The 288,358-nt window shown below is 40.8% G+C and overlaps 1 protein-coding gene across 1 annotated transcript; it reads left to right on the top strand.

The window, feature by feature from the left end:
* Positions 1-55,731: 55,731 nt before the first annotated feature.
* Positions 55,732-279,697, top strand: bach2b (BACH transcriptional regulator 2b). Its single transcript, XM_078399663.1, has 6 exons — positions 55,732-56,053; positions 135,150-135,258; positions 217,862-218,116; positions 253,092-254,591; positions 266,737-266,943; positions 272,130-279,697. Exons 2-6 carry the CDS (start codon positions 135,223-135,225, stop codon positions 272,607-272,609), a joined length of 2,478 nt encoding a protein of 825 aa, XP_078255789.1. The 5' UTR covers positions 55,732-56,053; positions 135,150-135,222; the 3' UTR covers positions 272,610-279,697.
* The last annotated feature ends 8,661 nt before the right edge of the window (positions 279,698-288,358 follow it).

The raw sequence follows: 288,358 nt of genomic DNA, 5'->3' as shown, positions 1-288,358 counted from the left end.
CTCAAGTACAATAGATAGAGCTAAGTGCAACATGGAGAGTGCAAAATATGATGCTCAGCATTGTAGTGCATCAGTTCCATAGAGGCTGGGTAATTCACCACTCTCACATTCCCCACCCTTTCCCAATGGTCCCAGAATGATGAAGCCAAGAAAGCTCCTGCTGATCCTCTACAGAAACTACATTAGAATTGTGCGAATATGTTAACGATAAGCTGCCATTCTGAAGAGACTGCTTTAACCATCCCCGACATGTGCATGTTTAGTGCCTCTTTTCTTCTAAAATACACAGCCTTTTGTCATCTTCCCATCTCTGGCCTTCGTTCACTCATCCACAAATCAAAACCAGCATCTACAGTTCCTTTTATCTATATCCTACATTTGCAGTCGGGATGATGCAAGTGGTAGCAAGATGAGAGGAGGATCCTTGAAAGAAATAGTTTATGTTGTGTTTCAATCCCATTCCATCATTTAAACTGATCTGAAAATCAGGCACAAATATCTTACTATCCAGGTTTTTTTCTCCTACATTTCAGACATTCCTCTCTCTCAATTGGCCTGGGGTCTGTTTCTGTCAATCCATGACATCAAAGTTTTCTACCATTCAGTTTGATTAATTTGACACAAAGAACGGAGTTTGCAAGGGTTAGCATGTTTTGAAATTCCTGAGGCTCCTCATTTAAAGGCATGAGTTATGCCACACAACAATGTCATAAGAAACGGAGCTACCTCAAGTAATAACTCATATTTTTCCAAAAATATTCTTTATTCATCAATATACTTCGGGGCATATCATTATCTTCAAACACTGTTCTGGTCAATTTGTTACGTTCACTTACAATGTGTTTCTGTCACCAATGTTTCACCCTCAAATGTTGCATTTATGAAACATTTGCAAAGTCAATACATAGGCAATGGAACCCTAGACTGGTCCTTCCCCACAGACCCTTTGCAGTAGCTTCACCAATCTTAAGTGCATCCCTCGACAAGTATGCGTGCACCTTGGACTGTTATGTTCAGCAGCATTCATTTGTAGACATCTCCTTGCACTAGAAGATCAACAATTAAGGTGGCACAGTGGTGCAGTGGTAAAGTTGCTGCCTTACAGTGCTGGAGACCAGGGTTCGATCCTGACCAGAGGTGCTGTCCGTAAGGAGTTTGTATGCCCTTCCTGTGACCGTGTAGGTTTCCTCCCTCACTCCCAAGACGTGCAGGTTTGTAGGTTGATTGGCTTCTGTAAATTGTCCCTGGTGTGTGGGATAGAACTAGTGTCTGGATAATCACTGGTTGGAGTGGACTCAACAAAACAAAATTTTCAGGCAGACCATGTGCAGAATTAGGCCATTCAGCACATCATGTCTACTCCACCATTCAATCATGGCTGATCTATCTCTCCCTCTAACCTCATTTTCCTGCCTCCCCCCCCCCCCCCCAGAGCCTCTGATACCCGTACTAATCAACATCATCTACATGTGCAATATCCTGGTCCAAGCTGACCAGACTATGAAAATTCAGGTTTTTGAACTCGATGCATCAGCAGACGCTCAACATTGTAAACCGAATCTTGCAGCCAAATACTTCTTCAACTTTGAGATTCAGCACATAACAGCAAATATGACCTCAATTTGTTATTCATTCTGAAGAGAAGCCATCTGAAAATGGCACTGATGATGATGTACCACTTGTATCTCTGCATCTATTGTAAATGAATAAAACAGCACTGTACTCTGGGCTGATCCCAGGGATGCAGGGGGACTGAAGAAAGGTCTTGACCCAAATATCACCCATTTCTTCTCCCCAGAGATGCTGCCTGTCCTGCTGTGTTACTCCAGCATTTTGTGTCTATCTTCAGTGTAAACCAGCATCTGCAGTTCCTTCCTACACTAATAATGAAGTATTGTAAAGGATTTGGAGGAAGGATGTGCTGGCCCTGGAGATGGTCCAGAGGAGGTTTACAAGAATGATCCCAGGAATGAGTGGGTTAACTTATAATGAGCGTTTGACGGCACTGAGCCTGTACTCGTTGGAATTTAGAAGAATGAGGGGGGATCTCATTGAAACGTACCGAATAGTGAAAGGCTTGGATAGAGTGTATGTGGAGAAGATGTTTCCACTAGTGGGGAGAGTCTAGGACTCGAGGTTCAAAATTAAAGGACATTCCCATTAGGGAGGAGATGAGAAGGAATTTCCGTAGTCAGAGGGAGGTGAATCTGTGGAATTCTTTGCCACAGAAGGCTGTTGGGGCCGTCAATGGATATTTTTAAGGCAGAGGTAGATAGATTCTTGATTAGTATTGGTGTCAGGGGTTATGGGGAAAAGACAGGAGAATGGGGTTAGGAGGGAGAGATAGATCAGCTATGATTGAATGGTGGAGTAGACTTGATGGGCCGAATGGCCTAATTCTGCTCCTATTACTTATGCCCTTAATGTCTTGACCTGATTGATCATGGAAATTATGTAAAAGAAAAATTGAACCACTGCTGAATGGAACGTACTGCACTATGAATAGTGACACATGAATGTTCCATTCCATAAAATATTTCAAATTTCCTGAATAAAGTATATTTTTGAAAGTAAAAACTGTTGGCAGGCTGTTTAACTATAATAGTGGCAGAGTCCGGGCCAAAGCTAAATCTTCATGACATGCACCCATTCTAGTAGGAGCACACTAGGCTGAAACCCATGTCAATATTTTAATATTCTGAGGGGCAATATACCCCACACTCAATTTGCATTGCCTTGATTATATTCCATGTTTATAATTCATTACTTAATCAACAATAGTAATAATTGATGGGTATCAGTAGCTAGTTCTATCTGAATAGCAGCATCAGTCAAATATTCTGCTAACTCAACATAACTGATGACAAATGTCATCACCTTGAACTTAGGTGATCTTTTCCAAAATTACATTTGCCTATGAGTACTTACAACTGTGGAGGTGGAAATATAATCGACAATGTCGTCTGATACAGTGAGTCATACAATGTTTATTTATAGCATCGCTATAAGTATCTAACAATCTCCAGGCTTGAATCATTTTGGTCAAAAGGTAACAATGGAGGTAAATGCTGGCGTAACTCAGCGGGACAGGCAGCATCTCTGGAGAGAAGGAATGAGTGACGTTTCGGGTCGAAGTCTGAAGAAGGATCTCGACCCGTAACGTCACCCATTCCTTCTCTCCAGAGATGCTGCCTGGCCCGCTGAGTTACTCCAGCTTTTTGTGTCTATCTTTGGTTTAAACCAGCATCTGCAGTTCCTTCCTACACAATTGAGGTTAAGGTCATTTGCACAGCCTGAAGATGCTCTGATTAGCATTATTTAGATTTTTTTTTTTTAAATTTTAAAAATAGCTTTGGCCACCCTGCTATGTGAAGGATGACGTTAAGCTGGAAATAGTGTAAAGAAGATTTATGATGTTATCATAAAGTAGAGGAGGCACAGTGGCGCAGCTGGTAGAACTGTTGCCTCACAGCGGCAGTGACCTGGGTTCCCTGTTGACCTCACGTGCTGTCTGTGTGGAGGTTGCACGTTCTCCCTACAATCACATGGGTATCCTCCGTTTTCCTCTAACATCTTAAATACGTGCGGGTTTGTGAGTTAATTGGCCTTGGTAAATTGCCCTGCGTGTGTAGGAAGTGGATATGAAAATGGGTAAACATGGAATTGGTGTGAATGGGTGCTCGATGGTCGGCGTGGAAAAGATGAGCTATAGGACCTATTTCCAAACTAAACTGAATATCATTTGTGGGATGTGGACCTACTGTGGATGTGGACTCTATTCCTTGGAGCGCAGGAGGATGAGGGGTGATCTTATAGAGGTATAGATTGGGGAGATGCACAGAGTCTCTTGCCCAGAGTAGGTGAATCGAGGACCAGAGGACATAGGTTTAAGGTGAAGGGGAAAAGACTTGATAGGAATCTGAGGGGTAACTTTTTCACACAAAGGGTGGTGGATGTATGGAACAAGGTGCCAAGGGAGGTAATTGAGGCAAGGACTATCCCAACATTTAAGAAGCAGTTAAACTGGTACATGGATAGGACAGATTTGGAGGGATATGGACCAAATGCTGGCAGGTGGGACTAAATTAGCTGGGACATGTTGGCCGGTGTGGGCAAGATGGGCCGAAGGGGCCTGTTTCCACACTGTATCACTCCATGACTATGACTCTACTGGAGAAGTAAACCTTATTGTACATCCCCCATTGTTCCCTGAATTGAGAGCTATGTGGAGCCACCTAAGAAGGCATTTCAGGGTCAATTACATTATTGAGTCCAACGTCACATATGAGTCAGACTGGTGGAGGGATGTCGATCGCCTTTCCTGAAGGACATTAGTGAACCAAATTAGTATTTGTAACCATCCAGTAACATTAAAATCTCCAATGCTGTAACTAATTTATTCTCTCCAAAGTGTTTTTAATAACCTGAAATTGGATTCTCTCGCTGCTGCATTAGATTTCCAACTCGTTTCACCAGGTTAGAAGTCCAGTTCAATGGAAATGTCCAGTTTTGTTTTGTCATCGGCATGTTCCCCTTCTTCACAGGATTGATACTGAATATGAAAAAATAAACATGAAAGTTCATAATCATTTTTACCCTTAAATTTACAAAATTAAAATAGTATTTCAGTCTTGTGGAAGATTATCCAATGTTAATCTTGACTAAGATTATTCTTCTTGTCTGTCTATAAAGGGAGACAAAAAGCATCTGATTGTGACACTGGTGTTCATGCACCTAAAAAAGAAAAGCAATTTGAAGGCAAGTGAAGACACAGGTTCATAGGGCACAGCAGCATGAATGTGCCCATGGACTCTGCTCCACCATTCAATCATGGCTGATCTATTTTCCCTCTCAACACCATTCTCCTGTCTTCTTACTGTAATATTTGACACCCTTACTAATGAAGAACCTATCAATTTCTGCTTTAAAAATACCCAAATGACTTGGATTCTACTGCCATCTATGGCAATGAATTCCACAGAATCACCACCCTCTGGCTAAAGAAATTCCTCATCATCTCTGTTCTAAAGGTACGTCCTTTAATTCTGAGGCTGTGCCCTCTGGCTGAAGACTCTCCCACTACAGGAAACATCCTCTCCACATCCACTCCATCTAGACCTGAGCTGGAGTAACTCAGCGGGTCAGGAGAACATGGATAGGTGATGTTTCAGCTTGTGACCTTTCTTCAGACTCGAGCGGAGATGCTGCCTGACCCGTAGAGTTATTCCTGCACTTTGTCTGTTTTTTATAACCCAGCATCTGCTGTTCCTTGTGTCTGCAATTTGAAGGTAGTCCTGTCAGCTGAAACTTGCTGTTCGGTTGATGTGGAAAGTGGTAGGTGGTGGGGGAGCGTAGAGTGTAGGTGGCAGGAAAGTGTGGGTGGTGAAAGGAGATGGGGCACAGCATGCAGATTTCTGGTTTGATCTTGATTTTGGTGAACGTAACCTCGAAGAAGGCATAAAGGATTTGCAGAAAAATGCAAAAATTGTTGCAAGCAGAATTTACACATTTGAAATTCTTTGATTTCCTCATTTTTGCATCTTAATATCATCCAGTGATGTTAGCAATGAAAACAGGTGGAAAATCAATCTTGTACAGATCTTCTGAAGTTATGGTCAGCAATGCTGGAGGATTGATGTTCTGTGCAGCACTGAGGGATATCGTACAAATTTACAGTATTATTTACACTGACATACATATTGTTGGTCTGTATAATGGCTGATGCTGGCATTACAAATGGCCTGACATTTACACCTTTGTTTCCAAATGCAGCTTAATCCATGCATATCAGTGAAACTGGATTAATTGAGAGTAAATTGAGGAATTTTCCATCAGTCATTTGATATATCTATAATCAATATCACAGAATACAACCCGGCCCCAAAGACCAGGCGAATTACTGCTGTTTGAAATACAGCCTGGAAACAGGCCCTTTGGCCCACCGAGTCTACGCCGACCAACGATCACCACGTACACTAACACCATGACCACTCACACCACTAACACTAGGGTCAATTTACAAATTTACCGAAGCCAATTAAACCCAATTTGCATTGAAGGCACCGAAGTAGAGATGGTTGAAAACTTCAGGAGTCAATATCATCAACAACCTCCTGGACCACCCATATTGAAGCAACGACCAAGAAAGCACACCAACGCCTCTACTTCCTTAGAAGGCTGAGCAAGTTCGGCATGTCCCCGACAATTCTCACCAACTTCTACAGATGCATCACAGAAAGCATTTTATCAAACATTTTACCCATGCGGTCACAGAGAGAACATGCAAACTCTGTACAGACAACACCCATGGTCAGGATGAAACCCAGGTCTCTGGCGCTGTAAGGCAGCAGCCCTACCGCTACCCTGTTGTACCTTGATGGATAATTTTTAAATCTCTCACTGAGGTACAAAGGCATGATGGGTCAGCCAAGCAGAGCTAGCGATGACTAATAGTTGAACGAGGGACCACCTGGAAAAAACAAGTGCAGTGTGCTTGCCGCTTAGGGAAACAAATGGTCCAACAAGCAGACAATCATGTGTGTGCTTTAAAGCAAATAGTGAGTGACCGGTTGATGCGTTGGCTGTATGCCAATGGGCCACTCCATGTTCGGAAACAAGGAAAAACTGTCTGTTCAAGTTTCACTTTAAAAGCATGCCATTTGAGGTCGTTGTGGAGCATCCACCCATGTTGCTGGAGGCACCAACAGGAAACCTATGCGGAAAAAGTGTAGGAGGTGGAAATGTTAGTGTGCTGAGAGGGTTTGGTGACTGTGCGTAGTCTATTTATGCCCAGAGAGTGGTGACAGTGGGTGGTTAAAAGAGATTTTATAGAACCGAACCTATTGACGTTTCTGAATGCGACTGCCTGAAAGAAAACAAAGATGGTTAAAGGAGATTTCACACATTTTTTTGTTTTAAAAGCGCAATCATCGATAATCGTTGCAAAATACCTAGCAATTGCAAAGCACCTATTTCTATTGACATTTTTAACCAGTATTTTAACCAGTAACCTATTTGGAGGAATTACTGCGGCTCCTCTCTGGGGGAGTTAACAGTGTCCACAACAGTAAGATGATCAGCCGAATGCTCGCCGGGGTGTCGCAGGCATGATCGTGAGGAGTCTTCCAAAGATCGTAGTGGATCGTAGTGGATCTTAGCGCGTCGCCGAGAAATCAAACCGTTTGAAATTTCTCGGCGACAGCTGGCTTGTCGCCAAGTATCGTAGCTTATTGCGGGCGCTGTCGCATGTTGTCCCCAGGTTTGATAGGTTCTCCTAAGATACATTTAGATGCACATAATATTAAAATAAGTAAAGTCATTTCAAAATACCATAAAATGCTTGTGTTTAACCAATTTATTTACCGTCAGGACATTTGACAGGTAGATTGGAGGCGACAGTTTGACGGTCAGGTAAGTGTGGGAATTTTTTGCGATGTTTTTGGCCTCAGCCATTACATTTAAAGTGGGCTCCAAACCCAGATATTCAACCCAGAAACCAGATATGCATCTCCCGTACATTTTCAAAGAATGCCCACACACTTTTCACAAAACTCCACTGAACCACTTTAAAAAATATATTTTTTAATACAGCTATTAGTAAACTGGAAGTAAATTCAGTTTATTCCTTGTTACAGTGAAGCTTGGTTTTTAAGTATCCCATACAAGGTGTTATAGTTCAAAACCCTCAAGCACTTACCGACGTCTGTGATTTATGCGAAAATTAGGACGCCGGAGAAGCATTGACAGCGTGGGAATTTTCGCGATGTTTCAGAAGACGGTGTAATCTCGACCTGACTCGGCATTGTCGTGGTCATTGTCGTCGGGTAAAAGAAAAGTTCGGCGATCTGCCACGACTTTGACAGTCGCCGGCAGTCGCCAAAAAGATCGCCTAAGTGGGACAGGCCCTTAAGACATGGAGTCAATCTCCATCTCCATTAAGGTTAAATTACCACCCACATAATGCTAACATCAGTTCTTCCTCCCATGACTTCATTAACAATCACAAATATAAATATCAAAATTGTTGCTAACTAAGGGATTATCAATATTGCTTCCTTCAATTCTTGCAAAGCTACTGCTGCCAATTATTAAATTGTTCCATCATTGTTGAAGCTGTGATCCATATCCTGTCTGGATGTTGTCAGCTTCAAACTACAAAAACAAAACTTCAAATCATCTGGAGCTCCATATACTCCAGACAATTCTGCATTAATCCCCATGGCCAATCTTTCTCCCAAGCACGTTGAGTTCAAAAACCTTGCCAACTTCAGATCTTTCATTGCTCCCTTACTCCTCAACTTTCTCTACCCCTAGTCCCTGTAAGCACTTCCTCATTCTTTGACATCGAGTAGTTTCTTCTCCCTCCACTCAACGAGAGAGCCATCAAAAGCACTCTTGCACCTGGGATTTCTATAACTAATTCTCAACATGTTAACTGTTGTGGCCACCTCAAAGTCTGTTTAGCCATGCATTTATTTTAGCTACTATTCTCTGTAAAAAATGTTGGAATATTTTAGTATAGGTGTTGGTTTATTATTGTCGTGTGCATCAATATACAGTAAACAAGATTATTTTGTGTGCTATATAAGCAAATCATGCTATATTTGGCAAGAGCCTGGTGTAGATGGACAATCAAACTGTACTTGAGTAAACAGATACAGCAAAAGGAGAAAGGAAAAAGGAAAATGTTACAACTATGGAGAAAGTGCAGATATAAAAAGTATAAGGGCCGCAATGTGGTAGATTAGGAATACATCCTTAATTTATGAAAGGTTGTTTCAATAGTCTGATAGGCAAAGAAGCTGTCCCTGAATCTGATGATATGTGCTTTCAAGCTTTTGTATCTCCTGCCTGACGGGACTAAGAAGAGGGAATGCTGGGGTGTGAGTGATTTTGTTGGCAGCTTTCCCAAGGCAATGTGAAATGTAAATTGAGTCGTCGGGAGGGAGGCTAATTTGTGTGATGGACTGAATGAGTTTGGTTAAAATTATGATGTTCAAAGCGAAGCTGTAGTCAATAAATAAGAGCCTGATGTAGATGTCTTTGTTACCCAGATGTTCCAGCGATGAGTGTGGGCCAGGGAGATGGCATCTGCCATAGAACTGTTGTGGCGGTAGACAAATTGCAGTTTTTAGTTTTGTTTAGAGATACTGTGCGGAAATAAGCTCTTCAGCCAACTGAGTTCGTACCGACCAGCGATCCCTATACACTTCCACTATCCTACACACTAGGGACAATTTACAATCTTTACTGAAGCCAATTAACCTATGAACCTGTGCGTCTTTGGAGTGTTTGAGGAAACCGGAGCTTCCCAGAGAAAACCCACACAGGTCACAGGGAGAACGTAAAAACTCCATACAGACAGCACTCGTGGTAAGGATTGAACCAGGTCTCTGGTGCTGTAAGGTAGCAACTCGACCACTGTGTCACCATGCCGCCCTGATCAGTGGTGATAGTCCACCAATAGTAGATCAAGACTATCTTAAAGGTTGGAGATGATGTACACCATGACCAGTATCTCGAAGCACTTCATGATGGTGGACGGCAGAGAGACCAGCCTGTAGTTGTTAAGGCACAATGACTTCCTTTTCTTTAGCACTGGGATGATAGTAGTCTTCTTAAAGCATGTGGGAACCTCAGAATAGGGTAGGGAGAGGTTAAAGGTGTGCAGTTTCTGAGGACATAGCCCGAGACCCCATCTGGGCCAGTTGTTTTCTGCAGGTTCACTCTCAGGAAGGCTGATCTAACAATTGAGATGGTGACTGAGCAGAGGTGCTACCGAGGCTATCGGAGCGGGTGATGTCTTTCCAATTAGCTATTTAAATCAAGCATATAAGCATTAAGTTTGTCGTGGAGGGATGCGTTGTTGCCAGCTGCGCTGCTTGACTTCACTTTGTAGCCCATTACAGTATGCAAGCCTTGCCACAATTGACAGGTGTCCATGGGGTTATTTGGAAACTCTAGCTTGGTAAAAAAATGTTTTCCTGGCATTATTGATAGCTTTGTGAAGGCTGTGTATAGATATCTTGCACAGGTGGAGATCACACGACTTGCAAGCCACAGACTTGGACTTCATTGCTGTGTGGATCTCATGGTTCGTTCATGGTTTCTGGTTGGGGAACATTTGGATTGTTTTCTTCGGAACAAAAGAAAGATCACCTTATTTTTTATCTTTTGAAACTCTTCTAGTTTTTCTCAACGGATCACTTTCCTTTAAAACATACTGCAGATAATTTTTCAGCATATTCCCTTTGAGTGCATTGGTGGCATCTCCACATTTAGTAACTGGGGCAATGTGAGTCGTGAGTTGAAATTTTTTAATTTTAGACTTCCTCTTTATCGCATGCAATCAACCAAGGATTCAAACTTTGCGTAGGCATCTCCAAAACAGTGGTGCTGCACTGTTGATAATTGGGTTAAATCTAAGTAGAGCAATTTTTGCATGAATTTGTGGGTACTTTAGTGCCCACTGGGAAATTCATCTTATTTTTCAATGAGATCTTTTTTCCTATAGAACCACTTGTTTTCAGTGCATAACTCCCCCCAAATTCCAGTAACAGACTTGCAACACTCAACCTTCACTTACTGTGAGATTTCATTTTCATTGCTCTTATTTATTTACAGAACAAGAAGATTTAACCAACCTTGTTTCCCTTGAAACCATGCTGTTTCAAGGACCAGCACTTAAACTGCTTTCTTTGGTATCACTGAAACCTGTGATCACCCGTGACCTTAAAAATAGCCCCACGAATGGGTAGACAGCTTTACCTTTGGGCATCGAGCTCACTGTCTCTCTCAGCTACTATGACCAAGGATCAGTCCAGGTTGATGCTGGTTATCTCCACATATCTCACATTTCACTGCCACAACACTGCTGTGTTAAAGTGATCAACATCCCTCCAGCTTCAAGGAAAGGACACTTTGACTGCTGTTCCTGCACTGCAGTGAAACAGCATGGAATAATTTCTGGCCCCAATGCATTCAAATGCTGAAATTTACTTGAGATCATGTAGGTGAACAGAATTCAAAAGATAATGCTCCAGATAGGGTTTGCCTGTTTTTTTTTTAAACAAACTGGATGCAGCGAACAATTCTTTTATAGAAAAGACACCAATGTGGATCTCAGCCCTCACTTATATCAGAGGGGCAAGGAGCAGATAGCTGCTGAGCAATTCCTGCCTTAAGTTTGGTTAAAAAAAAAAGTAGAAAAAAAGAACTGCAGATTCTGGTTAATACACAAAAGGACACAAAGTACTGAAGTAACACAGCAGGTCAAGCAGTACCTCTGGAGAACATAGATAGGTTTAAAGAAGGGTCTCAACCCGAGTGGTACCGGGGGATATTCATATTCAAAAGACTTGCGGCTCTTCCCTGGACTACTGACAGAAGCAAGCAGGGTCGCTTTTCAGAGTTGCAAAGCCAGCTTCGTCTTTAAGGAGTGACACTATCCCTCCACAAGTGATTAAGGCTTGCATGCAAGATTCATGTGTTCTTAAATAAGAAACAGAGGTCAAGAAACCTGACGATTAGTAAGCATTCTGGGCCTCCTTTCATCTGTGTCTGCATTTCACTGGGAATCATGGAAGAGTACAGTTTCATGCAAGGAGCCAAAGACTGCCATCCCTTGCAGAGGCCTGGAAAGATGCAGTTGCCGAGGAAATTAATTTTAGTATGACGACAACGACCCATCACAGCGAAGGTGCCATTAAAGTTAGCTGAAAGGAAGTGCAAGTTAATTTGCTATCTGTTATAAAACAGAAGCGGAATGGGAAAGGTTGCTGTGAGCACACCCAGCAGTCTTCAATGGTGGAACCTGGGTGTTGAAGAAGAAAATGAACTACGTCATTGGTCCTGGAGAATTCCTTCCCTCATAAATTTAGGCTTTTGCTGCAGATTACAGCAAATTCACAAACAGATTATCGAGTATCTTAGAGAGGTGAATAAAATCACGAGGGGAATTGATGGAATGAATGCACCAAATCTTTTAACCAGAGTCGAGGAATCAGGAACCAAATGACATAGGTTTAAGGTGACAGGGGAAAGATTTAATGGAAATCTGATGGATAACATTTTCGCTCAGAGGGTGGTGGGTATATGGATTGAGCTGCCAGAGGAGTAGTTGAGGCAGGTACAATAACAAAATTTAAAAGACACTTGGATAAGTAGAAACATAGAAAATAGGTGCAGGAGTAGGCCATTCAGCCCTTTGAGCGAGCACCACCATTCAATATGATCATGGCTGATCATCTAAAATCAGTACCCCGTTCCTGCTTTTTCCCATATCCCTTGATTCCTTTAGCCTTAAGAGCTAAATCTAACTCTCTCTTAAAAACCTCCAGTGAATTGGCCTCCATTGCCTTCCGTGGCAGAGAATTGCACAGATTTACAACTCTCTGGGTGAAAAATAAGTTTTTCCTCATCTCAGTCCTAAATGGCCAACCCCTTATTCTTAAACCGTGACCCCTGGTTCTGGATTCCCCCAAGTTGGGAAACATTTTGCCTGCATCTAGCCTGTCCAATCCCTTAAGAATTGTACATGTTTCTATAAGATCCCCTCTCATCCTAAATTCCAGTGAATCCTTGCGAAAAGTACATGGATGGGAAAGGTTTGGAGGGATATGGGCCAAACACAGGAAAATGTGACTAGCGTAGATGGGACATCTTGGTTGGCATGGATGAGTTAGGCTGAAGGGCCTGTTTCCATGCTGTATGACCTTATGGCCATTTTTAATGGTAATAGGCCATGCAGCAGTGATTGCCAATTATTCAGGAACCAAATCAAGGCTTCATAAAAAGGAGGCGCTCATTGCAATGATGGCCGTATATTCACTTTCAAGACCAACTAGATTTGCACCAAATCAAATAATTGCAGCCTTAACAATCCTCTTCAGGAACAAGTAAGCATGATCAATGTCGATGACATTCAGCTTTACCTCCCCCTGAAACCCAACAACCAGTCAAATTTAAACAGCCTCTTACACTGCCTTGAGGACATAAAATGTTGGATGGCACAGAACTTCCTCCAATTAAATGAGAGCAAGTCTGAGGTCATCCTATTCGCCCCCCCCCCCCCCCCCCCCCGACTCCATCAAATCGATAACAGCCAGTCTTGGAAATCTATCCTGCCTAGTCAAACCGCATGTCAAAAACCTCGTCATGATATTTGACTCTGCATTAAAATTTGATAAGCAAGTCAACGCTGTGGTAAAAGCCAGCTTCTTCCAACTTCGAACCATAGCTAAAATCAAACCTTTCCTCCAATTCGACGACACAGAAAAAATCATTCACGCTTTCATTTCCTCCCGCCTAGACTACTGCAACTCCCTATACACTGGGATCAGCCAATCTTCCCTGTCCCGCCTGCAACTGGTCCAAAACGCCGCAGCGAGACTCCTGACGGGTACCCGTAAAAGGGACCACATCACCCCGATTCTGGCCTCTCTCCACTGGCTCCCTGTACGGTACAGAATCAACTTCAAGCTCCTCCTATTCACGTATAAAGCCCTAAATGGACATTCCCCCCCCCCCAACATCAAAAATCTTCTAACCCACCTCTCTAACTCCAGGTCCCTCAGGTCGGCCGACTTGGGGCTACTCACTATCCCGCGGTCTAGGCTTAAGCTCAGGGGTGACCACGCTTTTGCGGTTGCAGCTCCTAGACTGTGGAACAGCATCCCTCTCCCCATCAGAACTGCCCCCTCCATCGACTCCTTTAAGTCCAGGCTCAAAACCTATTTCTACTCCCTAGCGTTTGAGGCTCATTGAGGAGGCGCTGTGAACTGTTTACGTGCTACTGTATGTTTCTTTTTTTTTTTTCCTTAGTACCTAATCAGATGTACAGCACTTTGGTCAACGTGGGTTGTTTTTAAATGTGCTATACAAATAAAATTGACTTGACTTGACTTGAATAAATGCTGGCCATGGCAATGATACTTGGATCCCCCAAATGAATACATTAACCTTGATAAATTAACCAGGAATATCACCTTATATTTTGCTTGGGCAGCTTACAACCCAGCGGAATAAATATTGATTTCTCCAACTTCAGGTAACCCTTGCTTTCCCTCTCAATCCGACCCTCCCCCCCAACCTAGTTCTTTGACTAGTTTCACTGTCCTTCTGATTAAATTTTACTGATTGTATGCCTCAATGTCACCTTCCCTTCAGCTAACAATGAACCATTCTACATTTTCCTTGAGCATTGTCCCCTTTGATCTGTGTTTTCACACCTTACCCTTCCATGTCTCTATGCCTACCTCTCCCCTGACCCTCAGACTGAAGAAGGGTCTCGATCCGAAATGTCACCCATTCCTTCTCTCCAGAGATGCTGCCTGCCCCTCTGCGTTACTCCAGCATTTTGTGTCTATAACCTTGATTCAAAGACTGGTTCAGCCCAGTTAGTCAGTGTGCACCTGTTTCAGGGGAATAGGTCCCATCTGTAATCGCTGCAGGATTCCTTTTCAATAATTGTATTTTCTAATCCTGACTTGCCCACAGAACTGTGTGTTTTCTCCCTCTTAAAAATAAAATCTCTGGATTCAGCACATATCAAATTCCAAGCCTCAAGTTAGTTTCCCGATTCCCTGATCTCCAGAAGTGGGGATTTTGGCTTATTTAGTTGGGGTCTGCAAAGTCTGTGTAATGTCCTCTAATATGAACAGTGGTCACTTGCATGGCACCACCACTAAGTGGGAGACTTCTGAGAGGCAAGACGAGGGCCTGTGCATGAGTCATCTGACTGTTAACCTTTGCAGAGTCACAAAATGCTGGAGTCACTCAGCGGGGTAGCCAGCGTGTCTGGATAGAAGGAGTGGGTGACGTTTCAGGTCAAGACCCTTCTTCAGACTGAAGTCAGGGGAGAAGGAGATGCAGGGATAAGGAAGTGTAAGGAGTGTAAACGAGACAAAGGGGATGGAGATCAAGGAAAATGTAGATCATTGTTCGCTCCATCTCCTTGTGATCTCCATCCCCATTGTCTTATTTTCACACCTCACACTTCCTTATCTCTATATCCCCAGAGATGCTGCCTGTTCCGCTGAGTTGCTCCAGCATTTTGTGTCAACCCTCACTGGAGCCATGAGTGAAACTCTTGTTTAGCCCTTTTTTAGTGTAAGACACCCTTTTGATATAGGAGTTATGACAACAGCCACGGGACAGATTTAAAGCAGCTGACTGCCTCTTAAATCGCTGCATGGCTCTCAGTGAGTATTTAGTAGACATTGCTTAATTAAACATCGTCTCCTAAAAGAAACCAGTTGATTTGCAGTAGAGAAATCTTATTGGAGGAAGAAAAGCAATCTTGGAATACACATCCACAAATTCCTGAAGGTGGTACAACAGGTGGTAAAGATGTCATTTGGGATACCTGCCTTATTTCGGTTGAGGCACAGACAATAAAAGCAGAGAGATCATGCTAGTGTGGTACAAAACGTGAATGGAGTTGTGTCTTCTTAGGCAATCCGTCAGGATCTAGTCTAGTTTTATGGATTCCGAGGTGACTGTCATAGAGTGATACATTGTGGAACCAGGCCCTTCAGCCCAACTTGCCCACACCGGCCAACATGTCCCAGCTCAACTAGTCCCACCTGCCAGCGTTTGGTCCATATCCCTCCAAACCTGTCCTATGCATGTACCTGTCTAGATGCTTCCTAAATGTTGGGATAGTCCCTGCCTCAACTATCTCCTCTGGCAGCTTGTTCCATACACCCACCACCCTTTGTGTGAAAAGGTTACCCCTCAGATTCCTATTAAATCTTCTCCCCTTCACCTTAAACCTATGTTCTCTGGTCCTCAATTAACCTACTCTGGGCAAGAGACTCTGCGCATCTACTGATGAAGCAAACGTCACAACTGCAGACACTTCCATGAATAGAGCAATGAGTACTTCATGGGCAGGCAGGTGGGTACTTTAATGAAGTAATGCATTCCTTTTGTGCATCACTTATGCTGGGCTTCTGAGAATGGGAGAAAACAAGCTAATTGTAAATTGCAGGGAGGGTGGGAAAGAACATATCACTGGCAGCACGTTTGATTGAGTGAGGCCAGGATTGCCCAGTTTATCGAATGGACTAGTCAATAGATTAATGAGGACATTTTAGATAGCGACAAAACAGACAGGGGGCATAAAGCTGTGAAATGCAGGTCAGAAATGCTTCTGGATCCTGAAATTACCCTGTGGAGGTCAAGTCAATGGATATTTTTAAGGCAGAAATAGATAGATTCTTGATTAGTACGGGTGTCGGGTTATGGGGAGAAGGCAGGAGAATGGGGTTGAAAGGGAAATCAGCCATGATTGAATGGCGGAGTGGACCTGATGAGCCGAATGGCCTAATTCTCCTCCTATCACTTATGAACTTATGGATCAGCAGTTCTGTGTGGAGAGAGAAAGATAGACTGGCCTTGCCTATCCAATCCTAGGCCACTCACTGTCTGCACATTCATCCACCAACAGGTAAACAATCTTCAACTTCTCTCATTAACCTAAGGATTATGCATTGCCGTATCATTGGTTTAAATTGACTTTTGGGCACTAACCATTTTCTAGTACCAAGTACTTTGCTAGAGCACTTAATTGGACATTCCTCGTGGGACCCATCAAGACGAGGAAGCGTGGTCATTGGCATCTTGCCAGGGATTCCTCTTCGTCTGCAGGAGAGCATGGGTTTAGGGAACATAGCACCATCTCATGTGCAACAGGGGTTCAGAAGAGCATCCTGCAGGTACAGGAGGTACGTCTGCAGTCTGAAGAAGGGTCTCGACCCGAAACGTTACCCATTCCTTCTCTACTAGATGCTGCCTGACCTGCTGAGTTACTCCAGCATTTTGTGATACCTTCATCCTCCAGGTACAGGACACTATCCCTATTCCGTGGGGCTTCCTTAACCAGGATCTCCAGTTTCATTTCAAAATATCCGTGTGTGCCTTTTATGGAAGTGAAACCGGAGCTAACATGCAGAATCATGAAAATAGCTTTAAATCAATACAACATCTGCAGGTGTCTCAGTTTTAACACCTGGCAGCGGAATCAAATTATAATCAGCAATTTAGACTAAATTTGTGCATTTTAAACCAGGTTTTCAGGTTGAGGGGATTCATCTGCTGCTTCTTATCTACTTTTCACCAACCCATAAACAAAGGCTAAAATCTAAAATTAGGAAAGACTTGATCCCAAAAGAGTGCTGGAAATCTGGAATCTCACTCCAGAACCTTGTTAAGGTTCAGTCAATTGAAAACTCAAAACTGTGCCTGATATTTATAATCTTCGTGTACTAATGATTACGAAACCGAAGCAGGTAAAGATGCAGGTCGGATACAACATGACTAAAGGACAAAACAAAGCTTGCGGCTGAATGTTCTTCCAGTTCCTAAGCACCTGTGTGCTTCCATGTTTCTGGCTGAATGCCTGTCCTGGATACGGAGTCCTCACATCAATGATTGTTTTCTTTAAGTATATGGCAACACCAGATGAGAGCTATGAATCCATTCTTGATGATGACTGACCATACGTTATTACTGATTACAAATAGGCCTTTCTCACATTATGGTCTGTGGATCTCAATGCCTAGGCATTGGTGGGTGCATACAGAAAGATACCTGTTACAATGCTCAAACTTTTGCCAACCCTGCCAGCTCTACTTATGCTGTATGCAGTTCAATGACAGGTCAATATCTGAAGAACGTTCCCGACCCAAAACGTCACCAATCCATGTTCTCCAGAGATGCCTAACCTGCTGAGTTACTCCACCACATAATGTTTAGTTTATAGTTTGGAGATACAGTGTGGAAACAGACCCTTTTTGCTGCACTGAGTCCACGCCATCCAATGATAACCCACACAGTAGTTCTATCCGACACATCGGACAATGTACAGAAGCCAACAAACCCGTACATCTTTGGAATGTAGGAAGAAAATGGAGCACCCGGAGAAAACCCACACGGTGACAGGGAGGACGTGCAGTTGGGATCAAACCCGGGTCTCTGGTGCTGTAAGGCATCAACTCTACAGCTACACCACTGTGCCACCTTCTTTTTTGGTAAGCTTTCATTTGTTTCTCAATGACTAGCTGACTGGAAATCCTAATGTACAAAATCTCCCAACTGTGCATTATTTGGAGAATTGTGTTCCGCAAAGCAATAAATGATTGGTTCACCCTACGTTATCCTGAAATGTCCTGTGTTTCATATGTTGCCCTGTGAGTCTAGAATCATAGCTCAGCAGGGACCAATCTCCAGACTGTTGTTTTAGTCAAGCATGAAATATGTGGCTCACTATTCTTAAGGGGTCGGGGACACGCATGCATTGAAAGATACAAACATATACAGTATACACGATGATGCAATCTGCTGCATTTTCTTATTACAACACATAATGCTGGAATTTTCAATGGTTTAATTGTTGGCTTGTTTACCATTTGGTTGCGGATAGAGTCATACAGAACAGAAAGTGGACTATGGCTTATCTGGATCGTTGACAACTAATCTATACTAATCCCATTTACCAGCAATTGGTGTGCAGCCTCTTTGTCTTGGTGATACAAGTGCTAAAATGAGCAGCAAGCATGCAGATCTCATCCATACTATATCTGCACATTAACAGAGATTTCACACGCTAAGTGTGGTTTTAGTCGGTAAAAATAAATTTGATCACAAGAAACTAGTGAACAACAAGAGTGCCTTAGATATAAACCACAGGAAATCAAACATTCCTAACATCATGGACAGGGCAAACACTGTAACTAAAGTTTCATATTTTCCTGATTTCCTTTTGGGGCATGGCTCTTTAAAGGATTGTTACAATAACAAGTAGACACAAGGAACTGCAGATGCTAGAATCTTGAACAAAAAGCAAAGCTGGAATGACTCAACGGATCACTACACGGTGAGTTTGAAAAAGGGTTCCAAACTAAAATGTCGCTTTCCCATGTTCTCCAGACATGCTGCCTGACCCGTTGAGTTACTCCAGCACTTTGTGTTTTTTTTGTTACAATAACATTGTTAAAGAACATTATTCATGACTGAGTTTTTCTGCTATTTTTCCTCATTTAACAGAAATGACAGAGCACATGTAGGGTAAAAGAGCCTGAGTTTCCTGTGGTGATAAATTAAAATGTAATCAAAGCTGAATCCAAAGTGCAAAGATTTTAATCACTGACATTTTAAGGGGCTAATGGAAAAGTTTGTGTTCTTAATAAATGTACAACTGTTGAGAGATAGGGATAGCAAGCCAAGCAAAACTAATAATAATCTGTTAGCATTCTGTTAATTGCGCATTTTATAATACTTAATCCAAAATCCTTTCATCTATTGTGTGGAGAGAATAAAGATTAATGTAGAATTAGTGTAAATAGGTGGTTGATAGTTGGCATGGACTCAATGGACCAAAAGCCCTATTTCTGTGCTGTAAGGCTCTATTTCATGACTCTATATGTAAATAGCATTACGATTTACTATTTTGTCTTTCTCAAGAGAGAGAAAAAAAATTACATTTAAAAGTCATTGGAATATTATAAAAGTACAGTTGAAGGATTAACAATAACTTTCCCAATAAAAATAATATTCCCCTATGGATATTATTATTTATTGTGCCACAAAAATCCATGCTAATCATCTTGGTGTATTTTGAATCTGTATAATTCAAAGCTGTTTTTCACTTGCCAATTCAGATCTGGTCTTTTCTTTCCTTTAGCAGCTTACAAATAACACGTTCTAATTGCCCATGCACTAAGACTCTATTCTGGGCCTTTTCTCTGATCCCTCGTCTCTGCTTGAGTCACATCAAGCAGGCTTCCACATGTTGGCCACCTGCTTTAATTCAAATTAAAATCTTCTGCACTCTCCAAGCCAACCTTATGCTCTATTTTGAATCCAAATCTAAGCAATAAGAATTATCTTCACCGCTTCCTCCCAATCTACAAGGGAGCTCAATCACTCCAGACTTCTGGTCCACGTTGATTTTCTCATTTCATCTGACAACCACAACAATAACAAATACAGAGATTTGAGCCAGGTAAGAACTTGGGGGAAATGCTCAAATGTATGGTCAAAGGGATGTTTCTGAGTTTTACAGAGGTAGAGTTATGAAGTGGCTTGGAGAAGTAATTCAATAACCTACGGCCTTAGGAGCTGACGGCGAGACTACTAATTGTTAAAGGATCCAAATAAATAATGCAGCAAAGGACAAAAAGGAAATGCAATTTGACTACAGGAGCGAGAATCTGGAGCAAAAGATAAACTGCTGGAAGAACTCAACAGGTCATTCAGCATTTGATCAAATTGAAAATGCTCAACCCACCGAATTCTTCTAAAGCTTTACTTTTTTATAGGAAAAGGCAGAATTGAAGGTGTGAGGATGGTTTGGAGGGATGAGGGTGGAAGCAGGCACAGGACTAGTAAGGCGATAGCTCTGAAATACACAGGAGTGGGGAGAAGCAGGGGGGGAGAAGCAGGGAGGGAGACAGGCGGGTGGTGAATCTGTGGAATTCATTGGCACGGATGGCTGTGGAGGCCACATTTTGGGGTATATTTAAAGTGGAGATTGATAGATTCTTGATTAGTAAGGGTGTCAAAGGTTAAGGGGAGAAGGGGGTAGATCAGCTATGATTGATTGGCAGTGTAGACTCAATGGGCCAAATGGCCTAATTTTGCTCCTCTATCCCATGAATCTATGAACTTATGAACAGATGTGAAAGCAAGAATGAGTATTTTAAATGACGGCATTGCCAGACCAGAAATCAATGTGGGTTGGCAAGCACCAGAATAATGGTAAACCGTGCGCATGAGAACATAGGCAAGTATGGAAAATGTACAAAATACCACACCAAGAGCAGAGTCAAGATCTGAGAGGCAGATCGAATGATTGGCTGCAAAAGTGAGAGAGGACAGAAAGACTTTGAGGAAAGGATAAAGTATGCAAATAAAATGGACCTGGGAGATGTGAGAAGAACAATAATTTTTTTTAGAGGTCTAAAGAAAGCAAGGACAGAAGTGTGTAAACTACTTAGATAAAGAGGTGTAATGGTAAAAATAAAAATAAAAATCTCACTCAGTCACATTAACTATGACAATAAAGATATGGAAAAACAGATAAATGTAATAACATTTTGAGGATAGTTTTGTTTATTGTTATCACATATAACAAGGTACAGTGAAAAACCTTTGTTGCATGCATTCCAGTCAAAGAAAAGACTAAATATGACTTCTGTCAAGCTGTCCACAATGTACAGGTAAAGGGTACAACATTTAGTGCAAGACAAAGTCCGATCAAAGACAGCTGGTGCTTTCTGCAGAAGAAGGATTTGCTGGTGCCTTCTGCTTAAGAATGATGTTCAAGATATCCTTTTCCTCTCTTTGGTACCATGACACAAACACATTTGGCTCCTTCCCACAATATTGCTTTTGGATTTGATAACAGTCATGTGAAGTGCATTCAAATACATCATCCCAATCTCTAGCACTATACTGCAGAAATGCAAGTGTCTGCAGATGCTGGAATCTGGAGCAAAAAAACTGGGAAGAGGTCAGTAGCCAAGCAGTATCTGTTGAGGCAAAGGTATGTCAATGTTTTGGGTTGAGACCCTACATCAGGTCACGATTGTAGGATTAGAATCAAAGCATAAGTAATCTTGGCTTGCAATCATTGTCTAATAAGTTATGATTTAACTTGTTTGCCACTTTCACCATGATTTGAATGACAAGCTTATTTGGGTTTGGGGAGAAGGGTTAACTAGAACTGCTTCAGTGGGGTGAAAGTAGACTAAATTTGGAGTCTAAATACCAACACAGACCAGATCAGCGAAATGATTTCTGCGGTGCTTATTTACTACTATGAAAGTTTAACGATCTGTTCATCGTACCTTGTTACTCAAAGAACACAGCCAGGATCTGGTGTTGTGATTTATCTCAATAGTTTCAGGTGTATAGGATATTTGTGCAGGTCATTGCAATGGGAATGCTCAGTTGTTTGCTTGGGCACTCCATATTCTGGGGTACGTTCCCAGCTTCCATGTGGTTTTGAAATCATCTGCAATAGAAAACGTGGAGCATTTAAATCTGAGTTATGGAAATCACTGATTTATGAATCTATGGAATTCTCTGCCACAGAAGGCAGTGGAGGCCAATTCACTGGATGTTTTCAAGAGAGAGTTAGATTTAGCTCTTAGGGCTAACGGAATTAAGGGATATGGGAAAAAAGCAGGAACGGGGTACTGATTTTAGATAATCAGCCATGATCATATTGAATGGTGGTGCTGGCTTGAAGGGCCGAATGGCCTACTCCTGCACCTATTTTCTATGTTGCTATAATGTGAGTCTGAAATAGACAGGAATAAATTTGTTGCACTTGGTGGTTGTGCCTCTTTCTCTAAAATGTGATCTAACGAAAGTTAATTTTACCAGTGTGTCATCATGAATTTTACAATAATCATTTCCGAAAGATTTGATCTGTAGACTGGATTTGCTTCGCACTGAGATGACAACCATACTATTTTTAGGATTTTCAGTACTCCATAAACAAGTATTTAAAGCCAGCTTTCAACCAAAATCTTTGAAATATCACCTACCCACGCATTATTCATTCTTCCAAGCTATGTTTAAAAGTGGTAACATATGAAACTAGAAATGTTGTCATTAGAGAAAACTGTTAATGGTTTCATGATATGCAATGATGTACAAAGTTGATCCAAAACAAAATTCATAAACGTGTATATTGAACAGTCATCAAAGTATTAAATTATATTTGAGGAATAATGGACAGCTGTGTACATTCTTCTAATTAACTGGCTTTACATGGGGTAGTTTTGCTGATGAACTACAAGAAATATTCTTCAAAGTGCCTGTGCTTGTCGGTTTATCAATGGAATAATGGTGGTGGATGTTCATAAGTGGTAGGAGCAGAATTAGGCCATTCAGCCCATCTCCTACACCACCATTTGATCATGGCTGATCCATCTCTCCCTCCTAACCCCATCCTCTTGCCTTCTCCCCACAACTCCTGACACCCCTACTAATCAAGAATCTATCTATCTCTGCCTTAAAAGAATCCATTGCCTTGGCCTACACAGTCTTCTGTGGCAAAGAATTCCACAGATTCACCACCCTCTGACTAAAGAAAGTCCTCCTCATACTATTTAGTCTGTTTTCTTTATATTGGAACTATTGATTCTCTGCTCCTTTGACATTGTTAGTTCATTTAACAAATGAGAAATGTTTCTTCTGTGGACAAGTGATTTGTGATTCACAGGTAAACTGTGGGTTTACCTCTGTTCCCATGGACATATTAGGAACTTTTTACCCAGAGTAGGGGAATCAAGAACCAGAGGACATAGGTTTAATGTCCAGGGGAAAAGATTTAATAGGAACCTGAAGGGCAATTTTTATGCACAAAGGGTGGTAGATGCATGGAACGGGCTGACAGAGGAGGTAGCTGAGACAGGTGTTATCACAATATTTAAGAAACATTTGGACAGGTACATGGATAGGAAAGTTTGGAAAAATATGGGGCAAATGCAGGCAGGTAGGACTAGTGAAGAAGGGGAACGTTGGTCGGCGTGGGCAAGTTGGGCTAAAGGACCTGTTTCCACACTATATGACTCTATGACTCTATTTGGTTCATTTGGAGTGCATGGAAAAAAATATGAAACATATTGCATGTGAATCATTCACTTTCTTTCTGACAATTTTTCCTTTTCGCTTGGTACGACACAGTGGCACAGCAGGTAGAGCTGCTGCCTCACAGTGCCAGAGACCCGGGCTCAATCCTGACCTTGGGTGCTGCCTGTGTGGAGTTTGCACGTTCTCCCTGTGACCACGTGCGTTGCCTCCGGGTGCTCCAGTTTCCTCCGACATCCCAAAGGTTGTGTGGGTTTGTAGGTCAATTGGCTGCTGTAGATTGGCTCGAGTGTATCTCGAGTGGTTGCAAAAATGGGATAACATCGAACTGGCATGAACAGATGATCGACGGTCAGTGTAGATTTGCTGGACCGAATGACCAGTTTCCACACTGTATCTCTAAATACTCCTTCCAGAGGGAAAAGAGTTCCACAATTAATTGCAAAAAACAGTGCTGGAGGAACTCTGGGTCAGGCAGCATCTGTGAAGAGAATAGGAGATGTTTTGAGTCGGGACGCTTCTTCAGACTGATCAAACAGGTGAAAGCTGGAAAAGATATGGGGCAAATCCTGGCATTTTATCAAGGGATACAGATGTAGTAGGTGAATGACAGGCAGACAAATGACAAAGCTACAGATGAAAAGGAAAGAGGAGGAGAGAAATGAAAAGCCAAAAGGTGGGATATGGGTTGAAGTTCATGTTCATAAATTATAGGAGCAGAATTAGGCCATTTGGCCCATCAAGTCCACTCCACCATTCAATCTTGGCTGATCTATTCTCCTGCCTTCTCCCCATAACCCCTGGTGGAAGGGGACCAGGGGGAGTGCAAAGAGAGGGCTGAAAGGGAAATATGGAACTTGGAGATGGGAGACAAGAATACGGAGAAGCAGGAAGGAGCAGGATGGCAATGGTAGTGGGAGAGATGTGTGCGCACTCGGGTAGAAGGGAGAGCAGGGGAGGATGGGGGGGCATATTACTTGAAATTGGAGAATTCAAGGTCATATCATTGAAGCTACCCAAGCAGAATACAAGTTGCTGTTCTTCCAGTTTGCAAGTGGCTTCACTCTGACAATGTAAGAAGTCAAGGGCAGAAAGATGGATATGGGAATGGGAAAAGGAATTAAAATGGTTGGCAATCAGGATTGCCAGCAGACCTTGGCAGGCAGAGCACGTGTTTTAGCAAAATGGTTGCTTAATCTATGCTGAGTTCGGCAACATCAGGAACATTGAATACAATGGCTATGATTGGAAGGGGTACACACAAACCTCTGTCTCACCTGGAAGGGCTGCTGGCTTCTCGGGATAGAACTGAGAGTGGAGGGATAGGGTCAGACTTTACATCTGTAGCAGTGGCAGGGGGAAATATCGGGTTAGGAGGCAGATTGGTTGGGAAGTGGTGACTGAACCAAGGAGTTGCTGAGAGAGTGGTCTTTACAGAAGGCAAAAAGGGGTGGGCACTGGATGATGTGAAGGTAGCTCCTCTCATTTTCTTCAAGTCAAAGGTGTACAATTCCTAGGCCCCATATCTTTTCATCTCTGTTCCCCATCTGGAAGGCCTGAGGATCCTCTGATTCTTCCTTGAACAGAGACTCAATCAGTTCCCCTCAACTAGCACTCTCCTCTGACTGCCAAAACCTATCCTCACCTTTAACATGTTCCCTTTTGGCTCCTTTCAGGTTCTTCCATGTCAGATCTGTAGTCATCCCTTTTCCTTGGGACATAAAGGAATATTTTAATGTTGCTTTAAGTAAGGCTTGGTCTACGATGATAAATAACAGCTTTTAGTTGGCTTAGATTGCACCAATTAAACATTTCTACATTGAGAGGGTGATGTGGAACTGCATTTATTATTCTCGATTTCAAGTAATCCAGGGCCTCTACTTTGAACAGCTTAATGGGTTCCATCTTGACATAGATTCCATTTAATTCATTGGTCAATAATACAATTAGTGGGAGAGAGTAACATACAAGGAGGAAATCCTGAAAGATTATTTCGAAAAAAACGATCAGCAGAGTGAACAAAGTGGGACTCAGCATTGGGGGGGCCGCTGAGAACAAAGAGGGACTCAGCATTGGGGGGGCCGCTGAGAACAAAGAGGGACCCTGCGAGGGGAGGTCGACAAGAGCACAGAGGTTCTTGGCAAGGGGGGGTCCACCAAGAAAACAAAGAGGGACCCTGCGAGGGTGGGTGCTCAGAACGAAAAGGGACCATTGGGACTACATTGAACACTTTGTAACTTTGTTGGCACCCTATACGTGGTGACTCCTTGCATACTTTGTCAATGTTATGCAAAACAAAGAATTTCACAGTGACAAGTCACATGTGATAATTAAGTATAATGTAAAATTCATTCATTCATTCATTCGAACTGAACAGTGTAGGAAGGTCTAATGAGATGGTTAATCCCAGCAAGATCATTCTATGGTACTGGGACAGAATGCAAAAAAAACAAAATAATGGTAATACCGATTTTAATCTTATAAAGGAGGTGGTGGCTGATTGAATCAAATGTTATTTTCCGGTTCCTAAACCTTCTTCAGCTGGAAAATACATGGGAGAGGGAAGTAAACGGAGAAGAGACGTGTACCAACGATCCAACCTATGTCAGATAGATCAATGGAAACCCTGGAGACACGGACATTATCCTGTTTCTCAGTGAAACAATAGGGGAAAAATTCTACCATATGATTTCTACTTCTTCACATTGTCATGTAAATTGAGCACAGCATGATCAAATTTACAGGCCAATTAAGCTTTCAAATAACAGATAGCTGTGGCAGTAGTGTGCTAAATTGGTATATAAAGCTCTTCGATTCTGGACCTGAATAATGCAAGCCCAAACAGCACAATCTCGTGGTTGCAATTTTTTTTTTTTGCCCTGTTCATGTATCAAAAGTAAACCAGTGTCTTTCTGCAGATTTTCTGATGCTTGCAAATCACGAGAAAGTAAATCCTCCGGAATAACAGCAGATTGGTTTTTAAAATGTTTTGTTTGAATTAGTTGAGAGCAAATTATTTCAGCAGTCTGAACCTGGTTTCTCAAGAAAATGCAAATATGTAATGACGCTGACATAAAAGCCAAGTCTATGGTGGGCGTGGACTCAGTGGTTCAAAGCACCTATGTCCATGCTCTGCCTCGTACACAACTAAAAATAAGTCCTGGGAAGAAGCATGTGAAAGATTTCTGTAATTTAAAAGAGAGGTGTGTCTCCACTCCCCCCCCCCCTCCCTAAAAACACCCTACTCATAATTTAAAATATTGCAATGCAGGAAGATTCAAAACTGAACCTTAGTACTTCCCTATAAAGAGAAGTTATAAAACACCCCACTCTTACCTATCATCTACATTCATTGTGTCTTGAAGCAGTCCCTCCGATTTATTTATTTGTGTCATCACACAGCTGTTTGCCAATAGCGAGCAAATTTTAGTGCCACGTCATTGGCCTCTGCAAGATCCTTTACAGTGCACGTGTCATGCAGCATATCACAGCACAGGAGATGTTCCATAGTCTGGAGGCCCAGTCCGCACTCGCAGTCTGCCGCATCTTCAGTATATCCCCACTTCAGCATGTTTGATTTGCTCCTCCCCATGCCTGTCTGCAGTCTGTTGAGACTGCGCCAGGTTATCCACGGCTGGTCGGAACCTGGTGGGAGTTTCTCCGATGGATCGATTGCCATGTGAGTGTCTTTTGGAGATTTCTCTAGTCTCTCTTCCCAGAGTTTGAGCCTTCTGGACGATGCACTGCAGTCCAGGGGATGGACAGAAGAGAGGAAACCTGCGTGATTTCAAACACTGAGGTAGCAAAGGGTGGTTATGTAGGGGGTGTCTTTCATCCTCTGATTGTCTGAGGCGTTCTTTTTGACTGGCTACAGCTCTTCTGATTCCAGGAGGTGCAATGCTAGAGAGTAGGTAGACATTGTCAGTCTTGATAAGTTTCATGCATCCACTGATACAGCGACAGCTTGTGTTTAGCACAGGATCAATCTTCCTTGCATGAGCTGAGTGCTCCCATACTGCGCAAGCATACTCAGCAGTGGAGAATCAGAGAGCCAGAGCTGTTGACCTGCAAATAAAAATCTAAAAATCCGACAGATGGTGGAAATCTCAAATAATAAAAACAATAATGCTGGAAGCAATCAGCAGAGAGAAACAATAAACATATCAGGCTGAAGACCCTTTGTCATAATCCTTTCTGAAATGCAAACTTTAATTCCCTTTCTATGGATTCTGCCTGACCTGCTGAGTGTTTCCAGCATTTTTAGTTATTAGTCCTGTTTACCAGAAATGTTTTTGGACATCCGAGAGCTAAGATAGGCAGAGAGTGCAAATAAAGGGAGAAAAAGATGGGGTCAGAAAGAAAGTGCCCCCATCAATGCTCTAATTCATCAGACTATCTGGGTTTGTACAAGTTTGTTTTTCTTCACCAGTTCTGGTTCTAAACTGCTGCAAGTGCATTTTTCTACGTTGTTTTTGCATTTATCTGCAGTTCCATAAACATTAAAAACAGATGAGTTTCAGAAAACCACAATGTATGCACAATGCCCCCAAGAAGGTCTGTTGAAACACAATTAAAGTATAATTATCTCAACCTAGGAAATGAAAGAAAAAACCTGGAAGAATAAATTTTGTTTAAATGACCTTAAATTTAGTTGAACATCCCTGAGCTACCTGTTTGTTATATATTTGTTGCAAAGAAATGGTTGAAGGTAACAAATATGTTTATTCACATAACAGCAGATTTCTGGGTGAAAAACAGAAAGCCACAGTATAACCAATAAAACCACCAATGTGTAATCCTCACACCTATAACAGAATTCAACTTCAAGATAATAAACACACCCAACTTCAACAAAAATAATTGAAAGCATGAACACTGAACTATATTGATTCATTTGTTTTCAAAGGAAATTAGAGGATCTTTTTGTTTAATTTTGTCTTGTTGGTCCTGTCACCTCATTCCCCTCCTTAATACATTCTTTCTCTTCGATGTGCCTCTGCACTGATTCCTATAAAATTTATAGTATAAATGAAGATTTTTCTCGACAAACTGTAAGCATTTCCTTAGCAGAAATTCAATCTCACAGATCAGCAATTCATCATCAGTGTAGATAATTTTATTGAATCAATTATTTTTTTGCAGTACTCGCTAAATTAATCTTTAAACTTCTCCAATTATGAATCAATATGGCACAGAGAAAGGTCATTTGGCCCATCGAATCTGTGCTGTCTCCTTCAATAGCAATACACTCATCCAAATCTCCCAGTCTTTACCCTATTCCCTGAGTTAGTTTGCTTCATGTCTCCTCAAATTCCACTTTGAAAGCACTGATTGATTCTGTTTCCACCACCCTTATAGGCAGTCACTCGGAGATCATAAACACTCTGCATAAAAGTATATTTCCCTTACTTTGTATCTGTGGCTCCTAATTTTTGAAGTATTCACAAATAACAACAGCCTTTTCTATTTCCATTGCTAAGGCTATCGTGATCTTGCACATCTCTGTCAGATTCCTATCCAACCTTTGATCCAAGAGCACAACTGTGTATATGGAAAATCTAAAAACTGCAAATACTGGAAATACTAACCGGCCAGACAGCATCTGTGGAAGGAGAAAGAGTTAATGTTTCAGGTCAAAAATTATTCATCAATCTGAAAAATAGTTTCTTTATCAACAGGTGCTGACTGACTTGCTGAAAGTTTCCAGCATTTTCTAACAACAATCCAGAATCAATAACCAAATTTTGTTGTTGAATTCTTTCAACCCTGGAACTACGTTAATATAAATTTTCTTCACCTTTTCCACAATTAAACATTCTTGACTCTTGAGTTGTGATGATGAGAAGTGGATGTAATAGCCTAGTCAACGTGTAGTAAAAATGGTAAAGGTTTAAGAACCTAAAGAAACTAATAAGACAAAAATATATGCAGTACAAAATTTAGTCAAATAGCACAAATATTTATATCATTGTTTTATGATTTTGCAATGCCCATTGTCCTATAAAAATATTTACCCAAAATGAGAAGTGGTAGCAATATTTCTTCATATCTCAAAACAACTTCCTAATTTTCAAGGAAAAGTGCTACTTACTGGCACAGTAAATTCCGTTATTCCCATCTTCTATAAAGCCATTCATTCATGCTATGTCCCTCCGGCAGAGAATTAAGAACTGGAGCTACCAGTCATTAATGCTGTAGTGTCAACAAAAGTTCAGCCCTTGAGATGGATTAAACATAGATGAATCACGAGCACTCCACACTGCGATGTGGTGTGATATGTTTTCATACCTGTAATCGTACCTCACTAGGTCACTGTTCCCTGATGTCAGGAGTAAGGCAAATACTGAGGGGAAAAAACCCAGCAGATTGCTACTCGTACACATCTCCTAGTGGCTACTTTCAGATCAGCAGTGAGGACATCTGCGAGTCATCAGCTCCCTGTTCATTTGGACTGGCCTACTGGGATATTAGACAATAGGTGCAGGAGTAGGCCATTCGGCCCTTTGAGCCAGCATTGCCATTCAATGTGATCATGGCTGAGTACCCCGTTCCTGCCCTCTCCCCATACCCCCTGACTCTGCTCTATCATTGAACTCTATCTAACTCTCTCTTGAAAGCATCTAGAGAATTGGCCTCCACTGCCTTCTGAGGCAAAGAATTCCACAGATTTACAACTCTCTGAGTGAAAAAGTTTTTCCTCATCTCCATTCTAAATGGCCTACCCCTTATTCTTAAACTGTGGCCCCGAGTTCTGGATTCCCCCAACATTGGGAACATGTTTCCTGCCTCTAGCGTGTCCAATCCCTTAATAATATATGTTTCAATATTTAAGGAGGTTAAGAGGAGAAAATGTTAACAAGAAATAATTACACATTGAACAAGGATCATTGGAAAAAGGGCATGTCATTAGGCTCCTCAAGTGTTCCACATTCAATTAAGTCGTTTCTGCTCAGTGGGCTACATCACAGAATCCGATTCAGTAATTTAAGTTTAGTTTATTGTCACCTGTAACAAAGTACTGTGAAAAGGTTTTGATGCATGCCAATCAGTCAGCGGAAAGACAATACATGTTTACTACCGAGCCATCCACAGTGTACAGATACATTATAAAAGGAATAACGTGAATAATGTTCATGTGAATATAAGAGATAGAGAGTAGAAACAAGGAACGGCAGATGCTGATTTACAAAAATAGACACAAAGTATGAAGAAGGATCACAACTTGAAACATCACCTATTAATGTTCTTCAGGAATGCTGCCTGACCCACTGAGTTACTCCAGCACACTTTGTGTCCCTTATGGTAAAATAAGAACTAAAAGCCGTTCGGATTTAAAAAGGCCTTTCTCAGTTTTTATTTATTTTGTATTATGCTTATGACCAGTAGTTTATGAAGTTTAAACATGTTTATTTTTGCTGTTTTACTCTAACACTATTTATTTTCAGTTGCAGCAGTAACATATGTGACTGAAAACCACTTCTGTACTTGTTTTCCCATCTTGTGTATCCTTTCCTGATTTCACTCAATCAATCAATGAACAGGTAGCAAAAGCTTTGTTTTTGACCATATAAAAATCTATTGTTGCTAAGGACTGGATTGCACTGGACCCAGGCTGCTCCCCAGACACAACATCTTCTCTTCCAACCTACCCAGACTTACTTTTCCTGAATGTGGAGAATAAACCAGCATGAGCCTCCACAGCCAAGAGACATCTCTTGGGGAGGAGTTGGCATGGAGCTGCATGTAAGCCTTGGGCAGTGTACTAATGATGTTCTGCCTTCAGAATGATGAAAAGACACAGAGGTCTTGGAACGGGCCGGAATCCCCAGCGTCCACACCCTCCTACGGAAAACCCAAGCCAGATGGGCAAGCCATGTCATCTGAATGCCCGAGAGTCGACTGCCAAAACAGCTTCTGTATGGAGAACTGTGTCAGGGCAAGCGCTCAGTAGGAGGACAGAAGAAACGGTTTAAGGACTGCCTCAAAGTGTCCCTCAAAGACTTGGACTTCAACCTCAGCACTTGGGAGTCTCTTGCTCTGGACCGTCCAACCTGGCGTAGCAAGCTCACCACAAGAGCCCGTGCAGCAGAGAACAGACGCACTGCAGAGGCCCAGAGGAAACGCACCGCGCGCAAGGCCCGGGCTACCTCCACTTCCACTGCAGCACCCATCCACTTGTGTCCTACGTGTGGGCGTGCCTTCTGGGCCCGGATTGGCCTCACCAGTCACTTCCGGACCCACAGTCACCAATCCTCCAACTGAAAGTGAAGTCATGGTCATCTTTGAACCCGAAGGATGAACAACAACAACTGACGTTCTGCCTTCAGAATGATGAAAGGACAACATCAAATGCTTTTGAACAGTGTTTAGATTTTTTTTAAACTGTTTGAGCAAATGTAAATAATTTTTAAGAACTATTTTTAAAACATGGAAATTTCAAAAAATAGTTAAAACTCTTTCGGACAAAGAATGTAAAAGCTTGAAATAACGTCAGCAGGTATTATTTCCAAAGGGCTGGAGATTTGGTGCAAGTAAAAGTGGTTATTGTTTGTGTACCATTCTGGCAAAAAGCTAGAGGGGCTGAATCCACAGCGTGATTCAACATCTGACTTCCAACTTGTCTCACCCTTCAGCTTTTCAACACCTGAAACATATTGGATGTCAAATGGTCGAAGCCCTGACTTTCCTTGCGAAACTCTTGGCTACAAGTAAACATTATTCAGACCTTTCTGTTAACTAGAGAATCGTATGTCTTAAAAAAATGAACACACACGTGCTTTTGGGTTTATTCAAATAAAAAAGAGATGATCTTAGTAAGAAATTTAGTCGTGAGGGAGATTAACAAAGCAGATGCTGAGAGGTTGAGACCAGAATAGTAGAGATGTTGTTTGGGGATAAGGGGACACAAGTTAATGATAAAGAGAAGGTAGACACAAAATGCTGTAGTAACTCAGCAGGACAGGCAGCATCTCTGGCGAGAAGGAATGGATGACGTTTCAGGTCGAGACCCTTCTTCAGACATAGAAGATAAAGAGAGATTTCTTCGTGCAGAAGTTTTCCAATCCAGAGGACAGTGAATGCTCAGTCATTTGACATATTATAGATTGAAATGGATTTTCAACCTCAAGAGAATCAAGGAATATGATCTAGTGCGGGAAAGTAGACTTGAAGAATAAGATTAGCCATAATTCTTGAATGTTGACATGCCTGAGAGCCATATTTTTATTCTACTTATGTTATTATTTTACTGTATTCTTTGACAATTCAAATAAGAAAAAATAGCTTGCAGCCCCAGTGAGCAAAACCTATGCACTGTAAATCACCCCATTTTAACCCTCACAAAATTCTTTTTTTTGTTGATCCTAATATTGCAGAGATGTGTGACTCTGTTCTTAGGATCTTCTTTTGGTACATTGAATAGATTTTATTTTAACACTTACAAAGATAAATATAACCCTATTTGCAATTTTTCCAACTGACAGAATTTGATCAAGGTGCCCTGGTAATATTGAGTAAAATTCCAACTGAAATTTTACTATCAATAAATGATTTGGCTTTACCAGCAGGGCAGAGTGATTTTTGTGTGGGTGTTAAACAATATGGGAAAAAATAATTTATTTTGCCACAATACCAAACATTCTACTCAAAGAAATTAAAACGAAGATGCTCAGAATCTGCCAATTAGAGAATAGCCTCTAATGGTCACCAAATTGATACAGTAGATTTTGTAGACACAAATCATAAAAGGTAAATCATGAGCTGTTAGCTCAGGTTGGGGAACAAATGATTATGTTTAGCTATGACAATATGAAAGTCATAATGGTGGAATGGTACTCCAGCAACTTCACTATCTTCCTCTCTCTGCAGTGAAACCTTGTTGGCAGGATTGACCTCCAACAATCACAGCCATTTCCCTGTGCAAACTGTACAAGCCCACCGACTCGCACAGCTATCTGGACTACACTTCTTCCCACCCGGTCCCCTGCAAAAAGTCTATTCCCTACTCCCAATTCCTCCGTCTACGCCGCATCTGCGCCCGGGATGCGGTGTTTCAGACTAGGGCTTCCGAGATGTCCTCGTTTTTCAGAAAACGGGGCTTCCCCTCCTCCATTATAGATGAGGCTCTCACTAGGGTCTCTTCTACATCCCGCAGCTCGGCTCTTGCTCCCCCTCCCCCCACTCGCAACAAGGACAGAATCCCCCTCGTTCTCACCTTCCACCCCACCAGCCAGCGGATCCAACATATCATCCACCAACATTTCCGTCACCTACAACAGGACCCCACCACTGGCCATATCTTCCCATCCCCTCCCCTCTCTGCGTTCCGCAGAGACCGTTCCCTCCGCAACTCCCTGGTCCACTCGTCCCTTCCTACCCAAACCACCCTAACCCCGGGCACTTTCCCTAGCAACCGCACGAGATGCAACACCTGTCCCTTCACCTCCCCCCTCAACTCCATCAAAGGACCCAAACAGTCTTTCCAGGTGAGACAGAGGTTCACCTGCACCTCCTCCAACCTCATCTATTGCATCCGCTGCTCTAGATGTCAACTTATTTATATCGGCGAAACCAAGCGCAGGCTCGGCGATCGCTTCGCTGAACACCTGCGCTCGGTCCACATTAACGCAACTGATCTCTCGGTGGCCCAGCACTTTAACTCCCCCTCCCATTCCCAGTCTGACCTCTCTGTCATGGGCCTCCTCCAGTGCCATAGTGAGGCCCGCCGGAAATTGGAGGAGCAGCACCTCATATTTCGCCTGGGCAGTTTGCGGCCCGGTGGTATGAACGTCGACTTCTCCAACTTCAGATAGCTCCTCTGTCCCTCCCTTCCCCTCCTCCTTCCCAGATCTCCCTCTATCTTCCTGTCTCCACCTATATCCTTCCTTTGTCCCACCCCCGACATCAGTCTGAAGAAGGGTCTCGACCCGAAACGTCACCCATTCCTTCTCTCCCGAGATGCTGCCTGACCTGCTGAGTTACTCCAGCATTTTGTGAATAAATCAATTTGTACCAGCATCTGCAGTTATTTTCTTATACTGTCTGGTTTGTTATTGGTTCATTTAAACTGCTGAGCGCAATAGGTTATAAAAGAGAACGACAATATTTGTTTATAATGCAACAAAATCTACTTTTTTGTCCATTTTCAAACCTATCAAGGGTCTATTTACAGCATTTACAGAATTGTAGATTTAACCTTTTAATATAGTGCTTTGATGATATATTTACTGGCTTGAGAATGAAAGTTACAGGAAGTGAAACAGCCGGCAAAACCCAAATTACATTGCAAGCTATGACGTGTGTGGGTGAGTGAATAGGTTACCCAAGCAATCATTGATTTAACCTCCCATTGAAATGGAGGAATATGGCCTCCTGCAGGAATATCACACTGCTTGTCGTTAGTGTAGCTTGGGCATCTGACTGACATCAATGCTCACAGGTTGGATTTTGTGCAGACACTATCTTTGTTTTGGGACAAGATTTATAAGGTTTCACTTGTCTTCCAACATCTGTTTTCTCCTCTTATCCTTTGAAACAAATTTATATTTATTTCACATTCCCTTGGTATAGAGTGATGGCACAGTGGTGCAGCGGTAAAGTTGCTGCCTTACAGCACGGAGACCCGGGTCGATCCTGACTGTGGGTGCTGCTTGTACCTTTTGCCGAGTTTTCTCCGGATGTGCCGTTTTCCTCACACTCCAAAGATGTACAGGTTTGTAAAGTTAATTTGCTTCTGTAAAAAAAAATTGTAAATTGTCCCTAGTATGTGTGGTAGTGTTAGTGTATGGGGTGATCGCTGGTCAGTGTAGACTCGGTGGGCCGAAGGGGCTGTTTCCATGCAGTATCTTTAAAGTAAAGTCTAAAGTCCATGCTTAAAATTGTACAGAAATTTCCTTTGGCTTTTCTATCTTTTAGTGGCTGGTTTAGCTTTTGAAAAATGCAGCCATCGTGTTGCAAGAGGTCGAGCACTGGATTCATTGAGGTAATAGTCCAAAGGGCAGCATTGACCACCTGGCAGTTCAAGTTCTTGACCAACAATAGACCCTCTCAAATGACGTCCTCAGCTGGCATTGTTAATTCTAATTAGGCTTGGTAATGCTATTTTTGAAATGGAAGAAACATGTTGAAGAGATGATTCTAACTGTTGCTGGTTGTGGTTTGAGCACTAGTAAAGAAGGTTTTCCTGAGGATGGAGGCACATGTTGCTGGAGGAAGTACCTCTCTCTGACTTGTAACAAAATCAGAAGGCCTAAGTCCATTGCAAAAAGAAGAAAATAATGAAGTTGTTGGCGTATCATTCTATCTTCATGACTTTCACATTGTCACAGATAAACAGAATCATTTGTTGACCGATCTCAACTAACAGCTTGATACCTTTATTTTATGATTTGTGTCCAATGTAGACAATTTGGCCACAAGATCGATTATATCAGTTGGCTAACTTGTAGATCATGATTCTCTGAACAGTAGAATGAGAACATTTTTTTTCATGCTGGTAGAACATTTGGTATTGCCTTGATAGACAATGAAGCAAAAGAAAAAATAGTTTTTCCTATATTGTTTAAGAACCAGTTGAATGTTGTTAATTTGGAAAGAGTGCAGAGAAGATTTGCAAGGATGTTGCCAGGAATTGAGGGCCTCAGCTGTAGGGAAAGCTTGGGCAGGCTAGGACTTTATTTCTTGCAGCACAGAAAGGTGAGGAGTAATCTTTTAAAGGTGTATAAGATCATGAGAGGAACAGATAGAGTAAATACCCAGAGTAGGGGAATCAAGACCCCGGGGACCAGAGTTGCAGTGCTAATTTTTTAGGTGCCAGAGATGTTATTGGTGCCGCTGCTGATGCTGTCAAATTCCGCGCTAGTTAAAATTCCCCGCTGTTTATTTCGGCTGTTTTTTACAGAGGTGCCGGAGCGGCGCTCCGGTGTGCTCCGGCAACATGTACCCCAGCCGGGGACATAAGCTTAAGCTGAGAGGGGAAAGATTTAGTTGGTGAGTTAGTTTGTTTAGTTTATTGCAAAGATACTCAAGGAACAAGATGGACCACTCCATTGAAATCGACTATACTGAAGTGTAGTACGCAAAGGAGTGTAACGGCTCCCATTTTAGTAGGCAAAACCCACCGTTCGTTATGCCTCTCGCAGTTTTTGGGAACAGTATGTGTAATGATACTATTAAAATGCAGAATATATCTCATTTATCAATTCACAGATTTTTGTTATTTTTCTTTAAAAATGTTTCTGCAAGTTTCTGCCTACAAAAATGGCGCCATGACATACTACGGTTTTTAGGGTTGAGTGGTCTATCTTGCTCCTCTAGTATCTTTGGTTAATTGTCACATGTATCGGGGTATAATGAAAAGCTATTTTGTTGCCTGCTATCCAGTCAGCGGAAAGACTATATATGATTACAATCAAGTCATCCACAGTGTACAGATACATGATAACAGAAAAAATGTTTAGTGCAAGATAAAGTCCAGTGAAGTCCAACTAAAGATAGTCCGAGGGTCTTCAATGGGGTAGATGGTAGCTCAGGACCATTCTCAAGTTGGTGATAGGATGATTCAGTTGCTTGATAACTGCTGGGAAGAAACTGTCCCTGAATCTGGAAGTGTGTGTTTTCACACAACAGGAACCTAAGGGGCAACATTTAAAAGGCATTTGGAATGGAATATTTTTATTGTCACATGTGACTAGGCACAGTGAAATTCTTTGCTGCTTACCCAATGTATACAAATATCAGCCACCTACGTAGCTGACAAAGTTACAAAGCACGCCGACTCCTCCTTTTGTTCTCCCCCCCCCCCCCCACCAACGGTCCCCCCACGCCAGGTCCCCATTGTCCATTGTTCTCCCCCCACCTCCCTCATGGCAGTCTCCCATGCCGGGTTCTCCATTGTTCTTCCCCTCCCCCTCCCCCTCCCCCATGGTGGTCCTCCATGCTCTCATTGAGTATGGAGCAACCCACGAGGCATCGCCGCCACCGCGAAGCTTCACCACCGCCAAGGCCCCATTGTCACGAGGCTTCACCGCCATTGAGGCCACACTTCACGCCTCCATGGTGCCGACCAGGGCCCCAGCCATGGGCTCCATCGGTCGCTCTGCTAACCTGGATTCCAACCCGCGAGGCCCCGACCGGGCCCCGACCCGGGATTCTACACGGCGATCCGGAAGGCATCGAGACAGCGGCGCCTCGATAAAGGCCTCCGGCCACGTTCCCAATCCACAGTTGCGGCCCGCGAGAAGCCTTCTGGCTGCACAGCCCATTGCGAAGCTTTGAACCGGTACAGAGGATTCAAAATTTGAAGGATATGGGCCAAGTGCAGGCAATTGGGACTAGTGTAGATGGGGCATCTTGGTTGACATGGGGAAGTTGGGCCGAAGGACCTGTTTCCATGTTCTATTACTCTACTAAAGAAAAATTGCAACTAAATTTATATTTATCTTTGTTAGTGTTAAAATATAAAAATATTCACAGTACCAGAAGAAGATCCCGAAAAAGGGGACACGGTAGTGCAGCTGGTAAAGATGCTGCTCCACAACACCAGAGACTTGGGGTTAATCCTGAGCTCGGGTGTTGGAGTTTGCACATTCTTCCTGTGACCTCATGTGTTTTCTCCAGGCCCTCTGGTTCCCACCCACATCCAAATGACGTGCAGGTTTGTAGGTTAATTGGCCTCTGTAAATTGTCCTCCGTGTGTTGGGAGTGGATGCAAAAGTGGGATGGCATAGAACTAGAGTGAAGGGGTGATCAATGGTCGGCATGCTCTCGGTGGGCCAAAAGGGCCTGTTTCTACGCTGTATCTTTCAATCAATTCAATCAAAATAAAGTCACACATCTCTGGAATATTAGGATCATCAATAATAAAAGATACGAGTTAAAATGGGCAATTTATAAAGGTATTTTGCTCATTGGGGTTGCAAGCTACTTTTATAGATTGTTTTCTTCTCAAGGAAGAATTAGCACATCCCCAGAAATGAATTATTCAGCCTTGCTTTTGAGAAAATCAGGTAAAAATCCTATAGACACAATTACATCTGAAAAAATAAAAATTGGAGAAATAAAACCAGGCAATGCTGTAGCAGGTCAGACAGCGTTTGTGGAGAGAGAAATTGAGTTAACACTTCACGTAAAAGACCTTTCATCAGAAATATTATCAATGGTGAATCAGACTCCTTGTGATTACGCAGGAGTGAAATGTTACAGTACTTGCTGACTTCACAGATGACAGTCTGTGGTCAGCCTACCCATCCTTGTGTGAGAGTATGAGACAGAGCTACATTTTAATTCCTATGCACTTCACTTTCTTTGCTGAATAACCAATACCACCAAATGGAACTTTTATTTGTAGAATTTGTACAATTAATTGTTTCAGGAAGACATATTTTAAACTAGAAATGGCTTAATCACTACAATAACTGAACAATCACACCAGTTTTTATGCATTCCGCTTGCAATTTTGTATGTTAAACATATTACTTATATTTTTATGTTTATGTCACACATTGTTCAAACCTTCTCTTGAATCGATTCTTGAATATGAATCATAGGAGATTTTCTTTATTTGCCATTTATTGCAAGGTCTTACATGTATGCACGTTGTATACGCATCTATTGTACTACACGGAACAGCGGACAAAACTGATTCCACAATAAGCCACTCCAGTTTCACTGAGAGTGGTTTTCAAGACATGTGACATGTAAAGCATTGAGAGCTTAATGACAGGGTGATTCTTGGATCATTAATTATGTAAATAAATCGCTCATAATTCCAGGAGCTATATGCAGAGCATGAACTTACCTGCGCAAACGTCCTATCTCATTTGGGCCTGTCAAAGCAGTTGTTCTCAGTGAGCACCACTGCTGGAACTAGTGGGACAGATTCAGTTGATCTCTGGTAAGACATGTAGGACAGACATGTGGTAGTGACGTCCCTTCTCCAATGCTTGATCAACGTAATTGCAGCAGAGGCAAATGCTGGGTGAAGGTCAAGACTGGTTGATAGCACCACCCCAAAGAGAATAGAAATCCTTACCTTCAAAAAGATGTGATGTAGCTGGTCTACTCTGCACCAGGGAAGAGTCAGTGGCCAAATGCATCAATGGTTTCAGGTGAGGACTTGAACAAGCACTGAAACAAATATTCATGCACATTCAGTGTGCATATCACGATTGCATAATGTGCTTTACTTGATAGGAAGTGCCAATTGAGCTTAATAATCTTCCATTGCACTTCAGACAAATTGCAGATAAAACAATTGCAATCACATTTCTAGAAAATGATTTCTATTTTACTATGAATATCAATGACAGATAAAGGGAATGTTTTAAAATCACAATGTTTTTTTTTTTAAAATGGATACTCATCATATACGTCTAAATCTTGTACTACATATCTTAAATATCATTTGTATATATGACTGGTTAGACATATATAGATGGAGTTTTGGGACGTATTTTAGGACTTGCATCTGGACAGGCAACATAGACAGATGTTTCAATAAAACTAGAAACAAGGAACGGGCAGCACGGTGGCACAGCAGTAGAGTTGCTGCCTTACAGCGCCAGACACCCGGGTTCGATCCTGACTATGGGTGCTTGTCTGAAGGGAGTTTGTACATTCGCCCCGTGACCTGCGTGGGTTTTCTCCGGGATCTCCGGTTTCCTCCCACACTCCAAAGACATACAGGTTTGTAGGCTAATTGGCTTGGTAAAATTGTCCAGACACACCCTGGCTGGTGAGAGGACCATTCAACTGCCTGACAACAGCCGGGAAGAAAATATCCCTGAATTTGGAGGTGTTGTTTTCAAACTTCTGTTCCTCTTGCCTGATGGCATGGGAGAAGAGGGAATGGGGTGACACTGGTCCTTTATTATGCTGGCAACATGAAGTGTATACAGAGTCAATGGAAGGGAGGCTGGTTTGTGTGATGTGGAAGGAGGGGGTGGGGGGAAGAAAGCTGCAAGAGAGGAAGGGCAAGACAAAGCAAGTAATAGGTGGATACAGTTGAGGGGTGGATACAGTGGGAAACTAACAGATGGAATATGATGAGGAGAAATGTTTTTCTTCTTGAGTAAAATAGTTAAAAGTTAAAAGAATGGTGAGTATTGGTATTTATTCACAAATTTGTATACAAATCACAGAAAGTTACAGCAATTAATAAGGAATATGCTGCCTTTGTTGCAAATGGACTGGAGTGTACAAGCCAGTTAACTTTATCATAATTATATTATTTTGGTTTCCTTATATTGGAAATGCAACAAATAAAATCACCTTTGAGGGAGAAGGAGATTGCTTCATAAGAGGATAAAAAAGATAATTGCGTAAAGTTCAGAAAAATAATAACTGTTTTCACCAAATATAAATTCCTCAAGAGGTTTGGCAGATTAGATGTTGGGAGGATGTCAAGAATCGTGTTAGACTGACTAGAACATAAAATTGTTAGGAAAGAGTGGAGGAACACACTCACCTAGAGGGTAATAGACAATAGGTGCAGGAGTAGGCCATTCGGCACTTCGCACCAGCTCTGCCATTCAATGTGATCATGGCTGATCATCCACAATCAGTACCCCATTCCTGCCCTCTCCCCATATCCCTTGACTCTGCTATCTTGAACATTTGCCTCCACTGCCTTCTGAGGCAGAGAATTCCACAGACTCACAACTCTCTGACTGGAAAAGTTTTTCCTCATCTCCGTTCTAAACGGCCTACCCCTTATTCTTAAACTGTGGCCCCTGGTTCTGGACTCCCCCAAAATCGGGAACATGTGTCCTGCCTCTAGCGTGTCCAATCCCTTAATAATCTTATGTGCTTCAATAAGATCCCCTCTCATCCTTCTGAATTCCAGTGTACACAAGCCCAGTTGCTCCATTCTTTCAACGTATGACAGACCTGCTATCCCGGGAATTAACCTCATGAACCTACACTGCACTCCCTCAATAGCAAGAATGTCTTTCCTCAAATTTGGAGACCAAAACTGCACACAATACTCCAGGTGTGGTCTCAGGGCCCTGTGCAACTGCAGGACCTCTTCGCTCCTATACTCAACTCCTCTTGTTATGAAGGCCAACATGCCATTAGCTTTCTTCACTGCCTGCTGTACCTGCATGCTTACTTTCAGTGACTGATGAACAAGGACAGGGGTGACCGCGCTTTTGCGGTTGCAGCTCCTAGACTGTGGAACAGCATCCCTCTCCCCATCAGAACTGCCCCCTCCATCGACTCCTTTAAGTCCAGGCTCAAAACCTATTTCTACTCCCTAGCATTTGAGGCTCATTGAGGAGGCGCTGTGAACTGTTTGCGTGCTACTGTATGTTTCATTTTTTTCCTTAGTACCTAATCAGATGTACAGCACTTGGGTCAACGTGGGTTGTTTTTAAATGTGCTATACAAATAAAATTGACTTGACTTGACTTTTCCTAATTTGACACTATTCAGATAATAATCTGCCTTCCTGTTCTTGCCACCATACTGCATCTTCCATGCATCTGCCCACTCACCCAACCTGTCCAAGTCACCCTGCATCCTCATAGAACCCTCCTAACAGTTCACACTGCCACCCAACTTTGTGTCATCTGCAAATTTGCTAATGTTACTTTTAATCCCTTCATCCAAGTCATTAATGTATATTGAAAATAGCTGCGGTCCCAGCACCAAGCCTTGCGGTACCCCACTAGTCACTGCCTGCCATTCTGGAAGGGACCTGTTAATCCCTACTCTATGTTTCCTGTCTGCCAACCAATTTTCTATCCATGTCAGTACCCTACCCCCAATACCATGTGCTCTAATTTTGCCCCACTAATCTCCTATGTGGGACCTTATCAAAGGCTTTCTGAAAGTCCAGGTACACTACATCCATTGGCTCTCCCTTGTCCATTTTCCTAGTTACATCCTCAAAAAATTCCAGAAGATTAGTCAAGTATGATTTCCCCTTCGTAAATCCATGCTGATTTGGACCGATCCTGTTACTGCTATCCAAATGTGCTGCTATTTCACCTTTTATAATTGACTCCAGCACCTTCCCAACCATCAATGTCAGGCTAACTGGTCTATAATTCCCTGTTTTCTCTCTCCTTCCTTTCTTAAAAAGTGAGATAACATTAGCTACCCTCCAATCCACAGGAACTGATCCTGAATCTATGGAATATTGGAAAATGATCACCAATGTGTCCACGATTTCTAGAGCCACTTCCTTAAGTACTCTGGGATACAGACCATCAGGCCCTGGGGATTTATCAGCCTTCAGTCCCATCAGTCCACCCAACACCATTTCCTGCCTAATGTGAATTTCCTTCAGTTCCTCCATCACCCTAGGTCCTCTGTCCACTAGTACATCTGGGAAATTGTTTGTTTCTTCCTTAGTGAAGACAGATCCAATATACATTGGATCTGTCTTCACTAAGGAAGAAACAAACAATCTCCCAGATGTACTAGTGGACAGAGGACCTAGGGTGATGGAGGAACTGAAGGAAACTGTCTGCCATTTCCTTGTTCCCCATAATAAATTCACCTGTTTCTGTCTTCATGGGACCCACATTTGTCTTAACGATTTTTTTCCTCTTCACATACCTAAAGAAGCTTTTACTATCCTCCTTTATATCCTTGGCTAGCTTACCTTCGTACCTCATCTTTCTCCCCGTATTGCCTTTTTAGTAATTTTCTGTTGCTCTTTAAAAGTTTTCCAATCCTCTGGCTTCCCGCTCTTCTTTGCTATGTTATACTTCTTTTATTTTTATACTGTCCTTGACTTGCCTTGTCAGCCACGGTCGCCTCTTACTCCCCTTAGAATCTTTCTTCCTCTTTGGAATGAACTGATCTTGCACCTTCTGTATTATTCCCAGAAATACCTGCCATTGTTGTTCCACTGCCATCCCTGCTAGGTTTTCTTTCCAGTCAACTTTGGACAGCTCCTCCCTCATGCCTCCATAGTCCCCCTTGCTCAACTGTAATACTGACACTTCCGAGTTTCCCTTCTCCCTCTCAAATTGTAGACTAAAACTTATCATATTATGATCACTACCTCCTAAAGGCTCCTTTACCTTGAGTTCCCTTTATCAAATCCAGTTCATTATACAATACTAAGTCTAGAAGTGCCTTCTCCCTGGTTGGCTCCAGTACAAGCTGCTCTAAGAACCCATCTTGGAGGCACTCTACAAACTCCCTTTCTTGGAGTTCAGTACCAACCTGATTTTCCCAGTCTACCTGCATCTCTCATAACCACCATTACCTTTGCGACATGCCAATTTTAACTCTTGATTCAACTTGCACCCTATCTCCAGGCTACTGTTTGGGGGCCTGTAGGTCCTGTCCAGGTAACTCTCGTTTTCCCGGATGGCCCTGAGGTCATCCAGCTGCTTCTCCAGTTCCCCAACACATTCATTCAGGAGCTGCACCTGGACACAATTCCTGCAGGTGTAGTTTCCAGAAGCTCCAGCTGTGTACCTGACTTCCCACATCCTGCAGGAAATACACTGCATCAACTTGCCTGCCATTTATTCACTGGACATAAATCACAATTTCGATCAAGTGTAGCCTCCTTGCCTTAGTCTCCTCGCCGTAGACTCTCAAGCCAAAGACTCACACTTTACCTCCCAAGGCGCTTCTCCTCAACAAGGGCGCTCCCAACACAGCCGCTCCGCTACAGCTGCCCTTCTTTATCTGTTACCTAATCAACTACTTTAGGGCTAATTTGTAAATTACTCAAACCTGGGCCTTTGGCGCTCTTTTTAAATCTTCTTTCCCTCTGACTCACCTACTTCCAGCCAATACTTGCTCTCGCTGCTTCTGGCTGCTGCTTCTCTCCGACTTTCACGGAAAACGGGTTGTGAATCTGCGGCATTCCCTCTTCTAAGGGGTGGTGAATACTCAGTCATTGACGATCTCTTCAAGACATAAATCAAAGGCTAGATTAATAATATGGGTTTGTGGAGTTGATGTAGAGAATCAGCCATGATCAAACATGATTGATGGGTTCAATGGCCAATTCCTGCTCTTAATTCTGACACCAAACATATGGCTCTAGGTTTGGAGAAAATGGTGAGACAAACAAAAAATAAAAAATAAAAACGACACATATGAAGCTACCACGAAAACTGTTGTTAGCTGTCAGGAAAGGAAAATGCCAAAAATGCAAAATAATTCAATCAACATTTAAAACAGGTTAGTATTTCAAATGTTGTTGAAAATTTTGAGTTATGGAGCTTTTCCAATATGTTCAACTTCTTTTATTTCTAAATATTTATTGTTTTAAACATAGGGAAGTGCATGCGTCCATCCTGCTGTTTGAATAAGGATTCCCATTAGAGGATCAGTCTGGAATGCTTCAGTGGTATTGACTGAATATGTGTAGTGTGGTTTCAGTAATGAGACATCAATGCTAGCCTGCAGCTATCCAATCGGTGGTGACTGACTGACACCATAACCAGGACTGCCAGGGGCCACGAGGTTCAGTCTCACTCCCTCACATGAAAATCTCTTTTTCGTTTTCAATATTCAATTACTTTGAACATATTCTTGCTGAAAAATAAATGAAAGTAGAGGAGATCATCTGTCAAAATGTAAAAATAATGAGGACATTACCTGTCACAATGCAAGGTTGCTAATGTAATACCGTGCATGTATTTTGATGAGACAGTGCCAGAAAGGAAAAATCAAGGAGCTATTGATAGCCTAACAGGATAGTTGTGTGATGGACAACATGAAGTAACTTTCTGATAGGACTAAATGTCAGTGGGTTGAATATCATTAGAGTATGCACAGAACAGATTTGGAAAAGCTTTTAGACTTGTGCAAAGGCTTTGATTGCAGCAAAAACTTGAAACTCCGATTTTTTCTTTAGAAACATGATAAAGAGTTAAAATTGTTTAGATTGAAAGATAATTTACTACTTTTTGTAATTATAAAAATATGATTTCTATATTGATTATTTGCATTTGTACGGACAATTTCTTAAAACCCTGCTTTTAGTTCAAATGTTTCTTCTATTGATAGTCTCATGTTTAACTTGTCATTGTGATTGCACCTTTAGTTTGTGTAGTGGAAAATTCTGAATTGGTCTCCTTGATATTGTTGGTGTTAGACATGTAACATGTTTGCAAGTACTATCGCAATGTTTAAGAAACATTTGGACAGGTACATGGATAGGACAGGTTTAGTGGGATATGGGCCAAAGGCAGGCAGGTGGGACTAGTGTAGATGGGGGCCCATTGGTCAGCATGGGCAAGTTGGGCCAGAGGGCCTCTTTCCATGCTAAATGACTTTATGATCTATATATTTTCCAGAGTTGAATGGGACATTTTATTTCTTTCCTGAAATGTGGCAATCTGTCACATAGAAACATAGAAAAGGAATTTCTATGGGAGGAGTAGGCCATTTGGCCCTATGAGCCAGCACCGCCATTCAATATGATCATGACTGATCATCCAAAATCAGTATGCCATTCCTGCTTTTTCCCCATAGCCCTTGATTCCTTTAGCCCCAAGAGCTAAATCTAACTCTCGCTTGAAAAGATCCAGTGCACTGGCCTCCACTTCCATCAGTGGCAGAGAATTTCATATCTGTTCCCATTGATTATCCATTTCTGAATGAAAGACTGGGTGAGAATTTGAAGTCAGATTCTCTGAATCAAATCTGTCTTTCTTGTGCCCATACAATTGAATATTAGATTATACTGCAAGGTAAATAAGTTTGAATTAAATTAATTTCAGATTAGAAGCAGTTAAGTAAGCTCAATACAATAAAGAATGTGGCTTCTGACAACATCCCACCTTGAGCAATGAATATGCTCAGAACTGCCTGAACCTCTAGCCAAGTAGTTCCAGTTGAGCCATATTACTGGCAATTAGTCAGCAAAGTGTAAGTTTGCTCAGGATTAGCCTGTCTAAAAAGAAATGGGTAAAAATCCTTGAGATTTTTCAAACTCCTATCTCAAGATCATATCACTTGTTTATCATTACTGTCTTATTAGTGTATAAATATTAGGTATGATTTAATCTGGTAAATATGATCATGTCCATATTCAGATATAAATGAGAAATCAAAAATATTTCCTAAATATATACTCCAGTCATCATGACTAATCATTTGAATATTGTTCCAATCTTCTTCATCAATGTGATTCATATTTGGCTTACTGCAATGTTACAATTTTATTTATATGCTACCCCAGCTATGGAAACAATTCTCAGGCTATTTGTTATAAACACTTAGCAATGTTCTGACTTACATTCTCCACGTTATTCATGACCAGCCATGGGTTTGTTCCTAAAGTTTGACAGCAGAGATCTTTTATCCATTTTGAAGTTTGAACTATGTTATGCTACTATTAATTTACGTAAAATTCAAATGATCAGTTCTCAATGTATTTGAATGATTCACATCAGAAATCAAGTTTTAATGGCTCCGGGTCTGTTTTCCAGATATAAAGCAGATGCAAAAATAAACAAAATGGCATATTGATTAAGACAGTAAAAGGTTATGTTCACAGCCTACATATGAACCAAGTATCAGGTTGAATGACATAATAGCTGTTAGGGGCAAAAAAAATGCATTCATATATAACCTAACCAGCACAACCTAAAAGGAAGCAATGCAGAAAACAAACAAATATTATGCATGAAAATTGTTCAATAGAATTTAGTACCAAGAGCTGTTAGAAAATGCCTCATTGTCACTGAATAGGAGGGCTATTGCCATTTGATAAAGCCTTAACATTTCTCAACTTAGTACCCTGATGATCTCCTTCTCTTATTTTTTTTCTATCCTCTCCTTTCTCAGCTACTCCAAGCTTCTGATTATTCTGCTGCCTCCCATTGCTACTTGAGTGCTGCTCACTTTAGGTCACTCCCCATGGTATCTCCCCATTTTTCCCTCTTGCCTTGCATTGATTAATTCCAGGCTCGTAATATTCTAAGAAACGTTTTTTTTAATGAGTTACTGAATGTGACAATGCAAGGGAAATTACTTGCCAGAACCAGAGCTGTAAAATCAATTGAGTATGTAAGACAGCAGAACAATAATTCATGGGTTCATTTGTGGCATTTCAATACTGGTAAGAAATTGAAATCTGAGAATCTAAGCAATCCAGAATTATTGGCTCCTTTCTTTCATCAATCTACTTAGTTATTTCGACAAAGGATTCTCTTGTGACAAAGGATTGTCAGAGAGATTTTTAATTAACTCGAGTTCTTTCTAAGTGACAATTAATGTCATTATTTATAATGGTCTTCGGAAGCTTAACCACTTAACCATGCTGAAATATTTGCTATCATCTAAACTCAGAAGTGCCAAGCAACTTCAAGCCTCCTCCTGAAGTTTCCTCTTTTACAGATACAGGTCTTCAGCTAACTTAATTCACTCCGTATGATAAAGGAAATCACTGCAACAAATGTTTGGGCCTCCATTGGATTCCCAGTTGCTACCTGTGTCTCTGGCCAAGCAGTTCCAGTACAGCCACAGTACTGGCATTTACCAAAAGTGTAAAATTGCTCCATGTTATCCTGTCATTAAAAAAGGAAAATAAAATCAGTTGTGACCAATCACAGTCATGTTAGGGTATACTCAATCATTACCAAAGTGACAAAAGCTTCTATTAATAGTGGCATTTACACCTATATCCCATGAATGCATACATTTGAACAAATAATTAGTCCTTGTAAATTCTCCCATAGTTATACAAAATTATTTATTTTTCAATGTTTTTCCAATTCTCTCTTGAAAATGATGATAGAATCCACTTCTGTAGGATTATATGGAGATACCTTACAGAAGAAGGCCATGCCACATTTATGCTTCTCTCGAGATTCCTCCCGTACTTCCTCACTTAAACGTATCAGTGTAGCCCTCTAATCCCCTTTCTCTCACAGATTATCTAGCTACTCCATGAATACATTTATACCTTTCACTTCAACCACTCTCATTATTAATGAATTTCACACTCTCATCACCATTTGCATGTTTATTTTAATTTCTTACCAGATTTCTGAATGATGACTTAAATTGGTGACTCTTTTGTTCTTGACTCCAAAGTCTGACTTGTTGATGTAAGTTGTGAACAGCAGTGGCCAGAGACTAATACTTGGCGAACACCACTCCCCACGTTCTTGTGCTGTCAACGTTTAACTTTTACTCATACTCTCTGCTCTCTGTCATGAAGCCAGCTGGCAATCCCTCATGTTACTAGTCCCATAACTCCACATTCTCTATACTTCAAAACACCTGAAGCCAATGCATTCCTGATCACAACTACAAAACATCTGGTTCAGTCGCTGGTGGTAATGTGGAATACAGTGATGGACCAGTGGATGGCATTCATTTCTCTCGGGTCATGCTGACTGATGATTTTCTTGCTATTGAGGGAGTGCAGCATAGGTTCACCAGGTTAATTCCTGGGATGGCAGGACTGACATATGATGAAAGAATGGGTCGACTGGGCTTGTATTCACTGGAATTTAGAAGTATGAGAGGGGATCTTATAGAAACATTTAAAATTCTTAAGGCATTGGACAGGCGAGATGCAGGAAAAATATTCTCCATGTTGGGGGAGTCCAGAACCAGGCGTCACAGTTTAAGAATAAGGGGTAGGTCATTTAGGACTGAGATGAGGAAAAACTTTTTCACCCAGAGAGTTATGAATCTGTGGAATTCTCTGCCACAGAAGGAAATGGAAGCCAATTCACTGGATGTTTTCACGAGAGAGTTAGGTTTAGCTCTTAGGGCTAATGGAATCAAGGGATATGGGGAAAAAGTAGGAACGGGGTACTGATTGTGGATGATCAGCCATTATCATATTGAATGGTTGTGCTGGCTCGAAGGGCCGAATGGCCTACTCCTGCACCTATTTTCTATGTTTCTATGATGACAGATGAGCAAGATGGACTGCTGCCCTGATCTCTGTGCTACCTTAACAACCTTCTTTGATCTCTTAACATTTGCACAGAATGGTCTGTAGTTTAACATTATGAGGGAAATAGGTGTTTGAATTCATTTCATTTTATCTACTCACTACAGCATATTTGTTGTCCTGTTTATTTCAAGGAAAATAGAGCATATACCCTTTCATATCAAGGGTATCATACCAAATCGATTTATTCACAAAATGCTGGAGTAACTCAGCAGGTCAGGCAGCATCTCGGGAGAGAAGGAATGGGTGACGTTTCGGGTCGAGACCTTTCTTCAGACTGATGTCGGGGGGGCGGGACAAAGGAAGGATATAGGTGGAGACAGTTAGATAGAGGGAGAACTGGGAAGGGGGAGGGGAAGGGAGGGACAGAGGAACTATCTAAAGTTGGAGAAGTCGATGTTCATACCACTGGGCTGCAAATTGCCCAGGCAAAATATGAGGTGCTGTTCCTCCAATTTCCGGTGGGCCTCACTATGGCACTGGAGGAGGCCCATGACAGAAAGGTCAGACTGGGAATGGGAGGGGGAGTTGAAGTGCTCGGCCACCGGGAGATCAGTTTGGTTAATGCGGACCGAGCGCAGGTGTTCACTCCATCTCCTTCAAGTAGATTGATGAAATACATATCAAGAAGGATTTACATTCAACATTGTATCATCTTTCACAATATTCCAAAATATTTAACAGACAATAGCTATGAAACAGAAAGTATTTATTCACAAAATGCTGGAGTAACTCAGCAGGTCAGGCAGCATCTCAGGAGAGAAGGAATGGATGCTGCCTGACCTGCTGAGTTACTCCAGCATTTTGTGAATAAATACCTTTGATTTGTACCAGCATCTGCAGTTATTTTCTTACATAGCTATGAAACATACTTACTGTTACAACGTAGGAAACATAATAGGCAATTTTAGCAGAGCAAGCTCTTCAAAAGAGCAATGTGATAATGACTGTCATTGAATGAGGGATAACTGCTAGCAGGATGCCAGGATGATTCTCTTGGTCTTCCTCAAATTAGTGCCTGGGGATGCCACTTGCAAGACCTTGGATTTAATTTGACAGTATACTGCTTCAGCTAACACTCTATATACTGCTGCCCTTTCCCAGTACTTGATATCAGCCTTGACTTTTTGCTAAAGAGTTTCAAGTAAGACTTGAACTTGTGTGTGTGTGTGGGGGGGGGGGGGGGGGGGGGGGGGGGGTTGAGCTGTGGAGCTAGAGAGAAGTTGTCAATTACAATTTTATATACTGAGTCATGCTGTTGATGTCCAGGAATGTTCAGCTCCCAACTGTAGCAAAATATCTGCATCACTTGCTCCTTAACACTCATTTAACAGGGGAGCAAATAATGCAACCAAGCCAAGATCGTTATCAATGGCAGGCATGAATTTTAACACTTCCCTTTGTTCCACTAATTTCTTTTCTGCTTATTATCTAAATGTTCTATACACTGTTTTTTTTTAACGTGTAATGATTGGCCAGATACCTCTTCTTACTTATTTTAATTTTGTCTTATTAATGAAATATTAACTTTTATTGACTCCCAATTAGCATTCATATGAATCAATTTATTTGATATCCCGGACAATAACTGTTTGAAGGTTAACAACTATTGATCTATTATCTTAGTGGCTTTTTTTTCCTTTTCACTCACCTGAGCAATTTGTTTTTGACGATATCTTATTGAAATTTGCTTTCTTTCTAACCAACACCTACCTATACATATTTGACATGTGTTTGTAATTTCCAATGTTTATGTTGAATCTTGTGTTTTGGTTGTGTTTCACCTCACCTTACATTACCCCTTCTTGGCCCACTTCAATTCTTAGAAATAGATTCATGACTTCCGCCTCCTTTGTAACTATGGGAACAAGAACAACGTACGTTTGTATAACTGATATATTGTACAAGGTACCTAACAGTACTTTTTGGAAAAATAGCAAGAAGAGCAGAAAGTCATCATGGTAGGATTAAATTTAAAGATCCAATTAAAAACATGGGCAAGACAAAAACTTTTGAGAACCTATTTTAAAGACATTGTGAGACAGAAAATTTAGGCTGGAGGTTGTATTCTCCAGAGTCTTTGTAGTTTTTACTTCAATCAATCTTGCAAGCAGCTTGACAATTTTCTCATGCATAGTAATTCTGGTTGTTCAGCATTGGTTAAACAAACCGTGCCATGCTATCTTTTTCTCCTTCCCCCTTTTGTATGCCATTTTCAACATCTCCACAAAATTAAGCTAAGCTCTACTCTATGCAATTCTTAAAAAAACTTCTGTTCCATCTGCTATTTGCTAATGTTAGATATAATTTTGCTTTACTTTGCCAAACAGTCAATCAATCCCAGCTGAAAGAGAGGATAGACACAAAAAGCAGGAGTAAATCAACGGGTCAGACAGCATCTCTGGAGGAAAGAAATAGGTGATGTTTTGGGTTGAGACCATTCTTCTCGAGCTGAAATGTCACCTACTCCTTTTCTCCAGAGATGTTGGCTGATCCGCTGAGTTACTCCAGCTTTTTGTGTCTATCTTCGGTTTAAACCAGCATCTGCAGTTCCGTTTACACCATCAACCCCAGATTCGATTGTCAATGCACATCAGCTTAAAGTTACAGTATTAATATTTGTCCTGGTCTTTCTTATGTGTCTCAACTCTTCCCCCGCCTCCCCCCACACCCACCTCAACCCCCCACCCCACCTCAACCCCCCACCCCCACCCCTCTGCCACAAGATCCTCAATTTCCTAATCTATGGACCACACTCAGTGAGGATGGATAACAACACCTCTTCCCCAATAATTCTCAACATTGGTGCCCTGCAAATTCAGCTCCAATTGCATCTACAAGTTTGCAGATGACACCACTGTGATGGGCTGAATCATGAACAATGATGTACAGGTAGCATATTGAGAACTTATTAACACATATAAGGACAACAACCTCTCCCTCAATAATAGCAAGATGAAGGAGCTAGTTAAATGAGGAAAAGTGTTAATGTTTCTGCCTAGGTTCACTTTGAATTATTTATTATTTTCTGGTCACCAAAGTGCAAAGGAAATGGTGAAGATAGACACAAAATTCTGGAGTAACTCAGTGGGGCAGGCATAATTTCTGGGTGACGATTCGGGTCGAGATCCTTCTTCAGACCCTTTCTCCAGAGATGCTGCCAGTCCTGCTGAGTTACTCCAGCATTTTGAGTCAATCTTCAATTTAAACCAGCACCTGCTCCTTCCAACTCAGTTCCTTCCATTCAAAGGAAATGACAAGTGGCTGGAAAGTGTGTAATGAAGGTTTTACAAGACTAGTCCAAAATGTTAGTGTAAGAAAATAACTGCAGATGCTGGGACAAATCGAAGGTATTTATTTCACAAAATGCTTGCGTAACTCAGCAGGTCAGGCAGCATCTCAGGAGAGAAGAAATGGGTGACGTTTCGGGTCGAGACCCTTCTTCAGACCTTCTTCAGCTGAAGAAGAGTCTCGACCCGAAACATCACCCATTCCTTCTCTCCTGAGATGCTGAGTTACTCCAGCATTTTGTGAAATAAAAATCCAAAATGTTATAATGTTAGAAGACTGAGCATTTGACAGCACTGGGTCTCTACTCACTGGAGTTTAGAAGGTTGAGGGAGGACCTAATTGAAAATTACAAAATATTGAAAGGCTTAGATAGAGTGGATGTGGAAAGGATGTTTCCACTGGTGGGAGTGTCTAGGACCAGAGGTCATAGCCTCAGAATTAAAGGGTGCTCTTTTAGAAAGGAGGTGAGGAGGAACTTCTTTAGTCAGAGGATAGTTAATCTGTGGAACTCATTGCAACAGAGGGCTGTGGAAGCCAAGTCAGTGGATATTTTTAAGGCAGAGATAGACAAATTGTTGATTAGAACGGGTGTCAAGGGTAATGGGGGAGAAGGCAGGAAAATGGGATTAAGAGGAAGAGATCAGCCATGATTGAATGACGGAGTGGACTCAATGGGCCGAATGGCCTAATTCTACGAGAACGTGTGAACTTGTGAATTATAAGTATTATTGAAAAGTCAACTATTCTGCATTGATGTAAACAATTGATAAAGAACTCTGTGCACGTGCTTGGTGAAGGAAAATCGGACATTTTATTCGAAACACTGTTTCCAATTAAACTATGAATGCAAACCATAATTTGAATTGGCGAAACTTAAAAGAGCAGATGATATATCTTCTTTCCTCTTCTCAAACCATTGATTAATTTCATTCTTATTTGACATGGAGGGGAATTGCTGAGGATTTATGAAGAGCATCTTGGAATCATCTTGTGCTCCTCTATTTTCTGATTCCGTTTCCCTCTGGGTGCCATAAGTTTAACACTACACGGTCAGGAAGCATTGAATCCAGATTATTTTTGTTCATCTGGCTCAGTTGCAGACAGCCTTAACCAGCTGAACCGTTGAGGGAAGTATAGAAGCAGGACCTCGGATTCATACCACAATTTGTAGTCATTGGAGACTATTTAAACTCTACTGTAATGTACTGTAAGGGCAATCTGCTAATGTTGTAAACTAGAAACTCTCGTTTCAGCTTGATAGTTCCTTAACTATAGTTTATCGAATCCTTTGAATTTACATTTAAAGTTATTTGTACTGTTCTATGCGGCAGGTCTTGCAGTTTCTTCAAAATTACATGCAAGCCGACATCTGCCAGGTAACCACACACAAACCATCGTGTGGGCACCGTGACTGTAGAGATGTTTTCTTGACATTAAACATACCCCGCAATGAACTTTATAACATTTTCCACTGTAAAGGTCACATGGGGGTTAAAGAGGAGGATAACCTTATATCTACTAAACTCAGCTATGAAGTTCCTTTATTTTAAAGAAATGTTCAAGTTTTACTCACACGTGCAACATGTAAAACGTTGCGCCGTCCCATCAGCTCAAGCCAAACATTGCCACTGGCTGAGGATTGTGGCAAAATAATCAATATCCCTGTCACAGCGTTTCGTTCACTCGTTTATCACAAGCCAGATTCTTAATTTCGCTAACCTGTACTTCATGTTATTATGAAACCTGCTCTCTGCAGCCCGCACACCGCTGGGCACATTCCTTCAGTGAGTTATTGTCCTTAACTTGGCTTTCGGAAATGTCTTTTTTTTTAAAATCCAGAATTGCACTGTTGCAGCGTGCATCGATTCTGCCAGATAACCGATAGTGTTTAAGAGCCTGGTATCTGAGCCCATCCTTTGTTGCGTATGGGATTAGTGCAAGTAAATCTCGTTGTGAAATATCCTGATTGTATTTTATTTTAATTCCTTGTCGCTGAAATGCTAAGTGTCTTAAAAGAAGCAGCTTTCAACTAATAATCCGAGCGGATTCTCAATGCAAATTTAATTTATTGGAACTCCCGGGGACAAAGTGAAATGACTTATTGATTCGCATGATTATTGCACGCATGATTATTGCAAGCTTGTGGACAAATAAGTCAAATCGGGATTTTCCAGATTCCGTCTTCAGACTGCATCCTTTGCATCATTCGCGAAATCGCACGATGCACATCGTCCCTCAACAGTTTGTGAATCGCGCTCAGTCAGTGAGGCTGGCCAGCAGAGCGGCGGCTTGTCAGCAGAGGGAGGGAGATGAAATGCACCGAGTGATCCGCGGCGCGAACCCGACAAAGCGCGCGCCCGCCGACCCCCCCCCCCCCCCCCCCAACACACACACCTCTCCCGGGCGCGCGCGCGCGCGAAAACCATCAGCGCGCACACGCGTCACAAAGGAGGCAGCGCGAGTGATGGAATCCCAAATGGAGCGGAGAGAGAGAGAGCGGGGAATGCGAGCATGCGCACTGCTGCAACCCGGGGCCCTGGATGGGGACGGGGGCGCGCGCCGATCCAGGCCCGTCCGCCCGCGCGCGCTCGGGGGACACACACAAACACGCACACAAACACGCACGTTGGTTGCAATGGGCTGCGAGAGGGGGCGGGGTGCAGGGCGCGCGCGTGCACGCCCTCCCTCCCTCGCTCGCGAGCCGAGCCGAGCCGAGTCCCGGAGCGTTCTCGAGCTTTGCGGCGGCGGCAGCGAGCGGCGCGTGCGTCAGAGAGAACGTCAGCAGCTGCTGAATGTCAACAAAAAATGAAACCAAGTGAGAGTGAGTGAAGGAGCGAGGGTGGTGGTGGTGGAGGAGGAGGAGGAGGAGGAGGAGGAGGAGAGGCGGCGCTGCTGCTGCTGCACGGCGCAAGGGAGGGCGGCTTGCTCCGTGCAACTCTGCGTGTGTGTGTATATGTGTGTTTGTGTGTGCAGTCGCAGATTGCAAGCGCTTCATCTCCACGTTGTGGAGGCAAGAGAGAGAGGTAACTGGCGCATTGGAAAACATAACTCAAACACGCTCCCCTCTCTCTCTCTCTCTCCCTCCCTCCCTCCCACCCACATTACTCAAAACAAGCCAGTAGCCAGGCCGATTCGGCTCAGCTCAACTCGGCTCCCTCCCCTGGTGGCCAAGCTTCTTTTGGAAAGCGTCTTGGCGTACAGAATCATGATGAGGTATTTGTTTTGAACTTGGAGCTGCCTTGAACATAGTCGAAAGTTACCCGGGTAAGGAGAATGCAATCTGTTATTTTTTTTCCGGGGGGGGGTTCATCACCTCCGTGATACAAGTGGCTGTTCCGATGTGATTTGGTGTGCAAAAAGACAGGAGGCTAAGCAGCCGGACTGACAAGCATGGTTGATGTTTTTTGGTCCGAGCTGTCACGATGCAGACACGCTGAGTAGCATTGGAACTCAGTCCGAGCCGTGGCCTTGACCGAGCTCAAAACAGCAGCAACGAAAAGCATTACAGTTTGCCGCCTCCTAGCCTTGGCATCTCACTCAGGATTCTGCTTGACATAATGTACTCTCCATGAATCTGCTTATGTTTTGCATTTTAGTAGTTTAACAGCAAGTTGTTTGTTGTAAAGTCACACAGCTAAACTGTGTTATGAACATGTAAAGATTTTGCATGTTTATGCATACATAACGTTTTGAACTGGCAACAACTGGATAGTGTTCACAGTTTCTTTGTGCAGTTCTGGATTGATATCCAGTATGTTTTCATGTGCTTGTTTTTACTGTGGGTGCTCGTAGCATGCAACTAATGTGCCCAAAATGCAATGATTGTGACAATACACGAATGCATTCGGGAATCTCAATGCAAAATGACCTTGGTTTACAGAAGAAATATTATCTGTTGCAGCAAACAGATATTAGCATACTTTTCAACAGAGTCAGGTCGGCTAATACCAAATCAATCCCGTTTATAATGATCTCGTCCGAAAAAATGCGAACCCAAAGTAGTGTCCCATTTTGTCAATGAAAAATGTAGTGCTGAGTGTGCGACCGAGTTAATTTCAGAGCTCTCTGGCTAGCAGCTTGTGTGCTTTCTATTTTGAAGTTACAACTTAAACTATCGTGTAAAATGCCGGGGTTTCTCCTAACGCTGTTCGGGCTGGAGCTTGTTTCGCTACTAAAATCACCAGCTTCAGCAAATATCGTGGATATTGTTTTTGCATGTGCTCTTTAACAATGACGAAATCTAAGCATGAAGCCGGAGCAATGGTTCAAAGATGAAATTTGGCATGCAGACCCCGCATTGCTTTTTCCAGAATATGCCGTAGTTCTTTAGATCAGCATAACATTAGGGAGCTTTTAATTAATGGATTTTTTAAAACAAGTATATTCATGCATTCAGCATAGCTAATGTTGAATGCATTACGCATTTCTGACAAAGGAACGCGCCTTTCGCGGTAGTCTTGTTTATGCACCCTTGTGGAACTAGGGCAACATTGATAAGAAATAGTGATGTGTAAATGACCTGAAGCCAGAAATCTTCCCTGCGACCCAACTATATTTGAGATGAGGCTTGTTTAGATTAAAATACAATTTTGAAGTTGTACAATTTTGAAGAAATTACGTTTATTTTTTTTGCAAGGGAGGACTCTTTGTGTGTTTTGTTGTATAATTAGGAGGTATCAGTGGGACTTATTTAGAGTCTGCAGGATTGTTTGGACTCCTGGCTCTCTTCGTGATCTTGGTTGTGCTCCCGGTATTGCAGAATGGCTCCAGCACGGCCATGTTCTCAGAAACTACTATTTAAGATAACTAGTAAGATTTTGATACAGCGTAAGCAAAGAAGACTGAGGTAACACACCTAAACGACACTTAAATTACTTACTCAAATTCACGTCGAAAACCTGGCGTATGTGTTTCGTCCACCTTGCCAAAATTCATATCAAATATATAAGTGAGGAAAATTTATATTCCCCGTAAGGCACATAAAAGATGAGGTAATGTAAATGAATGGTTTTATTGGTCATGTGATCCAAATCTTAAGAACATCAGCAACCTGCTCCTATCGTTTCTGAAACGTGATGTGAAGACTCAGAACGGGTTAACTAGATTAAAATAACGTTTCTCTGTTGATATTTTGATCAAACATCAATTGTTTTAAAAACGTGATTCTAAGTCACACAACATGCAATTTGTTAAATAAAGTAAGAATAATTAATTACATTTTCCTGAATGTGGTGAAGGTGTGGAATTCTCTGCCTCAGAAGGCAGTGGAGGCCAGTTCGTTGGATGCTTTCAAGAGAGAGCTGGATAGAGCTCTTAAGGATAGCGGAGTGAAGGGGTGTGGGGAGAAGGCAGGAACGGGGTACTGATTGAGAGTGATCAGCCATGATCGCATTGAATGGCGGTGCTGGCTCGAAGGGCTGAATGGCCTACTCCTGCACCTATTGTCTATTGTCTATTGATACATTTAAAAATAATCAATGCGAGGCTTAAAGTCAGCTGTAATTTCGTTTACATTACCGAACGCTAAAAATGATTGGTTAGGTCTGATGGCTATGATTGGATATCTGTGAAGCGTTACCAGTCATTTTCAAAAATATTGGGCTGCACCACAAGATACCACTTGCAATCTGTGTTGTTCATCAGTGCATCGTATTGGATAAGCTGCTTATGGATGACAATTCTGATCATCTTGCCCACTCAGAACCTAAACCTATGGTCCTCTTTTGGTAATTGACCTGTCTTGTGCCTTTAATGCTTGATGTTACCCTATCTAAATATCAGCATTTTTAAATATATTACTCCTACTCAGTGACGCCAAACAACAATCATTCTTCACTTTCCGTTCCGTACAAAAGCGGAGCTGGGACACTGAATGTCCTGTAGAACACACAGGAAAATGCCTTTATCTTTTATTTTTTGTTACGTTTCTATTTTAAAATAGTTCAAAATAAATGTCAAGTAGAAATTTCTGTAAAATTACACATTTTAATAGGCAATTCGAGAAGCTTGCGAAACCCAGGACTGTCATATTAAATACAAATGACGATAGTGTATTTGATTGCAAAGTCAACGATAGCCTGAAAGTGCACTTCTCGGTTTTACTTTTTTTTTTCTTTGACCTAAATCCACGCCTTGTGAATAAAACGTAGCTTGTTGGATTGTCAGGAGCTGTTCGTTGTTTCAGACTTGCCGAAATCATAAGAAATGAAATATCTTCAAAGTTATTCAAACCCATTAAGGTGAGGGTAACTCAAGTGGACACCTGGAGATCCCTCCATGTAAATAACAGTAATAAAATAAAAACGCGTGTCATAACACAGATACACAGCAAGGATGCCTTTTAAGAAGAAGGGTCTCGACCCGAAACGTCACCCATTCCTTCTCTCCCGAGATGCTGCCTGACCTGCTGAGTTACTCCAGCATTTTGTGAATAAATTGCCTTTTAAGAATTTGGAAATAGTATCGTTTAATAAACTGCGGGTTAAAAGCAATTGCACAAAACTCTATTTAAACGTACTGTTGAATGCCTGTAGAGTTGCGTAGGTGAATGGCTGTTATTTGTGCGCTGTGCCGAGATACTCGCGTGTGTAAGTGTGGTGACCGCGCGTCAGCACTTTAAGCAAGCCCTGCACTTCTGCTTGCTGACTCACCTGCGCACAAACTAAAACGTGACGCCAGTCCCCACCTCCTTTCACCCCACAGAAACTGAATCATCTCAACCCACTCGCCGGGCAAGCGGGCCCGCTCGGATTGACAAGCAGATGCCGCCACAGTGCTAAGTCCTCAGCCAATGTGTGCGTGGGTCGGGGCAGAGCAGAGCAGCTGGGCTGAATGGTGGGCGGCCCGGGCGGGCGGGCGCGCGCGGCCCGGGCTGTGTGTGTGCACGGAGCTGGTGCGGTCATTGTTGGCAGCGCTCGGAGCATAGCCCAGATACGGGCTGCACACGCGCGCGCGCACACACACACACACACACACACACACACAGGGTTCCAGCACAAATAATAAATAAACTCACGGGCTGCACAGGACGGTGGAGCTCATTTATGATTTCCGCCGCAGTGTAACCAGCGGATGACTCATCAGCGTTGTTGTTACTGATAGCATTGTGTTGAAAGACTTGCTCGCATCTCCATTACTTGCTGGTGAGATGTTGGAAAATATTAGGGGGCACGGGGATGACAGCTCAGACTTTTACCTTAACCAGATTTTTTTTTTAAAATTATGAATCGCACATAATTCGCGGATTGTAGCAGTCAGTCCCCACAGCAGGTTTGACATCGTTTTGGCTGCTTTAATTAAAATGACGATGCACTTTCTTAGCTTCCTTTGTCTCGTTTCACGTAAAATTGAAAATAAATATATGTTAAGGTCAGTTAAATGTTCAAACAATATATGATAATTTATGGAAGAATATCTGCTAATCCATCGGGACTTTTTTTTAAATGGACCTAATTATGCTGTATGACATATCTTTCACAAAGTCACTCTTTATAAGTAGAATTAACGCCAGTTGGATGAAGTGCCGAAAAGTGACCAAGTATAAACACAGAATTTGAAAAGAGCATTCTATTCATCTATATATTGTGAGCTCACCGATAGGATGCTAGAGTCTGTGTATTATCGGTTGTGGCTCAGTGCCCATTTTAGCAACTGATATTCAAGTGCAACATGAAGGAGAGCAGTGTTGATAGCTGCAATATTTAAAAGAGAGCTTTCCATTTGCCAGATGAATGTTATAGATCCAGTGGACTGTCTTTTAAGAAGACCTGGGAGTTTTTATCTTTCCCCAGAGCCTGGGTAACTATTGCTCAAACTGATTGCTGTTGATGGGGCCTTAAGATATGTAATTGGTGGATTTGTTTCCAGGAATATAATGGAAATTATACTTTAAATGAACTTCATTGCTTGAAAAAAGGCTTCAAGTGAATATCCCAAGATCTTGAAAGGCTTTGTTTAATGCAAGGGAATTTACCTCTTCTCTTCAGTTACCTGGTCTCATGGCTTTGTCTCCTTTGAATTCTTCCCTTCAATGTTTTCCATTAGTAAAGTATGCTTTCTTTCCTCTGTTTTCCTATGTCTCTACCTTAAAAAAAAGAACCCTCAAATACTTACCTGTTCATGCATCTGCCCCCCATCTTAACAGTTTGATGTTCAGTTTTACTTTTGAAGTGCCTTGCAAATGTTGCTAAGCCTGAAGATTGTTCTGGAACTATCACATTCTAAAGATCAATCTAATGAACACTGTAGGTAACCAGGGATGAGAATGGTGGCCATCAATTTCCTTGATACATTTTATTAGCCTAACAACTGCAGGAAATGGAAGAGTAAGTTGCTTGAAGATGCAAATCATTTGGGGGTAGGAGGTTTTACAGTAATGCCTCTAGAAATGAGTTTGGGTAGAACTGGCAATTGGAATGTATTTTGATTTTTTCATCTGTTGTAGAAACAAAGGTTATCTTTATGAAACAATCATCTCATTGAGTACTTTATAATGTATACATTTAATCTTCCAAGGGAAAGCACTTCATAAATACCACTTGATCTCCATGATCTCATAAGGTGTTGAGCATGGACTGAACTTTGAAAATAGTGCCAAAACCTGGTACCCTTGGATGCGGGCCCAGTGGACTATTTCTGTACCCTTTGCTAATTGGGGATCGTGCTTAGGCAATACTCTACTGGCAGTAAAAAAGGAATTTCACTGCATTTGCACATGTGACAATAAAGAAACATTGAATAATTGATAAGTTAAACGTAAAGGTTTTTAACCTGTCACAGTGTACTGATGTGACACTGTTGTTCAGATTTGGCATTCTGTGCACCTATATGATCTTTATAATGGAGCTTTGGAGTTAATATTCTATGTGTGCACATATTTAAACCTACTATAAAACAAGCAAGTGTCCATTGTCAATATGGCCATTTGGACTTCTATTAAATTTATTAAGATAAATAATTCCCATCTTCCACAATCATGGCACAGTTATCGATTGATACAAGCTGCTAAAAAACACCAATGGTCTGTGTGAGATGAGGGAATTGTAGACTCTGAGCAGCTCTGCAACTTTAAACAAAATATGTAATTCAAGCAACAAAGTTCATAATTTGTGACATATTAGATTCTAATTTCAGATGGCTATCTCTCTGAGCATAGTAATTTTTAAAATCATTTTTGAGTATAAGAATAAGCATTTGTTTATTGGAAGAGTGTCTCATCTTTCCTTTTATTAGTTTTCAACTGCTATTCTAACTGTCCAGAATGAAACAAGTAGTAATTTTAATTATGCTAATTTCCACTAGCACCTTCGGGACTGAAAACTTTCCTTGACTTTGAATATTGGTGCAAGCTGCATCGGGAGGTTAGGTCCCCTAAGTTTCTCTTTGGTTACAAAGTAAATACTAGTTTGCTTTCTTTTAAAATTGAGATCAATTTAATTCTCTTTTAACTTTTAAAATACATTCCCTGAAGAACTCCAATGAAATCTGTCAAACATGACTTATTTTCACACATTCACAACTGTCATTTTAATTTGCAGATAGACACAAAAGCTGGAGTAACTCAGCGGGACAGGCAGCATCTCTGGAGAGAAGGAATGGGTGAGGTTTCGGGTCGAGACCCTTCTTCAAACTGGACCAGTCTGAGTTACTCCAGCTTTTTGTATCTATCTTCGGTTTAAACCAGCATCTGCAGTTCCTTCCTACACATTCTTAACTTACAAGTAATTCTCAATGTACATTAATAGATTTCAGTTCATTTTGGTGAATCTTATAAAATGTAATAAAATATCTATAAATGCCATAGTGCTGTATATGCTCTCCAATCAAATTGAACTGATGGGTGCAAAGGGTTATCTTGCTCAACGACATGGGAAACAAAAGTCGATATTCAAGCATTTAGAGTAATATTAAACAGGCTGGGACTCTTCTCATAAAAAAAGTCTTTCACTTACAAAGAGGTTTAAGCAAATAGATGCGCAGATAATATTGTCACTGGATGACAGCCAATATAAACTAGGCACTGGTAAATTCAATAGTAAATTCAGGAGAAACTGCTTCAGAGAGTATGGCTACAATGTAGAATCTAGTACCACAGGTAGTTGTAAAAGAAAAAGCAAGTGGCATTCAAAGAGAAAATAGATAAGGGGGAAAGAATAGAAGGGCATCCTGATATGGCGATGAAGAGGGTCGATCAGAGCACTGACTTTGTGCATTGTTATTGAGTGCATGGTGCTGTGCCAGATGCTTAGAGTTCTGGAACCAAAGAATAACTTTAGCTCTTGAGGGACAACCTAGCAAGGAAGACACATTATCTCTGTGCCACTAGGGATTGTATAAGTGAAGTATATTAAAGTGCTTGGGCCAAGAGTACAGCGACAACTCCGCACTCCAGTACGTAGTGCAATTTTCTGGCAAATTTAATGGCCCCACAGCTATCAGCATTTAAACCGTTCAACAACGTGCTGAAAAATAAATAGCTAATGAGCTAAAAATGACCTCAATGTGCTGGATAGTTCATTAGCTTCTGAAAAATATCAGCTCTCCATTTCAAGTAATTGCCACACAGGTACATTCTTTGCTAATTAAATTTAGACTGGTACGCAACAGAATAGCGTGCACTACACAGAAAGCAAAACTGTGCAGCACAAGAACAGGCCCTTCGACCCATAATATCTGTGCTAATCATGACACCAAATTAAACTAACCCCATCTGCCTGGATATGATTCATAAACCTTCATTGGTTGCATGTTAATGTACCTGTGTAATGTCTATTAAACGTCACTATCACCTCTGCTTCCACCACCACTCCAAGCAGCATGTTCCAGGCAGTTAACACTCTGAAAAACAACCTGTCCTGTGCATCTTTAAACTTCCCTCCTCTCACTAAAGCTGTGCCCTCTAGTGTTTTGATAGCTCTACCCTGGAGAAAAGACACTGACAGCATTTATGGTTTTCATTATTTTATGAACTTTTATCAGGTTTCCCGTCAGCCTCTGAGTTTCAGAGAAAACAATCCATTGTTCAATCTCTCCCGATAGCTAATACTCTCTAAACCAGGTGACATTTTGGTTAACATTCTACTGTACTCTCTCCAAATACTCAACATACTTCCTGTCATGGGGTGACCAGAAATACACACAATACTTCAAATGAAGCTTAACCAAAGTTTTTTAAAAATACAGTTGCACCTTGACTTCCTGACTCTTGTATTCAATGCCACAGCCGATGAAGGCAGGCATTTCATGCACTGTCTTTATCATACTATCTACTTGTGTTGTCACTTTGAGGGAGATATAGAATTGACCCCAAGATTCCTCTGTATACCAATGCCCCTAGGGATCCTGCCATTTACTGTATGTTTTCCCCTTACATTTGATCTTGCAAAGTGCACCACCTCACACTTGCCTGGTTTAATCTCCATCTGCTATTTCTTAGTTCTTATCTGCAATTGAGCTAGACCCTGCTGCATCATTTGACAACTTGCTTCCCTATCCAATTTTTTAATGTCATTACTAACTTACTAATCAGACCATCTATATTTTTGACCAAGTTATTTATATACACCGATGAGCCAAAACATTATGACCACTGACAGGTGAAGTGAATAACATTGATTATCTTGTTACAATGGCACCTGTCAAGGGGTGGGATATATTAGGCAGCAAGTGAACAGTCAGTTTTTGAAGTTGATGTGTTGGATGCAGGAGAAAAGGGCAGGAGTAAAGACCTGAGCGACTTTGACAAGGGCCAAATTGTTATGGCCAGACAAATGGGTCAGAGCATCTCCGAAACAGCAAGGCTTGTAGGGTGCTCCCGGTCAGCAGTGGTGAGTATCTACCGACAGTGGTCCGAGAAAGGACAAACCACAAACTGGCGACAGGGTGTTGGGCGCCCAAGGTTCATCGATGCACGAGGGCAACGAAGGCTATCCCGTCTGGTCCAAACTGACAGAAGGTCTACTATGGCACAAGTCACAGCAAATTTTAATGGTGGTCACGGGAGGAATGTGTCACAATCCACAGTGCATCACACCCTGCTGCGTATGGGGCTGCGTAGCCGCAGACCAGTCAGAGTGCCCATGATGACCCCTGTCCATCGTCTAAAGCGCCTACATTGGGCACGCGAGCATCGGAACTGGAACTTGGAGCAGTGGAAGAAGGTCGCCTGGTCCGATGACTCCCATTCTCTTTTAGACCACGTGGATGACTGTGTACGTGTGCGCCGTTTACCTGGGGAAGTGATGGCACCAGGATGGCACCAGATGACAAGCCGGTGGAGGGACTGTGATGCTCTGGCCAATGTTCTGCTGGGAAACCCTGGGTCCAGCCATTCATGTGGACATCAATTTGACACGTGTCACCTACCTAAACATCGTTGCAGACCAGGTACACCCCTTCATGGCAATGGTATTCCCTGATGGCAGTGGCCTCTTTCAGCAGGATAATGTGCCCTGCCACACTGCACACATTTTCGGGAATGGTTTGAGGAACATGATGAAGTGTTCACGGTGTTGCCCTGGCCTCCAAATTCTCCAGATCTCAATCCGATTGAGCATCTGTGAGACGTGCTGGATCGACAAGTCCAATCCACGGCGGTTCCACCTAGCAACTTACAAGACTTGAAGGATCTGCTGCTAATGTTTTGGTGCCAGATACCACAAGGGGTCTTGTAGAGTCCATGCCTCGGCGGGTCGGCGCTGTTTTGACAGCACACGGAGGACCAACAGCATATTAGGCAGGTGGTCATAATGTTTTGGCTCATCAGTGTATATAAAACAAACAACAGAGGTTGGAACTAATCCCCATGCCACGTTGCTGGCACAGAACTCTAGTCAGAATATCTTCCTTCCACCACTGCCCTCTGTATTCGAAGGCTAAGCCAATTATGAATCCAATCCATCAAGTCACCATGCATCCCATGCATCTTAATCTTCTAGGTCAGCCTATGATCAGTTTTTTTTCACCTGCAATGCTGCCCAACTGCTCTAGGAAGGAACAATTGAATCTGCATATCTTCTTTGTTGCAGGCAGTAAATTGTTCTTTGGAAGGTAGACACAAAATGCTGCAGTAACTCAGAGGGTCAGGCAGCATCTTGGGAGAGCCTCACCACCCAGTGATGACCCCTTCTCCTGTCTCCAGTGGAACCCCTCCTCTTGGACTCCTCCGACTGGCCATCTACCTTCATTAGACCATTTCATTTCTAACTGCCGGCGGACATCAACCGCTTCAAATTTTCCACTCCCCATACTTACTCTAACCTCTCCCCTCCTGAACGTACAGCCCCCCACTCACTCTGCAGTAACCCCGACTTAGTTATCAAACCCGCCAACAAGGGAGGTGCCGTGGTAGTCTGGCGCCTTGACCTCTACCAGACTGAGGCCAGGCGACAACTCCCGGACACCTCCTCTACTTATCCTTGGACGATGACCCCACAGACGAGCACCAGGCCTTAATCTCTAACACCATTACTGATCTCATCACTTCCGGCTCTCTGCCCCCTAAAGCCTCCAACCTTATCGTTCCCCAGCCCCGCACGGCCCATTTTTACCTTTTCCCCAAAATCCACAAACAGAACTATCCTGGCAGACCCATTGTTTCTGCCTGTTCATGTCCCACCGAATTAATTTCCACCTACCTTGACTCCATCCTATCCCCCCTGGTCCGATCCCTCCCTACCTATGTCTAAGGCACCTCACATGCTCTCCGTCTCCTCAATAACTTCCGTTTTCCTGGCCCCCACTCCCTCATCTTTACTATGGATGTCCAGTTACTCTACACCTCCATCCCCCACCTGGAGGGTCTTAAAGCCCTCCGTTTCTTCCTCAACTGCAGAACCACCCAATTTCCATCTACCAATACTCTCCTCCACCTAGCAGAGCTGGTTCTTACCCTTAACAACTTCTCTGACTCCTCCCACTTCCCCCAAATCCAAGGCATAGCTATGGGCACTCGCATGGGCCCTAGCTATGTCTGCCTCTTTGTACGGTATGTTGAACAATCCCTGTTCCAGGCATACACTGGCCCTATCCCCGAACGCTACCTCCGCTACATTGGTGACTGCATTGGTGCTACCTCTTGTACCTATGCAGAACTCACTGACTTCATCAATTTCACCACTAATTTCCATCCTGCCCTTAAATATACTTGGACCATCTCCAACATCTCCCTACCGTTTCTGGATCTCACCATCTCCATCACAGGAGACAGACTAGTGACCGACATCTACTACAAACCCACTGACTCCCATAGCTATCTTGACTACACTTATTCCCACCCAGTTTCCTGTAAAAACTCTATCCCCTACTCCCAATTCCTCTGTCTACGCTGCATCTGTGCCCAGGATGAGGTGTTCCATACTAGGGCATCGGAGATGTCCTCATTCTTTAGGAAACGGGGCTCCCCTCTTCCATTACAGATGAGGCTCTCACTAGGGTCTCCTCAATATCCCACAGCTCCGCTCTTGCTCCCCTCTCCCCATTCATAACAAGGATAGAGTCCCCCTTGTCCTCACCTTCCACCCCATCAACCGTCGTATACAACAAATTATCCAACATTTCTGCCACTTCCAATGGGATTCCACTACTGTCCACATCTTCCCATCTGCACCCCTTTCTGCTTTCCGCAGAGACCGTTCCCTCCAAAACTCCCTGGTCCACTCATCCCTTCCCACCCAAACCACCCCCTCCCCAGGCACTTTCCCCTGCAACCGCAGGAGATGCAACACCTGTCCCTTTACCGCCCCCCTCGACTCCATCCAAGGACCCAAATATTCTTTCCAGGTGAGGCAGAGGTTCACCTGCACCTGCTCCAACCTCATCTAATGTATCCGCTGTTTCAGATGTCAACTTCTCTACATCGGCGAGACCAAGCGCAGGCTCGGTGATCGTTTCGCTGAACATCTCCGCTCAGTCCGTCTCAACTAACCTGACCTCCCGGTGGTTCAGCAGTTCAACTCCCCCTCCCATTCCCAATCTGACCTTTCTGTCCTGGGCCTCCTCCAGAGGCCCAGCGCAAGTTGGAGGAACAGCACCTCATATTTCGTTTGGGCAGTTTACACACCTGCAGCATGAACATTGACTTCTCTAACTTCATGTAGTCCCTGCTTCCCCTCTCTATCTACCCCCCCCCCCCCCCCCCCCGTTCTCCCACTAGTCTTCCTGTCTCCGACTACATCCTATCTTTGTCCCGCCCCCTCCCCTGACATCAGTCTGAAGTAGGGTCTCGACCCGAAATGTCGTCCATTCCTTCTCTCCCAAGATGCTGCCTGACCCGCTGAGTTACTCCAGCATTTTGTGTCTACCTTTGATTTAAACCAGCATCTGCAGTTTTGTTCTTTGGAGTTGTTTAAAACTGTAACTTTTTTTCTAAAGTTGCCTTTCAGTTCATATTTTTTGCTTACACAGTCTTTCTTTTCCTTTCTAGCTACCGGTATCTGGGTTGACACTAATTCTTAGAATTTCCTTCATCTTTATTTGCTTATTATAATGTTTAAATGCCTTCGGTTAAGGGGATATGTTATCGGTTAAAATCTGCGTTTGGGGCCCAGATACACAGTTAAGTTTATGACACTTGTGATGTAAAATTATTTGAGATGAAAGTTGAGAGAAAATATGCATGTAATGGTTTAGGCGATGAAGTACCCCGTTCCAGCAATTTCAGTGACTTTTATATTTGAGCAAAATGGCTATTTCATTAATGGGATCTTGCAATTACCAAGATTAGAAACACATATTCCTGACTGTGATCACATACCAAGAATTATGAATAAATCTATTATTTTTGATTTTTAATATTATGTGGTGGTAGTAGTGGAAAAAAGGGAGAATACATTTTTGGAAAATGTTATTGCAAATAGAAAACATGAACCATGCTCTTGGACAGACTTTCTGTCCAGGAGCGGGAGTCTGGCTAAAAGTGATTGATTTATTTAAACGTTGCATTGTGAGCTACTCTATTCCAACAGATATAAAAGAAGCTCCTTTGAAAATAAACTGGCAGATATTTTGGTCTGACAAAGAAACAAGTGCACTAGTTTCTCTCTGCAAACCAACCATTTTATCTCCGCTTAAAGGGCCTGTCCCAGTTACGCGATTTTTAAGGTGACTGCCGGCGACTGTCAAAGTCGTAGCAGATCGCCGCAATTTTCTTTTACCCTACGACAATGACCACGACAATGCCGAGTCAGGTCAATACAAGTTACTTTTTTTGTGAAACTAGCACCTGGCTAAGAGATTACACCGTCTTCGGAAACATCGCAAAATTCCCACGCTTACCTGACCGTCAAACTGTCGCCTCCAATCTACCTGTCAAATGTCCTGACGGTAAATAAATTGGTTAAACAAAACTATCTTCTGGTATCTTCAAATGCCTTTTCTTAATTTAATATGACATGCTTCTAAATGCATCTGCGACAACCTAGTAAACCTGGGGACACCATGCGACAGCGCATGCAATAAGCTACGATACCTGGCGACAAGCCAGCTGTCTTCGAGAAATTTCTATCTGGAAATTTTTTCTGCGACGCGTCGAGATCTGCTACGATTCATTGAAGACTCCTCACGATCATGCTTGCGGCACCCCGGCGAACATTCGGCGACAGCCTAGTCGCCGGCAGTCGCCTTAAAATCACCTAAGTGGGACAGGCCCTTAACTCGTCCATATTGCATTTATGCATTTGTGGTGGTATTCTGTATTTGAATACATTGAAATATCAGTTGTCATTTTTCTTTTCAAAGCATTGTTTGTTGTCTGAGCATTTCCTTCAGTGAAGAGAATAAATTCAATTTTGCTGGGGAAGCTACAGGTGGATTCTGAGGAATTAAAGTGTGTGTGGGAGAACCAGGTTCTGTCAATTACTGACTAAATAACCAAGATCACAGGACTGAATTACAGTCATCCCTCTGATGACACAGCTATTTATTGCCAATCATTGAGTTTAGATGCTTTTGCTGGGGAATTTAGAGTTATTTCCCTTCAATTATATTCGATGTTTGTGACTCTGAGATCAGTGTGCGATAAATCTTTATGTTGAATCATTTAGAAAAGTTGTCAGTGGGGATTAAAAGAAATTCATTTGGGATTCATTATTTCTCATAAATACTTTTCAGTGGTTGCAGAATACTGGAATGTAAGAAACCGAGCAGGAGAGGGCCATCAGGCCTTTCACACATGCTCAAAGACTGAACACTCACTATCCAATCAGATAGACATTTAAAACATATCCCTCTGGATAACGAAATTTCTTCTCAATCATCAATGGCTGATCCCATATCCTGAGGTATTAAGCCATAATACTGGACTCTTCAGAGAGAGGAAATAACATGTCAATCTTTCTCGTGATCCTACATGTCTCAGAGATGACTACCAAGTTTTCTAAACTCCAGTGATTATAAACCAATCTAACAATCTTTAGATTAGGATCTAACAATCCACCTCCCTCGCCATCATCCAGGGACTCTAGCAGTCCTTTCAGGTATTGCATGGGTTCACGTGCATCTCCTCTAACCTCCTCCATTGCCTGAGTGAGGCAACATACAAACTGGAAGATCAGCACCTCGTATTCTGCCTGGATAGCTTAGAACCTCACGAACATTGAATTCTCCAATTTTAAGTAACCCCTAACTAACCCCCGCCAAAATGCCCCTCCTTTCTACTTAACACCCACCCTCCCTCTCTTTCCCGCCCCCTTCCCCACACATGCCTCCCTCTCTTTCCCTCCCCTTCCTTGTGGCCCATTTGGACTCCTTGTTTTTCTCCCCGCCCACTCCCTCCGATGCTTTCCTCCCTCTTGCTTCACAATCTGCAACTCTTCAAACCTATTATACACCTTCTGTTCTTATCTCTAGCCTTTTTTCCAGCCACCTGCCTATCATACTCCCCTCCCTGCTTGTGTCAACATTTTAACCTACCACGCTTTGTCCTGCCTTTCCCCTTTCCCAGCTTTCTTCGCTTCTTTCCCACCCACCCCCTGCCCACAATCAGTCTGAAGAAGGGTCTCAACCCCAAATGTCACCTATTCCTTTTCTTCAGAGATGCTGCCTGACCTGCTGAGTTACTCCAGTCTTTTATGTCTGTCTTCAGTTTGAACCAGCATCTGCAGTTCCTGCCTACACACTGAGTCCTTTTGTTTTTGAACAATCTTTACTGGATACTCGCCGCATTCCAGGAATCAATTGTCTAGGTCATTATAATACTTATTCAGCTTAGCTGTTATAGCAATCAATAAACCAAAACCATATATCAGAAAAAGTCAAATGGAATATCAATCTTCGGAGTGCATTTGAATACCTAGCTGTAGATATTCAGAAATGGCCTAATGGTTCAGTATTGAGGATTTGATTAATGGATATGTATAAAAATTGGAGGAAGAACACAATATAGTCACGTTACTATATAAGCAAGTACGGCACTATCAACAAAGAGGCATTGGGCAATTTTCTAGGCAATATTTCTTTCATCCTCTACTTCTGAAACCTAAGCAGAATTGTTAAGTGATTAACTCCTCAAGTTCTTGCGTGTAACAACATCAAATGTTGGTGCATGGTAGTTTTTGGTTCTGGTGCTTCATTTCTGTTTTGTAAACTTTATTAATAAAGGCAATATTGCCTATAATGTATGAAAACATACATGTTGTTGTTTATTCTTTAATAAAGTAGTTCTTCCTGGTCTCAGATTGCAAGGCACCCCTTAATTAATTAACCTTTACATTTGAGTTTTGGTCTCTTTATCAAGAAACGATCTGGATCTATTCTAACTGACTTTCCTGAGATGTAAAGCTATGGTATTTATTAACTGGTATGGTGCATGTAATTATGGAAAGTTATACAGTGTATAGAAGGCAGAACAATTTGGAAATCCTCAGATGATAGATTGTTACCTCTGTTTCTCCCTGTGCGGACACAGCCTGACCAGCACAGCACTTACAGTTTGTATTTCAGATTTACAGCAACTCTAGTACTTTGCTTTTTTATTTCGTTCTTAGTGTCTGGCAGGATGTGATTTGAGTAGGAAGAAAGGTAAGCTTTAAACTTGGCAAGAATATCTTATTTAGGTATCTTGGAGTGTGATCTTGGTTTAGTTGTGTTTTGCAAAATGTTGTTTACTGTATTTAGAGAAAAAAAAATATATCATTAGATGCTGATAGTAAACTGAAATGGTGCCCTTTTCAATCCTATTACTAAAGGGTAAGTCTGGAGAACCTTTTTAAGAAGGGCAATATGTGGAGTTGAAATGGTCTCTAGACTTTTCCTGCACATGGTTTTGTGGTCAATTTGAATGATGGCTGTAATTGCAATTGTGTAGTAGAGACAAAGTCTAGAATTTTCAAATATGATAAATTGCTTAGTGACAGGAATCAGAATTTAATGAATGATATTAATAAGATAAAAGTTTGGGTTAGCATAATGGAGGATAGGCAAGATATCAGCCATGATCTAATTCAATGGCAAATTGCCATTGAGGAGCTACAGTATGTAGCCAACTGCTGGTTCCAATTCACACTGCAGTTCATTCTCTCAAAATTCCAGTGAGCTGTGTCATTAAGTTGAAATGGATCCATATCTCTGATATTCAGAGAATGAAAGCTGCTGGTCTTGACTATAAGAAGGTGTAAAAAGGAACCAAGGCACTTTGCAGAGAGTGTGAAGAGACGGAAAAGAAAATGGAAAAGAAAACAAAACGTGTGCTGTTGTTCTTCTTCATTTTGCATCCTCTAGTCATAGGGTGGCACTGCTGAAAATCTGGCAAATTGAACACCTTCCCATTTTCTTAGTCAGAATGACAGGCAGATATTCAAATAAAATTGAAGTTAAATTTTCAGAAAGCAGTAAATATCATTGATAGAACAATGACATTTTATTTTTATGCCTCTAGGCTGTTTATTTCAGTTATTTTCTCCAGTCTGCTGATCTCTTTGAATGAAACCGTTCAACTGTTTAAATTTGAGAAACATACTTTTGTTTGTAACTCTCTGCAAGAGTTTGAAATGAATGTTATTCCCTTACCATGTATCAGTACACTGTGAATGGCTCGATTATAATCATGTATTGTCTTTCCGCTGGCTGGTTAGCACGCAACAAAAGCTTTTCACTGTACCTCGGTACATGTGACAATAAATTAAACTCACTGTAAGACTGTAAAATATTTTACATGTGTAAAATAATAAGAATTGTCCTTGATTCACGAATTCTGCTCTCAGAACTAAAATATTTGTTTCCTTCTGAACAAACAACATCCATTGTTTCTTGTATATTCTTGGGAATTTGAAATCAATATTTGTTCCCTGTAGATTTTAAAATTGTGATAGGCTGATGAGTTGAAGATAGTGACATGGATTTTGCAATCTATGGCAAAGTGATATCGCTTGATAATCACTGCAAATAAAGTTTCACGTACATCCAGTGATCACAGTTGCATGGGTTTCATCTTTTGCAGTTTTGTTTGCTGTCAGGTATCAGGTCTGTGTGATCCCTGATTTCCAGCAGCAGTAATGATACAAAACAGGCTGATCATATTAAAAACGTCCACAGACAGCAACTCGAGGTAAAAAGAGAAAAAGTCTGACAAATAATTAAGTAAATATCAGCAGATGCATATGAGGTTAAATAGAAATCGGAATATCATAAATCAATTAAAAGTAACTTTCCTCATTTAAAAAGTGTTGACATTTGAAGAAATGACTGCTTCTCAAGATGTTTTTCATAGGGCCAGCATGTGTGCTAGTACATTATTACAATCTCATTTAGATCAACTGCTGTAAAGCATAGCATTTCCAGAGATTTTCTTTCCAATAGGAGTTATCTGTAAACATCTGAAGTTCTTATCGGATCACTAATTTCTGTTGATTACTTGGGAGAAAGTTACCAAATAGTACATTCTGTGGACCTACAGATAGTCAGTGTGCAAAAATTTCAGATTTCCATACTGAACTGCTTGTCTGCATATTCTTGAAGTTGGTATCAGTTTTTCTCCATTATGGCAGTGAATGATGACAGCCTTATTATTGTTTTACATCATGGATTCCAAACAATTTGTCCTCATATGCGAGATAACTTTACATATTCTCAACTGAGTTAATTACGCCTAAGTTTGGTAGCAGCTCTCCAGTTAAAATTATCCAAGTAAAATTTATGGTACGGTTAGGGAGCATTGAGTTTAGCTAAAGCCACATTAAACAGGTAATTTATCCAAGTTTGTGTTTCAGACTTAGAGGTCATTTGGGAAATTTGAGCACACATGGCACTTCCCTGATCATTTATAATTAATGGCTGGAAAATTGTAGTGTGTCCATATCATTGTGTTGAAGATTAGCTAACTCACTCAAGAGTCTTCTGTGTGCTTTGGAATGCAATGATAACAAATTCCTCCTAATTGGAGTATTCCAACATTGAGTACTGTCTGGAACACACAACATGAAGATGCAGTCTGAACCAGTTCAGTGGATCATCCAGTTCAATGCAAGGAGACCTGGAAGGAAAAAATTGTCAATTTGGAATGTAACTTAAGGGTTCATATACACAGCACCCATCCTTCCATTTAAATTGGGGTCCCTAAATTAAACTTGGATCAATGCAATCATTATTGGCAGGAAAAACGAAGAAAATTTGGCACAGTGAAAAGAAGAAAAACAAGGTAAGATAGGCAGATAATCTCAGGGTTTTGAAGAAGGTGGCTACAGAGATAATGGGTGTTGGTTGTTATCTTCCAAAACCTATAAATTCCAGACTCAATTGATTGGAATGCAACACATGTAATCCCATTATTTAAAAAAGGAAGGATAGAGAGCATGAGTAAAATCATAAGATTAGGCAATGTGGATTTATGAAAGGGAAATTTTGCTTGATAAATCTGTTAAAGTTAATAGAATAGAGAAGGATAAACCAGTTGATGTGATGTAATTAGACTTTCAGAAGAGATTATTAAACAATAACAGGCTATAAGGTATTGGGGTCCGTATACTGGCATGGATTGAGAATTGATAAATGGGCAGAACACCGAGGATTTAGATAAACAAGCAATTTTCAGCTCGGGTGGCTATGACTCGGGTGGCGATGCCACAGGGATCCATGCTGGTGCCCCAGCTGTCACCACCTATTATCAAAGACTTGGATGATGAAACCAAGCATAATACATCTAACTTTTGCAATGATAGGAATCGGGGTTGCAGTGTGGGCTGCAAGAGGAATGCGGAGAGGCAGGCTAAAGTGAATGAGCAAGATGTGGCAGATGGAATGCAATGTGGAAAGATACAAGACCATCTCTTTTGGTAGAAATAAAAATGCAGAGCGTTGGATATTGAAGGGTGTTGTTGTTCCCAGGGAATTAAGTACACAAATCACTGAAAGTTTACATGTAATTCAGCAAGCAGTATGTTACCTATGTAGCAAGAAGATTTGAGTACAAGAATGAAGATGTCTTGCTCCATATAGGACTCTGATGAGATATTACCTGGAACATTGTGTCGCAGAATTCATCAAAGGTTTACCAGATTGATTCCTTCAATTGTAGGTGTGTTACATAATTTTGTTATACAGATTGGCCTTTACAGTCATGGGCTTAGAAGAATGAGAACCATGTAAATGCATGGGTGACATTACCCCTGCCTGAACCAGGGGTCACAAATTTTTTTTAAAAAGAGGTCCATTCAGTGAAGAATTAATTTCTTCACTGGGGGAAAGGTGGATCGGCGGTGACAGTGAAGCTTCGGCGGTGGTGGTGGAGCCTCGCGGCGATGGGGCCTCAGCGGTGGTGGTGAAGCCTCGCGGATCGACCCACGGTCGGCGGGCAATGAGAGCATGGGGGGACCGCCATGAGAGGGGAGGGGAAGAACAATAAAGGACACGGCGCGGGGGGAGGGTGGGGAAGAACAGAGGTTGAGCCGGCGTACTTTGTAATTTTATCAGCGCCGTAATTGGCCGCTATTTGTATACCTTGGGTGTGCAAGCAAAGAATTTCACTGTGCCTTGTCACATGTGACAATAAAGTATTCCATTCCATCTTCTGAAATCTCTGTCTCAGAAAGCTGTGAAAGATGTTAGTAGATATTTTCAAAGCAAAGATCGATATATTTTAGTTTTTGCAGGATTCAAGGGGTATGGGTTAGATGTTGGAAAGTGGGCTGAGATAAAAGATTGGCCAATATCTTATGGTGGAGCAAACATGAGAGTTGAATCTTAACAAGGCTTACAGACTGTTGAGACATTTCTAATGCTGTGATGAAGTAAGAGATAGCATAATTGGATAACCACAAAATCTCAATATTAATAATATTCCTGTAAAGACAATCCAAATACTTGTAGCTCTGCAGCTTTTATCTTTTCCCCTTAATATCTAAGTGGTTTTAGAAAGCGACCAAATCCCAAAAGGCTTCTCTGAAGTAGTCAAATAAGAGCTATTGCTGGATATTAATTTATCTCATTTCTGGGAACAGATTTGTTTTGCAGAATGCTCATTGTTTCTGTGATTGAAAACTCACAAAAGGCGAGATGACTTTCTATTGTTGTAAGACTGCCCATGGTTTAATTATTTTTCTGATGAACCATAGTGAAAGGAAAGGTGTTTTGTTCACAGTTCATTCATTATGGCCCTGGAAATTAAATTGAAGTCTTTTGTATTTATAAAGAGTTCAGTGATTCTTCGCTATTCACGTTAACCGCAACTCTACCTCAGCAACTATGATTTACTATGGACTTTGTTTTAGTTGCACTAGGTACTTAGCACTACTATTGTTTAGTTACTTGTTATTACTGATTATTAATTTATTGTATTAATAATTATTTTATATTTGTGTACAATCTTTACTCTTCTGACTGCTTACTCTACATCTCCTCTCATTTTTCAGCATTGACTGTAGCTCAAACTCAAGAGCTTTGGATCACTCCATATCTTTCCATTTCAGTCTAAGTGAAATTGCTAATTTTGAGAAAATTAACATTATTTTGTCCTGATGGTTATGCCCACGAGGGACAAAGTTGATACAACCTGCCTTACCGTGAGCCTGAGGTTTGTTTAAATACAAGTCACATGGTTAACAACAACCCACTATTCGGCTTAGCTCCTGCACAATTTTACTTATGTACTGAGTTCCAGCTAATTGGTGCAGGAATAAAGTCTATTCCAGTAGGAGACTTCAATGTGGTGTAGTTTTATTTACATCGTAGGTGTGCTTGCTGTAGTATCTGTAACATCTGTTTGAAGTAGATTACCACAATCTTGAAAAATGACTAATTAAAGTTAATTAAGTGGCACTGCTAATCAGTTCTCAACTGTGTATAACAGTACCGCTAATTAACTCACACATAGTTATTTCAGATCCAGTATTTTATTTTTGGATTTATTACCAAATTGCTGCTGCACTTCTCAGATTAATTGGAAGTATAGAATGCAACATTGTTCACAAATGCTGATTGAAAGTTAAAATGTCCTTTTTCACAACCAGTGATGCCATGCTGAATTGAGTACCATCTGTGCCTTCAAATATAAAAATCTATAATGAGGACTTATTTTTTCTTTTACACTTAATTTTATTGTGCAATAGCATCTCATTTTCATATACTCCAGTCCTACTGATCTAATTTGGAGATATGGACATGGATAAGTTTGAGTCTAACTATGTTTAGTTTAATTTAGTTTATTATTGTCACGTGTACCAAGGTACATTGAAAAGCTTTTGTTTGCATGCCATCCAGTCAGTGAAAAAACTATACGTGATTACAATCGAGCTGTGTACAGGTGCAAGATAAAGTCCGGTAAAGTTCAATTAAAGATAGTTCAAAGGTTTCCAATGGGGTAGATGGGAGGTCAGGACTGCTCTCTAGTTGGTGAGAGAATGGTTCGGTTGCCTCATAGTGTGGAAGAAACTGGAGGTGTGCATTTGGTAAGCTGGAGGTGTGCATTACCAAAATTCTCCAGCTCTTGCCTGATGGGAGATGGGAGAAGAGGGAGTGACGAGGGTTAGACTGGTCCTTGATAATGCTGGTGGCCATTTAGAGGCAACATGAAATGTAGATGGAGTCAATGGAAGGAAGATTGGTCCGGGCTATGTCCATAACTCTCTGCAATTTCTTGTTGTCTTGGATGGAGCTGTTTCCAAACCATGCATCTCATTAAACTGCTTTCTACGACGTATATGTAGAAGTTGTGGTTCATGGTCTTTTGTTCTTATGATAAGATCATTGAGGTTACAACAATTCCACCAAGATATTGTCCAGAAAAATACATTCTCTTAAAAGGATACTTTTAAAATGTGAGCTTGCTTACACTTTCATAAAAAGCAGAAATGTCTAGAAAAACAGAACATGTAAGGCAACATCAGTAATTTTTCAAGTAAACTAAAATGTAACTTTATTCTTCATGTAAACTTACTTTGATTTTCTCAGATGTAACATATTTCTCAGCATTGCATTAATTTTAAATTTTGAGCAGTTACAGTTTTTCTGTTATTTTTCAAGAAAATCCCATCAGTACCGTCCTTATTTAAAGAATAACATTGAAACATTAAATCAACCAATAGACAGCAAAAGATGGGAATGATATTAGTCGTGATTATTTGTGGCATTTTGTAATTTAATTGGGTCTTGATGATGCCCACATTTCAATGTGCATTTTCATTTCTGTTAATACATAAATATATTCCTGTCTGAAATTCCTGATTATCTTTATGAACAGTTAATAAGGCTTCTTCTTTATCTGAGAAGTCTTCCAGTTTCAACATTATTGGTAATTCAGCAATGTATAAGTATCAGCGCAGAGTAAATGACAATTTATAAAGTGTAATTTGAACCATTGTTGTGGAACCATAAAATGAAACTGCACAGAATCCCTGTGCATTCAAATCAAATAGATTGCCGTGTATAAAAAAAGAACAAAATGGTGTCTTCTGGTCTAAGAGTACAGTTGTAGTGACAATTCACAACTTTTATATTCCATCCGCTTTTCATCAAAGATGAACATACCATCAAGATTCCTTGCTGTTCCAGCATGTAAATGTTCCGTGCTTCATATCTGGGGGCATCCGGATCCCTCTATTCTGCAGCGTCATGCAATCTTACCGTTTGAATAATATTCTCCTTTATGAAAATTACTTACTAAAATGGATTACATTTGTCCATATTGCACTCCAGAGCCATTTTTCCCCACTTAATTATCCAATCTATATCCTTTTGAAGATTATTTGTATGCTCCTCACAACATAAATTCCCATTTATCTATGTATCATCAGATAGTTTAGCCACAATTCTTTGCTTTCTTCTTCAATGTGATGAATCTAGATTGTAAATAGCTGAGGTCCCAGCATTCACCCCCTCCGGCAATCCAACAGTTGCAGTTTTCCTGGCTGAAAATCGCCCTTTTATTCCGATTCTCTGTATTCCGTAGGCTAGCCAATCCTTTATCCATGCTAAAGTACAACCTTGTGCATACTTTTTTGTGCCTTATAGGAATACACAACATCTGCTGGTTCCTTTTTTTAAAAATCAACAGAGCCTTGATAGAACCTTGGAAGAGTCTTAACAAGTTTATCAATCATGATTCCTCAATAATGGATAGATGTTAAGCTAACAGGCCTGCAGATTCCTGCTTTCTCCTTTTTTTTCTTGAACATGGGTTTTACATTTGCAGTTTGCCAAACCACTAAAATGTTCCCATAATCTAGGGAGTTTTAGAAGATTACTAGACCAAGTGGACCCCTGGGGCCCAAACCTCTCCTGCATTGGTGCAGCACCCTCTCCTCCCCCTTCCCCCTCCCTCCCTCCCTCCAATTACCTTCAACCCCCCTTATCCTCCCTCCTCCCCCCCCCTCCCTCCCTCGGAGATAGATTTAAACTTAAAAATGTGAATAACTTTTAAAATATAACACTGATTTCAATGAAACTGCTTCCATTAGCACCAAAGGGACGAAGGTGAGTAAGGTGGGCCTAAAATTGTCACGTTATCGTGTACCGTTTTGGCTGTATTTCAGAAACAACCAAACAAACAAACAAACGAGAGTTTTAGTATATAGATGATAAATACATCCACTCTCTGCATCCACTCGATGTTTAGATGCTGGGATGGGGGTCATTTGCCCAGGGTTTTTGTCAGATTTTGGTTCCATTACTTTCGTACCTTTTTCCCTGTGGTAATGATTTTTTTTTCAAATTTTCTCATCAGTGTCTTATAATCATACAGCACAGAAACAGGTACTTCTGCCCATTCAAGATGCCCCATCTAAGTTGGTCTCAAATGCCTCAGTTTGCCCCATATCTCTTTAAATCTTTCCTATCCATATATCTGTTCAAATGTCTTTTAAATGCTGTTATAGTACCTGCCTTAACTACCTCATTCCAAATACCCACGATCTTCTGTGAGGACAAAGTTTCCCCTCAGGTTCTATTAAATCTTTCCCCTCTCATCTTAAACATATATTCTCTGGTTTTTGATTCCCCTACTCTGGGTAAAAGGCTCAGTGCATTCACTCTATCTATTCCCCTCGTGATTTTATAGTATAAGATCACCCCTCAGCCTTCTGTGCTCCAAATGATATAAATTACCATTCTCAAAGTATAAAATCAAACACCAAAGAGAGAGAGAAAAAAAATTCTGTTCCAGTTTATTCGAGAATATGGATTTGGCCCAATCCCTGCAATGGATATATTAATATCATGTATTTGGAAACCATTCTGACCCAGATCTGAAACCTAATTACCTATATTTGTGGGCGGCACAGTGGTGGCGTGGGTGGCACAATGGCGTAGTGGCAGTGGGCGGAACAGTGGCGTAGCAGTAGAGCCGCTGCCTTACGGCACCAGAGACCCAGGTTCAATACTGACAATGGGTGCTGTCTGCATGGAGTTTGTACATTCTTCCCTGTGACTGCTTGGGTTTTCTCTAGGTGCTCCAGTTACCTCCCACACACCAAAGACGTACAGGTTAGTAGGTTTATTGGCTGGGTAAAATTGTAAATTGGCCCCAGTGTGTAGGATGGTGTTAGTGTGTGTGGTGATCACTGGTCAGCGCAGATTCGGTGGGCCTGTTTCCTTGATATATATCTCTAAAGTTATTGAATTTTGTGTCATCTACTCTTTATTTATATTGGCACATTTAAAAATTTAAGAATCTATGTGTGTGATCATAAGCAAATTTTGTACGCGTTCTATTTGTGTTGTTGTAGATATATTGTGGCTCATACGATGCAGCTGGAAAGTGTGTGGGACTGTCTACTTCCTGTGAGATTTGCACAGGTGGTCGAGGGAGAGACGGTGGAAGGGCACCATTGCACCCACTTCCTTTGTCATACATAGTGACACACTGTAATCCACTGGCTGATTACAAGGCTTATTCTTCAGCAGGTTTCATATGTGGTAGCTTAGAAACACAGAAAATAGGTGCAGGAGGAGGCCATTTGGCCCTTCGAGCAAGCACCCCCATTCATTGTGATCATGGCTGATCATCCACAATCAGTAACCCGTGCCTGCCTTCTCCCCATATCCCTTGATTCTGCTAGCCCCTAGAGCTCTATCTAACTCTCTTTTAAATTCATCCAGTGAATTGGCCTCCACTGCCTTCTGTGCCAGAGAATTCCACAAATTCACAACTCTCTAGGTGAAAAAGTTTTTTCTCATATCAGTTTTAAATGGGCTCCCCTTTATTCTTAGACTGTGCCCCATGGTTCTGGACTGTTATTGCTTCTTGCTGTTACTGATTTGCCTTTCATAGGTGTGTGACTGAAGTTGTGGTTAAATGTGCCTTCATGGTTTGAAGATCTTCCTTCTGTTGTGCAGCCCACCAGCCTTCAGAATTTTTCCATTACCCCACAAACTAAAATTATACAAATGAAAAATATAATTTGTGTGCTGCACTATTAAAACTAAACCTTATACATGTTGCTTTATACAGTTATTTTGGTTACGTGAAGTATAAACGCCTCTAAATTCTTACAGAATCAAGAATCTGATTGAGGTTAATAACAGAAAATGTTTGAAACACTCAGCAGGTCCACAAAGATGAAGAGTCAAAGACCCTTTGTCAGTACTGGAAAAGTGAGAAAATAAATTTGATGAAACTTGCAGAGGATGGGATGGGGTGGAGGGGGAGGAAGGGGATGGACACAAGAAAGGTGAAGTGTTGAAGATAATATGTTGGAACGGGTAAAGACAGGAGAGCAGTGGTAATAGGCTGATGAAGCCACCTGGCTGATAGATTAATGAAGACAGTTGGAAGCAGAAAATCATATCTGGGACATGTAAGTATTGTGAAATGCAGATCAGACTCACAAGAAATGTCCAGCAGATCAGGCAATGTCAGTGGAGAGGGAACAAAAGAGAAAACTATTTACCTGAATTTGTCAAATTTGATTTTGAATCTCGAAGGCTGCAATATGCCCTGACAGAGGTTGAGGTTCTTTTCGTCAAGTTCATATTGGATGATGATGGAGTAGAACAGGAAGACGTAGAGAGATCGGTCAAGCTGGGAGTAGCACTGGCCAATTCTGGTGCAGGTTACTTGTTTGCAATAGACATAGTTTTTCATCATAACAATCCTGGCTGCACATTATCAGAGAAATTCCCTTAGTCCCATTGATCAGTCCCCCAATCACTGTGCAACTTAAAATTAACTTGTATCCCTTTTTTTTCTAGCTCTGAAGAAGGTGCTTAATCTGAAAAGTAATTCGGTTTCTCTTTCCATAAATGCTGCCTGAACTGCTGAATGGTTCTGGCAATTTTTTCACCTTTCCTGTATCTGTATTTTTTTGATTTTCATTTGCTTGGGGTTAATGTTTTGGAAATACAGATGACTTGTGAGACAGATGAGGAAGAAGCTTTTTTTCTGACAATTGTCATCTGCAAAACGTATAGTATATTATCTGAAAAAGAAATTCACAGTGTGCAATTAAAGTAAACCTTAATTTCCATAGGGACTGTCATTCCAGAAACGGCTGCAAATATTGGTATGGGGAGAAGGCAGGAACGGGGTACTGATTGAGAATGATCAGCCATGATCACATTGAATGATGATGCTGGCTCGAAGGGCCGAATGGCCTACTCCTGCACCTATTGTCTATTGTCTAAATACAAATACAATATTTATCCAAATATGGAAGTAAAAAAAGTAAGCGCGTAGGAAGGAACTGCAGATGCTGGTTTAAACCGAAGATAGACACAAAATGCTGGAGTAACTCAGCGGAACAGGCAGCTTCTCCACAGAGAAGGAATGGGTGACGTTTTGAGTCGAGACCCTAAGTACTGTATATGTGTACAGTGTAATGAATAACATTAAAAAAATATTTGTAAAATTGCCTTTATATTTGCTGATAATATAACGTGTTGGCGACTGCTGCTGGCGCTTCATTAATCAAGGAGCTGATCATCAACTTCCTTAGGTCACACAACGGGGAATATGCCCCGATCTTTATCAACGGGGACAGTGTGGAGAGAGTGTCCAGCTTCAAGTTTCTGGGCACTCACATTTCGGAGGACCTAACATGGTCCAATAACACTGCCGCGCTGGTCAAGAAGGCACAGCAACGACTGTTCTAACCAAGAACACTGAAAAAGTCTGGTCTACCCCAACAGCTGCACCATAGAGAGCATTCTAATACATGGCATCCCTGTGTGGTATCTCTGCTGCACGGAGGCAGAGGGGAAAGCTCTTCAGCGGGTAGTCCATAGAGCTCAGAGGACCATCGGAACACAGCTACCAACCTTGGAGGGCATCTACAACACACGATGCCTCAGAAAAGCCACCAGCATGCACAAAGACTCTTCACACCCCTGCAACAGTCTGTTCGAACTTCTACGATACAAGGCAGACGATACAAGGCCTTCTACGCCTGCACCTCCATACTCAGGAACAGCTTCATCCCCAGGGCCATAGCTGCTATGAACCGGACCTGCTGAGCCGGATGGTCACAACGCACAGTGAACCGGCACAGATCTACTTGCACTTTATTCTGTTTTAAAACTGTTCTCATTTGTTTCATTGGGTTGTTTAAATTAATACTGACTAGCTAATTCATTTATTGCATCGTATGGGAGGCGCATTCCCAATCTCGTTGTACCCCTGTACAATGACAATAAAGATATATTGTATTGTATTGTATTGTATTGGTGGCCAGCATTACTAGCTGCCATGAATGGTGAGAAAACTAGTCAATCGCCTCCCTGTATAGTTGCAGTAAATCAAAAGCAAACCACACTTGGTTTGACAAGCTGAGACTAGCAAGTCATTCCTTGAACTACTGTTATTGACAGAAATGCCAGATGGAAGAGCATCACTTGGGGTGGATTGCCATTAAAAATCCAGGAGTAAGGAAAACTGGGTTGCTGATTAATGTGGGGATTTTTTCTTTTAGTGATTGTTCCAGCGTGATCGGAAGCACTTTATCTTACCTTTTGAATGGTTAATTTCATCTCATAATACAGGCACTCCACTGAGGGTTTGTTCGATTTTAAGTAGTTAGTTTAATTAGTCTGGATGGGAGAAGGAACCAGAGGTTAACAACACTGATTCGTTCAAGTACAATTAATGCTTTTTATTTTCAAAATTCTGTTTGAACACTGGCAAAAGTTTCTGTTAATTTACTCATATTACAACATCCTGTTAAATTTTTATAAGGTTTTATATCCATGGAGGGATCAATCTTGAATTTGTAAAACCAAAAGATAAATACTTGAAAGTTACGGGTTTAGTGTATAACAGTCAGATTGTGTGTAGGTTTTACAATACTTGGGTACTACCATAAAATCACACTGCACACATAAAAGTGAGGAAAATATTTGAAAGGGTTTGTTTACTGTAAGTTCGTGAGAATATGGAAATCTTATTTTTCAGGATCATCTTGTTATAGCGTAGCAAAACAACATTAAGTTTGTTTCGGATCTGCTAAATAAATAAGGTTTGAGGTTGCCTTTGTCTAATGTCCATTTAAATGCCCCTTGTGAAAGACCATAGTGCTGATGTTCTGCATCAGAAAGCCAGATTGGAGAAAACATCAAACACTATCTTACATCTATTGTAATTCTCTTTTTGTATTTGCTTCCCAGTATAGAAAACAACAATTGAGATGTATGATTTATAATATTCTATCATGATTGAGAACTATTCAAAATGGTTTGTTTCCAATTAAGTAGTTTTTAAGTTACATTAAAAATAGAGAATGCTGTAAATATTCAGCAGCAAGATACCATATGTGAAGAGAAAAATAGAGTCTTAGCTCAGTGATTGGTTCTGATGAAGGGTTATGAACCTGAAACATGAATTTTGATTCTCTCTGTAGATCCTACCTGATCTGTCCAATATTTCCAGTGTTCACTCTTTGCATTTCCAAGTTTCTGCATCAGCAACTCCTTGTTTTTCCTTTGACATATGAAGAAAGAATGGGTCGACTGAGCTTGTATTCACTGGAATTTAAAAGGATGAGAGGGGATCTTATAGAAACCTACAAAATTCTTAGATTGGACAGGCTAGATGCAGGAAAAATGTTCCCGATGTTGGGGGATGTCCAGAACCAGGGGTCACAGTTCAAGAATAAAGGGTAGGCCATTTAGGACTGATATGAGGAAAAACGTCTTCTTCACCCAGAGAGTTGTGAATCTGTGGAATTCTCTGCCACAGAAGGCAGTGGAGGCCAATTCACTGGATGTTTTCAAGAAAGAGATTTAGCTCTTAGGGCTAAAGGAATCAAGGGATATGGGGATAATGCAGGAACGGGGTACTGATTTTAGATAATCAGCCATGATCATATTGAATGGCTCAAAGGGCCGAATGGCCTACTTCTGCACCTATTTTTGTATGTTCTATGTTTCTAATTTTAGTTAATGTTTGCCCTTTGGTACTAAACTAGTGATAGTTTAGGAAGTTAAACAAACTCAAAGCTGGCTAATGCTTGGATGAGAGTCTGCCAAGAATAGTGCAATAGGCTTTAACTGAAGAGGGGATGGGCACCACCAGATCATCTGCCTGCAAGCCATATATGGTAGGACAAATCAAAATAGGACGTACAGGGTAAATGGTAGGGAATTGAGGAATGCAGTGGAACAGAGGGATCTGGGAATAACTGTGCATTGTTCCCTGAAGGTGGAATCTCATGTGGATAGGGTGGTGAAGAAGGCGTTTGGTATGCTTGCCTTTATAAATCAGAGCATCGAGTATAGAAGTTGGGATGTAATGTTAAAATTGTACAGGGCAATGGTGAGGCCGAATCTGGAGTATGGTGTGCAGTTCTGGTCGCCAAATTATAGGAAGGATGTCGACAAAATGGAGAGGGTACAGAGGAGATTTACTAGAATGTTGCCTGGGTTTCAGCACTTAGGCTACAGAGAGAGGTTGAACAGGTTGGGTCTTTATTCTTTGGAGCGTAGAAGGTTGAGGGGGGACTTGATAGAGGTTTTTTAAATTTTGAGAGGGACGGACAGAGTTGACGTGGGTAGGCTTTTCCCTTTGAGAGTGGGGAAGATTCCAACAAGGGGACATAGCTTCAGAATTGAGGGACAAAGGTTTAGGGGTAACATGAGGGGGAACTTCTTTACTCAGAGGGTGGTGGCTGTATGGAATGGGCTTCCGGTGGAAGTGGTGGAGGCTGGCTCGATTTTATTATTTAAGAGTAAATTGGATAGGTATATGGATAGGAGGGGATTAGAGGGTTATGGTCTGAGTGCAGGTAGATGAGACTAGGTCAGGGAGAATGGTCGGCGTGGACTGGTAGGGCCGGACAGGCCTGTTTCCATGCTGTAGTTGTTATATGTTATATGTTATATATAAACCCAAGACTGTGACAGCACTAAGGTTCACATCTGATCAATCCCTGTTCCCAATCGGTACATTGTAAGATAATGATTTGAGATGGACTTGAGACTTACATTGGTTTGAGTCAATGTATGTGGATGAGAAAGTTGGCTACTTGACTTTTTGAAGTTTTGGATTTGTCCTTTAACATTGTATCAGCAGCTTATTTCCATATCGCTGATCACTATTTTGTGATATTCCCTTTGCCTTTCACCTTGGCTAGACAGTTCAAATTGAGTCTATTAACCTCACAAAGAACTAAAATAACACAATTTGTAAAGATTATTCGGGTTAAGAACTTCACCCAGAAACACATTTTAATAGCCCTCTTTTGGATTTGAGTATTCCCCAAAAAAATGTTTGCTTGTGCTTTCATAATCTCTTCACTGACCTTCCCATTTGGAGTAGAATAAATCACAGCTTGAAACATCAATGTGGAGGCAATAAAGATTTACAAGGCATTTTTAAATGGAGACATCCATTGGGTAGTGTCATTCTAATCCGGTGCAGCTACCTAGCGCACAATGACTAGAGTCTCGTTTTGTGCTGGATACACTCAATAGTCACCCTAGAACGGAGCAATTGCTGATAGTTCACATTGCTCTTTTGTAGGAATGGCCCCTAACATTTTATGGAAGGTTAGTCTCCATGGGGATTTGTGAAAACAACTTGAAAACAAGCGAGAGATTGCTGCCAACTGGGAACTCGTCTGAGTCCCAGGAAAATTAACTAAGAATAGAGTTAAAAATTGTTACTTATAACACTTAATTTCTGTAATGTTTCCCCTCATCACAAACAGTGGCATTTTGTTTGTTTCCTAAAGATTAAAATCTCACAAACCCGTTGTAATTGGATTTGCAGAGGATTTCCAGGAGTTGAGTTGTTCTGGGAGTTCTAAAAATGCGTTGAAAGAAAGAAGCCGTCAATGAATTTTCCCTGTCAGAGTTTCTGTGTTAGTTTTTGCCGTAGAAAGATAAATATGGGAGTATTTTGTTCTTTATTTTTAGATCTGTAGGTCAGCAAGAGCATGCTGCAACTAAAGGCAGAGAGTGTAAGACTGAGTACATGGAGGTAAAACCTGTGGATGTTTTGTAAAGCGTTTGAAATAAAGTTTCTTCAAATTATTACTATCTTCTGCCAAGTTATCAGTAGGCAGCAAACTAATGCTGAATGCTTGAGGAACTATTTGTATTTTTCACAAGTTATGTCTTGTAATGAATACTTCGTAAATAATCAGTGCTTATTGATGTTTAACCGGTTTTCAAATGCCACCTGTATATTTATTTCATTCTCTTGGAGTTTGTTCATACTGCCAACCTATGAATAGTAGTGATTATTTTGTTTTGTCTTTGTTCTTTCCCCGTCTTCTTCCCTCAGAACTCCACACAATACTCTAAATGCAGCCTAATCAAAGTTTAATAAAGCTGCAACATGACTTCGTGACATATACTTAATGCCCTGTCTGAAGTAGGCAAGCATATCATATCCCTTCTTTACCACTCTAGTCTTAACAAGGGTCCCAACTCGGAACGTTGTCTGTCTATTCCCTCCACATATGCTGCCTGACCCATAAGTTCTCCAGCACTTTGTTTTGCTCATGATTCAGCATCTGCAGTCTTTTCACCTCAACTCTATCGACCTTTGTTGCCAATTTCAGAGACCTATGGACTTGAAGATCCAGATCAAGATCTAGCCTCACGATCTCTCTGTACAGCAAGGGTCTTGCTGTACACTTTCACCTTATTCAACCTCCTAAACAGGAACACCTCACACTTCTTTGGATTAGTCCTTGTTCAAATTTGTCAGCCTGGCTGGTTCGATCCCCATGTATGTAAGCTTTAAACTGGATCAAGCTATCGCGTGAACATGCCTAATCACCCACATACCGATGGATACATTTTTCTCCAGAATTCCGCTGGTTTTCAGGAGGTTTATTTTGATGGGGATTCATTGGACAGTCCAGAGGTTAACAGCCCTAAACATCACCAGGTCTACTATTGTTCTCTATCCTTGGGTAATTTAGTTGATTTCTTTGAAGTCTTCCTGGAAAGTTCCTCCTCACAGCCAATCTCCTTCACCTTCAACTTACCTTTGACACTTAACGTGACATGGAGTTATGAGTTGCATAGTTGGAGATGTGTCACTTCTGTTGCTTCACTTTCTTTCACCGGTGAACTCTGAAAATGAAAGTGAGGGATTTAAAGTTGAAAACAAAAAGAATATATATATATTTGACAACGACACTAAGATAGGCAGAATTACAGATGGTGTACTTGGAAGGAGTTACTCAAGAAATATTACCGTATAAGTGAATGACCAAAACTGATGGAAAATATTTTAATTTGAGGTGAACACTTTACATCTGGATAAAACAAAGTAAATTATGGAATTGGATTTGGCAATTCAGTGAATCAAAGGGATGTGAGGATCCATGTGCAAAGTTTATTCAAATGTCAAGGACAGGTAGAGAAAGCAATAAAAAAATCTACATCTCGAGAAGAACAGCTGATAGAACATGCAATATTTGCGAAAGACTTTTGCTGTTATTAATTATTTAATGTACCAACCAACTCCTTGTTTTATGTTGGGTCTGTTAAATCAGAATACTGTCATTCAGATAAATATTTATTTGTAGTACAAATCTTTTCCGGTCGACATTCATCAAATAAAAAGAGAGATTTTTTATCAGTCACAAGGCATCATACTTAAAAGACAAGATTTTCCGTTTGGGTACAATGGATACAGAGTATCGCATGATTCACACACACCCAAAGTCATATTGCTGACCCCACTATAATTTCTGGGCCAACCTCATGTAAATAGCCTAAACATCATATCCAAAAGCTGGCATCTTTGTCACTGCAGACTTCATCAGTACTGCCCCAAAGCATCAACCTAAATTGCATGTTCAGACACAAAAACAGATATACTCAGCAGTCTAAATGTCATCCGTGGAGAGAGAAACAGTTGTAATGTTTCAAAACTGGATAAAGTGAGAAACTGAGCACATTGTAAACTGCAGAGAAGAGGGAGGAGAGAACAAAGGGAATGTAATAGATTGAAGTACTTCCAGCCTTTTTGTTTTTGTTTCAGACCGCCAGCATCTGCATGTTTTTCTGCATTTTCCACTCTGCTCAACTATTTATAGTGGGACTTCGACCCACAAACCCTATGACTCAAAGGCAAAGCTGTAAGCTAATCCACAATTAACGCCATGACTGATATTCAGGGACAATGGAAATAGTTGGTCTACGTGTGCCTACAATGGAGCGCCCACACGTATCATTCAGTGCCTGAAAATTATGTTGCCTTCACTAATTTAGACAAAGTAAGATGAAACCTACAAAGATGTAGTGCTCTTTCATAGGTACAAGCATTGAAATGGGAACTGTCCAGCTTCTTGAGTAATGACCAACTTACTCTAAAGGTCAACGAAACCTGTCACTGTATGGATGCATTAATCTGCACATGATTATCTACTACAGCTAACTTGCACATAATCCATAAAACAATGGCTTGCAAAGATTTCCAAAGAGCCAAGATGTAATGTATCGCATCTCTGTAGGCGCATATATTCCCTCGGTGAAGAGAGAAGAATCTCATTCACTCGCAATTTATTCCCGAACAGTATGCTCCAACTAAAAATTTGCGTCCTTATGATTTTTAAGGTAATCGCCGGTCTCAAAGCTCTGTAAAGCTGAAAGACAAGTGTCAGAATAATTTCTGGGAGATTAAGATTATTTACTGCTACTTTAGTTAATGACACGTGCGATTTTAGAGGATGACGGCTAGTGCAATTCAAACATCTCAGTAATAGAACAGTACACACTGCTTAAAAATACTTGTCATATTTCTGGAATAATTATGAATCAGTCCATAATGTAGACTTGGAGAAGATTTCAAGGATAGTGCTATGCAGGGAATAACTTTATCTTACAAAGAGACTGCAAGAGATAGAGTTCTTATCAGACATCTAGTTAGAGAAGCAGATGCCACCCGAAGATGATGTGGAATCAGTCTCTTGCCTGATGCAAGAGATGTTTATATCATTCTGATGTGGAAGAGACATTTACTTGACCACCACACTTAGATTAATAATCCACCACATATCTTTATCCACCCCCCAGCCAACCTTCCCTCTGAATCTACAAATCTTTTCCAAGTGAAATATGTATTTATATCTGTAGGAAAGAACGGCAGATGCTGGTCTAAATCAAAGTTAGATACAAAATGCTGGAGTAACTCAGCGGGACAGGCAGCATCTCTGGAGAGAAGGAATGGATGACGTTTCGGGTCTTCAGACTCTGAAGAAGGGTCTCGCTACCCATTCCTTCTCTCCAGAGATGCTGCCTGGCCCACTGAGTTACTCCAGCATTTTGTGTCTACCTGTGTATTTATATTAGCAGATTCATGCATCGCCATGGAGCTTGTATATTTGTGCAATCAATCGAATTAACACCATAATCATTTGGGAAAAATTACGGGTGTACGGGTGAGTAGATGGTGAATATATTCACTTCATATTTCTTATTGCTGGGCTCCACAGACTGCTACTTTGTGAATATGGTGTAATTGGACTTGTCCTTGTTGTTCACGCTGCAAACTATGTGACAAGAATATGTAAGGTGTTTGCTTGGTGCATTCTATTAGAATCCACTTGAGATTCAGGTTGCCATTAACGTCTAGTAGCAAGTCTGCTGTGGTGAGTCCTGCATTGAGGAGCTACTACTCCAACCTCTACCACTGGAGGAGACTATCAGGTGGATGGAGGGAAACGCTCAGAAATATTTTGAAAACAACTTTGAAAAATTCCAATACCCCTTCTAATTCCTGAGAATCTCTGGCCCACGGCTTTTTCACGAGGGGAATGGAGTATTTTGCTTGGTAAAGTGAACCTTGAGTTCATGTGTCAGGAGCACACAGAAGCCGAGTATTAGTAGTGGAAGGAACCCGCAACCGATCATTCATTCATCCCATCTCCTGCTCCATCCGTGGTACAGTCGATGGGATATAGTGGTGCACTGGCCTCATCGGTCACCTCAGAAACCACAGTACTACAGTACTACTAGTGGAGTGGGACCATTTAGGACGAAGTAAGAGTTTAAGTCTAATGATGATTTTGGTGCAGGCTGTTCTTTACTACTTCAAAAGCAGTTGGGTACTACGTCCTTTCTGACGTATGCAGGCATTGGAAATGTTTTGGTGGTTCATGCTGCTCTAGCTGTTTTTCTGAAAGGCCGCACCTTCTATGGTGTTCATTTGTAATGTGTCACTTGTACTGACATTGTTGCAGCAAAACAATCCATGTTTTAAATTTCAGTATCGTTCGCATTACTTTTATGTCCTTATGTGCTTACGGCCATTTCATTTATAAAAGTAGTAATTGAAAGTGCTAGGAGTGTCTTTACGATAGTACAGAGTAATTTTTCAAAAATATGGATCGTGGAATATGCAACCGGGATATGCTTTCTATCTTAAGCAGCCTTTACTGATCTACCATTATTATTTAATCTGCTGCAATAACTGCTGCATCTTAGTGCAGCTGCTTCATTGCTCTGTGAAGCTGGATTTGACTGTGATCATAACATCATAAGTGTTAGGAGCAGAATTAGGCCATTCGGGACATCAAGTCTACTCCGCCATTCAATCATGGCTGATCTATCTCTCCCTCCTAACCCCATTCTCCTGCCTTCTCCCCATAACCTCTGACACCCGGACTAATCAAGAATCTAACTATTGCTGCCTTAAATATATACACTGACTTTGCCTCCACAGTGGCAAACCATTCCACAGATTCACCACCCTCTAACTAAAGAAATTCCTCCTCATCTCCTTCCTAAAAGAACATCCTTTGATTCTGAGGCTATGACCTCTGGTCCTAGACTTTCCCACTAGTGGAAACATGCTCTCCACATCCACTCTATCCACTGATCTTGAGTATTGACTGTGCGATATCTTGCGGTCATGCAGTCCCGTGTGGCTCTCCACCGGGAGTTCCCATTTCTTCGCACCTTCTTAAGATGTGCTGGTATATTAATTAGAGTAGCCTAATAGCCTACATGAAAGATAACAAATTATAGAGTTACAGGGAAATGAGAGGGGAATAGGACTAATGGGATTGCTCCCGTGGGAACCAGCATGATCTGATGGATGGAATGTTCTCCTTAGCTGTGTTCTCCTTGGTGTTATTGGTAAGAATTAATAAGTTTGGTTAACTTTACAGGGTGGAATATATAGCAAACTATCTCTTGAGGACTGCATGTTTAGCAGATATTCCGGCCATTTAATTATTTAAAAATTGCATTTCTTTGATTTGAAAAAGAGGATCCTGAGTATATGAGCAGAAATTCTCAAAGTGTGCAGCAATGAAAAAGTGTAGGTTGTTCCACCAACAATACTTGTAACTAAAAATGTGTATGTTCCATGAGGAAAGTGATTACATTTCCGTCTCATGGGTAACACAGGAAATAATCGGCCACAGTTTGTTATGCGTCAGCTGTTATCCTCATTTTTTAAAAGAAATGTTCTGAGGTGCACAGGTTTCACTGTGGTTTCTTATATGTATGTGAGATGAATGAAATTGTAGGTGAATACTTGCCCCTTGTATGAATGTAAAATGAATGAGCACCAGCAGATATTAAAGATGCTTTAAAGTCCTACATATTGTACATTGCAATATTGCGGGGTTTATATTCTTTTCCATTTTTCTACATGTTGAACAATTTGTTAACACCTCTAGAACAGATCCCATGCATGTTGCCCACGCTTCAAACTACCACTAATTTTAATTCCTCTGAAGTTCAGATAATTTAATCATGAACATCATCAATCCTTGGTCCTTCTGGGTTATGAATAGATGTTTTAGACCTCATTATGCCAGGCGGCAGGGTGGCGCGGCGGTAGAGTTGCTGCCTTACAGCGAATGCAGCGCCGGAGACTCAGGTTCGATCCTGACTACGGGTGCTGTCTGTACGGAGTTTGTACGTTCTCCCCGTGACCTGCGTGGGTTTTCTCCGAGATCTTCGGTTTCCTCCCACACTCCAAAGACGTACTGGTATGTAGGTTAATTGGCTGGGCAAATGTAAAAAAAATTGTCCCTAGTGTGTGTAGGATAGTGTTAATGTGCGGGGATTGCTGGGCGGCGCGGACCCGGTGGGCCGAAGGGCCTGTTTCCGCGCTGTATCTCTAAATCTAAAATCTAAAAAAATTATCAGTGTTCTGCTGTTTTAAATCCATTGCTTTTTGAAATATGTATATTTTTACCTTTTTTTCGTATTTTTTACACCTCGAACATCCTTATTCAGCTCTCTGTTTATATCTACGCGCAATGTTTCCAGTTTTTATACTGAGAAAGCATGTTTGTCATATAGTGCCTTTACTAGGATTTATGAAAGTAATTTGCAGTGAATAAAAGATGGCAATTTTTTAACCAAATTTAAAAGGTTATAGTTGCAAATTAGATTATTTTGAAAGGACATCCTTTTATCTCACAAAACCTTTTAAGTGTGTTACATTTTTACTAGATTTGGTCACATTATATCATTGCTGTTTGATTTGTGAGTCTCAATGGACTGTTCAGACCATAAAATAACAAATCAATAAAGTAGAGGGGTGCTGAATTGTAAGAATTGAACCATGAATTTCCTTTCCATGACATTCTGTTCCTGCAAAAGGCCCAAAAGGAACAGGGCCATGCAATGTTTTAACTACCTATGATAATCCAAAAGCAAAATTCCACCAAGCAAAAAAAACATTTTTGCTTCATAGTGCCCAGTTTTGAGAACCCTATTTCAGTCTGAAATCAAGGAATTACCTCCTACACGTTCGGAAGCACTTCGGGTGGGCTGCGGGAGACACTTTGGGACATGGAGGCCGAGCGATGGCCAGCACATTCACAGGCCGTGACATCTGAGTGGTCAAATCGGTCGTGTTGAAGGCCCTGCAACAACCTGGGTCTTGGACATCGACAAATTGCCTGGGCACGACAATCCCTGCACTCCAACCCAGTGCTGCTGCCAGGAGAATGGGCCTTTATGGCCAAGTTAAGACTATAAACATTTCCGTGTGGTCTAATGTCTTAGACTCTTGCACTTCATATGATTGCGCCTAATGTATAGTTGGATTGTCACTGAACTGTATGCAAAAAAATAATTTCACTGTACTTTAGGTACACATGACAATAAAGTGCCATTGAATCAAAGCCAATCATAAATATGTAGAAGAAACTACTAAAAGTGATTAAAACACTTTTTCATAGAACAGAGAAATCTAAGAGGAAATATAAATGAAGTCACCAAAATTATAACTTTCATAAGATAAATAATTTTCCATCAGTGATTCAAAGATACATAGAAACATAGAAAAATAGGTGTAGGCGTAGGCCATTCGGCCCTTTGAGCCAGCACCGCCATTCAATATGATCATGGCTGATCATCTAAAATCAGTCCCCGTTCCTGCTTTTTCCCCATATCCTTTGATTCCTTTAGCCCTTTTTCGCTCGTGTGTCAGACGACGTTCTGCCATCGCTTTGGCTACAGCCAGTGCCACATCTGTGCCTCTGCGAAGATTGTCCGCAGTGCATGCCTCTCCGTCGCAGGTCAGTAGGTGGGCAATTGTCTGTACCTCTCCACAGTTGCATTTGTGCTAGATCTAAAAGCTACATCTAACTCTCTCTTGAAAATATCCAGTGAATTGGCCTCCACTGCCTTCTGTGGCAGAGAATTCCACAGATTCACAACTCTCTGGGTGAAGCTTTTCCACAAAGCATAAAATGGTAAATAGGTAGATTATTCCTCCAGATTGAAAAAAAAATTGGAAGAAGCAGGATGATTAGCACAGCTAGCAAGAAAACTCTATGGTAATCATGAAGGCTGGCTCATAATATATGAGCTGGTCCTGAAGGATATATTTGTTCGACTGGATCTTTGACAAGTGATGAATGAACTAATATGAAAGACAAACCAAGTTGATCTATCCATGTTAATCAATCTACAAAAAAACATCTTTCCATGGCATTATTGGTAAGAATGACCATTGCATAGTTCTTCCTGGAGTGCTGTGTGCAGTTCTGGTGCTGAATGTGAATGTGCTGAAAAGAGTGCGGACGAGATTCACCAGAATATTGCCTGGATTGGATGACTTCAGTGTGGGGGAGAGATGGGATAGCTTGAACTTGTCTTTTACCAGGAGAGAAGAAGGCTGAGAGGTGATGCGATTGAAGTATGTAAGAGTTTGAGAAGCCTAGGGTAGATAGCTAAACACTTTTTCCCATGGAAGGAATACCCAAAAAAAGAGGGCATAGGTTTAAGTAGAGAAATTTTAAAGAGGTAATTTTTTTCCCCAGAAAGTGGTTGATATCAGGAAAATGCTGCCAGTGAAGGTGGAATAAGATACAATGACTACATTTAAGAGGTATTTGGACAGACACTTAAATAGACGGAGCAAAGAATGATACTGTCATGACGTTCTGTCCATGACTACACAGTTCTGTCATTTGTTCCAATTGACGTACGACAGTTCCACAAGAATGTGTTGCATTCAGTTTGGCATGCTCAGAAATGGAGAATAATTTTGTAATGGAATTATTGTCTTTCTTTAATCCCAACGAGGCAGTTCAATTGTCAATTTTCCCCTTTGAGAATAAACATGACAGCTGAGCAATATGGATTTAGCCTGTTAATCTCTGAAATGAGTACCAGCTGGATCATGCGCAGCGAGTTTGCTCCTGATCAGAATAAATCCGTGTTTTTTGCTGAACCATAAATGACAATCTGAACGAACCAGAGCTGCAAAGCACTTTACAATCCACTTTATCGTCCTAGCCTGTGTCTTACTGAGAGTGAGCATTTAAAGTAAACATTAGCTGCGAGAAGAGTTGACTAAATTGATTTTTATGATACAATCACTGACATCTCTATACAGTGTACAGTAGATTTTGTCAGTCTCCATTAAATCCATGTGTTCTTATAAAACACAGCAATCTAATCATTTGGAGCTTGTTAAGGATTAGGCTAGACAGATTTAATATTATGTTTCCAGTCTGTACTTCCATTGTTTTAATTGGCTTACATTGATGTGTCAGAAGCCTTCCACCATGCAAAACCGGTTTCCTTGCCTTTGTGTAAGAGTGGACACAATAAAGTTTTGTGACACCCCAGATTTTATTGTACATATTGCCATTCTTTCCATCATTGTCACTCCACATTAGGCTAATTTTTGAAGTTAATCTTTAACTTTTGTGGTTTTGTGCTTGATATATAATGCATTATAGTGCATTAACCTATAATACTGTATTTGGTGCTACAGTCCTCTTAATTCTAGACTTCCAATGAAGCACAATATATCATACATCCATTCTGAATCCACCTGTAGTTGTATATTTCATTTTTAAACTACAAATTATGATGCAGATAAATGAACTCGTTTGACTTTAGTATTGCTACTGATCATTATAAATTTTCAAACGTGCCACTGCAATGCTACAACAGACCATTGAATGTTTAGACTAGTTTTGGAAGTGCATTCATTTTAAACAGTTGAAGCTTTTGCATTACACTAGAAATATCTGTTCATCTCCAACCATTTCCTTCCACTTCCATGTCATCGGTTTTTTAAAGTTTTTTTGTAAATTTTACTTGTGCCACACTTGGCTTTCATTGGTAAGTTTAGTGCATTGTAATGGGCCTAATTACATGATTTGCAATGTGGCATCTAACCACATTAGGAATTAGCAACAAATGATTCAGCACAAATCCAGCCCACATGCTACATAGATACATAGACAATAGGTGCAGGAGTAGGCAATTCGGCTTCATTTATACCTAACATTGCCTCAGCAAGACCAGCAGCATAATCAAGGATGAGTCGCACCCTGGCCACCCCCCTCTTCACCCCTCTCCCATCGGGCAAAAGGTATAGAAGCGTGAAAATGCACACTTCCAGATTCAGTGACAATTTCTTCCCGCTGTTATCAGCAACAGAATTATCCTACCACAACTAGACACTACTATATGCCTCATTGGTGACCCTCGTACTATCTTTGATCGGACTTTACTGGCTTTACCTTGCTCTAAATTTTTTATTCCATTATCATGTATCTATACACTGTAAATGGCTCAATTGTGATCATGTATTGTATTTCCTCTGACTGGTTAGCATGCAACAGAAACGTTTCACTGTACCTCGGTACAGGTGGCAATAAACTAAACTAAACAAAACAAAAAAATACCCAAGCACTCAAAAGTATTACCACTTTTCAAGCTAATGGGGGCTGCTGTTGCCCTCACCTTGTCTGCCCCAGTTGTCATACATCTCAGCCGGCGATGGCAACTAATCTGCACTTTGCCATCAAGAGCAAATCAGTTGCAGGGAGTGGTGAACACAGCCCAGTCCATCCCTCATGTCACTTCCTTCCACCCACTTCATCTTCACAATATGTTGCATCAGGAAAGCTGGAAGTATTGTCAAGGATGTCTGCCTGGTCATTCCTTTTTGTTTCTTCTGTCTTCTGGGAGAAGGTACATGAGCTTGAAAGCCCAAACATGTAGACTTAAGAACATCTTTTTCCCCACAGTTATCAGACTCATGAACCAATTACCTCTTTCACACCATCTTTCCAGAAGTGCTGCCAGCTTCTCTTACTCTTTCCTTTATTTTGTTTGGATATTCCGTTATTACACTTTGGGGGGTTTTTTCTTCACTATTTCAGATGATCTTTGCACCATTCTGCTGTTTTGCTTTCATTGTTGTACTAATCATTGTACCTATTATTCTGTTTACTCTGAGCTTCACGTGAACAAAGAATTTCTTTGCATCCTGGTGTGTATGACAAGAGGCTAATCTGAGTTTGGATCTCGGAAGGCTGTGGAATTATATTATCAATGGGAGGGATAACCTTTGCTCAAGGGAGACACAAAGACGGAGGCTGCCAAAACTATATCAGAAGTCAAGGAAAGGACACGGATTTAGTACATACATAGATAGCTATCTATTTAAGAACAGGATGCACCTTCTAATATTGGATGTTTGCTTATCCTGCTAGAGAACTACTTGAATTGCAGCCAAGTACCTCCAGCATAAAGTTGACAGGAAACCTTATCTAAGTCTATGAATGTTACACCTTGAAGAATCCTGAAATTGAAGCGACTGCTTTTTCCCATTCCTCCTACTTCTGTGATTCTGAGAGCGATGCCGTCGGAAGCACTAGCTTCTAGTAGGGTCACCCATGGCGGTAAGGTCGAGGATGAGGGTCCAGACTAAGAACGATCCAACGTACAAGACCTCAACGGCGGACCAGGCGGACAAAGTTATCTTGAACTCAACGTCTGTGAAGGCGGATGAAGGCTGCAACAAATCTATCAGCTCCAATCATCTTGGTTCCCTTGCCATTGGAATTAGTTGATTGATTTGTGAAGGACCGAGTGCTTCTTGGAGTGCAACATCAAGTACACGTTAAACAAGCACACGCACAGGCGTCTTTGTTCTGACATTGGACATTATCCTCGACCTTGAGGGATAGCCACAACGACTTCTGTGGACTGATGGAGAAATGGATGAAGCTTAACTGATCGAATAGAGAGTGTCATTGCTGTGGTCAGCGGCAAGCTTTGAAATCTTGTTCTGGTCCCCTGGGTACTTGCTTTTTACTGCTTGCACTGCTGTTACATCCAAAATAGAAATGTAAAGTCAAGAGAAAAATGCATAAACCATTTTATGTTGCACCAAAGTGCTAGAGAAAGAAGGGTCAGTGTTTAGCATGTGTAGTATGGAGGGTAAGTTTAGGTTTAGGTTATTATTGTCACGTATACCAAGGTACTGTGAAATGCTTGGTTTTGCATGCTTCCCAAACAGATCAGATATATACTTAAATAAGCCTCGCGGAAAGCTAACATGGAGCATTGTTGATGTCATTTGGGCATGCTGTTTTCTGGGAAGAAAATCACTTGTGAACAAGAAAACCTAAAAATGAACAAAATATGTTAACAGTTGGCTGAAACTCATCCAGAAATATGAGCAAAACATGCTTCCATTCCATGAGCACATCTATTAACTTCACATTTTCTATTTTACTGGCATTACAGAGGTGAATCATCCCATTCTTTTTCTAATTGAATTTTGCCATGTTTATTTTCGTTAATGCCGATTATTTAGTAAATCAAGAGTTTTAGAGAATAGTTGTATTCCAGTATGACTCTGGCGTGACTCAGGCTATTTGCCTGTTCCCAGTCAATGAAGTATGAAGCCACTTTTGAAGCCTGTATATATACAACAATCCCTGAAGGAATTTTCCTTCACAGTTTTTCTTTCAAAATTTTTATTCTAATCTATTTAGAAGTTTTATTCATTCATAAGTACCATTAAAACATATAAGATTTTTAAGGGATTGGACACGTTAGAGGCAGGAAACATGTTCCCAATATTGGGGGAGTCCAGAACCAGGGGCCACAGTTTAAGAATAAAGGGTAGGCCATTTAGAACGGAGAAGAGGTAAAACTTTTTCAGTCAGAGTATTGTAAATCTGTGGAATTCTCTGCCTCAGAAGGCAGTGGAGGCTAATTCTCTGGATGCTTTCAAGAGAGAGCTAGATAGAGCTCTTAAAGATAGCGGTGTCATGGGGTAAGGGGAGAAGGCAGGAAAGGGGTACCGATCGTGAATGATCACTCATGATCACGTTGAATGGCGGTGCGGGCTCGAAGGGCCGAATGGCCTACTCCTGCACCTATTGTCTATTGTTTATTGTCTATTTTCTATTCATTTGTATTTGCGTTTCTTTAATCAGTGAATTGTCTGTCTATTAATTATCTTAATATTACATCTGCTTGGGAGTACACCTGCAAATCATGGTTGATGTCGGTGTGCCTTCGAATGGTAGAGTTCCTTTGTAGTAGGACCAGAGATTATCCAGTTATGTGACTGAATTTCAACCCATCAAATCTGATGTGCGTTTCATTTCTACTTATAGAATGTGATAATTACTTAAAGAGAAACTGAAGCATAGAAATTAAACTATGCCTTTTTTAGGAAGAAATTGTACGTAACAGTCAAATCTCACTCCCGCTAAAATTGGAATGGTACTTTGAGATGTAATTATCTTAGGGCAGTTAGCATTTCTTTTGGAGTCATATGATCATGTCATCAATATATGCAATACTCATCTCTGCCTTGCCAAAGGAAATTGGAGCAATAATATGCAACCCAAGACCTTCATTTTTAACTCTGAGTAAAACAAGGAGCAAACCGTGTAGCAAGGCTTTGAGATGAGATTTAAGTGATCCCCCACAGGGATATCAATCTTTAGCTGTCTGCAGCTGCCTGTCTAGAGTTTTTAATGGTCTGATAATGTAGCATATTTCATTACAACTAACCTGCCAGGTGAGGGACTGTGACACAGCAGGCAGTTTTGCCAAAATGGGAGAGGTTGATGTTGGTTGCTGACATGGACACAGGTCTCAATCATGATGGGTAACTGGTCTTATGCTTTTTTTTTACCAGAACTGTGACACATTCTCTGCAGTACCTATGAAAGTCAGAAACTTTTGAGCACCTTGACGCAGGGTGCAAAATATGAGTGTGTGCTGTGGAACATATAAGATTATTAAGGGATTGTTGAAACATATAAGATTATTAAGGGATTGTTAAAACATATAAGATTATTATGGGATTGGACACGCAAGAGGCAGGAAACATGTTCCCAATGTTGGGGGAGTCCAGAACCAAGGGCCATGGTTTAAGAATAAGGGGTAGGCCATTTAGAACGGAGATGAGGTAAAACTTTTTCACTCAGAGAGTTGTAAATCTGTGGAATTCTCTGCCTCAGAAGGCAGTGGAGGCCAATTCTCTGGATGCTTTCAAGAGAGAGTTAGATAGAGCTCTTAATGATAGCGTAGTCAGGGGGTATGGGGAGAGGGCAGAAACGGTACTGATTGTGAATGATCAGCCATGATCACATTGAATGGCTCGAAGGGCCGAATAGCCTACTCCTGCATCTGTTGTCTATTGTCTATTGTGAAGAAGGTCTTGCTTGAGACTTGCAACTTTAAATGTAAAGCTAACTTTCACCCTCAAAATTTCACGAAAGTTGAGCGGTGCTGGAACCGTTCAATCAAAGAAACAGTTTGTGCAACTGAAGTGCTCATGTTCCTGAGAAGATAAACAACATCCATAATTGAAAAGAAAAAGAAAATGCGGCTGTTGGAAATCTCCAACAATCTCTAATAAAAATAGGAAATGCTGGCAATTCAGGCAGTATCTGTGTAAAGAGAAACAGAGTGGGACCTTCAGCTTGAAACTCCGTCACCAGATCTGGAAATTTTGAAAATATTTCAAGTTGCTGGGAGGTTTGGGTAAGAATGAATAGGATAAAGGGAATACCTTTGATAGGTTGAGGCCATGATGATAAACAGTTTATGAAACCCTGGTTGATCCTTTCCTGGCCATGTACTTAATACATCTTTTTTTTAGGTTTCAGTTCTCCACAACATATCTGACCTATCTTTCACAGCTTTTACATCTCCCTTTGTTTGCTTTTGCTCCCTAACTAATCTATCAACCAGGGTTTCTTCTTAGGGGGCCTAAGAAGGGGGCCTAAGAAGAAACCCTGGTTGATAGATTAGTTAGGGAGCAAAAGCAAACAAAGGGAGATGTAAAAGCTGTGAAAGATAGGTCAGATATGTTGTGGAGAACTGAAACCTAAAAGATGTACATGGCCAGGAAAGGATTAGATTAGGCTATGGATTAAATGCAGGCAAATTGGATGAGAATAATGGGCATCTTGGCCGGCACGGACAAGTGGGCTGAAGGCCCTGTTTCCGTGCTGTATGATTCTATGACTCTGATTCTGTAAGAAAAAGCCTAGCATATCAGGCAGTCATCTATGAAAATAATTTATTCCACACTTTAATCTATTGAAATATTTTTGCCAAAAGTAATAATGTTTATATATCAGCAAATACTATTTTATATCTAAAGATGAACAATTTCTAGTCCCATTTGTCAAACAGATCCAGTTAGAGATCAGTATGAACCTAAATTACCTCATGTGTTATTTCTAATGGTTCACTCACAATAATACCTGCAGCATATCAGGGCATCACCTATCAAACATATGGTCCTTTAAATGAATATTATCATTTATAAATGACATTTAAAATGAAATTGTTCACAAAAAGACCACCAACTTCATTAGTGTTATTATTCCATTATTGGAGATTTAGAAAATGAACTGAGCCAATGTGTGATGTTACACTTCGGAAGGTCAATTTAAAAAAAAAATTATTTAAAAAAAAAAAAAGTTATTTTTGAAAAGCATATGTACAAATAGAAATAAAAGACAAATTTGTTACAAAGTTCTTACATAGCTTCAATTTTTAAATTTTTAAAGAGAGAAAATAAAAAATAAAGAATAAAGAAAAAAAACCTATAAACTATTGGAAAGAGAGAATAAGAAAATTAAAAAAAAGGTATAACTATAAAAATTAAAAGGGGTAGATCCGGGAGACAATAACCACAGTTGTACATCCAACCCTAAACTCAAGTTTCAACTTTTAATTTTAAATTTTTATTTTAGTCCTGTGCCAAACCCATTTACTTTTCTAAAAATTCAATAAATGGAGACCATATTTTAAAAAATAACTCAGGTTTGTCAATTAAGGCAAATCTTATTTTTTCCAAATGCAGGGTCTCTGTCATTTCCATAGTCCACATTTTAATTGTGGGGGTTATTGTTTTTTTCCAAAATTTAAGTATTAATTTTTTCGCAGTTATTAAACTGTAATCAAGAAAATGTACCTGACTTGTTGTAAAGTTTGTAGTATGTTCTGATAATCCTAATATAATTAATTTTGGATCCATATCCAATTGCTTGTTGATAACTTTAGAAACTATTTTAAAAATCTCCAACCAGAAATTTTGCATTTTTATGCAAGTTATGAAAATATGAGTTAAATTAGCTTCTTGAAATTGACATTTATCACAAATAGGAGAGATACTAGGAAAAATCCTATTTAATTTCGTCTTCGAATAATGTAATCTATGTATTATTTTAAATTGTATTAAGGAATGTCTAGTATTTAATGAACATTGGTGTATATGTTGTAAACTTTCATCCCATATATCTTGCATTATGAGTTGATTCAATTCGTCCTCCCATGCTCGTCTATATGATTCTGATGACGGAATGTCAGTATCTAGGAAAGTATTATAAATAAAGGATATTAATTTATTTGAATTATAATGTCGATTCAGGCATACATCAAGAGTTTCTGGACCTCTAAACTTATATTCTTGCATATGTAATTTTACATAATCTCTAAGTTGTAAATATCTAAAATAATTATTAACATGTAATCCGTACTTCTGCTGTTAATCCTGAAAAGAAAGAAAAGTTCCCTTATGATAAAGATCTCCCACCCTTTTAATTCCATAACTTTTCCATTGAGCAAATCCTCTATCTAAGACAGACGGTTTAAAAGAAGGGTTATTCGCAATAGGGAGGAAAGCAGATAATTTACTCCGTTTTAAAGTAAGATTTAATTGTTTCCAGGTACGGATAACACTGTGTATATTGGGATTACCTCCATATGTTTTTTTATTTAAATTTATTGCAGCTAAGATGATCGCACTATTATCAAATGGTAAACAATCCTCTTTCTCCATCTTTAACCAATCGGATTGTTGATCAGTGTCATCCAACCAGCAGGTTATATTTTTAATATTAACCGCCCAATAATAAAATAAGAAGTTAGGTAAGGCAATTCCTCCATTAGTTTTAGACTTACATAGATGTCTTTTATTTATTCTATGAGTCTTGTAGTCCCAAATAAAATTAGTAATAATTGAATCAATTTAAAAAAAAAACTTTTTTGGAAGATAGATCGGAATTGCGGAAGGTCAAATTTAAGGGGGAAATATACAGTTAATGACAAGATCCTTAACAGCATTGGTGTACAGCAGGATCTTGGGGTCCAAGTCCATAGCTCTCTGAATGTGCTAACACAAGTAGATAGTGTGGTAAAAGAGGTATTAGGTATGCTTGCCTTTATTAGTTGGGGCATTGAGTGTAAGTGTCAGGAAGTCAAGATGCACTTTATATGACTTTGGTTGGGCCGCATTTAGAGCATTGTGTCCAGTTTTGGTTGCTTAATTGCAGAAAGGAGAATAGAGGCTTTGGAGCGAATGCAACAGAGGTTTGCCAGAATGCTGTATGGATTAAGGGATATTAACTACAATGAGAGGTTCGATACACATGGATTGTTTCTCTGGAGCACCAAGGGTTGAGGGGAAACCTGATAGAAGTATATAAAGTTATGAGTGGCGTAAATAGGATAGACAGTCAGGATAGAAAAATCAAATACTAGGGGGCATAGTTTTAAGTTGAGAGGGGCAAAGTTAATGGAGATGTTGCGGGGTAGGATTTTTACACAGAGGGTGGTGGGTGCCTGGAACCTGCTGCCAGAGGTGGTGGTGGAGATAGATACGACTTTTAAGAGACAGATATGGCCTTTAAGAAGCTTTTAGATAGGGATGGATAGGCAGAGAATGGAGGGGTATATGGATCATGCGCAGGCAGATGAGATTAATTTATCTTGTATTACTCTTGGCACAGGCATTGTGGGTCAAAGGGACTGTTTCTGTGCTTTTCTGTTCTATTTTCTATATTCTGAGCCTTTAGCGTAAAGTCAGATTAGTTTCACTTGTGAGTGAGCAGCTGAGAGAAGGAGCAGCACAGGAGATTTAAAATGGAGTTGCTAGTGTCCAGGAGTGATGTATAAAGGAAGATAGGCACTGGTGAAGCGGCCATTCAGGAGATATCGTTTTGGGAGAGGCTGTGTGTTGAGGTGCAAATGCTGTGCTTGAGGGTAAATGTTGAGGCTATGGCTCAAGTAACCTCGACTAACAGGCTGAGCAGAAGCGGTAGGTAAGGTCTTTTTCACCAGTTCCTCTTTAGGCGGTACAGTCAGGATGAGAGTTAGGGTATGCTCCTCCTGCTAGATGTGGGAGGCTAGGGAAGCTTCCAACGTCCCTGAGGACTACCACTGTGGGAAGTGCATCCAGCTGTAGCTTCTGACTGACTGCGTGAGGGAACCTACGCTGTAGCTGGAGAGCCACCAAATCGTTGGGAGGCATGCAACGTCATAGATAGGAGTTGCAGTGAGGTGGTCATGCCCAAGGTGCAGGCAGAATGTAGAAGGGTGACCAACAGGAAAGGGAGTAGGCAGAGAGTGTAGAAATCAATATTGATTTGGATGAGAATAGACAGCAGGTGGGCAGAGGGGGTGGGGTTGCTCTGATGGTAAGGAATGATATTCATTCCCTTGCAAGGGGTGACATAGAATCAGGAGATGTTGAATCAGTATGGATAGAAATGAGAAATTGTAAGGGTAAAAAGACCCTAATGGGAGTTATCTATAGGCCCCCAAACAGTAGCCTCGACTTAGGGTGCAAGTTAAATCAGGAGATAAAATTGGCGTGTCAAAAATGTAATGCTACGGTGGTTATGGGAGATTTCAACATGCAGGTAGACTGGGAAAATCAGGTTGGAAATGGACCCCAGGAAAGAGAGTTTGTAGAGTGCCTTCGAGATGGATTCTTAGAACAGCTTGTACTGGAGCCTACCAGGGAGAAGGCAATTCTGGATTTAGTGTTGTGTAATGATCCTGATCTGATAAGGGGACTAGAGGTAAAAGAGCCATTAGGAGGCAGTGATCACAACATGATAAGTTTTACTCTGCAAATGGAAAGGCAGAAGGGAAAATCGGAAGTGTCGGTATTACAGTATAGCAAAGGGGATTACAGAGGCATGAGGCGGGAGCTGGCCAAAATTGATTGGAAGGAGGCCCTAGCAGGGAAGACGGTAGAACAGCAATGGCAGGTATTCCTGGGAATAATGCAGAGGTTGCAGGATCAATTTATTCCAAAGAGGTGGAAAGACTCTAAGGGGAGTAAGAGACACCTGTGGCTGACAAGGGAAGTCAGGGACAGCATAAAAATTAAGGAGAGGAAGTATAACATAGCAAAGAAGAGTGGGAAGACAGAGGATTGGGACTCTTTTAAAGAGCAACAAAAGTTAACTAAAAAGGCAATACGAGGAGAAAAGATGAGGTACGAGGGTAAACTAGCCAATAATATAAAGGAGGATAGCAAAAGTTTTTTTAGGTACGTGAAGAGGAAAAAAATAGTCAAGGCAAATGTGGGTCCCTTGAAGACAGAAGCAGGGGAATTTATTATGGGGAACAAAGAAATGGCAGACGAGTTAAACCGTTACTTTGGATCTGTCTTCACTGAGGAAGATACACACAATCTCCCAAATGTTCTAGGGGCTGGAGAACCTAGGGTGATGGAGGAACTGAAGGAAATCCACATTAGGCAGGAAATGGTTTTGGGTAGACTGATGGGACTGAAGGCTGATAAATCCCCAGGGCCTGATGGTCTGCATCCCAGAGTACTTAAGGAGGTGGCTCTAGAAATAGTGGAAGCATTGGAGATCATTTTTCAATGTTCTATAGATTCAGGATCAGTTCCTGTGGATTGGAGAATAGCAAATGTTATCCCACTTTTTAAGAAAGGAGGGAGAGAGAAAACGGGTAATTATAGACCAGTTAGTCTGACATCAGTGGTGGGGAAAATGCTGGAGTCAATTATAAAAGACGAAATTGCTGAGCATTTGGATAGCAGTAACGGGATCGTTCCGAGTCAGCATGGATTTACGAAGGGGAAATCATGCTTGACAAATCTACTGGAATTTTTTGAGGATGTAACTAGGAAAATTGACAAGGGAGAGTCAGTGGATGTGGTGTACCTCGACTTTCAGAAAGCCTTCGACAAGGTCCCACATAGGAGATTAGTGGGCAAAATTAGGGCACATGGTATTGGGGGTAGGGTACTGACATGGATAGAAAATTGGTTAACAGACAGAAAGCAAAGAGTGGGGATAAATGGGTCCCTTTCGGAATGGCAGGCAGTGACCAGTGGGGTACCGCAAGGTTCGGTGCTGAGACCCCAGCTATTTACGATATACATTAATGACTTAGACGAAGGGATTAAAAGTACCATTAGCAAATTTGCAGATGATACTAAGTTGGGGGGTAGTGTGAATTGTGAGGAAGATGCAATAAGGCTGCAGGGTGACCTGGACAGGTTGTGTGAGTGGGCGGATACATGGCAGATGCAGTTTAATGTAGATAAGTGTGAGGTTATTCACTTTGGAAGTAAGAATAGAAAGGCAGATTATTATCTGAATGGTGTCAAGTTAGGAGGAGGGGGAGTTCAACGAGATCTGGGTGTCCTAGTGCATCAGTCAATGAAAGGAAGCATGCAGGTTCAGCAGGCAGTGAAGAAAGCCAATGGAATGTTGGCCTTCGTAACAAGAGGAGTTGAGTATAGGAGCAAAGAGGTCCTTCTACAGTTGTACCGGGCCCTGGTGAGACCGCACCTGGAGTACTGTGTGCAGTTTTGGTCTCCAAATTTGAGGAAGGATATTCTTGCTATGGAGGGCGTGCAGCGTAGGTTCACTAGATTAATTCCCGGAATGGCGGGACTGTCGTATGTTGAAAGGCTGGAGCGATTGGGCTTGTATACACTGGAATTTAGAAGGATGAGGGGGGATCTTATTGAAACATATAAGATAATTAGGGGATTGGACACATTAGAGGCAGATAACATGTTCCCAATGTTGGGGGAGTCCAGAACAAGGGGCCACAGTTTGAGAATAAGGGGTAGGCCATTTAGAACGGAGATGAGGAAGAACTTTTTCAGTCAGAGGGTGGTGAAGGTGTGGAATTCTCTGCCTCAGAAGGCAGTGGAGGCCAGTTCGTTGGATGCTTTCAAGAGAGAGCTGGATAGAGCTCTTAAGGATAGCGGAGTGAGGGGGTATGGGGAGAAGGCAGGAACGGGGTACTGATTGATAGTGATCAGCCATGATCGCATTGAATGGCGGTGCTGGCTCGAAGGGCTGAATGGCCTACTCCTGCACCTATTGTCTATTGTCTATTGTCTATTGTCTAATATACAAGGCATGTTTAGTAATTTTGCAGATCACATTAAAATAGATGGTGTCGTAGATAATGAAGATGGTCATCAACAATTCTGAATAACTGCCAAAATGCAACTTAGTCATTGATACACCATTATACTTCTACATAAAAAGATTACAGTCGAGCAATAGAATAATCTGTTTTAACTTAATCACAGTGGGTCAGAATCCCATTTCACAATTGGAGGTTAGGTAGAGAAAGTTATTATCAGTTATTTATGTATCTGCTTAATTTACTTTATTCTTTAAAAAATATTTACAATGTTTCAATATCATAGAAACATAGAAAATAGTTGCAGGAGGAGGCCATTCGGCCCTTTGAGCCGGCACCGCCATTCATTGTGATCATGGCTGATCGTCCACAATCAATAACCTGTGCCTGCCTTCTCCCCATATCCCTTGATTCCACTAGCCCCTAGAGCTCTATCTAACTCTCTCTTAAATCCATTTAGAATGGAGATGAGGAAGAACTTTTTCAGGTGTGGAATTCTCTGCCTCAGAAGGCAGTGGAGGCCAGTTCGTTGGATGCTTTCAGGAGAGAGCTGGATAGAGCTCTTAAGGATAGCGGAGTGAGGGGGTATGGGGAGAAGGCAGGAACGGGGTACTGATTGAGAGTGATCAGCCATGATCGCATTGAATGGCGGTGCTGGCTCGAAGGGCTGAATGGCCTACTCCTGCACCTATTGTCTATTGTCTATTGTCTATTGTCTATTTTCAATTAATTGAAATCACGTAGAATTTTTATATTCTAATTATTCTAAACAATATTGATAGATTTTAGTTCTCTGAATATTGAAGACAGATAAAATCTCTTATAAAGCCTCAGATTTTGACAGGAGTCTGCCTCGAGCTTTGCCTAAGGCTGTCAGAGTATTCTGGGGACAGGACCTCTGGAGTACACTGAGATTTAGTTTGTGGTGAGACCTTGCAATGTCCTGCTGTCCTATTCCAGGAATGGGAGTTCCAGGAGCTTTGGACACACACTTTGTACCAGGTTAACGTAGCAGAGTGAATGGAGGTGTTCTGGAGAGAGACTTAACTGTCAGCTGCATCAACTTTGATTTGACTCAATGCAGGCCGTTACTTCAGTCAGGGATGAATAACACTTTTACATTTGGGTGGAATCCATTGTAGAGATTTGGAAAAAAATCAGTAGAATTTCTTGCATGTATAAATTTTATATTTAATTAGTGTCCGTATACAAGGAGATATTTTAACATTTTGGGATTAAGAGGAAATCGGTATAATTAATTAAAAATTCCCAGGCTCAGTAGAGTGTTTTAGTATTGATCTAGTAATCTCAAATGTAGTTGTAAAAAAAACCATGTTTGATTATGTTAACACAGTTCACAAAATTTGGAAATGAAAAGCTAGTAACACTGAGACTAAATACAGTTGGATTATGTAAATGCCCAATTATTTTGCTAATATTCTTAATAGCCAAGCCTTTTGTTTTACTACAACTAATGGACAATAGAAAATGTTAGATGGAAACACAAAGCATTCTTAGTTATTGATATTGCACCCTAGCCCTATTTTCTTTGTGCCTTAATGCAATAGAAATGCGTTTTGTTGTTTTTTATCTGTTCTGTGAAGATTGCTTAATATTTATCTTTCTGAAGTGTCCGATTATAGAGTAATTGTCATACAGGCCCTTTGACCCAACTCGTCCATGCCGATCAATATGCCCTATCTAAGCTAATCCCATTTCCCCACGTTTGGCCAATAAACCTTTCCTATCCATGCACCTGTCCAAGTGTCATATTTCATTTTTTTTTCATATTTCAGATACAGCGTGGAAACAGGCCTTTTCGGCCCACCAAGTCCGCGCCGCCCAGCGATCCCCGCACATTAACACTATCCTACACACATTAGGGACAATTTTTACATTTACCCAGTCAATTAACCTACATACCTGTACGTCTTTGGAGTGTGGGAGGAAACCGAAGATCTCGGAGAAAACCCACGCAGGTCACGGGGAGAACGTACAAACTCCTTACAATACAGCACCCGTAGTCAGGATCGAACCTGAGTCTCCGGCGCTGCATTCACTGTAAAGCAGCAACTCTACCGTTGCGCCACCGTGCCGCCTTGTCTTCTAAAACTGTTCTAGTGCTTGCCTCAAATACCTCCTCTGGCAGCTCATTCCATATACCCACCACCCTCAGAGTGAAAACGTTACCCCTCAAGTTCCTATTGACTCCTTAAACCTAACCTCTCTGCTTTTTGATTACGCTACACTGGGTAAACGACTCTGTGCATTCAACTTATCTATTCCCCTCATGACTTTATACACCTCTATATGATCACCCTTCAGCCTCCTGTTCTCCAAGGAATAAAGTAACCTTCTCAACCTCACCCTGTAGCACAGCCCCTCTAGTCCTGGCAAAATTCACAAAAATATTCTCTGCACTTTTTCCAGTTTAATGACATAATTCCCACAGCAGAGTGATGAGAAATGAACACAGTGCTCAAGTGTGGCTTCGCCAACGTCTTGTACAACTGTAACACAACGTCCCAACTTCTGTACTCCATATCCTGACTGATAAAGGCTAATGTTCCAAAAGCCTTCTTGACCACCCTATCTACCTGTGATCCACTTTCAGAGAGCTATGTACACTGTACTCCTAAATCCCTCAGCTCTACAACATCCCCAGGGCACTAGCATTCACTGTGAAGGTCCTGCCCTAGTTTGATTTCCCAAAATGCAACACCTTGCACTTATCTGCATTAAATCCAATTAGCTTTTTCTCAGCCCACTTGCCCAGCAGGTCAATTTTTGGTATTTTTCCCCTTAATATTTAGTGTGCTCAATAAGGTTTAATTCTAGTACTGTGCGTTAGATCTCTGTTGTGGCAGTTCATTTCTGTGATCAATGTTTGGCACCATGGGTTCATTTCTGGCACTGTAGTATCATGACTAAACAGCATGGTACGTATTTGGCACTGTCAGTTATTTGTATTTTATAGATTGTATTTGGCACAGTGTGGTCTGCATTTGTCATTATGATCAGTTTATTGCCCTTTTTTGGCATAACATCAATTTTCAGCACAGTGAGATCATTTACATCTTTACTAAATTATTATTTCTAGCAGTAATAGAAAGTTAACCAGAACCAATAGATGTGTGAACATAAGGAATAGGAGTAGAATTAGGCCATTCGGCCCATCAAGTCTATTCCGCCATTCAATCATGGCTGATCTATCTCCCTCCTAACCCCATTCTCCTACCTTCTCCCCTTTTGGTGACAGTTATTCATCAGTAGAGCTTATCATATCGATGGAGTCAGTAAATTACCTTAAGTGGAGTACTGTCATGTGTGAAAATTACTCAAGGTCAATAGTTAACCAGAACTACAAGTATGTCTTCATTCTTCCTCATACATACATAAATTTTATTTAAATGGTTTTGGCTTCCATTGGGCTCCTTGGATTACCGAACAGGATTGTGATTGTGAAATGTCATTTTGCCAGAGTACATGTGATTATCAATTGCTATATGGAAAATACCGGTTTCAAACCAGGAATCCTATTTCAGACATCAAAAACTGCAATGAAAACTTAGACATTGAGAAATGGAGGAGACTTGAAAATATGTTAAATATCTAAAGGAGGACTAAGAAACACATCAGTGGAAGAGTTGCAAATAAAGCTTCATACCAAAGAGGCAGGATCAAGATATCTGTCAATTCCATCAGAATAAATGTTGAAACAAAATTTAAACAGGGCAGACACAGCCATGTAATTAGAGTTTGGTGCTCGTGCCTTAATCAGTTGAATCCACCTCTTGATCAATATTGTCTGCACTTGGTTTTTGGCACTTTCAGGTAGAAACATGGTTTTCATTAATGCATCACATGAACTCGATGAGAACACGTTATTACACAATGGCATACCAAAGTTCTTTATTATGTATTAAGTTCTTGTGTTATTATTTGTTATAATCCAAGTTTTGTGCAGGAAATATGGTTGGTTTAGGATGTCCTCATCACTACAGCAGTGCAGTAAATCAACAGCTGCAACAGGTTTCCTGTTTCCCAAAAGTGCACAATGAGTTTAAAGTCTGGTTAAGAAAGCTGTCTCTTGTGTACTTTAGATAATGAGAAAATGACATCATTACAAATTTTATATCCTTGAAAGCTGGGGATAAATACCTTTGTATACCTTGCCTTGTAGGATATCCAAAAATAATCTGGAAAATCATTTTTGCAAAAATTGCAATTAGTTTTGACTTCTTACTTTCTCCTTGATTATTGGGAGCAGAGGGTGGGGAATCTGTGCCCCCGGAGCAGATTGTTTCCACAACTTTGATTTTACAATCTGCAGAATCTCAGTTACAAAGTTTTAATCTATTGCGGCGAGTACAAATGTTGTGCATGTGTGTGAACTTGATGGGTTCTTTAGCTGCTTATTGGAAACTGAAACAGCATCACTGTAGGTCTCAACTAGTTCAAGGATTGAAGGTATCACAAAATGCTGGAGTAACTCAGCAGGTCAGGCAACATCTCAGGAGAGAGGGAATGGGTGACGTTTTGGGTCTGAAAAAGGGTCTCAACCCTTCTTCGAGACCCTTCTTCAGACTGTTCAAGGGTTCAAGGGTTGAGTTTATAACGCAATGCCCTGCTCAATTTCCTCTCTCTACCCACTTTGTGTCTTTGTTTGTGATACTGTTGGCTGATGCAACACAACTCACATCCACAAGTAGAGCAGTGGAAAGAAGCTTTGGAGCAGATAATAGTTCCAGGAAGTGGAAGCTCAACTAGTTTAAAAATGACTATATTCTGCAGATATAGTGCATCTCACAGCGGATCTCAGAGAGATGGCCCATCTTACATGCTTTCATTGGCTGCATTTCTATCCCAGGGAGCCCTCCTTCTGTGGTTAGAAGTGGAAGATGGGCAGCCTCATTCCAACCTTTATCCCACAGGTGCATGGGATTGAAGCAAGGTTGCCAAGTTCAGGTTATGGGCTTGGTCCAGGATGCTCTAGGCCAATGTTTCTTATGATGGTCATTAGATAAAGACTCTACAAGCAGTCTTTGTATCTGAGTAATCTTTGTATAATTTTACATTATAAGGAATCTATTAATGGTTCTTGACTATTTAGTGATTACATTTTTATTATAATGGATAGGAAAGATTTGGGGAATATGGGCCAAACGCGGGAAAATTGGACTAGCTTAGATGGGGTAACTTGGTTGGCATGGACTAGGATCAAAGGGCCTATTTCCATGCTGTAGGTGAACAGTTTTCACTTTTTGAACGATAACAATTTTTAACAAATCAATTTTTATTTATAATTTTAAAGCAAAACTTACCGTTATATAAATAGATCACATTTGTCCATTTGTTTAGCAATTAAATAAGCAAAGATAAATAAGCTTAGCAGATGTAATGTGCTGCACATAATTATATTCATAGATGTTTCAAGATTAGCATGGCTAGAGTATTGGTGCAGATTGCAGAAGTTGTGGAGATACATATTTTCAGACATCAATAAAGCTACATGGATTTTTGAATCAAAATGTTGGAAAGCTCCAAGGATTGCTTTGCAGATAGAGGAGTTATCAAGAGCAGAGCTGGAAACCTGGATGGGGAAGCTAATAAGCAAAACCAGACAGATTGTGGTTGAGAACAAATGGTGTACTATTTGAGAGTCTGGTAGAATGCATGGAAGAATATAATATTAATTTCTACAGTGGTTTTTGAGAATTGAATTGGCTGATAAAATAGGCATCCCTTGTCACAGGTGTATGTTTACCCTTGTGCTGCATTTGAGCTCAGTTATGAATAAGAAAATAACTGCAGATGCTGGTACAAATCGAAGCTATTTATTCACAAAATGCTGGAGTAACTCAGCAGGTCAGGCAGCATCTCAGGAGAGAGGGAATGGGTGACGTTTTGGGTCTGAAAAAGGGTCTCAACCCGAAACGTCACCATTCCATCTCTCCTGAGATGCTGCCTGACCTGCTGAGTTACTCCAGCATTTTGTGAATAGAGCTCAGTTATGATATTCTTTTGCAGCAAATCTTTACAGATCACTGTGTACGTACTTAATTGTAGCACACTTTGTACAGCAGAGTCTTACTAACATTACAGAGTTCTGGCAGCTGGGATACCAAGGGAATCACAGGAAAATGAAGCTACAAAGCAAGAGGCTATATAAAAAAACAAATAGCTTTCTTACTTGGACAATAGAAGCAGCTGGAGAAGCAATAATTTTGGCTAGTATACAGGAAGAGTTATCTTTCGTGATTCCAAATGATCTCAGTCTCAAGCAGTGTAATTTACTTAGAATAGATTTTCAGTGAAGGAGTGCAGTATGACATTTTTATTGAGTCACACAAAAGAGAATATGAACACATCACAGTGAGTGCAATTGAAAGTGCTGTGGGTCTTGTGGAAAAGCAAAATAAAAACTTGCAGATGCTAAAAGTCTGAAATACAAACAAATTGATGGAAATACTGAAATTATTGTGTCTGGAGAGAAAAATATTCACATCTCAGCAACAGTTTATTGAGTTTAGTTTACTGTCACGTGTACCGAGGCACAATGAAAAGCTTTTGTTGTGTGCTAACCAGTCAGCAGAAAGACCATTCATGATTACAATCAAGTCATCCACAGCGTCCAGATACATGATAAAGGAAATAATGTGAACAAGATTTATTGCAAAATAAAGTCCAGTAAACTCCGATCAAAGATACTCCGAGGATCTCCAATGAGGTAGATAGTAGCTCAGGACTGCTCTCTAGTTGTTGGTAGGATGGTTCAGTTGCCTGATAACAGCTGGGATGAGGTTGTCCCTGAATCTGGAGGTGTGTGTTTTCACACTTTTGTACCTTTTGCCTGATGGGACAGAGGCGTTCAGCTCTTAATTTCCACACCGCTATTGAATAAGATCACGTCCGAACCCTTACCGCATCACTTTCCAGCAATATCTCCACATTCTGGGATTTTTGTAAAATCAATAGCTAATCTCTATCAAAAGCTATATTGAGAACTGAGCACCCACAGCCCACTTGGTAAACAATTCTAATGATTCACTATACCTGGATGGTGAAACATTGCCTGAATGCCTGACCCCTGTTTATGTGATTGTGATGCCTGGTTCCAGACATCGGAATGATTATTTTTGCATTTGTTTCGTCAAACACCATAAGAATTTTGTATTTTTCTGTGAAGTTGCTGCTCATTCTTCTAAACTCTAGAGAGTAGAAGTTCAGTCTGCATTAATCTCAAACATGCCATTCCAGGAATTAATTTGGTGCATTAATTAATTTGCACTGCCTCAGTTACAAGGTGGCCCAGTGGCAGATCTGCTCAAATAACAAATGGTCTCATGCCTGTTTGCAAATTCTGTTGCAATAATGAACAACGTACCATCTACCTACCCAGTCACGTACGACACCTTCATGTTAGCATTCAGTCAACCATAGGAGACCCATTTCTTTTCTGAACATCAATATCTTTTCAATTTCTCATCATTTTATAAATATTGTGTTTTTCTGTTCTTTTAACAAAGTTGGTAACCTCACATTTTCACACATTACATTCCACATGCCACTAAGCCTGTCTATATTTTCCTCAAAGCCTCCCAACTCATAATGCCACTCGTCTCTGTATCCTGAGCAAATGTGGATACATTAAACACAACCCCCCCCATCCAAATGGTTTGATCTAGTTGTGCGTCAGCCCCAATCCCTGTATTCTCTAATTAAATTTACCCAAATCAAAATGGGCATGTTTAATCCTATTCCTTTTTTCTTATTTATTAACCAAACCTTGATCCACACTGGTATACCCCCCCCCCCCCCCCTATCCAATTCTATTTGATTCTGAGTTTGATTATTAGGATCTTGTGTGGCAAGTTATCAAAGGCCTTCTGAAAGATGTCCCTTGACTATTTTGCTTGTTACAATCACAGAAAACCCTAGCACCACTATTTCCAATTACCTACTACAGGTCCTCCCTGGGTTATGGCAGAATTTTATTTCTGTGAACTATTTAATTCACAAATTGGAAATGCAACAGCAAATCATGATGCTACAGGACAGAAGATGCCTAAAGCCCTGTAGCGGTCAGCAAATCCATCTAGCTGGTCTTGCAATTGCTTGCTCATATGTAAGTCGGGCGTCTGTGTGCTGTGGAAGACCTGTACTGAGATTATGTTAACTGGTCAATCATTCCCAGGTGGTTTCAGTAGCCAAGTGATTGCAGTAGCCAAGTCTTCCTTGGGCTCTGTCATCCACCAATTGCACTCCTTGACTGGAAGCTCAAGATTAGGTGGAAACGATGAGTTGACAGCAATGTTGTTATTCATGGCACTTTCTCCTACCTTCTTGCTTACTGTATCAGCTGCTGAGAACTCATGGTGTGGAAATTAAGGGGGGGGGGGGGGACTAGTGTCCTGATCTATTGAAGCTGAATGCCTCACTGCATCAGCCAAGCTCATCCTATTGATTCTGATGGTATTGCTCAGCAAATTGGAGTTTCATTGTGAGCTATAAAGGACCCATCAGATTTAATCCTTCATTTCCCAAATGAGCTCTCAGTCTCTGGCAGGGTACTGAACAAAGTTTAAGTTGTTCCGCACAAAATGGATTGAAAAATTCATAGGGACAATTCCCGAGCTGGTTATTCAGCTGCATTGTTGATGTTTTGTTGATATCATTTCTGTTGACCTAAAAAAAAGGGTTTTGTAATTCTTGCTAATTTTTTTTAGTTGGCAACAGGCTAGCAGCTGAAATTAATGTAGCATGGTATTTGCAGAATGGTATGTGACCTGTGACATCATTATTGAAGAGATATCCAGAAGTGAATGTGGTTGATTATAGGGAACTCTTTTACATGTGATTTATATTGTGTTCTATTTATACTTCAGTCCTGCACATACTGAATTCAGATTTCAACTGGTTTGGATGTTATGAGTATCAAATCCAAGATTCTGATCCGAAGGTTGCATTGATTTACTTGAGATGCAGGCGGGACATACGAAGATTATACGTCAAAGAATAGAATTAAATAATGAAATGATTATACTGCAGTCTGAAGCCATTTGGCCCTAGAAGGCCACATCAGCCTTTCTTTAAAGCAATTTAGTTTGTTCCATTCTGTGGTTCTTTCCTCATAACCTTGTAATTTCCTCACTTTCACATACTAATTTAGTTGTTTTTTGAAAGCCACAGTTGGATCTGATTTCAGGCAAGTGAAAAAAAGGATAATTTAGAAAGGCAAAATATATCACAAACACCGAATAAAAATGAATGGCATTATCCAATAAAAGCTCAATCCAGCTTTAATTTGAAGTAATAACAAATACAGTTTTTGAACACTATTAGGCAGCATCACTTTTGTTTACAAAATTAAAAGTAACAAACTTCCATGGGAGTTATGCTGGATCAGACAGATAGCTGATTTTAAATTGCAAAGCAGTTCATGATGTTTAGTCGAAGTCAAACACAGTTGAGTTTAATTGTTTTATTTCTCTGACATGACAGGCCAACCAACACGAATCATCATGGTATTAAAAGTTACATAATTAACAGTCTGAGTTTCTTTACTTCCCTGGTGCCTTTGGGATTCCCATGAAAGGATTGGTCAAAAAAGATCAACAGATAAGCTTTGCATTGGTGTTATTCAGCAAATGAACAAAAAGTATTAGAATTCATTCAGGGGTGCTGGAAATATTATGGATCTATTGGGCTCTGCCAGGGTGCCAAACGGGGAATGATGGACCAGTTTACCTGATCTAAGCAGAGGTCCTCCCCATCTTGCACAAACCCCAATTCTGACCCACGTATACTCCATATGCATGATGAGATTATCATCAGAGAGAAAAAAAATATTTGGACGATTTTGGTCTAAGACATGGTCTCTAATAGTAATTGGATACAGTGTGGATTTTTGAAGGCACAATCTCACTCTTGGCATGATTTGCTCAGAAATTAAATCATATAGCCTTTTGTGAGGTATCCCTTTGTAACCTAGAGAGGAAGTCTTTGATTTATATTCTGGATTCTTCCATGCATCTAATGCACAAAGTATAAGGGCCCTGGATGTATGTTAATATGTGCAGTGTGCAGTGCTTGTCTGAATGGCACTTCCCTAGGTTTCATTCACTTTGGAGTAGCTCAAGGAGTTGAAGGGTAACTCCTGCAGAAATTGGCTTTCACAATGCTTTTTCTTCTGTACAAATTAATGTGGACCTAAAGGGGATTTAAATAATTTAGAGGGGGATCTACTTGTTTTTGCACCATTTTGATCTGGCTCTTACTCCTTGAAATGTTTAAAAATATGGACTGACTACATTTTCACTCCGTTGAGTGTGGGATATAACAATACGATACGATAGAACTTTATTTATCCCAGGAGGAAAATTAGTCTTCCAACGGTCATAAAACACAACAAGATGCATGAAACATGAAATTAAAGTGATGATTCTCTGCTGATCTTAAGACATCAAAGACTTGGGTCTAAGTTCTGAAAGATAGGATTTGGTTTAACTTCTGAAAAATTCGATGAGATGAGTGCTTAGTGATTGTCATGGACTTGGTGGACCTAAATGCTTGCTTCTATGCTGTAAAACTATGATATCTAAAAACAAGTTTTGAGAAACCTTGAGTGGCAGAGTCAGATACAACATTACTTCAATTTTATTATCCTATCTTTTGTGCCAATGCAGACTGGAGAAATGGAACTCCTTTTTTTAAATTGCGGTTTTCAAAACACTTGAGCACACTTGAATGAGTGCCAACCCAGTTCTCCATGGGTCAGGAACCCTTATCGCAAAACTGCGGTAACAATTGATGCCAAATGATTCAGGTTAGAAGGGGCTGGAATAGAAGAATGCACACTGGGGGTGTTCTAAGGTTGAGCTGAGATAGTTTTGAAGCTAGAAGAAAATGAGCTTTACACAGCCACAATTTATCTCATCTTGGACGCAGAAGTGCTTAATACTGGCATTGGAATCGTGTGATTCTGCCCAGTACTGACATAATCTTCAGCATGCCTTCACGACTGCCTGAAAAGACTTCTGGAAAGATCTAATGACTTCAATGATCCCATGCACAAAACCGTCATTGGCAAACTAAAATAAATAAAATGACACATGGAAGTAATTAAAGATGAATTTTGTGATGTGTGCATTTAGATTTACTGGATTAAGTTTTAAAAATACATATTTTAAAATTCTTTGAAGTGCTCTCTTGATTGCTGCCGTCTAAGTTCAGACAGCACCATGAATTCATCTTGCTGCTTCTCACTTATTTAGATCCTGCCACATTTTATTTTCTGTTGGTTGACATACAAATTAGATAATTGTTGGCGTACGAGCCGAATCATTGCTCTCTGCAGTCTAGGAATCAAATTTGTTTGCATCTTGTCTGCTTGAACATAAATAATGGATGCTTGCTTTCCAAAAAAATTAGTCAAGGCTTGGAGAGTACAATGGTTTGCTTGCACCAATATGATTATTTTTAACGAAAGGGAGTTCAAATTGCTTTCACAGTTGAACAAGAATCTCTTCAACACTTAAATCAGAAAAAAAATTCTATAGCTATGAGAATAGAGCATGGGAATGGATTAAAGTGCCAATTTTGTTTTTCTTCTCTGTGATTGGATAATTATAGCTTGTTAGTAAATTACCAGGTATATGCATGAAAGTGTTCCTTAAAGGAATAAAGAACTGCCTTTTGTAGTTAAGTGGAAACTTAAAGTTATTGACCACAGCACCCTTTCTTTGTTTTAAGATTATCATCATCTCTCAAGACAAAATATACTTTTCTACTTTTTTCCCCACTTTCCTTTTTATGGTGAGCTGTTGGTGTCTTCTTTTCTACCTGTTATATTTTCCAGTCACTGTTTGTGCATTTAGCTTACTTGTCACTTACAATTGTGATTATACAGTGACCTTGGGATTATTTAAAGAAACCCAAATACTCTGGAGGAGATAACACTCACTGGAATTATCCTTTCTTGTCATATAAATGTTTACAGGTTCTGCTTAAATTAATCTCCCAAGTCATAGAGGCAAACAGCACAGAAACAGGCCCTTTGGCCCAACTTGCCCATGTCAACCAACATGCCCAAATGGACTAGTCCTACCTGCCTGCATTTGGTCCACATCTCCCAAAATCTTTCCTATTCATGTGCTTGTCCAAATATTTTTAAAATGGTGTTATAGTACCAAGCTCAACTACCTCTCTGGCAGTTCATTCCATATAGCCTCAACGCTTTGTGTTAAAATGTTGCACCTCAGATTCCTATTAATTTTTTTCCTTCTCATCTCTCACTGTCAGTTTTCAGTAACTATCAAACTTGTGTTTGCTTTAGGCCTCAAACCCCAGATAAAAACTAATATTTACATAGCCTTGCTAACAATGGTAATGACAATGATAATAGATGAAATAATGTCCATCGGAACGATGAACAATTGGAATTAAATGATGCAGAAACAGTTAAAGGTCATGTGCTAAAAATGTTGAAGGATTTGGATAACCATGTTGGTAAATATTGCATAGCTCTATTGGAATCTGTTGGCATCCGAGCAGTGAAAAGCCAGGGCTCTTTGGAATAATAAAACCGATGACTAAGTTTGGCTGGAATCATTATCCTGCAGTGAATTAAAAATACCAACATTTTTGAGTTTCCAAGTTGTAGTCCTTTGTGAGCTCACTATTGTTTTAGCTCTTTTTCATCTTGGCTCCTTTTATATATTGGGTTATGACTTGGGATGTTTTTAGTCTTTTTTGGTAACGTTGGAAACAATTTCACTTAAAGGCATAGTTTAATTAGCTTGTAAGAAGGGTCTCGTCCCAAAATGTCGTCCATTCCTTCTCACCAGAGATGCTGCTTGTCCCACTGTGTTACTCCAACTTTTTGTGTCTATATTCTGTAAATTAATAAAAGTAATTGGCCTGAAATATTACAGTCGTCGAGTCATACAGCACAGAAACAGGGCTTTTGGCCCCATTTGTCCATGCCAACCAAGGTGCCTTATCTACGCTAGTCCCACCTGCCCGCATTTAGCCCATATCTTTCTCCTATGTATGTACCTATCCAAATGTCGTTTAGATGTTGTTATAGTACCTGCCTCACCAACCTCCTCTGGATGCTTGTTCGATATACCTACCACTCAAAGATGTTACACAGTATTATCATTTTTTTTGTTCAGTGAATTGATGTTTAAATGAGCATGGAAATCACAATCCTGGTGAGTTGAAAGAAAATGCAGGAACCTGGCCTCAGTGAGTGGAATTGTTGTGGAGGAACTGGGACCCCATTGAGCAGAAAAGGAGTCCAGGAACTGGGGACTCGGTGGCTTGGAAGTGAATACAGGAACTGGGTTCCCTTGAGTGGAGAAGAGTGCAGCAAATGGGAAGAGTAAATGGAAAAGATTTCAGGAACCAGAGATTTGGTGATTGGAAAAGGACTGTAGAATTGGGGCTCTGGTGAATTAAAGGAGAGCATTCTGATCATCACCTGTTAAGACAGACACTGAGCCATTCGGGATATCTGAATAGTTGGATAATGGATTAACAGAGTTTGACACTATTTTGAACATAGATATCTACATGAGATAGCAATACATCTATAAAAACAAAAAATTCAAAATTGCAAGTTCCGGTGGCTCAGGCATCATCTTTGGACAACATGAATAGGCAATGTTCTTTAATTGATTGTAGAGGGGTGAGGGAGCTGGAGGAGAGGTAGGGGAGGGGGGTGGAACAAAATTTGACGTGATTGGTGGATACTTCAACTCCCCCTCCCATTCCCAGTCTGACCTTTCTGTCATGGGCTTCCTCCAGTGCCATCGTGAGGCCCACCGGAAATTGGAGGAACAGCACCTCATATTTTGCCTGGGCAGCTTGCAGCCCAGTGGTATAAACATCGACTTCTCAAACTTTAGATAGTTCCTCTGTCCCTCTCTTCCCCTCCCCCTTCCCAGTTCTCCCTCTATCTTCCTGTCTCCACCTATATCCTTCCTTTGTCCCGCCCCCCCTGACATCAGTCTGAAGAAGGGTCTCGACCCGAAATGTCACCCATTCCTTCTCTCCTGAGATGCTGCCTGACCTGCTGAGTTACTCCAGCATTTTGTGAATAAATACCTTCGACTTGACAGTCTTAGAATCTGTGTGTAAGTTTCATAATGCATTTGGATCCCTTAGTGTACTTTCTAACGTACATCCTGTTCTCCAATAAGCCTCAAAATACTGCGACTAAATCTAGATGCATAGAGCATTTGCACTCTTGATTTGCATCATAGATTTTTCATTTCTTTACCGGTCCCCACAATCTAATTTTTTTTCAATTGAAGTCATAAAAAATCCTTTTCATTGTATCAATTGAAGACCTGAGCTGGTGGACAATGAGCATCTCACACTGTGGTTGTGCACCAGCTCCTGACGAGTGTGCATTTCTGAGGAGGAATAAAAATCATTCTTCGCCCATACGTCTGATCCGTTGGGTAAAAATCCAGTGAAAGATTAAAGACACGAGTCAGAACTGTCAAAACAAGAATATTTAAATATCATTATGTATATGCACATTTTGCACTGGCTTTGGATTTCACGCCCATGTAAATGCATGGTCTAATATGTCTGGGTACAATACAGTTCTGTCGTGTCACAGCTATGAGGTCTCCATTCGCCCCACAAACCCCCACCTTCCACATCAGCAACCTATCTATTACAACATGCTGGTTATTTCAGGACCACCTCCTCTTCAAAACTGAGTTGCGAGGTTGTTGGCCCATGAGGCTTGAATTTTTGGATCTCTCTGCTATTTTGGCTTTGCAAAAAGGGGATAAATATATAGATCTGTGAGACAAATTAATGGAATATGTCAAACAGATGGATGGAGAACATTTAATCAAAATGACTAAGAGGGATATACATGGCAATGCATAAACATGACAACAAATATCAAAATTTGCTGATAGAATGGAGTTATGAGGAAGTGAATGGGCATGGAGATTATTTTGTTCTGTTCCTTCCTCTCTGATTTTGTAATGATCAACTTTGCTTTGGAATTGAATGGGTACAGCCAAAAAATAGCATAATGGTTTATTTGGAAATATTTATAAATTATTTCTGAACAAAGTAGGTTCTGAGAGAGCAGATTCTGTGCAGTTATGTTTATTTTCCCCATTTGAGTAGTATTTCAGATGTTCTTTATTCACATCTGTTGTTTACTATTCTCTTGTGGAAAGTCCGCAGGCTTAAAAAAAACATTGTATTGGGACATATTTAAAATTTATCACTACATTTCCAGACAATTAAGAGCTGATATTTGTTGTGTGGCTGGTGATTTAATGCAAGTATCTTGTAAGGGTTGTAAATCAGAATTCACATATAACACAGAGTAGTAGATAGCATAGAATTGGCAGGAAGGTGGTCAGTAATGTAAGGTGGGAAATGATGATAAACAACATTGTTTAAACACATGCTACGAATAGGCAAGTCATTATAACAAAATGTGTTTCTGTGGACTTGAAGGGCATGCAAGGAGAGATATCTGCACCACAGGGTATACACAGTTGGATAATTTTTAACTTTATGGGAAATGGGAAGTGATATGGTAGTGATAAAAATGTGGTTTAAGAATAAAATGAGGAACAAAGAATTTCAGTGTATGCTTAGACCATGTAAGGTGACAACTTTCCTGACCTGCACACAAGCTTCTATACTGATACCATGTTGTATTTCATTGATATAATTCACTAACAGAAAGGAAGGCCACATGATTTTGAAAGTAATAGTTGTTCAGATATTTAAATAGTGCAACAATCACTGAAGATAAGAAACGACTATCGTTTTCCCACACCTAAATGTACATGTAAATTAGTCATTAGATATGACAAATATCGAAACACGTTCTGTGAGAACAGCCAAGAAGAGCTTCCAGTGGTTGTACATTTGATTGTTCAATTTGGTAAAGATGAAAGTATTGTGCAAATTACAGTAAAATCTAATGTGAACAGATCTTCTAGGAAATGTTTGAAGGGACAGAAAAGAGCCCTGTGGGCAGGTTATGGGACATAATGTAAATATCAGTCTGACCTTTGCACACGTATGCATATAAATAGTTCAACTAACAGCAGATTGTGTTATTGCCTGGAGTCGCAAAAGATACGAGTGGGCTATCTCCAATATTATAACCTATACCCACACATGTTGGTCAGACTGTTCCCCACCCACTATCTGACCGCCGCTCCTCTCCCACTGTCATGCTGACCTCTCACCTCCCACGGACTTCTCCCCACCCACTAAAACTCTTGACTTCCCCTCCACTATCTCACTGATCTCTCACCTCCCACTATCGCCCCACTGTCGCACTGATCCATCACCTCACACTGTCGTACTGATCTTTCCCCTCCTACTGTAATACTGACCTCTCTGCTCTCACTATCACACTGGCCACTCCCCTTCTGAATCCTTGTAGGCAAATTCCAAGCTTTGTTCTGCAAACTTTGCAGTCATTATGAATTATTCTGCAAGTTTTCCCTGAGTCTATATTTTTGTGTAGTCTGTAAAAATGTGAAGATGTCAGTCAGATTGATAGAAACCAATTTGTGGAAAGATGCTGAGGTGTTTTCAAGAAGGCGTTTTCCCACAATTCTCAAAGGTGCGGGCAAGGCCAATACACTCAGCTCCTGTGATTTCTTCTCCAGCTTCCCACAGTGTCCTTGGTTTACCTAATAATATTGCAGTTTATTTATTTTTTAAGGTCCATTCCTTCTCTTCAACATCCAATTATCAGTCAAGGGGTGTGCTGTCCCAAATCTGACACAAGTTAACTCAATCTCCAATGTATTTATTTTTCCCTTTTCGTTTACTTGCATGGGATAGCTCTGCCACACTGTATTTCTGTGAGGGAGCAAATGATGAAATTAGCCTGTGTTCTCCTAATTAATGCCACAGCGCATTTGATTAAGGAAGAGTTTCAACCTTTGACTCCACTGCCTCGGCCAAGCGGTCCTGCATTCTGCGTGTAAGCAAAGCTAATGTTGCCTATGTTCGTGCATCATTAACAATGAGTTACTAACAATTAAGTTGGTACAAACTGATTTTAATATTTAAAAAGTTGAATTTGGTTCCTACCAATTTATTTGTTATTTTAAAATACTTTTTGTTTAATCTTCTCGCAATCTGAAGGAGATGCTTTATTTCTCTCTATGGCTGTTAACATTGTCCAAATTTTAAAGAGATCATACAAAATAAAGAAGTTACCTGAATTGCGGTTGTAAAGATGAGTAGCGGAAAGGTTTTTTTAGATTTAGATTTCGATTTAAAAAAAAAGATTTAGAGATACAGCGCGGAAACAGGCCCTTCGGCCCACCGGGTCCGCGCCGCCCAGCGATCCCCGCACATTAACACTATCCTACACACCCTAGAGGGAATTTTTACATTTGCCCAGCCAATTAACCTACCTACATACCTGTACGTCTTTGGAGTGTGGGAAGAAACCGAAGATCTCGGAGAAAACCCACGCAGGTCACGGGGAGAACGTACAAACACCTCTAGTCAGGATCGAACCTGAGTCTCCGGCGCTGCATTCGCTGTAAGGCAGCAACTCTACCGCTGCGCCACCATGCTGCAAGGTTCAAAGTTTCTTTGAAGTATTTGATTCCTAAGCTCTTTTACTTGCACATGTACATGTTCACCGATTTCTCCCAGCCCACGCACATACACACCCACACTTCCTGACTCCACCTCCTTTGATCAGTGTAACATATCTATGTATTGTGATTAGTGAATCACAATCTCTTGAAATGCAGATATAAATTGTTTCACTTCCACTCGAGTTTCTGTTAAATCATCTTAAGAGTTTCAAATGGTTCAATGGTTGGATAAGAATCAGACAAAATGTGTAGGAAGGAACTGCCGATGCTGGTTTAAATCGAAGATAGACGCAAAATGCTAGAGTAACTCAGCAGGACAGGCAGCATCTCTGGAGAGAAGCAATGGTCTCGAGACCCGAAAAATCACCCATTCCTTATCTCCAGAGATGCTGCCTGTTCCGCTGAGTTACTCCAGCTTTTTGTGTCTATCTTCGATGAGAATCAAAAGTTGTTTCTTATTTATATTTTTTAACTAAGGGATCGCATTCAATTTATATTTTACCAAGCAAATAGCCTTTATGATATGCAAATGGCATCATTTTCTTTTAAATGGGGACATGACTTTGTTACTACAACACAGAAGTTGATCATTCCGCTATCTTTTCCCATTTCCCAACAGAGACATCTGACGTTCCATTCCCCCCTATCTATATCCTTGCAATCCATGCCCATCAACTCTCTCTTGGTTCTTTTGCCACTGATTTTCTCTAATGGGTAATTTGCGAAGGCATGTGATTAACATGACTTTGGAATTTGGTAGGAAACGGAAACATCTGACACAGTCAAAGGAAGAATGTGTAAATCCATAGAGACAGCCCAAGTTCAGCATCAAATCCAGATCCCTGGAGCTGTGAACTTCCCGAACAGTTATGGTAGGATTTGAACTCGTGTTTCTGAATCCAGAACATTGGCTGCTAGACCAGTGCTTTAACCACGGAAACACATAACATTGATTGATGACTATACTAGCCAGGAAAAATCAATGGGCAGGCATTCAATAATTTACAGACGTGAGTGCTGACTCACAATATCAACCTATTAAAATGATATTTCTGTCTCCAGTATTTTTGGATTTTGCTTCTATGGGATTCTTATTCTTCTTTCCTCTGCCTCAGTGTGATGTGGTTTCCTTTCTCTCCTATCTTAGCGCAACTCATATATATTATTTGCACTGGAACTCATTTTCATTGTTGCAAATGTAGTTGCAAATGTAGTTAATGATGTCACTACTTACTTGGTGGGTGTGTTTATAGACTGGAGGATAGAAGAGAGATTGAAGAGTGAGCAGAACATGTGGTGAGAATCACTATTCATTGGAGGCCCTTGTAAATGTTTATATCAAATATTCCTTAATTCTTATAGAAAATGCCTCTTAAATAAATACAGTACACATTCATTGTAATGTAATCCTGTAGAGCTCCTTTCAAATGTCTGAAGTGATCCAAATGGATTGATGATTGGACAAAGCAAGCTTTTGGGAACTGTAGGTCCTGCACATAATCTGAAATAAAAGCAGAAAATGTTTGAAACCCTGAACAGATTGTTATATAAACAGAAATGACTGTAAGTCAGCAAAGGCTTCTGGTGAAGTAATTTTTGTCATGTCGACAGATGATGACTAATGGAGAGCTCCAAAAACTGTAGACTGATTCAAGATGACATTAGACATATTTCAGCAAATCCTAGGCATCGTCTCAGTTCATTGAAGAAGAAAAATCAAGTTTTTTGGACTTACTTGAGGCTTTCTGAATTGGCAGTATGTCTCTGCTTTAGTTTCTCCTAAGAGTGCATGTGATCAGTGAATAGATTAGTGAATGTTTAAAAGCCTTTTGTCCCTTTTATGAGTTGATACATAAATATATAATCCTTGGAACAGGTCAAGGTTAAGCAAGGAAGGTTGTGTGGCCTCTTTCTATGCTAAGGTTTCATGGACGGCGTTTTGATATATTTGAAACAGATAGAGCAGTCTCGGGTAAAGCTGACTTTAAGAAATAATTGGAGTTGTTTAGAGTCATAGTCATTTGTTATATTTCCAATGACCGTTGGCAATTACTACAGATGCACCATGGAAAGCATCCTATCCGGATGCATCGCAGGTTGGTATGTCAACTGCTCTGTCCAAAAGTTCAGGAAATTGCAGAGAATAGTGAATGCAACCCATTACTACTTTAAAATTTGCAAAATAATGTTTCTCCCATGGTTGTCAAGACGCCTATAAATGTTATTTCTTCATGATTAGCAAACACATTCACATTTTGATTTATTGCATTAGTTCCTAATTGAGAACTAGACTATGATACTTAATTCTTCAAATCAGTCTCCTTGAAAAAAACTCTCTTGGAATTTCTGCAATCCTAAAGCTGTATAGACAGTTATCTCAGTTGTTATTGTATGTAGTTCCTTGTTCCTACAAAACAACAGATACAGAAACTCGCTATGCCAAAATTACCATTATCATTAATAGTAGGCAAATAAAATAAAACATAGGTGTTAAAATGGGAGATAGACTAAAACACTAAAATGAGGATATTAAAATGGTGGCTTACAAGAGCCAAGGGGAAGGGGACTAAGTCACATGGGAACAAAAAGGGAAAATGTAATTTGGATTACTTGCTTGCAGTGAAGGCAAATGCTGGTTCCTGGGAATCTCACGCCAGTGACCTGAGAATAGAGAAGAAATATCTAGGATGGCATTGAGAACCTGGACTCATAGAGTCTTACAGTGTGGAAACCGGTCAATATGTCCCTTCTACACTAGTCCCACCTGCTTGCGTTTGGCCCATATCCCTCTAAACCTGTCCTATCCATGTATCTGTCTAAATATGTCTTAACATTGCAATAGTACCTGCCTCAACTACTTCCTCAGGCAGCTCGTTCCATACAGCTACCACCCTTTGCATCAAAACGTTATCCCTCAGGTTCCTTCTCAATCTTTCCCCCTCACCTTAAACTTAAGTCCTCTGTTTCACGATTCCCCTACTCTGGGCAAGAGACTCTGTGCATCTACCCGATCTGTTCCTCTCATGATTTTGTTCACCTCTATAAGATCAGAGTCCATCCACTAGGAAAACACAGACCCCAGTGTAACCATCCCCTGAACTATCACCTGTCAAGCTCTTACTTGTGAGAGAATCTGTAATTCCCATATCGGTCTCATTAGTCACCTCACAACCACAGAACTGGAGTCAAACCATGTTATCCTCGATCCCAAGGAATTGACTAAGAGGAAGAGGAGGAAGAAGCTTTCAAAAAGAACATAGTCGTAGAGTTATTGCATGGAACAATGAGAGCAATTTCTTCCATCCTCTCTCCTTGCAAACTTCTAAATTATTGGTGCAGGGTATCATTTATACCACGTGCATGAGCTGTGCGTTGTGTAGCACCAATTTACCATGTGGCAGTGGCTGTGAGTGCATGTTCCTCCTGCTTCATTTTCCTATTTGTCAATACATACTCTCAATAGAACAGTACCTTGGCTGACTGATTAGCACAAGAAATGCTGAGACTGGAAGAGGTGAGGTGAGGATTGCAGTGGAAATAATTGTGCCAACATTTTTGTCCTTCTGTGGGACGTTGAGATACGATTGCATATGGAAGCCAAATGGTCGGCCTCTGGAAATGCCATATTTACAGCATATGCTTCTATGAGAAAAGATAACTCACTAATTTGTGATTGTATTAATGCAATTTGGTTGAAGTCAAACTATTAAGTTGTTACTTAGTGGACTTCAGCGTATCATGTTTAATTTACGTTATGCATTTTTATTTTTGTTTCATTGATCTAAGTTAGTTTAACATTTGTTTTCTTACACAAGCAGCACTAAAAGGTTGTACTTTGGAGCATAGCTTCTTCACCCTGTCACAGCTGCACCCTCCCCGTTGTAACCTCTTCGACCGCCCCGATCATGGGAGCTTCGACTGCCCCGACGTGGGGGCTTCGATCGCCCCGATCGTGGAGGTTCGACCGCCGGCTGCGGGAGCTTCGATCGCCCCGACTGCGGATGGTTCGACTGTCCCGACTGCGGGAGAATAAAGAGGAGAGAAGATTAGACTTTATTGCCTTCCATCACAGTGAGGAATGTAGGGAATCCGCTGTGGTGGATGTTTATGTTAACCTTTATGTAATTGTGTGTCTTGTTGCTTTTTTTAGTATGACTGTATGGTAAATCGAGTTTCACTGTACCTTAATTGGTACACGTGGCAATAAAATACCCTTTGAACCCTTTGAACCTCTATGTCATGTGCAAGAACAGCACGAGGATTGTATTTGGAAATCACTTGCTTTTGAGTGCAAGCAGTGGCACAGCCTATTTAAGGAACTGCTGAAGTCATTTATCTGTTTTTCTCAGACCGCTTCCTTTTATTTTTAGCCAAATCCATCAGGCTTGACAAGTGTAATTTGAGCCAGGGAGAAGGCTTTGCTTCAGGTCTTTTCACAAAGTAATTCTCCTCTTCCTTCCTGGGAAGGGACCAAACTTGACATGATCTACTCAGACGATCTGTCGAGTCATGTGAGATCTTGTACACAAAAACATACTCAGGCAGTGTGTGGAGCGTAGAAAATCTATTTAGCAGCAGTAAAGCAGAGGAATGCAACAGATTCATACTTGTATAAGACAGTGTCTTATGTACCACAGTGCTGGCATTAAAGTAAAGATTTAACTTTAAACTGTTACACGGATAAATGAAATCCTGAGTATGAGTTATAAACAAGATTTTTTGCATGTTTTAAAATGCATCTTTAAAAAGCGCTGTCTTTAATGTGCACTCGTTGTCAAGTTTGCACTAAGCTGTAACTTCTTGTTGGATATTTCCCTGGGCTCGAGGATAACTTACTATAATTTGGGTTCTCCGGTGGTTAATGAGGTAAATTTTGGAATGGCAGAATCTTCCACAGGTGGAACGGGATAAGTTTTGAAGTGGTCTTTTTTCACTTACGTAGGTCTTCTTTCTGCTCCCGATTCATGGCCTCGAGGTTTTCAATTTCATTCTGAATGTTCCTTCTTCCCTTTCAATGGCCATGTGCCAGGGATTCCCAGAAGTCAGTGGTGATGTTGAATTTCTTAAAGGAGTGAGCACATCCTTGAACTTTTCTTCTGTGCATTTGGTAGTCACGGCAGGAATAGTGTGTCTTTTTTGGGAGGCTGGTGTTGGGCATATGAAACGACACTGCTTGCCCAATGTAGCTGACTGAGACGAACTGGAACCTCATGCTGGGGATGTTGGTCTGGACAAGGACGCTGATGTTGTACTGTGGTGAGATTGTTAAATGTATGTTCACATGGAGTCACAGAGTGATACAGTGTGGAATCAGGCCCTTTGGCCCAAATTGCCCACACCGGCCAACATGTCCCAGCTACACATGTCCCACCTGCCTGCGCTTGGCCTGTATCCCTCCAAACCTGTCCTATCCAAGTACCTGTCTAAATGTTTCTTGAATGTTGGGATAGTCCCTGCCTCAACTACCTCCTCTGGCAGCTTGTTCCATACACCCACCACCCTTTGTGTGAAAAAGTTATCCCTCAGATTCCTATTAAATCTTTTCCCCTTCACATTAAACCTATGTCCTCGATTCGTTTACTCTGGGCAAGCGACTCTGTGCATCTACCCGATCTATTCCTCTCATGATTTTATACACCTCTATAAGATCACCCCTCATTCTCCTGCGCACCAAGGAATATAGTCCCAGCCTACTCAACCTCTCCCTATAGCTCAGACTCTATAGTCCTGGCAACATTCTCGTAAACCCTTTCCAGTTTAACAACATCTTTCCGATAACATGGTGCCCAGAATTGAACACAATACTCTAAATTCGGCCTCACCAATGCAACATGACCTCCCAACTTCTAGACTCAATACTCTGACTGATGAAGGCCAATGTGCCAAATCCTTTTTGACCACCATATCTACCCGTGATTCCACCTTTAAGGAACCATGCACCTTCACTCCTAGATCCCTCTGCTCTACAACATTCCCCAGAGCCCTACCATTCATTGTGTAGGTTCTGCCCAAGTTAGACTTCCCAAAATGTAACACTTCTCATTTCTCTGTATTAAATTCCATCAACCATTCCTCAGCCCACCTGGCCAATTGATCAAGATCCTGCTGCAATTTTTCAAAACCATCTTCACTATCTGCCAAACCACCCACTTTTGTATCAACAGCAAATTTGCTAACCTTTCCATGTTCTCATCCAAATCATTAATATAGATGACAAACAGTAACGGGTCTAGCACCGAACATTGAGGCACACCACTAGTCACAGGCCTCCAGTCCGAGAAGCAACCTTCCACCAACACCCTCTCCTTCCTTGCATGAAGCCAATTTTCTATCCATTCAGCTCTCTCTCCTTGGATCCCATGCGATCTGACCAGAGCAGCCTACCATGCGGATCTTTGTCGAAAGCTGTGCTGAAGTCCATATATACAACATATATGGAGGTGATGGTGTGTTGAATGCACTGTGTTGAGCAATGGATGAGGTGAAGTACTTAACTTTTCCAGATAAACGTGACAGCATACCAGAAGTGGTCTTGCTGATTCTAGATGGCATGACATTGTGTTCTTTGAAGTATTGTTTATAGCTTGCTATTTAGCCAATAGGATAGAGATCAATAACAAGCTCGACCCACAACGATAATGAAATTGTTTTGACAGCCAACTAATTCATGGCCCATGGCTTAACCAGAACTGCCACTGCTGTCAAACACAGTGATTATATAACATTTTAAACATTCAGAATATTGAAAGGGATATTAGAAACAGTCAGCTACCTTAGAAAAACAAGAGCACTGTAAAAAAATATATTTAAATGTCAAAATGAACTGGACAAATCTGTCTTAGTCACTAACACTAACTAATCCTGTTAGTGGTTCCACTTTTGTTTTGTAAATCTGTACTCACATGGGACCACTTGCAGCTTGGACTTTTGTGGGAACATTAGGCAGTGGCAAGCCTTTTATCCTATTTGTCAGCAGGACGCAAGAGCAAGATGAATGAACAGTGTGTTAGCTCCTAACAACTACTCAGAAACTGTTGGTAGTCACCTGGGTTGCAGTAATTGGGATAATGGTCAGTGGGGTAGAAATTTGGCTTTGGCTCTATTCAATGTGCTAATGCATAGACAGTGCCCTCCATAATGTTTGGGCCAAAGACCCATCATTTATTTATGTGCCTCTGTACTCCACAATTTGAGATTTGTAATATAAAACATCACATGTGGTTAAAATGCACAATGCCAGATTTTAGTTAAGGATATTTTTATACATTTTGGGTTGACCATGTTAAAATTACAGCAGTGCTTATACATAGTTCCCCCATTTCAGGGCTCCATAATGTTTGGGACACAGCAATGTCATGTAAATGAAAGTAGTCATGTTTAGTATTTTGTTGCATATTCTTTGCATGCAATGACTGCTTGAAGTCTGCGATTCAATGGACATCACCAGTTACTGGGTGTCTTCTCTGGTGATGCTCTGCCAGGCCTGTATTACAGCCATCTTTAGCTTATGCTTGTTTTGGGGGCTAGTTCCCTTCAGTTCTCTTCAGCATATAAAAGGCATGCTCAATTGAGTTCAGATTGGGTGATTGACTTGGCCACTCAAGAATTGACCATTTTTTAGCTTTGAAAAACTTTGTTGCTTTAGCAGTATGTTTAGGAACATTGTCTTGCTGTAGAATGAACCACCGACCAATGATTTTTGAGGCATTTGTTTGAATTTGAGCAGATAGGATGTGTCTATACACTTCAGAATTCATTATGCTACTACCATCAGCAATTGTATCATCAATGAAGATAAGTGAGCCAGTACCTTCAGCAGCCATACATGCCCAGGCCATAACATCCCCACCACTGTGTTTCACAGGTGAGGTTTGCTTTGGATCTTGGGCAGTTCCTTCTCTCCTCCATACTTTGCTCTTGCCATCACTCTGATGTAAGTTAATCTTCATCTCATCTGTCCACAAGACCTTTTTCCAGAACTGTGGTTGCTCCTTTAAATACTTCTTGGCAAACTGTAACCTGGCCATCCTATTTTTGCAACTAACCAGTGGTTTGCATCTTGCAGTGTAGCCTCTGTATATCTGTTCATGAAGTCTTCTGCAGACAGTGGTCATTGACAAATCCACACCTGACTCCTGAAGAGTGTTTCTGATCCGTCAGGCAGGTGTTTGGGGATTTTTCTTTATTATAGAATGAATTCTTCTGTCATCAGCTGTGGAGGTCTTCCTTGGCCCGCCAGTCCCTTTGCGATTCCTAAGCTCACCAGTGCTCTCTTTCTTTTTAATGATGTTCCAAACAGTTGATTTTGGTAAACCTAACGTTTGGATGATGTCTCCAACAGTTTTATTCTTGTTTCTCAGTCTCATATTGGCTTCTTTGACTGTATTATGTTACACTTCCAGAAATTAGTTTCATTGGAAATAATGAATGCATTGTTAACCAAGACTAATTTTAACACTTGTTTTTTTCTTATTATTCAGCCAATTGCTAATCCATGTCCTAATTATGATTTTATTTCCCATAGCTTGAGCTGAAGGAGAAGCAATTACTGGAAAACTTTATGAAATGCTTTTTTTTAAAGTGGAACTGTAAACTATCTCAAAGTTCAACTGTTGTTGGTTTCTTTAGCTCTATGTTATTTGTAATATAATGGTGCCCCAAAAGAATGGAAAATATTAGATTGAAATTGGGGCAAAAAATAAAATTAAAGCCACTTGATTATATTTGACAGGCATTTATTGATTAACATGCTGGTCATTGAAGTGCTGAAGGAACTGGGGAAACTTTTCAATTTGAATGTTAATGGGAAAAGAAGAGGAAGAAAAGTGTGATGATTTTCTTCCATTGGGATTTGGGGAGTGTTGTATGTCTTTATGTGTGCAAGATATATCTAAATATCTAAATAACCTAAATAACCTTATCCATGATTGTTTTTAACTGTAAACATCCTTTCGCAGGTTACATTTGGTGAGGTGTCAACTTAATGCTGGATTGAAGGCCCGGTGGAGGTGGGGTGATGGACTGTTAAATATGCACTCAGAATGTAGTGACTATTCAACCCTTGGGGTAGGTAATTTGTTTCAAAAGCTATAACAAGATGCATTGTATAGACTTTCACGAGCATAGCGTTCAATGATAAATAGGATTTTCTGGACTCCATAATACAAAGTTTAACCTTGCACGATGTTACAGAGGAACATTTTATATTAATGTCATTTCTGAAGAAGCATTTGTGTGTTTACATAAATTAAATGTGAACTTTTATAACACTGATCAAAAAATATTTACAGTCTTTTCCTGTTTGGGGTTAGATCTGAGGACAGTATTTAATTTGCATTCAAGAGAGATCTGTTTTGACTGGTGGGATGGAAAAAGGTGGAGCAATGCAAAGAATTGTGTAAGATAGACAAAATTCTGGAGTAACTCAGCGGGTCAGACAGCATCTCTGGAGTAAATGAATAGATGATGTTACGGGTCGAGACCCTTCTTTGGACTGGGGAGAGGGAAACTAGAGGTATGAAAAAGTACTGAACAAATCAGAGCTGGCAACGATAGAGCCCACAATTGTCCAAACGAAATACGAGGTGCTGTTCCTCCAATTTGCGTGTGGCCTCACTTTGACAGTGGAGGAGGCCCACGACAGAAAGGTCAAAATGGGAAGGGGAGTTAAAATGTTTGACAATCGGGTGATCGCTGTCACTGATAGCAGAGCAGAAAACTATGTTATGAACTAGAGTTAGAATTATGGACGATGTGATGGGAGATATGGAATGCATTCGGGATCATAAGATCAAAAGTGATAGAGCAGAATTGGCTCATCATGTCTATGCCATTCAATCATGGCTGATCTATCTCTCCCTCCCAATCCCATTCTCCTGCCTTCTCCCCATAACCTCCGACACGGTACTAATCAAGAATCTATCTATCTCTGCCTTAAATATATCCACCGACGGCCTCCACAGCCTTCTGTGGCAAAGAATTCCACAGATTCACCACCCTGCATAAGCAAGGAACTATCCTCATGAGTGGTGCATTTGAAACTGACATGTTGATAAAAGCTGATAAAGATGAGCAAAAAAGATTTTGTGCATTAGCAGTTTAGGAATTTGCAACTCTTAAATGTGGAGGCTTGTAACAGGTCCAACGATGACAAAGATATGAAGGTGAGATGATGAAATCAAGATGAATGTTTTAAAGGTTAAAGTGTGTTGATGAGCAAAATGTGAGGGATTCTGTGGTTTGCTGAGGTTGTGGAACATCAGGATAATTTTATGCAGGACTGCAAGAAAAGGGACGGAGTCAAGCCTGGTTACATGATATATTCTGTTTGGGACAAAACATTGCCTTTGTTGAATCAAGTTTATTCTTTAACCTGATTTAAGATGTGTTTCAGAGAACAAAAAAATGGATAAATTAAAGATGGGGGTGGAAAGGTAAAGATAAATCACAATCTGCTGCAATCTCCAAGATAACCCAAACAAAGTCACAAACATCAGTTCAACATTTCTTAGTCACACTTGCACAGATTTCCTATTTTGATTTTGTTGGTAATGCCATTGAAATTTGCCATTCATACGCACAAAATCAGGAAAGGAGATTTTTGAGATGGCAATAAGTTTCTCAGTTACTTGAGATGCAGAGCCACATGGCAATTTTTGAATTTTAAATTAGTGCCAAATCCTACTTTTCGTCTTCTGACTGAATATCTATGGAGAGGGCGTGTTTTAAACTTTAGTAATTGAAGATGGAGAGTTCAGAGAGTGCATTCCCTTCGCCTTTCCTGGCACTGTCTAATATTGATATTTTTAAAAGTTACTCTGTCCACGATTGGCAAGAGCTTTTCAAAAGCTTGAAAATAAGCCTGCAAAATGAACAAAAGAATACAACTGTGATTTGCTCAAGAATGGTTCATTTGTTTTCAAATTAGATTCCATTTATTAGTGTGCATACGTGATGAAGCCATGAGAGGGGCAAGTGATCTGGATTTAAATGGTTCACTGATGGTGCAGACTCGTGGAATGTAATGAAGCGAGTCAGTAAATGGAAGGGAATAGATGAACTTGGTGAACCCACCTAGTAAATAGGACAAAGTCAGGCATCTATTATCACACAAAAAAACAGCAGACTTCTGCCTGGCGAATGTTTGTGATCATCTACTGCGATAACAAAATCAAGATGACTATTTCATGTTGTGAGTTGTCAGAATGTGTGAGTTGTCAGCATGTGTGTTTTTGGGGTTGTGTAACTTGCCTATTTTAATGCTTTATTGTGTAATCTGCCTAATTTAATGTTTTATTGTTGGACTGTGGGTGACTGAATTTCGTCCACAAAATCCGTTTTTTTGGATGACAAATAAAGCTATCTTGAATCTCTTGAATCTTGAATCTTGAATGAACAACTGGGGAAGAAAATTTTATTTAAACAGAACTAATCTAAATCTTAACATTTGGCAAGAGAATAACATTTAGTAGGACGTGGTAGACAATCCTTTAGCTCAGAGCAACTGCGGGAAATTGGTAGAAAATAAATTTCTGATGATTATTTTAGATGAATTAATATGCTGAAGATTGTGTGATATGGGCTGACAAAGTAAATGGAATCAGTACAGAATGACTCACAAAAGGATTTGACTCCATGTCTGTACAACACAGTGATGCAATTAAAGTTTAGGATCCTCGCTTACATATCTGGAACAATTAAGTGCAAGTCTCTTGGAGATTGCTGAGATCAGACAAGAGCTCTATAATGCATTGTTCAGACCTCTTGTATTTCATTCTTTGACAACTCAACCAATATAAAGTGATATGAAGGAAGGACTTCACACTTTCAGTAAGTTTTACAGTTTGTTTAAGTTATAAATTCATAGAAATAAATCTGACCTTATTGACTGAATTTGCCAAAAAAATTCTGTATGGCTGGCTTTATCAAAAGGGTGCTGACAGTGTAGTAAAACATGCATTTATAATGATGGTATCAATTTAGCATCAATAATTAGAGTTTCTGGGCGATTTTTTTTTACTGCATCTCTGTCTAATTTTTCTACTAATTACTTTAAATGTCTTCCCACTTTGTGTATGACCTCTATCCCATGGAAAATAGGCCCTCCCCAGGTACTCTCTATCTAAGTTAATAATTTTACATATCTCAGTGAAGCCTTGCCACAGGGTGCTGTGTTGCAAAGAAAATAAGTCTTGCATCCTCTGAGGCAAAGTTGGGTACAGTTATGATATTCAAAAGACACTTGGACAGGTGAATGAAGGGACAGGTAAATCGGACTAGCTCAGTAAGGCTGAAGAGCCAATTTCTTTTATGAGAACTCTTTCTGTTTACCTGCATTCTCATAAGTTTTGTTTTGTCGGACGTTCTGATATTTTGTTCTGCATTTCTCTCATAAACCAACAATAAATTATTTGGTAATTCATCTTTTTAATGTTCATGAGACTTCTGCCATAAACAAATTGGCCATTGTATTTGCCTACATAACATTAAGTGGTAAAGTACCGTGAAACTTATTGGTGGTGGTGCACGTAATGATATTATTTGATGCAAATGGTTCAATTATTTATTTAAAAATCCATTGTAGTTATTTCCTTCAAGATCCACGCTGAAAATAAAGAGGGATGTTGAATCATATACCAGTTTAGGAGTTTTAAAATTGCTTTCCTTCCAGCTATATATTTGTAACGAAGCTTTACAAAAGTAATCTTGAACAATTTTATTTCAAGTAGCAGAAAGGTTAATGGTTTGTCTAGTTTACATCACAGAGGCAATGGCCATCTCCATCACCATAGATGCAATCTAAGGTTGGCTGTGGTTGAGTGGATTGTGTTACAGTTTAAAGTGGCAGCACATCATAAATAACATTATTCTTTTCTGCATGGTTACTCAGTTGAACCAACTGTCATTGATCATGCAGTCATGTTCACATCTGTCAATCAGCAGGTGTTGAGTTGAAAGAATAGGATTTCCTATTTGAATGGTAACTGTGCTGGAGGAATATTTCTTTTGAGTGAAGCAAGTTCTCATTTGCAACCCAATGCACTGCGCCTGATGCTCGTGACAGTGTCTCCTCTGCACTGGAAAAACCAAACACCAACTTGGGTGCCGGCTTTGATTCCATTTAGTCTGTAAAGATGATCCTGAGCTTCCAGTTGTCTGGCACTTTCTTTCTGCTATGATCTCCTTGCCTTTGGCTGACCTACTATTCCCATTGAGCACAATCAGAGATCAATGAACAACATCTCTTCTTACATTCCATTCAACAATTTCAGAATATCTGCCTTTCTAATTTTGTATCAGCACCAGACAGTTTTGATCAAAGATGATCACCAGAAATGTTAACTTTCTGTCTCATTCCACAGATTCTGCGTGACCTGCTAAGTATTTTTTTAACATTTCCTGTTTTTATTTCAAACTAGACCAAGTGGACCCATTGGGTCCAAACCTCTCCTGCATTGGTGCAGCACCCCCTCCCCTCTCCCCCCTCTCCCCCTCCCCCTCCCCTCCTCCCCCTCCCCTCCTCCCCCTCCCTCCCCATCCCCTTCATCTCCCCTCCCCTCTCCCCCCCTTCCCCCTCATCCCCCACCCCATCCCTCCCCTCTCCCCCCTTCTCCCCCTCAACCCCCATCCCTCCCCCTCCCCTCCCCTCTCCCCTTCCCCTCATTCCCCCCACCCCATCCCCTTCACACCTCCCCCCATCCTCCCTTCCATCCCCCCCCTCCCCCATCACCCCTCCCCTACCTCCCCCTCGGTCCAACCGTGGACCCGTTGCCGGGCGGGGAGTGTGTCCCTGGGCCATGGGTGGGTGAGAGTGGACAGGGTGAAGGCACTGACCTCGGCCCCATTTCTCCTCCGTGGAGCCGAAGGCTCTTCTGCAGCTCGGCTGTGAGTGGCGGGGACGGCCATCTTGTGAATCCTTGCCGCCGCGCTGCACCACGGTCCTCCCGCTGGTCCTCCCGGGAGTGGGGGGGGGGGGGGGAGTGCGTAGCGCATTTATTACAGTTTATTAGGTAAATTGTTTGTTAAAAGTAACAAAAGTGGGTTTATTCAGACCATGGGGGAATGATGAGTAGGGTGGGCCTAAAATTGTCACGCTGTCGTGTACCGTTTTGGCTGTGTAGAAGGCATACTACACCCAAACACATAAACAAATAAACATATACACATAAACAAACCGAGAGTTTTAGTAATATACTAAACCAAGTGGACCCGTTGGGTCAAACCTCTCCTGCATTGGTGCAGCACCCTCTCCTCCCCCCTCTCCCCTCTCCCCCCTCTCCCCTCTCCCCCCTCCCCTGTCGCGCTGTCGTGTGCCGTTTTGGCTGTAGTTCAGGAACAAACAAAGAAACAAACGAGAGTTTTAGTATATAGATATAGATATCAAGCCTGGCCCCTTTTACGAAATCCTCCATTCTCTGATTGTAATTTAGATTTCTAACATTTGCAATTTTACAGCTTTTCAAATATTTATTTATTTATTCAGATTGTGAACTTTTTTAAAGAAATAATTCAAGTTTCGGAATATATTTCTGGACATATCTTGTTAGCTCAGCCAGTAGACCACAGGTCCAAAGACGTACAGGTATGTAGGTTAATTGGCTGGGCAAATGTAAAAAAAAAAAAAATTGTCCCTAGTGGGTGTAGGATAGTGTTAATGTGCGGGGATCGCTGGGCGGCGCGGACCCGGTGGGTCGAAAGGCCTGTTTCCGCGCTGTATCTCTAAATCTTTTTTTTTTTAAATCTAAACCAGTTACGTACTGAACAATAGTTGGAACAAAAGTCCCAAATTCACACTTGGCCTGAGCTTATGGCAGCAGAGCAATGATGAGCAGTATGATTGGCCTCCATGACCCAGAGTAAGGGAAAGAGAATGCAATTGAGCTTCCCACTCCAATCATCAAACAGTCTACTCGATCTGCTGACATGTTGTTTTACTGTGAGTGAGTTTGACAGTTTTTTAAACTATTATTTCCAAATGCAACCCATCGAAAGTGTCATCTTTGTAAAGTGGCACTGATGCAGTGTGATTCTGCAACATGACAAATAGGCATTTGGGAGTTGAGGGTCACATCATATAGGTCATGCATACAGAAAGCAATCTTTGAATTCTAGTCTCAGAACTGTGCATAGGATGAGGCAGCAGTTTATGGCTTGCGAGCTGCTAAACAGCAGCAACTGTCATCAGGAAACTTAATTTTGTATCTCTAACCGTTACCTTTTTCCTCTTTCCAGAGATACTGCCTGATCTGCTGAATATTTCCAGCATTATTTGTTTTTATGTAGATTTCAAACGTCTGATTTCTTAATTTTCATGAAGCTTTCAATTTTGCTAGGATATATGTAATAAGTGCAAAAATGTCACAATGCAAGAGATTTGCTGGAGTTTGTTCGGTGGGCTTGAAAAGCAATTTTCTTACTTGCAACACGTGCAAGGAGACTTGGATATAAATGGCATAATTCTGACTTTCTGCAACACCACATCATTTCAGAAGTTAAGGCAGCTCTTAAAAAATAGTGGTTCCCAACAGAAACCGCTGTGTTAGGGAGTGGGGCCAAAGTGCATAAGAGAGATCCAAGGCTGGCATCTCCTTCAGAAAGATCTCCTTTCTGAGCCAGAGATGCACACCAGGAGAAGCCATTGTATTGCCTGGTCAAGAGAAGATGAAGGCATTACTATGAACATGAGGCAGAAGGTGTGTTGGTGAGGATTCTACTGCCGGTGTCAGTGGTGGTCATCCAAAAAGCAATTTTAGGTCAGCAAGACTCTTTAATCTGTGTTTCAATTGACTTGCATCAAACTTTTAAGATTTGCTAATGTAGCCAAGGCCTAAACAGTTCCTTTAGCAGTGCTGCATTTTTCCTGTGATGATATCCACTGTGTTGTAGACCAATTGATGCTACTAATACACACCCAGTGAAGTAAAGTCAATTGGTCTTCAAATGTAGTTGCCTTCAAGTGTAATTGCATCACCTCAGGGAATCCCACTTGTCGCCTTTGCAAATGGAATTAGAAAGCTTTCAGTGTAAAAAGACGCAAAGTGTTGGAGTAACTCAGTTAGTCAGGCCACATCTCAGGAGAATATAGATAGGTGATATTACTGGGCCCTACCCGTAACATCACAGATCCATGTTCTCCAGAGATGCTGCCTGACCTGCTGAGTTACCTCAACACTTTGTCTCTTTTTGTAAACAGGTATCTGCAGTTCCTTGTGTCACCAAGCCTTTAGTTTAGTTTAGAGGGACAAATGGAAACAGGCCCTTCGGCCCACCGAGTCCATGCTTAACATCCATCGCACGTTCACACTTCTATGTTATCCCACTTTCACATCCACTCCCTACATACCAGGGGCAATTTACAAAGGCAATTTAACCCACAAACTTGCATGTCTTTGGGATGTGGGAGGGAAGCAGAATACTCGGAAGAATCTCACACGGTCACGGGAAGAATGGGCAAACACCACGTAGACAGCACTGAAAGTCAGGATTAAACCCGGGTCTGGCGCTGTGAACAATAGACAATAGACAATAGGTGCAGGAGTAGGCTATTCGGCCCTTCGAGCCAGCACCACCATTCAATGTGATTATGGCTGATCATTCCCAATCAGTACCCTGTTCCTGCCTTCTCCCCATACACCCGGACTCTGCTATCCTTAAGGGCTCTATCTAGCTCTCTCTTGAATGCATTCAGAGAATTGGCCTCCACTGCCTTCTGAGGCATTGAATTCCACAGATTTACAACTCTCTGTGGCCTACCCCTTATTCTTAAACTGTGGCCCCTGGTTCTGGACTCCCCCAACATTGGGACCATGTTTCCTGTCTCTAACGTGCTCAACCCCTTAATAATCGTATATGTTTCGATAAGATCCCCTCTCATCCTTCTAAATTCAAGTGTATACAAGCCTAGCCGCTCCAGTTTTTCAACATATGACAGTCCCGCCATTCTGGGAATTAACCTACTAAACCTACGCTGCACGCCCTCAATAGCAAGAACATCCTTCCTCAAATTTGGAGACCAAAACTGCACACAGTGCTCCAGGTGCGGTCTCACTAGGGCCCTCTACAACTCTATCAACATTCAAGATGGGGCATTCAGACATCATTTTCATAGATATCAGATTCAACTCAAAACCATCCCAACTGCAACAGATTAAGTATGTTAAGAAATGTTAATATAGTTAAGAAAGATGAAGAAACACATGTATAAGGCAAATATTTGATTCGTAAACCGCTTTCTTAGAAATATTTTTCCTCAAGAATAAAGAAAAAGATCGCAAAGAATAAGGAGGTCTAAGTGATAATTTGAGGAGGAAATAATTACTGTGAGCTAGAAACTGACTCAGGATGTAACTTGGGTGGGGCTCTAAAAGGTGTATAAATGTAAACAATTTCTGTGGCTGCTGAGTGGTTCCAAGTGCAAACTATTTGAGAAAGCATTTCCAATTTTGCCATGTGTTTAATTGCATAGTGCAATTAAATATTAGGTTAAAATATGCAAAGCAAGTTGTGTGGTTTCTGAATTCTGAAACTATGCTGAGTAAACACATTGGGGTGAGTAGATGTCGTTTTCTCTGAAACCATAAACGGGAGGATGAAATGGGTACACTGGCACCTTAGATGGGGGAAGATTATCTGTCCGTGGCAGACCTTGGTCACACCTTGTGGGATGAGTTGGAATTGAGTATTGGATAGTACTTTTGCCATGGGGAGTTTGAGTGATGTAGAGAAATAAGAAGCTGCACCAAATAATCCAATCCAACAGGTTTAATGGTGATCTGTGAGGATAAGACTAAAGACTATTTGCAGAACAGCCAGAATATCGATCATGGTATTCCATAACAGGAACCTATCCCAAGGCCCGAGAAAGAAGGGCAGTTAAATGTTCTATATCTAGGGTATTTTGGCCATTAGAGGGACTTTTTCAATAGAGTTGAAAATTGGTCAATATATTTGACTATCTGGGATTTAAACATTGAAGTTTAGGTGAATGCTTTCTGGAGGAGTACGCCAAACCATGGAGAATAAGCAGGTATGTGGACTTGTATGAGGTGCACTAGAGTGGCTGAGGGTGGAGTAAATGAAATAGATAGAGGTGAAACAGAGACAAAGTCACCAGATAAGGAAAGGAGAAGAGCGAAATGTAAAACCAGAGGGAGGGATGTGAGTGAAGAGGCCATGGAAGGTAAGGGGGCATAGGGGAGAAATGGGGGTTAGAGAGAAATGGGGGACTTGGGGATGGGTGAAACATAGAAAATAGGTGCAGGAGTAGGCCATTCGGCCCTTGAAGCCAGCACCGCCATTCAATATGATCATGGCTGATCATCCAAAATCAGTACCCCGTTCCTACTTTCTCCCCATATCGCTTGATTCCGTTAGCCCTAAGAGCTATTTCTAACTCTCTCTTGAATACATCCAATCTTGAATAAATCCAGGGTGATTAGTATGTGAAGGACGTTAAAGAAGCAGGGTGACTGGAAGAGGATGGGTGATGGTGGGAAAATTGGAAGCATACCAGGGTGGGTGAGAGAGGTGGCGGTGGGGGGGGGGGGGGGGTGTAAGGGAAAGAAAGAGGGAGGGGGTGTTACTTGAAGTTGGAGAATTCAGTTGTTCATACTGTGGATTGTAAACTACCCCAATGGAATATGAGGCTCTTTCCCTCCAGTTTGCATTTGGCCTCTGTCTGGTAATGGAGAAAGCCAAGGACAGAAAGATCAGTGCAGGAAATGGAATTAAAATAGTTAGCTTTCAGGAGATCCAGCAAGACGTGGATGTGCCACAAATGTAAAGTTACAATTGTCTTTATTCAGAAAATTGGTTCTTTACATTGGCAAATGGCGCATGACTCCTAATATTCAAGGAAGTCTGGAGAAGGAAACTAAGGAACTGTAGACCAGTTAGATTAATATTTGTTGTCAGGAAAACACTAGTGACTACACTGAAGGGTAATGTCGCAATACCATAAAAATATATATTTGGCTAGCATCAGAGAAGCATGCTGGTACCAGCCCAAATTTCTAATGTGCTTTCAAGGCACAGAGAACTCTATTTTGACCATAGTTGACAAATAAGCTTCAAAAGTGGGGCGTGGGGACTGTCTGTTAAGGAAATGTTGGACAGGTGAGAGAATAGGAAGACTTGACTGAAACATATAAAGTTCTGAAGGCTTTTCCACGGTGGGTATGGAGAGGATGTTTCCTCTTAGACATGAATGTAGAAGTTTGAGTAGCCTATTGATGAAGGAAGGCATTTATTTCCTTTCAGGGAATCATGTGTGTTTGAAACTCTTCCTCAATGGGAGTTTTAAAAATATTTTTAGCCACAGGAGGATGGTTCCTTGATAAGGGAGTGAAAGGTGACGGCCGATTATGGTAGGTTTGAACTTGCATCCGAATCAGCAATATCTTGTTTAATGGTAGAGTAGGCTCAAGATGCGGAGTGGTTCAAAACTGTTTCTAATTCTTATGTTCATAGTCATGTCAAATTGCGCAAAATTCGGTTTGCTTGCAGTATATGTGTGCCTAACAAAAATGTATTTAGGACAGAGTAAGATACTAATATGTCGTTTTACCTTTTGTTTTGCTGTGCAAGCAGTAATCCAAAATAAAACAGATTCATTTCAGGGTTAGATCTATATTTAAACAAGACTAGAAGGAATTGATTTCATTTGGATTTGCTCTGCTTGTCATTATTTTTGACACTTTTTTTGTAGGCTAGGGGTAGAGGAAATAAGGCAGCAGTATAATTTTTGTGCCTTGCTGTTAATTGTATAAAGTAGAGAATGGAACCCACCTCCAATGTGTGATGCCTGATTTCTTTTTTAATATATACTTCACAGCAGTTTTCTTTTAGCAGATTTGGACATCGTATTGAGCTGCACAGCCAAGTCCAACTTTTTTTATGTTTTGCATCAGAAGTTATATACCTCAGATAAATTATGCTGTTCGGCAAAATTCCTTGATTAATTGTTTGCCAAAGACTTGGCTTGTAAGTAACAGACAGTTGCGAAGAGTTTAGCAGAATGCAGGAGCAACTATTGTGAGGTGCACTGAAGGGAGAGAAGAATGTGATGCTACAATGAGAACCATGTGTTAGGACAAAGGATGAAGGGAAACATTTGCCAATTAATCTACTTTTTTCCCCAATCCTTCCTTGGCTGGATCCATTCTCACTCACCCTCTTTGCAGGTTCAAACGCACTAAAAATTAATGCAACCCTTTCCAATGGAGTATTTATCTTGGACATGAAAAGGTAAAGACCTCCCATCATCTTACTAGTTCATGTGTGTAACTGACGGCTGGTTCAGAATATAGAACTTTTAGCTCCACGTCATGTGCGGTGGCAGGCAGAAGATAGGACTGTTCGGTGAACCTTTTGTAACTTTGTCGGCGCCAGAAACATGGCGACTCTTATGTACTACCTAGGTCAGGTCTGCTGTATGATATTACTGGTTTGTATGCACCTGAGTACATGTGGCAATAAAGATTCATTGAATCATTGAGAAGGTAGCGAGTTACACTGACCCTTTTGAGAGGATGGAATACATTGGGAGAGGAATGCATTTTATTGTTTCTGACGCTGTCGAAATATAAATTGAATGATCATCTTCTGAAAAATCGGATGGGTATGCTAATTCTTGTCATGCTCCAGGATTACCTTAAAGATGTTACATAAATGCATACTGTTGCATTTAATTATTTATTTGTACACTGGTCTAACTGTAAGCATCAACATGCAAATGGAGGTTATGTATTTTCTACAAGGAGGATGGGCAAGGTTCTTGGTTCTTGGTCCTCCAAAATATTCCAAATGGAATTTAATCTGGAGGTGGCGGAGTATGGACTTAAGCAAGAAGAGCTTCTTGGAAAAGAAGAGCTGCCTTAATTTTAGTTGCGTAACTATAGTAGGGTGAAGACTATTCCATGCTTTAGTGCGAGGGAAGAATGAATTGCTATACGCATCTGTCTTGATAGCTGGTATCTCAAATTGAATCGAATGCCCTTGTCTATTCCTGATAGGTTTGGGTTTGGTGTTGATGTGGTCATCTATGTCGAGCTGACCATTTAATATTTTGTAAAAACAGGTCAAACGGTGGGCTTTACGTCTGCCTTGGAGAGTGTCCCATCCCAATGAATTTAGAAGTTCGGTAACACTCGCTTCTCTCTCATAGGTATTTGTAACAAAACGAGCGACCTATCTTTGGACACGTTCGATGGAAGAAATATTTTTATTTGTGTATGGATCCCATGCTGTAACTGTGTAGTCCAAATGTGGTCTAACAGGGCCCAGGTTGTAAGCTAAGCAGGCTCAATAATTATAGCATAGATATGGAACAATCTAGCAATGGATCAGTTATATAGTGGACCCAGAAACAGAAGTGATTACCTGATTGAAAAGGTAGGTCTTTCCAAGGCTTACAGGTTATGACGATTAAGGTACCGCAGGGATCAGTGCGGCTCAGAATCTATATCAACAATTTGTTTGAACAAACCAAATTTTCTGACAATACCAGGCTGGGAAGGATTTTGAGTATGGAGAAGGATATAAAAAGGCTTCTATTATGCATTGAGGGGCAAATGCATGGCAGGTAAAACACAGTGTGGAGAAAATATGATATTATCCACTTTGACACACATATCAGAACAGCAGAGTATTTGTTATATAATGAGTGATAGGATGTCGTTGATGTTCAAAGAGAAGAAGCAAACGGCCAATGTGCAGGTGAAGCAAGTATTAGGAGGGCAAATGGCAGGCTGGTCATTATTAGGAAAGGGTTTGAATACAAGAGCAAGGAAATCCTATTGCAATTTTCTAGGGAATTGGTGAACTACATCTGGAATATTACATACAGTTTGATCTCCTTGCCAAAGAAAGGATGTATAGGTTGATCACTGATTTTCTGGCAGCTGATGATCACCCCCTTCCCACGATAATCTGGACAAAATTATGAGAGCTCAGTTGAAATTTCCTGAGCACCCACAGATGGCGTTGTAAACTGAATGTGAATGGAATGACCTACCGACCTATCCCCGGCTCCCCGGCCGTTTACAGCCCCGGCTTTTGACCCCGCTCCCGACTCACAAGGTGCTCCAGTGAGCCCCTCTCACCCGCTGCTGTTTCTTGCTGTCAGTATCTGCTCCCCGCTCTGCCACCACCACCTGCTTCTCCCATTGCTCTGTGCAGTCGGCCTCTCCTCCTTCCCCCACCCCTCCCACACTGCCACCTCCTCCACCCCTGGAGCCTCCCACACTGCCACCTCCTCCACCCCTGGAGCCTCCCACACTGCCACCTCCTCCACCCCTGGAGCCTCCCACACTGCCACCTCCTCCACCTTGGAAGCGACAGCAGGTGAATGGGGAGGGTGCCTCAAGGTGACCGCGCCTAGTTTTAAAGTGAAACGACATAAAGTGCTGAAGTAATTCAGCCGACTGAATCAGCCTGAGGATGGGTCCCCATGACATATATCCATGTTCTCCAGCTAAATTACTCCAACACTTTGTGTCCTTTTGTGTCTTAACCATCATCTGCAGTCATCGGCAATAAGTTGCACCACTCCGTCCGCTCTGGTCCGTTGACAGTACGCCCTCGTTATAATGGACTATAGCGGAGGGAGTGGTGTCAATTATTGCTGATGATGGTTAATAAACATCAGGGAAACAAATCGCTGGAGTAATTCAGTGGGTCAGGATCTCTGGAGATCATGGATATGTGACATAGGGAACCTTCCTCAGACTGATTCAGTCGGCTGAGTTCCTCCAGCACTTTGTGTTGTTTCACTTGAACACTAAGGGTGGTCACCGCGGGGCTCCCTCCCCTCTCACCTGCTGTCACTTCCAAAGTGGGGTTTGTCGGCTGCCCCAGGCGTGGAGGAGGTGGCAGTGTGGGGGGGGGGGGGAGGAAGGAGGAGAGGCCGACTGGACAGAGCGATGGAAGAAGCAGGCGGTGGTGGTCGAGCGGGGAGCAGATAAAGCCACCACCGACAGCAAGATACAACAGCGGGTGAGAGGAGCTCGCTGGAGCACCTTGTGAGTTGGGAGTGGGGTCAGAAGCCAGGACTCTAAACAGCCGGGGAGACGGTGGGTGCCAGGGATGTGTCGGCGGTTCATTCCATTCACATTCAGTTTATATTTTATATATTTTTATTTACTTTCTGGCATTCCATAGTGCCTTAGAGACACTGGAGAAGTGTTATTAGCAGGCCAGGGGTGTACTGCCGTTTCATTTTCACGTGACCCCTGTTGGCCCAGAAAAAAATGGATAATCCACAAAAGCTCTGGAACTGAAGGCGCCTGAAAATCGGTGTTTTACCAGTAATTGCCACGGAGAGAACGCAGCTCTGATTGAACCATACATAAAATTCTTAAAGGGATTGGCAGGCTAGATTCAGGGAAGATGTTTCCCCTGGCTGAAGAGTTTGGACCAGGGGTCACAGTTTCGCAAAAGGGTTTGGCTGTTCAGCATTGAGATAAGAAGAAATTTCACCATTAAGAATGGTGGAACTTGGAATTCTTTACCTCTGTGGAGCCTCGTTCATTGCGTTGATTCAATTTCAGGTCACTGATTTTCTGGAAATTAAGTGAACCAAGAGGTATAGTGATAGGATGGGACTCGACCCGAAACGTTACCTCTTCCGTTTCTCCAAAGATGCTGCCTTATCTGCTGAGTTACTCCAGCTTTTTGTGTCTATCTTCGGTATAGTGATAGTGTTGGAGAAAGGCACTGAGATTCATCATAACCTTTGTGGTGAAAGAGGCTTGGAGGTCTGGCATGCCTAATTCTGCTACTATTATATTTTTATGAAGATGTCCTTATGATGAAAAAATATGAGGGTCTCCTAGAGCAGTTTCGAATGGTTTTTTTTTAGGATCATTGATTGTGTGGTGGAGTGTGCATGAGACATGTTCATCCCATTTATCCCATAAGTTTGTAGATGGGGTTCTGCGACATGCAAGACCTGAATTTGTAAATTCAAGCAGCCTTGCAATCTGTCTCAGGCAGCCAGCTATCTGTCCACTTACGAGTCTCCCTGAATATCGTGGAAGGTGAGCATGGAAAGTGAAAGGGGTGGTGCAGTTTACTACAATTTCAGCTGCTATCGCTATTTTTAAAGAGGTAAAATTAACAAGCAATCGTTGAACTTGTGTCCCACATTGTGCCCTGAAACGTCAAGCTGTACTGCCAACATATTTGTGCACTCAGTTCCCGAAGTTTGGTTTTCGTCCAAAATCTTGTGATTAAATAACTATACTTCCAATCAGCTGAGTCAAGCTGACATTGATTCTGACCAGTGATGTGTATGTTGTTTTCTCTTATTAGTTTCCTGTCACTTCACTGCTGATTAGATCACGCCTTTATTGTTGTTTCCTGCACAGTGGCAGGGGAGCTTAAATTGTTCTCTAAACTGATAATCGGTAAATAATTTTTTTTTTGTGTGTAAAGTGATCTATAATCCATCGCCTACAATTGATACTTGATTTCAATCTGGTCCACTTTCTGGTCTGCTCTGTACTCTGGAGGTCCACAAATATACTAACAATAAAATAAAAACAGAGCTTTATTATGTGCCAAGTCAACCGTGTGTCTAATGTGATTTTAAAATAAACCGATCAAACTTTATAAATAAATTGCTTTCAAGATCATGAATATCTTTAAACATAAACTTTGAATAAAAAATTTCATCTTTTTTTATTTCTGCTTTTGTGGACGATATCCTGCCTACCCATCACTGTCCTTGTGGATTTCCCATGATCTGCCCATTCTCCGATGTATTTATTTCCAAATAGTTTTCCTTTTTCTGTGGATTATTCCAATCCGACTTTACCTCCTTGTTCTGACCTTGGCCAAAAGTTCCCAATGTCTTGTGTACTTCAGTTCTGTGGTACTCTGCAGGTTTAAATTATCATTTATGCTCAATTAAATGATTAAATATGCATTTGATTTTTACCCTAGAAAACACACGAGCAGATAGTTATTTGTAGTTTTGTGGTAGTATAAATTATGTAACAAGAGTTCATAATCATAAAAAAACTTGTAAGAAGGTTTAATTTGAGTATATGTTATGTTTTAATTGAATGATAAGACTGAACAATGTACACAGCTAGTTTTGTCCACTGACTTGACTGTACTACTAAAGATTTGTAATCCAGAACTGCATTTCTATCCAAGCAGACTGAATCTAACCCAGCTCATCCAGGAACTGCGTCTTCCTTGCTGCTTTCAGACTACTGAGTGGTCCTCTCATAAGCTACGAGTTCAGTCCTGATCTTCCAATTTCCCTCATTGCGGCCATTGTACTTTTTTAATCTGTACTTTCTTTATAGCTAAAACATTAAAAAGCTTTAACACTATATTTTGCGCTCTGCTATTTTTCTCTTTGCACGCCTGTTGTATATGTGTATGACTGGATTGTATTCATGCAGAGTATGATTTGACCGAATAGCACACACAGTTTTTCACTGTACCTCGATACACATGACAATAATAAATCAATACCAGTACCAGATCCAATTGAGGATGTGCGTTTTATGGCCAATTACACTGAGACCTTTGTGAATTTCATCAAAAATAAGAGTTGCTCATCCATGTTGAGAAGCTTAATACCCCAAAGGACTGAGTGAATGCTAATTTTCCAGAGTGTGGAGCTAAAACCATATTAAGGACAAGCTCTCTATAGTCTTATCATTGTATAATTCTCCCCATCAGGTGCACTTTAGAAGTGGGCATGCGGTGCATTGATTTTTGGAAGAGGTAGCCCAATCCTTTCCCACATTATTTTCCTGGTGGTAGCAAAGCAATATAACCTTGGTCGTAATGTAATTGCCTTTTATATATTTTACTTTATTTTAAAGTGAGATCATGTGACAACTGTGAGATTACTTTATTTAAGTTTTGGATGGCTGCTGTTTAGCCTTGTTCTTAAGTCTGTTTATTAAGTCATTGCTACCAAGGCAAAAATGTCTAATAGTTGTATTTGATAATTCAATTCCTAAAGTTTTTTGACTTAGCTGAGGTTAACTAAAAGATGAAATTTCAACTAAATGCACAGAGCATGAGATCATTCAAATCAATACAATGTCTAAATGCTTCACTTGAGTGCATGACATCAGCGTTAAACATTGAGTGGTGGGATGGATTTCATCCTGTATGAATTCCCATGTTAAGATGATAATCTAGTCATTCATCGTTCTTGGCATACTATGAGCAGAGATATGAGAATGCCTTAAGGTAACACAAGCAATCCAAGTGTATAGTGTAACCCATAACGAAATAAGCAAAAAAAAACTGTCAATTCCATTTTTTTGTAAATCATTTATAGAAGTCAGAGATTAAATCTAGGTCTCTTATTCTCCTTCTGGGTATTGTAGAACAAAACTCTGCAGATGGAGTAGACAAAAGGCAAGGCTTACAGAGCTAGTCTGGCTGTTTGATTTATAACCTATGATGTAATCTTAAATCAATTACAGTGCTGCAGACAAATGAAAGCAAACCATCATTTTACATCTTTACATCATTCTTAATTTTATTATTTCCATGCAAGTTTTAAACTCTCCACTTTAACTTCACGACATTGCACTATCCTCAATAAATTGAATGTTCTGTTAACTGGTAAACTCCCAGTTAAAAGATACTCCAGGTCAAAAGCTAAAATTTGGCACTTTAAAAAAATAAAAGTCTAGTTAGATTTGTTATTATTAAAGTTCAATTTCATTGTGTGTAATTATTAACATTAAACACTGGAAAATAAATATTAATTAATATCTGAGAATAATTATGAATATATAGTTTTTTTCCCCTAAAATCAGAAGTATTAAAAGACAGATTTAAATGGCCTATAAAATATGATTCTGATCTGAAGTTACATGTCAGAAATCACACAGAGATCTTTTTACTTTGAAATTAACAATAGTTTTAATTGGTTTAGGGTCCTTTTACAATTTGCCAATGGATACGAATGGTCTGGTTGCCAATGGCTATTGTATGCTTTTTTTGTTTCTTACTGAAGGATTAATGACTGATATAATCATTGTTTCTCACTGAATGTTCAATGAACAACTGATTACTGTTATGATGTGTAATCAGTAGTCGTTATGCATGGCGGGATATATGGCAACATACCAATCTAGTGGTGGTATTTGAAACAGAATTCCAAATGCATTATTTTTGTTTTCTGCTATTTGTTTGGAGTTGATGTTGTTGCAGAATTGGCAATGTATCTGTTTTGTGCCATTCAATAGGGGTATGGAGAGCCAGTGGCTTTTGTTTTGAATCGGAAGACTACAACATCACTTGTGTCCACTTTAATAGTCATAGTCATACAGCACAAAAAACAGGCCCTTCTGCCCAACTTGCCCATGTCACCCAAGTGCCTAATCTAATCTTGGCCCATTTTCCAGCATTTGCTCAATATTGTTAGTTTGGGTTTTAGGTTCTTTTCTTTAAAGATGCACTTGTGTTATAGTCCCTTTGTTGGTACCACTGGTGATATCACATCATTTGTAATGCTAGTTATGTTAGGTCAAAACAATTTTAATGAAAGATATTTTAGACAGATGTGACCTTTCACTGCATTTGACACTTTTCACATGTGTCAATATAACATAATTGTGCCCCCTTCCCAGCACTCAACAAGATTTGGCAGATACATATAAATAGTGCTTTTGTTTGATGGTGGTGTAAATATTTGGGTGGCCTGTAATCTGCAGACAATATGCACTAAAATAATGATGTAAAAGAATATTCAATGCATTGGCAGTAAAATTATGGTATTTTAATTGCTGAAATGCATTGCAGTACAATTAGACTGGAAAGTAATTTCTGGACTACTGGAGAACAATTACATTTTGACTTCTTAAAGTGTTAATTCCTAGATTCATATATTTGTAGACATATACTGTACTGAAACTGCGGTTCGGACCAACTCTTCCATATCAACTAAGATGCTCCATCTAAGCTAATCCCACTTGCCTGGGGTGGTCTCAAATCTCTCTAAATCTTTGACTATTCAAGTACCCACCTATCGAAGGGGGCTGCTTCTTCGATAGACCCACCATCATCTGCATGAATAACTTGCCCCTCAGATCCCCTTCAAATCTCTCCCACCACACCTTAAACTACATTCTCTAGTTTTAGACTTCTTTACCTTGGGGGAAAAAAGACTATGACTATTGAGTCTATCTATGCCTCTCATAATTTTATGAATCTCCAAAAGGTACCCAAACAATCCCAGCCCATCCAGTCTCTCCTTAGAACTCATGCCCTCCAATCAAGGCAACATCCTTGTTAATCTTTTTTAAATTCCAAAAGGTAACAATACTAAAACAATGTTGAACTGAGAGTTTTTATTTGATCATAAATGGTAAAATATGTTTAGTTTAGCGAGGCAGCATGGAAACAGGCCCTTCGGCTTACCGAGTCCGCTCCACACTGGGTATCAGGAGTTATGGGGAGAAGACAGGAGAATGGGGTTAGGACGGAGAGATAGATTGGCCATGATTGAATGGCAGAGTAGACTTGATGGGCCAAATAGCCTAATTCTGCTCCAATTATTTACGAACATGACCTTATGACCAGCGATCGCCCATACACTAGTTCTGTCCTACACACTAGGGACGATTTTTGCAGAAGCTAATTAACCTACAAGCCTGCACGTCTTTGGGATGTAGGAGGAAACTGAAGCAATAGGAGAAAACCCGCAGGGATAACGTACAACTCTGTACAGGTAGCACCAGTAGTTAGGATTGAACCTGTGTCTCTGGCACTAAAAGGTAGCAACTCTACCGTTGCGCCACTGTGCTGCCCTAGTAAGAGGAAAGAGAATGTTTCTGAACTGAAGGCAAGCTTGTTCCGATATGCACTGTACTTTAGAAGTGTGAAATTGCCTCTCGAACTCACCTTTGTTCTCCTGTAAATACCGCAGGTTTCCAGTTTCAATGCCATCATTTTTGGGGCCGGGTTTGGCGCCTCCCATGGTGCTTATTCCGTTGAGAGTCATAGTGCATTTATAGTGATGCTGAGTGACTGTGGCAGCTGTTCTCCAAAAAAACTACTGTCACCCTTCATCATCTGGAGAAAATGTACAAACCACAAAATGCAATGGAGACATTTCAAATGGAGATATTTAGAGAGGGCAATGATCCATTTTAATCGTGCCATGTAATAGTTTTCACAGTGTTTATTTTTAGCTCAGTTTTGGGGTAGGTAGAATGTTTATTCTGCATTTTTGCTTAATAAAATCTCAATCTCAATAAAGCATGCCCAAATCCAAATTTGTATTTTTAGATGAATTTGTCAAAGTCTTTTTCCTCTGCAGGGGTGATATTTAGATTTAGATTTAGAGAAACAGGCCCTTCGGCCCACCGAGTCCGCGCCGCCAGCGATCCCCGCACATTAACACTATCCTACACACACTAGGGACAATTTTTACATTTACCCAGTCAATTAACCTACATACCTGTACGTCTTTGGAGTATGTGAGGAAACCGAAGATCTCAGAGAAAAGCCACGCAGTTCACGGGGAGAACGCACAAACTCCGTACAGACGGCGCCCGTAGTCAGGATCGAACCTGAGTCTCCGGCGATGCATTCGCTGTAAGGCAGCAACTCTACCGCTGCGCCACCGTACCGCCCGGTTATCCAGCACAGAAACAGGTTATTTGGCCCAATTGATCTGCACTGACCATCAGTACCCAGTGAAACTAATTCCTAATAACTCCTCAAGATCTTATCACTAACTTACAAACCATAGGCAATTTATAATGGCCAGTTAACCTACCAGCCTGGACATCTTTGTGATATGAAAGAAACCCAGAGCACCAGGAGGAAACACTTTTGGCCCAGGGAGAACATGCAAACTCTACATAGACACCCCCAGAGGGCAGGATTGAACATGGGTCACCGGAGCTGTGAGGCAGCAGCTACTGGCTACACCACTGTGCTGTTTTCGTTTAGTTTAGTATAGTTTAATTTAGAAACACAGCGTGGAAACAGGCCCTTCGATCCTCTGAGTATGTACCAACCAGCAAACCCCACACACTGACACTACCCTACGCATACTCTGGACAATTTAGAATTTTACCAAAGCCAATTAACCTGTAAACCTGTACGTCTTTGTAACTTGGAATTACTTTTAAAGTAAAACTGTTATTTACCAACTGTTATACCAATCTGTTAAAACACGCCGTTATAGGTGACTTCAATTTTTATTTCACTTTGCTTTTTATGAAGAAAGGCTAAAAGGATTGAGAAGTTTAATCATTGTCACTATCTTGCATGCATTCAAGACTTAATTTAAATTTGGACAATTTATTGTCGCACTATCCTGGTGAATGTTACAGCTCTAGTAAAAACATTAATTGCAAGGTTAGTTGCTTCATTGTAAAATACAGAACATGTAACTTATTAACTTTATTTATATGCTGTAACTGTAATTCTTTTTGTGCACAACCCGCAGGCATTGCCACTTTCATTTCACTGCACATCGAGTATGTGTATGTGACAAATAAATTTGACTTGACTTGACTTGATGATACAGAACTTATCATCTGTACCTGGTACTTGTACGTAATGAATTAAAAATTAATTTGAATGTGTGGATCTGCTAGTCCAATATCATTAGTTACCAGCATCATTAGTTACCTGGCCTGGACCACACTGGTTTCTTCCAGCTTGGTGCTGGGTGACTAGCTCCCATCTATCAATGCAACCTAGCAGAGCACAGGGCTTCCCCCAGTGTGTGGCCAACTTTTCCCAGAAGATAGCGAATCAAGAATTGCTGCCTGCCAAAGTTGTTGCTGAAATTTAATACCTTTGACAATGTCAAACATTCAAAAAGGTGTGCGCCATGAAAATATAACAAAATATTAAAATATTTTAAACCTTAAAGATACACACTTAAAATAATATTATACGTTTATGTTCATCAGCCATAGGAGCAGAAGTGGGCCACTCGGCCCATCGAGTCTACTCCGCCATTCAGTCATGGCTAATCTATCTTTCCCTCTCAGCCCCATTCTCCTGCCTTCTCCCCATAACCCTTGACACCTTTACCAATCAAGTATTTGTCAATCTCTGCCTTAAAAATACCCAATATATATTTTAAACAAATTCAAATAGCTGTTCTTGAGCAGCCATTTGATCCCATTGACATGAATGGATTTAGTTTAGCTCAGTTTAGAGATACAGCATGGAAACAGGCCCTTCAACCCACCAAGTCCACGCCAAGCATCGATCACCCATTCCCAATAGTTCTGTGTTTTCCTAATTTCCCCTCCACTTCTTAAACACAAGGGACAATCTACAAAGACCAATTAATCTTCAAACTTGCAAGTCTTTGAGATGTTGGAGGAAACTGGAACACCTGGAGGAAATCCCAGGTGGTGACAGGGAGAACATGCAAACTTCACACAGACAGCTCCCGAGGTCAGCATCAAACCTGAGTCTCTGGCATTGTGAAGTAGCAGTTCTACCAGCTGCACCACTGTGCAACCCAAGTGATTCAGCAAGTTAACCTGGCACAGATTCAGTGGGCAGATTTCCAAGCCTGCGAGGTGAGATTCTCCTGGTGCAGCATGGAAACCCAAGGGACCACCAGTTAAGAGCAATAGAAGGCTGAGCTGCTCAAGATCCCCAACTTTCCATTAAACAGTTAAAGATCCCCAACTTTCCATTAAACAGTTAAAACATGCAGAACTGCTGGCATTTAAGAGGAAGACCAAGGCCAATGGTGTTGACTTTGTTACTTTTTCTGTGGATACTGCCTTGCCTGCTGGGTGTCTCCAACATTTTCTGCTGAGTCAAGTTTAGTTCTGCTTTAGGCTATGCAGGTTTTCTCCTGGTTGGTGGTAAAGACAGGCCCATATGTATCAACATAATTATACTGTCATTATGATTCACCAATAAAAACAATGAGCATTTCGAAATATAGTACAAACTTGCTGATTCTATAAACAATTTTATGGCAAGAGCAAATGATGTAGCTGGAATATTGACTGCAGGGTGTAGTATTTATTTTATTGTGTCACTGTCTTAATACTCTGCTATTAAGTCCCAGATCAGCAACATTACAGGCGCTATTTATAACTGACAATCAATGAACGTGGCCTAATAGGTATTATTTACTCTAATGCATCTAACTTTTAGAGTGACTGGGTGTTGCTGGAAAGTGGACGTAAAGCTCTTTGTGTCACCACGATAGAATGTATAAAAGCATGATATAAGTGTGGATTCATGTTCAGGTTCTGATTTCTGATTTACGGGAATTGAGAGACAAATTAGCCGTGCCGTTTAGAAAAGGGGGGGAGGCAGTGAAAGGGATTTTATCATTAAGGCCAAGATTCCTGGAGGCATGGTTGCTGGTGGCATGGTGAAGGAAGCTATTGAGGAACAGAGTTTAAAGTGGCAGGGCAGTTATTGCATGGCTGAAGGAGAAAGCAGAAATTAGATGTGAAGTTGAGTGAGTCAGCTCTCATGTTTGGCAACCAGGAAAGAGTGCTAGTGTAGTACAGAATATGTGATATATTTTTGGTGAGTTAAGCCACGTAAACAAGTGGATGGGAGGCTGGCCAAAGGTTACAATTGTCTAGTCTAGTTTGATAAGGACATAGAGTAGATAAATATTTCATTGGCAGCTGAATTATTTACTCATTAGAGCTGAATTTGTTTGCTTTCAGGAATAGTATTGCCTTTCCATTTAAATTCATATTGGAAATCAATTAAGCATACACTTTTGATCACCGTTCTGCATAAATATAGAAGAATGCTATCTTAATTACATTTATAAATATGATGGATCCTGATTTTGAAAATGTCAGTGAAAAACACTAGCATAAATAGCAAAAAGCAGTATTGTCTCTCGTTTAATTGTCATTGTTATTTCTTTTTGAGAGCTTCACTCTGTCTTTGAACAATGATTGTGATTCTTTTCATTGATCTGTTACTGCAAGAAAAGTAAGAAATGTTCACTTGCATTAATTTGGATAAAGGAAATTTATTATGAATTATCCTGTACCTTAAGGTGATTATTTGTCTAGATGCTCAGTCGTTGTGAGGTAGGGTGTGGATAGAGCTGGGTAGGTTTTAAATAAAAGCTAGCTCATATTAACCAGCAGAAAAACTAGAAAATCTAAATTGAATGTTGCCTTATGTTTGAATTGAAGCTTGTTGCCAAATAACCCGTTTTTCCCAGCTAATTTGTTGGTGCAGGATGGATGTATATTTTTTTCATCAGAAATCATCATCATCATAATGAAACATATGCTCCCATGATGCTCCCATCCACCTCATTGTAGTTCTTAGTTTAGTTTATTGTCACGTGTACCAAGGCACAGTGAAAAGCTTTTGTTGCGTGCTAAGCAGTTAGCAGAAATACAATGCATGATTACAATCAAGCAGTGTACAGATACATGATAAAGGGAATAACGTGAATAATGTTCAGTGCAAGATAAAGCCAGTAAAGTCTAATCAAATATAGTCCGAGGGTCTTCAATGAGGTAGATAATAGTTCAGGACTGCTCTCTAGTTGTGGTGGGATGGTTCAAATGAAGACCAAATAATCTAAGATCAACGTGTACTTTGTTGTGTTTCACAGAGGCAACTGATTTGCTTATTGTATTTTTGCCGACAATGATTTTAAACCCACCTTGAATCATCTCTGCTGAATATTTAGTCCAGATCATTCATATGGACGTTGGATATTTAGTTTTGATAACTTGGATAAGGAACATTTGCTCCTACCAAATGCCTTTCACTAATAAGATGTTTTTCAAAATGTAGTAATCGCTCTGAAGATGTTAGAAATTGCAGTTGATAGACTTTGAGTTTCTTTGAAATAGTAGAGTGGAGAAAATTAAAAGATCACTTAGTTTGATCTTTTTCTGGATGGTAGGATAATAATCTCATTAACATCTCCAGCAACAGTAGAGCCCAGTGGACTAACAACGTACTGTATAACGACAAGCTGCTTCCAGTTGAATTTCACTGGAGGAAGATGATGGATTATTAATGTTAACATTCAAATTAAATCACCTTATTGAAGAATCTAATGTCTGAAAAACATTTTGCCTTTTTTAATTGACTTTATATGTTCATTACACATGTTATGTGTTTCATCTTTTTTGCTAGGCATCTGATTAAGCCTCTGTAAAGTATAATAAGGTTTTTCCATGTTAAAAGAGATATATGCATGCCAGTTTTTTAAAACGTCTAATATATGAAAATGGGTAATAAAAACTTTTTTGATGATAAAAGGACTCAGAGATTGCATTGCATTGAAATTGTATTCTTAAAAAAAATATGAGTTATGACCATTTGAATATATTCATTTTTATATGTAGAGAATTCTTCAAATAAAAGTATTCAGCTGAAGTGTATTCCGTTATACATTAAAAAAAACTCTGATAAAGAAAAATTATTAATTTTCACTAAAATAAATTTCAGAAGAGTTCAGCTGATGATAGTTTCATTTTTAGAAGAAACAGGAAAATACCAGGAGTAATGGCCATTGTGGTCTAAAGAATGACTCTGATTGTGAAATCTGATCTTTTCACCATATCAGTTACCTGAAATATTGGGAGGATACAAAGTACTGGAGTAACCTAGCGGGTCAGGCAGCATCTCTGGAGAACATGGATTGGTGATGTTTCGGGTCAGGACTCATCTTCAGACTACCCCTTCTCTTGTCTCCAACATTCCCCCTCCTCATGGACCCCCTCCCCTCCCCCACCAGCCTACGCTCTCTCTAGACCTTTTCATTTACAATTGCCGCCGAGACATCAATCGTCTTCTCCACTCCCCTGACCCACTCCAATCTCACCCCTTCCGAATGCATAGCCCTCCATTCAATACTAGCCACTTGAATCTGTAAAAGGAAGCCAATGAGCATATATTTTCCACAACTGGATTAATGCAACTCTGAGTAATTTTTTAAATGTTCTATTAGTTGCATCTTAGATTTGTCTTCAAGACTAGGCAGTTTAAATGGAAGTGCTATTCATGAGTTTTCCCCTTCATTTATGTCATTATTCACACCTTTCATATGGGTGAAAGGATTAGAGGAAAATTAAATCTTTGGTCCCATTATATGTCAGACTGACTAAGCTTAAGTACAACAATGAGCAAATAGATGAGTGAAGCTCCCTTTGTAAAGCACTGGCAATGGAGACTCCTATTATCCTCTTTAGTAGAATTTCTACTTCACCAGTTAAAACCTTATGATTTGTGACTGGAATTGGAATTTTATTTTGTAAACTGCCCATTTGTTTGCTTTTGAGCTACCCTATGTAGGACTATATTGAAGTTTATTGTATGGCTCTTTACATTCATTACTTTAGATTTAAGTATTTTAATATCAAAGGAAAAATTTGAATGAGTGTCCCAGATATTTGAAAGATATTTTTGCTAAGTCACCCAGACACTCAAGTCCCCTTTCTGGAATTTGTTCTATTTACCCCCAACTGCACCCCCAAGAGGATAAACCGTAAGATTGCACAGACAGTCACACTTGAAACATGCCAACTGCATCAATGCTCCACAAATCCATGGTGTGCATTAGATTAAATCCTTAAAACAGCTGTTCATGTTGTTACGGTTTTGGGAAGTGAGCCATAAACTTACACTTTTAAATGTCTTATTAAGCAATTTTTTATATTTTAGTTTAGTTTATTTTCTTTTCACATGTGCTGAGTTACAGTGAAATGCTTATTGTTGTGTACTATCCAATCAAAGAAAAGATTATACAGATTACAATTAAACCGTCCATAGTGTACAGATAAAGGGTACACCATTTAGTGCAAGATCAAGTCTGATTAAAGATGATTAGTATAGGAGTCAGAGGTTATGGAGAGAAGGCAGAAGAATGGGGTTAGAACGGAGAGATCAGCCATGATTGAATGGTGGAGTAGACTTGATGGACCGAATGGCCTAATTCTACCCCTATTCCTTATGACCTAATGACGTTATGGTTCAAAGGTCTCCAAAGAGGTAGATGGGAGGTCAGAACTGTTTTCTCTAGCTGGTGAAAGGACGGTTCAGTTGCCTGAAAATAGCTGGGAAGAAACTGTCCCTGAATCTGGAGGTGTCCATTTTCAATCTTCTGTACTTTTTGCATGATGGTTACCTTAGATAAAGTGGGCTGGGTTGTGCAGTGTGTAAAATCAAGAATTGGGGGGAAAAGTTGTGGATATGTGTAAGTCTCCCGTGTGGCTTTCAGAATTATAGATGTGGCACTTGTGGCAGTGTTACATGACTTTGAAGGCCATTGCTAATGTTTTTGGATCTTTTTATCTATTAGTACATCAGATGTGTGGAGGACCTGGAATTAAATTCAGAGACACTTCTTCAGCTTACATGAACTTACTGGTTTTGAAGGTTGTTACTTTTTTTTGTTGTGATCGTATCACATCATGCACAAAGGTCTGGTAAATAATCCAAATTATTTCTATCATATTCTAAGGTAGTGACAATTTTATACCTTTGTCCCTTGGGTAATAAAGAAGGTCTAGATACATTTATGTGGAGTGCAAATCATCTGTATTGAAATTCATGTTCGTCAGTTGAGAAAAACTGTGGTAGTAACTGCATATTCTATTCCACTATCACCTTAAGGGGAAATTACTTTCGGAAGCTTAGCTGAATGTACGCCCATTGGTATAAATGGAGATCAATTTCCCACATCTTATTTTCCTTTAATTTCAAGATGGTTATCTCTCAAATTCTTATTTTGCTTTTATTTTTGAATGAGGGCTTTTGCTGACTTTGCTTTTTTACTTTATTCTTTCTGCTGATATGTCTCTATTTTAGGTAGTCTTGAAGTTACAAGTGGCTGCATTAAGAAATCCAAGACCCCCTGCCCCCCTGCTTTCAATGGGGAAAAACTTAGATGATCGTTGTGTGGGTTTTACCATCTTAAATGCTTGGTTGCACGGTCCGATGAAGTATTGGGCTGTGGTCCACAAAGATCGTTTGTGGGATACGATTTCTGACATTTGCCAGATTTTAAACTCTGGAAGGTAACAAGATCAGAATTAGTCTCGGCAGTCTAAACTTGGGAGGAAAGCCAATCAACAGATTTGTGAGGTTAGAATTTTGAGTTTGCACTATTCATGTTTCTCATAGTGAAGTTAACAAAGAAATGTGTAGGAATTAAAAGTTGTGGCAGAATGCAGTTCTGCTGCTCCGCCCACTGTGCCTTCTGGATGCCCAATTTTGGGAGATGTTCTCAATTTATTAAATGTAATACACTATAATCCCATACTGCACTGTGGATGGTGTTCCTAATGGGAAATTGAAATTCTCTTTACATTCTAACTACTACCATCATGGTCAGAGCTATCTATAACTTGTATATTAGGGATACGGTTGTTGTCTAGTGTTGGCCCTCACCACCCAAACCCACTCCAGCTGTCATGTCCTGCAGAGCTCAGAGAATTTGGTAAAAAAATTAACATGGACACATTTAAATTAAAAAAAATTAAAAAATACTTTATTCAAGAAATAAATATATACAAAACATGTTCCTTCCAAAACTCCATCCGACATTCTCGGAGGCTATACATACATTCAATAGATATTCAATACACCCAATTACACAAAATTACCCCCCACCCTTGCCACTCATCTGGCCCACTGGCATGGAATCCCTTCCCTTATTTTGAGGGGTGTCTCCACCACACCCTGCCCCCCCCCCACATTGGGCAATTAATCTCCACTTTGCTGTTTAACTAATGGTGTTGCCAAGGTTTTTTTTTTGTGATGGATATTGAAGTCCCCCATCTGGGTTACATATTGTAATTTTATTAACCTCTTTACTTCAGCCAAGCAGTTAGCCGCAAGGTTTCCTGATATATCTGGGGTGGGTGGCTAGGTAGTAATCAACACAACGTTTCTTTGCCCATGTTTAATCTGATGCCACATGACTTGCATGGGATTGTGATTTAAATGTTGAGGAGCCAGCGAGTCTTCCTGACAGTTTATCATTATAGCTGGCATGGAGACGATAGAGAATTATACCACTGTAGTACAATCATGGAAAATGGGACTTGAAGCAAGGTAATATCATGGGAGTCTACCAGAGGAGCCCCCTTCTCAGACAGATGGATTGTGTTTTGAGTGCCCCTTAGCCCCCTGCGATCAGTAACATGCATTGGGTTTATGGGATACATTAGCAATTTACTGGGAGCTGCTGGCACTTATTTTTTATGAATATTACAGGGATACCTTTTAAATGTCAATGTACTGCGTGGGGACTCTGTAATTCACACATACTTAACTGCTTTCACAGTGAGGAAATATTTTTCATGAGTCATTGAAGATTCTAAGTCAAGGGATTTTGAGCCCATTTCTGTCATAAAGTAACCAACTGAAAATGTGTTAAAATACTTTCTGTGCATGATGTTCCCGTGTGTAAAAAAAATAATTCTGCCAACATTTCAAGTTCTTTCTTTGGTGACATACCTGCACTTTTTAATTTTATTGATTTATTGTTCTGCAATAGCAGTAGCCAATGATTATAAAGGAAAATTGGAGATGGAAATGAAGTGCTTTGGACATAGATAGTAACATCTGTCAGCAGTTAACATAAGTCACTTCTTCCAAGAAATTTGCTATAGTTGGAGATCTTGGCCACGACAATTCAGTGTGTAATTTCACCCATCTTTTGGAGTAAATAGTAACATAAGAAAGTAGTCCCCAGCTCTGCCTACTTCTTGCACCGTTAATGTATTTCAGTGACCCAGCGAATTTGGAATTACAGTTTCTGTTTTCTTGAATCACAAACCTATTTTGTATAGTAGGTGCACTTAATATTGTCATCAGCCTTGCGCATAATGCCTCCGAACATAATTCATCTATCGATTGTCCCCCTTTGAGAATGCAATAAGAGATAGACACAAAGTGCTGGAGTAACTCAGTGGGTCAGGCAGCATCTCTGGTTGGGACCCTTATTAAAATTCAGAATACAATGTTGCTTTTGCTCTGCTTTTCTCCGTACATTTTCATGCTCTTATTTTAATTTTGAATCCGATTGAATGGCAGAGTGGGACGAATGGCCTAATTCTGCTCCTATCACTTATGATCTTATGGTTTTTGACTTTGGTTCCTTGTGACATATCAATTATTAGTAAACGATGCATTGGTGGGGATAACAGGAAATTAATTTTGGGATTGTAGGAGAGAAATGGCACTGATCCAGTAGACTGGATGAAATTTACAGACCATTGGATGGGAAGGTGGTCCCTTCCGTGAATCAGATTGCAGAACGAGGTAGTAGTGGGCAAGAGCAGGAACAGGCACTAGTTTAGGCATAAACGATCTTTCTTCAAAGTCAACAGCTAGCTGGATAATGATCGGAGCTCGTATGAGCCATGGGAAGCCCAAGCTGCATGACAGTAAGTAAAAGCAAGCGGACGAAACATAGTTCCAATCTGCGACACAATGTCTCAAACGGTTGAATTGTGGGTAGTCTAGTACGACCTCGCAGGAGTGACTTAGGACTCTTCTCCAGTGAGAGGGAAAAGAAGTGCAGCATCTGGAGGAAATTAATTGTAAATAAGTCAAGGCCAGTTAACCCACTCCACCAGAGGCCTTTGGAAAGAAATCAGAGCACCCTGATGAAACAAGTTCAGAAAAGATCTTCTCAAGGTTGCATAATCGTTTACAAAGATTTGCCTGCCTTCCTTACTTCAGGGCACAAAATTATTTTCTCAATCTGTTCTGTGACTTTTAACGATGAATGCACATATATTTCCAGATTGTTGTCCCTTTACACCAGACATGTCCAAAGTCCGGCCCGGGGGCCAATCGCGGCCCGAGGTCAGATTTTATACGGCCCGCAGCTTCTGTCTTAAAATTTATTATTTATGGCCCGCCAGCACTATCTAACAGAATGAAGGTATGGGGAGGGGGAGAGGGAGAGGGAGAGGGCGACTACACCTCCCGGCTGGTCAGCGCTGCCCGAGCGGGAGAGGCGACGGCGACTACACTTCCCGGCGGCGGGGTTGAGGGCGTGGACATTGGGGGGGGGGGGGAGGGAAGAGCAGCAGCAAAGCTCTCCTCACCCCGCACGCTCATTGGCAGGCACTCCCGTCTGTCGGGCGGGTGCCGCATCCCCCCCCCCCCCCGCCCCCCCGCGGGAGAGGCGACAGCGACTACACCTCCCGGCGGTCAGCACTGCCCGACCTACGGATTATCAGACGCGAGGTCCGGGGGGGGAGCGCATTAGTTAAAGGTTCCGGGGGGGGGGGGGGCATTGGCCCTTGGGTATTTTCACATTATCAAATCTGGCCCTCTTTGATAAAAGTTTGGACACCACTGCTTTACACCTTAGAATTGTGCCCTCAAATTTATTTGATCAAATAAGTGACACAATACAGTCTTATTTGCACAAGCATGTTAGTTATAAATAGGCTGGTTCAAATTCTGTGATTGTGTATATTTTGATTGATGCTGTAAAATGCTGTGTTTCTTTTTCAAACAAAGCCAGTTACTTTTAGGGTGCTAATTTTCTCTTAACCTCAAAGCCAGGAGATGGAGTTTAACAGTAGAGAATCTTTTATGTTTGTGACCACTAGCAAGGGATTTATGAAGGTATAGCAGAGGTGATGGGTTCGTGGGCCATTGTGACAAAGGGTGCTCTTCAATTACAAACTCGACACATCCTTAGTACCAAAGTTCTTTGATTCACATCTTCCACATCAATATGTGTAAACCTGGGTGTGAAACTTCTAACCACTCCCTTTTGAAGATAGACACAAAAAGCTGGAGTAACTCAGCAGGACAGGCAGCATCTCTGGAGAGAAGGAATGGGTGACGTTTCGGGTTGAGAACCTTCTTCAGAAAGAGAACCCGACCGTCCCGTCTTGACCCGAAACGTCACCCATTCCTTCTCTCTGGAGATGCTGCCTGTCCTGCTGAGTTACTCCAGCATTTTGTGTCTATCTTTGGTTTAAACCAGCATCTGCAGTTCCTTCCTACCCCTTTTGATGTTTAACTTGGAGTGCAGCAGCACTTGAAATCTGCCAATTCATGGGAGAAAGTAACTGGATAACTGCAGACCTGCCCACTTCATGGACATTTTGGAGCTACTGATGTGCCACAATTAGGGCTAGTGATTTGGCAATTGAACCAATTGTGTTTAAAAGATGCAAGTCCTGTAGATTGGTGATTTTTTAAAATGTGATTACAAACAAAAAAAGTAACCGTGGGGTTGAAATCCATATGGTAGTGAAGCCTTTGCTTTCTTTGGAGCTGAGTGTAGGAAGAGGAGAATAACACAATTTGAGACGAAAGCAAAGTTAGAAAACTTCTTGGGTATTATCTACAGAGACATAAGGGAATTAATAAGGTTCAACAGAGATAATTGGCAAGACCACGAGTGGATGGGATTGGATGAAACTTTTAGTCCTGCACAGAAAATGGTTGGGGGGGGGCAGGTGAAGGGGAACTGTATGGCAGATTGATAGAATATGAAATGATGTTAAGGGATTTATTTTTGCCTTTTTCTTCATTTTACAAAGACTTGGAGAAAGAAATATATATATTTTTCGTATCCAAGTTTAATAGATCATGTGGAGTGATCATTGGGAATGGCTGTGAAGTTAGAAGCAGGAAGTTCAGCACAGTATCCACTGTCAAAGGGTTAAAATATGCATTGAATCAAGACAGCTTACCAAGCTCGTTAATATTTAATTTATTTGACCTGGTCTTTTAAGATATTTTGCAGTTTCTTTTGGATAACTTCATGAAAACTGATAGTGTAAGAAAATAACTGCAGATGCTGGTACAAATCGAAGGTATTTATTCACAAAATGCTGGAGTAACTCAGCAGGTCAGGCAGCATCTCAGGAGAGAAGGAATGGGTGACGTTTTGGGTCGAGACCCTTCTTCAGACTGATGATATATCATGTGTTTTACAGGCATTTTCCAGCTTAATTCTAGACAAAGAGATCATTTTGGAGCTGTCTCAGTTTCATCAAATAATACTGCTCAACCGGGCAGTATTTCTTTGATGGAATGAATGTAAACTGAACTGGGAAGGAATTCCTTCATGCCACTGCAGATAGTTAATGAGTGGCATCTCCATATGTGTAATTTATGATTTTAATTTTGGTGTCTAAAAGGCTTTATTTAATTACAGTATTGAAAGATGTGCAAGTGATGCTGTTTAAAGCATGTTGGGATTAGTTGACATTCCAAGATCATGTTGTAGTGTGATATTTTACATTTAAGCTCCTTCATGACAGATCAAAGAGCTCAATTATGATCCGTTGTCAGTAAGAGAATGCTAAGAAATTCAATATAGTTACTGTGGCACTACTTTGATTTTTGATCGGGTATGATTCAGGAATTAAATATCTCAGCCCTAAAACCTCAATGCCATTTCCTAGGTCCATGTGCCTTCAACTACTTCATTAGGTGATAGTAGTACTTCATTAGACGATTGTACCACATCCAGTAAGAACAAAGGGGGGCCCGGCTTGGGTGGGCCGCCAAGAACAAAGGGGAACTCAGCATGGGGGGGGGGGGGGGGGGGGGGGGCACCGAGAACAAAGGGGGACCCGGTGTGGGGGGGGGGGCTACAAAGAAGGAATGAGTACTTTTTATAACTTTATTGGTGCCTTTGTGATGACTCTTTTGTGTACCTTGTATGCAAAACCAAAGAATTTCACTGTACAAGTGATAATAAAGTATCATCACCATCATCATCATCAACTCCTCGTAAAAAGAAGCAGCCCAAATTTGCATGCAGCAAGACCCCAGGTAACATTTGGGCCTAGGCAGTGACCGTGCAAGACATTAATCACCTATTCCTCAATTCAGTGAAACATTCTTGATCCCTGCAATTAACATCAATCACCATAGGCAAGACGTTTAACTGAGCCACATGAATACCTGGCACAAGGGCAGGTCAAAGGCCACATGTCTTGCATCAGGTGACATATCTCCTGAATTCCCAGAGCCATTCAACCATCTACAAGGTACAGATCAGCAGTGTGAATTAAGATGGAGACGCATGGAACTGCAAATATTGGAATCTTGAACAAAACACAAAGTGCTGGAGTAACTCAGTGGGTCAGAAACCATCTGTGGTGGAAACAGACAGACGACGTTTCGGGTCTGGACTTTTCTTCGGACTCGATGAGAATCAACTTGCCGGCGGTCAAAGATAGCTCTGGGATTCCTCAATCTCAACTCAATCCAAGTTACCGCAGCCCATTTGATAGACACTCCATCCATCACGTGCCTATGTACTACCATCACACTGACTACAGTGTGTATTATTTAAAAACCACCGTGACAGCTTTCTTCAATGTCTTCGATGGTACTGCCTGAACCAGGACCTCTACCAGCTGTGGCACGGCTGCAGGAATGTTGGAGAACTAGCGTCTTCAGATAACACATCAAGTGACATGCCATCCAGGCATGGAACTGCAATGCCATTTGGTATCAGAATCAGAATAACCTTTATTGTCATAAAAAAAACAAGTCTTTTGGACGAGATTTCGTCACCCACAGTCCAACAATAAGAGCAATAAAAATAAGCAATAACACACACAATCACAAACCAACACAAAGCAAAAAAAAGAAACATCCATCAAAGTGAGTCTCCTCCAGTCACTTCCTAACTGTGATGCAAGGCCAGAATGTCTTTTCTCTTCCCCTGCCGTCTTCTCCCGCGGTCAGGCTGTTGAAGTTGCCACGTTCCAGGCCGCACCGGACGGTGAAAGGTCCGCAGTGGGCCGACCCAAGCCCCGCGATCCAGGGCGGGCGAAGACGCTGCCGCTGCACTGCATGACTATAATGTGGAGTTGAATACCTACCCAACAACACCATGGGAGAACTTGCAGCAGAAGGACGACAGTAGTACACACGTAGGCGGCTTAAGGGAAATCAGAGAGATTAAAATAAATGCTGACTGTACAACCGTCATTTGCATCCCTTTCAAAAATGAAAAAAAAAGCACCATTTATCTTACTTTGGTGGCTATTTAGACGCAGTGTCATTGATTTTCTTACCTATACATTCAGAGGGGATGATGCAGACCACAATACCTCTTTTCAGGATGTGGGGGTTGCTGTTACCATCAGTCTCTGTGCTCAGTTGGAGGAGAGGATGTCAGTGTTGAAAGGAAGTAGGAGGTAAGATTGAAACAGAGTAGATTTTCTAGTCGAGCAGCAGGTACGTTTGCTGACTGAAGCCGACTCACAAGATTCCGGATACAGAAGCAGCCCAGGCACCAGGAAAGGCAGGTGCACTGGTTTTCATTGTTCAGCAGTTTCACTGAGGTATTTTGCAAACTGCTTTCTCTTCAGTCTTGTAGTATTTTTGGGTGGTTGTTTTTCACAGACATTGAGATACAGACACAATTGATGAGCTGCCCATTCCCAAGTGATTGTGAGTGACATGGGTTTTCTGGAATATTTTTTTGGCAAACTTGTTTCTCTTTCTGTCATTCTTTTCTTCTTCTGGAATATGTGATTCATATGTGGGCATTTTTCCCACTGTTTAACTTTCTAATTTTTTTTTTTTTAAATAGCCAGACTATTACCAATGATATCTGTAAATTTTCTGACTGTTCATTTATTTCTATCCTTTGTAGTGGTCAAACACTTTCCGATTGCTTTTATATTCTATGGGAACACAAGAGACTACAGATGCTGGGATCTTGAGCATAAAACAAACTGTGGGAGCTTGAACTCAGTGGTTCAGGCAGCATCCGTGCAAGAAAACGGACAGGCAATGTTTCGGGAGGGAAATGGACAAACAACGATTTGGGGAGGAAAAAGTACAAATGCTGCCTAACCCGATGAGTTCCTCCAGCAGGTTTTTTTTTTCCATGTGTGTTCTGTTGATTTGGCCATTCATGCCGCCACAATACTTTGTTTTCTTGAAGAAAATAAATTCGAATTTTTGAGAATTGCTTGAGGGGTGTGTCAGAAATTTTAGAACCTGTCTTAGTAGAACCAGTTAGTTAATTTGTTCACAGTGCCATCTACAGATGCAATACCATTAATAATCCAACATCGAGGACAATTTCAAGTTTGCTTGTGTAAAAATGATATCAGATTGGTTATCCATTGTGCATCTGCTAATAGAAAGGGAAATTAAATGGCAGGTACAGTCGTCAGCATTTGGTATATTAATGTCTGCAACCAATTGTCATTGAAAGTTAAAATTATTCTACCACTTAAATATAGTATACATTTGAGTACAGTTTAATACTTTCCCAATTTGAATCAACTCATTCCTATTTGAAACTGTTGAGATGCAATTTATTGTTTTTTTGAACTACGCTGAGAGACAAAACCCCAGCCAGTTTTTTATAAGTTAACAAAGGTTGGAGAGAAATTAACATGCACAATATGCGGCACGGTGGCACAGCGGTAGAGTTGCTGCCTTACAGCGAATGCAGCGCCAGAGACCGGGTTCGATCCCGACTATGGGTGCTGTCTGTATGGAGTTTGTACGTTCTCCCCGTGACCTGCATGGGTTTTCTCCGAGATCTTCGGTTTCCTCCCACACTCCAAAGACGTACAGGTATGTAGGTTAATTGGCATGGTAAATGTAAAAATTGTCTCTAGTTGGTGTAGGATAGTGTTAATGTGCGGGGATCGCTGGTCGGCGCGGACTCGGTGGGCCAAAGGGTCTGTTTCCACACTGTATCTCTAAACTAAACTAAAAAAAATTGGTACATTGATATATAAAGTATTGTATATGCCTGGCCTTTTGCACAATTACACACATTTTTAAATTTACTTTCATCCTGCTTTTAAGGTAGGGTTTTAATGTTCTTTCATGCAAAGTTTTAATCGCCAAGGGCCACGTCACCATGCAACACCTATGCAAACCTGACCGTGACCTCTCTTGTTTCTTGGCGCGTTAGCTGTGAGAGCTTCCACTGCGAGCATGATGCAAGTTACTTTTCCTCATGTTTGTCATTTATTTTAACTGTAATATTACTGTTAATTGTATACAGTAACCAAAATTATGACAAAGCCACCTTTTAATTCAGATCGATCAGTGATAGCAGAGAAAACAAAGTCAAGCTACACTAGTCAAGCAGAGTTGGACATCCTTTGCAAACGTACTATCAATTTGCAGATAGACACAAAGTGCAGGAGTAACTAAGTGGGTCAGGCTGCATTTCTGGAGAAAATGGGGCGGTGACGTTTCGGGTTGTGAAGAAGACAAATCTGAAGAAGGTTTCCAACCTAATACGTCACCTATCCTTTTTCTCCAGAGATGCTGCCTGACCCGCTGAGTTACTCCAGTATATTGTGTCTATATTTGGAATAAACGAGCATCTGCAGTTCCTTTTATATCAATTTATTGATCTGTGTTTTGATCTTATATAACTATAATTTTGGGAATGATAGCTATATAAGATTAAGGATATGGTCCTGTAGCTGCATGCAAGGAATTGCAGTGAATCAAGAACTAATGGCCATTCCAAACAGAATGTTAATTTATTTTTGGTATTGCTTTTTGTGATCTGTAAATAAATTATCACTTCAGAAACACTTTATCTTGGTCTTTTCTAAAATATATAGTTCAATCAGAATGATTATGTATCAAACAGATTGAAGAGGAGTTTATTGAAAATTAGACTATAGTTATTGTAACTTAAAGTATGACATTTGACTAGGACCTGCTAGTCTTGCATTCTATCTGGGAAAGTTTAGATTGCATATTTATTTAAACAGCCACATTAAAGTATTTATCCGTCAATTACCATTATTTATCCCTTAACCTATTCTATTAAAACCGATTCTGGCTGCTTGCTATGACTTTGCAGCCATGGAAGCTTGCAATATGTCTTTTTCCCAGGCTTCAGACGTGCTTTTTGTCCATAAAGTTGTTCAGAATGCCCTTCAGCCTCTGAAAGTGCAAGTTTAGGTTTTTTTTTAATGAACTTTTGATTCACGTCGTTAAGGATCCTTTGCGTGATTTCTGAATTTAGTTAATACAATGCTCCTGCACTTCATCTGCATTATTGGAATCCGGTAGAATTTTTCAATTTTTGTTTCATGCTCTGTGCTCCAGGTTTCCTAGTTCACAAATGGGCACAGCTGTATTTATCCAACAAATCGACTTTCCCATTTTGTCGCTGTGAAGGAGACTTACAACTTCCCACCAGAAGGATCTCTGCAGGGGATACTACTGAAGATCCATTACATGTGTCCATTACTTTAGCACCACAGAAATTATTTTCATCATCACATGGGATACCACAAAGGGACTCTTTCACTAAGTGCAAATATTTTATTTGCGATATGGTAACCGCAAAAGCAATAGACCTTTTGCTTACACCACAGAGATCACAGAGATTTGGCATTATGGAGACTGGAAAGATTCACAAAAGGAGACCTTTTCAGCAGTGACACAAGGTGGCAGTGGGATAGTAGCAGAAAATGGAAAAGAGAATGATAGTCAGTCAGAACAGGTGGAGGTAGAGAGTATTGCCCTTACAACCTAGTTAAATTATGTTATCCATAAATCAGACGTCAGACAAAATCTTCACACGTTGCCATCACTTTGAAAAACTGGTCTGTGATAGCTAAACAGTGATGATGCCTATCACGTACTTACTTCCAGTGTAGTCTTCGGAACGAGTTACTGGACTTGCAGCCAGAGTCATGGACAATTGATCCAGGGATAGATTATTTTGAAACCTTCCATGCCTTCGAGAGATTTTAAAATTCAAGAAATTAAAAAAAAACTGGAATGAATAAAAAGCTAGTCTAGGTAATGGTGACCATGAAGCTACTAGATTTTCTTAAACATCTGTTTGGTTCACTTTGGGGAAGAAAATTCTTGACCAGTCTGGCCAGTTCATGATTCCAGACCCAGCAACGAGAATGATTCAATGATTTCCTCAGTTCAGTAGCAAGTAAGGATGAATAATAAATGCTGGCATCGCCAACAATGCAAACATTCCATGAATATTTTTTTTAAATGCAGCCATTATTAATTTCACTCAACAACAGTAAGTGCACTGAATATAAAATGAATGTTTTCTGATCCAGCATTTTACTCTCTCTTAAATGACTCCAGAACTTTAGCTTACATGAATATCCATTGTATTTAATAAATTTTCCATGGACACTGAGGCATTTTTAACATCAATCCCTGACCTGATTTTTGCCAGATTTTAGCTGCGATTCATGTCTATCAGTTATGATAACTTTTCTATAGCACTTAAGAAATAATGCCTCCAAGATTCATTTCATTTTTCTCAATTTTGACAAGTTTTGGGTACCATCTTTTATAATTTGGTTGTACAACACTTTGGTGAGGCTGCATTTGGAGTATTGTGGTCATTTTTGATTACCCTGCTATAGGAAGGATGTCATTAAGCAGGATAGAGTACAGAGAAAATGAATGGCAGTGCTGACTCGAAGGACCAAATGGCCTACTCCTGCACCTATTTTCTATATTTCTATGGTACCTTGTGATAGTGCGCTGACGGAAGAGGTGGCATCAGAATCAGGGAAGGTGGGTCGGCAAATGTGAATCTAAAGGTGAGTGTAACGAGATTAAAAATTACAAAATAGGGACAAGGAATTAAAATTTCTGTTACAAAAGATAATTTATCTAAGATTTCTTCAATAGAAAGAAAAGAGCAAATTATTCCCCTATTTTCCAATAGTGACATGACCAAGCTAGAAAATAATTAAATTTGTGAAAGTTATGAAGGATCTAATGGAATTCTTCTTGTTTTACTTTTTACCTGCTCTTTGCTTGTTTAACTTACCAATAATTGAGCAATATTAGACATTATCATTGTCTAAACTAAAATTAAACTTGTACATCACTTCAGCAATCTCAATTTGTACATTATTAAAATAGGGTTGTGAATGAAATTAATATTTGTTAAGAGATGTTTTGAAAGAACAAAAAATTCTCACATTTCCCATAAATGATTTCCCATAGATAATAATAGACGTGCAGCCATATTCACACACTTAGTGATAATATTAATATTGAGTAGATTGGGTGTCTGTGCTTCCATTTATTACTTTTACTGAAATGGGGCATAATATTTTGGGCTTGAAAAAATGTTATGCTCATTGCTAAGTTTACTTGTCACCTGGGGTGGAATTTTTGTCTTACTCAGACACGGGACCTGAATGTTTTATTTACTGGAGATAATGAGCTTGAAGAAAAGCACAGTAATATGGACTTTCCCATCTTTAGTACTTGTGATTCATCCTTTCAACCTGCTCATGAACAAAATGCCCAATGTGTAGTTAAATTGATCATTATTTGCATTGGTGTTTTGATGGTAAGTCCTTCATTATATGTCAATGTGATATGCTTCATCACTTGCAAACTCAGTGTTTTCACTCATTTTGACATTTACAGTGATCCTATTTCAGGGAATCAAGCAGCTAAAGATGACCAGAATTGAGAATGGCATAAACAATTTCCTGCAACAAAATATTGTACATGTAAAATGTACATTTTGAGTTCTTTGAAACAAAACTTGCTCTTCAATGTAAATGAAGTGCTATTTGAGCATTGCAATTGGCACTGCAGGTGGGGTGTATTCTGTATTAGCTTTAGTAAAATATTCTTTAAATACCTAACCAGAGTGAGCTGGCAAAGGTTCCTAATTAATGAAGAGTCATGCACTCCCCTGACTTAACTGTAGTTCTGCACCAAGCACATTGAAACTATACAGTTCTGTGGTTGTCAGTTAATTGTATTAAATAGTAAGTGCACGAAATGCTCCGCATTTGGTACTACTGTATTGAACAACGGGGAAAAAGTGAATGATTTAACTGTGTAAAACATTTTGTTCTATAACTTTTTAATTGTGCTTAATTTATAAGCTATTCCCTGTGCCTCACTTAGAAGATGGGTAACCTTCCTGGGGGTCCCAGTATTTCTGCCTATGCCATTATAAAACTGGGTGAAAGGATTGGCCCAATCTGATTGTCCTTTCCTTTGGAATTATACAACAATTTCACATGATGTCTTGCAAGGTCTCAATCTTAAATATACACACAACTTTTCCTGACATTGCATCTAACCACAGGGTTAGTTAGGATGGTTTAACATGTATCATGGCAGGAATGAACTCCTCATTGATCCAGTATGAGGGATTGATCTCAAGTGATATGTGACCACTTTTAGATGCATGGAGTCTCTTGCCCAGAGAAAGGGAATCGAGGACCAGAGGACATGGGTTCAAGGTGAAGGGGAAAAGATTTAATAGGAATCCGAGGGGTAACTTTTTCACACAAAAGGTGGTGGGTGTATGGAACAAGCTGCCAGAGGAGGTAGTTGAGGCTGGGACTATCCCTTCATTTAAGAAACAGTTAGACAGGTATAGGCATAGGACAGGTTTGGAGGGATATGGATCAAGCACAGGCAAGTGGGACTAGTGTAGTTGGGACATTATTGGCCAGTGTGGGCAAGTTGGGCCGAAGGGCCTGTTTCCACACTGTATCACTCTATGACTTTATTGTATAAGAAACTATAAAAAAGAATTAAATGGATGGTTGAAACTGAGTTGTTAATCTGTACAGGTTTCTCAGATTTTGACTCTGAATGTACCTACATGCATGTTAATTATTTGGCTGGTGTATGTTTTAACGAAAGTGGCTTATATCATTTCAACCTGTAAATTGCAAAATGCACAAGATTTGGTTATTTTTAACATAAGTATACTTAGTGTTTTAAGATATTATCTTTGAACTTGTTTGCTAGCAGTAAAACCATGTTAGTTAGATGCTCTGTGTCATGCCAACAATGTTTTGCTTGAGTCTGTTGCTGGTAAATTTAATAGTTCAATGCCAAAGTTGACAGGGGACGGTCATGAGAAAGGAGTGGTTGGGGTGGCCTGGTGGGGCTGCTGCTTTGTGGAATGGAGGGTGTGCAGTCTGTTGGGGTTTCTAGAGAACCAGAAGAGAACCTACCTTAAAATGGACCTATCCTGCTTTGATATTGATACTACTCTGAATAAGGGTGTCAAAGGTTATGGAGAGAAGGCAGGAGAATGGGTTTGAGAGATGGGATTAACCATGATCAAATGGCAGAGCAAACGTGATGGGCCGAATGGCCTACTTCTGCTCCGATATCTTATGAACATGATCCCAGTGTCAGCCTGGGACCTGCTCAATCAAGCCCTCTCTGAGTCACCCGTAACCAACTTGATAGCAACCTGCAGATATATGCAAGCACAACATATGACTAGAACACAAAAAAACTTCATTAATCCAACACACACAGGTCTTATTCACACACATTTAATTCCCTTTTTTGGGATGCTACTCCATAGAATGAGTGCAGGAACCAAGGGGCAATGGTGTGTCAGAGTGGAAGCTGGAACCCTGTGTGTCAAAGGGAACGCAGGAACTGAGGCCCCCAGAGGCAGTGTGAGAAATAATTCCTCGTGAGACAGATGCCAAACCGTCATGATTTCTGAGCAGTCATTAGAGGAATATCCGTTTTGCTGTATCATGGAAGGTATGTGTTACATGTAATTGCTTGCCACTGACAGAGCCTGGTACCTTCCATGTGTCATTGTATCAGACAGAAAGACAATCTAAAATGAAATTGCACCCTTTATAACTTGCAATATCCTGATTTCCAGAGTGTTTTCTGTTGATATCAAATTGCCTCATGCATAAGAAGCATCATCTCTCATCCAATTTTTACAAAACCTCTCAAAGTGGCTATTCAGAACAATTTTTCCAAGTCAAGTTAGCATTACACTAAAATTATCCGTGGCAGATTTTGTATTCAGTGTTCTGTGTCTTTTGTTGAACTAGTGAACTAGTGCAACCGCACGAGATGCAAACCTGTCCCTTTACCTCCTCCCTCAACTCCATCAAAGGACCCAAACAGTCTTTCCAGGTGAGACAGAGGTTCACCTGCACCTCTTCCAACCTCATCTATTGCATCCGCTGCTCTAGATGTCAACTTATTTATATCGGCGAAACCAAGCGCAGGCTCGGCGATCGCTTCGCTGAACACCTGCGCTCGGTCCGCATTAACGCAACTGATCTCCCGGTGGCCCAGCACTTTAACTCCCGCTCCCATTCCCAGTCTGACCTCTCTGTCATGGGCCTCCTCCAGTGCCATAGTGAGGCCCGCCGGAAATTGGAGGAGCAGCACCTCATATTTCGCCTGGGCAGTTTGCAGCCCGGTGGTATGAACGTCGACTTCTCCAACTTCAGATAGCTCCTCTGTCCCTCCCTTCCCCTCCTCCTTCCAAGATCTCCCTCTATCTTCCTGTCTCCACCTATATCCTTCCTTTGTCCCACCCCCGACATCAGTCTGAAGAAGGGTCTCGACCCGAAACGTCACCCATTCCTTCTCTCCCGAGATGCTGCCTGACCTGTTGAGTTACTCCAGCATTTTGTGAATAAATCGATTTGTACCAGCATCTGCAGTTATTTTCTTATATATAGTGTGGTTTCATATCAGTTTAAAATCGTTTTCCTCATATATTTGGATCACTGAATCTGTTTCATTGAGTGTTTACTTGAAGAAAGCACCTTCTATGAAAAACAGATATATAGATTGAGTTCAATTGTTGTAAATAGACATTTCAGAAGGCTTCATTGTGGTCTTGCCAATTTAAGAAAGTAGAGTGCGGATTCGAATCAGTCTGTACACATATAGTACTGCCTTGAGGTCCTGTGATCAGAAGACTAACCAAGGATTTGGCACGTGAAATGCTAAAGGAGATGAGCATTTAACTACTTTGTATCTGCAGATAACTGTGCCCTTGTTCTCAGGCAATAGCTGCTTATTAGCATAGATTGTCAAGTTTGAAATCTGTGGCAGACAAAGATAATGAAAAACATTTCTGATAGTTCACAGACACTCATGTTCCAAAGGACTGGAGTAAAACAACATTAAAGAAGTTAGATACAAAAAGCTGGAGTAACTCAGCAGGTCAGACAACATCACTGGAGAAAAGGAATAGGTGATGTTTCAGGTCGAGACCGTTCTTCAGACTGAGCCAGGGGAAAGGGAAACGAGAGACCGGACCACTTTATGTATCCTCCTCTGTTTCTGGGCATTGTGTTGCTGAACCAGGCTGTAATACAGCCAATCAGTATACTCTACCAAACACCTGTAGAACCATTCAGCCATTTGATTGATCTCCCTCCGATATCCATCATCAGCCATCATTTGTCCAACATTGGTGGTGTCATTGATAAATTTAAAAAGGGAATTGGAACTGTACCCAGTTATGGGTATAGAGTGAGTACAATAGGGGACACACAGCCTTGGGTGCCCCTGTGCTGATGGTTATCGTGGAGGAAGCGTTGTTGTCAATTCATACTGGTTGTGTTCTGTTGATGAGGAAGTCGAGGATCCAGTTGCAGAGGGATGCACAGACACCCAGTTCCCTGAGCTTGGTAATGTTTGAAAGGGATGTTGGTGTTGAATGCCAAGCTGTAGTCAATGAACATCAGTCTCATGCATGTGTTTTTATTATCCAAATAGTCTAGTGCAGAGTGGAAAGTCAGTGAGATCACATCCCCCATTGATCTATTGTGGTGGTAGGCAAATTGTTGTGGATCCAGATTCTTGCTGAGGTAGGAATTGATAAATACCATTACCAACCTCTCCAAGCATTTGATCATCACAGACGTTAGTGTTACCTGTCGGTCTTCAGTAGCAGAGTAGAAGGAGGCGATCTGGTCCACAGAGCCTTTGCAGCCTCTTTATAAAATAATTATTTTGGTCCCATTCCCTTGCCTTTTCAATAGCTCTGCAAAATATTCTCGCTCATGACCCAGTTCCTTGTTTGGAAATCCTGATTGACTACTTACAAGCAGTGTATTCTAGATCATAACCACATTGCGAGGAAAAAGCAGGGGCGGGGGGAGGCAGGAAGAGGATCAACAGTCATCCACCATTCCTTTCCACCCACTGGCCTTGAACGCTTCTTGAAATGGAACAGCTTCCCTTTACTTATCTAAAACTGCAATGATCTTTCACAGGTCAATCCAATCTCCTCTCAGCCTTCTTTGCTCCTAGAAGAACAATCCCAGCTTCTCCATCTTACAATTTACTGCTGTAATCCCTCATCCTTGCAACTCTCTCGTGTATCTTTTCTGCACAGTGTTTGAGACTTTAGCAACCTTCACAAAGTGAACCTCTTCCCGAGATTTGTATTCAATTTCCCTAATAATAAACAATGGCATTCTCTTGCCTTTCCTAAACTCTTGTTTATCTATGCACTGGTCTTCTGAAAATCGTGCATTATCACATCTGGATCTCAGTGCACGTTAGAGCTTTGCAATTTTCCATCTTATAGATAATATGCATTTTATATGTTTCTGGCCATGCATTTACTCCGTTTGTCAGGTCTTCGACCATTTACTTAACCTATTTCCCTTGATAGTTTCCATAAGTTTTACTTTACAATCTTGCTTTATGTCCTCAGCAGCCATAGTTGTGCTTCATTCGTTGAAGTAATTTCTATAAATTATTAAAAACTGAGCCCCCCCCCTGCACACTCACCACACTCATCACATTTTGTCAGCCAGGTAAAGACCCACTCATCCCTACTGTTTCCTGATGTAATAAAATGGAGCCAATTGACCATTGAACCATTGTTATCTTCTGGATTGTTGCTATGGATTAAGGAGTAAATCTGACCTTCAATGCGCAAGGCAGTATAAAAATATCGATATGGTGTTACAATAAATTTCAGTAACTATTGTTTAGTTCTTCCTGTTACGCTCCAATGAGAAGTTTTCATCTGAATATTTATTTTATTCGGAGCGGTAATTAAATATATTAGTGGCTGGGTTATTCAAATGGTATTGTTGTACTTTGCCTTTGGAACGAGATTTTGTGAATGGTTTCTAATTGTAACACAGAGCAGCCATTTTTTTGTGGATGAATGGGATTTTTATTTAGGTAGATGTATTATGACAGTGAATGGAAGCTGTGTGGCCTTGAGATGAGAAATTTGAAAAGAAAATGCACCAAGAAAGTTGCCTCTGAAAGGAGAAAATGATCGTGTGAGGTGACCTAGATTTTAGGTTTTCTCCACTCTAGGGATATTACTAATCATTTTAAATTCCATTATGGGACTTCTGCCAACGCTTCACAATTTTGGATTGTATGTAGCCCTGTCATCGATTCACAAAGCAGGGCAGAGCCATAACAAATGTCTAGGGTTGCATGCAGTAATATTCCTTAATCTGGTATTATTCTTAATATTTCTTTTGCATATCGAATAACGTGTCATCTTACATTATACTTGAATTATTAACAAATTTGAATATGTGTTGTCAGTATTATTACCCACTAACCTTTTCAACTATGTTGATTTTAGACATACTGCAGAATAAAATTCGTTGGAGATCAACTTTTAACAACATCTTCAGGGTAATAGAATTGCCAAAAGGTGAAGGATTATAATTTGTTCGTGTAGCCTGATAACAAAGATGGGATTTTTATCATAATAGAGCTAGTGTTGTGAGCTGGATTTATAATGAGCGACATACAGGGATGTACTACACCAGCTTTACAACAGCAGGGCATGGCAGAAGGTGAAATTGTTGACTCCTAGCAACAAGCAGAAGATTTAGCATGATGTGAATGTACAAGAATCTCGGCACAACAGTTTGCAGTACAAATGGTCGAGCTTCTCTCTGTAAATTACACCATTGTGTCTGGCCTGAAGGTACAGCAGTCAAAAGATAATTCTTGTTAAAGGTGGGAGGGGGGGAGAAAGGAGTGGTGATGGAGAGGTGGTTGTTGCTGGAAGCAGGCACTAAAAATGTTTAGGTACAAATAGGTCATATAGACAATAGACAATAGACAATAGGTGCAGGAGGAGGCCATTCGGCCCTTCGAGCCAGCACCGCCATTCAATGTGATCATTGCTGATCATTCTCAATCAGTACCCCGTTCCTGCCTTTGCCCCATACCCCATATAATTAGATGAAGGATAAAGATTCATGCATTTTGTCCTTTTTTTTCTGATACTGCTTCATAGATTCCTTAGTTTGGAGTACGTCAGGCCAGAACTGGCACCCGATGGCGATCACTGATATCTGCCAGATTTAGCTGAGTTTTGTTCAGCGCATGAATAAAAACAGAAGGCTTTTTTTAAAGAACCCATGTCATAGAGTCATGCAGCACAGAAACAGACTTTGGCTGAACTCGCCAGACCGGCCAAGATGCCAATCTAAATGAGTCCCGATTTCCAACATTTGGCCCATATCCCTCTAAACCTTTCCTATCCATGTACCTGTCCAAATGTCTTTAAATGTTATTGTACTTGCCTTCAAGGGGGTGCTAGATAGAGCTCTTAAGGATAGCGGAGTCAGGGGGTATGGGGAGAAAGCAGGAACGGGGTACTTTGATTGAGAATGATTAGCCATGATCACATTGAATGGTGGTGCTGGCTCGAAGGGCTGAGTGACCTACTCCTACACCTATTGTCTATTGTCAATAACTTTCTCTGGCAGTTTATTCCATATACCCATCACTCTCCTTGTGAAAAGGATGCCCCTCAGGTTGCTACTAAATCTTTCCCCTCTCACCTTAAACCTATGTATCTCTAAACTAAACTAAACTACAAAAATAAACTATGCTCTCTAGTCCTTGATTTCCCTACACTGGCTAAAAAACTCTGTACATTCTCAGCCTGCCCAGTCTCTCCCTATAGTTCAGGCCCTCAAGTCCTGCAACATCCTTGTAAATCGAAGGTATTTATTCACAAAATGCTGGAGTAACTCAGCAGGTCAGGCAGCATCTCAGGAGAGAAGGAATGGGTGATGTTTCGGGTCGAGACCCTTCTTCAGACTGATGTCAGGGGGGCGGGACAAAGGAAGGATATAGATGGAGACAGGAAGATAGAGGGAGATCTGGGGAGGAGGAGGGGACAGGAGGGACAGAGGAACTATCTAAAGTTGGAGGTCGATGTTCATACCACTGGGCTGCAAACTGCCCAGGCGAAATATGAGGTGCTGTTCCTCCAATTTCCGGTGGGCCTCACTATGGCACTGGAGGAGGCCCATGACAGAAAGGTCAGACTGGGAATGGGAGGGGGAGTTGAAGTGCTCGGCCACCGGGAGATCAGTTTGGTTAATGCGGACCGAGCGCAGGTGTTCAGCGAAGCGATCGCCGAGCCTGTGCTTGGTTATCTGCAGTTATCTTCTTATACATCCTTGTAAATCATCTCTGCACTATCCAGTTTAAGACATCTTTCCTACGGCATGGTGACCAAAACTGAACACAATATCTGTGTCGCCAAGCCAACGTCTTGTATAACATCTCTGTCATTCATTTGTAGTTATTTTGCAGTAATTCTTCTGTATATATCTTGATGATATTCCAACAATTGAAATGAAATGTATTCTATATTCGTAAAGTATACAAACTTTAGTGCACAGAGTTTTGACTCATTGTTAGAATTTGAGGATAAACGTGATGGCATTATACTTTACTATCTCCTTTGTAGCAAGGGTGCAATTTATGCATGATGCTATTTACAAAAGAAATGCATTAGGTAAGTATCTTGGAGAGAAATAGATTTAACATTTTAGATTCATAACACTGATTAGTTTTGATGAGAATCAATTCATAAATGAAATGTCAACCCTGTTTCTTTCTCCACTTTTTGCTGCCTGACCTGCCGATATCTGGCAAGCCCATTCAAATTAATACAAATGTGATCCCTGGCTGGAATAGAGTTAAGGTGCCAAGCTAATGTACAAATGCCCTCTCTGCTCAGGTTGTTGGTGTTCCTTCATTTGACGTAGTCACGAGTCCAGGAGTGGAATGGGGATTTGATGCACCAGTATCAGATCTCCAGTTCAGCTCTGACTTACACATTGATTTTGATGTGTGCGCGTTGAAAAGTGAGTTGATCCATATCAAGGATGTCAGCAGTGGTGTTCTATGTAAGTAAAATTTGGTCTATTAGCATTGAAGAAGTACTCTAGTTTGCTTCTAATCTAAAAAAAAACCTTTTCAGAAGCAACTGACTAATTCAATTTAGGAAGAGCCTGACACAGCTGGGATTGTACTGCAGATATGATCACCCTTGTTGATCAGCAAATAGTGGATCAATTCTAAAATCTGCTCAGCCTCATGCGACAAATTCAGTGTGAGCAGCAACAGGAAAGAAGTGGTAAGGATCGATTGTCTCTTATGCAACATTTTGGCCTGAGTGTAACTTAAAGGAAGAAAGCAGCTTGCCTTTGCCACGACTGTCACTATCTGTCCTATGGTTCATCACAATCAATCATTATTAAGGAAGAAAATGTCACCCAATCTGTGCACCTTCTACCAACCGCAACCAGATAAATGATCAGATAAAAGTTTATTTTTAAAATAATCGTTTTTGAGCAATAACTATCTTGACATTGAGAGAACTATTGTACTCTTCCACAAATAAGACAATGCAGCCTTTTATAGCTCCATGGGAAGACATTATGGGACCTTAAACTCATAGTTCATTTGAAAGACATCACTGTAGAGAATTTGCGAGTCCCTCTTATCCAAAGAGGGACTTAAGTCCACAGTCTTTTGCCTCATAGGGCAGCGTGTAGGCTCAGGGGTGGAAAATGCCTACATTTTTTTCTCCTTGAGAATTCCACAGTGACCGAAGATGACTTCCTTTCACTTTGAAGTGGCTGTTGAGGCTATTGTGGGATCTACAGACTCTTCTACAGGTAAGGCAGGAAATCCAAGACCAGGCATTCAGGTATGTAGTTTGAGGTGGTGATTGATTGCAGACCTTGGTTCTGGAGCGCAATTGCTGTGGGTTGACTGTTTCCTGCTACTTCCGAATATTAGCACTATTCCCCCAGAATATTTATTATAGGCGAAGCACAACATTGCAATGGAGAAGACTGAGAACCATGTGGGGCCACAATGGTGTCTTGTTTTACAACGATCTTCACTGAGATTAACTCTGTTGTAGACCTGTTTGGTAGTATCATGCGCAGCAAGTTTTAAGACAATGATAACTGTCTGTGCCCAGTCCTGATAAATGAAGTCAAGAGACTTAGTGAAGAGGAAGAATGCCACATATAATGGCTGGAACAGGACCATCCATTTTCTAAGAGTTGTCACACTGTTGGTTATGCAACTAAATTAACAAAATCCATATTATGATATTAAGACTGCACTTTGGCCACTTGGGAGAGACAGTTCAAAGGACTCTGGTGATAGCATTCCCCATGACAGACAACATAGAGACCCCTCTGTGCTTGCCACTGTCTGTCTTGCCTCTTTTCTTGAATCTTGATGATTCATGATTCTGGCATGTAGAAACATAGAAAATAGGTGCAGGAGTAGGCCATTCGGCCCTTCGAGCCAGCACCACCATTCAATAGTATCATGGCTGATCATCTTAAATCAGTACCCCGTTCCTGCTTTCTTCCCATATCCCTTGATTCCGTTAGCCCCAAGAGCTATATCTAATTCTCTCTTGAAAATATCCAGTGAATTGGCCTCCACTGCCTTCTGTGGCAGAGAATTCCACAGATTCACAATTCTCTGGCTGAAAATGTTTTTCTTCATCTCAGTCCTAAATGGCCTACCCTTAAACTGTGATCCCTTTTTCTGGACTCCCTCAACATCTGAGGTAACCACCTGGTTGTCCTAACGCTGTAAAGACCAAATTCAACTAGAAAGCTTGTACATGAATAAAGCTTGATTTATGCAGAACCTCGTACAAGTTGGAAGCTGTCCAAGGTGCTTCACAATTAATGAAGTGGCTTTGAAGTGCATTTGTTTTTGTAATGTTGTGGTATAAAATCCAAGTGAAAAATTAGAGATAGAGTTAGAGGAGTTTGAAAGTTTAACGATAGACACCTGCAACCATTGAATTAATCAATTCAGGTTGAAGTGAAAATCTTTTTTATGATTTTGGATTGTTTGATTTTGAAAAAAAAAGACTGACTAGAAAGAATTCCGCTTGTCAATCATGCGTACCTATTTCAGGACCGGGGCGGCACAATGGTGCAGCAACCTCGCAGCACCAGAAACCTGGTTTTGATCCTGACTACGGGTGCTGTCTATATGGAGTTTGTACGTTCTCCCAGTGACTGAATGGGTTTTCTCCGGGAGCTCACCGACAGTCCAAAGACGTGCAGGTTTGTAGGTTAATTGGCTTCTGTAAATTGCCCCTAAGATGTAGGATGTGAATGTGAGATAATGTGAATGGCCAAATCCAGAAACAGCAGCTGAAAGATGTAATTCATACTATTGTCTGACGCCGCTGTTAATCCTAAAAGTGATAATGGAGTTTAGCATTATGTTGGATTCTTCCATTACTCCTTGACATGACATTATACTTTGGTTAGTGAAATAATGGAATTGCAACAGTGTTTATAGAAACATTATTGATCTTAAACAGTAGGTTATAAACTACCACAGAAATGCATGTCATTAGTTTTGTGATATACACAAATATTTAATGAGCAGAATGATAGTTATTTGCTCACTTCAAAATATAGGCCATGTTGAAGATATAATTTATGGAAATCATTGAATCTACTCAGAATTTAAACTGGTATTATTCAGCACAATAGTTTTGTGATTCATTAATTTTCAAAAATATTTCTCAGCAACTTTGTAGAATTTATGCCTAAGGATTTTTGACATAATTGTTGCCTCTATTGTTTTGTTATCAACTAGGAAACGTCTTAGACAGTTGAAAGAAGATTGCCTTGGGCATTCACAGAAGAATTATTCCAGGGTGTATTGCTAAATGGGATATTGCCACATAATATTTATTAAAAAACGATAGGAGAACATATATCTAATACCACAACTGAGCTGAAACTGATTCTCAGGAGTAGCTCTTGAACTAGAAGTAACTATTCCACAGAAGCATACATGAACTAAATGTGCCAATTTGACTCTACAAATTATTTTGCAAATTATTTCCTCTTTCCTAAAGGAAAAAAAAATGATTGAGTGAGACAACAGATAGCACAGATAATTCACCTTTATGTATTTCAAGGGCAGAATGTTTTAATAATTTAATTTAAAAGATTGGCAAGATTGTGGTCAGATGTCATGGATTACATTTCTGGAAACACAGACGGCTGTGTCCTGGTTTCCATGTTCTTGCCATTATAGTAGGAGCAACATCGTGAAAGTTGGTTCTGTTTAAATCAGAACGCTGGAACAACGTTGATTTAACTGACTCCTGTGATAAACTCCTGGTTTGCTGTAAACAGCCAGTAGGTGTGAGTTTGTTTTTCTGTGCAACATTGCTGAACATGTGTATTTATGCATGTTGTTCAATTAATCAAGTAAATACTTCTGTATAATCAATCAAAAATATAGTTAAAGCTCACAGTGAATAATTGCCGCTTACACAAAATACTGGACTATGCTGGAATCTGTGAAGGTCTTCAGTCTCTGGCAGGTTGTCAGCACATAAATTCAACATCTGATTCAGACTTTGCTATTATGCTAGTAATCTCACCATTGGTTGATTAGGTGTATCAATTTGTTGAACCATTAATGCCCAATATTTGTTCAATTTAATCAGTGGTGGTGAAAGCAGTTCAAAATATTTAAGATCTATGCAGGATGATTTTGCAGTTGTACTTCAGTAGTAGCCCTTCTATGTTAAATTCACTGGCAACAATACTTGCGTTAAAGCGTTTAACATATTTGTTGCTTTTGTCAATCAGGTGGCTACAATGCCATCAGAAGAAATAAAATTTCTATAAGCCACAAGCTATTCTACAATGGAGCACACTGAAATTCTCAAATAGCCAAATCTATGTCGTCCTGCACCTCCCTAGCCATTGCAGCCAAAATGAATTGACATATTCCAGGCTAGTGCTCAAATGTAGGACATTTCTAGCTGGAATGACACCTTAGGTGTCTCCCTTAAACCATTACCAGACTTGGAGTTATGTTCTCCAGAGCCATCATTCAAATTCAAAGGTCTGCTAAGGTGACAATATAATGGGTGGAAATTACTAAAGCACAAATTAAATATTCATATTGAATTATCATTGAATTTTGGATAACAAATCATATTTAATGTGCTGCCTTATTCGTATTCAACATTGCAATTATGCTTTTATTTGTAAATCTTAAGTGAGCAAGGGCAGTGATTTACAAAAGATAGATTGATATTCACTAGAGAATAAGGTTTTAGTTTTGCCCTTGAAGAAAGAACCACTTTTCTGGTTCTGAGTCAGAAGGTATGGTTGTCAAAAAAATGTATTTTAAAACATTTCATAATTCCTTTAAAATTATTAGCCATTATTCTAATACGTGAATCGTTAGAAAAAAAGAAAGCTTCATTCATAATGGCATCATTCATAAGTGAAGAGACTTTTGTTATAACATGCAACAGAAAATCTGAGATTTTTGTTTTTAATTGAAATATTGGACCAAATTGCACATGAAGCAGCCCAATTGTAAATCTGCATTATAATATCAAGTTTTATCCAAATAAATCAGACAAAAAAAAGGGAACGTTTCAGTTTTTTAATTTTTAAACAAGTGGGAGAAAGCTTTGTATATCAGTTATCAGAGGGCTTAATTTGTTCAGACCGTGTTGTGCAGTAGCTAGGGGATATAATAGCACAAAGGGAAATAAGTCTGAGTCATTGTTACTGACATCACTCGAATGTGCTGGCTGGTAGTGCTTTTATTGATTTCCTGGAGTAAGGCTATTCTTCAGCAGTTACTTGATAGTGAACAGGAACTGAAAAATCGATAACAGACAGAAATTTCATCATGTAAACCAGAGAGCAATGAAGTTCATAGAAGATAACAGACCATTACTCAAAGAGCGCATTGCCAACATGTTGGAAGTGTAAGATGAATGCAGTGCTGATAGTTGTTGGAATCTGTGGGATAATGGATGGGGAGATTGCTAAAAACGTAGCTGAAGGAACAAAGGCTTGTGTGATGGAAAGGACAAAGGCCTATGAAAGAAAGTGCATGAGTAAGTATGCTTAGAGCTGGAGTAAGCAAAATTACCGGAACCATGACTGTTAAAGATCTCCAGTGAAGAACAGGGTTCATTTGGTTGAGAACAATGTGTAAAGGAAATTCTCACCTCTTCTATCCTTATCTTACTCCTTTTGTCCTTTCATCTTTGGCCTTTTGTCCAAACATCTGCCAATCCCTCCCCCCCCACCCTTCGCCCGCCATGCTTTGTCCTGCCCCCTCCTCTCTTCCAGCTTTCTGCACATTCCTCTCCCATTCCCCACCACAATTAGTCTGAAGAAGGGTCCCGACACCTAAACATGTTCTCCAGATTAGCTGTGTGACTGACTTTCCTCTGCACTTGTGAGTACTAGGGCTTATTGGCAACAACTCTGAAAGCAAAGAGGCTTTAAATGCACAATACCAATGCTTTTCTGCAAATAATGAAAAACATGTGATACATGCCTATTTTAGTCTTCCCAGAACAAAATAGGAGCCGGAATTGTGATAATGAGACAGACCATTCCACTACTTTGCTTTACTTCGGCCAATGAGTAACTTGATTTTTTTTCCCCCTGTTAAAACATTCATGACACTGTCATTTTACGTGTTGGACTGATTGTATCTCTGTGCATTTTCATCAGAAGGTTCATTCAATGAAGATTTTATAATAGCAGTAACTGTAGGGATAATTACACTCTGTAACTTAGATCAATGGTAATATTTTTATTGTAGGATTGATTTATACCCCTTTTGAGCAATTGTTTTCTCTGGGGAGTCCAGTATTGCGGAATTATTCTCACTATTTATTTTATCAACATATTAACTGCAAATTATTTGTTCTCTCCTGCACGCCCAGCCACATTCCAGCACATGTTTATTCTATCTCTTAGACATATACATATGATTTTTGAACTGTCACTGACTTTATATACATTTCTAATTGGGGATATTATAAAAGAAAGTTCAAACTCTCTTCTCACTATTATTTCCAGTAAAGTTCAGAAAAAAACCCGCCTTCAGGGCATCTACTGGCATATTTAGTAATTAATCCAATGAGTCTTGCAGTTGCATAGCAGTTGATGTACTGAAGCAGAGTAATTATACACATTGTTTTATTTAGGTCTCGGTGCTTTTTTTCATTTTCTGCAGTAAAGTGCTGTCATTCTTACAGATCAGCCAAACCATTATTTGAGGAATTGTGACATGAGAATCATGTAGAACATCTTCTATAATCTATAATGGAAATCCAAATTATAACAAATTTGCACTTGGGTTCATCAGTGAGAAATTTTTGGTGAACCTATATCTTTAAAATGCTCTCTGTTCCCACTATTTTTTCTTTGTTTTATTTTTATCCCAGAGACACTATATTTGATCAATTATTAGGGATAATATACAATACTGTATCTTTATTCTCAATCGGCAGCCTGCTTTTTGTAGTATGTTCTAAAAGGTACCAAGTGTAGCAGCTTATGAAAAAAGCAACCGTAATAGGCACAGAAAAAATAAATTCTTACCTAATGAAAATGAGAAAAGTTGCAACTCAAGGATAATTCATTAATATCTGGAATTGTGGTTCGTCCACGTGAATGATGGCAGCTTGAAACAGGCTATCATATGTGTTCTTCAGTTGGATCAGAGGTTTTAATCAGTATGAAGTAATTCTGTAATATGAAACGTACTCGGATCAGTTTAGTTTCTTGTCACATGTACCGAGGTACAGTGAAAAGCTTCTGTTGCGTGCTATCCAGTCAGCAAAAAGACAACACATGATTACGATCAAGCCATTTACAATGTATAGATACATGATAAATGAATAACATTTAATGCAAGGTAAAGTCAGCAAAGTCTGACCAAGGATAGCCTGAAAGTCACCAAAGAGGTAGATAGTAGTTTAGCACTGCTCTCTCTTTGTGGTAGAATGATTCAGTTGTCTGCTGGGAAGAAACTGTCCCTGAATCTGGAGGTGTGCATTTTTTCACTCCTATACCTGTTGCCTGATGGGAGAGGGAAGAAGAGGTGTAACTTGTCCTTGATTACGCTACTGGCCTTGCTGAGGCAAGCGTGAGGTATAAATTGAGTCAATAGAAAAGAGGTTGGTTTGTGTGATGGTCTGGGCTGTGTCCACAATTTGCTGCAATTTCTTGCAGTCTTGGATGGAGCTGATCCCAAACCAAGCTGTGATGCATTCTGATAAAAAGTATTTTATGTACTGTAATTTACTGTAATGTACTGTAATTTACTCAAATTTTTTTTTAGATTAGAAAGTAGGTGCAGGAGAAGGCCATTTGGCCCTTCGAGCCAGCACTGCCATTCATTGTGATCATGGCTGATCATTTACAATCAGTAACCTGTGCCTGCCTTCTCTCCATGTCCCTTGATTCCACTCTCCCCTAGAGCTCTATCTAACTCTCTTTTAAATTCATCCAGTGAATTGGTCTTCACTGCCTTCTGTGGCAGAGAATTCCACAATTTCACAACTCTCTTGGTGAAAAAGTTTCTTCTCACCTCAATTTTATCTTGTAGAATGTTACAGAGATAATAAAAAGGGAGTTTTGCAGAAATTCTTTGTGCTTATCAGAATGAGTGAGTGGCGTTGCTAGAAATAGAAATTTTGTGTAGTGCAATCAGACTGAGATGAGAACAAGCAACTCATTTTATATGTGAACCTTGGGGGTATCAGAGAGGCTGTCACCTTCAAAGTGTTATTTTAGTCTAAATTAGAACCCAAATTCTAAAAGTGATGATTTTGCTGCTCTATCCCTAAAGCAGGCAAAGACAAGGTGGAAAGAAGTGTTTAGGTTGAGTCATGAACTACAACCTTAGACTGTTAGACTAAAGAAATTCTTTGTCATCTCCTTTCTAAAGGAATGCTTTTTCATTCTGAGGCAAGAGCCTCAGGTGCTAGACTCTCCCACGAGTGGGTACATCCTCTCCACATCCACTCTATCCAGGCCTTTCACTATTCAGTAAGGTTCAATGAGGTCCCCCCTCATCCTTATAAACTCCAGCGAGTACAGTCCCCAGTGCCCTCAAACACTCATCATATGTTAACCCAATCATTCCTGGTATCATTCTTGTAAACCTCCTCTGGACCCTCTCCAGAGTCAGCACATCCTTCCTCAGATATCGGGCCCAAAATTGCTCACAATGCTCCAAATCCTGTCTGACCAGTGCTTTATAAAGCCTCAAGCCATAATCTGAGGAGAGAAAATTGGAGAGGGGAAAAGCTCTTGCGCTACATCCTTCAGTTGCATGTAAAAGAACTTTGCAAACAACCTCATTGTGAATGAACTTACATAAACCTGCTTCTTGTCACTCAGTTTACAGTTGCTCGTTGTACTCCTGAACATCTACAAACTTAATTTAAAACTTGCTTTCCGTGCTCTTCTTCAGCCATATCGTGAACACTCTTGGATAGGACAGGTTTGGAGGGATATGGACCAAGCGCAGGCAGGTGGGTCTAATGTAGCTGAGACATGTTGGCCGGGGTTGGCAAGTTGGGCCGAAGGGCCTGTTTCCACACTGTATTACGCTATAACTCTGACATTCCCCCCCCCCCCCCCCACCCCTGCCTAATTAAGCCCAAATGTGGCAATTATGGTCATACAAAATCCTTTGCTGCCACATCGCCATCGTGTTGTAACTCGACATTAATGTATTGTGGAATCAATCCCGTTTGTCCAATCCCGTTTGTCCATCCACTGCTGTTTTGGCATATTTCCCTTTGCCTGATGTTTACAACTTTATTGTGATGAGTTTTTGTCACGAAAAGTATTTGCATTTTGCCCGCATAAGAGTTTATTATAATCTAAAATGTAAACTCCAATGATGTCCTGGAAGGCAGACAAGTCAAACCAAATTCATTCACCAAGAAAAGTCCACCTTTCCAGGAAAGCTTGACAGAATTAGTGATACCAAAACCGGTAGTATTTTCACTCTTAACAATTATTAATTGTGTTCTTAGTTTATAATCTGTGAGATATAATGTCAGTTATATTTCTCAAACATTGTTTTGCACCATTCGACTAATCTCTCAGATTTAATATTAATTTACAAGCTCAGGGCACTTGAAGATGACTCAATGTGGCAGACTTTTGGGGGGAAATCCTACATTTTGCTCTGGAACTTCAACACGCGATGCTTTGGCCATGCAAGGGCTCTTCATTATCAGAAGAATGAGTCACAAGTTGGGAAATTTGCTTCAACGGTAATCATGACTTTATACCTTTCCGCCAAAGATATAGGGCAGTTATATTATCATGGTCACATATCACACTAGAATAGTCAAAGGCTTGGATAGAGTGGATGTGGAGAGGATGTTTTTATTAGTGGGAGAGTCCAGGCTTAGAAGCCATAGCCTCAGAATTAAAGGGCCTTCTTTTAGGAAGGAGATGAGGAGGAATTTCTTTAGTCAGAGAGTGGTGAACCTGTGGAATTCTTTGCCAAGTCAGTGGATATATTTAAGGCAGAGATGGTTCGATTCTTGATTAGCACTGGTGTCGGTGGTTATGGGGAGAAGGCAGGAGAATGGAGTTAGGAGGGAACGATAGATCAGTCATGATTAAATGGCAGAGTAGACTTGATGGGCAGAATGGCCAAATTCTGTTCCTATCACATGATCTTATGCTAGTCCTGATCTGGTCTGGCAGCCACCTATATGGCTCCTTCAAAAGTTGTTAATGGATGTATTTTTGATGAGGTTATAAATTAAGCTGCACTGCAAGGTTGTTTGCCGTTGCAAGCAGTTGTGCCCCCACAATCTCTGAGTATCTATTTATAAAGTAATTTCCTCTTTTCCAGTTCTACATGAGTGGGAGTAAGCATACAAAACTGGAGGGAAAATAGGTTGAGTCTTCCTGCCGCATATCTGTTTGCCCACCAGTTTAAAAATAGATATCTAATTTTGGGGTAGAATCAATGAATGCTTTGCACACATTGCCCAAAATAGTCTCTGACAAACCCAACTTCAGCTAAAAATAAACCCTGTCCTCTGCCCACAATTTCTAAAACAAACAACATCTCCTAAAAATTCATTACCCACAACTACGACTGAAATAAATAAACGTCATTTCCACCCCACAACTATCTCAAACCATTCTTTTATGGACTTCCGGCTTAGCAATCAATGGAATAGGACATGAATTTCGGGGCTCCTGCAATAATCTTTAAAAAATCCGTCTCTAGGCACACTTTATTTTTTTTTTTTGGTGTAAGTTTTACCCAATACTTAAACTTCGATTTCTTGCTGATCAAAATGCCTGCAAAAGCCAAACCCGGGAGCACTTTATCTGCACAACCACAGCGGCCTGCTCCGCAAGCCACATCCCCGCCTCGTAGTGGCTCATCTTCCAGTCCGGACGGAGCGGCTGCGCTATCAGGTGTTACTGCCGACTTATCCGACTTCAAGGCTGACCTGCTCTCCTCCCTTCGCAATGAGATGGCGTCTATTTTTAGGACCGAGCTTCAAGTGGCCTTGAACGAGAATTTATCTTCCATCCAGACGGAGTTACAGGCAGTGAAATCAGGCTTATCAGATTTATTTGTTTCTATTACCAACATCCAGTCCGACGTGAGTGCGCTGAAGAATACCGTAGGTGAAATGGAAACCTCGCTCTCTACTTGCACCGATGGCATCGCCACTCTCCAGACTAAAGGGGATTATCTGTCGGCCGAAATGGTAAGAGTGGAAAATAAATGCGAGGACCTTGAAGCGAGATCATGGCGCAACAATATAAGGATAGTGGGTATTCCCGAGGACTCAACCAACTGCTCCACTGCAGCAGCTGTCTCCACCCTTGTCAAGGGCGCTCTTAAACTTGAGAAAGAGCCTCTCTTGGACTGCGCTCATCGCACTCTCCAGCCGAAGCCGAAGCCAGGTGAGCGCCCCCGCCCCATAATCGCCCGACTACATTATCATATGGACTGTGTGGATATTCTGCGGCGAGCCAAAGCCCAACAAGATCAAGATCGGAGACATAGACATCTCTATCTTTCCCGATTACACAGCGAGGACGGCCCGTTCCCGAGCGGCCTATAATGATATCCGGCGCCAGCTCCGTGAGATACCGGGTTTACGATTTGGCCTGCTATACCCAGCCCGCCTCCGTGTTACGCATAACGGCGCCGAGAGGGAATTTAAATCACCAGAAGACACCAGATCATTAATTAAAACACTGAGCAAGTAAGGGAACTGAGAAGAGATATATAAGGTTGACAAAGTACTTCTCATTTAGTATGGACATTTATAATTTCTCTACTCTACACACCAAGTTTTGTGATGTTGAAGTGGATTGGCTTATTTGTGCCTTGTTGTGTATCACCGTTAAATTTGCAGGAACCCAGATTTATATCTAAGTTATACTATTACCATTAGGTTAAAAGCTGTAAGCATATCTGTTAGGGATTTGACTCCTTGTGGAGTTTGCACTGGGTTCTCCATCGTTTGGGGATGGGTCGATGTAAGTGCTATGGGGGGAGGCGGTGGGGTTGTTTTGTATCCGGGGTGGTTTTCTTTTGTGTTTGTTTTTTTTGTTGTTTATGTTTTTGTTTTTTTTCTTGTTTTTTTTCTTGTTTTTTCCTCTCTTCTTCTCTCCTTCTTTCTCCTTTTGGGTGGGGGTCCATGTTTATGCCCTTTCTATATCTAACTTCTTAATAAATGGCCACTAATACTAGTAATTCAGTAATCTCACATACTGGCTCTTCTGTGAGGTTTGTAAGCTGGAATATTAAAGGTATGGGGAGCCCTATTAAGAGATCGAGGGTAATTGCTCATTTGAAACGACTTAAAGCTGACCTAGTGTTTTTGCAGGAAACCCATATGCGCACTAAAGACCAAGTCAGATTAAAATGCAGTTGTACAGGGCCCTAGTGAGACCGCACCTGGAGTACTGTGTGCAGTTTTGGTCTCCAAATTTGAGGAAGGATATTCTGGCTATTGAGGGCGTGCAGCGTAGGTTTACTAGGTTAATTCCTGGAATGGCGGGACTATCATATGTTGAAAGACTGGAGCAACTAGGCTTGTATACACTGGAATTTAGAAGGATGAGAGGAGATCTTATCGAAACGTATAAGATAATTAAGGGGTTGGACATGTTAGAGGCAGGAAACATGTTCCCAATGTTGGGGTGTCCAGAACAAGGGGCCACAGTTTAAGAATAAGGGGTAGGCCATTTAGAACTGAGATGAGGAAGAACTTTTTCAGTCAGAGAGTTGCGAATCTGGAATTCTCTGCCTCAGAGGGCAGTGGAGGCCAATTCTCTGAATGCATTCAAGAGAGAGCTAGATAGAGCTCTTAAGGACAGTGGAGTCAGGGGGTATGGGGAGAAGGCAGGAACGGGGTACTGATTGAGAATGATCAGCCATGATCACATTGAATGGCGGTGCTGGCTCGAAAGGCCGAATGGCCTCCTCCTGCACCTATTGCCTATTGTCTATTGAAAAGTTTCTTTAAAACGATTGAACAAGGTATTTCTTCTTTTTTATGGAGTGGAAAGGCACCAGAATCCGTAAATCTGTACTTCAGAGATGCAAATTTAATGGCGGATTATCTCTCCCAAATTTCCAATTGTATTATTGGGCAGCACATATCCACAAAATTTCATTTTGGTTGAAATCCATGGATCCACCATGGTGTAAGTTAGAGGCACAATCATGTGTTTCACCTTCCCTAATGGCTCTACTTACTTCTTCTATTCCAACTAACCCCTCTAGCTTTACAAATAACCAAGTGGTAAGTTCCACTCTTAAAATCTGGTACCAATTCAGGAAGCATTTTAATTTTATTTCACCATCTACTTTAGCCCCTTTACTGAGGAATCATTTATTTAAACCTACGTTTATAGACGCCACCTTTTTTGATTGGCACGATAAGGGCCTGACATATTATAAGGACCTGTATAAGGATGGCATTTTTCGTAGCTTTGCAGACTTGTCGAGTGAATTTCATCTCCCACCGTCGCATCTCTTTCGATATTTTCAAATTAGACATTGCGTTAAATCTTTGTTTCCATCTTTTCCTTCCTTACCTCCGGAATGAGTTTCTCACTTTTGACCCCTTTCAAAAGTCACTCATCTCAAAGGTCTATAACAAACTCTTGTCTTATGACGGTTTACCAGCTACCAAAGTCAAGACTGCCTGGGAGCGTGAAATGGGGTTGAACCTGGAGGATAACTGGTGGGACGCTGCTCTTAATAAAATTCACACAAGCTCGACGTGCTCATCTCACTCTCATACAGTTTAAGGTACTCTTTAGAATTCATTTTTCCAAAGCTCGATTGTCACAAATTTATCCCAATATCACCGACAGCTGTGACAGATGTCACGCTTCATCCTGCAATTTAACCCATATGTTCTATTCTTGTCCATTATTATTTTGCTTTTGGCAGAACAATTTCAATACTCTGTCAAAAATACGTTCGATAACTATAAACATCTCTTCCCATATTGCCATATTTGGGCTTCCAGAAGATTACAACTGTTACACCTCCATGCAATTAGACATTCTTGCTTTCACTTCCCTACTGGCAAGACGGCATCTTCTTCTTCACTGGAAGTCTACTAAAGCTCCCTCCAGCTCTCAGTGGCTCAGTGATATCATGTCCTTTCTAAAGTTAGAGAAGATTAGATATTCACTGAGTGGCAATTCTGATAAATTTTATAATAAGTGACAATTTTTTTTAACGTTTTTCCACTCTCTGCAATCTCTGTCTCCTGACTAACGGATCCCTTCCCCTTCCCCTTCTCCCCTTTTTTTTGTCTTTTGTTTTTTTTTGTCTTTTGTTTTGCTTTGTTTTGTTTTGTTTTATTATATCTTTGAAACACAGAAAATATGACTAGTTTTTATTTCAATCTATTGAGATACACAGTACTTTGATTGTAGTATTGCCATTTTTGTCTCTATCCTTTGACTGATTCTCATCATTGAACTGACATTGTTTTTCATTTTCATGTGTCATATTTCTTAATAAAAATATAATTTAAAAAAAAACAAAAACATTCTTTCAGTTGCCAGAAATGGATCCCTTACCTCCAACTTCATCTGACAATCTGAAAAAAGACCCCAACCACAACGGAACCCGTGCCGCCCTCTGTCATGTGCATACTGATTACTGTACTGACTTTTTGTACGAATAAGGTGAAGTAGAAAATAACATTTCATGCAAGCAGCTTCACACCTAAATACGAGAGCAGAAGTTGAAACAAATCCTTCATTCCATTTGATGCCCAAAACAAGGATTATTGAGGAGCTTATCAATGGCCTGGCCAGTTAGTGAGGCAAAGTTGATATTTTGTCGATTCTTCATGTCCATCTTTGCAGCAATTTGGATCAGGAAAAGATTCATCTGGTGTCACAACCAGCTGATCACAGAGAATGTGGAAGTGAAATCAGGTTGATTATGTGCTAACAAGGGCAAATTCCGTCCTAATATGTGTCTGCACTGACATAACTACTTCTATCAGAGAGATTGTTGGGGAAATGGGCTGGGGGGAGGATGTGAAGTGGAGAGCGGGTCAGAAAACCCTTAACATGACCACATAAGGGACCTGTATTCAGTTTGATCTACTTCAATTCCTTTTTTGTTTGTGGATTAAAAATTTACTTCAAATAAAGGATAATAATCATAAGATCATAAGTGATAGTAGAATTAGGCCATTCGACCCATCATGTTTACTCTGCCATTCAATCATGGCTGATCTATCGCTCCCTCCTAACCCCATTCTCCTGCCTTCTCCCCATAACCTCTGACATCCGTACTAATCAAATGATTTTTTTACCTCCGCTATGTTTCCTGCATATTTAAGCAATAATCAAGTTGGCAGAGAAAGAACAGTGAGCTGTTTCCAAGGATAATTTGATTCTTTTGGACATAGGAGTAGGAAAGAAATAGGATAGGGAGCTCAGAAAGGAATGATGGATGGCAGAAAAATAGAAAATCTAAGGGGTTGATCAGTATTCAAGAAAGAAAGATGATAATACTTCCTTCCAAAATTCCTTCCAAATTGGACTCTGATGAAGAATCATACAATCACAGAATATCTTGGCCTGGCCTTCAGATTCTGGCGGGCTGAAAGTTTTTTCTACCTAAACATTCATTGTTGGTTTGAGCCACTCAATTTCTGAGAAATTCTTTTGGAAGGCATAATGAATTAATACCCATTAATGTTACTTGAGCATTTATATACCAGCTGAATTGTGGAGAATCATGCCATGAACAGTTAAAGTCAAGCAATTCGTCAACACAATGTCCAAATAAAGTAGCATCATTTTGATGAAAACTTCCTCTCCAGCTGTAATTGATTTTGGGTGTATTTCGAAAAGTATTAATGCAAGCTGATATGGACTTCTTGGTGCAAAAATGTTGTCCAACCCTGCTTTTCTCTCTCAAGTGACATCCATAATTGTGTACTGGCCAAAATTCAGTTATGGTAAGGTTTTCAACCACATTCCTCATGATCACAACTGGCAATGGTCACTCACGGAAGGAGCAGCTTTTAATCATATTGAAGGCTCAAAGTGAATGTTATTCATGGGGTTAGAATACTGCACAATGATCTGACAAATAAGCCTTGAGTAGGTTGACCCAGACTGTGATCACCGTCATCACGCACCAGCTGATCTCAACAAGTTTACACTCAACATTCAGTGGCCAGAAATGTCAGAAATTCTGGAGAAAGAAAATTAGCTTTATGTTTGTTAGGTCAGAAGTAAGTGGGGGGGAAAAGAGCGATATTTGATGAAAGAGATGAGATTCTATGGTAAGGCTGTGTGTTGTAAGGGGGTGATTGCACTTTGTGAATGCCTTCGTTCTGAGAGCCCTACACTAGAGACAAACTCTCCTTTCAGGTGTGAAAGGTACATCTATCAAAATAGGTTGCCCCCTTTAGGTAGAATGTTTCTTGACTTCTGCATTGCATCATCAAACAACCAAGCATATGTTTGATTGGTACCCTGTCCACCACCTAAACATTTATTTTCTGCATCATTTAAGCTTTGTTCACAATATTATAAAATACAGCTTGCCAAGGTTTATTTAGCAGAGCATCCCAAACCTGCAACATCTATTGCCAGCAAAATGGCACCAGGACATGATGAATGCCTTCATTGATCTTCATTGCTCTTGAGACTACATCATTGTTTAAACCAACAATCCAAGTTGAACCCTATCCCGATTCGTCCTCTCTTTGTGATTTTAAGTCTGTTGTTGTTGTTCGTCCATCGGGTTCGAAGATGACCATGACATCACTTTCAGTTGGAGGATTGGTGATTGTGGGTCCGGAAGTGACTGGTGAGGCCAATCCGGGCCCGGAAGGCACGCCCACACGTAGGACACAAGTGGATGGGTGCTGCAGTGGAAGTGGAGGTAGCCCGCGCCTTGCGCGCAGTGCGTTTCCTCTGGGCCTCTGCAGTGCGTCTGTTCTCTGCTGCACGGGCTCCTGTGGTGAGCTTGCCAGGTTGGACGGTCCAGAGCAAGAGACTCCCAAGTGCTGACATTGATGTCCAACTCTTTGAGGGACACTTTGAGGCAGTCCTTAAACCGTTTCTTCTGTCCTCCTACTGAGCGCTTGCCCTGACACAGTTCTCCATACAGAAGCTGTTTTGGCAGTCGACTCTCGGGCATTCTGACGACATGGCCTGCCCATCTGGCTTGGGTTTTCCGTAGGAGGGTGTGGACGCTGGGGATTCCAGCCCGTTCCAAGACCTCTGTGTCGGGAATTTTGTCTTGCCACCTGATGTGAAGGAGTCTGCGTAGGCATCTCAAGTGAAAGTGGTTGAGCTGTTTGGCATGTCTGCTGTAGACAGTCCAGGTCTCACTGGCATAGAGAAGAGAGGTGAGTACCACTGCACTGTAGACCTTCAGCTTGGTAGTAAGGCTGAGTCCTCTCCGCTCCCAAACATTCTCACGGAGTCGCCCAAAGGCAGCGCTGGCCTTGGCAATCCTGTTGTTGACCTCAGCGTCAATGTTCACCACTCGCGAGAGTGCACTACCCAGATAGGTAAAGCTGTAAACTGCCTGTAGATTCTGCCCCTTCACCGTAAGCCCTCCTTAATAAGCATTGAGAGAGTATCTTTGCTACAAGGACTCTAGCTGCTCAAGAAGGTGACTCACCAGCACTTCTCAAGGTTGTTTAGAGATAAAATATGGTCTTGCCAATGATAATCACATCCATTAGAGAATAAATTATTGCAAGTGAATTAATCACTAGTTATCTCATTAGGAATCTCATGTGGAAACTGCTTTCCAAACTGTAAACCTCAGCTGACATCATCTTACACATTGGAGAAAAGGATAAAGTCATAAAATATTATTGCATTTTAATGAAGAATGGAAGACAAAAGATAAAAATATTGTTTCTATTGCAGAATTGCACTACATAAAACTTATTATAAACATAAACATTAGTGTTTCATTATCTAGTCAGCTGATATGAGAGAGAATCAAAATGCAGGGGGGGGGGTGGGTGATCTTGTTTTGATGCAGAAATCATACATCATTGTGTCATTAGAACTTAGCTGTTGCTTTAACGGTAGGAGGCCTTTGAAATTGATAAGCAATCGCTTCTATTGACACCTGTTCTATTGACACTTGTGCAGTGATACCCTATTAAAAAGTTGTATATTTAGCTCGGAGTAAGAAAGTTAAAATTATTGCTCTTGAAAAGACATTTATTGTTGAAATTCATGTGGGAAAAATAACCTTGTTATTGCAATGTCTGAAACTCTGTAACCTTAAACCTGTTTTCCCCAATTGACACAATTGTCTTTATAACCCAATTTTCTATAACATGAGGTATCTTGATAACAACTATCACATTAAAGCAGAATTACCTGTAGTTGTATGGTTAAAATGGTGCTGCCGAGAAATACAAATATTTGTAGGTAGTTTTATGTTGCCTTAAGATAAGGAATAGTCTATGACCTCTGAAAACATTCATTGTAATGCCTGTAAAACAAAATTCTAATCTAAAACTTCCAACATTTTGATTAATGCCACAAATTAAAGGAAAAATGAATGGCAATACAGAAGAAACAAGTGGTGTAAGAACCATTAACCCCTAGAAATTGGTTCGGGGAAAAAAAGTAATTTGCACATTTTTTAAGTGAAAGTAGCGCATAAGATACAATATTGGGAAATTGGAAAGAGTAACAGCATGGTGGTGCAGCTGTAGAGTTGCTGATTCACAGCATCAGAAAGTAGTCATGTTTAGTATTTTGTTGCATATCTTTTGCATGCAATGACTGCTTGAAGTCTGCGATTCATGGTCATCACCAGTTGCTGGCCGTCTTCTCTGACGATGCTCTGCCAGGCCTGTATTGCAGTCATCTTTAGCTTATGCTTGTTTTGGGGGCTAATCCCCTTCAGTTTTCTCTTCAGCATATAAAAGGCATGCTCAAGTGGGTTCAGGTCAGGTGATTGACAAGGCCGCTCAAGAATTTACCATTTTTTAGCTTTGAAAAACTCCTTTGTTGCTTTAGCAGTATGTTTGGATCATTGTCTTGCTGTAGAATGAAGCACTGACCAATGAGTTTGAGGCATTTGTTTGAACGAGCAGATAGGATGTGTTTATACACTTCAGAATTCATTATGCTACTACCATCAGCAGTTGTATCATCAATGAAGATAAGTGAGCCAGTCCTTCAGCAGCCATACATGCCCAGGCCATAACACCCCCACCACCATGTTTCACAGATGAGGTGGTATGCTTTGGATCTTGGGCAGTTCCTTCTCTCCTCCCCAATACATTGCTCTTGTCATCACTGATATAAGTTAATCTTTGTCTCATCTGTCCACAAGACCTTTTTCCAGAACTGTGGTTGCTCTTTTAAGTACTTCTTGGCAAACTGTATCCTGGCCATCCTATTTTGCAGCTAACCAGTGGTTTGCATCTTGCAGTGTAGCCTCCGTATTTCTGTTCATGAAGTCTTCTGCGGACAGTGGTCATTGACAAATCCACACTTGAAGAGTGTTTCTGATCTGTGGGACAGGTGTTTGGGGATTTTTCTTTATTATAGAGAGAATTCTTCTGTCATCAGCTGTGGAGGTCTTCCTTGGCCTGCCAGTCCCTTTGCGATTAGTAAGCTCACCAGTGCTCTCTTTCTTCTTAATGATGTTCCAAACAGTTGATTTTGGTAAGCCTAAAGTTTGACTGATGTCTCTAACAGTTTTATTCGTGTTTCTCAGTCTCATAATGGCTTCTTTGACTTTCATTGGCACAACTTTGGTCCTCGTGTTGATGAACAGCAATAAATTTTCCAAAGTTGATGGAAAGACTGGAGGAAAGACTGGTTGCTGAGAGCTCTCTTGTACCTACATTAAGGAGGCAATTAAACACACCTGAGCAATTACAAACACCTGTGAAGCCATGTGTCCCAAAGATTATGGTGCCCTAAAATGCGGGGACCATGTATAAACCAAAGATACTAGAGGAACAAGATGGACTACTCCGTTGAAATCGCCAATACTGAAATGTAGTACGCAAAGGAGCGTAACGGCCGCCATTTTAGTAGGCAAACCTGCCATTCGCTATAACTCTCGCAGTGTAATCAGTGTTTTGGGGGAACAATATGCGTGATGATACCATTAAAATGCAGAATATTTCTCAGCTATCAATTCACAGATTTTTGTTATTTTCTTTTAAAATGTTTCTGCATGTTTCTGCCTACTAAAATGGCGCCATGACATACTGCGATTTTTAGGGTCGAGTGGTCTATCTTGCTCCTCTAGTATCTTTGGTATAAACACAACAGTAATTTTACATGGTGAAACCAAAATGTATAAAAATGATCTTTAATAAAATCTGACAATGTGCACTTTAACCACATGTAATTTTTTTTCTATTACAAATCTCAGATTGTGGAGTACAGAGGCAATTAAATAAATGATGGGTCTTTGTCCCAAGCATCATGGAGGGCACTGTATTATATTTAAGAGGTATTTTAACAGAACCTTGACGAGGCGAGACATGGAGGGATAGGGTCCTAATGCAAGCAAATGGGCAAAAAGGTCAGCATGGATGTGGTGTCTGAAGGATCTGTTTCTGTGTCATACAACTCTATGTCTAATACCCACAGGTTTATCACGCCTTATAAGATATGTGTAGTTTTATGGCAATGTATTTTGAGAAAAGGTGTGCTAAGTAAATATTCAAGTTACCATAAATGATGAGGTTTGCAACCTGATTAAATTATGCGCACTGAATATACTTTATGCATCGGATGAGTTTAAAAAAAAATTCTCTTGCCCGCAATGCCCTGGGGTGATCATTAGTAATTTAAGGCTATAATCAAAAGTTGAAGTAATAGGTTCCACAATTGGCTTGGTCCTTATTTTTTTAAATTTCAGTAACGATAGGCAGCTGTGATATTACAAAAGGGAAAAAAAAGATGTTCCTACATGTATAGAGGAAAATCAGTGAACAGATTTAAAAGGGATGTGTCAGCAAAGTCATCATAGTAAGGTAAACTAAAATATTTGAACCTAGCGTCGCAGAATGTGATGGAGCCGAGCAACAAAAAGAAAGAATATATCTATATTGCATAGTTTACATTCTTTTCATTCCAAAGCATGAAGTACTTATGAAGCGTAATTACTCTTTGAATATGAGAGATGTGGCTGCAGTTTACACCCAGCCAAATCTGTCTAAATCATGTGTTTTTGTGCTTAAATAAAGGCTGAATACTGGGAGCATACTCGAGATAACTGCCCCTGCATTTCTTTTAAAAAAAGGTGCCACATGTCTCGTTAATGACTCGCTCAAATGGAATCTCCAGTCATTCAGCACTCATCCAATATTGCCTGGATTTAGACGTTTGTCTCCTGGGTGGGTCTTCAATCTAATACCTTTGGACACTAAGATGAGATTGTTAGCAACTGAACCAAAACTGACATTGTATATTGAAATCATAGAACAGTTTCAGCACAATAGGAAGCCATTTGGCCCATTATGTCCATGCCTGCTCATTGGCAGAGCTCCTTATCCCCCAGCCCATTGCTTGACACTGTTTTAGAGGGGAACTTTTTTCTCATCATACACTAATTCATCTACCTCCTTTCCCCAACGGGCAGGAGCAAACAACTATTCCCGTTATATTTTCCCATATTTTGCAAGTCATCCAGTGATGATCCAAAACTCCAAATACTTTTCCAATTCATAGTCTAAGCCATTCAAAAATCCACAGCTAGATTGGTGCCTGACCAGTGTAGCAATGTTCTTTGCTCAGAGTTGCCCTTAGCACCTCTGCTAATTAATAGGCTAACTTGGTGTGCAGTAGTTTAGTTTAGAGATACAGGGCGGAAACAGGCCCTTTGGCCCACCGAGTCCACGCCGACCACCGATCCCTGCACATTAACACATTCTTGCACACACAAGGAACAATTTACACTTACGCCAAGCCAATTAACCTACATACCTGTACGTCTTGTGTGGGAGAAAACCGAAGATCTCGGCGAAAAACCAGGCGGTCACGGGGAGAACGTACAAACTCCATACAGACAGCACCCACAGTTAGGATCGAACTCAGTTCTCCGGTGATGCAAGTGCTGTATGGCAGCAACTCTACCGCTGCGCCACCGCGCCGCCCCAGTAGATCAGAAGTTTCATCAGTATTGATATGATTGTAGAGCCTTAGTGTCAAACTGCATAGAAACAGGCCCTCCAGCCCAACTTGCCTATGCCAACCAAGATGCCCCATCTACGTTAGTCCCACCTGACTGCATTTGGCCCATATCCCTCTAACCGTTCCTATCCATGTGTATGTCCAAATGCCTTTTGAAATGTTGTTATTTAAACATTGCCTCAACTATTTCCCCTGGCAGCTCATTCCATATAGCCACCACCCTCGTGAAAGAGCCTCCTGTGAGAAAAGGTTGCGTCTCAGTATTGTTTTTAAATCTTACCCCCTTTACCTGAAACCCATGTCCCCTAATGCCCGATTCCCATATTCTAGGTAAAAGACTGTGAATTTGCTCTATCTATTTCCCCGCATGATCTAATACACCTCTATCAGATCACCCCACATCCTCCTGCACTCCAAGGAATAAACAGTTAGCCAGCCCAATATCTCCCCATAGTGCAGGCCCTCAGGTCCCATCAAGATTCTCATAAATCTTCTCTGTACTCTTTCCATCTTAACAACATCCTTACTATGGCAGGGTGACCAAAACTGAATATAGTACCCCAAATGCGCCTCACCAACATCTTCTACAACTGTAACATAACATCCCAACCTCTATACTCAAGACCCTGTCTGATGAATGCCAATGTACCAAAAGCCTACTTGACTACCCTATCTACCTGTGATGTCACTGTCAAGGAGCTATGTACCTGCACTCCTAGGTCCCTCTGCTCTATACACTCCCGGGAGCTCAGCCATTCATTGTGAAGGTCCTACCCTGGTTTGACTCCCCAAAATGCAACACCGTGCACTTGAACATGTACTATGACGTTCTAAGGCTTTCATTTACAGTTCCTTCCTGGTATATAAATCACGACCTATCGACACCCCGTACATACAAACGATCATTAGGGAGACTGACAGGGTGGGTGGGGATGAATTTACTGGTTGTCTCAGGGTTTATAGGCACCTTCTGCCAGGTAGGATCAGGGCACTTCTGCACACCTTCTCCCCACCCCCTTAGGGCAGAGGTGGAAGTGCTGAGCAGGTTCACTCACCAACACACTGAGTCAGTGAGGCCAGCTAGTGGCCACTCTTTGCATGTTCTCCCATTCCAGCTGTTTCTGTGATCCGCTCCCACACAATGTTCATTTCTGACTTAAGAACGGTTCGGCTTTAAATACGGTTCCCAGGAACTGAGCCCTGTCATAACCTGGAGACTTACTGTAATTTGTTGTAAGTACCAGAGACTGCAAACCTTAATTGTCATTTGGAGTGTTTGGGGTTTTTTTTGCAAATAATGTGCTGCTTCACTTTACAGTCATCGGCAGAAACAGAGAAGTTTTGCAAAATGTTTCAAATTGAATTGTTGGATAGCTTTCATTGTAGGATCACTAGCACATTAACTGTGGAAGGATGAGCTATTCAGTCACATGAGGATTTCTTGTTATGTGCTGTCACTTTCCTGCAAGTGATTGTAGAAAAGACAAATGTTTCAGAGTTGGTACTCTGAACTGAAGTATGTTTTGCATGTCTTATTTAGGCATCACTTGCCCATCAGTGACTTACGGTATGTCCTCTACGTCTGCTGCTTTCATTTACTATCAGACCAGGCTCCAGCATTTTGTCTACAGATTGATGCTATGGAGCTTGGACCATAGATTATCCCTGATATCCACTGTGTTTGCAGCCTCAACAGCTGTTTGTCCTTCTCCTACCAAAATTTCAAACCTTTTCTGGATATTTGAGTTCTTTCTTTTGCACAACTTAGTGACTACACACACTTATGCTCTCTTTCAACCAGAGACTGGCTTTTAGTTTCCTGACACTGTTCCGCTTTACTTAACTGCTCCAAGTTCTGAAGATATTTACTTGCCGTGAATTCATGCTCTGATTTCTGTTCAAGATCATTTTCTCAACCAAGGGTAAAATTCTATGTAGAAAAGTATGCTCCAGTTTGAAAAAATAGCCAGAGAAAGCCTGCATAGATTGTTGTGGAGTTTGTAGGGTAACATAAGTACATGGGGCGGCATGGTGGCGGTAAGTGCTAAATAAACAAGTTTCTGATTCAGGAGCGTTGCGTAAGACTGATTCTACGGTGGGTGCCCATTCCACGGAACCAGAGAGGGGATGAATGAGATTAGTGGACACTTATTTGCCTTGGGTTAGGCAAAAATAATATAGATGTTTTATTACTGTTAAAACAGTCCCTTCACAAATTTAATTTTAAAGCATATATCATAATCAAAATCGTAATTTGTTAGCCAAGTATGTTTTGTAACATACGAGGAATTTGGTTCGCCATACCGTCCTACCAAAAAAGCAACAAGACACACAATTACATAAACATTTGACATAAACATCCACCACAGCGGCTCCTCCACATTCCCCATTGTGATGGAAGCCAATAAAGTCTTATCTTCTTTCCTCCTTTCCTCCTGTGGCCGGGGGAGTCGAACCATCCACAGCCGGTGATCGAGCTCCCATGTCGGGACGGTCTAAGCTCCTGCATTGGGACGGTCGAAACTCCTGCGGCCTGGAATTCCCAAAATCAGTCCCTAACTAGGGACCACGAGCTTCACGATGTTAAAGTCCGCAGCTCCCGCAGGTTGGAACACCAAAGGCCGACCCCTGGCAAAGGGATCGCCCGCTCCAAGATGTTAAAGTCCGCCGGCTCCGCGGTTTTGGAGCTATAGAAGTCACAGCAAGAGGCCGCCAGCTCCACGATGTTAGGCCGCAGTGTAGATGGGGATACGACACGGAAGAAGTCGAATCTCCGTCGAGGAACGAGATGAAATAAAGTTTCCCACATTCCCCACAAATACAAAAACTAAAGATAAGCTAAAACATACATTTTACAACAAACTAAAAACACAAAGAATGAAAATGACGAAGACAGACCGTTGGTGAGGCAGCCATCGTGCGGTGCCCCCTGGTGGAATCAGTAAGGAGTGCAGTGGCCCATGGGGGTGATTAGCCACCATCTTCTTGAGGCATCGCAATGAATACAACCTTGCCAAAGTTGCTTACATTCAGATGACACATTTTAAAAATCATGTTCTTTTTCCAATGGTATATATACTCTTTACTTCTTGCCACTAGTTTTTCTTTTGTTTTAAGCTCTCAATTTTGTTGTACAGTTCTTAATCTGTTCACATTTACAGTAACAATGCCATCTAAACAAGATGTAAATCTCTCAGTAATTTCCTTGTGGTCTTTCTCAACTGGTTTTAGTTTGAGGTTTCTAGATTTTCTTTTGGAAAAAGAAAACAAAAGTACCCATTTGAATGGATTCATTGCCCACAGTGGATTTGTGATGAATAATGATTCCTCCAACATTTGTAATTAGTACTTCAACCAGAGTCCAATAATATTGCAATAATGTAAACAGAACTCTGAGGAAATAACTTTCATTTAACTTCATAGGCAAATAATGATTATATATAGTATGAACATGAGTTCAGGAACTTCCCCTTTGGTACAGCAAGCAGTTGTCCTTTGACTTAATACATTTATGGTCTATAACTTTACGGGTCTCTTAACTCTGGCTGAAACAACTGAAAATTTAATTTTAATTTTTGTTCATGTAATGTCTTTCATAAACCATCTTATGAGAGAGAGATCTTTGTATTGTCTTAAAGAATATAACTGTCTCAAAACACATGACATCTGCAATGGACTTCACTGAAAAGGTGTTTTGTACCTAGAATAATTGGGTAAGATGATTTATTCTGAAAAATAGAATGAAAAAAAAAGAAGCAGTGTAAGACAAAGGGTAGATTTAAAGGGAATGCAGACGCAAAGAGATTTGGGAATGTACCGACACAAATCTAGGAGGATGCACAAACGAAGACGGCTGTCACAAAGTGCATATAAGGAGAATTGGGTTTATTAATAGAGGTACGCGAGGAACATGGATCATAGGATCATAAGTGATAGGAGTAGAATTAGACCATTCGGCCCATCTAGTCTACTCCATCATTCAATCGTCTCCTAATCCCATTCTCCTGCCTTCTCCCCATAACCTCTGACACCCGTACTAATCAAGAATCTTTCTATCTCTGCCTTAAATATACCCACTGGCTTTGCCTTCACAGCCTTCTGTGGCAAAAAAAATTCATAGATTCATCCCTTTCTGACGAAATAAATTCCTCCTCATCTCCTTCCTAAACGAACGTCCTTTAATCCTAAGGCTATGATCTCTAATCCTTGACTCTCCCACCAGTGGAAACATCGTCTCCACATCCACTCTATCCAAGCCTTTGTTCAAGATGTTCAAGAACATCTGGGCTTGGGGGTAAGGAGAGGTTTAATTAACAACATGCCTGGAAACAAGTGCCAGCCTACAGACTAATAAATTATGACAAGACAAAGTTGGGCAGCGAAGGCGTTTCCAGAAGATGAGTTGGAATTTAATTTATGCTGTTGATTACTTGTATGACTAGATGGCACAGTGGCGCAGGGGTAAAGTTGCCGCGCTGACAGAGCCAGAGACCCTGGTTCGATCCTGACTATGGGTGTTGGCTGTACAGAGTTTGTACGTTCTCCACGTGACCGTGTAGGTTTTCTCGGGGAGCTCCAGTTTCCTCCCACATTCCAAAGACCTACAGGTTTGTAGGTTAATTGGCTTTGGTAGAAATTGTAAATTGTCCCTAGTGTGTAGGATAATGCTAGTGTACGGGGATCGCTGGTCAGCATGGATTCAGTGGGCCAAAGGGCCTGTTTCTGTGCTGTGTCTCTAAATTTAAATCTAAAAACTTGTGTGGTGTTGGACTGTGCAAAGCATCTTGTGTTAACATGATTAACCAGTGTAGTAGCTGGGACATAGCCATTGGGCTCAAAGGAAAACACAACCAATGCTCCAGCTCCAGGTTTAAACTTATTATTTGGTGAGACACAATCTTTCAAATCTTGTTGAGATCATGCGTTATCTTCCCTGTGATGCCTTTCATTGTTAAATAAATAGTAAACCACTGATTGTCAAAAATTTGTTTCTGAAGGCTAAATCATGGAAGAGGATTTGAAAATCATAGTAAGGAATGCAGGTAATTTATTCAGGTTGGATCAGTTTGCATTCTTTCAGGTTTCATTTGCATCTGACATTCATCAGTTTCACAGAGAAGACAAGATGACTGAACATCGCTGGACTAGAGTAGGGAAGGAGATTTGCATTTGACACTCAGGTAATTCATTAAACATCGATTTTGTCATGTGAAATTCATGCAAAACTTTCTTAATGGAAGACCTGAACTAAGAGGTAATTATTCTCTTACCATTACCTAAATAAATAAAATAAAACCTGGTTATTTACCTTTGTTTGAGTTATTTATTTACTATTTAAAAAAATAGTAAATGAAAGGAAAGAGGAAATACTTTTCGCAACCTTGGGCTGCCTTGCACTGCTTGCATCCAAAGCTAGCAATATTTCAAAAGTATTTAATTATAGAAAATGCGGCAGCTGATTTATTCATAGCAAGATCAGATTCAAGAATAGCTTCTTCCCAATAACAATCATGTTCTTGAACACACTACATCTTTGGGTTTTTTTTTTGCACTAATATTAATTTGTTGAATTTTGTTTATTAGTTATTATCTATGCATATTGTGTTACAAACCTGTTGTACTGCTGCAAATAAGAAATGTCATTGTCCTGTTGTCAGTACATATGGCAGTTAAACACACTTGACTTAAACTGTAATGTGATGATGATCATATAGGTTTACTCAGTGATGTTAGTTGATGAATCAGAATTCACACCTGAGAGAATGCCTTTGCCTTTACTTGAAAAGTCACCTTCAACAATGTTCAGTCCTTAAACTGCACTGGAGCGTCAGCCTAAATTGTATGCCAAAATATCATCAGTGGGATTGAAACCATAATCATCTGGTTCAGAAACACATGAACTAAGCCACTTGACCCTCTAAAATAGAAGTAAAGGTTTAGTGATTATATGGATCGCTGCCAATATTCAGTCATTACATTTCTTAATCCCTATTAAAATTGTAGAGTATTGCAGCCTTAATGCCAAAGATTTTATACAGCTTTGTTGATGTTGCTTCAATACTTTTCCTAATTATGGAGTGCAGTTTTGTGCTATTTATGCAACTATGTGAAACTGCTATCCACTGAGGCACTACACTACTTTGTACTTTATATATCATTAATCATTATAACTTAGGAACTGTCAGCTTTCTTGTCAAGGAGATTTGTGATAATAGTTGGAGATAGATTTTCTCCAGTCATCATCTGTAAGCCATTCATTAACACAATTTTACTACTGATGTTTACATTTTTACATGGAATGGATTGACTGGTGTAGCTAATTATTAAAAGTTCCCCTCTCCAATAACGACATGATTTTTCCATGTTTCCCTCCAACAGAGAAGGAGCTATTTCATCCCCACATGTCTATGCTGCCTCAGAGAACAATTGTATTATCCCATGACAGCTCGCTCCACATTTCCACAAATTACATTCAGATTAGAGTCATAGTTATTTTGAACAAAAGTAGGTCCTTCGGCCCAGCGCATCTGTTCCAACCAATATGCCTTCCTGAGCTAGTCCTAATAAATCCTCTACAAAAACCTCAATTAAATTGGCGGGACACAATTTCTCTCCACAAAGCCATGCAACTAACCCTTGCTAGTCCTCATCTTTACAAATGCTCTCTCTCAGATTTCCCTCCCTTTAATATTCCCACCACTGATGTTAGACTCATCGCCCTGTAGTTCCTTGGCTTGTCCTTGAAGCCCTTATTAAATAAAGGCAGAGCATTTACCATCCTCCAGTCTACAGATACGTCATCCATGGCAAAGGAAGTTACAAAAATCGTTGCCAAGGCCCAACAATTTCTTCCCTTGATTCCCACAATGCATTATATACTTTTTTTCAGGGTGGGGTGGGATGAACACCACACCTCCTCTCTGTAATATTGATATGTTACCAGACATCATTATTCTATTCGCTCAATTCTCCAGATTCCATGACTGTTGGTACATTGGATAGGACAGGTTAGAAGGATATGGGCCAAATGTAGGCAAGTGGGACTAGTGTAGATGGGACATGCTGGTCAGTGTGGGCAAGTCATACAGTCTGTATGACTCTATGACCTTCTTCACTGTAAACACAGTCAAGATGTCTTCTTTTATGGCCTCGCCCACCTCCCATGGCTCCGCATGTAGATGATCGCACTGATTCTTAGGGAGATCTATTTTCTCCCTAATTACCCTTTTGCTCTGAATATACTTATAGAATCTCTTGGAACGCTCCTTTACATAATGTGCCAATGAAATCGCATGTTCTTTCTATGCCCTCCTGATTTTCTTCTTAAATATACTGCTACATCCCTTATACAGCTCGAGGTATTTGCTTGATCCCATCTGCCTCTACAAGACATGTGCCTCCTTTTTCCTGAGGCGAATCGGAGAAACAGAATCTATCTGCATTTGGAAAGATGTGATTTAATAAGGGCTCGTTGCATGTCTTTGTGTATGAGAAATTATGTCTCACCAATTCATTTGAGATTATTGAAGACGATTTATAAGGGCCGGGTGAAAGACATTGTCTACATGGGCTTTAGCAAAGTTTTTGACAAGGTCCCGTGTGGTAGACTGGTTCTGAAGGTGATATCACATGGAATCTAGGGTGAGCTAGCCAATATCCCTCGTCACCACGGTTCCTTAATCCTACCAGCCTTGCCCTCCACTCTAATGGGAACATGTTAGCCCCAAACTCTCCCAATCTCACTTTTACAAGTTTTCCACTTGCTATGTGACTCTTTGACAGATTTCCCAATCAACCTTTACAAGTTCCCATCTTATGCCATAAAAATCAGGCATGCCACAATTTAGAACCTTAACCTTTGGACCACCAATCCAACACAATCGGGGCAATTTTCTATGGCCAATTAGCCAGATAATTTGCATTTCTTTAAATGTGGGAGGAACCTGGAACAACTGTGAAGAAGGTGAAGATTCCAGACAGATAGCTCCAGAGATCTGGATTGAGGCTCAATGATTCAATTATACTGTTACATGTCACTAGGGATAGTGAAATGCTTGGTTTTGCATACAACCCGGTAAAATCATACAGCACACCTCACCTAGGCAGTACACAAGAATCACCAACCTGTCTGACGCCAACAAAGTCACAAAGGTTCACCGAACATTCCTATCCTCTGCCTGCCACCGCACATGGCTCCCCGCTGGGTCACCCCTTTGTTTTCAGTGCCTCCTCCCCCCCCCCCCCCCCACCAGGTCTACCCACCTGGTTACTTAATCTGTGATGCAGCCATTTTACCAGCCTTGCCATTGTGACTAGGACGTTCTAAAGTTTCATTCACCTGTCCTAGGCCTTTTCCTAGTTTATCTCATTAAGAGCTTCATTTCCTGCTCTCCTCGTTGTATTCCTTGAATACATTGTTGCCATTGCAAATGTTCATGTAACTCATTTTTGTACCTTTCTAATAACTATCCATTCTTGCTCTAATAATCCTTGCTTTTCACATCCGCACATTGTATTCTCTGGCTACAATCATGGTGTGCAATCCAAGGATCTGCCCTTGGCCCTTTCTTCATTTTGCTAGATCTTCTTGACAACACTTCCAATAGATTTATGCATGTATGTTGACCAGTAGTCTACTTGCTCTCTTAAACCCTCCCAGTTCTAATCCTGGATGAGCAATTTGCCTAAATGCAGACAATGGAAAATTTAAATCTCAGCTTTTCAACTAAAATTCTTGCTGTTTCTCCTAATATTTGTATAGCTTATTTTGTATTTGTTTTTTTTTTGTTACTCTTGAGACATAATTATATTTTGTACGTTCTCTATTTTGCCAAATAGCTATTACTGTTGTACATGTCAAAATGTTTTCCCTTATTATTTTGTTCCTTTCAAACTATGGCTGTTTACAGGATGATATGTTATGTCAAACGTATTGCTGAATTCAAACATTCATCAACAGACTCTGCACAAATCCTTAAATATTTTCCCTTCATCAGCGACAGGGCTCCTTTAGAAAGTGGCTTTGTTCCTAAAACTTCCATTATACTGTTCCATAACGTGATATAATATCTCACTGGCCAAATGTAATATCTGAATTTTCACCAAATGTAGTAACAATGTACCAACATTATTCATGCTTTTTCCATTTGAAGAAAACAGCTTGGCTGGAAACAAGCACTGCTCAGACATGTCCGTTCAACATCTTATACTCTCACAAAGCGTTTCAACACATTTTTCTTCACTCAAGATTTGGTTTCTATGCCTATGTGTTGTAACATGTTTTTAAATACTTCTGCTTAAATATTGTCTCTGACGTGTAATCATTGAAAGACTTAATTAGGTCATAAAGAAGAGTCTTTTTATTTCTCACCGGAATTATTTCAAACACAGGCATGGTAATAAATTTCCTCTAATACCACACACAGGAAAGCATGTCCTAATGGAAAGAAGTAAGCCCATTCCTACAAAACTGCAAAAGGGAAACATTATATACATCTGTAAAGGGAAGATCATGACAGCACATATTAATGGAATCATCTAGGTGATAATATTGGAACAGACTACTTTTTTAAGGTGAATCCTGCAGTACGGAGTTTCCTTGAGTTACAACAGGTTCTGTTCGTGAAGAATACTTGTAATCCAAACAATTTGCATATCAGAAATGCAGCCGCAAATCAAATTCCCACCCAGCAGAAGGTGCCTGCAGACGTGGGTTGTTCCATAGGGAAAGATAGTCTGGAGCAGCACTTTAAATTTTATTTTGCCATTCTTAAGATAATAGCAAATTAACAATCTGGTAACAAGCCTATCTTGGGCAAATAATGATATATTTTTTGAAAGATTGTACTACAGAAAAAAGGCTTTAAATGCTATAGGTAGTTTCAAAAGGGACACTGCTCTTGTCCCAACCGGCTGTCTCTGGATAGGAGTCACAAAATGGACATCAAGGTATCAAATTAAAACATATTTGTCCCGGGTTTGATGTGACAGAGTTCCAGCTAATGTCGAGAACAGTTATCTGTAGCCTCTCAGTAGCTGGCAAATCCATGCCGCCAGCCTCCCAAACACTTGTTGGTGTGTACGGGCTGTACATAGGTTGTTGATCATAAACTGAGGAGGACCTATTATGGAGTTTGCTACCATGATCTCGATACAGCTGTCAGGAACATGACCATCTTAAGAAGTCCAGATGTTACATGAAATCGCTCAGGTTTGTTTACTGTAGGGCTCCTAGACCAACCAACAAGTTATGTTTACCACACTGAAAATCACACATTCTGCCTCTCCAATAGGTGCAAAGACGGAGGGAATGAGCCAAGTAAAAATCTTTCCCCAATAGCAGGAAAATCAGCATGGATTTCCTGCACGGCACTATTTTAACATGTGTATGAAATCATGTTAAAGGGGAAAAGATAGGGTGAATGCAAAGGGTCTTTTACCCAGAGTAGGGGAATCATGAACCAGAGGACATAAGTTTAAGGTGAGAGGGGAAAGATTTAATAGAAACATGATGGGCAACTTTTTCCACACAGAACGTGGTGGGTTTATGGAACGAGCTGCCAGAGGAGGCAGTTGAGGCAGGTAGAAAACAATATTTAAAAGACATTTGGGCATGTAGATGGATAGGAAATCCATAGAGGGCTACGGGCCAAACACAGGCAGATTCGACTGGTGTAGATGGGGCATCTTGGTTGGATTGGGCAAGTTGGGCCAAAGGGCTAGTTTCCACGCTGTATGATTCTATGACGTTTTTATGCATAAATGATTTTGGACTGATCCCTAATCCTGCTGTTGAGTTTTATAACATTTGATTTTTTTTTCTCGTAATTTCTCTCTTCATAATTATACAATGGCATAGTTGGGTTAGGACATTTGTGCATATTGCACATTTAATGTTACGGTATGCCTTTACGTTAGATTTTGTATCAAATGCAACTTCCCTTGCATTTCAGAACTATTTTAGTTCAATGAACTGTGCGGTGTTTCGGTATGAACATAACTGTACTCTCTGCCAATCAGCAATAAACCTAAGGAACAATAAATTCCTCGGCTTTAAGGTAGGACTGGAGAAGCTGGGGTTATTTTCTTTGGAGCAAAGAAGTTTGAGAGGATATTTGATAGAGAAATACCAGATTAGTTATGGACAGGGTAAATAGAAATAATCTGTAATGTAGTTCTGAACTGGAATTCACAACTCGCTCAGGTGCGAGAAACAGAATCAACCAATGCCTTCAAGGGTATTGCTTAAGCACTTGCCTTATGTGGAAAGTGAAAGGAATGATACTAATTGAAATTTTCTACTGAGAGGCCAGCATGAACTCGACAGGGGACTGATGTAAGATAGCTATACAATGATTCATTGTATATCTATCTTTTGATGTAAGATAGATACACAATGATGTATCATTGATGTAAGATAGATATACAAGTCACTAATTCACTGATGTAAGATAGATATACAAGTGAATGAAATGTGTGGGTCTGTGGAGAAAGAGTTGAGAATGAGACTGACATGATTGCTTCGCCAGGAGCTGGTATTGAGCTAATGAGCCACATGGCTTTATTCTATGCCATAATAATTCCATTGATGTTACCAGGCCAGTGATAAACATTTTGGGACTTTCAGGTCAAGATTAAAACCTCAAAGGCAAATATTCCAAATATATGGTACCTGTATGCAATACCAACAACAAATTGGGGGCATAGGGGCAGGGCAGTTAGATTTTCTTCCTTGCAACTTCAGAGAACTAGGTTGATTCCTAAATTGGGACGATTTTTGCATGGTTAGCATATTCTGCCTGTGATTGAAAGGGTTCCCTCTGAGTGCCCAGGTTTCCTCTAACATACAAAAGACTTGGTAGCCTATTTGTATCCTGTAAATTGCTCCCAGGTTATGGTGGGTGGCAGGAGAATCTATCTCCAACTATTATCACAAATCTCCTTGACATTGATGTGAGAAGGCAGGTATTGGTCATGTCGAGTGGTTGATGGTTGAACACTTTGAGCCAAAGTACCTGTCCTTCATTCTCTAAAACTCGAAAAAGGGTGAAGAAGCCCAAATGATGCTCTGCGATACAGCTGAACTTTTAAATGAACTTTAAGCTCAATTGCAGTGTAGAAGTAAATCCAATGTTCATCTTGTTTCCATTTCTTTTTAGGGTCTGAACGGAATGTCTGTGGATGAGAAGCCTGAATCGCCCATGTATGTGTATGAGTCAACAGTGCATTGTACAAATATCCTCCTGTGCCTCAATGACCAGCGCAAGCAGGATATCCTCTGCGATGTGACCGTAACAGTGGAGAGGAAGGAATTCCGCGCCCACCGAGCTGTCCTTGCAGCATGCAGTGAATATTTCTTACAGAATTTGATCGGGCAAACAGAACATGAGCTGGTTATCACACTGCCTGAGGAGGTATGATGTAGTAACTTACTTTAAATGTGGAACATAGCTTAAACAGATCCCATTGCTGCAGGACACGTGGCATGGGAACACTCCATGCAGTGTTATGTTATTTCCTTGATGTCTAAAATAGCAGTGAGTTTACCTTAAGTTATTTTTATTCTCTAATGAACTCATCAAAGCAAACTGAAGGTAACAGACTAACACAGTGCACAGTATATAGTTATGCAGAAGCAAACGTGCAATGTTTTGGACCATTGATATTAGTTGCTCCAGTGCCAACCCTATTTTCCAATTTACGAAACTCCATCACTTTGTAGAATTCCAAGCCTCAGTATCCCTTTCTTCATGCAAAGATAAAAAGCTGACCAGAAACTCCTGTCTGTGTAACCCCCTTGAATCTCTATCCTAATATTTGGGACATGCGAGGAGAACTATTCTGGATCCACATCTGTCAAATGGCAGGATGATTTAATGTCCATGCCTCTGTAAAAATACACCATTGAGTTTACAGCACTGGAGACCTTTTAGCCCATAATGCCCATCTCCCCTTTTAGCTAGCAAACCCAATCACAGACAGAATTTTCTTTTTTGAAGAAGACCTGGAATCATTATTAACCTGAGGGAAAATTGAGTAATGGGTCACTTTTGGTTGAAGTTCGTAGTTAGATCTTTTAAAAATGCAAGCTGAAACTGTAAAATGAAAGTCGTGGGGGGTGGGGGTTTACCTTAAACTGTAATTACTGCAGATCTGTCAAAAAAATTGAATTCAGATTTTGGGGAAAATCCAATCTTAACCATAATGGTACTCTTATATGCCCATCCCCAAGTTACACGGAAGTAAACTGAAGACATAAATTTATTGAACCAATCATTCCAGCAATTCAAATATCTTTTTTGGTTTCAAAGGTCTTTTATTGTCACATGTACCAATTAAGGTACAGTGATATGTGAATTACCACGAAAGAAAAGCGACAAGACACACAACTACATAAAAAGTAACATAAACATCCACCACAGCGGATTCCCCACATTCCTCACTGTGATAGAGGACAAAAAAGTCCAAACTCCTTCCTCTTTATTTTCCCGCGGTCAGGGCAGTCGATCGTAGCTCCCGCAGCTGGCGATTGAAGCCCCCTCGTCGGGGCGTTCGAATCTCCCGCGTTGGTGGCGATCGAAACTCCTGCGTTGAGGTGGTTGAAGCTCCTGCGGCTTGGAGTTCCCAAAGTCGGTATCTAACCAGTGACTGCGTGCTCCGTGATGTTAAGTCCACAAGACCCACGGTTGGGGCTCCGAGGTTGATTCCTGTCAAAGGGATCGCGAGCTCTGTGATGCTAAGTCCACAGGCGCCCGCTGTGGAGCTCTCAAAATCGATCTCCAGCCAAGGCCGCCAACTCCTCAATGTTAAGCCACAGTGCGGACGGAGATACGATACGGAAAAAATCGCATCTCCGTCGAGGTAAGAGATTGGAAAACGTTTCCCCCCCCCACATAAAACAAGCTAAAGAACGCTAAAAACATACATTTAACACGTACTATTAAAACACAAAAGAAAGAAAGGACAGACAGACTGTTGGCGAGGCAGCCATTGCTGGCCCCACGGGGTGGAGATATTGATATTAAGGTTTTTGTCAAGTGCAATGTAATTCACGAATTCACTGTGACAAAAGAGAATTCCCCAGTCAAAATGTGAACTTTATGGTTTCAATAGGGAAAAGAATATTACATATGCAGCACAACTCTCAGGGCCTTATTTCATTTTCATACATCAAATGCAAAAATAGTTGGACACAATCATTTGAACAGTGATGGCAGGAAGGATGATAGATAGATATCTACGTCCAACTATTTTTGGACGATGGATTAAAGTGAGAGGAAAATAGACTGAAGCACAAACCAAAAGCACTGGAAATATGCAGCACATCAGAAAATACCTGTAAATGTAAATGGTTTAGCATTTCAGTCATGGAACTGCCCCTTAATTCCAGTATTTTCTGTATTTAGATGTGCAACATGTACATTCTTAAAAAAAAATATTTGTACACATCTGGATTGAATTGGAAGGTAAATCATAGAGTCACAAAGGCATGGAGTCATACAACACACTAACTGTCCCTTCGACCTACTTGCAATGTCAACCACATTGCCCCATCTAAGCTATTCTCATTTGTCCATGTTTGACACATATGCCTCTGAGCCTTTCCTATCCACACACCTGCCCAAATGTGTTTTAAATGTTGCTATCGTACTTGTCTCAATTACTTCCTTTGGCAGCTTTTTCCTCATACCACTGCTCTCGTATAGAAAAAGTTATGTTTCACATTGCTATTATATATCTTCCCCCTCTCACCTTAAACCTTAACTCTTCAATTCAACTACCTTGGGAAAACAAGATTCTGTGCATTCATACTATTTATTCCCCTCAAGATTTCATACACCACTTTTAGATCTGCCCTCGACCTCCTGCACTCCAGGAATAAAGTCCACGCCTGTCCAATCTCTCCTTAATGCTCAGACCTTTGAGTCCTGGCAATATCCTTGTAAATCTTCTCTACATTCTTTTCATCTTAATTACATCAATGAAGGAAAGCTGAGTGCTGTAGGATAGGTACTTCAGTGTTTGGTTTAACAGTTACAACACTTCAGCTGAAAATAACTGACAAAACTCAGCAGGTCAAGCAGCATCTGTGCGGAAAAAATGAATTGTTGATGCCTTGGATTGAGACCTTGCCTTAGCACTGAAAGTGGAGGTTATTTGTTCTCTCCATTCTCAGTCCTGATGCAGGGTCTCAACTTGAAATATCAACAGTTCCTTTCCCCTCATTGATGCTGCCTGACCAACTGAGTTCCTCCTACAGTTTATTTTTTGTCTCAGATTCTGGCGTCTGCAGTCTCTTATGTCTCAATTTAAATAAGTTCCATGGTTATTGTATGGATAGTTCCTTTGTGGTAGCATTATATTTAGTGTTTACTATTTCATATCTTGATATTTAAGTCACAACCCAGTTTCACACATCATATACAAGTTAAGGGCCTGTCCCACTTAAGCGATTTTTTAGGCGACTGTCAAAGTCGTAGCAGATCGCCAAAATGTTCTTTTACCCTACGACAATGACCACGACAATGCCCCTGGCTAAGATATTACACCGTCTTCGGAAACATCGCAAAATTCCCATGCTTATCAATGCTTCTCCGGAGTCCTAATTGTCGCTGAAATCACTGACGTCTGTAATTACTTGAGAGTTTTGAAATATAACATCTTGCCCGGGTTACTTGAAAACCAAGCTTCACGGTGACAAGGCATAAAATGGATTGACTTCCAGTTTACTAATAGCAGCATTAAGAGATTTAATTTTAAACGTGGTTAAATGGATTTTTGTGCGGAATGTGGGCATTCTTTGAAAATGTACGGGAGATGCATATCTGGTTTCTGGGTTGCATATCTGGGTTGGGAGCCTACTTTAAAAGTAATCGCTGATGGCCATAAACATCGCAAAATTCCCACGCTTACCTGACCGTTAAACTGTCGCCTCCAATCTACCTGTCAAATGTCCTGACGGTAAATAAATTTGTTAAACACAAGTATTTTATGGTACCTTCAAATTACTTTACTTAATTTAATATTACGTGGTTCTAAATGCATCTGTGACAACCTAGCAAACCTGGGGACAGCATGCGACAGCGCCCTCAATAAGCAACGATACCTGGCGACAAGCCAGCTGTCGCCGAGAAATTTTAATCCGGTTAATTTCTCAGCGACACGCCGAGATCCACTATGATTTTTTGAAGACTCCTCACGATCATGCCCGCAACACCCCGGCGAACTGTCGGCAACAGCCTAGTCGCCGGCAGTCGCCCTAATATCGCCTAAGTGGGCCAGGCCCTTTACATTAATGTGCGACTTGAAAAATGTTTTTGGATTTTGAGCCATAAGTCAGAATTAAATTACTTGTCTTTCATTTTTTTCAGCAGGTTTAGAGAAAATAATTTTCATGTTCATATTTTGTTGTGAGACACAAAATGACAGTGTTTTATACTTTTAGTATAATCAACCAGGGGAAATTAACTCTGAGAGAAGTACTTAGTCATTCTTTAATATTAAGGCACTGAATGTTTACAAAGTTTTTTACAGTGGTCAGTTGATGGGCGACAGAAAATAGTTGTCACCATCCATTTGCTCTGCTGACAGATACCATCCCAGGACCAACATACAATTACGAGCCACAATCATTCCACCAACTTTCTCAACCCTTTGCTCTCTCTGCATTGAAAAGCCTGTTTCTCTGTTATCCATAACTGGATGAGCAGAAATTTCCTTCAGTGGAACATTGAACAATCAAAGTCCTCTAAATCCATTCCTTTTCTGAACACGGTTGGAAGCCAAAACTGAGCTTTGACCACTTTCATTTTGTGCCTGGTTAAGCCCTGCTTCTGTCACCTCTGCGAACTCTGCAGACACAAACACATTTAATGCAGCTAACTGGGCCAGCAGCCAAGTTATCAGGAATGTTTCATTTCAGTAACACCAGAATACATGTGGACTGTATATTTTTCTTATAAACATGTGTGTGCGCAAGTAGAAGCAAAAGGTGAAGGGTGGTTTTTTTTCAAGGACTTATAGTGCAGTGATTCAAATACATAAATAATGAAGGCCATGTGGAAAGAGAAAAAGTCCAGGGAAACTGTAAAACAGAAAAAGGAAACCTTCTGAGATAGTTACAAGAAGAGAGGCAAAATATCCTCAATTTACATTGTGTCTGTTCACGAGATGAGATTTTACACTCCAGGATATCTGAAATGTTTTCCTTTTTCAGGAAGTGTAACTTCCCCCACACTGTTTTTGATTAAGCTCTCACTTGTACTACTGTATATCCTCCACTTCTACTCTCACTCCACCTCCCCCAAGACAGAACAGGAGTAGAGTTTACTCAGTTCTTACCTTTCACTCCAGCAGCCTCCACACCCGGCACATCACTCTTTGCCATTTCTGTGAGCTATAATGTGATCCCACCACCATTCACATCTTCTCCACTCCTTCCCGCTTAACCCAGGGATCACTCTCTCCATGACTTCCTGCTTCACTCATCCCTCCCCCTTTTCCCTGCAACTGCAAGAAGGTGTACAACCTGTTCCCTATACCTGTTCCCTCAGCACCTTCCAGGGACATAAACGCCCTTCCAGGTGAGACAGAGATTCACCTGTACCTCCTCCAATCTTGTTTGTTACATTTGCATGTTCCAGATGCGACCTCCTCTACATCAGTGAGACCAAATGTAGGCCAAGGTGACTACTTTGCCGAGCACCTGCACTCAGTCCACGGCAGCTATTTGGATCTCATGGTTGCTGGCAATTTTGATTTCCCATTCCCACACCAATCTGTCTGTCAGCCTACTCCACTGCTAGGGTGTGGCCAAGTGCACCTCATATTCCGCCTTGGAAACCTACAACCCAATAACATGAACATCGAATTCTCCACTTTCAAGTATGCTGCACCTCCTCAGTCCCTTCTTTTCTCTCCTCCTATCTCCCCTACTCCATTCACACCTGCCCTTCTTCTGACAATAACTCCCAGAGCCCAATATCTCCTTCTTTCTTCTGCATTTACCCCGTCTGTTCACACCTCCTTTTATTGTTCCTATTTGCCATGATTTAGTTCTATCACTTTACTTTTCCATCAGATTCTTGAATCCACTCATCACCTCTCAGCCTCTGTTGTTATCTCCACCCTTCCCTCTCCCATCTAACTGTTATCTGCTGATCAACAAATCCTAACCCAGCCATATCCACCTATAACTTGCTAGCTCTTGCCCACCCTCTCGCCCACCTCTTTATACTAGCTCCATCCTTTCTAGTCTTCCAGTCAAGATAAAGGATCTCAATCCAAAACATCGACTGTTCATTTCCCTCTACAAATGCTCCCTGACCTGCTGACTCCACCAGCAGCTTTCCCTTTCTTTACTCTAGACTCCAGCAACTACAGTCTCTTTTGCCTCTAAAATATGACAGCTGTGACATAGTTGGTGAGTAATATATGGAGGTGATTGGTACTGTTTCCAAATGGGCGGATTTCAAGCAGTGATTTGGCAGTCCCATTAAAGCACACACAAAAGTCATTTTGTCCGGTTTGAGCATATTAATCAAGTGCATCACTGAAGAACATGGTTAGTTGATGTTTTTCGGATAGGACCCTTGATGCTGCCTGATCCGCTGAGTTACTCCAACACTTTGTGTATTTTTTTATATAAGTAGATCTGAGCTTGCATATCGTCACTTCTGTCAGTGTTACAGGAGTGGAATGTGATATTTTTAAACCTATCTTCTCAAATCTGCTCAGGGCATCAAGCTGTGATTTTGTAACTTACCATCCAATGTGTGATAAATCAACAATTATCTAAACCTGTGTAGAACAGATAACAGCGCTGAGTCAGTTTTGAGAGTGTAGCTCATTCACTGTTTCAGATAACATCATACATGCAAAGCAGTAGAGTGGAACATTTCATAAAAGTGATAATAAATCCTGTCTAATTTATACATGGCTGTCTCTCTAAATATCCACTGAAGGTTAATATACCAAGCAGTTATTGTCAAGGATTCAAAATAATCAAATCAGCCAATTTATAAACAATGTATTGTCAGTGGGGATATTTTTTTATCATGGACTCTGCTATGTGCCATTTCAAGGTTCTATTTCCCCAACCAGGTTATCATGGTAGCAAAATGATTGAAAAGCTGGCCTCATGAAGCTTGGACTATTCCTGTAAACATGCAACACACGCATACACCTTTTCACCATGCATGCATCTTAACACTTCAATTTGTTTTACCTCAAAAGAAGCCAAGTTGCGAATTATTTGTTAAGCTTACATTTCATAGATGTTCATTAGATGTCTGGTGGATGTGTTGGTTTAGATGATAATCAGTGGTAACAAAAGGAAGACTGAATTCTGGAATATTGCAGTGGCTCCAGTTGTACAGAGCTGACAAAGTTCAAAATGGTCCAGACCTGAAACGCCACCTATCCATGTTCTCCTGAGATGCTGCTTGACCTGCTGAGTTACTCCAGCACTTTGTGTTTTATTCAATGTTCCCGTCTTGCCTTAATCACTCTATTGTTTCGGCTGAACCTTTTTGCTAAATTGAGCACCTTCTGAGTGTGTGTGTAGTTCTCAATGAAGTCTGGATCTGCCATGGTCCCATTGTGAGCCAGGCGGTCATAAAGATGACATCATTTTTAGTTAGAGAGTTTCTAAAAAAAGATTTTTGGTAATACGATTTGCATAGCTCGTACGGCACAGGAACAGGCCGTCTGGTCCATAATGTCTGTGCCAAACATGATGTGAAGTAAAATTAATCTCCTGTACATGTGATCCATATCCATACATTTGCTGCATATTCATTTGCCTATCTAGAATCTTCTTAAATGCCACTTTGGTATCTACTTCCACCTCTACTCCTGGCAGTGCATTCCAGGCATCCTCCACTGAAAAAAACTTGCCCCAATCATCTCCTTTAAGCTTTTCGCCTCCCTTAAAGCTATGGCCTCTAATCTGTGACATTTCCAAGGTAAAATCCCATTTTTCCCTGTGACCATGCACACACCCTTCATTCCAAGTTATAATCATAGATATTGGGTAGAATAATGCAAGAGGAGAAACTGCACGTTGTAACTCAATTTTTTGGCGTAAATTTTAAGTGTGAACTTTAGAATTTTTAGATACTTTTGAATTCTAAGGATGCAAGAAGGATGAAGAGAGTTTCATAAAAAATATTGCATGCATCCATTCAGGAAACAGATTTAAATGAAGACCATCTTCCACAATAACGACTATAAATACGGTGCTTTTATGTAATAAAAACTCTTGGGTTTCAAATAATAACTTTCTTTAATTAAATATGTGTGCATTGTTCAAAGGTTGAATAGTGAGAGAAAATTGCAAATAGAAAATGAAGAATTGCATCAATCCCTCTCAAATATGATTTTGCATTAAGGCAATTTTTCCTTCCTTGCTTTTTTAGTGCAAACACGAACAGTATATTTTGTCATGACTGGCAGTGTCAAAGGCTCTTCGAACTGAAACATTATTTCTGTTTCTCTTTTCGAGAATTCAACTAGATTTTACATGTATACTAAGTGGAAAAGGTTAACTAGAGAGAGAATAGCACCCTTCAGAAATCAAAGTCATTATCCATGTGTAGCATCATAGGAAGATAGGGTGGTGCAAAAGGCTTCACTGACCTTCAACAGTCATGGAATTGAGTTTAGAAGTTTACCTCGTTCCTGCCTTCTCCCCATACCCCCTGACTCCGCTATCCTTAAGAGCTCTATCTAGCTCTCTCTTGAAAGACTTACTCCATTCTACTGATATTCTACCTTATTTGCAATTGGTCTGACTATGCCAGCATTGGTTCCAGTGCTTCCGATGTGTCTTCCTTTGTCCATTATCAAGGATTCATTTCCACATCAAAACACACCGTGCGAGAGAAACACAGCGGGTCAGGCAACATCTGTGGAGGGAATGGACAGATGGCATTTCAGCTCAGTACTGAAGGATTCCGACTGTCCATTCCTTGCCTGACCAGCTGAGTTCCTCCAGCACATCGTGATTTGCTCAAGACTCCAGCATCTTCAGTTTCTTGTGTTTTCCTTTCCACATTAGTCTGCCATATCTCTCCCAGTTCCGTCACATCAGTTCTCCTACCTTCCTCTCCCTCCCATAATGATCATAAGTGTTGTATTTTCCTTATCTTCCATTCAACCAACATTCACATTCAACATAGGCATTTCCACCACTTCTCGTCTGATGTTTTGTCTAAATATATCTCCAATTTCCCACCTTGACAGTGTTTCAAACAGACATAGAGTTGTAGGTCATAGAAACAAATCTTTCGGCAAGCACATCCATAGTACACATCATGCCCATCCATACCAATCCCACACCTGAATTACTTCCATATCCCTCTATATTTTACTCATTTAAGTTCTAACCAAACACCTCTTAAACATTGTTACTATTCCTGCTTCCAACACCTTCTCTGGCAGGTCATTACAGATTGCAACTATTTTTGTAGTTTACCTCTCATCCCCATTAAACCTTATTGCACTCACTTTAAACTCTAAGTGCTATAGTTTTAGACACCAGTACAGTGGGAAATAAAACAAATTTACCAATCATACTATCTAGATTCTCATCCAAATCATGAATATATATGACAAGCAAAAACGACCTTGCACCGATCCCTGTGGCACACCACAAGTCATACACCTCTAATTTTTAAAAAAAGCTCCCTACTACCACCATTTACCTCCAACCACTAATTCAATTTCATTAGTATTTGGCTAGCTCACTGGATTCTTGTACGCTGTCTTTTTGGATCAGCCTGCCGTGTTTCAAACAGACATAGAGTTGTAGGTCAACGAAACAAATCTTTCGGCAAACACATCCATAGTACACATCATGCCCATCCATACCAATCCCACACCTGAATTACTTCCATATCCTCTATGTTTTGCTCATTTAAGTTCTAACCAAACACCTCTTAAACATTGTTACTATTCCTGCTTCCAACACCTTCTCTGGCAGGTCATTACAGATCGGACCATTAATTTCCCCTCCACTGATGTAAGGCTCACCTGCCTGTAGTTTCCCAGTTTATCCCTGCCACTCTTAAATAAAGGCACAATGTTAGCTATCACTGTCTTCAGGTACCTCGCCTGTGACAAATGAAATTACTAAAATCTTGTGCAGACTTCCAGCAAACTGCTCTTGTGATTCCCATAACATCCTAGGATACACCTGGTTGGGGCCTGGAGATTTATCCACCTTTATGTATTTTGCAACCTCCAATATATCTGTTGATATGCTCCAGAATATCATTGTTTAGGTCCTTTCCCATGGTAAATACAGACATGAAGTATTAATTTAAGACCTCACTTATTTCCAGTGGTTCCACATGTAGATTACCACATTGATACCTCTCCCGAGGTACCCTTTTACCCTTAATGTACTTATAGCATCTTTTAGTATTTTCCTTTCTCTTGCCTCCAAGGAATATTGAACTTCTGGCCCTCTTAATTTCCTTTTTAAGCGTGCTCCTAGATTCCTTATTCTCTTCAAGGGACTAGCTTGATCCGAGCTGCCTCCAACTGACATATACCTACATTATACATATGCGTATATTATATAATAAACGCAAATTGGAGGAACAGCATCTCACATTTCGCTTGGGCAGCTTACAGCCCAGTGGTATGAATCTTGATTTCTCTCACTTCAGGTAGCCCCGGCATTCCCTCTCTCTCTATCCCTCCCCCACCCTAGTCGCACTAGCTTCTCGTTTTCACCCAACAAATAGCCAACAATGACCTGTTTCCTTTATCATCGTTACTTTTTTGCATATCTTTTATTCATTGTTCTTTATCTCTCTACTGTGATGTATATGTAATATAAATGCCAGTGCCCCCTTGAGGCCAAGAGCAGAAGCTGGCAAATGGGCTTGTGCCTCGTGACTGAGGTCAGATGACCTTCTAGAAGTTTCCTGGTGAAGGATCATTAATAAAATCATCTTACAAGATGTCGGGCGTATATTCATTGTGCTAGCCACAACAGGGTCTTACAGCGGACATTACATCTACATTATCGTCTATATCTTTTATTTCCCTTATCCCTAACCAGTCTGAAGAAGGGTCTCGACCCGAAACGTCACCCATTCCTTCTCTCCAGAGATGCTTCCTGTCCCGCTCAGTTACTCCAGCTTTTTGTGTCTATCTTCAGTTTAAAGCAGCATCTGAAGTTCCTTCCTACACATATACCTCAATTTCCCTGGCCATGTGAAGCTAATCATGGTCGCAAAGTACTTCCCCACTGATATATTAATCACTTGCCCAGTCCCAATTCCTAAGAGGAGTTCGAGTATAGCCCCTCCTCCAATATGACCATTTATCTACATGTTACTTCAGAAAATTGCTTCCTGGACCGCACTTAACAAATTCTACCTCATCTCACCCATTTGCACTAATGCAATACCAGTCAATATTAAAGGAGTTAAAATCACCATTTACAGCCCTATTACTCTTTCACTTATCTTTGATTTCCCAACATAGATATTTTTCTAATTGCTGCTGAGTATTGGGAGGGGCTGTAGTATCCCGTCAAAATGAACCCCCTTTTTTATTTCTGAGCTCAATCCATGTGGCTTCATCGGAGCCCCAGGAAATTCCCTTTACGTTTCATCTGTGACTTCCATTATTCTCTCCTTTTCCTGCTAATTTCTTTAAAATCTTTTATAACTCAACCACTTTTAGTCTTTTACTGTATGAAAGCTCATCAACCTGAAACATTAAGATCTGATGGCTTAGCTCAATATTTAAATGCATTGTTCTCTGGATTTTTTTCAGCAAACTGGTTCTTGATATAACGTTCTCAAATGACACCATTTACTTGTAGATCTCCTCTAATTTACAACACCCCTTGCAACCTGCATTAATTCCACCACTAGTTTGAGCCGAGGCAAGTTTTTTTGGGTATAAATTGTGTGAAAGCTGTTGTATTCACAACTTACTGTTATTCTTTAAGTAAAAGAGAGTGGGGAAGTGAAGGTATAATCAGCAGAGGAGAAATAACAGTAAACAAAAGCACATAAGCGGCAAGAAAATAAGAATGAGGTAGTTAACAATAAATGAAGGGGGGAATAACACAGAGGTGAAAAAAAAGAAAAATGAACAATGAGGCAGTTCATGCACAGAGGTCCATGATACACATGAATAGAGTCGATTAAATTTTTTTGTCCGAGTAATTACACTGGGACTCAGGTTTGTCCCGATATTGTCTCTTGGCATTCCTGATGGCTTTGCAAAGATTGTAACGAGATTTCCTGTCACCAGTGAGTTTCTCCGCAGTGCCTTACCTGATGCCTGAATTGTGCTTACAGCCAGAATGTCCACTTAGCTCCTAAATTTAGCTTTTCCAGGATTTGGTAGCTAGCTTATATGCAATTCTGGGCCAAACATCCCAGACGTTTCCTTTCCTCATTTCATTGGTGCTATAGACCCCATGAGTGTGTAGATTCCCAATCCCCTACTCATTGTTTTTGAAACCCAGTTCTTCTCAGGTCTTAAACTCTTGACAAGTATTCCCTGACTCCTCTCTAAGGATTAATCTCTCGCTCCACTACCCACACCTTAGTACATTTCAGATGCAATTCTTTTCTTCAAAAAATGTAAGAAATCCTGAAAACACAGCAGCTCAGGCAACATTTATGGAAAGAAAAATAGAGGTAATGTTTCAAGTCAAAGGCACTGGCAGAACTACAGGGCCATCTTTCTTAAGAGATGTGAAAAGATTTATTTATGTACCCACTTGCAGAGAGTAAAGAAAATACAAGAATTATAGATCATTTTTGAGGAATTAAGCACAAAAATACCAACTTTACTGTCTCGTAGGGGATCTTTCATAAAATTATAGTGTAGAATTGTAGTAAGTTTTTTGACTAGATGGTTCAAACCATTGCAAACCCATTAACAAACATGTCCATTTAGCCCCAATCCTCTTTTCTTCAGAACCCAACATTTTTTTAACCCAACATTTTTTTCCATTTTGCACATTTGAGAATCTATGCCCTAGACGCACAGACATTTGAATTTAGTATCATCACACTTTTTTCGTTTAATTTAGAGATACAGTGTGGAAACAGGCCCTTTGGCCCACTGAGTCCACGTTAACCAGTAATCCCCCAGCACTAACAATATCCTACACACACTAGGAACAATTTACAATTTTAGCAAGCCAATTAGCTTTGGAGTGTTAGAGGAAACCGGATAGAAATAGCACCTATAGTCAGAATCAAACCTGGGTGTCTGGCATTGTTGGGCAGCAACTACTGGTACGCCACTAAGCTGCCCCCTTTTTTTTCTTTTCCCTCTCTGCTTAAACCATTCTGGTTTTGAATGCTACTGATGCTACTTTTGTACCACCAAAGATCTGTTGATAGTTATCTTAGCCTCAGTGGAGAAATCAAATTTTTGGATAAAAAAGGGCAGAGAGCAACAAATACTTCTTCTAGACCCTGGACCTAAGTTCATTTGAGATTTCTACTGAAGCATTGTAAGTGCTTTTATTTTAGTTAGTTGACCTACAAACTATTGATTTTTTTTTATTTTTTTTTTATGTGGATATTTTTTCCTGATTTGTGTGAATGAAACCACGGTACTTTCTGATTCAGTAATCAAGTCACTGGCTCCAGAATGAATTCTGCTTTATGTCTAATTTATTTGAAAATGCAGCCTCCGTTTTTGTTTCTTGTTCCACGGATTCTGACGTTGTGCCATTTTATCTGAGCATCCTCATACAAAATTAAAGGCTGCTTTCCTACCTCATCAGTTTTAAGTCAATCACTCGTGTATGATCAAACCAAGAGCAATTCAGTGTGATGTTGAATGTCTTTCCCTGTGCTCTGCAGAATTTGTCTTTGTTCGACATGAAAAATACTTGCCTCCCTCAGTCTGTGCTGTTATTTGTAATAAGGAAACAAAGGCCAAACTGTGCACAAAGCAGGTCTGTGTGGCTATGTGTTGGATGTTGGCAGTGTTCCTGGAACTGCTGTGGATTTTATGTTCTTTATTATGTTATACATACAAAGTACTGACCTGTAATACTTTCTGTTCATCGTGTGCAAAGTAATATAAGCCTAAACACAAGGAGCTGGTATGAGCATAAATGTCCTAGTTCTGTCAATTTGATTAATTTGTCTCTTTGTCTGTACCCTATACGGTGAGCTTTCACAACTGCAAATCCTCATGTGGCAATGTCTTCAAATTGTACTTCATTTCACCTTTTTGTTTTTCTTTTCCTTGCTATTATTTTTCTTATTCAGCACTTTTTTTACGAGATTTTTTTTTCCACGCACTTCCATTAATAGCTTGCTGTAATGCTACAGTAATCACATATGGTGCTGGATATTCATGAAGCTGTGATCTCAGGGGCAGCAGCTGCTGATGCAAGCTGAAAATAGATCCAACATACCTTGTGCAGCTCTCCCAGAGGTCCTCTGTTTGCTGGTAACCGTCTCTGCCTCAGAAAGCTCACTTCAATAAAACAAAAGGAAAAAAAACGAGGAGGGGGGGGCAATTTAATTTAGCCTTCCGGGACAATGGGGTGTGAGCCTGAAACTGATGAACAGTTTAACTTTATATCTCCACATTTCCATTGATATATTAAAAAAATCTTGTTTAGGGTCAAACCCTTCAGTCATTAATTAAACTTGTAAACTTTGTAGTGTTTTGAAGAATGCCAGGAAATTCATTTCACCATCTGTATTACTAGAAATGACTCACTCTGAACTATTTTTATTCATCAGATTGAAGTAAATTTGTGGGAAGTATTATTACTTATGAAGCTAAAAATCCACAAGTGCTGCCAATTTGGCAGTGGGAGCTTATTTTGAATGCCACAGTGGAAATAAAAGAATTTATGTCTTTACTGTAACAGTATGACTAGTGACAGAAGCAGCAATAAAAACAGGCATTGGAACTTCATTGCCAAGAAATACTGACTCTCCATGGCACTGATTGACTACTGCAAACCTCACAAGAGCTTAGTTGAATTTAATTATAACCAGGAGGGTACTGTGACTCGTTTAAGATAATTGTTTTCTGATATCCTTAATGCAGTTATTTGTGTAAGGATAGCAGTGGCAATTATCTGCATGTTGTGTGGAGATAGAACCTTGCCAAATTTCACAGAGAATCTCTCTGTGCTAATATGAATAAGTTGTGTGCACTGTTAAACCTTGGCCAGAAAGGTGCTGAGGATTGGAAAATCAGCAAAGACAGCTGATATATATTATTGCCATAAGCAAGACCATTGTATAGTCATAGTCATACAGCATGGAAACAGGCCCTTCGGCCCAACTTGCCCACACCGATCAACATGCCCTATCTACACTAGTCCCACCTGCCTGCATTTGGCCTAAATCCTTCTAAGCCTACCCTTTTGTTGCAGTAGAAAATTGTAATTGTAGCAGCCATAGAAAAGTGTCCTGTAGTACTGAGAATCAGGAGGTTCTATTGCGGAAGGGATGCAAAAGGACGTATTCCTTATAGTATTGAAGACCACTATTGTGAAGGTATGGTTGGAAAGCTTATTGGAGGCTATGTCACTATACTCATGCAGTCATTGATACCAGACTGAGAAAAGTTAAAGATATATGTCTATTAATTGTTAATCTATTTCTTCAGCACGCCACAAATACCTTGCATGAAAATAGTTACACCATCCAGGAAGTATCACTTTGATCACTGTCAAAAATGTGCCTCTGTACATGTATCTCATTACTGTTGAAATCTAGCCATTCATGCGTTTTTGGGTATTACTCTAATAAAGTAAAACTTCGATTTTCCATCCATTTTCCATTTTATCGATATCATGATGGTTCAGCTGGTGAAGTTTTCTGCATTATCTTTCAAGTCACCAGAACCTGGATTCCATGCTCCCTTTAACCTTACATGGACCATAGATGAGGCAGAAAGAACTGCAAATGATGGAATCTTGCAAAACATGCTGGAGTAACTCAGTGGGTCACACAGCAGCACTGGGAGACATGGATTGGACATGTATAAGTGATTTGCGACCCAAAACGTTGCCTTTCCAGGTCCTCCAGAGACGCTGCCTGACCCACTGAGTTACTCCAGCACTTTGTGCTTCACTAGGGTTATAGTTCCTGTGAGTTTAAACTCATTTGAGCCATGGTCTCACACTGCCTTTAAACTCACTGATTATTTAAAATTCACTGCAAACCTGGTTTCCACATTCCGTTGAAACTCACCTTGGTCCTGGTTCCTGTGCTCCCTGTGAATTCTTCAGCGCCACATATTCCCTCTCTGGGGCCCTGTTTCCCATGAACCCATTCAATACATCAGACCCGCTTTCCTCACACATCAGACCCGCTTTCCTCACACTCTCATTCAAGTCACAAGAGTCCTATTCCCACTTCCCTTGAAACTCACCAATGCATCATTCCCACCTTCCCTTGGAATTCACTCGAGCAAACACAAAAAGCTAGTGTAACTCAGCGGGTCACACAGCATATCTGAAGAAAAGGACTGGGTGATGTTTCAGGTTGAGACCCTTCTTCAGTCTGAAGAAGGGTCTTGACTCTAAATGTCACCTATTCCTTTTCTCCAGAGACGATGTCTGACCCGCTGAGTTACTCCAGCTTTTTGTGTCCATCCTTACCTGTACCCCATTTCCAAAGCTCCTTTTAAACTCATTGGGTTCACTGTTACATTTATTGTTCTACTGTGTAATTTCTAAAAAGAATGTGAATTAAAAGTGGGTGATCAGTGCAAAAACTTCCAACAATTCAGAAGATCTGCCAGTCCGGTATCCCCAAAGGCTTGAAAGTACAAGATTAATAGAGCATTAGTTTATTTGACTTTAATTCTGTGCTTTCCCAAAAATTAGAGTCATTAAGAAGAAGGGTCTCGACCCAAAACGTCACCTACAATACAATACAATACAATACAATACAATACAATACAAACTTTATTGTCATTGTGCAGTGTACAAGTACAGAGACAACGAAATGCAGTTAGCATCTTAACCAGAGTGCATGTGATGGAATAGTAAAACATATAATATATACATATATGCACAGTTGCGGTAGTGGAAATTCCGGTGAGCGAGATCAGTCACTGATGGGAGGAGTGCCCGAGGGGAGGGGGGGGGGGGGGATGGCAGCAATCACCGAAGCGCAGAGTTAAGTAAGGTAACGACCGCAGGAAAGAAGCTGTTCCTGAACCTGCAGGTCCGGGAACGGAGAGACCTGTAGCGCCTCCCAGATGGGAGGAGGGTAAACAATCTGTGGTTGGGGTGAGAGCTGTCCTTGACGATGCAGCGCGCCCTTCGCAGACATCGCCTACTCTGGATAGACTCAATGGAGGGGAGTGAGGAACCGGTGATGCGTTGGGCAGTTTTCACCACCCTCTGCAGTGCTTTCCGGTCGGAAACAGAGCAGTTGCCATACCATACTGTGGTACAGTTAGTAAGGATGCTCTCGATAGTGCAGCAGTAGAAGTTCACCAGAATCTGAGGAGACAGATGGACCTCCTTTAGTCTCCTCAGGAAGAAGAGACGCTGGTGAGCCTTCTTGATCAGTGTTGAGGTATTGTGGGTCCAAGAGAGGTCATCAGAAATGTTGACACCCAAGAACCTGAAACTGGAAACACGCTCCACCTCCGTCCCGTTAATATGGATGGGGGTGTGCGTACCACCCCTAGTCCTTCTGTAGTCCACAATGAGCTCCTTGGTCTTCTTGGTGTTAAGGACCAGGTTGTTATCAGCGCACCACGTTGCAAGTAGCTGGACCTCCTCCCTATAGGCCGACTCATCGTTGTCGCTGATGAGGCCAATCACCGTTGTATCAACTGCAAACTTAATAATGGTGTTAGAACCATGTACAGGTGTGCAGTTGTAGGTGAAAATGAAGTAGAGGAGAGGGCTCAGCACACAGCCCTGTGGAACGCCGGTGTTCAGGGTGATGGTTGAGGAGGTGTTGTTGTCTAATCTAACAGACTGGGGTCTGTTGGTTAGAAAGTCCAATATCCAATTGCAGAGGGAGGGGTTGATGCTCAGGTCGTTGAGTTTGGCAATCAGTTTGGAAGGGATGATGGTGTTGAATGCTGAGCTGAAATCGATAAACAGCATTCTCACGTAGGTGTCTCTGTTGTCAAGGTGGGAGAGGGCGGAGTGAGGTGCCGTGGAGATGGCATCCTCCGTACTCCTGTTCTGGCGGTAGGCGAACTGATAGGGGTCCAGTGTGGGAGGTAGGCAGCCTTTGAGGTGTGCCAAGACCAGCCTCTCGAAGCACTTAGTGATGATGGGAGTAAGTGCAACTGGGCGGAAGTCATTGAGGCTTCCTATTCCTTTTCTCCAGAGATGCTGTCTGACCTGCTGAGTTACTCCAGCCTTTTGTGTCTATCTAGAGAATCTAACACAATTTGATTTTGGAAAAAGTGTGACAGTTCCCTTTCAATTGCCTTTAGTGTCATAATCGCCTTGAGGATAATGTACGTTATAACTGTTTGATGTTAGCAGGTAATATTATCTGTTAGTGATGAATGTCATTCATCAGAGAGCAATTCAGTTGAGTGGTGAGAGAAGTTACTTTTCCAGACATATTAACTCTTTCTAATGTTACAGTCCAAATGATCAGTAAACTAAAGTATAAAATAAAATGTAATATTGAACTAATGTTTAAAAATGGATGTCCCTGTGCAGCTTTCATTTTTAATGTAGAGCTTCAGCATTTCTATTTGCAAATTGAAGATTACTCAATTGCAGAATTAATTGCATCAAATACAATCTTTCAATGGCACTGTCCTGAAAAAAATGGAGAATTTAAGTAGTATTCTTCATTTCCCAAAGCAAGGGATTAAAACAATATCCTGATTCTACACAAAGCTTTAGTGCACTCCAACATGGCTGATCAATGATCTGAAACAAAAGGAACATTTGGCACAAATCATTAGCCTTCATGCATTAAAACCATCAATTCGATCTGTATGAGAGGCATGGAGAATAGAGTCACAGGGTTTTCCTGGTCAAATATGAGTAGTATGCCTCACTGTTTTTTTCTGGAATTCCCTCATCTCTTCCCTTAAGGTTGCAGTAGATGATTAAGTAATTCCGCATATATTCAAACAAACGTTATGTTGCCTAATTGTCTAATGTTGCCTAAGAGTAGAGATGTACTCATCTGGAGTAAGCCCAATAACATTGCGGCAATGTAACATCATTGGCACGGTTGGAGTAGAGTGTAAGAATTCCTACTTTTCCACGCATCTACATCACAAACACCCAACTTATGGACACAACTACATACAAACAAGCTCCCATATAAATGTTCACTCTTATGATGGCAGAAATAGCTTCTTCTGTCTCTCCACTTTAATAATTGTTCTTTCTTATCAATCTTCTCCGCTTAAAATATGCCATTTAGTACAATACTGTGGTGGCATGGCTACCATATTTACTGATTTTTGGGATATTTTCTAATTTCAATATAAATAGTTTTCCTGAAGGAAGCTTCAGAACTGAAGTTTCAAACAAAACTGTGCAGGACATTTTTTTAAAATGCAGGAATGAAGGATTTGTAAATTGCTTTAATGAAAGAGATGCCAGAGTTTTGTTTAGTTTAGTTTAAAGATACCACTTGAAACAGGGCCTTCGGCCCACCGAGTCCACACCGACCATCAATCCCCAGACATTAACACTATCCTACACACACTAGGGACAATTTATATTTATACCAAGCCAATTAACCTACAAACCTGTACGTCTTTGGAGTGTGGAAGGAAACCAAGGATCTCAGAGAAAACCCATGCGATCAAAGGGGAGAATGTACAAACCCTGTACAGAAAACATCCGCAGTCAGGATCGAACCCGGATCTCTGGGGCTGTAAGACAGCAACTTTACCGCAGCGCCACCGTGCCATAGCACAGTGTTTCCATCATATTTGGGTTAAGTTACAGCATCACAACATCTCTGAGGGAATTCCAGGTTGCGCTGCACGTGACGGAACTTTTGCAAGAAGCTAGAAGTTTGTGAGAATCTGGTTGTTAGGATAAATGCATTACCATAGGCAATAGGTGCAGGAGTAGGCCATTCGGCCCTTTGAGCCACTTGATTCACTTTATAATTCAAAAACTTCTGATGTGTGATTGCTTATATTTTTGAAGTCTATAACTTCTAACTGAATAAAAAATTGTAAATGTTGAACATCAGTCTTTTAACTTTTTTTTACATAATTCTGTCTGTAAAGAATTTGTACAATTCTTTATGTGGGCAAAATATTTAATCAGAACTATTTTTCACAGTTGATCAAACTATTTATCTGTTTTAAAAATTTAATATCCTAAAATTTGCCATAAAAGTTGTTCAGAAAGTATCAATGGTATTTTCTCACATTCTTTCACACGTGTGAAGAAAAAGATTTGCAAAATGTTATCCAGTCTTGTTCCCGATCCAAGATCAGTGCCAGAGGAAAGGAATGTCATAGAAATAAATGTGTCTTTTATTGGGTGTAACTAGCATTCTTTTGGGAAAGCCTTACTCTTGTAACACCTGTTTACTACAGTAAACATAAAAGATTCTGTAATGTTATTTATATGAAAGTCCTGGACAGAACTTATGCGCCAATCAATATCACTGAAGCAAAATGGTTGCAAAATCTGGTTCTGTAGCACCTGTTTGTGTTCTCGGGGGAAAGAATCGGTTTCAATGCTACAACCAAATGCATGAACAGATTTGTGGTCAAAAATGTGAACGTCACCAAATTGGTAATGGTACTAGCGTTCAAGGGTATGGTAGAAAAATACAGTATGAGTGACCAGTTTTAAAGTTACCAGATCCATTTGTTTAAATCAGTCCAATCATGTATATTTGGAAGTACCAACACTAGATAAACAGCTGTGGTTCAAGAGGGTGGCTTTACCACTTCCTTCTCAAAGGCAATAGGGAACAGCAATAAATGCTCATTTATGTGATCCCTCTGACTGAATGGCCTGTGGCCTGTACAGCCATTCCAGGTACCTACTTCCTTTAAGGAGAGGTCACAGACTATGTAATGGCAACTTCAGTCTTTTGCAGTAAACTCTTTATAATTGCCATTACTTCACAGGGATTGTAAGTAATCTTGATGCAAACCAACAGAGAGATTTCCCAAACGTATTTTCAGTTTAATTAGTTGTTTATTGAAGTCGTTGTACAAAACAAGAAGATGAACATACCAGTGGCTTTACTTATTTCGCATTCGAGTCACAGCTGGCTGCTCTGTTCTCCCCGTCTGCCCACAGCTCTCGATGCAGGTCTGCTGCAGGTCTGGTAAGAATTGTACCTCTCCAAGCTCCTCATGTCTAACTCCTCCCAGTCCCTTTGTCTCCAAGATATACCACCAAGTTCTGGCTCCTCCCAGTCCATTATGCCCATATATGTATTCATCTAACGACAGCCCCCAAGTGTCCAAAATAATACGACGATATATCTAGACAAAATAATATAATATGCTAAAGCAGCCAGCACCAACACAAATGGCTCCTACACACCGGCCCCTAATTGTTCTACGTATATAACGAAACAATTACTAATAAACATTAAAAGGAACTATAAAAACGTTACACATAATCAAACAAAAAAGGTGGGCACTATATGTTGGCATCTAATCTACTTTAGTGATTCTTCAATCTTTAAGGCCACCAGTCTTTGCTGTACTCAGGTATCAGCTTCTAGGAGCAGGCATATCTTCGTTATCGGTCTTGCAAGATGTTGCTCCTAGTCTGAAGTCGAACTGTGCGCACAAGACCTTGTGCATCTGGTATGGTCTCCAATATTCTGCCCATTAGCCAGGAGCCTCATGGTGCAGTGAAATCAGCCACCACAACAATGTCACCTGGAGCAAAGCTTCATTTTACATCATTACTACCAGCTTCTAGTCCTGATAGTTCTTCTCCGAATCTTTGTCTTTGACTGAAAGAGATGATTGCACTTTCTGCTTGGGAAAGATCAGGACATAAACATTGTCCGAGTGTTGCTTTAAAGACTTGTATCTCCTTTTCAACCTTTTCTTTTAGTTTGCTAGGATCTTTTTCAAGGCTACTCACAGCAGTTTGAATTTCCTTTCTCCTTCGAGTCAGCTGCAAGAGTATTGTCTTTACTTTAAGAAGCCAAACTACGGCAGTCTTCAGATTCTTCCATGATGAGAAATAGGTGATCAGAGAGTTTGTGGGATTCAATGGATTTTTGACAATGATGTTCATTGTAATGTCTTGCTTGATTTCTGGATCATTAGCAGAAATTGCAGATTCCAAGTGAGGTTTTGGCCATTCTCTGTCTGGCTTACAGAGAAACTCAGGTCCTTGATCCATCTTTTACAGCTGAAGAAGCGGTCTGCTGTTAGTCCTCTAGAGGCTTCATCTGCAGGGTTTTCCTTTGTGTTAACATATCTCCATTGTAATACATCAGTAGCATCCCTTACAAAAGAGATCCTGTTTGCTACAAATGTTTGAAAGCGTTTGGTTTCATTGTTGGTGTACTGAAGCACTGTTGTGCTATCGGTCCAGAAGATGGATTTGTCCAGTTGAAGCTGTAATTCTTTTTGCAGCATTGTGTCAACTCTGACAGCTAGGACTGCAGCTGTGAGCTCCATTCTGCGAATCGTCATCTGTTTTAATGGTGCCACTCTGGACCTTCCCATTATGAATGCAACATGCACCCCTTTGCTATCGTTTTCCAATCTTAGATATGAAACAGTACCATAGCCACTTTCACTGGCATCTGAAAAGTGGTGCAGCTGTGCTTATCTGATTTGACCAAAGCTTGTGGGCTTCATGCACCGGTCCACTTTAAACTCCACAATCTTGTTGAGATCTGCTAGCCATCCTGTCCATCGCTGAGAGAAGGTTGGGGTACGTTTTCATCCCATCCAAGTTTCTCCTTGGAGAGCTCCTGCATAATCAGCTTGGCTGGCAGAGTAAATGGTGTTAGAAATCCTAAAGGGTCGTATATAGAGCCAACTACAGATAAAATGCCACGTCTAATGTATGGTCCTTCCTGTGCAGCAATTCTGAACTTGAACACATCTGTTTCAACGCACCAGCGCAATCCCAGTGCTCTTTCCATTAGCAGATTGTCTTTGTTCAAGTCCAACTCCTTGATCTCTTTGGTTCTGCTTTCTTGAGGAATGGATGCCAATGCAGCACGGCTGTTGCTGATCCATTTTGACAGCATGAACTCCCATTTGGCAGATTGCAGTCAGGCCTTTCACCATCTGAACTGTTTCCTGCTCCGAAGGGATGGATTTTTTAATAATCATCTACATAGAAGTTGTTCTTTACTGTGTTAGTCACCTCTGCTGGAAAGTGAGCTTTGCTATCTTCAGCAGTTTTTCTTAATGCAAAGTTTGCACAACTTGGTGACGACACGGCATGGTCTTATGATGTGTGAACACATCAGTTAGTTGAATAAAATTGTCCAGACTAGATATTTCAAAACCTGAGATAAGACGACTGGCCAGAGGCCTCGTTTGGTTCACGGTATGCAAGAGAATTTTGGTCTTTGGACCTGTAATGTTCAGCCTTCTCATCGGGCTTTCTGTGCAGAAGATAAATGAACTTCCATGATACAAAAATGCATATTTTTGCAACACTGTACTCCCCTTGTGGCTCTTTACTAGTACTGGTACAATGGAGAAGATGCAGGTTTCATCACCGGCCCCAATATGCCCACACATTTCAGATGGAGAACAACATCATTCGCAATTGGCTTTTCATTCTGTTCTGTATGTTCTGGTATCTTTTTTTTATCCTTTTGTTCAATGTTAAGTATTTCAGGATGATTTTGGTTGCACATATCACAAGTTAGACTCTTGCAGTCTTTGCTCATGTGACCTATTTTCAAACATCCAAAACAGATTCCCTTCTCCTTTAAGAAGTCTATCCTTTCTTTGTGCCCCATCTTCTTGATCTGTGGACACCGCCCTAATGTGTGACCACTTTTGTTACAGAACAGACAAGAACCTTGTGGCTTGGTGGTAGGTACGTCTCTTTTAATTCCCTTTGTTGTCAGATTTTCTTGCACCTGTGCTTCTACAGGTTTTGCAGTTGTTGCAAAATTGCTTCCTCTCAGTTGCTGCCTTTCTCTTGCCTTAGCAAAAGTAAAGCTTTTGACAGTTGCAACTGGCTTGGCTTCCTGAATGTTCCCAAAAAATGGATCTGATAGTATCTTCACTTGTTTCTCTATGAAGTCTACCAGGTCAGAAAATCTAGCTTGACGTCCAAACCTTTCCTGTAGCTTACGTGCCTTATCCCTCCACTTGTCTCTGAGCTTGTAAGGCAGTTTTAGAAGGATAGTCTTCATATTGAAAGCAACATTCATTTCCTCCATATTGGTGAGATGTTCCATTGCATTGCAACAACCTCTAAGGAACAGTGAGAACGCTTGCAATGCTTTCACATCTTCTAATCTGATCACTGACCAGGCCAATGCCTAGACCATATATGCAGTGGCAATCTTATGTTCATTACCAAAATGCTCTTTAAGCAGCTTCTTTGCCTGAGGATAGCCCTGGGCCGGAGGTAAGTGTTGACAGCTGCGGACTAAGTCTTTTGCTTGACCTCTTGTACATTGCTCTAGAAAAAGTAAGCGGTCACTATTATCATTAGTCTTTCTTTCCACTCCTCTCTCAAATGCCACGATGAAAATTTCATACTGCAAAGGATCACCATCAAAAACAGGAATATCTCTTGGTGGTAGAGTAGAAGAAAGATTTTGTTGAGCCAGAAGAACAGTGATATCATTTTGCTTCTGGGTTAGGTTATAGATATCACCTTGGCTTCCATCATACTGTCCAGGTGGGGTAATGTGAACATGCCCTGCACACCCTTTTGCTCATGAGTCTATGAGTCTTTGCCTTTTGCCTTTGAAGAGGGTGTTGAATTAGATCGGTCCGATCATGAGCTCTAGCAGATGGTCCCAGAGTCGTTTGTTTTGGTCTAACAGCCTGTTACACTTGATCAGGCAAGTATTCAGCTGCATGCAGCTCTAATTTAGCTGATGTTTCCCTTTGAGCAATAAGAGTTCATCAGATCTGTTGCTCTAGAGCTGCTTCTTGATTTCATAGCCTCAAGTACATTGAGTCTTGTTTTGGTTGCTGCCAGTTCAGCATCTAGTTCCAGTCGTTCCTTCCGTCTTCTCAGCTGTTCCTTCTGTCTCTTCAGCTGTTCTTCTTGTGCCTCAATCTCATGCTTGCCTTTCAGGTTGGCAACCCATTCTTCGAGAACGGCCATATCTGCCTGAGCTTTCATACAAGCAGAGGGCGTTAAAGATGCACATGATGAAGAACGAGATTTGAGGCTCAATTTAGTCCCATCCGTCTACCCAATACTATTTTTCACCTAATGCAAATTTCTTTCAGTTCCTCTGTCTCCCTAGATCCTCTGTCCTCTAGTACATCTGGGAGATTGTTTGTGTCTTCCTTAGTGAAGACAGATCCGAAGTACCTGTTCAACTCTTCTGCCATTTCCTTGTTACCCATAATAATTTCACCAATTTCTGCCTTCAAGGGACCCACATTTATCTTTACTAATCTTTTTATCTTTACATACCTAAAGAAGCGTTTACTGTCCTTCTTTATATTCTTGGCCAGCTTCGCTTTGTACCTCATCTTTTCAGCCCGCATTGCTCTTTTTGCTACCTTCTGTTGTCCTTTGAAAGTTGCCCAATCCTCTGGCTTCCCGCTACTCTTTGCTATGTTATTCAGGGACAGTTTCTTCCCAGCTGTTATCAGGCAACTGAATCATCCTACCACAACCAGAGACATTGCTGAACTAATATCTACCTCATTGGTGACCTTTGGACTTGATCAGATTTTACTGGCTTTACCTTGCACTAAATGTTATTCCATTAACATGTACCTATACACTGTAAATGGCTCAATTGTAATCATGTATAGTCTTTCCGTTGACTGGGTAGCACGCAACAAAAAGCTTTTCACTGTACCTTGGTACACGTGACAATAAGCTAAACTGTAAACTGTCTATTGTTAGCATTACTAGTTAAGCTACACTATATAAATCGCCCAGGTTTACAGACTGGCTGTACATAAAGGAAAATTTCAACAAATGTGTCTTTCTCTGTCCCATCTGTGGAGTTTTGAGGTCCTGTGGTCAATGTTATCAGCAGCACTTCTTCCAATTGGTTGTCTTGAAGCAGCTGTGTTCGATTGTTGTGACTATTCATGTCACCAGTTGTAAAGTATTCAATGGTGCTCTATAGCCAAGTGCTGGTAGTGCTGGTAAGTACTGTGTGTAATAATCTCCAACAGGAACCAGCAGCTTCAGGATATTGGAGCATACTTTAACATCAACCAGCATGTCACATTAAACTGCATCTGCCATGCATCCGCCCACTCACACAACCTGTCCAAGTCACCCTGCAACCTCATAGCATCTTCCTCACAGTTCAGACTACCACCCAGCTTTGTATCATGCAATCATGCTTGACTAATCTTCTGGAATTCTTTGAGGATGTAACTAGGAAAATTGACAGGGGAGAGCCGGTGGATGTGGTGTACCTTGAGTTTCAGAAAGCCTTCGACAAGGTTCCACATAGGAGATTAATGGGCAAAATTTGCAGATGATACAAAGCTGGGTGGTAGTGTGAACTGTGAGGAAGATGCTATGAGATTGCAGGGTGACTTGGACAGGTTGTGTGAGTGGGCGGATGCATGGCAGATGCAGTTTAATGTGGATAAGTGTGAGGTTATCCACTTTGGTGGTAAGAATAGGAAGGCAGAGTATTATCTGAATGGTGTCAAGTTAGGAACAGGGGACGTACAACGAAATCTGGGTGTCCTAGTGCATCAGTCACTGAAAGGAAGCATGCAGGTACAGCAGGCAGTGAAGAAAGCCAATGGAATGTTGGCCTTCATAACAAGAGGAGTTGAGTATAGGAGCAAAGAGGTCCTTCTGCAGTTGTACAGGGCCCTAGTGAGACCGCACCTGGAATACTGTGTGCAGTTTTGGTCTCCAAATTTGAGGAAGGATATTCTTGCCATTGAGGTCGTGCAACGTAGGTTTACTAGGTTAATTCTCGGAATGGCGGAACTTTCATATGTTGAAAGACTGGAGCGACTAGGCTTGTATACACTGGAATTTAGACGGATGAGAGGAGATCTTATCGAAACATATAAGATTATTAAGGGGTTGGACACGTGAGAGGCAGGAAACATGTTCCCAATGTTGGGGGAGTCCAAAACAAGGGGCCACAGTTTAAGAATAAGGGGTAGGCCATTTAGAACTGAGATGAGGAAAAACCTTTTCAGTCAGAGAGTTGTGAATCTGTGGAATTCTCTGCCTCAGAAGGCAGTGGAGGCCAATTCTCTGAATGCATTCAAGAGAGAGCTGGATAGAGCTCTTAAGAATAGCGGAGTTAGGGGGTATGGGGAGAAGGCAGGAACGGGGGTACTGATTAAGAATGATCAGCCATGATCACATTAAATGGCGGTGCTGGCTCGAAGGGCCGAATGGCCTCATCCTGCACCTATTGTCTATTGTCTATTTTAAAGAAGAAGCAAAGAACTGCAGATGCTGGTTTATACCAAAGATAGACACAAAGTGGTGGAGTAACTCAGTGTGTCAGGCAAAATCTCTGGAAAAAAAGGATGGGTGACGTTTTGGGTTGGGACACTTCTTCTATGAATCCCAACCCGAAATGTCATCCATCCTTTTTCTCCAGAGATGTTGTCTGCCCCACTGAGTTACGCCACCACTCTGTCTCACTTATTTTAAGGAAACTGGTTAAATTCAGCTAAGCAGCATAGCAACAGGCTCAAAAGGGCAAACTATCTTCCTTCTGCTCTTGATTTACAGTAACATTCCCTTTTCAAGCAATCTGGCATTGTGTGTTAGAATTTTCCCAGCAATTACAGTATATAGATCCTAAATGTAAATGATTCAGAAGTCTTTGAATAATTCCTAACACTGTGAATTTATGAGTTACAGTAAATGTCTGTTTGTATGGAGTGGAATGCAGGCATTTATAATATATATAAAATATAACCGTGAGTTTTCCTTACGTTAGGTGGCATGGAAGTAGTGTAAGAACAATTCTAGATGAACTACCTTTTGTCATTAGCTTATGCGAATAATTTTAAAATAAGCGGCTTCACTGTCTCCAGCATAATCATAGTTATATTTTCTGCTGTTTAGTTTTGATTTGCTTCTTTCTTTGTTTTAATCTAGATCCTTTTATTGTTTAGATTTTCAACAGCTGTTCAAATAGCCAGAACTAATCTCACTGCTGGCAATTATTTTCTCATTGTGATGGTAAATGGCTTCTGAAAACGAAATCCAGTGGAGAAAAGATTACAGCAAATCAATGTGATGTGTATGATGTATTCGTTTTCCCATAAAATATGCAGCTGTATAGTTTAGTACCATGATGTCAGTGGGTAAACAATGTATGCCAGGTGCTTCGACATTGAGCATAAACTTAAACTACTTGAATGGTGACTGAATTGATATTTTTATACAAATGCATTGGTATTTTGGCAAGGGTGCAGAGTTATGTCAGAAGATGTGAAAACTAGCCAAACTTCTTTGTATACAATATTTGATCCCTCAAATTAATATTTGATCCCTTGCTAAATGTCTTTTTACTAATAGTATTAGTAACATAAATCCCAATATAAATTGTAACACAGGATTTACAGTCTTGAGATTCAAAAGTAAAGGATATGCAGTCAATTGGATGACGGTCTGATTTTATTGCAGCACATGTTCTAGGGTTTAAAGGAGACAAAAGGAACTGCAGATTTTGGAATCTTGAGCAAAACGCAAAGTGCTGAAGTAACTCAGCAGGTCAGGCAGCATATGTGGAGGGAATGGATAGGCGACGTTTCAGGTCGGGTCACTTCTTAATTCTGATGCAGTGTGAAGAATCCCAATCCATCTATCCATTTCCTCCACAAATGTTGCCTGACCTGCCAAGTGACTTTGTGTTTTGCTCCAGGATTTAATATTGCATCGTTTTCAATTGCAGTCTTACTGAGCAACTTACTTAGTTCACATTCTGTGAATTTGACATTGCTTTTAACAAGATAAATTATAAATTGCATGTTGCAATATTAATGACATCATCGAATCATTGGATTGTACTGATACAGAAAGAAGCCATTTGCTTAACAAAAACGTGTCACATTTCATGAGTTATCACAATTATTTTGAAGATTGCGCACGCAAAAGTCTGATGAAAAGTCAGATCGTTTATCTATTCCATCTGCCACGTGCAACATGGTCTTTTTAATCATTTTAAACATCTAATTTACTTAAATACCTCCTTGAACAGAAAACTAACATTTCCATATAATTTATATCTTACATTAAAAGCAATAATTAAAAATAAATACATCAATTACAATTTGCTTGCTCAACCTTAACCAGCAAAGTTCCATATATTCCTCTTCCAAGTATCTATTATGTTCTGTAAGTACTTGAATATTTATGCCTGCACATATTTTTACAATCTAATCTAGCTCCAATCTTCCAAACAACCTCTCTGCAATGCTTGTGCCTTTTCTCTGTAACTGCTGTAACACTATATTCTGCACTCTGGTATTTTTCTCTTTGCACTACCTGTTATACTTTTATACAGCCAGATTGTACCCATGTATCGTATGATTTGACTGGATAGCATGCAAACAAAATCTTTTCACTATATCTAGGTACACGTGATAATAATAAACCAATGACACTACAAATACAATCTTCAGTCTCTTCATAAAATAGATACAAGTATGAACATATTAGAGGTATACCCAGCACCCAGAGCTGTGGCCAGGAACTTTTGAAGCAAAATGCACAGTGGCACAACGATAGAGCTGCTGCCTTATGGTGACAGAGACCCCAGTTCAATCCTAACTACAGGTGCAGTCTGTACGGAGTTTGCAAGTTCTCCCTGTGACCGAGTGGGTTTTCTCCGGTTTTTCAATTTCCATCCACTCTCCAAAAAAGTGCAGGTTTGTAGGTTAATTGGCTTCAGTAAAATTTGTAAATTGTCCCTCGTGTGTACTAGTGAATGGATTCGCCGGTCAGTGCTTACTTTGTGGGCCGATGGGCCTGTTTCTGCGCTGTATATCTGAAATAAACTAAACAGTTACTGTGTAAGATGGAACTGCAGATGCTGGTTTAAACCAAAGATAGACACAAAAAGCTGGAGTAACTGAGCAGGACAGGCAGCATCTCTGGAGAGAAGGAATGGGTGACGTTTTGGGTCGAGACCCTTCAGAAATGTCACCCATTCCTTCTCTCCAGAGATGCTGCCTGTCCCGCTGAGTTACTCCAGCTTTTTGTGTCTATAAACAGTTACTGTATAGATTATGACATTAGTACAAATCCTACATCCCCACCATCATCCTACCAATAAAAATGATTTTTTCAATCCTCCGTCTTGTTTGAGACCTGCTAGTAGTTATTCTCCATGATATCTTACGTAGTCTAGTGATAGAATGTTGTTCATTAATAGTAATATTGTCTGTGTTTTAATATTGTAAAGATCCTGCTTTTGCTTTCCACTCATCTTTGTGTAGTGAAAACAAATATAACTTATTCATCTAATTTTATTGTCTCTCATTCACAAAAATTACTCTTTCTGGTGCATTTAACATTTTTTTTTTTTTTAATTTGTTCACAATAATCTAAATGTAACAAAGTTTTTGATAAATAGCTGGAAATAGTTGAGGTATATTCATACTAACAAAACATGTGAATTGTCCTTTTGCATCATCATGGACTGATGTTTATGATTGGCAGGCATTGCATTAAACAGCGGGGACAAATTTTGTCTTTGATCGCATAAATTTTGATAATGGAATTGAAAATGGCAAAAAGGTGTAAAACGAATTGCCAATTCACCCATTATACATAATTGCACAAAGTCAGAATTATCACCTCGGGCTGGAATTTGATTTGTGGTTGCTACCTTTTTCAGCAGAAAAAAACACATGTTTTTCAATCTCTGGCATTTCAATTTGCAAGCATATCTGCAGGTTACAAAGAAGATTAGATGTTACATCACCATCGTTCAATGGCATTAAAATGCAGTTGTGGGTCATCATAATAGTCTTTGTGAAAGTTTCAATAAGATGGAGTTCTTCTGTTGCAGGATTTTTAAAACTGCATCATGAGGTTTTCCTGTGCAAAATTAAAATTAAAAACATTTATTAAGTATATGATCCACGCATAATTGGCCATGGAGTAGAGCCTTTAGAAGACAATGGTGTATTTGCCCATTGAAAATCAGAGGCCAAGAGAAAGCACCATAACAATCCAGAGAAAATACCATTCCAATATCGGAAATGTCTGTGATGGGAGTTGTTTAGAGGGTCTTGAAGCAAAGAATTTAAAGAAAATTGAATTTTTGGGAAGGGTGATGTCATTAGGCAGAAGCCAACATGTTGAGAAGAGGCACAAATAATACTGGAGTTACTCAGCGAGACAGGCAGCATCTCTGGATAGAAGGGATGGGTGATGTTTCGGATCAAGACCCTTCTTGAGTCTGAAGAAGGGTCTCAACCTGAAACGTCACCCTCAAACAGGTTCACTCTCTTGGAAGCTGAACGGTGGACAAGTCTTCGAGGAAAAACGTGGAACTGAGGAAAAGCCGAAGAGACCGACGTCAGGTAGAGGTGTGGTAGTAGGGCACTCCATCGTGAGAAGTACAGACAGGGGTTTCTGCGGCAACAGGCAGGATTCAAGGATGGTGTGTTAGAGATTGGTAGATATGACATTGTGGGGATTACAAAGACATGGCTGCAGGAGGATCGGGACTGGGAACTGAATATTCAGGGTTATACATCCTATTGAAAGGACAGGCAGGTGGGCAGAGGAGGTGGGGTAGCTCTGTGGGTGAGGGAGGAAATTCATGAGGACTGACGATGTAGAGTCACTGTGGATAGAATTGAGGAATTGTAAAGGTAAGAAGACACTAATGGGACTTATCTACAGGCCCCCAAACAGTATCCCGGATATAGGGTGTAAGTTGCAGCAGGAGATAAAACTGGCATGTAACAAAGGTGTGTCACTGTGGTTATGGAGGATTTCAATGTGCAGGTAGACTGGGAAAATCAGGTTGGTTCTGGACCCCAAGAAAGAGAGTTTGTGGAGTGCCTCCGAGATGGATTCTTAGAGCAGCTTGTACTAGAGCCTACCAGAGAGAAGGCAATTCTGGATTTAGTGTTGTCCAATGAACCAGATTTAATAAGGGAACTCAAGGTAAAGGAACCGCTGGGAGGTAGTGACCATAATATGATGAGTTTTAATCTGTAATTTGAGAGGGAGAAGGTTAAATCATAAGTGTCAATGTTGCAGTTGAACAAAGGGGATTATGAAGGCATGAGAGAGGAGCTGGCCAAGGTTGACTGGAAAAGGATCCTAGCAGGAATGACGGTGGAACAGCAATGGCAGGAATTTCTGGGCATAATCCAGAAGATGCAGGATTATTTCATTCCAAAGAGGAAGAAAGATTCTAAGGGGAGTAAGAGGCAATCTTGACTGACAAGGGAAGTTCGGGATGGAATAAAACTAAAAGAAAAGATGTATAACATAGAAAAGAGTAGCAGGAAGCAAGAGGATTGGGAAATTTTCAAAGGACAGAGGGTAACAAAAAGGGCAATATGGGTTGAAAAGATAAAGTACGAGGGTAAGCTGGCCAAGAATATAAAGAAGGAAAGTAAAAACTTCTTTAGGTATGTTAAGAAAAAAAGATTAATAAAGACAAATGTGGGTCCCTTGAAGGCAGAAATGGGTGAAATTATTATGGGTAACAAGGAAATAGCAGAAGAGTTCAATAGGTACTTCGGATCTGTCTTCACTAAGGAAGACACAAACAATGTTCCAGATGAATTAGAGGACAGAGAATCTAGGGAGACAGAGGAACTGAAAGAGATTTGCATTAGGCGAGAAATAGTATTGGGTGGACTGATGGGATTGAAGGCTGATAAATCCCCAGGGCCTGATGGTCTGCATCCCAGGGTACTCAAGGAGGTGGCTCTAGAAATCATGGACACATTGGTCTGAAGAAGGGTCTTGACCCGAAACGTCACCCACTCCTTCTCTCCTGAGATGCTGCCTGACCCGCTGAGTAACTCCAGCCTTTTGTGATACCTTCGATTTGCACCAGCATCTGCAGTTATTTTCCTACACTACGTGGACGCATTGGTGATCATTTTCCAATGTTCTATAGATTCAGGATCAGTTCCTGTGGATTGGAGGGTAGCTAATGTTATCCCACTTTTCAAGGAAGGAGCGAGAGAGAAAGCAGGGAATTATAGACCAGTTAACCTGACGTCGGTGGTGGCGAAGTTGCTGGAGTCAATTATTAAAGAGGTAATAACGGCGCATTTGGATAGCAGTAAAAGGATTGGTCCAAGTAAGCATGGATTTATGAAGGGGAAATCCTGCTTGACTAATCTTCTGGAGTTTTTTGAGGATGTGACAAGTAAAATGGATGAAGGAGAGCCAGTGGATGTAGTGTATCGAGACTTTCAGAAAGCCTTTGATAAGGTTCCGCATGGGAGGTTGGTGAGCAAAATTAGAGCACATGGTATTGGGGGTAGGGTATTGATATGGATAGAGAATTGGTTGGCAGACAGGAAGCAAAGAGTAGGAGTAAACAGGTCCTTTTCAGAATGGCAGGCAGTGGCGAGTGGAGTGCCGCAAGGCTCGGTGCTGGGGATATATTAATGATTTGGATGATGGAATTAGAAGTAACGCTTGCAAATTTGCAGATGAGACAAAGCAGGGTGGCAGTGTGAACTGCGAAGAGGATGTTAGGAGGTTGCAGGGTGACTTGGACAGGTTGAGTGAGTGGGCAGATACTGTTTAATTTAGATAAATGTGATGTTATCCACTTTGGAAGCAAAAACAAGGAGGCAGATTATTATCTAAATGTTGTCAGATTAGGTAAAGGGGAAGTGCAATGAGACCTTGATGTCCTTGTACACCAGTCACTGAAAGTAAGTGTGCAGGTACAGCAGGCAGTGAAGAAAGCTAATGGCATGTTGGCCTTCATAATCAGAGGATTTGAGTATAGGAGTAAAGAGGTCCTTCTGCAGTTGTGTTGGGCACTGGTGAGACCACATCTGGAATATTGTGTGCAGTTTTGGTCTCCTAATTTGAGGAAGGACATCCTTGCTATTGAGCCAGTGCTTCGTAGGTTCACGAAGTTAATCCCTGGGATGGAGGGACTGTCATATGAGGAAAGATTGGAAAGACTGGGCTTGTATTCACTGGAGTTTAGAAGGATGAGAGGGGATCTTATAGAGACGAACAAAATTATAAAATGACTGGACAAGCTAGATGCAGGAAAAATGTTTCCAATGTTGGGGGAGTCCAGAACCAGTGACCACAGTCTAACAATAAAGGGGATGGACTGTGGTGAAAAGAAACTTTTTCACCCAGAGAGTTGTGAATTTGTGGAATTTTCTGCCACAGCAGGCAGTGGAGGCCAATTCACTGGATGAATTTAAAAGAGAGTTAGATAGAGCCCTAGGGGCTGGTGGAATCAAGGTATATGGGGAGAAAGCAGGCACAGATTACTGATTGTAGATGATAGCCATGATCACAATGAATGGCGGTGCTGGCTCGAAGGGCCAAATAGCTTCCTCCTGCACCTATTTTCTATGTTTTCTATGTCTATGCCACCCATCCCTTCTCTCCAGAGATGTAGCCTGGTCCCGCTGAGTTACTCCAGCATTTTGTGTCGATCTTCAGTGTAAACCAGCATCTGCAGTTCCTTCCTACACCTATTGAGGAGGAAATATTTGCACATAATTTTAATTTCTGAAAGTACTTGAACTGTAAACTTTTATTCTCATTAAATCAGCAAAAGAAAAAGTTGTATAACCACTTCTCAGTTAAACGCAAAAGGGCTTTACCTCGGGAGAGACAAATTTGTGGAGAAGTCATTATTTCCTCTGTCATTTTTTAAGTTCCTCAGCAATCGGGTCTCCATCAAACACTCCCCTAGAGAATGTGAATAAGCATCTGAGGTAAAAAATTGGGACTTCCGCCCTTCTGCTCAAATCTTGACATTTTATGAAGGGCTAATGAAGTAAGCGTTCTTGTGCATTGAAGCAGTTCTTAGCCATTATTGTCTAATAAGCATAATGATTTAAAATGCCATATGAATATTTTGTCTAATTTTTGTGAATGGGATTTTAGAAATGCAAGCTTTTCCATCGCTCATCTCTGCCTGTAAATGGCCTGCCTTTCAAAGTAAATATTCATGTAAAATGTTTGCTGCTGACCCTAAAAAAGATTAACTGGCATTTTTTCTGTATTTGTTAATAACCATTAGAACTGTCAGACGTCCTAACTACATTTGAAGTACTTTGGACAATAGCACTGCTGATAGTAATGCTGGCAATTTCCCTGTTTTGTAGGTTACCGCTAGAGGATTTAGCCCATTGTTGCAGTTTGCCTACACTGCTAAGCTGTTACTCAGCAGAGACAACATTCAAGAGGTCATGCACTGTGCTCAAGTCTTGCACATGCACAATCTGGAGGACTCCTGCTTTCGTTTTCTTGAATCTCAGCTCTTCAACGAGAAAGATGGTTTAATTTTTTACACCAAAGTGTCATCTTTCCAGCCGTCTGATGAACAAGAAGATGGGAACTCCGAGGAAGAGCACATGCAGTCAGAGACTCATAAGATCACCTGTTCTAAGGAGAGAATATGTGATGATACACTTGGTTGTGAGGCATCTCCAAGGATATCTGAGAAGGAACCCGCTGTGATATCTATTCCCGTTACGTCAAGTGATGATATGGGACGCTGCCCAAAATACAGGAAATATCAACTGGCTTGCACAAAGCATATCAATAGCACACCACATACTAGTACCTCAGGTTTTCAAAGCACATTTAAAGAAGACCGCCCAGTCCATGCCCAAACACAAGGATACAGCAAGGCACAGATAAAAATAGAACCACATGTACTGGAAACCGCTGGAGACAAGCATTTTTCTGGAGCTGAATCAAATGCAATGGAACATGTTATAATGGATAAGGAAATAGATCTTAAACAGTTGAGTCCAATGTGTGTTGATAGACCTAAAAGTAGAACGCCCCCTTGTTCGAGATTCACAAAAAAGACTGATATGGAATCTACTGAGAGACAAAGCCCACTGCAACAAACCTTCAACACCAGAACATCTTGTTCCCTTGAAGAAGGAACGACTCAGGGTGACCTCAAAACAGAATACAGGCCTTGCAGTGCAAATTCTGGACTGTCTTGCATGCCTCAAAAAGATTGCGATAGCTTTATTGCTGGACCATCTTGTGAAGTGATTTGCAAGCAAGAACTGGAATCTGACAGAAAGAGCGTAATATTTTCTTCTGGTACCTTGGACACTCCTGCTGCGCATTCATACCCTGGTGGGAGTTCACTAGAAACCGAGCTCACTGAACATGTGCCAAAGGGTTTGTGGACTGGTACTAGCCAGTCACTCCCATGTTCACAGACTTGTCCTTCTACTGACCTTTCAATGGAGCCTTTATTACCACTGAATTCATGTAGAATTCGATCCACTTGTAACACCAGCTGCCCAGTGCCAATTAAAGTGTGCCCCCGATCCCCACCATCTGAGACCAGAACCAGAACCTCAAGCTCCTGCTCCTCCTACTCCTTTCCTGAGGATGGAAGTGGTGGTTCTCCTTGTAGTTTGCCTCAGTTTGAGTTGTCCACATCTCCTTGTTCTCAAGGAACGCCCTTTCTATCTACAGAGCAGCAAGACCTCGGTATGATGGGAGATGCAATGTATAGTCAATGTAAACCACCTTTAAAATGTGAGCAGTCGTACGTCACCAACTCAAGCGATGAGTCTGGGTCATTTTCAGAAGGGGACAGTGAGTCGTGCTCGACTCGGGAGCAAGGAAATGAGGTAACGTAGTAATATTTTTAATAAACTATTGCTCCATGTGTGAATTGATCTAAGATTATCATGCAAATTTTGCCTATGTTGTAGGGCTGTAGGCAAATGGACAGGTAACCTTGTGGATCGAGACCCTTCTTTAGACTGAAATGGCACCTGTCCATTTCCATCCACAGATGCTGCCTGGCCTGCTGAGTTCCTCCAACAAGAGACACAAAATGCTGGAGTAACTGAGCGTGACAGGCACCATCTCTGGAGAGAAGGAATGGGTGACGTTTTAGGTCATGACCCGAAAAGTCACCCATTGCTTCTCTCCAGAGATGCTGCCTGTCCCGCTGAGTTACTCCAGCATTTTGTGTCTATCTTTGGTTTAAACCAGCATCTGCAGTTCTTTCCTACACATGAATTCCTCCAACAGTTTGTTTTTGCTCAGGATCCCACCATCTACAGTCTCTTGTGCTTCCATTTTAATGCTCCATCCAACCCATTGGTCACACTCTGCCTTTGCATCATTCCTGAAGCCACATTTAATTTTTTAGTCGTCAAATTTATTTGTCACGTACACATACTCGATGTGCAGTGAAATGAAAGTGGCAATGCCTGCGGGTTGTGCACAAAAGGAATTACAGTTACAGCATATAAATAAAGTTAATAAGTTACTAAACATAGCACAAAAAGTGTCGACAAAAATTTAGTCTCTGGGGTTATCAAAGTTGACAGTCCTGATGGCCTGTGGGAAGAAGCTCCGTCTCATCCTCTCCGTTTTCACAGCGTGACAGCGGAGGCGTTTGCCTGACCGTAGCATCTGGAACAGTCCGTTACTGGGGTGGCAGGGGTCCCTCATGATCTTGCTTGCTCTGGATCTGCACCTCCTGATGTATAGGTTCTGCAGGGGGACGAGTGTAGTTCCCATGGTGCGTTCTGCCGAACGCACTACTCTCTGCAGGGCCATCCTGTCCTGGGCAGAGCTGTTCCCAAACCAGACTGTAATGTGCCGGACAGGATGCTCTCTACAGCCCCAGAGTAGAAGCAATGAAGGATCCTCAGCGACACTCTGAATTTCCTCAGTTGTCTAAGGTGGTAAAGGCGCTGCTTAGCCCTACCCACTAGTGCGGCAATGTGCGTTGCCCACGTCAGATCCTCTGCGATGCGGACTCCCAAGTATTTGAAACTGCTCACCCTATCCACAATAGACCCATTTATCTCCAGTGGCGTGTACGTCCTTGGATGTTTAGCCCTTCTGAAGTCCACAATCAGCTCCTTTGTTTTAGTGACATTCAAGAGGAGGCTATTGTCCTGACACCAGAGTGCCAGATCAGCCACCTCCTCCCGGTAGGCCTTCTCATCGTTGTTGGAGATCCCACCTCACCACTCCTCTTAAACTTTCCATTCATTGTACACCCTAGTGCAAAGCAGGGCAATCCAGCAACAACCAGGATTGCCTATAAGTCCTGAGACCCAGGCTCAGGACTACCCAGATGGTCTTTTCGTTCTTGTCTGCTGCCAAAGGTCTTTTAAAACAGAAATTTATGAACCATTAATGTACATCTATTTTTTTTTAAATTATGGTAAAAAAGCTAATGACAGGCATTAAGATTTAAATTAAAATAACAAATGGCCACTCATTTAATCCGAGTTGCCACTCCATTCAAATGATTGAGATTGTATACCAACTAAGATATACCAACTGGCTTAAAGCTGAAGATCAGATACACTCAGCACATATAATTTTCACTTCTGAACTCAATGCTGAATCGAGTGGTAGACCAAGAAGATATCTGACCTCCGATGGAAGCCTGTCTCATTGAAGACAACCCTCAAACATGGAGCAGAACAGTGCAGTGATAGTAACCCCTCCCTTACCTGCTCCCCATGTTGATCATGTCCTATTGCGGTACCAGGCCAGGTGACAGGAGAGGGCACAATCGAACCATTACACAGTCAACATCAGGGCTATAGTGCTGCCTGTCTGCAGATGTGGTTCAATTGTTCTTTGTTGTCACGTATGCACTGCACAGTAAAATTCTTGCATCCGTCGCCATATTTTGGGGCCATTTACAAAAGAAAAAAAAGTCCAAAGTCTGTTCCACATGCTAAAAGTGAAAGGTGAGGGGTGAAGAGCCACAAGTGCTGATCATCATAAGACATGATCATCTGTGCCATGAGTGGGCTCCAGCCTCCATGAGCAGTGGCAGCAGGTACACCTGTGACCTGAAGATATCATGCACAGCTACTGCCAACCATGGTCAGCAATGAGATTTTTAATACATTGAAAAGATTAAAGAAACATTTATATGTCATATATAGGCAATGCTTAAACCATGCATTGTTCATGACTTTCAATGTGATATATCCCTTAATAAATTGTGAATTGTGAATAATGTGACTGGGAACTGGGATCAGTGTTAGGGTGAATCGTTGACCTACCCAAGATTATTTCTACAGATTGCATGAAAAAATGAGCAACAACCAGGCAGCTGTGTGAAAGAGCTCTGATAAAGTTTTTTTTTTCCCATTTATCATTAACGTGATATATGTTCTTTTGTGAAAGATGGTATTTTTTGCTAGCGCAATTGTGAATAAAATCTGCCACAGTATTCCTGCTAATGTTTGTTATTTTGCAGTTATATTGTAAAAATTGTCAAAGGAGAATGAACAACTGTAATCTGGCACATGATAGGTAACATAATGATATATGCTAGACGCTTAATGGTTAGAAATCAAATTCACATTCATAAGCTCTTATTTAGTACAGGGCAAACTGCAGAGACTAAATGAAAGCCTGAATTTTTTGAAATTGCTTGCGTGCATTTTTACAAAGCAAGTCATTATTTCCGTTGTACTATAAATAAATACAGTGCATGTCAATAGGCTGAAGAAGGAGTGAGGTTAAAAATAGCAGCACATAAGGTTGAAAACAATACATTGTGGAGGAGGAAGGAAACTGTTAGTATGTTAGTGGTGTCTAATGGGGATTGGTAGTTCTGAATTTTGCATAGTTATAATATTGCTTTATTAATAATTGATGCACAAGGTCATCAACATTGATGTTTAATTGATTATTAGAGTTAGTCTGCGAATATAAAACTCCTGGCAGTTTTAGAGACTGAACTGTATTGCACACCATATATTAATAGCACAAATTGAGTTTTTATAGTAAGTAAAATAATTCAATCTTATAATATAAAAGTCCAATGTTAATTCTTCCTAAACCAGGATAGTTTATTTTTTTTTAATGCATTGTCATTCCAGATCTCACTATATACTTCAATTAGCTGCATTAAATCTGTGTTTTGGATCCAATTCATGGCTGATAGCATTACTTTGAGTCTGAATTAACTTAAAACATCCAAATATTTATACTCTGGGAAATCTTGGCCAAATCGGCTTGCTATGTTCTTTTGGACCCTGATTGTTCATTTATTATGAAATTGTATTAAAACTAAAGTATCATGCATATAAATCTTGACTGCAGGCAATTAGCTAAAATCTGTGTGCAAAGGCAAGCAGTATAATCCTCAGTTTCAGCCAGCTATGAAAGTATTGTTGATTTTTATTCAATATGGTTATAATTCATTGTTCTCATTTATCTTTGGTTCCATTCCAAATCAGGCTCCCAAGTTTTATGACTAATCCTTATGATCAAGCCATAATAGGAGACTTGTCAGTAAAACATCTCCCAAGCAGAAACCCATGACATTTAAACATCGGAATTCCTGATTACCAATGCGCTGACTTCCAAATAACAAGAAGCTTCATAGCATATTCCAATTTTCCATTTTAACAGCAATTTTGTAGACATTTGTATGGGACTGAATCATGCTGGGCCAGATAACAACCTGAAATCACCGTCCACAATACATGACTAACCACATGGATGGTTGAGCCTATCTCACGCTACACCCTCCATTGGCGTGCCCCAGATTGTGACTGTGCCTCAGGCACTGACCCTGGGACTGGAGCCTGGCCAACTATCAATCATTTTTCTTCAATTTTGTGTAGTTTTTTAAATGTCACCCACATCGAGGCATTTAAAAACTACTAAAATTTCAGTACATTTATAAAACGTTTTTTTAAATCTATGCACAGAAAGGCAGTTTTAAGTAAAAACATTATCCCTAAAACAATCTTTTTAAACACGTAAGTTGCTCCTTTGCTCTTGAAATGAATGGCAGATTTGATCCTGCATGAAGAGTTTTGAGGGATATGGGCCTAAAGCGGACATTGGGACTAGTGTAGATGGTGCATCTTGTTTGACATGGTCATATTGGGCTGAAGGGCCTGTTTCCCTGCTGTATGATTCTATGATTCTCTTTGAAATTAATTGTAATTGCATTATGCTCAATAGCATTTAAAGACTCATACACCTTATGCTCCTTCCCTGCTTCTTGATGAATTGAATCATAATAGTTATCCATTAACTCAGAAATATCCTTCATGTCTTACCAGAAAAAAATTGTTGTCCTTGTCAGTATTTAGGAAGTTGAACTATTCAACTACAAGAGATAGTCCCTTCCCAAACATCTCCATACTTTATGCCATTTTTGCAGACCAAGGCTTTCAACCCAGCCTGGGATATTTCAACATGCCCTCAATAATGGTTTACTGTTGTAGCCATCGGTTAATTCTATTCAGTGATCCATGGCTGTCCTTCAATTTTTATTTCCACTCTGTGTCTCAGTGCTCAGTTTTATGTATGTTGCTCCATCAGCTCCATCGCCTTATATTCCTTATACAGTCTTATTAAGTCATTTATAGCTATCCAGATTTATTTATATGTTGCAATTGTACCATCAGTCAGCAAGGACTTACAGCCCACAAGCTCCTCCAATTCATATATCTTGGATGTCAAACCGATTGCATTATTGCAAGCATGACTGCATGCAGTTTACCTTCCCAACTGCTTTTATTAACATTTGTAGATTGTTTATATCCCACTGTTGAAAGTGGACATGGAATGAGAAATCCTATGTCCAAACATTCTTATGTTGGTACCAAAGAAGACTATTTTAGTATCATCTATTGCACAGAAAGATAAACTGTGATTAAGAACTTGGTGCCTGTTCGATGCAGTTACCATCCCTGGGTTTGCTTCGCTGGTCTTTCCTTCAAAATGTTTCAGCTGTTATTTGCAATAAGTTGACAAAAAAGCCGAAAGCAGAAAAAAAACATTAAGCGAGAAAAGCATTGGAGAAATTAATGGGACTGAGGGGTGCTAAATCCCAGGACCTGATGACCTGGTGGAAGTTATCACTGACAGCAGGTTAAAAACAAGGAACTGCAGATGCTGTTTTAAAATAATACACAAAGTGCTGGAGTAACTCAGCAGGTCAGGCAGCATCTCTGGAGAACATGGACAGGTGATGGTTCGGGTCAGAGCCCTTCTTCAAACTAGAAGGATAGAGCAGCAGGAATTACAGAGAGGCAGCAATGAGAGAGAGTCTTACAGAACTCAGAGAGAAGAGAACTTCTTCAAAGTAGGCATACCTCGAGGGGATTTCACAGTGGAGCAGCGAAATGTAGAAACAAGGAACTACAGATGCTGGTTTACAAAAATAGACACAAAGTGTGGAATAACTCAGTGGATCAGGCAGCATGTCAGAACATGGATAGGTGATGTTTTGAGTCAGGACCCTTCACTGATAACAAGGTGCGACTTTCTTTATTATTGACCATTTTTTAGGATCAGGTTGTTGCATGCTAGGCTGGCATTTATTCCCAACCCCCTAACACATTTGAATTGAATAGCGAGCTGGCCATTTCGGACAACATAATAAAATCAATTATTGTACGTCCTGAGTAGCACGTTGGCCAGATTGGATAAGCCCTGAACGATATTAATAAACCAGAAAGTTTTTTCTGAGAGTTTTTGTGTGCACATGATTGTTTGTATTTTTTTTTCACCCTAGCTTATAGGGGGATCTTTTAAATTAACCTTTGCAGTTCGTCATGGGACATTGATGCCAGCTGTCACATGTTTTGTATGAACAGCAAGCATGGGTAAACATAAGATTTGCGCAATGTTCCACTGCAGGTTCATTTGCCTTGGATATGAATTGATGTGAGACATGAATGGGCAAACGATTGCCTTGATAAAAGAAAATTCAATATGGAACAACACAGCATAGGAATAGGCCCTTCGGCCCATAATGTCTGTGCCAAATATGATGCCAAGACCAACTCTTATCTACCTGCACTTAATCCATATCCTTCCATTCCCTACATCTATGCCACTCATCATTTTATCAGGTCTCCCCTTCAACCTCTGGCATTCTATAGAAAACAACCCAAGTGTGTTCAACATCTTCTTGTAGCTAATACCCTCTGACCCAGGTGTCATCCTCTGCGTTCTTTCCAAAGCCTCCATATCTATTCTGTATTGGGGCCACCTGAACTGCATGCAATTCTACAAATGCAGTCCAACCAAAGTCCTTTAAAACTGTGTCATGACCTCCTGACTCTTACACTCAATGCCCCGATCAATTATGACAATCATACCATAAGTCTTCTTTACCACTCTATCTACTTGTGTGGTCACTTTCAAGGAGTTCTGGATTTAGACCCCATGATCCTTGTGCACATCAATGCTGTTGTGTCTTGCCCTTAGTTTGCATATTTTCCCCTTACAATTCTGCTTCCCAAAGTGCAACACCTCACACTTGCTCAGATTAAACTCCATCTGCCATTTCTCTGCCCCTTTCTGTAGCTAATCTAAATCCCAATGCATACTTTGACAGACTCCCTCACAGTTTGCACCGTAGCAATCCTAGTGTCATCGGTAAACTTCCTAACCAACCCATCCATGTTATGTCCAACATATGTATATATATCACAAACAACAGAGGTCCCAGCGCAGATCCCTGTGCAACTCTACTTGTCACAGTCACATAAACTAAACTGAAACTGAAACCTCCAATCTGAATATTGTCTTTCCAGCACAATCCTCTGTCTTCTATCAGTAAGTCAGTAATGAATCCACATGATCAAGTCATTGTTAGCCCCGTGCATCTTAATCTTCTAGTCTGCCATGGAGGATTTATCAAATGATTTATTAAAATCCGTGCAGGCAATATCCACGGCCCTACAATGATTGATCACCTTCGTCACTTCCTCAAAAAACCCGATCACATTAGTAAGACATGTCCTGCTGCATACAAAGCCATGCTGACTGCCACTAATTATCCCATTTGCTTCCAAAAGGGATTAGATCCTATCCTGACATACTCTCCAACAGCTACCTTACCTCTTGTGTGAGGCTCACCGACCTATAATTCCCATCTTAAACAAAGAAATAACATTAGCTACTCGCCACTCCTCTGGGACCTCACTTGTGACTGGAGAAGATGCAAAGATCTTCGTCAAGGTTCCTGCAATCTCCTCTCTTGTCTCTCTCGACTGAGCAGTTTGAATGGGGAACTGAGGCATAGAACAAAAAAAAGTGTGCATTTATTAGAAAAACTGACTGCCAGAGTAATATATGTTGAAAGAAGAATGCTGAGGCAATTGATGCTTGTTAACATGTTGCCAAACATGCCTGCCACCATTTCTCCTGCAGCTACTACCTACTTAGTACCTGTTGCTAAATTAACCTCTGGAACCAACTGTTTGTCCAGTAATTTTCTCCATTCATGACTACCACTTTATAGAGGCATCAAAGTCTTGGCAAGTAAGTAGCAGCCAAATGATGTGAACATGGCAGTTTGTGGCAGATCAATAAACTGACTGAAATAAGCAGCCCAATGGAATACAAAAGCTGCAGAGCTTTGGAACAAGGCTTCCTATTCGGATCAGACGACCTTGCATAGATTTCTGATCTGAATCGTGTTATCATATCATAATCGTGATATCATATCATCATATCATATATATACAGCCGGAAACAGGCCTTTTCGGCCCACCAAGTCCGTGCCGCCCAGCAATCCCCGCACATTAACACTATCCTACACCCACTAGAGACAATTTTTTTTACATTTACCCAGCCAATTAACCTACATACCTATACGTGTTGAGTTGATATTTATTAGCATTGTGCACTGTCAATGCAAATATATGTCATACTCAAGGTTATCATATCATATCATATATATACAGCCGGAAACAGGCCTTTTCGGCCCTCCAAGTCCGTGCCGCTAACTATCTACTGAGATGAACCTAAAAGATATCGAACAGCATAGGACATATTGAAATATTGCATATATAAATTGATTTTCCTCTCAGAGCAAAGCTAACTATTGTTGACAGTCAAAGTCTCTCACCTGTAGAACTCATTACATGCATCAGGGTCTTGGCAAGAGTTTCTCATTTCATCCGTGTTTTCAAATGGACTCATCAGGTAATCATATCAGGACATTTCATCAGCAACCAGAAGGAAACTTAGAAGTGGTGTCAGCAGGCCAAGTGCAAAAACAGCCAAGATCATGTTGCCAAGAACCAAATATTACATACTGTGTTGACTGAAATCGCTAATCCGGAGAGGAGATTGTTTGTATGTTGCTGATTCAGCTCACATTTTGCATGTCAGACCCGACCCGACCCGACGAGACCGGGTCTCGACTCGAAACGTCATATATTCTCTAGAGATGCTGCCTGACCCGTTGAGTTACTCCAGCTTTCTGTGTTTGCATTTCAGAAGGATGGGTGCTGAATGATGAATGTTGGTATTTTACAAAAATGCTTACAATTTTGAGCAATCAGTCAATAACTGGCTCCTAATGTGTTGTTAATCCTGCAAATGATTTCTATGCTGGATTACTACACCTCAAGCAAATTGATACCATTGATCTCCACAATTGATACCATTGAACTCCACACAAAATAGTGGGCCTGGATATTTACTGGGGTGAGATATGTAGGCAGGAAGACAGAGGTTTGGGCAGAAAATCTGGAAGTCGTTGTTTCTTCATGCTGTTGAAATGTTATTTCATTCTGTTCAGCATCCCAGGATTTCGATACCGCAGAAGCCATCCTTATGGAAAGACTTAGATTCCAGTCAAATTGGCAACTCTGTATAGGTCAGGACCAAGCTGGTATATGTCCTGAATCATATATAGGCATCTGATCTGATGGCGGGAAGTCTGAAGATAGAAGAGCTTGTGAGACCTTGGTAGAAAAGTCTCGGTGTCACCTCAAAGATATCCTTGTCTTCCTTCAGCAAGATATTTCAATATCATCTGGTGATGATTGAAACTTATAAATTGGTGTCCAGGTTTTGGAAGCAGGTTTCAACAACAGCTTTGCTGTTAGATGGTCTGGAAAAGATTATCATTCTTTGACAATATGTTCCATTGTTTAACTTTTTTTGCTACAATTGCAACTGGGATTGATTAGAGGTTTAGTTGCTCTCAAGAATAACCACAATTAATCTTACCTGGTTTGTATTCAGTACTATGCTGTTCATCGAAGATCACGAGCAGGTACAGGCCCCGCAGGTTTAGTGTGAGGAATTTTATTCAAATGTTGCTGTTGTACCAGATGAAGAATTGTCTGGTCACCTCCCAGGAGTAGTTGGCTCTTGTCTTATTCTTGCCTCAGTAATGCTAGCTTAACAATTTCCTTAAAATAGAGTGTGTATACATGTCTTCCAAAACTGCACAATCCTAGATTTCAATTTATGTACAACATCCTTGTGTCCTCCACACAAACTCAAATCAATTTGCACCTTCTCTTTTGTCTTTGTCAATGTTATCAATGTTTTAGCATAGTTTTAAGAGTCTATCATAAAGTCCTGATGAAAAATCAATCAGAAACTGTAAATGTTTCTTTCTTGCAAATTGGTAGCTGACCTGCTGAGTCTTTCTGTCTTATAACATTGTGTTCTCTGTATTATTTTGTTGCGATTGCTAATTCATCAATAATGTTCAATAATTCTAAAAGAATATTTTTGTGAACATGCTAACAGTTCAACTGAAAAATTGTATACTGTAAAAAAAGCCAAAGGATGGACATAAAGAGTAAAGACTGGAAAATAAAGTTGAGTTTGGTCAGATGGGATAAGAAATAAATATAGGTTGGATTATAAAAAGATAAGAGACAATATATAAGTAGAAAGATAAAGTGCAATTAGTCCATCATGATCACAGCCCACCATCAAAAGTGCCGACATGAGGCACTGCCTCAAGAAGGTGGCACCTATCATCAAGAATCCCCACCATCCAGGCCATGGCAACTTCTTACTGCTACCATGAAGCAGAAGGTACAGAAGCCAAAAATCCCACACCACCCGTTTCAGGAGCAGCTATTTTTCTCCAACCATCTTGTTCTTGAACTAATCTGCACAACCCCAATCCAACCTCAGCAACAGAGCATTATGTCCCATTCTTGCTTTACCACCTGACTTGACGTGACGTGAAAAAAAAAAATATTAATGACATCTGCAAGAAAACCTTGTCATAGCGAGAATCTCCAGTTTTAAGTGTCCCATAATCTTGAAAATCCAAGATTAAGTAGCAGGTCAGGATCATAAATCAGAGCCTTAGGTCACAAGGTCACTAGTGAAAGGAGCAGAAATAGGCCATTCAGCTCATCAAGTCGACTCCGCCAATCATGGCTGATCTATCTCTTCCACCTAACCCCATTCTCCTGCCTTCTGCCCATAACCTCTGACACACATACAAATCAAAAATCTACCTATATCTGCCTTAAAAATATCCATTGACGGCCTCCACAGCCTTCTGTGGCAAAGAATTCCACAGATTCATCACCCTCTGACTAAAGAAATTCCTCCTCATCTCCTTCCTAAAGGAACGTCCTTTAATTCTGAGGCTGTGACATCTGGTCCTAGATTAACAGGGTGCTCTGGCATCAAGGACAGCTCTAATTTTCCACAAAGATTTTAATTCCATTTGGTGTTCTGACAGTTGTGGAGATTTTCAGAAAACTTGTTTTGGCAAGTCCAACGGTGGAAAGATTTAAATCATCTGCCAATTTAAAGTGATTAACATCTCAATATCTGTAACTTTCTCACCACAAATGTCGAGATTTTCCTTCCTACTAATCATGGTATTCAAGAGTCAAGAGTGCGTGACAATCATATGTACTGACAACAGAACAATGAAATTCTTACTTACAGCAACTTAACAGACCAGTAAACACAATACGCACAGATAAATACAATAATGAAAAATAAACTTGTGAACTCACCATTGTTATTTCCAGCCAATTCTGATCCACCACCTGTTGTAATTATATATGAATATTAAAAAGTGTTAATCATAATAAAATGTTGCTACCTTCATTAATTTAAGTGTTGAAATGTGTGCATTTTACATCGCACGGTGTAAAAGGTTGTCATTTGTGAGCGGAGCACCAAGACACATTCCTTGTATATGCATACTTGGCCAATAAACTTATTCATTCATTCATTCAACACACTGCCTGTAAGTGTGGTGGAGCCAGGAACCTTCAACACGTTTAACAAATACTTGGATAAGCACTTAAAGACATGACCTGCAAAGTTATAGATCAAAAACTGGAAAATGGCATTACCTAAATATAATTTATTGTAGGTTTGGCCCAAATGGTGTCTTTCTTCTGTGCTGTATGTTTCTGATTGTTTGACATCTACTTTTTTTACTGATGATGGACCTGTTCCAAATAATTCTCTGGACTGCGGCCTATTGTTTTTCAGTTGCTGTTTTATGATTGTCAGGGAAAATGCGTTGTCATGTGTTGATTATGCATTATGTAAGAATGTGAGCCATTCTGAAAGAATTTAGTGATTAAGTGCCCATTGTTGTTCTAATCCAGGATTTATGATCATTCATTCTGCCAGTGCCATCTGCAGGTTTTAGACTGCATTGCAAAATGATAGGGTTTTGCATGTGAGTTGCAAACGATGAGAGAGATTTGTCATCTGTCTTAAATGCCGTGCACCCAATACAACTGGCTACTGCTGTGAAGTGCTTTGCAGGTGCATGCATCTTGCAGTAATTGTGGCTGGATCTTACAGTTTTTCAGATTGTTTTGGTAAACATTCATTTATTGGGTGCTAATCCGTACATTCGTTGTCCTGCTATAGTGATTGTCACTTACATATCTTTCAATTAATGATTATTTGAATTTGCACTGAATAGTTGGATAGTTGAATAGTTGAATAGCTGGAATTCTTTTGTTCCAATGTGCCTGATAACCATTTCATCTTACCTTTATATTCTAGGTCAAACTCCCCTTTCCAATAGATCAGATCACAGATCTTCCAAGGAATGATTTCCAAATGATGGTTAAGATGCACAAATTGACCTCGGAGCAATTAGAATTTATACATGATGTCCGCCGGCGTAGTAAAAACCGGATAGCAGCCCAGCGTTGTCGGAAGCGAAAACTCGACTGCATTCAGAACTTGGAATGTGAAATTCAAAAGTTGGTGAGTGGTCGTGAAAATTCAACTACTTATTATAAACTACTTATTTGTAACTTTCTGTTCACTGCTTGCATCACAATTGGTGGCCGTGGTAAAATAATCCCATTGATTCTCTGATCTTGGGGAGCAGCCAGGGATTTATATCTAGACAACAACCTACAGAGAAATAATTGACTTTAAGTTGGCCTCATGATATCTGTCACAGAAAGACACAGCACAGAAACAGGACCATCAACCACTGATCAGCCACAGCCCATGGCAACAATCACGCACCCTTCTTTTACACTAATCATTCTCCCACATTCTTCTCAATCGCCCAGATTCTACCATTTATCTACACAAAAGGGACAATTTACATAGGCCAATTGAGCGCTGCGCATTTTTGGGGTGTCCCAAAATGGAGGAAAATAGAGCTCCTGGATAAAAGCTACAGAGTTGTATGAAGAATGTGAAAACTCCACACAGACAGGAGCAGAGGTCAGGATTGAGCCCAGGTTTGACGTCACAATGGGACCGGTGCGACAGTGAGAGATGAGCTCGTGCTTCCCACCCCCCCCTTCCCCTCCTCCTACCCCCCCCCCCCCCCCCCCCCGGTACAATTCATGCATGTATGTTTGTATGTATATCTCTCTGAGAGACATGTGGATCTGCAGCCAAAACGGTAAACCATAGCGCCACAATTTTAGCGCCACCTTAATCACCACTGTCCTGGCGACTGTTTATAACAAGTTTTATTTAAATTGGTCTTCTATATTTTTAAGTTAGAGACATTTTAAAGTTTAAAACTCTCATTTCTAAACACATTTCTCAAAGTGCTGTACGTCTGACGTCACCAGAGGGCACACAGGGCCTCTCTCCTCACTCGCACAAACAAGATGGACACCGTTAGCGGAGCCGCCCGCCCGCCCGCAATCAGGGGCTCTCCCCTCACTCTCCCCGCGTTCTCACACCCGGGGGACACTCCCGAGCAGGAGGGAGATGGTCGGGCTGATGCTCCACTCATCCTTCCCTTTCGTTCCTTCAACCCACGGCTTTCTCGAGTCCCCCTTCCTGCCCGGGCCCAGCGCCCCTTACCTCTTTCTCCTCCTCCTTCAGTGGCCGCTTCCACCAATGGCGGCGTCGACGAGGGCCGCTGCCACCGACGGCCCCGTCACGACTTCAGAAAGATGGCGGCCGCTCTCCTCCTCCTCACGCTCCACCATGTCGTGCGCGCCTCCCGCCGTGCCACTCTCCTCTCGCTTCTCTCCCCTCCCCACTCTCCCAGACCCGCCGCTGCCCGACTCGAGTAGTCCCACCTCTGCTGCCCGACTCGAGTAGTCCCACCTCCGCTCGAGTGGTCCCACCTCCGCTGCCCGACTCCAGTAGTCCCACCTCCGCTCGAGTGGTCCCACCTCCGCTGCCGACTCGAGTGGTCCCACCTCCGCTGCCGACTCGAGTAGTCCCACCTCCGCTCGAGTGGTCCCACCTCCGCTGCCGACTCGAGTGGTCCCACCTCCGCTGCCCGACTCCAGTAGTCCCACCTCCGCTCGAGTGGTCCCACCTCCGCTGCCCGACTCCAGTAGTCCCACCTTCGCTCGAGTAATCCCACCTTCGCTGCCCGACTCGAGTAGTCCAGTGCTCCCTCCTCCTCCCTGCACGCTCGGTAAGTGCCTTTCGCCGCCAACGGCTCCACGGAGGGGAGTGGACGTGGTGGCCGAGTGGGTGGAGGGGAAGGGTGGGGGTAGGAGGAAGGTGAGGGTGGGGGAGGAGAGAGTGGGGCGGGGGGGGTGGGGGAGGAGAGAGAGGGGGTGGTGGGGAAAGGGGGGCTGGGGGAGAGTGAGAGTGGGTGTGGGGGACGAGAGAGTGGGGGGAGGGGGAGAGTGGGAGGAGCAGTGAGTTGGGGTGGGAGGGAGAGTGGGACTGGGGAGGGGGACAGCGGGGGGAGGGGAACAGTAGGGGTCAGGGGAGAGTGGGGAAGTGGGGGGAGGGGGACAGTGAGAATGGGGATGGGGCGAGTGGGTGGAGGAGAGGGTGGGGGTAGGAGGGGGTGAGGGTGGGGGAGGAGCGAGTGGGGAAGGTGGGGGTGGGGGAGGAGAGAGTGGGGGAAAGGGGGGTGGGGGAGAGTTAGAGTGGGGCTGGGGGAGGAGAGAGTGGGGGAAAGGGGGGTGGTGGGGAATGGGGGGGTGGGGGAGAGTGCGAGGGACTGGGGAGGAGGGCAGGGTGGGGTGGGGTGGGGGGTAGGGGACAGCAGGGGTAGGGGGGTGGTGGTGGGGGGATGAGAGAGGGGGTGGGGGGAAGGGGGCAGTGGGGGTCAGGGAAGATGGGAGAGTGGGGGGTAGGGTGGGGGGGGGATAAGGGGGATTGAGTGGGAGGTTGAGGGTGCTACACCAATACAGGAGAGGCTTTGGGTCCACGGCTCACTCAGTGACACCCTCTCCCCTCCCCTGTTCCCCCTCTGCGAGGAATGGGCCCAACGGGTCCATTTGGTCTAGTTGAATATAAAAGTGGGGTGTAATGTTGCAGCTGTGTAAAACTTTAGTTTGCCATGTTTAAGTGCTGAGTGCAGTTCTGTACATGGCATTACAGGAAAGATGTCCAGAGTTTGCACCAGATGTTTACCGGGATGTCACCTGTGCAAGGAGAGGTTGGGCAAATATGGATCATTTTTGAGGAGGAACTGATATGAATAATTAAAATTATGAGAGACAGGTTTAGGATAGCTGGTCATGGTGGAAATTTTAAAAGCTAGAGGGCATTAGGAGCAGGAGCTTCGAGATGAGTGAGGCAAGTTTTTTACATAGAGAGTGGTCGGTGCTGAGGTGAGGTGGTGGAAGCAGATATGATAGCAATATTTAAGAGGCATTTAGATATAGACATGAACAGTCAGGGAATAGAGGGATACTGACCATGTGTTGGCAGATATGTTTAGTTAGATTGGCTTCATAGTTGTCGCAGACATGGTGGGCCAAAGGCCCTGTTCCTTTGCTGTAATGCTCTTTGCTTTATCTACATCATTAAATTGTTTACCTTAGATATATTTCAATTCCAAAACCAATTTTTTCCTCTTTATGAGTTGATGTGAAGCACTGGATATATTTGGGGCTCAAGCAGGATATGCATGCAAAGTGGTGGTACATTGGGATTGCCATCTGTTGAAATATTCAAGCCGTTTATTTGGTTGAAGCATCTAATGTGTTGAACTGTGTTAGGTGTTGCTTCCAGCAACATGTCTTCTCTATTGCCATCAACCAAGCTGTGACACATCAGTTTAAGGATGCATTGCAAAGCCAGGGTTCAACAATTGGTGCCAACAAATTGTCTGCAGTTGTACATTGCCAAGATGCTACTTCCAACATAAGAGCATTGACGGAAATAGAATCAGGCACAGAATGAGGGTTTCTGCCCTTTGTCTATATTGCTCCCCTCTGTCAGTGCTATTCCCTGCTTATTTTTTGAAGTCGTAGAAGTAATTTCTCCTCAATTGCCTATCCAATTACCTTTTAAAAGTGCTAATTAACCCTGGTTCCATCCACAGACAATGGTTTTAGATAATTATTATGTTCTGCTTAATTTTTCCTCACATCCCCTTGATACCTTTTAGTTTTAGTTTTTTTAGGTTTAGAGATACAGCACGGAAACAGGTCCTTCGGCCCACCGATTCCGCACCAACCAGCGATCCCTGCACATTAACCCTATTCTACACACTAGGGACAATATACACTTAACACATTAACACTATCCTACACACACAAGCCAATGAACCTACAAACCTGTAGGTCTTTGGAATGTGGGAAGAAACCGAAGATCTCAGAGAAAACCCACGTGGTCACAGGGAGAACAGAATGTACAAACTCCATAAAGCATGCACCCGTAGTCAGGTTCGAACCTGGTAAGGCAGCAATGCTTCCACTGCACCACTGTGCCCCCTGGCACTATGCATCTTTACATTTACCCGAAGAGTGAGTGCCATCTATCCCCTGCTAATGTTATGGGACTCAATTTCAATAAATATACGATTCCTACCCGTGCTAAATAAATACCTTAATGTCTGTAAAACCCTGTGGCTAAATAATGTAAATGACCAGGGATTTTTAAATGTCCATTCTCATTGGTTTCTGCCATACTCGTGAAAATAAAATTGACCTCAAGATGATCACAGTGAACCCTGTTTTTGTTCAGTTCTATTGCATTCACGACAACCTCAAACCATTGAATGGCAGATAAAAAGTTTAACATTCATCAGTATAAAAAGTCTATTAAATAATATAAAAATGTCAACAGAAATATTTTACTATGATGGCAATCAATCAGTATAATGGTCACACCAAATTTGCCAGTAAATATATCATTGAACTGCATTTGCTGACCAGTTAAGTATCTCCAAAACTATCTGTTCTAATGCGGTAGGTTTATTATTGATATATATATACGCTAATGGTTTATTAAGGACCATAACAATTTTAATCCTTATTACAAGGAGGAATTGGAGGCAGCTAAACAGTCGTCTGACCTAGATGTGTCAGAACTGTGAATGGCCTGGAAATATGAAAGAAAACAAAAATAGAGGTTATGAACATGCTGTAAAAATATCCGTAAAATGATCGGCCTGGTTATTGAAGCAAATGTAAAACATATCCAGGCTTCCATAACTTATCCGGTCCTCGATAACTTAATTTTTCTATTTAATAAAACTTCCCTATTTGTTTTAATTACACCCTTGTAGTTGCAATGGAGATGTATTCCGGAGCTTTTAATTCCAGATGGTTCAGCTGTCCAAGCTGTGAAACTATTCTGCTGCTTATAATGGCAATACACCAGTTTATTGATTAATATACTGATTTATTTCCCTCCAGTTTTTTCTCGTCATGTTGCAACGCCTGATAAATCAATGGTTACTCTATATTGAAAGATACTGCTGAAGGGGGAAAAAATCTTGTCCAAAGTAGATTAAAGCCACCTACTTGAGTAATAATGAGTAACACGGAAACTGGTTCTTCAGTGTCTGAATGTATTATTGTTTTTAAGACATGAAACCAAATTGATTGGTCTGCATTGGATCTCAGATTGCAGGACATTCATCAGAGGCCATGTTCTGCATGAAGTGATATTATACAATTTCGTTCAATATTATAAAAGAAAGATAATGAGTACATGTTGTTAAACACGCACTATGGTCTATAACCAGACACGTTTTCTGTATTTTTACCCAGCTTTGTGAAAAAGAAAAGTTGCTGACAGAAAGGAACCAGCTGAATGCTTGCATGGGAGAACTGTGGGATAACTTCTCGTGCCTTTGCCAAGAAGTGTGCGGAGATGTCCAGTTAAGCCCAGAACAAATGCAGACATTTTGTCCAGTCTTTCGGCCAGAGGATGAGCCTGCAGCTACGGGCAGCACCATCTCGCCCCCTGATGGATTGGAGCGGAAGTTTCAGAAAACACAGTGCACTGGAGATGGTGTGCAATGTTGCTCAGAGCAAGCAGGATCCCATCATCAAGACCAGTGGCCGTGTGGCCACAATGCAGAAGTATGCACAGCGGGAAATATGCAGAGGCTGCTTGACCAAGGAACGTGCTTGGAGAAGAGGCCCTCTTTTGAACAGTGCAGTCAAACTGTGACGGTAGATTTCTGCCAGGAAATGGCTGATAAATGTACAACTGATGAACAGCCTAGGAAAGACTGCACCCAGTGACTGATTCGTTCTTCCCTTTTTCTGTTGTTTTTTTTTAAATAAGCAGGAGGTTCACTTGATCAGGATGCAGACAACATTCATCTATTGACGCTTTTCTCTTTGATGCACACTACAACAGTCTTAAACTGCAGCAATGCTTTGTCCAGGTATTACTCCTTAGAACAGCTGAGGTTTATCCTCTCATTGGTGCTATACCCTGCTTGTGCAGGGAACCTGACAGTGATAATGACCCTGTTATTTTGTTATGATTATTAATTATTGTTGTAAGGAGTTTGGCCTTCGTTCTCAAAAAGAATGAGTCAGGCAGCATCTCATTGTACCTTGAAGGACGCGACAAAAAAACTCAGTTATATCTTTCAACAAGCTCAGTGGCTCATGTCACACACCAACTCAGGAAATCTTCTGAATGTTCAACATGACTCAGTAACATTAAAGATGGTTTCTCATCTAATATCTGCACACTGTAAAATGTACTCCTGCATCCTCTGTTTTAATTCATTACTATACTGGAACTCTATGTTTGCCTTGTACAAAGAATCTGGTTAAAACATTCCCATTTTGCCTTCTGCAGAACCTGACCGAAACTTTTAAGAAATCATACAGTTCGATTTTCACACTTGAGCAATATCACCTCCTTTGTACTTAGAAAAAAGAAAAAAAAATTTGAAGTGTAATTTATGTAAATTGAATTTGTAAGACACCTCTGGCACTCCTTTGAAGGTGCCTTTTGAGCAGGGAAGATCTGTTGTAATTGCTGATGTAGAACCGTGATGGTCAAAACTGCCACTTGCACTGTGTCCGTCATTGGGCTCTTTGCTCTCCCACCTTGATGCATTACACAGGTGTGTTCAAAAAACAAGAAGGACAAGATATTCAATGAGACGGAGGTCAGGCTTTGTTCCTTCCCAACCCAAACAAATATTGAATGGCAACACTTGCCACAGCAGCTGCCACGATCGAGAGTTGTGCAGAGTGATCAATAGTGGCTTTTGTGAAGTAGGCTCTTGGTATTCATATTCACCAATGTTTCCATTTTTAACTCTAATTTTCAACTATAATTATCATTGTTAATGAAACTTCTGCTTCGAGACTAGGTTTAACACTGAAGTGCAGGGATATGAATACGTGGGCCACTGAATCCAAAATACTGTATGTAAACCTTTTGAAAAGATTTTTTTTTAAACACGATCTTTAATATCATTTTAATTTTGTTTTTTTGGTTTTATTATGACCCCAGAAACATGCTTTTGTATTGAGTAAACGGCAAACTGCTTTATGGTTCCACCACTGGATTCTGTCACAGAGACAGTGACTTATTCCAAATCTCCCTTTGGAAATTCCTCCTCTCGTTAACCCTCTCTCTCTCGCTCTCTCTCTCTCTTTCTCGCTTTCCCTTTCTCCTCTATCTCTCTTCGCTATCTCCTCTCCATCCCTTCTATCTCTCCTCTACCTCTCACACTCTAACTTGCGCTCTCTTTCTCTCTCACTGCTAGTTATTTCCCGAATCAGATTAACTATTAACTGACATCTGATTGAGACTTACACTTGTGCATAAAGCCTCTGCTTCATATTTCTTACTGAAGGGAAGATTTTACACAGGAAAGAGGCAATGCTTTTGTCTTGAAATTTTCTACAAACTTTTTATTTTGGTGAATAAAATCTGGTGAAAACTGAATACACTGATCAGCTCAATTCAGCCAATATACTTTTGGTACTCTAATTCAAAGAAATCGGGGAAATTAACTTTCTGAGCTACATAACAAGAGTGAATTGAAATAATTAATTGATTGTAGAATGTTTGGGGACATACCGAGCCTGGGGGTCTGCAGGAACATCGCAATTTTCTTTAAAGTTACTGGGGAGAAAAAAACATATTTTCCAGAAGCTATGAATAAAATAGCAAAACCAGTTGCAGCAAAGATTACTGCTGTCATCATACAGCTAAACATTCCCTTTTCCATTTTTTTTCCTAAATAAATCTCAATGCATTTTTGAAACACAGCATTTGTTGTGACTGTCACGTTTTTCCCGTTCTCCATCCGCCCCCTATTACCTAAGCTATCCATTAAGGACATTTTCTTGTTTGTCCCTATTTTTATCTCCACACTACCCTCAGCAACATCATCGAAAAGTGGAATGTCATTCTGTATATGTTAGATACAAGGGACTACAGATGCTGGAATCTTGCGTGGAACACAGAGTTCTGGAGTAACCCAGTGGGTCAGGCGGCATCTGTGGAGGACATGGATAAGCAACGTTTTAGATCGGGACCCTTCTTCAACTGAAGTCTGAAGAAGGGACATGACCTGAAACGTCGCCTATCCACGTGTTCTAAAGATATTGCCTGACCCACTGACTTACTCCGGAACTGTGTATATATCTTAACTTCTCCCTTTCCACTATCTCCCTCTGTCCTTTCACTGTTCCGAAATTGTCTGATTGCACACTACTGAATCAGCAGAAGTCTCCAAGAAATAGGAAGACCAAGCCCATTGTCTTCTGTCTCCATCATTAAAGCCATTCCCTAGTCACAGGTTACATCCTTCTGCCTTACAACATCCTGACTTAAAACAGCGAGTGTCACAGTGATCCAAGATGAGCTTTAGACTACAAATGTGCGTCATCACTGAGACTACCTATTTCCACTCTGGTACTGTAACCCAATTCTGCCTCAGCTCATCTCCAGCTGAAGCTTTCAAGTAAATCTTTGCAACTTATTCACCTCAATTCGGGGAACTTCTGACCACCTCTTTTGTAAGCTCGAGCTTTTTCCAAAATACTGCCTTCTATTTCCTAATTTGCGCCAAACCCTTTTATCATTCACTGCTCTGCTTGCTACCTTGGTTTCCAGTTAATTTGTTTTGTTTTTTAATTCACACCTGTTTTCAAAACTTTTCTTGACTTTGATCCTCTCAATCTCTGTAACCTCTCCCAGCCATATAATCTTTAGACCTCTGCACTACCTGAGATCTAATCTAATGAGAATTCCCTATTTTAATCCATCACCATCAATAGCCATGCCCTCATCTGCCTAAATCTCACCACTTCCTCTTCCAAATCCCTCCACCCATCTACCTCCTTTTTTGTCTTTAACGCAGTCCTGAAAGCCTACCTCTGACCAAGGTTTTGGTCATTTCCCCTAATATGTCTTTGTGTGCTTGGTGTCAAATAATTGATCCCTGGGATGGTTCACAATTTTAAAGGTGCTACATAACATATCCAGGATATTGTTCTTGTTGTTATTGGTGTGTAAAACAACCATTTCATCCTATTGGGAACAATAGTCTGTATTAGACAATAGTCTTACACAAAGCCTGAAGTTGCAGGTGTACACCACTGGCCATTCAAAGTTGGAAGGGGAGACATCTGAAAACCAATTAGATTAATAGAAAATAATGAGACACTTCTCTGACAATGAAACTTTAAAATACAGGGAGTTTAATTAGTATTTTGTGTTCAGATAATGCTGATTCTACCCAAAGCTACTTCACAGTAACTGCCAATATTGTTTAGTTCATTAACTTGGTGGGTGTAGCTGGACAATGCTAACCATTCTTAGAAAATTCTGTGTGCATTTAAATTATAATTCAAATGATCATAAATGGTAAGCAAATATCCCTTTATCCTGACACAGTTTTGCAATTGTCAGTTTTCACCTTGTTTTCAAGGGTTTTTTAATTTCTGATGCAGCTAAGTATGTTTTAACAGTTGTCATCGCTAGATATCACTTCCAGTTTCCAAATAATGGAAATGTGAACTGTAACAATCCATGATCCATGCATTTCATACCAGTGTTCCAGCAGCGTTTTTTTTAAGGCTTCAGGAAAATTAAGCTTAGTAGCCATAATTTAGTAGTAAACTATTTTCATATTTGCATAACTGATTATGTAAACATTTTTGTTGCTATTCTGAACCATGTTACAAACACAGTTTATCAGGAGATTAACAGGAGACATTATTTATCTCCCAAGTGTTCTTGTATTAAACAGTGCACAGACAACCTCATTTCATTTTGTTGTATATTGTTGACAAGTTACCTATAAAAGTCAGAGTAGGTATTTTCATTCATAATCCAAAGGTGCCTTGTTTTATTCCAAATTGATTCTGGAACAGATAACATTTATCCCGTGACAGTTTGCCCTTGTTGACGTTTTTAATATGTTTTTCTTCATGCATGTAAATAATTGTAAGATTTTGGAGTAATCTGCAGTGTATAGTTAAGTATAGTTCTTGTTAGTGAATTGTCCTGTTGCATGACCAGAAACCTAATTTAATATATTATGTGTAGTCATCGATTTAAATGATTTGAAATTAAGTTATGCCATTTTTTTTTAAATTCTGTGCTTCCAACGTTTAAAAGGTCTACTTGACAGTGGATTGGATAACATTCAGAATAAACTGACAAGGTATTTATTTATTTGAAAACATGCCCTTCTAAAAATATAAGTTCCAACATTTTATCCTTTTAAATCTTTGATATTTATAATTTTAAATTCCACCATCTTCCCAAATAAGTAGTTTTTCTCCCAATATATGTTTTTAAATTTGAAAGCTTAGCTATAGTTTTGCTTCACCCATCATGATTTTGTTTTTAATGCTCAAACATGCATAAATATTTCTGAATATTTAACATTGAATAGGGCTCCCACCTGAACTACTCAAATGGTTTGTGAGGGAGAACAGGCCTCTTATACTCAAAGGAGATTCATTATTGTTTAAGAGGCAGGGCTCTCCTTTTCTAAAAGTAAAAACCCCTGGAATTACTAAGTGAATCAGCCAGCAGTTATGGAGAGAGAAACAGAATTAATGTTTCAGGTCAATAGCCCTTTATCAGAAGTCCATCTTTATTTCGTTTAATTTTCCACAGTCTCAGCAGTAGCTCAGATTGAAGGTGGGGAGTTTAACCTCAGCTTTACCTGTTCTTTTTGGAAGACTTGGGTGGTTACTGTACTATAGATACTGTATGGATACACGTTCTATAATTGTACTGAATAGACATTTGCTACATATGGCCAGATTCCAAGTGCACCAGTTGGGTTCTGGAACAGTAATTCACATTCCAATTCATTTAAAGTCAGCATGCAGTGATAATTAGATGCACATACATATATCTCCTTGCAGAAATAACAGTTAGTAGAAATAAAAATAGATACATGGTCCATTCAGCCCATGGTAAAGAATGTTTAACACATTCAAGCTCCTCAGCATTCCAGGTCTTCTTCCTCTGTAGTCCTTCACCATTATGCCATCATCACCCGAATTATTAATCAATTAATTAATTTGAATGCTGGTTAACTTGCTTAGAGCTTTGAATGATTTGTTTCTTATTCCAACATAATTTTGTTTTCCTTGTTGGGATTTGGTGGAAACTGTACTCCATTTCCAGTTCATTGGGGAGTTACATTAGGACCCATCCACGTTACCACCCGAGCTTTATTTAAAATCTTCTCTCCTGGTACCAGACCCATGAGGCTCGGCTAACTTGGGGACCACACGTAACAAATCCTCCATAGTCTGAATTGGGAACATGTGATTGAGGCGCAGCAAGAAAAGGGATGGAATCAGTATGACCTTTGCTCACGTCCCCCCTGCCCCATAAAGAAACCTTGGCACAAATCTTGCAGGCCTCCATTTCTTGGTCACAGGATTTGTTCTTTGGGAACCGGCCAGCGTCACTCTCTGCAGCTAGGTGATTTGTAAAATTCAACATGTGCTGCTTTGAAGAAATTCTTTGCATAAATATTTTTGAGGTTGAGTCTGCTGTGTATGTATACCCCCCACTTCTCTCCCCACTAAAACACGCACCATCATCTGACCAGTGACGAATAACTCAAGCAGCTTTTTCCAATTCTGGCTTTCCCCAGCTTCTGCCAAGCAAAAAGAGTTAACATTTCTTAATAGGTGAGTGGATTCCAGCGGAAGGGTGTTATCCAATATTCAGGTAGATGCCCACTGTGGTGAAGCACAACATGTATGCTCAGTATTTGGAACTGCTACAAATTCAGGCAATGATAGTTGTAATACCAAAGGGGGAAGGAAGTCAGTATCTTAAAAAAGTCTTGTTTCTATAACTTAATATCAGAGAAAATGTAGCTTTAAAACTTGACAGCTGTTTCTTGAATTTTATTTAATAATGGTGCTGTGCTGTATAGCCATTCATTTGCGTCAACGGGATAAATATCCATCAGGGACACCCTGTACATCAAGCCAGAATAATTATTTTCAAGGCAACAGAGTTGATTAGTTCTTTTTTTCTCTCAAAACAAAAATACTGTCACCACCAAGGTAGTGCTATCATTTTCAAATTAAGAAGATCTGCAAAGGTTTTTTAGCTGTTGATTATATTATTGCAATCCAATGTAAATATGTTTTACTTTGTAAATAGCCTTTACATGAGTGCTGATAATTTTACCCTTGTAGTGTTGTGTGACAAAGTGCATTGCTAATTTAAATTACTATGTTATTTAATGTATGAAATACATTAATATCCACTTGATGTCCCTCCATATATACACCTCCAGAGCAGGTGAAGTCATTTGAAAATGAAACATTCAAGAACAGGCGTCACTTCGGAAGCCTGGCTGTTTCACGGCACAGGTGGTTTTAGAATCATATTGGAATTAAATGCACCTTCACTCTTGCCTTATGTAACATAGAATACTGTGGAGGCCAGTTTCATGATGGGATGGAAATAGTTCATCTGGAGTGGGTGGGAGTGAGTAAGATTCAGAGTGTGAGATACTCTCTCGAGTGACACATATCTACCTGTACATTGTTCCATACCTCTCATACTTGGTCAACGACTGTTATCATCAGGTGTTTTTTCTACATAGGTTTTTACACAGATTTTGTGTGGAATAACTGTAGTAAATAGATTCAGCATATCATTTCAACGTTATAGATCTGAAGCTTGTAGTTCCGAGTTATTTTTATCCCAGGTGACTGTGTTTTCTGCGGTGTTTTTACTGTCACTATCAGATAGCTATAAACGCATCCTCTTTGTTAAAAAAAATGTTGGAATGAAGTGAAGAAAAATCACATTCAATGTAAATACAGTATTGTTCAAAACATGTTTTAATAATTTTACTGCTAGTGTTAAAAGATTTTTGTCTAGACACCATTTCTGTTGAAATAAATGACATACCATGGCATAGCATATCAGATTGTTTATTGTAATTAATGGTCGTCTCAAAGATCAAGTACAATATTTTCAACTGCGACTCAATTAACTTTATAGAAATATGCCGTTCTGCAGAATTAACAAACAATAACTATGTTCTACAGTTTCCTAGCACCTAATCTAAATAATTTTTCAGCTGCAGTGGTCATAATAATGTTCTTCAATATAACAGCTCATCAAACCATTCTGCATAAATTCCAAATAATTAACACTGGAAGAAATTCAAGATCTTCATTTGTCATTTGATACTGAAGGAACGTGGTTTTAAGAATGGGAAATTAATCTGAAAAGCATAGGACCCTAATATGGTTTATAATTATAACCAGTAGTAAATTGATATAAGGATCAATTGAAGCTTCAAGACTAGATCAGTAATCTGAAAAGGCAGTACCACAATATTTCAAACAACAAGATCCCTGTTGTATGGAAATGTACATTGGAAAATCAAACTTACTCTCTAAATACCAAAAAAAAATACACCATTTGTCAAGATCACTGAATCGTTTTCACTAAAATATTATAGGTAAGCTCTTTAGACAACCTTTTCCACTATTTAATAATATCCATAATCTAATTTAGTCTTAATCTACTTTGAAAATGCATAGATTTATGAGTACATTGATAGAGGTCTTATGGATAATCTTTACAGTTCAGCTACATAGAATATGTGAAATGTGGCGTCAAATTGTGAAGGCATAGGCAGTTCTCTTTGCAGAGAGACATTATTAGTTGCCTGATGTAGTTTATTTTCTTTAATGCTATGGAGAAATGCATAAGACCTTGATCAGAGCAGATTTAGTATATATGGTAAGTAGCTTAATAAGCAACCTTCGACATACGAAAAAATAAATATACTAATTAGGAGCAGGGGAGGCCTCTCATCCAATACTGCTCTGCTATTTTAATAAGATCACGGCTGATCTGATTGTAACCTCCCTCCCCAATCCTGTCCTCCCATGTTAAAACCCCTGGCCAATGAAGAAAGGGATTTCAAAGTCTCACTGCCTTCTGAAAGAAAAATTACATCTTATTTCCCTTTTAAATCGGTGACTGCTTATGGTGAAATAGTGAATTACTATTCTGCTGCAAGAGGAAATATCTTCCACACATCCACCTTGTCAAAAATCGTCAGGATTCTATATGTTTCAGTCTGGATCCCTCTTACTCATCAAAACTCCAGCTGATACAGAGCAGATTATATAAAGTGCTGGAGTAACACAGCATCTCTGGAAGACATGGATAAGTGACATTTCTTCTTCAGAAGAAGGGTCCTAACCTGAAACATCGGCTAACCATATCCTCCTGGGATGCTGCCTAACTCACAGAGTTATTCCAGCAATTTATATTTTCTGCTCAAGATTGCAGCATCCTTGTGCCCAGCTGATCCATGGCAAGGCACTCTATCCCTTTATCATAAGAAAACTTGCCCATTTCAAATATTTTGTATTGTAAAATCTCTGAGTGGCAGCAAATGCATTTACATCCTTAATAAACAGGAATAAAACAAATATACAAAGCACTCCAGGTTAAGTATTACCAACCTCCTTTATAAATGATACAAAATCTCCTTTTGTTACTATTCCTCAAGCTATAAACAATAACATTCTGACAGTTTTCATAATTGAAAGATCACACCACGGACAAGGAGAAGCACTTATTCAATTGTCTGAACCTGCATGGACCTGTTCTGCATAGGACAAAGTCATTGTTGCCTGTGGTGGATGCTTGATACATGCTGCCAGGAATGGTGGTGGAGGCTGATACAATGGTGGCCATTGGGAGGCTTTTGGATAAGCACATGGATATGGAGAGATATGGATCACATACAGGCAGATGGGATTACTTTAACTTGGCATCATATTCCACCCTGTCTACCTTATCTATGGCTCTCACAATAGTTACTGATTTAACAACAAATATAATTGAATCTGCCAATAAAACAACCTTAAGAAAAGATAGCTGGTCATTCAAGGTAAATTCTTACAACCATAAAAAAGCATGAAATTGTTACTTTTCAAATACCTTATAAGTCTCAGTTCAATTTGTGCATTTTATGGATTGATCCAGAAACCAAAGGATTTATGAGGATGTTTAGTTTAGTTTGGACATACAGCACAGAAACAGGCCCTTCGGCCCACCGAGTCCTTGCCGACCAGCGATCCCCGCACATTAACACTGTCCTACACACTAGGGACAATTTAAATTTATACCAAGCCAATTAAACTACAAACCTGTACGCCTTTGGAGTGTGGGAGGAAACCGAAGACTCGAAGAAAACCCACGCACGTCACGGGGAGAAGGTACAATCTCCACACAGACAGCACCCGTGGTTAGGATGGAACCCGGGTCTCTGGTGGTGTAAGGCAGCAACTCTACCGCTGCGCCACCGTGCCGCCCTTGCCAGGAATATAGAGCTTGAGCTGTAGGGTGAGGGGTGAACAGAGTCTCTTGCCCAGAGTAAGTGAATCGAGGACCGGAGGACATAGGTTTAAGGTGAAGGAGAAAATATTTAATAGGAATCTGAGGGGTAACATTTTCACACAAAGAGTGGTGGGTGTATGGAATTAGCTGTCAGAGGAGGTAATTGCGGCAGGGACTATCGCAACGTTTAAGAAACAGTTAGACAGGTACATGGATAGGACAGGTTTGGAGAGATATGGGCAAAACACAGGCAGGTGGGACTAGTGTAGCTGAGACATGTTGGCCAGTGTGGGCAAGTTGGGCCAAAGGACCTGTTTCAACCCTGTATCACTCCATGACTATGATTTCAGGTTTGATGTCTATTTTAAATCCCCAAGATGTGTATTTTAAATCCAAGTTGTCATAAACAGGTCAGCAGGATTAATTTCAGTGCACTTTAGACTCCGTTGTTTTGTACATTTATATTGTAATAAACCATGTGACTGAAATTGAAGCACACGAGACCATAAAAAGGTGCTGTTTGTTGCTTTCCTTTTTGGGTCTGTGATCTATTTCTGCTGCCATTTTCAGTGTAATTTGCATGACATACCATCTGTCTGACTTCTGCTATAACCAAAACTCAAAGATTTTGCATTAAAAAAGGAAGAAGTGGGCGGGTTACTTGAACAGTCATAGAAAATGTCAAGAGACTGAGTGGTGACGGGTATTTTAAAAGCTACATACTAGACTTTCTGAGTAATGAGGCACAGTCTCTGTTGCACAGTGACAGACCCTTCGATCTATCCTGCCCACATTGAGCAAGTGGGCATATTGGGCCATTTGCCTGTGTTTGGCCCATGGCCCTCTAAACCCTTCCTGTCAATAATTGTATCAGCTTCTATATCTTCCTCTGGCAGTTCCTCCAGACATGGACTACCTTCTAAGTATAAAGTAACTCCCGCTTAAACCTCTTCCCTCTCAATTTAAGTCTGTACCTGGTTTTAGAATCCTCTATCCTGAGTGAAAAATCGTGAGCATTCACTTAATCCCTGCCCCTCATGATCATTTACATCTCAATAAGGTCACCTCTCAGTGATCTACGCTCCAAGGAAATATGTTCTGGCCTATCTAGTCTCTCCCTCTAACTCAAGCCTATAAGTCCTGGTAATATCCTAGTGAATGTCGTCTGCACCATTCCAACTTAATGGCATCTTTCCTCCATCAGGCTACCAGAACAGGACACAATACTGCAAGTGTAGTTTCACCAACAACTTGCACAGCTGCATAATGAGACAATGTTTGCACCAATACCCTTCCCAACGAATGTAAATGCTTTCTTCACCACACTGTCCACCTAAATCACAACTTTTAAGGAACCATGCATGTGTACTCCCACACCTCTCTGTTCTGCATCACTTGCCTTGGTTAGACATACCAAAGTGCAACACCTGACACTTGTCAGAGTTCAATTCCACAGGATAACCTTCCTCACTGGATACTATGCCACCTATTTTGGTGTCATCCGTACAATATGCTAACTGCATTGTCATCCATATTGTTAATGTATATAACAAACTGTGGAAGACCAGAGCCGACTCCCTCAGCAATTCCCTGGTCACAGTCATCCAATTAGAAAAACCATCCTCCACAACAACCTTTGTAGGAATTCTTCCTACAAGCCAATTTTGAATTGAATTATCTAGTTTATCTTCGATTCCATGTAATCTAACTCTCCAGACAAGTGTACCATATGGGACCTTACCAAAGGCCTTATAGACAAAAAAGACAATGTCCATTTAGGGAATGTCTATTGCCCTGCTCTCATCAATCTTCTTGATGACCTCTTCAAAAACTCTTATCAGATTTGTGAGACATGATTTCCCACACACAAACTGACTACACACATGTGTAGGAAGGAACTGCAGCTGCTGGCTTAAACCGAAGATAGACACAAAATGCTGGTGTAACTCAGCGGGACAGGCTGCGACTCTGGAGAGAAGGAAACATCGACCGCTACACCGCAAGGCTACTCCACCGCCGCGAGGCTCCACTGCCACCGACCCAGGCAGGCTTCACTGTCCGGCTTCTCCGCAGCCACCTGGAAAGTGTCTGTCGCCACGGACATTTCCGCTGACTTCTGCGCACAAAGAATGATATATATAAATGGACCATAGATATATAAATGGACTTCTCCTATGCCCCAATTGACTGGTGGAAGGTCTCAGGGATCAATGCTGGGCCCTTTGTTATTTGTGGTTTATATCAAGGATTTGGATGAGAACTACAAGGCATGATTAGTAAGTTTGTAGTTGACACTAAAGTGGGTGGTATCAGAGAAAGCGAAGATGGTTATGAAAAATTACAGCAGGATCTTTATCAGTTGGGCAAGTGGGCTGTGGAATAGTTAATGGAGTTTAATGTAGATAAGTGTGAGGTGTCCATTTTGGGAAGTCTTCAGTTTAGTTTTAGTTTAGTTTAGTTTAGTTTACTGTCACCTGTACCGAGGTACAGTGTGAAGCTTTTTGTTGCGTGCTACCCAGTCAGCGAAAAGACTATAATTACAATCAAGCAGTGTATCCACAGTGTACAGGATAAAGGGAATAAAGTTTAGTGCAAGATAAAGTCCAATAAAGTCCTATTAAAGATCGTTGAGGGTCTCCAATGAGATAGATGGTACCTCAGGACTACTCTCTAATTGGTGACAGAATGGGTCAGTTGCCTGATAACAGCTGGGAAGAAACTGTTCTTGAAACTGAAAGTATGCGGTTTCACACATCTGTACCTCTTGCCTGATGGGAGAGGGGAGACGAAGGAGTGTCTGGGGTGCGACTCCACCTTGAGATGCCGCGAGAGGGGAAAGGTTTAATAGGAATCTGAGGGGCAACTTTTTTTCGCACAGATGGCTGTGGGGACCTGTAAGGAGCTGCCAGTGGAGATAGTTGAGACAGGTAACATAACAACATTTTAAAGACATTTAGATGGGTAGATGGATAGGGAGGGTCTCCCAATCTCGTTGTACCCCTGTACAATGACAATAAAGATATATTGTATTGTATTGTATATTGTAGAGGGATATGGACCAAATGCGGGCAAGTGGGACTAGCGTAGATGGGGCATCTTTGTCGACGTGGGCAAATTGGGCCGAATGTTTTCTTGCAGTATGACTACGACTCTATCACAACTCCTGTGCCCTAATTCTGTTGCGTCCGTAATCTTCCCCTCAGTAAAACCAGATGAGAAGTGTTCATTTAACATCTCCCCTTCTTTTGTGGTTCTTCCCCAAAAAATGGTTCATGCTGTCTTTCAGGTATTCTTTTACTTGATGCATTCTTTCCCATGTAGAATCTCGGGATTTTCCTTTCCTTTAGAATAAATTTTAAAGCCGATTGGACGAGCTGGATCATTATTTGCTGATTCATACATTCCAAAGCGAAGGATAACTTTAACGATAACTTTAGGAGTGAACCTATTACTCTTCCTCTGTACATCAAGATTTAATATCATACAGGCAATTGCATAATTATAAATGCGCTCGGTCCGCATTAACGCAACTGATCTCCCGGTGGCCCAGCACTTTAACTCCCCCTCCCATTCCCAGTCTGACCTCTCTGTCATGGGCCTCCTCCAGTGCCATAGTGAGGCCCGCCGGAAATTGGAGGAGCAGCAGCTCATATTTCGCCTGGGCAGTTTGCAGCCCGGTGGTATGAATGTCGACTTCTCCAACTTCAGATAGCTCCTCTGTCCCTCCCTTCCCCTCCTCCTTCCCAGATCTCCCTCTATCTTCCTGTCTCCACCTATATGCTTCCTTTGTCCCACCCCCGACATCAGTCTGAAGAAGGGTCTCGACCCGAAACGTCACCCATTCCTTCTCTCCCGAGATGCTGCCTGACCTGCTGAGTTACTCCAGCATTTTGTGAATAAATCGATTTGTACCAGCATCTGCAGTTATTTTCTTATGCATAATTATAGTGTCAGCTTGTCTCCATAGCAGACACCCAAAGTTTGGACATGTTTGTTATATGCAGTTTTCTCATTAAAGGAATGAAGCTTGATATCTATTAAAATAAGGTTTATAACAAGATGTGTATGTATGAGCCAACATACCAGAGGTAGCCACCTTATATATATTTCTTGGCATTTGCCATTATTGTTTTTTGTGGGCACCACAATCAACTCACTGTGATGGAGAGTGAAAATTGGACAATCTGTGTACTTCATGAGGTGAATAATACAAGGTGTTGGATTGTGTTCTTGTGTGATGTCACACCGCAGCCAGATGAAGAGCTATTGAGATATAGAGTGAAATACAGCAGAGAAGTTAGCACATGTAAATAGCTTTTTTTATTGTCAAGCAAATCACCTTATCAGCTCATCCCAGATGTGGTAGAGATCAAGTAACTTTAGCTCTCTTAGTGAAGCTTCTCTATTAGTGACTTAGATTGAAAGTTATGAGTGCAATTATCAATGTAACAGTTACCTCTGGAGGTACCCCAAAGCAACGTCTACAAAATGCTGCTCTTCTGGTTCTATGCTTTGCAAGCCAAAGCTTCATCCAATCTATTCTCAAAGGGAACCATTAGCCTTTTAGGAGCTTCTGGCAGTGGATACTTGAGATGCACAAACCATATCATGGACTGAGCTCAACATAAGAGCTAATATAGATCAACATAACAGCTATGTGGTGTTTCAACTCTGTAAAGCTTAAGTGTACATAATATCTAATGTTCATTGTCCTAACTACCGGTACCTATTCAACATACCAAGGGGACCAAATACACAGGATTTATTTTATAAATGGACATTTGGCGCACTTGAAAACTAAGCACTTCTGAATAGTTGCCATTTTATAGCACTAATGTCATTTATTTGCTTTAAACGTGTGATGGACAAAGCTATGTGTCCCATGTCTAACACTTGTATTTAATACGGTATTAAACTGAAAATGGTGTTTCTGACATTGTTTTTCAATCAGCTCACAGAGCACAGATTCATCTATCCAACAGTGCTTGAAAGAAGTACATGAGCAATATACAAAAATAGCAGTGTTGGAGTGCAATAGAAATTTGCAATTCCATTTACAGACATCAAAGACAAAAGAATATCAATGATTATTTAATTACCCTAGGGGAAAAATTATACAAGACACATCATGAGTATTTAATTAGTCTTAATCTCTATGCAGAGCAAATTCAAATTGTTTCCAATTACATAAGCCATTGAAAGGCAAGTCTGCAGGTCGTAACAGATGGCAGCAAACTCTTACTTTGACTTGTAAATAATGATACGAGTCATGTTTTGTAATTAAGATAATATATTTTGCTTTCTTTTTCTTTATAATTGTAGATCAGTAGATTTCACGTCGGGGGAAGATGTGTGCCTGACCAAATTAATGGACAGGGATGTTTGGTAGGGAAAAAAGGAACACAATGATGAAACCGGGCTCCATTCCAACAAATGGGAATGAATTGAGGCCACTAAATTTTCCAGGGCTAGTCTGAATAAAGATCACTGAGTTAAGTTGCCACATTTGGAACTTGAATGACATACTGTAATTTCAAACACATGATCAGAGGTCGTGCCATTTCAGTTTGGAGAAAAAAAACAATGAAAAAATACTCCATCTACTCGAGATGTTGCCCGTGTGAGGCATTAATCCAAGTTCTGGTCGCCTTTCACAGGGGAAGGTAAAAGATTCCAAGATATAATCTTTAACAAGTCTGAAGGATGTACCTCCTCCAGCTTTCTGAATGATATTTACCCTTCAATCAACATTTCAGAAACAATGGACCATGCACAAATTAACTGCTGCATGTCCAGTGTTAAAACAGTGATCAATTTTTAATAGGTATTTTATTCAGTCTTAAAGCAGTTTGGTTCATTCTGGAATTGTGAAAGGACTTTTACAATTCTTTAAGAGCTTCTTTTTAAAAGGGAGATCAGTATTTAAGCATATTTTGGCTGAATTCTTTCCATTTTTTCAGCTCAGAGATGTTTGTACTCTTTCTCTCTCTCACCCTATCCATCTCCCAATCTCCTGAAACAAGGATGAGATGGTCATACCAGAGGAAGGTGAAAGAGGCTGGTAAGGTTTGGAGACCTGGATGGTAAGAAATAGCAACAATTAATGGCAGTTTGCCATTACATGCCTGCAACTTTGTGTAGCTCAATC

Source organism: Rhinoraja longicauda, chromosome 5 (assembly GCF_053455715.1).
Source record: "Rhinoraja longicauda isolate Sanriku21f chromosome 5, sRhiLon1.1, whole genome shotgun sequence".
Lineage (NCBI taxonomy): Eukaryota > Metazoa > Chordata > Chondrichthyes > Rajiformes > Arhynchobatidae > Rhinoraja > Rhinoraja longicauda.
The sequence above is the reverse complement of the archived record's forward strand: the minus strand, read 5'-3'. Positions and strand labels throughout refer to the sequence as shown.

Excerpts from the sequence above, each read along its gene's own strand:
- bach2b (XM_078399663.1), top strand. The coding sequence starts at position 135,223 with ATGCACTCAGAATGTAGTGACTATTCAACCCTTGGG. Across the intron at positions 135,259-217,861 it reads GTGACTATTCAACCCTTGGG|GGTCTGAACGGAATGTCTGT; the intron begins GTAGGTAATTTG and ends ATTTCTTTTTAG. Across the intron at positions 218,117-253,091 it reads TTATCACACTGCCTGAGGAG|GTTACCGCTAGAGGATTTAG; the intron begins GTATGATGTAGT and ends CCTGTTTTGTAG.